Source organism: Halichoerus grypus, chromosome 8 (genome assembly GCF_964656455.1).
Source record: "Halichoerus grypus chromosome 8, mHalGry1.hap1.1, whole genome shotgun sequence".
NCBI lineage: Eukaryota > Metazoa > Chordata > Mammalia > Carnivora > Phocidae > Halichoerus > Halichoerus grypus.
In genome coordinates this window covers 90,569,471-90,857,828 of record NC_135719.1, presented here as the reverse complement: position 1 = coordinate 90,857,828, position 288,358 = coordinate 90,569,471, and the positions used below count along the sequence as shown (strand labels likewise).

The 288,358-nt window shown below is 43.2% G+C and overlaps 1 protein-coding gene and 1 long non-coding RNA gene across 2 annotated transcripts; both read left to right on the top strand.

Annotated features, from left to right (window-relative positions):
* The first annotated feature begins 58,304 nt into the window (after positions 1–58,304).
* Positions 58,305–181,933, top strand: LOC118539044 (uncharacterized). Its single transcript, XR_013440663.1, has 7 exons — positions 58,305–58,636; positions 61,171–61,269; positions 108,038–108,135; positions 127,947–128,020; positions 170,457–170,603; positions 174,205–174,388; positions 177,811–181,933. It is a non-coding gene; the product is annotated as an uncharacterized LOC118539044 (long non-coding RNA).
* A 12,078-nt stretch (positions 181,934–194,011) lies between these two features.
* Positions 194,012–220,662, top strand: EGLN3 (egl-9 family hypoxia inducible factor 3). The gene is made up of 5 exons (XM_036097342.2): positions 194,012–194,686; positions 213,362–213,481; positions 215,066–215,202; positions 217,468–217,541; positions 218,949–220,662. The coding sequence occupies exons 1-5, from the start codon at positions 194,330–194,332 to the stop codon at positions 218,978–218,980; spliced, it is 720 nt and encodes a 239-aa protein (XP_035953235.1). The 5' UTR covers positions 194,012–194,329; the 3' UTR covers positions 218,981–220,662.
* The last annotated feature ends 67,696 nt before the right edge of the window (positions 220,663–288,358 follow it).

The window sequence follows — 288,358 nt, the reverse complement described above, 5'->3', positions numbered from 1 at the left end:
TGAGGACAGGAACTGTGTACCTTTGTATTCTTGGTGCTTGCTACAATGTTCTTTCTATGATCAGAACTTGAAAGAGATTGGTTTCTAATAATGACAATAGAGACCTGGTAATTATTATTCTTTATAAAAGAAATCCTGAAGGTACGACTTTTTATTTTGACAGTGTGAAATCCTAGATATTTTTGCCGAACTCTGATGAACACTCTGCCTCTGAGTTTTCAAGCTGAAATCAGTAAGAGAAAAAAAGAAACTGGATAAAGAGACTATCAGAGGATGTCTGGAGAGGAGCATCATCATTCTAAGTCTCAGGCTGGTAAAGTCTATATATTTTACACTTCTGGTATAGCTCACTTGGCACTAGCCACATTTCAAGAAATCATGCCAAATGTGGTTGATAGCTAATGTACAGTGCAGAGAAAGAGAGAGGAAGAGAAGGAAAAAGAAATCACCTTAAATATATCTTCCAAAGTTGTATTGATTTTTATTCTAATCATAAATCATACAAGGGTTATGGTGGAGATGAACTTGTAGCTAAGTCATTATGTATAATATAAAGTCTAAATGATACAAAGATGATAAGGCTGAACAAGTATATCTCACCAATAATAATTTCATTGGATCTACTACTATTAAGTTAAAAAGAAACTTGCTGAGCAGATCCTAAGGAAATAGTATGTTCATCTTGAGTCATTACCCAAAGGCTGGATTCAGAATATATAACCATATTGGTGGAATGTTGATCACAACTATACTTTTCTACTTTCATAAAGTCTTTTGGGCCATTTGGCTTAGTACAATATGGTACAATATGGCTTCAATCTACCATGTATGTGCCAGATACATAAGGGGCAATAGCCCTTCCCTCTCCTCCCCTCCCCTCCCACCCCTCCTTTCCCCTCCCCTCCATTCCCTCCCTCCCTCTCTCTCTCTTTCTTTCTTTTTTTCTTTCTCTTTCTTTCTTTCTTCCTTCCTTCCTTTCCTTCCTTCCTTTCCTTTCCTTCTTTTCTTTCTTTCTTTCTTTCTTTCTTTCTTTCTTTCTTTCTTTCTTTTTTTCTTTCTTTCTCCTTTCCTTTCTTCTTGTAGTCTCCATGCCCAGTGTGGAGCCCAGCACAGGGATTGAACTCACAACCCTGAGATCAAGACCTTAGCTGAGATCAAGAGTCAGATGCGTAACTGACTGAGCCACTCAGGTGCCCCATGGCAATGCTTCTTTTCAAGAGATCTAGGCTGCCTTGTGGTTTACCCATGGCATATGTCTTATGGCAGCCACCAGGAGGTGATCTGAATGTCTCGGGGCCTGGGCACTCCACCCATCATATGTGGAGGAATAATTTAGAGCCACAATAGAAGATCATGCATCTTAGAAAGAGAATACTCTTATGGACAGATGCAAAACAACCTTCAAGTAAATTAAATGAAAAGATCAAGTGCAGAACAGTGTATATAGTATGTTAGCAAATGTGTAAAAAGGAAAAAAATGTGAATTGGTTGTATATGCACAGACTATCTCTGGAAGGACAGAAAACAGGTAATGTTTATTGCCTTCAAGGAAAGGAGAGAGGGGAGACTGGAAGACGAAGAGGGGGAAGAATTTTCCCCTTTAATATTGGTCCCTTTAGAATTTGGTACCATGTGATCTATTATATTTAATATATGTATATTTCTTTTCAAATTTTATACCATGTAAATATACATAAAAATTAATAATGTGGCCATTTTTAAAATAGCAAAATTTGAAACAAACCAAACCATAATAAAAGCCATGTGCTAGTGAGAGTTACTACGTCCTGTCTTGGAGTTGAAAGTGGAGTGTATAACTAAATGATCAACCAGACCCAAGAGCAAAGAGGGAAGTTACTAATACTGAGGAGAAGTACTCCATGAATATTATTTTAAAAAGTAGACTAATGATTATAATTCAACAATCACTTCCTGAGTGCCTAGTTTGTGCAAGTCATTGTGCAAGCCAACGTGTCCATACTGTCCCCCCCCCATGGAGCTCTATTGAGTGGATGCATCTGTAGGGTGAGTGGTGCTGCTTTTTATGACAAAGTTAGAGCCAAAGGAGATGGACAGGTAGCTTTATTGTTTCTGAGATGGAAGTAGCTTTAATCTTCTAGTTTAGAGAAGGCATTTTGAAGAGTGCTTTTCTCTGATAGAGATGCAAAGAAGCATCTCCCTGGTAAAATATGTGACAACAAAAAGACATAATGTCGACACAGCCGTATCAGCATGACACATCAAACCTGGTGATAAAATGCATGCTTTTGTAAAATAAGGGGGTGTGGATGTTGCATTGCACCTCACTGAGCTGTCGTCTCTTGTAAAGTATACAATGGAGTTGAGACTCCCAATCTCAGGTCTTGGGGACAAGATCACATCTCTGGAAATCCAGTAGAATAGATTCTTTCAGCAAAGATGTGCTGTAGCTCCCACATGCTGGGCTCAGAGAGAAGCCCCGAGGAGACACAGAGATAAGCCTAGCAAGGGCCCTGCCCACAAGGAGCTGATCGTGTGCCCAGGATGATAAACATGTTCCAGAAAGCCACGGAAGTACAGGAGAGAGGGGAAGGAGGAGGCTTCAAGAAGTAGGGAGGAGCAGGGTGTTGAAAAAGTAGAATTTTTCCTGGGAAAGGAGCAAAGAAAAGTTACTTTAGGCAGAGTGTTATGTAAAAAAGGACAGGGACATGAAGTGGCAGACCTGTTTGAGGAAAGGGGGCTGGAGTTTGTCCTAGATGTCCAGGATGCTGGACAGCAGAGAAGGGAGGTGAGGCTGTGGCAGGCGAGGGGGCTTGTGAAGGGTCACAGTGCTGCTGAAGAGTTTGGACTTCTTCTCTAAGCAATGAGGAGCTATGGAGGATATAAAAGGCAGGAGGGAGGCAGTGCAGAGGCCCGAGGTGGAGCCAGGCTCCCAGACAGAACCCCGAGGAGGGAGGAGTTTGTGCCAGCAGCCAGAGGAACAGGAGGAGGGAGAGGATCCAATAGATTTTAGAGCAGGCGCTTTGGAGACTGATGACCGACTGAATGGATGGTTCAAGGGAAATGTTGAGCCCCGATCCGATAGCCTTTAGGATAATCCACAAATCAAATTACATATTCTTTTGCTAACAGAGAATGAAATTACACTTTTTTTTTTTGCTAACACAGAATGAATTAATAATGACCTTGAACATCCATATTATGAAAGAGCTGTACTTTACTTAATTTTGAAGTGTTTTCAGAATCATTTAGTTTGACACTGTATTGGAAATCGCTCGATCCATAACTTACTTTGAAACAAATAAGATGCCTTGTTTAAATGTCCACCTGAATCCCAGCTTGAGGCTCTCACAAATGTTAGTTACTTCCCAAATGTCACCAGTAACAGGTACATACAGAGAGGTGACGGGTTGGAATGGTCACAGCTCGAGGCCAGGTGGTTCGAAGTTTGTTTGGTTTGGATCAGACCTGTGCCAACGATTGAAGGAAGGCACATATTTCTGTGAAGCATCCTGTGTTCTCTGAAGTGATCTTATCACGTGACAGACAATGTCAGGTAGTTTTGGATGAGAAAGTTCGAAGCGTGGGCCGGCCAAGCTCTGGATTGAAAGCCCAAGAAATTTTTCTTCATGAGAAATAGGAGAGATTTAATTTGGTTCCATGAAATCTCTGTGACTGAGACTAATGCTGTGACCTAAAAACCTTATCAATTTTACCACTGGATTAAATCACACCTTTTTGGAGTACATGCTGGAGGGAGGGTGAGTGAAGGTTCACATACCTTCTAACAGCTTCTCAACCATGGGTAGTTCTATAGATCTACTGGAAGCCTTTAAGTTTTGCAACCAACTATTTGATATTTAAAAGTTGTTAGATTATTTTCGGCAGCACGGACTGCTTTTCACTTAATTGCTGTCCCTCTGGGGATCTGTGCCAAGGTACCACTCTCTACTAGCCACACAGAGAATGACCCCGTTGTGCCTTTAGTTTCCTCTAAATACAATCTATTGATTTTCTTTCTCCCACAGTAAGCAGGGTGATCTTGGTTATTCCAAAGCAATTAGGTGGAGTATTTGGTTGGACTCTTCTTCAACCTTGAAGGATTCTATTTACTCTCCTCCATTATAGCCTTAAAGCTTTAGTCCCTTATAGCCAAAGTTGCTTTTCTGCGCCAATAAGCAAAAGCATTACAATATTAATAACCCTCGGCCATGGGTTTAGCTTCCTCACCTTCTCCCCATGCTTGGATGATTTCCTCTGCATTTGAAGCAATCAATAGTGGCCTGAAATTCATTCAGATACTCACACACTCCATGAGGTTTCCAAAATAAGCCAGTGGCAAGCACTTAATTAGTTCATTTTGTTTCTGCCAGGGCAGAGATGCAGGCTTGAGACTCCAAGAACTGGTATACAATATAGCTCTTACTGTAACCTTCATGCCTCGGCAGTAAATAGGATGGGATTCAGAAGACTAATGATTCTGCCTCTTACAGCCCTCTCTGTGGCTTTTGACAGGTTTCGTTGACAATCCGAACCCCTGTTTTCCTTTGGGTAAAGACAGTATGGTGCCAGGCATTTTCGAGGGTAGTTTCTGCCAGCAGTAGGGGACCGTGGCCATGCTGGTGCTGAGGATAACAGATGCGTAGGACACAGTGAAATGAGGAAAGGGGGAGACGGGGCTTGAGGCGAGGTCCCCCCCCCCCCCCCCCCGCTGGGGCAGGGCTGTGCTAGTGAGGAGTGGAGGGTGCTGTGGGGGGGTCTGCAGAGCGGTCCCTGGGCGCACGCTAGGCGGAAGACACAAGGGCTGCGGGGGCTTTTGCTTTTCCAGTGGTCTTTGTAGCAGAGGAAGACTTCTTTCCTCCCCGGGCCCAGTCCACAGTATTTATTTCCATACCCTGCACAGCCTCTGAAAAAAGGAAGTATGTCTTAGAATGTTTATGTCAGACTTTTTGCTGATAGTTATCAGTGGTTTTGAAGTCACGGCACTTCCGGCGAGATGAGCCACTAATGAATCGCGTGCACACGCGGGGCAAGGCTGCAGTAAGGTCCAGGCGCATGGGCAAGCTGAGAGCAGATGGCCCGAGAAGGCCTCCAGCTGTGGACAGGCAGGGCAGCCCAGAAGGGTATTCACAGGCTGATGGGGAGAAGAGTTCCTGGTTCTTTGTGTGGGTTCATAAGAGCTCCGGAGCCGCAATCCTGGGGTGATCCCTCCACCCCTGGCATTTGCATGTCTCCTGCGTGGGACCCTAAGCCATGTCTCTGCTGGGGAAAAGCCCCGCACAGGCAATAGGGCTCTGTTCCTGCATCTAGTCCCACCTCCTCCCCTTCTTATTGGTTCATTTAGGCTTCACCTTGATCCAGAAGAGGGAAGGCAACTACATAAATGCATACAGAAGAAAAGAAAACTTAAAAATACAGGGTTCTGCTGAAGTGTGTATACATACTGACCCACCAAGAGTGTTTCTGCCTTTTGACTTTGCAATGATATTCCTGGAAATTTATCTCAAGGATAATAATCAAAGTCTGGCTCAAAGGTTTCTCTTTGTTTTTTGTATACTTGTAATGTCTTCTCTCTGCCTCTTTTATTATGAAATATCTTAATTAACAGAAGAGTGTAAGAAATGTATATGTACTGTGGAAAGAATAATAATAATGAAGCAAACACTTGTGTATCTGCCACTTGGGGTAAGATAAACAGTGCTGACAATGTTTTAGAAGAACCCTTTGGGCCCTCTACAGCAATTTTACCATTTACAAGTATATCCCTAAATAACGTATAATTTTGTTTTGTCTTTTTTTTTAAAGATTTTTATTTATTTATTTGACACGTTTTGTCTTTTTTTGAATTCTATGATTAACTTCTTATTCTAAACATTGTGTTTTTGAAGGTGGCTCAATCAGTTTAGCAAGTGACTCTTGGTTTCGGCTCAGGTCATGATCTCAGGGTTGTGAGATTGAGCCCAGCTTTGGGGCTCCCTGCTCAGTGAGGAGTCAGCTTCCCCTCTCTCTCATCCTCTGCCCGTCCCCATGCTCATGCTCTCTCTCTCTCAAATAAATAAGTAAACCTTTAAAAATATTGTTATTGAGATTTTAAAATATTGGTGCATATAACTAAATTTCATTTATTTTCTCTGTGTTCTATAGTAGTCCAGCATTTGAATATGTAATAGTTTATTCAGGCTACTACTAATAGATATTTGGGTTGTTTCCAGTTTCTGCTCTTATAAGCAATTGCAGATATTAATATCACTGTACATGTACAATATTGTACGTGTGTAAGAGAGTCCCTAGGGCATATACTTTTAGGAGTGAGATTACTGGCCTGTAGAGCACATGGTCAGCTTTCCTAGTTGAGAAGAGACAAGTGTGATTGTCTGATAAATGCCCCTGGGAGTTCTGGTTGCCCAGCACCGAGAGGGCTGGACTGAGGAGCTTCCCCTTAACTCAGAAGGGGCAGTGCCCCACCCAATTTCCCACAAGGTCACAGGATGCCAGCAGTGGTTTTGGCAGACAACTCTCTGAATGGTTGGCATTCTCAAATTCAGATTACTTGATACCGATCAAATCCCACCCCTACGGCGCATTGTCCCCATGAGCGAGGCCATTCTCATGGGCTCCTGTCTCTGGAGCCGAGCTCTTTGGTGCTCCTAGCAGTGCTCTGGCCCTTCCCCCTTGGTGGGAGACTGAACTAACGGTGGACCGTCCCTGTTTTGCTCACCCTGGGCTTTGACTTTTCCCACTAGTTAAACCAGTTCTGTGCCTATACGTAATGACCTTGTGGTGTTTGACTTCACTGTCTTTCCATGCTAGGGAACGTCAAACTGTTTCCCAAAGCGACTGCTCCAACTTCCTCCTCGCCTGCGGTGGGTGAGGAGTCCTTTTGCTCCCCATCCTCACCAATGCATCTTATGTGAAATTTTAAATCAAAAGACTTTTACATTTTTGTCAGTCTTGTGGCTATGAAATTGTAATTCGCTGTGGTTTCATTTGTATTTCCTTGATCACTAATGAAATTGAGCATCATTTCATATGTTTATTGGTCATTCAGGTTTTCTCTTGTGAAGGTACCTGCTCAGAGCTCTTTTCTGAATTGTTTGCCTTTTAAAAAACTGATTCATATGAGTTATTTATGTATTCTGGTTATGATCCCTTTGTGGCTTATATGAATTACCCACATTTTCTCTAATCTTCTGATGCCTTCTCTCCTTTATTAAGGAATCTTTTGTAAACAGAAGTTCTTAGTTTTGATGCCGTCAAATTTATTGAGCTTTTGCTTTATGTTTTACGCTTTTGGTCTTATTCACAAACTCCTTTTCTAAAAAGCCATGGGTAGTTAAGATGTTCTCCTAAATTTTCACCTAAAAATGTTTTATTTTACCATTTGCTTTTGGGACTTTAATCCTGGACTTGATATTTGTGTGTGGTAGGAGTCCAATTTTCCATTTTTCCATTTGGATAATTGTCCTAGCACCATTTACCAAAAAGTCTGTTTTAATTTCCAAGACCAACTATGTCAGATATCAAACATCCGTATGTGTATGGGATCATTTTTGGATTCATTGTTTCATTCCATCCATCCCTTTGTCTGTTCCTGCACAAATATTATACTGTTCCAAAGTCTATAGTTTATAAAAGGTCTTAATATTTGGTAGAGCAAGTTACCTCACCATGTCCTTTATCAGTAGGATTTTGTCTCTTTTTGGCTTGGGTACTTCCATATAAATTTTAGAATCAGCTTGTGAAGTTCCACAAACAAATAAGCAAAAGGTTGGGATTTTGACTGCTATGACCTCAATTTGGGAAAAACTGACATCTTTAAATTATTGAGTTTTTCAATCCATGAACTTGATATATTTCTACTTTTATTTAGTGTTTTAAAAATGTCTTCTACTAAGATTTATAATTATCTCCCTAAAGATCTCTTTAAAATGCTATTGAGAATGGTATCTCTCTTTTTTTCTTTTTCTTCCCTCTTTTTTTTTTCTTTTTCAAGTTTTTATTTAAATTCCAGTTAGTTAACATACAGTGCAAGAGAATGGTATCTCTTAAAATTTTTATTCTTTTTTTTTTTAAAGATTTTATTCATTTATTTAATTGACAGAAAGAGAGAGAGAGAGACAGCGTGAGGGGGAACACAAGTAGGGGGAGTGGGAGAGGGAGAAGCAGGCTTCCCGCCGAGCAGGGAGCCCGATGCGGGGCTCGATCCCAGGATCATGACCTGAGCCGAAAGTAGTCGCTTAACCAACTGAACCACCCAGGCGCCCCTTAAAATTTTTATTCTTATTTGTTTTTGTTGCTATGTAGAATGTGTTTGATTTTTGCATACGGGTTCTTATTCTGGTAATTTACCTGTAGAGTTCTTATTTTCTGCATATGCAGTCATATCATCACTAAATAATGGTTGTTTTATTTCTTCTTTATCTTGCCTTTCTCTGTTGACTAGGCACAGTGCAGTGTTGAATACAAAGGGGGATAATGGGAACCCTTGTCATGTTCCTGATCTCAAAGGGGGTATTTTAAATGTTTTACGGATAATACGTTGTTTGTTGTAGGCTTATGGTTAAAATTTTTTTTTTAATAGAAGGGAGACACTTCTCTTTGATTCCAAGTTTGTTAAAATTTTTTATTATGAATGGAAGCTATATTTTATTATATACTTTTTTATCTGCATGAATTCAGGTGGTTATATTGTTTTTCTCATTTAATTTGTTAATATGATGAATTTTATTATTCATGCATTTCTAATGATAAATCATCCTTGTATTCCTGAGATAAATCCAATCTGATTATGATTTTTTTATATATTGCTTAAATAAGTTTGTTAGTGGTTTTAATATTTTTACATCTATGCTCATGAGTAAGACTGGCTTGTAATGTTCCTTTCCTTACTGTTCTTGACAGGTGTTGATATCAGGCACACATGATTTTCATAAGTGGATAAGGATAATGAGACAAAGGAAAAATGTAATAATAAAAGATAAAAGTTAGAATTTAGGTTGTGATGCAGAATTTATGCCATAAGATCTCTTGAATAGCTAGGAATTTGGCTCTGAAATTCCTAGGAATGCATTCACATTAATTTCATGATTCACCAAAATCCATGAGACAAAACCAAACTGGCTGTTCAGGAGCAGAGCAAATTCTCCAAGAGGCAGTAAAGGGTGGTGGTTCGGAGACTGTTCCTTGGAGGTAGACTATCTGAGTTCCAATCCTGTCTCTATAACTTGCTAGCTATGTAATTTGGACAAGTTACTTAATTGCTTTGTGTTTCAGTTTTCTCACCTGTAAAACAAAGATAACTGTGTTATCTCCTTATGGAAGTGTTTCACAGACTAAATGAGTTAATACACAAAGAGTACTTTGAAAATTAATCGGTTCTTAGTAGCACCCAGTGAACGTTAGTGTCTTATTACCATTTCTGATACTGAGTCCAGAAAGAAAATTTCTCCTTGAATTCTTTTTGAGAGGATACCTTTTCATAAAAATCCTTATAGGATTATTATTATTACTATTATTATTTAATCATTTTGAAGAGTTTGATATCCTTCAGGCAAATGTTCATAAGTAATGTTTTTCCAGTTGAGTTTCTGATACATTTTGAGAGCAGTGAATGTGAGGTCATACTCTATGGGTAGTACCTGGAATACAGCTGTGTAGTTGCATGCTTTTGAAACTAGAAGAGCATAAATAGAAGACCACCTTGCCTCCACATGGGCCAAGAAATACTTAATGAGGACATGGCCAAGCATCTGTCCTTGAGTTGTTTTGGGTAAGGAGCAGCACACAGCCAAAAGCGTGGTCAATAGCCCAATGGCTGCACTCATTTTAGTTTGGGAAAAAGTTAAATCAGCTATTGAAAATTCTCACCTTGGCAATAAATTCGTTATTAAGAAACGTCTATATATAGGTACCTAAATGAATTAACTTACATACTGGATAATTGACTATTCTGCATTCCAGTCAAATAACAATAATCACTACTAATGCTTACATAGGGTTTACTACGTGCTGTATTGTTCTAAGTACGTCACATAAACTAACATTTTTTATCTTCAGAACAATCACAGGGAGCAGGTACTGTTATCATCCTCATCTTATAGATGAGTCATGTAACTAGTAAGTGGCAGAGGTGGGATTCAAACCCTGGTACATTGGCTCCTGAATCCAAATGTAAGTGAGATGCCTACCCAAAATGATGACTTTATTTTAGAGTAATTGACTTGTAGGTAACCCTTCTTTGTGGCAGTAATTTTATGGCAGGCCACTATATTCCAAATGGTGAAAGGATAGAATCTGTGTGTGAGAGTGTTTTTCCTTCTCTATTCCATGACCAAAGGCACATATCCAGCCCAGCCAATAATGATATACATGTGGGGCATCTGGGAAGCTCAGTCAGTTAGGTGTCCAACTCTTGATTTTCGCTCAGGTGATGATTTCAGGGTTATGAGATCGAGCCCTGTGTTGGGCTCCATGCTGGGTGTGGAGCCTGCTTGGGATTCTCTCTCTCCCTCTCTCTAAAAAAGAAAAAAAAAAAAGAATGGTATACATGTATATATACATATATACAAGTAGAAAACAAAGTAAAAACAAGTAGAAAACAGTAAAACATCTTTCATACATACAGTTTCCACCTGATCAGTTATAGATCCTAGCTCTGACAGTGGATTAAGGAGCAGGTTCTCATTAAGCATCCATAATGAGATATTATGGATATCTCCATATATGGAGATGGTATGTTGACCTTGTGATCTTTATCCACAGTCAATTCTCATCTACTGAAATATAAAGAAGAAATCCAAAAAGAGCACACACAATCTTGTGTCATTCTGAAGATATTTATTTATAAGTTAATACAGAGTTTGTCAATGATCAGTAGTGGAATAACTATGCCTAAAGGCCACTTCTGAATAAACTATTGGCTTGTTGCACCAAACTTGTAGTTTATTGAGAAGGAAGCAAGCATGCTGCTATCTGTAGAGTCCTTTTCTGTGGTCACAACCTGCAGCCCTCTTCAGCTGAGTCCGTCCAGCACACAAGCTCTCGGTGACATTTTGGACACTGCAGAAGCATCGCGTTCAGCCGCAGCTAACAGGAAGTGCTGGTGGTGTGATTGGGTGTGAGTGGAAGCTGGAGAGCCCTGGAAAGCCTGGGGGCATTTCTTGCTTCTCTCAGTTTCTTGGCAGTTAGGGGAAGGTTAGTCCTGCTGCAAAGTGGGACCCTTCCAGTGGTCATCGCCCATGTGGGTTTTCAGGGTTTTGGCAGTGATGGTTAAGAAAATGGCCTCCTCCTTGATCTTGAGACATTATACCTAGGGGGCACCACCATCTTGCTTTTGGGGACTACCTTTGCTAACGCTCTGATTCTATAATGTGGGAATAGTAAAGTTGAGACAGTTTTAAAAGCTGTGATGGAGTTCACAATGGTTTTAGCTGGGTGATAGAATATTTGTGGAGTTAATAAAGATATACAAACAGGGACCTGAGCATATTCTTCCAAGCAGTTCTTTAACAGTTCTGGGGGCAGATAGTCTCCTTGGGTACTTTATTTGGTTAGATTTCTTTATACAAATCAGTTGTTCAATACAAGGAGCACTAGCTAGATCCAGCAAGAAAGCAGCCTGACATCTACAAAGTCACTTGGGTTTTTAGAGCAAGGAGAACAAGCTCAGGAGTTGAGCAAAACCTGGATTTCTAAGACCACATTCATCAAATTCATTGCTGTGATAAGAATGTTCCAGAATCTGCCTTCATTTCCACATCTAATAGTCAATCTCTGATCTTATCACATAGATTAATCATAAAGTATTTTTTAATGTGGTAAGATGTTTTAATAATATTTAAAATTTGAAAACTCCCAGATAGTTCTTCTGATTAGCATGATGTAAGTTTTACAGTTTTGTTTGTTTCATTTTGTTTTGGTTTTCCTGTCTAGCAGTCCCTAGCTCTTTTTAATTATTCTATAATGGGCACTGGAAGGGAAAGTCTCGTGTGGTTGAAACCCAGTGTGGATGAGGCAGGTTTTAAGTTATTAGCAACCAATTGGAAGGAAGGGAGGGAGCAAAGAAATTGGAAGGAAGGGAGCAAAGAAATTTCTTCCTCTAGGCATTGAGGCCAAGTTCTGAAAGGTCATAGGATGGCAACAGACCACCAGAAGAAGATGAAAGCCCCTCAACTTATTCTTCATCCCCAGACTTCCTAACCAACCCAGAAAAGTTTGAGTGCAGACTTGACTTCAGGATGGATATACTTAGACTTAAAACTTAGGGAAAATTGGCTCCTTCTACCTGTCCTAAGCTAACTCTAAGGATAATAGTAAGTAAACAAGACCTGGCTCTAATATAATACTTGGTTCTAACCTTTGGGGAAGACATATAGTAAAATTTTTCTTTAATTTTTTTTTCTATAAGCTATTGCTTAGTACCACCATATTCTATTCATAATAAATTTTAGTGAGTCTCTAAAGGAACATCCTCAAACCACAGGAAAGTAACCCATTCATTACTAAATGATTCCTGGCAGAATCTCATTTCATTTACTACAAATCCTGGTGTCTAGAGTCTTAGAGACAACCAACTCTGCCATGGAAGATACAGAATATTTGAGATTTAAACAACATAACAAAAAGATCATATGGAGAGCAAAACAATGAGAACTTTGGGGATAGGTAAGGTGAGTGTGGGCAAGAGGTCAGGACAAATGATGTCCAACTTCAAAAGGGATTGATGAGGACTAAAAAGAATAGGTTCCAGCCATATGAACAGTGGAGCTCAAAAGTAGCCTAGAGATAAGAAGAAAGAAGATCTCACTCATTTTGAAGATTCCAGAAGTGTTATTGTATTCTTCCCATACATCATATCAGGAGGCACATGGTTTGAGTTGGTATTTTCCAGATGTCTCTGTTGTAAAGTTACTGTATTTTCTATTTGTAATTAATAAGTATTATGTGTGGAGCAATAGTTTGAGGGTATATATTTCTTGTTCCTCTTTTTTTCTCTAACAGTCCTCCAACTTTAAAACACTAATGTGGAGGAGTGCCTGGGTGGCTCAGTCGTTAAGTGTCTGCCTTCGGCTCAGGTCATGATCCCAGGGTCCTGGGATCGAGCCCCACATCGGGCTCCCTGCTCCGCAGAGAGCCTGCTTCTCCCTCTCCCCCTCCCCCTACTTGTGTTCCCTCTCTCGCTGTCTCTCTCTCTGTCAAATAAATAAATAAAATCTTTAAATAAAAAAAAAACACTAATGTGGAGAGATTAATGTCTTAAAATGGAGGCTTCTTACAACAAGATGTTAGAACCCATTTTAAAAAGCCAACACATTCAATTCTTTACCTTTGCCACACTACTATCTTTCTAGAAGAGTCTTACTCATAAAGTGGCAAACACCAGGGACCTCATGAAGCCCAAAGGAAAGCAACTGAAGACTTAGAGCATATCACCAGTTAAGCTGTTTCTTCAGGTGACCTGGCTTTTCTTACATCTTGCAAGTCAAGCTCATCCAGTCCAAGGTGGAGCGCCAACCAATTTCTGGAATTAGGGAACGCTTCAGATTTTCTGGGTCAGGTACCAGGGTGGGGCTCAGTGCTGAGTAATTTATGCAGGGAGTCAAGAATTTCCCCAGAGAGTATGATGTCTGTTGGCAGTGGGTTTGGGTGGCCTGAGGGTCTCATTCTTTGGTCAAAGAGGAAAGAACCGAGAGGAAAACCACTTTCTGAAACTGGGTGTGAGAGATGGTACAGTGACCTTCAATGGAATCCTGTAAGAGGATCTAACAAGAGATGTGGGTCAGGAAGTTACATTGTCACTGAAGCCAAGGTTCTGAAGTTTGACTGACTTGTCCTTCAGGACTCATCCATTCCATAACATCTTTTTTTTTCCTTGAAGAAGCCAGATGGTAGATCTGAGACAGCCTGCCTCAGCCATCATCTTGTACACTGAGAAGTATTCCAGGGATGACATTGGCCTGTGATCTGGATTGAAACAGGCCTTCCTGATTTCCTGTGTGGATCTGTGTTGTAGCTGGCCAAAAGAGGCATGATTGATGATGCTTTTTAAACAGTTGAAATAGTCCCCATTCTGGCCAGCAATAGCTCTCATAGAGAAAGGCAGTTCAGGAGCACCTGGGTGGCTCAGTTGGTGAAGTATCTAACTCTTGATTTTGGCTCATGTCATGATCTCAGGGTGGAGATCGAGCCCTGCATTGGGCTCCATGCTCAGCTTAAGATTCTCTCTCTCCTCCCTCTGCCCCTTTCTGTTACTTGTGCTCTCTCTCTCATTCTTTGTCTCTCTCTCTAAAAAAAAAACCAAAAAACAAAAAACAAAAACAAAAAGAAAGGCAATGTACTCTACAAGAGTTTGACTTTTGCTGTGACCTTGCTGAGGAGGGACATGGAACAAGCTGGAAAGAAATGTATTAGAGGATGGCTGGAGAGTGGAGCCCAAAAAAGAATCCTTCGCTGTCTTCCTTCCACAAGAGTAGAGTGAAGTGAAGTGAAATGAAGATTCAGTGCAACCTAGCTCCTCCCCAAAATCAGCCGACCTTCCTTTCCATCTGAGTACCTGGTGCTGGTACGCTGCATTCAAACTCTCTTTGCCTGAGATTCACCAACTGTTATAATTTCCCCCATTTGCTTTGTCACTTGTGTGTGTACTTTCACTCACACATACAATTTCTGAGCCATTCGAGGGATTTCTACTGTAAGAAAGAGCTGTCCCTTTCCTTTTATGTATTTATTTATATCTATATGGATTCATGGATTCCTCTTTCTATTCACTGGATTGTAATTCATTATTATCATTATCTATTTTGATGTCCCAAATGTCCCAGATTTGGCTAGTGAGATATTATAGACTTTTATCCCCAAATATTTCAGTGTGACTTCCTAAGAACAAAGTAATTCTTTTACATAATCATAGCACAGTCCTCAAAATCAGAACATTTAACATTCATACACTATTTTTTAAAAAAGTTTTTATTTATTTATTTGACAGAGAGAGAGAGAGAGAGAGAGCACAAGCAGGGGGAGCACCAGGCAGCGGCAGAGGGAGAAGCATACTCCCTGCTGAGCAGGGAGCCCTTCGTGGGGCTCAATCCCAGGACACTGGGACCATGACCTGAGCTGAAGGTAGACACCCAACTGACTGAGCCACTCAGGCACCCTGACATTTGTACACTATTATTATCTCGTTGATAGTCCATGTTGAAATTTGTCAATTGTCCCAGTAGTGTCCTTTATAGCTATATGCACCCCTGCCTTGCCCGGATCCAAACCAGGATCACATATTGCATTGAGTTATCATGTCTTTTCAGTCTCTTTTAATCTGGAACAGTTCCTTAGTCTTTATTTGTCATAAATGACCTTGACATATTTGGAAGAGTACAGCCAGTTATTTTATAGAAAGACCTTCAATTTGAGTTTAGTTGATATTACCTTATGATTAGATTCAGATTATGTATTTTCAATAGGAATGTTACAGAAGTGATATTGTATTCTTCTTCACAGAGCATAATGGCAGAAGGCATATGGTTAAAATTGGTGTCTTTCAAATTTCTCCACTGTAAAATTAATATTTCCCCTTTGAAATTAGAAAGCGATTTGTAGAGAGATATTTTGAGGCTATGTATGTATCCTATTCTTCCCAACAGTTTACCCAGTAGTTTTATATATACTAATGGTTCTTGCCTGAATCAGTTATTATTATGATAGCTGCAAAATGGTGATTTTCTACCTCTATCATTCTTTCTACATTTATTAGTTGGCATTCTACTGTAAGGAAGAACTTTCCATCATGTATGTATGTATTTATTTGTTCCTGTATGGATTCATGGGTTCTTTTATTCAATGGTTTATAATTTATTACCATCATTATTTATTTTGATAGTCAAAATGTCCCAGATTTGGCCAGTGGGAACTCCTCCAAACTGCGTCCACTGTTCTTTTGATATATCTGCATCATTATTTGAGCTTTCTTTTGGACACAGCAAGATAGTTCAGGTTTATCTTGTACTTTCCTTGCCTCAGCCCTGGAAGCATTCATTTCTCCAAGGAGTCCTGGTTCTTTTTAATGGAGAATGACATTTAGAAACCCAGCTCTGGGCAGTAGATAGGCTCATCATTACTGGGGTTTTATTGCTTTGTCAGCAGACAGAGCTATGAAATAAATACATTGTGTATTTATGTGTATACATATATGATATATTTCATATATATATGTGTATCTAAGTAAATATATGTAGAACACACACATATACACATATATGCCATGAGTTTGTACTACTACCTCTGGTTCTACTCCAGGATCATGGGCTTTATTCTAGGCTTCCCTTTCCATATTTATAACTCCCTTCCTAACAGCTGCATTTTAAAAGCCATCCTTAAAATTAGGTTAATTTAAGGAAAAGTCAGGGGGTGTGTAGAAAGCCAAAGGGAAAAAGGCCTTTGAAATCTGTTCACGGTGTGAGTTCTCCCCTATTGCACTTCTTGCTGAGTAATGCTAAAACCAATGAAAACCTTTTACATGGTGGTAGAGTAGAAACTTAGGAAGCCATAAAAAAAAAAAAAAAAATAAAAGGAAAATCGAGTGTAAGAGAAAAAAGGAGTAAACAAGCAGTTAAAAATAAGCTCACAAGTCCAATAAAGGTAGAAGGTTAAGCTTTTTAAAATAACAAGACAGAGTGGATGAGGTTTAAAATAGAAGATAGGCTATAAATCAATGAGGTAAAAGGTTAAAAACATAAAAAGCAAAGAAGATAAAGTCTGAGACAAAATACAAATACTCCATGAACTGGAAAGTGAAAATATTGAGAGCGATTCAAGAATGAAAATAGAAAATGAGAAATAAAAAGATAAAAATCAAAATTATAAAAATAATAACAAGTAGATATATTGGGGAAATGTATTTAAAAGAAAATAACAGCAAAAAGCTGAAAGACCAGAAAGGCAACTGAGAGGGGAGAGGAGAGGTATTGTGCAGAGGATGAGGAAAAGAGATCCCTGACCAGGTCTGTGAGGTTCTGCTTTTCTTGTGGGGAATGAACCTCCTGTTGATACTCAGTTGCCCTCTACAGAGCTACAGCTGGCACTTCCTCTCCTTTGTAGAGTGTCCCACTATGGACCCACTGCAAGGAGCCAACGGCCACTGCGAGTGGAGGACAGATGGGTGGACGTTCTCACAGCCAGCAGTCGGTGCAAGCAAGGGCAGAACAGCTTCTGAGGATTAGGAGCCCCTGTTTACACTTCCTTCCAGAAGTGCAGCTGGGATTGTCTGCCTTGAGTGGCATAAAAGTGAATGCAATGGTACTTTCCAAGGGTCCAGTGTAGAATATGGGGAAGAGTAATGGCTTGGAATTTGGGAGAAATGGGTTTAATCCCAGGGTTCAAGCTAATATAAGCTTGAATAAGCCCTTTCTTTACTCTCTGAGGACACTGTATTTATTTTTATCTGTCTATCTATCATCTATCTATCTATCTATCTATCTATCTATCTATCTATGCTGTAAAAGGAGAGACAGTCAAGCAATATTTGCCTATATTGTATACTGAGACAAGTATTTTCCCATCAGTATTAGGCCACACACAAGTAAAATATCACATTTTCTATTGTAGATTCCTAAATCAAAATCTTATATTGTAGATGTGTATAAGAGAGAGAGGAGAGGAAAGTTACACAAGGAACTGAGCTGTTGCTGAACGGGAAGATGGGAGAAGAGGTGCACACAATACAGTAAATGTTTGACTCAGCAATTCTCAAACCTGAGATTGGGAAAGAATGGTTGAGCCACTGAAAGACTTAGGTTCATCAGATTTTTTTTTTTTTTTAAATAGTATCGGTAAAACTAAAATCCAGTTGGGAAAGCCCAAGAATCCAGCCAATAAGGAAGAACTTAATGAGCCCTAGTAATTATCCAGATCGTAAAGTTAAAACAGGAAGTAGAGCCAATTCTATCTGACATGTAATCTGAAGTTGTAGTCACGGCATTTGTGTGAAGATGCTTCTAACTGGCACTTGTCCAAGGGTGTCATCATAGTCATGGGTGTGTCGCTGATCTTCTCTTTCCCACATCACACTGGGCATCATATCATCACACCAGGGCTCTCTCATCTGCGTGCTAGAAGATGCAGGTCCCAGGAATGAGGGTAACAGGATTGCCAGTCATCCAGACACTGAGGAAGGTCAGGGTAGCAAGCCGGGAGCATCAGAAGGGCAAGGTCCCAGCTCTGTGGCGGTCTTCCCCTCATTCATCCCTCTGTCTGAGCTTACCTCTAGCTGGAATGCCCTGTCTCATCCTCTTGTTTGTGTTTTGGGGTTGGGTTTGGTGTGGTTTTGCTTTTTGTTGCTTTGCTTTCCATGAGGGAATGGTGGGAGGAAAGGGTAAGATGGGGAAGAAACACAGAACGTTCCATCCTGTCCTTATTGGATCCAGAATTCCTATTTCACCTCTCTGTCTCCCTCACCTCTGACTAAGTCCCCTGAGGTAACTTCCCAGTATCAGTCAGAGGCCTATACAGGATGAAAACTTTTCTTTCTTGGTTTCCTCCATATCCACCTTACCATGGTTTCTTTTTAAGTCACCCCTCAGTCTATTCTCCAACAGACCCAGTTCCCTCTCTGAGACTGGAAAGGAGGAAAAAGTGAATGCAGACCATCTAAGAATCTGCAGTGTGTCTACTTAATGTCGTCAGCATATTTTTGGTGATGATCACAATAGGCAGGTGCTAATGCGGACACTGGGAAATATCGGGGCTAATCTCTGCCTTCCGGAGCTTGCAGTCTACCTGGGGCAATAAAAACCTTTTGTGGGAAGAGTTGAAAACAGGAGAGTCAATAGCAACACCAGATGACACAAGGCAGGTCGTGGTTAAATGTGCGGTGAATGGCATAGATCCTGAGTGTTAAGCAGTTCAGGAGAGTGGGGGAAAGCTTCGTGTGGGGCCACCCGAGTCCTGATAGGAATGAAATTCACATGTGGTCACTACCTTTCATTTGCATGACACTGTAAAGTCTACAAAAGACATTGCTCCATTGAATGTTGAAATCATAAGTCTTCCAGCAGAAGAAACTGAGGCTCAGCCAGGTCATGTGGCAGCAGCGAGCCAGTGTCTAGATCACAGGACTAGACTTTTTTGTGCTAGACGGGCTTCCCCTGGGAGAAGGTGACTTGCAATGAGCAGGGAGGAGAAGCTCCCGAAAGCAGACCACCTCATCAAACATGGAGGGGAGTTTGAAGGACCTTGAAAGTGGGGCTGGTGTTCTCTGTTGGAAATAATTGGCCCAAGCAAGGATAGCAACTGACCTGCCTTTCATCTGCCATCCCCTTAAATTAGGTCCAGGGACCAGACTTATCCTAAAGATGTGTTTGTTTGGTCTACACAGCTATTTAAAATGTGTGCATTAATTGCCCACATTAAAAAATGAGGTGATTTCTCTCTTTCTCTTACACACACACACACACACACACACACTCTCAGATTGCTTGCTTCCGTTGAAAATTGGAATCCCTGGTACCGCCAAATCCCTGTTCTTCTGGCAACTTTGAGCTGGAACTGTGTAGCAACTGCCTCTTTAAATGGCGCTGGAGCTCCGTAGTTCTCCAGGGCTCCGCAGGATATGGCCCCTGAAGGCTTTTGAGTTTTCCTCCCTTGATTTAGATGGAAATCCTGCAAGCGAATGGGACCATTATTGCACTTTCACTGTTTCTAGGTTTGACTATTCTGTTACAAATTTGAGAGACAAGTATGACGTGGTAGAAAGGGTCAGAAGGCCTGGATTTCAGCCCAGCTCTGCCACACATTGGTGTGTGACCTTAACTAAAACAGCGGACCTCTCCCAGCTTCAGTTTCATGGTCTTTTGATTGAGCATAATGATATGCACTTGCAGTGAGAGTGTGAGAATGACTTAATGAAAGTGTGGGTGAGTGGCCCCATATTGTTTAAATGCTTATTTTGGGAACTACTCAATCCAAGATGCAAAGACACAGAACATTGGTTCTACAGCATGTTCCTCAGTATGATTTTGGAATCTTGGTGTTAAAGTGTCAGTTTTGGGGAAGAGCTGTAGTGACTTCCATGGAACTTTGAGGATGTCCTGGACACAGAGTAGGGGATGGAAAAGAGGCATTGAGAGAGAGGCTGCACTTGTCCTGCCCTACAACTTCTAGGCCATAGTCCTGTTGGCCATCCCAGCCACACTTTACCATTTTGCTCTTTGAACAGGACATTATATATACTTATGTATCAGAGAGGCGCTCCGAATGGAAAAGAATTGTAACTGGGCCACTTTGTGAAATCCACCTTCAAGGTAGGAAAGTATTTTAGAAAATCACAACTTGGTCAGTAGGGAAGGACAAGCAAATCACACCTTTCTCATCCCTGGGAGAGCTTCAAGTGCCTGTTGCAAATTGATTTTAGGATTGTGACAATAATGCTGATGTCCTTTGAAGATGGCAGTAGCCTGATAAAGCTCTTAAAGAAGTAGATTCTCATACAAACTATTGCAGGTCAAGATTCTCTTTGGACACCACTTTTTGGGTTGTCTTTCGTTCCGGTTCACTGAGTGGTTATTATGGTGTCGTGTGTGGGCTAGTGGTTAAAGTGGCTGCAATGACAAGTGCTTTCTGACTCTGTGTTCAGGTGTATAATTCTGTTCCTTTTCCTTCCCACATTCCGCTCCCACTCCGTCTCCCCAAGCCCTGTCAAACAATGCACTTAAAATGCCATTTTGCCTTTTCATTTTGATTCCTTTGTGAGAAGAAATTGGAGCGACCACGTAAACGCTGCCTAAGGACGTCTGTCATCTTCTGGCTTGAATAGAAAAACCACAGCTACATGATTGTTGAGCATTGGCCCATGTTTACCCAACTTCCCAGACACCTGAGAGCTAACCTAACTCAACATTTATAAAATTGTCATGTGTTCAGGCAAGTTTTTTTTTTTCCCCTACTTGTTTAAAGCTTTGCTTTCTGAAAAATATTACTGAGAGGGATGGATGCCTGGAAATATGTGAAAGTTATAGCTTTGGGGGCCGAGTAGGTAAATTTGTATCCTTAGGCCACCAAGCAAGAGTATATTTTCTCCCTTCCTGGGAAATTGAGAGACGCTAGACAAAGAGTAATTCTAGTTTTCATTATCACATGCTTAAAATAGGCTTGGCTCAGGCAGTCCTTGGACTTTAGCTGAACATGTAAATTTCAGTTTAAATACGTGCTTAATAGGAAAAGCAAAGGGTAAGCTCTCGAGGCTCTACTGAAGGCCACTGGTGGCCTTACCTCTGGTTTGCCTCCTCCCTTTTTGCAGTAGCTGCTCTAAGGAGAACTACCTTGACTTGGTGAACAAGACTCAAGCAATGGCAATGAATCTCTGGCCGTGGGAAGGGGGAAGGAACTTGCTTAGCCATTCATGGAAATGCTAATGAGCTAATGGGCTTTAATTCAGACCTTCTGTACTATTTTGCTTTCCTGATGCTATTGGAACATATTTTTACATTACTTGATAGTAGGGAGATGGTGAAATGTGGATCCTACCAAGCTGAATTGCTTCCATTGCTTCTCTAGCCACTCTCAGTGACTTGATGTCTTGCATCAGGGGTGATAGAAACAATTTGACTCTATTATGGGGACTGGCTTCAGGCAAAAGGAGGAGTTGCTTCTTTGCATTTCTCAATGCAAAACAGGGCTGTGGTGGGGCAGGTCACAGTCCTGTTAGGACACCATGTTCCTTATATTTGAGCAAGTTGTCCTCTCTAATTGCACATAGCTTGCCTAAGAAACCAAGGGCAGGAGGGGGTAAGGGGGCAAGACATTTGCCTTCCAAGGTACTGTTTCTATCCTCTGGTGTTTCTTGGTATCTGAGAAAACACAACTTATGTCAGGAATCTAATGTCTGCCAGGGACTCTAGGCAATGGCCAATCTAGGGTGAATAGAATCTACCAGTTCATGGTCACTGCCCAGCAATCCTGAGAAAAAATACTCTTCTGGAAGATGTTATTGGATTATTTGTTCAGTTTTTAAGATTCACAGTCTCTACAGTTTAAGAAAATGAGTATTTTATTCTCAACATGACTCAGTAGAGAAGAAGCAAACTTCCTTAAGCAATTGCGTTGGAAAAAGGCAAGGTCTTAGAAGGATGACAGCCTGGCTGGATGTCCTGCAGATGGGGCTCACACCCCCCCTACCCCCCCCACCTCCTTGCCGAGTAGTACTTTGTAGTCTTCAGTACCTTAGGTTTGGCTACTTATTCTAATGCCATGAAGTTATCTGGGTGGCATTCAAAGTAATGTTCCATCTCATTATTAAACCAGCCAGAGATGTAGAGAAAGGACTCCTGGTTTGAGGGAACAGCCCTGCTTTGCCTACTCCTGCCCATTGGCTTTTCTTCTTCTTTTTTGAGAGAGAGAGAGAGAGTAAGAGAGCTTATGTGTGCCAGGACTGGGGAGGGGCAGAGGGAGTGGGAGAGACAGAATCTCAAGCAGGCTCCATGCTCAACGTGGGGCTTGATCTCACAACCCTGAGATCATGACCTGAGCTGAAATCAAGAGTTGGTCGCTCAACCGACTGAGCCACCCAGGAGCCCTGCCCATTGGCTCTTCTTGCCCCATACCTCCAAGATGCTGCCTGTCTAGTTGTCAGAGTTGAGCTCCATGGCCTCCATCTCAGGTTGGCTTCCACATTTGGCTTTGGACTAGGTGAATGGAAGGGACAGAAGAGGAATAATGAAGAATCAGGAGACAAGGAAAGTGCCCACCGCGTGGGTGATCATGCAGGGAGTGCTAATCCTCATAGGTACATGTGGGAATTGAGGAAGAAAAGGCTGTTAGGTGTTTTTATGAAAGCTTTGTATATCTCCTAGACAAAGGTGATAAAAGACCAATTGAGAATGCCAGCTGAGAAAAGTTTCTAAAAAGTTACCTCATTCATTTATTCCTTTATTCAGCAGAAATATCCTGGGTGTCATTATGAACAAGGTACTGTAGGTAAACAAGATATAGAACACCAAGTGCTTGGCTCTCAAAAAGTGTCTGGTCATCATAGGTACATAATCTATTATGTTACTGCATGCCATCTCCCATATGTGTCCCCCCTTGAGAAATTGCTTTTTGAATTTAGTACCCAGAAAACCTTGTCTCTTATGAGAAAATGGTCTATATCCTCTTTTTTGATGTGAAAATTTTGTAACTTATCATGTTTCTATTTCTAACCCTGTGAATAAGCTGGGGTTCTAGTTGCAAATCACAGTAATCAATTCTATCTGTCTTAGGCAAAAAAGACAAATTTGTTGAAAGGATATTTAAATCAAAAGATATACATTCAGGACCGTGCTATATCACTGACTTGCTCACGGGCATTGGACAAGTCATTTATCCTTTTCAGACTTCACTTACTTGTCACTTAAGGAATGTCATACAATCAGAGGGGAGCTCCCCAAATAGACGGAATGCTCTGAGACCAAGTTTGGAAAATAGATAGACACGAAAGACACTCTGGAAAGTGAGGCCACAGAAACTGGTTCTCACGCTGTTGGACCAAGGTGAGTAAGATGTTCAACTATCTCTATGATATTGGGTCACTCACTTAAGATTTGAATCCTGAGAGAACCTTCTGATCAGCCAGGCTTCAGTTTGGAAAGCTAGTCCCTTTGACAGCCATAGTGGGAGGGATAGCCCCTCTTAAGATCAATGGCGCAGTCTCCAAAAGGAAGATCAGTTAATAGAAAGGATGGTTGGATGCTGGATAGCAACAAAAATGGATTGCAGGAAACAGAGTCAAATTGATGTTCTAAAACAGAAGCTCTGAAAAGGAGCTTATTTGTTCTTCTGGCCTTTTCTTAGTTCTGATTTTTTCCTTCCTTTCCCTTTTATTATTCATATTGTACAACATTCTTTGAATGGCAAGTAAAGTGAGATCTGAAAAGGACTAATGACTTGCTCAGTGTCCCTGAACTAGTAAGTTCAGGTCCTAAATTTACATCTTTTGATTTCACTTTCAGTCCTCCTGTCTTTCCATGAGTTGATGCAATGCCAAGTGGACGCATTAATGTCAAGAAAGAAACTTAATGCTATGGTTGTTCTGAAGAGGAATATTTCTTCAGGTTTGGAGAGGTTTATATTTCTATGTGATTAACAACAAACCTGTTTTCCTTACTGAAGGAAGAGTGCTCTGTCCTCTCTTGTAAACCAACTTACCCACCAGCACAGAATGTCCTACCATTGCTAGGAAGTGGCCATAGTGAACATGAAGAGTGGTTTCTTCAATTTTTTTCCAGCCTGAGACCTTCTCGGGCTCTCAGGTCTATGCTTAGACTATTTTCCTCTCCTGAAAAGACCTATCCCATCATCTGAATGCACCAGACCTTAATATTCTTGCCTTTTAAAAAAGTGTTTTCTTCTGGGGTGCTTGGCTGGCTCAGTTGGTAGAATGTGTGACTCTTGATCTCAGGTTGTGAGTTTGAGCCCTGTGGCGTAGAGTTTACTTAAAATTTTATATTTGTTTATTTAAGATTTATTTATTTATTTATTTGACAGAGAGAGACATAGCGAGACAGGGAACAAAGGCAGGGGGAGTGGGAGAGGGAGAAGCAGGCTTCCGGTGGAGCAGGGAACCCGATGCAGGGCTCGATCCCAGGACCCTGGGATCATGACCTGAGCCGAAGGCAGACACTTAATGACTGAGTCACCCAGGCGCCCCGAGTTTACTTAAAATTAAAAGAAAATTTTTTTAAAAGTGTTTCCTTTCTTGACATTAATGTCTCCGCTTGGCTCAGTCAGTTAAGCGCTGACTCTTGATTTTGGCTCAGGTCATGATCTCAGGGTTGTGGGATCCAGTCCGCATTAGGCTCCCTGCTCAGCAGGGACTCTGCTTGAGTCTTTCCCTCTGCCCCTCACCCCACTTGTGCTCCCTCTCTTTCTCTCTCTCAAAATAAATAATCTTAAAAAAAAAAGAGAGAGAAAAAATGTTTTCTTCAAAAAAATAAAACTGGACCACTTGCTTACACAATACACAAAAGTAAACTCAAAATGGATTAGAGACCTAAATGTGAGACCTGAAACCATAAAATTCCTAGAAGAAAACATAGGCAGTAATTTCTTTGATGTCGGCTGTAGAGACATTTTTCTAAATATGTCTCCTAAAAGAAAAAAAATTAAAAATAACAAAAAAATTAAAGAGTGTTTTCTGGGGGAAAACTACATGTTTATAATAGAAAATTTGGATAATATATAGGCCAAAAAAAAAAAAAAAAAACCCAACCAATAACAACAACAACAAAAAACCCCATAAAACAAAACTACTCAACTCTACTTATTTTGGTTATTTCATTTTTTATATATATGTGTGTGAATATATGCATCTTTTCTTTTTTAGAAATTGAGATTAGATGATATAGTTTGATGTCCTTTTATTATATGACATAATTTTGTGAGCATCTTCTCATGACATGAATCTTTTTGGCACTTGAATTCTTAATTCAATTCAATAACCATTTGTTGTGCACCTGTTTTGGGCTCACCGCTGTGGACCAGAAATCTTCCCTGTCCTTAAGGAGCCCCATTCACCTCCACTTTTAGTCTATATCGGGAGGAGGAAAGGGAAGAAGCCAGGAATCAAAGAATGGAGAGAGCAACCCTGAGCACATGACTTTGAACTGATAATTGTCTTTCTATATTAAAGATGTCAGAGAGATCAAAATGCTTCCTTTTATATTTTTTCGAGAGCAGAGGCATATGACTTAGTTTTTGCATGAAACCACATCTAAAGCAACACAGTTTTGCAGATATGCTACTAAAAATGTTTTTTTAAAAAGAATCATTATTGGGGCACCTGGGTGGCTCAGTGGGTCAGGCATCCGACTCCTGATTTCAGCTCAGGTCATGATCTCAGGGTCGGGCTCTGTGCTGAGTGTGGAGCCTGCTTGGGATTCTCTCCCTCCCTCTGCCCCTCCCCCCATTTACCGGAGTCTCCCTAAGAATACTAAACAGGATCCAATTCATAAACCACAGGGACAGAACTTCCTGTCTCCTTCTCCTGCCAGTCCTCCAGCCTCTGAAAGCTGCTCTGGAACATCTCACATACCAAACCCACAGCTCCCTCTTTTCTCTTCCCTTCTCCCCCCGCCCCCTTCCTCTTATTTTGTGGATCACTTCGCCTCTTTTCTAGGAAGTAAGAATTCTTCCTCTTTAAGAGGAGGGAGGATGGGAAAAGCTGTAGGAATTCAGGATTCTCTTTAAACAGCAGGGGAGAGACACTATGAGTGCTGATCCCTTAATCTTGATAGCCCTTTCCAATATCTTAGCTCTCTGTCCCTGAACTGACCAGCGGTCTCGGGAGTACATGGGAGGAGTTGAGGACACTCCTAGGTAGAATTGAATCGGAGGAACCAGGCAGCAAGGCAGAGGCAGGGTCAGCAGGGCAAATTTCACATATAGGCCATAGCTTGGGCGGGGGTGGGGGGGGACACGCGGAAGGACAAGGCCAGTGGTTGTCCCTGAGTTGCTCTTGATGCCTTTTCATAGCCCCCTTCACATCCCCAACCCCAGTGGTGGCCACTGAAGAAGGACTGGGGTGATCTTCCTCTGTCAAAGCATGAAAACTGTCATCTTGGTAGCAGGTCCCAAGACTATGGACTGGAGGAGATGGGTGTGGGTTAAGATTAAGGTCTAAGCTCTTGTTTCTCCTCTCAGGCTGGTAGCTCTACCATAACAAGCTGCTCTCTTTTGGCTCACTCAGGTCATGGAAGTCAGATTTATGGAAGAATTTCAGAGAAACTTAGATTTCTGCAGGCAATGTGACAGAAAATTGGCTCATGCTTTTGTAAATGGGAGGAGCACTGACTCTGTCAGGACCTTATTTGTTTCTATCTTTAGTGGTTTTCTTGGCCTCTCTTCTGCTTTTTCTGGAGAAATCATGGTCTTGCCTTAATTTATCCCGTGTAAGCTGTGCTTGGTGTTGCACATGCTCTCCTGAGCGAGGAGCCTGGCCTGCCTTGGCGGTGTGTCTGGCCGGGGAGACCTGTGAAGAGGGCAGTGATGTCAGTCCTAGGGCCTCATGGTGAGTTGGTGAGTGACTCAGTGAAGATGCAGTCCTCGCTCTGCTATGCTGTGTAAGAAAAGGTACCTTAAGTCCCCAGCAGCTGTTGGGAGAATAGGGGGTTGATTTCTGGGTTTAGATGTAGAACTTTCTTCAGGGTTCTACTTTCCTTGAAAATCAGGGGAAAAAAAAAAAAGCAAATATGAGAAGCAAAATGACCAGAAAGCTGGGGATCTTGAATATTCATTTGTTCATCCCTAAATTCTTTCAAGAACCTTTAAGCACTCAGGCTCCAGAGTTAAACAGATCAACATTTGAAGCCTGTTTGCTGCCACTAGTGGGTTGTGTGTTCTTGGGTAAATTACTTTACCTCTCAAAGCTCTAGATACTTTATGTGTAAACTTGGGGGAAATAACAGCAATCTCCTCCTCAGGAAACTGTTGTGAGGATTAAGTGGGGGAAAAAAAATACACGTAGAGCATTAGTCCAGCTCCTGCCATGGAGTCTCAACTGTGGGCTGGTACTGTTTTTCTTGAAAACGCCATCCCAGAACACCATGAGGGCGGTAGTAAAGGTAAGCTGACACAGATCCTGCCCTGACGTAGCTTATGATGGGCAATCATGACACAGGACATGACAGGAGCCGGGAGAAAAGAACATGGTGAAGGGGGCACGTAACAAATGGAATCAAAGGTTCAGAAGAAGGATCGATGGAGCTGGTCGTTCACACATGATGGGGCTCAAAAGTGAAAGCTGAATGTAACAGAGAAACAGTGCTTTCTGACGGGGCCTGAGCACAGTGGGCGAAGGTGGGAAAGAGGAGCAAAGGGATAAATTAAAAAACAAAATAGGTGAGCAGGCTTGTCACCAGGCTGACGGGAGGTAAGCAAAGGAGAAGAAAGCAGACTGGGGTGGGTCCACAAACAACCCATGTGTGCACGACCCAGCCGGTGGACGGTGAGAGGCAGCCTGTCACTGAGGCCGGAACCGGGCTGGAGATTCAAGATCACAAAAAAAGAAAAAGGTATGCAGACGTTCACAGATGTTTCTGACACTTCGATCGTTTTCCTCCCCCGACACTCAGAAAGCCACGCTGGATTTACTCTCAGGAAGGGTGCCCGAGCGCTCTCCTCACCCCCTCCCCCCGCGCCGCAGGGACCCGGGCGAAGTCTTGGGCTGGGGTGAATGGGTCAGAGAAGGATCAGCACAAGTTGCTGGATTCTGGGGACTCTGGAGCAGATGGTGGCTGTGCGAGCTGTGTCTAGACATGGAAATTGTGCTCCTAATCTCTCAATCTTGCTTTCTTTACATTCTCTGACAATGTGCGTCTCTGTAAACATTCTCACCACAGGAACGGAGCTGGAAACACGTGTGCAATCAGCAGCGCAGCAGCTATAACGGGGGTTATGAAATCTGCTCAGAAATAGCCTGCTTGCCCCATAGGCATGCCAAGCAGCCAACCAGCCAGGGCGAACGTGTCAGGCAGCAGATTTCTCTCTGCGTATCAGGACGCTTCCGGCGACCTGCCACGCTTGGGCACAAGGAGCTCCCGGCTGGTCAGAACCTTCCAGACGTGATCTGGGCCTGCGGACAGAGTCGCCCGCGCAGCTGTGAGCCACGAGTCCCCGGCATCCGTGCCTGCTCCAGTGACGGCAGTGCAGAGCCTCCCAGGAGACCTCGGGCCTAAGCCCTCCTGTCCTACCTACCCTGAAATTTCTCAGCCCTGGGACCATTTTTCGGGGGGTTAAAACTTGGAGTTTACATAAGGTTACCCGAGGCAAGAAGATAGAAAGTCTGGCTCCCGCCCTTCGGGTCTACTTAATGCGTCCCTCTGCTGGCTAGTCCCCTGGCAGGGCCCGGAGGGTACATTTTGATGCCGTGGGGACGCGGCCACACGCTGGGCGGTGGCGGGGAAGACGGGGCGCCCGGTGCACAGCCAAGCGGTCAGAGCTGAGACTTGCTGTGACCCGTCGGCTTTCAGCTCCGGCGCCAGGCACCCGCCGCCTGTGTCACCTTTGGCCGGTTACTGCAGCCCTCTCTTCAGCCTTCTCTGCCCAGTGGGAAGGAGCGCTTCCCTCTGTTTCCCCCGGAAAGGGGAGAGGAGTCTGGCGGTTGTCCCTCACTCTGTGTCCTTGCACTTGGAACTTGGTTAACTCAAAGAAGGATTGTAATCTTTGGTTACAACCGCAGAGGTTCCCAGGGATGGTTTTGTCAGTGTTGTCTTTGTGACTGAAGAGACAGGGTGAGTCATCCATGTGCTGGCGGGAAAGACCACTGGGCTGGGGGTCAGGGGAGCCGGGCCCTGAGCCACCTTGTCAGGTCGCTTTGTGCGAGTTACTGATCCTCTCCTGGCTTCCCTCAGTTGAGCAAGACCAAGACTCGCAGCCCAGGAAAGGGCGCTGGCAGGGGCAGGGGCTCGGCTGGGGTAACAGAACGTGCGGAGGACAGAGTGGAGGGTGTGGCCACGGCACCAAAAGGCCAGCTTTCTCCTTCATGGGAGCCCCAAATGAACCCTCCTTCCCCTCTCCTGCCTTCTGTCCACACCACCTGCTTCCCTTCCCTTTTAAAGGCAGGGTGGCCCTGGCCCAGACCCGGTTGGTTTTCTTAAACCAATCCCCAGTTTCTGCTGGGAGGAAACACCATGGGGAGCAGCACGAACTTATCTTTGGTTTTGGGATGGAACTTGAGTTGCTTCTCCAAGTACGTCATGGCTTGGCTTAGACCATTCCCTTGCGAAAGGGCTGTACCCCACACCCTTTTATGGGAAGCATCAACCTTCCATCCCATCCCAGTTGTGGACTGGGTCAGCATGACCCAGGCAAACATTTGAGGCAGTTGACCCTATTCATAGGGTCAGCCGGGGGGCCCTGTTGGTCTGTGCCTTATAGTTGAGTCCATACTTGTTTCTGAGGAGTCCCTTTGAACTTGATGACCTCTGTTGCAATTTTAGGGCCAAGGGAACCGAAGGGCCTTCAGTGACTTGGGGCATATCTTAAAATCAGAGCTGTCTCCTCTCCTGAGTCCTACCCTGGGAGTCACAGGTGTTGCCAAGGCTGGGACCCTGAGCTAGTGCCCACCATACGCTGCATGTTGATTTCTCCCCTTAGCATCCTGGATGTGCTTTGGGAGCCTGGGATGGGGACATGCTAATTCCTGTCCCCTATCACATTCATACTTCAGGGAACCTGCGTAAGATGCAACCTACCACTGTGGTTCCTTCCAACGTGGGCTTTGACAATAAGGAGAAGTGTCTATTTTTATGGTGATATCACTGAAGTAGAGCGTCTGGAACTCGTGTTTCCTGAAAGCTTGAGGGTTTTGACCTCCTCAGATGCATTCCACATGTGTCACCAGTCACCTTGGGCATGGAGAGCTGCCTCCACTAACCTGGCGGTGAAGACCTAGCAGCTGCTCAGGCTGAAAATAGGAGATGCTTTAGTTTTAATCGCAGCACAGGAAAGGACTCACGTACACACACCGACGTACAAATGTGGGCTCAGAGGCTATTCTGTGCATTGGGGCTGGGTTCACAAGTGGCTGTGAGGTGAAGCTGGAAATGAACTCTGGCGGCCAGGAAGGCAGATGAGCTGAGGGCTTCCGTTATTTGGGGCTGTCACTTCCTTCCTGCAAACGGCAGGTGAAAGGAGCCACCTGAGCTTCCGTGGCTAAGTGTCTTTGCACTTGCAGCCCGGGCCAAGCTTTAATAGGAAGAAGAAAAAGCAAATTTATTGTTTCTCTTCTAAGCAAAACCTCTAGCAGGGTGCTTGGGTGGCTCAGTCAGTTAAGCAGCTGCCTTTGGCTCGGGTCATGATCCCAGGGTCCTGGGATTGAGCCCCGCATCGGGCTCCCTGCTCAGCGGGAAGCCTGCTTCTCTCTCTCCCTCTGCCTGCCGTTCCCCCTGCTTGTGCTTTCTCTCTGTCAAATAAATAAATATCTTAAAAAATTAAAAAAAAAACCCCTCTAACCTTCTCCCTTTAGCTCCAAATGCTCATCTTTGAAGTGTTAAGTCATTTCACTAAAATAAAAAGACCTGGAAGCCCCCTATGAAATGGGCCAGTGCTGTTGGCATAGAGAGCACATGCTCTCCTCTGTGCCCGTGGGACCTGTATTACCTCTCTCCCCATTTTCCTCCCACTTCTCAGCTGCCATTCCCCAGGGCCCTGTTCCATGCTCAGCCTGGGCACTGACCAATAGCTCTGAAAACAAAGGACGACGCAACTTTAGATACTTAAACCATGCATAGAGGTGTTCCAAACAATATCTACAGTGTCTGTCTATCTGTCTCTGTCCTTCCCTCTCTTCCTATTTTCTTTCCTTGAGAAAATAGACTTTACTGGAAGAGTCATTGCGTCATGCTCTAAGAAGATTATTGATGATCTACTTTCATTTTTCTTATTCTGTCCTTCGGCCAGGAGGCTTGTTGGACCCATAGAGAGTGCTCAGGCCTTAGAGAGAAATGGGCTTAGCTTAGCTTAGGTACAGAAAGAAGCAGATGCCATCTTGTGGCATGGAGGATGGAGCCTGACAGGCCCGGAGATCCAAAATTAAGCCTCAGCAGATGACCGTGGGCAAGTCATCTGCTTTTGTTACACCTTCGTTTCCCACTCTACTTCCCTTCCTGACGTCCTGAATGAGGCGCCTGTGGCAGACAGTCAGCGCTCACTAAATGGCCGACGTTAGGTGAGGCCAACACACCATGAGCAGAAGTGATGCGTGTGGCTTCCACACTGAGGTAAAAAAAAGGGCCGGTGTCTGTTGTTGGGAATGTAAGTTGGTGCAGCTATAATGGGAAACAGTATAGAGGTTCTTCAAAAAATTTAAGATAGAGCTACCATATGACTCAGCAGTCTCACTTCTGGGGGCGTCTCACTTCTGACACAAAATTGCACCTCTTTGTTCATCGTAGCATTATTCACAATAGTCAAGATATGGAAACAATCTAAGTGTCCGTCGACAGAAAAATGAATAAAGAAGATGCAGTACACACACACACACACACCCTACAGGAATATTATTCAGCCAAGAGAAAGAAAGAAATCCTGCCATTTGCAACAATGTGGGTGAAACTAAAGACATGATGCTAAATGAAATAAGCCAGAAAGAGAAACACAAATACTATATGGTCTCCCCATATGTGGGATTTTTTTTTTTTTTTTAAATTCAAAGTCATAGAGAGTAGAAGGGTGGTTACCAAGGGCTGGGGGCTGGGGGAGATGGGGCGATGCTGGTCTAAGGGCACAAGGCTTTGGTTACAAGACGATGAAGTTCCAGGGATCTGCTGTAAGCACAGTGACCGTGGTTAATCTGTACCGTATACTTGAAAGTTGCTGAAAGAGTAGATCTTAAGCATTCTCCCCACACCACAAAAAAGGTAACTAGGTGAGGTGATTGATGTGTTAATTAACCTGATTATGGTAATCATGTCACAAAATATATGTATATCAAATCATCACATTTTACGCCTTAAATACATACAATTTTATTTGTCAGTTATACCTCAATAGAACTAGAGGGAAAAAAAGCCGGTGTCTCACTTCCTTTGCTGTCTACGTCCTCTGCCTTGTGTCCAGGAAGGCTCGGCTGTTAAGATGGAAGTTTGAGGGGCGCCTGGGTGGCTCAGTCGTTAAGCATCTGCCTTTGGCTCAGGTCATGATCCCAGGGTCCTGGGATCGAGCCCCACATCAGGCTCCCTGCTCTGTGGGAAGCCTGCTTCTCCCTCTCCCACTCCCCCTGCTTGTGTTCCCTCTCTCGCTGTGCCTCTCTCTGTCAAATAAATAAAATCTTTAAAAAAAAAAGAAAAAAAAAAAGATGGGAGTTTGACCTGTGTCAGGCTTCATGTGAATAAGAACTAAACCTTTATTGTGTTAGACCACTGAGATGCTGGAGAGAGGTGGTTTATTCTGGGATCACCGCACAATTTAGCCTGTCCTAAGTAATGGTGGGTGTCCTCACTGCTTCACTCCCTCCCCAGCCACCTGCTCCTCCATTCTGTGTCATCCGTGTCCACTATCCCTGCTCAGGGAAATGGCCGTTCTCAGAATTTCCCAGTGACCTCATCCTTACACACCTATGTGTTGCTGAGTTGTCATATGTTCTTTCCCACCTCAGTTTTCACTTCATTATTTTAAGCTTAAAAAAAAGGGAATTCATTCGTATTTTAAGGAAATCTGTCCTTGTCTTCCTAATTCCCTATTTGCTTTCTGTTCTGGTTGCTGTTTCTCTTAATCGTTCTAAAGGCAGCTGTACTTCTTGCAGATCTTCCTCTGGCCCTTGTCTCACTCTGCCCCCCAAACCGCGCCCCCACACCACCCCCCAAACCACCCCATTCTCCTCTCCCTCTAGCTGTTTGCAGGAGATTGCGTTCCTCACCCTCAATTCCAAACCTCTCAGACCTCTGCCTGGGGCTTCAGCCAACTCCTGGAGGTGAAATTGCCTAGACCTGGACTTGTTTCTACCCTTTCCCCTCTTCTTCCTGCTGTGCCCCCTCTTTCTACCCACTTTCACCCAGGTTCAACCCCTGGGTTTCCTATTTGACGCTTCTCCCTTCCCAGCTCCACCGGCCCCTTATCTTATCACTTATGCGTGGGCTGGGTTCTTTTTCACTTGGTCCGTCCTCTGCATTCTCATGACTATTACACTACTAAGAATGTAATTGCATTGAGATTGGACTAGAAAGACACCACTGGACTGTTGGCCATGTTTAGTTCTGAGGAAGGAAATCCATGGAAGTGGGTGGGAATGATGGGGGCTTTCATACTTTAAAATGTATTATTTTTTACTTTTTACATGTTTTCTATCACAATGGATTCATGTATGAGCTGTATAATACAAAAACAACTTTTAAAAGTAGAAATGGGCTCCTTGTAAGGTAGTGAAGCTTTCATAACTCAAAGTGTTTGAACAAAAGTTGGGTGACTTAGCACTAGGGATGTTGTAGGAAGGACTCCTGAATCAATTAGGATCAGATTCAGCTGTGAGTGATGGCAACCCAAAATACCACAGGCTTAAACAATATGCAAGTTCAGTTCTCTTTGGACTAAAGGAGACCTGAAGGTAATCAGTACGGGGGTTGTGAAAGCATTCCATGATTCTCAGCGATTTCTTTTATTTTGCCACTATACCCTACTCAGCACTTGGCTTCCACCTTATGATCTAATAAAGCTGTCTAAGCTCCAGCCATCACATTTGCATTCCGGTTAACAGGAAGAAACAAATTAGAGCATGCCTGCTCTCTTTAAGGACACTTCCTGGAAGTTGCTTGTTTCGGCTTATACTCTATCGGCCAGAATCAAGTCACACAGGAACATTGAGCTTCAGGGGAGTATGGGATAGGCCTTATTCCATGTTGCCATGTGCCCATCTAAAACTGGGACTTATATTACCAAAGGAAAAGAGGAGAATGAATATTGGGGGATGGTTGGTATTCTCTGCTGACATTTTAAGATTATTTATTTATTTATTTGAGAGAGAGCGAGCAAAAGAGAGAGCAGAGCGAGCGAGAGCCCGAGTGGGCGGGGGAGGGGTGAGGCAGAGGGAGAGGGAGAAGCAGACTCCCCGCTGAGCAGCCTGGGCTCGAACCCAGGATCCCGGGATCATGACCTGAGCCGAAGTGAGACGCTTAACTGACTGAGCCACCCAGGCACCCCACTCTCTGCTGACATTTTTAACTCAAAGATTTTAGAATTAATAATAGCTGCTATTTACTGAGCTATCACCATGTACTAAACACTCGACTAAGTCCTTTATTTGTGTTATCCTGTTCCAGTACCATATGCCTATGAGTTAGGGTCAGTGCTATTGCAATTATATTGGAACTTAGGGAGGTTAAGTCACTTGGCCAAGGTTACCCTGTTAGAAAGTGGCAGATCTAGGACCTGAACCCAGCTCTGGTTGACTCCAGAGCTTAAGCTCTATACTCTATCTGCAGCCACACAGTGTCCACACTGATCTTCACTGCAAGCAACAGAAGCTGGCTGTGATGGAGGTAAGCAAGAAAGGAGTTTATTAAAATACTGGGTAGTTCACCGGATGATGGCAAGGCTGGAACACCAAGCTCAATGCAAAGAAGCAGGAAAAATGTCCTAGTTCCCCTTAGAACTAGTGGTTTTGATGACAAAACTGTGGGTGACTTTGTCCTGGCCCTTAAAGAGAGAAAGCTGCCTGTCCCTTGCTTCCTGTGCTACTAGTTCTCAATTCCAAGCCCATGGGGCTCATTCTGATCGGTGCAGCCAGATCCCAGGCCCGCACCCCAGCTGCAAGGGATGATGGGAAAGCCCGTGTCTAACAGATCCATACCCTGTGATGGGAAGCTGTCCTGATTCCCACCAAAACTCATAAGGTGGGAATTCTCCAGACTTGGAAAGGGATTTAAATGTTGACGTAATACCGCTTCACCATTCTATTTCCTTATTTCCTTGCTTAGGTTCAAGAATTTGAGCAAGTTGAATTATAACTGGATTATATTCAAAAGTTTTGAAATGTTTGGCTTTCTCATCTCTTTAGAAATTCTGTAGAAAACAGTGGCATAATAATTCCTGGCATCTGTAACAGGGTATCTGATAGGCAGAATAATGGCTCCCCAAAGATGTCCACATCCTAATCCCCCCAGAACCTGGGACTGTGTTATATTACATGGCTAAAGGGAATTGTAGATGCGATTAAGTATCTTTTTTTTTTTTTTTAAAGATTTTATTTATTTGACAGGGAGAGACACAGCGAGAGAGGGAACACAAGCAGAGGGAGTGGGAGAGGGAAAAAGCAGGCCTCCCGCCAAGCAGGGAGCCCGATGCGGGGCTCGATCCCAGGACCCTGGGACCGTGACCCGAGCCGAAGGCAGACGCCTAACGACTGAGCCACCCAGGTGCCCCGTGATTAAGTATCTTGAAGATGGAGAGGGTCCTGAATTATCCAGGTGGGTCCAATGTAATTACAAGGACCCATACGGGGCAACAGGGAAGCAGTACCATGAGAGAGAGATGTGATGACTAAAAGCAGAGGTTGGAGTAAAAGCAGAGATGGATTGCTGGCTGGGGGCCAGGAGCCAAGGAATGTGGGCAGCAAGGCAAGCTAGAAAAGGCCAGGAACCGAATTCTCCTCTAGAGGCTTCAGAAGCAATGTAGACCCTGAGGACCCCTTGCTTCTAGCCCAGTGAAACCCATTTGGACCTCTGACCTTCACAATGATAAGATAACATATTTGTGTTATTCTTAAGCCACTAAGTTGTAGTCATTGGTTATAGTAATGGTACGAAACTAATACAGGGTACAAATTAAAATGCCTACAAGGTCCAAATGTGCCACGAATGAGTGAAGTGGCTACAGGTAAAACATTTTTATGAAGCATGGGCCCTTTTAGTCTATCTTTTGTTTTCCCAGTTTTGATAGAGACATGAATGCAAAAACATTTAATTTTCCTCCCAATTTTTTTTTAAAGTAATCTTTACACCCAGCGTGGGGCTCAAACTCATGACCTCGAGATCAAGAGTCACATGCTCTACCAGTTGAGCCAGCCAGGTGCCCCAATTTTCCTCCTAATTTTATCTGTAAGAAAAACAATAGTAGAAGCAAAGTGATAAATGGCAACTTACATGCAGCTTTATGGCAGGGAGAGAGTCGGGGGTGATAGGAATTGTGGTGAATTGGAAAGTGAATAAACTGCTGAATATGGATAAGCTGGAGCCAATTGTTACCTTGTAGAATTTGGATCTGATGTTTCCAGTGTTTCTAATTTAATGCTAATACATTTTTGTTGTCTTACAAATGAACAATTGAAACAAACTATATCTTCAGCCGGTGGCTTGCCTTCCTCAGCTGTAGAACAATCTCATTTCTCACCTGTTCTTGTCACCACCTTAGGTATGTTTTCCAGTCTCTGGGTAGTTGTTTTTTGTTTTTTTCCCCCCTTTGGTTTTGCAATCTTTTGTGCATGGAGTCGCAGCCACTCTGCTCTTACTCCACTCCCACCTAGACACGCACGACAGCGTCATGAGGATAATTTGAATTTATCTGCTCTCTTTCTCTCTTTTCAAAGCACTTTACAAAGCTTAGACAGGAAGCCTTTGAAAAGTCAGGTTTTCAAAAGAGATGCCCTGCCTAGATCATTCTCCACACTTCTTACATTCTTTCTTTGCCAGAGTGATATTTAAGATCTATAAGCAGTCAGTAGACAAATATTTATTGAGCATCTAGGAGGACTAAGACTGCGCTGGATGCTGGAAGGACTACAAAAGAAGAGAGAGAGGCTCCTGGTGAACATGCTGCTCATAGTGACAGGACGGGGTGTGTTTGGCAGTGGCTGCCTGACCAAATACTTCTTGAGGAGTTGAGATGCAATGTGAATCTCCATGCCCCCAAGATATTTACTCAGAAAGTTGAGCAAAACAGATATTTACATCCCTTCTGCATTCTCTGGAAAACAGATATTTACATCCCTTCTGCATTCTCTGGTTTGTGTTTTCCCGACGGGGTTGGTACACTGTGTGCAGGACTCTGGGGACCCAGAACATTCTCCAGTTGTGGCAAAATCACCACGTGCACCTGTGCGCTGGTACCAAATTGACAGGTGAGTCCAATCTCTCCGTGGTTACAGGGAGTGACCAGGTGTGCACAATGTGTTTCTGGTGCCTTAGCTCCCAGTGACAGTGACAGGACTCCAAGCTGATCAAACTGTGCTCAGTGTAAGAGCATTGGACAGTGTCTATGTTTTGAGTTTCATTATTCTGCCCAATTCCCATGGGGCCCGGATCCGTGCTACACACATAGTGGACCTGACGTTATTGTTAGATGAAAATAATTGTTAGTGGAGTGAAAATGTATGGAGTGCTTACTTCGTGTCAGGCACTATGCCAAGTTCTTTATATTGATTATCTCATTTTATCCTCACGACTACTGACGATAGTTATTAATATGATTCCCCCGTTTTACAAACAAGAAAAATGAGGGTCAAGTTCACACTTCTGCTTAATGACAGAGCCAAAATTTGAACCCAGGAGTCCATTCATCTTATATCTGCCACTTGGGTGAAAACTCTAATTTAACCCTATGGCATGAGATTTCAAGGACTACTAGTGTGGTTTTTGAAAACATTGCATGCCTTAACTTGTTCACTCAATATGCTCCTGAAAAATTAAATAGAAAAATGAATAAAAACATCCTAAGGGCATGGGACCTGTCTTTGTAACATCTACAGTATTTAGCATGTGCCTTGCACATGGAAGACCTGAAAACAAACATTTGTCAGATGAATGGATGAATGAATGAAACAATTGTAGAAGGTGATTTGAATTTTAAATGTACTAAGACAAGTGTTTGAAGGGACCTGCAGGGTTACCAAACAGAGTATCTAGGTTGATCCAGTTTATTTAAAGTTACTTACAAAAAGGATGCCTGGGTGGCTCAGTCAGTTAAACGTCTGACTCTTGATTTTGGCTCAGGTCATGATCTCAGGGTCCTGGGATGGAGCCCCGTAGGGCTCCGCACTCAGCGGGGACTCAGCTAGAGATTGTTTCCCTCTGCCCCTCCCCCCACTTGCACATGGGCAGGCTCTCTCAAATAAATAAATCTTTAAAACAAGTTACTTATAAATGGGCATTAATACATAGAAATATAACTGGAGGGATGTTTCAAAAATGGACTTTTACTTTCTTATACTTTTGTGTATTAGTGAGTATTTAAAAATCAAGGATGCCTCTCTCTTGGTCTGGGTGCCACTTAAGGTAGAACCTCATGGAGAAGGACTTGGGGTAGTTGACTTGGGACATGCTCCCAGGAAGAGGAGCGAAGGAGAGAGGAGATAGGGTGGGAGAAGCCCGTGTCAGGGTCTATAAAGGCTGCGGGGTGGGGAATGGGAGCTCCTTGCCACGGGACTTGCCCAAAAGCTGGGAGACTGGATGGAAGAGCAGTCCATCAGCTCCCAGTCCTCGTTGGCACAAACAACCCCACCTCTGCAGGCTGTACGTCTGAGGGCCCGTCAGTAAAAGCCCCGGGTCTACTGGCAAAAAGAGGAGCCGGGCACTGCCAATATCAGTGGGTCTGAGCTTCTGGAACAGCCTGCCACACTTGTGGTTGGACTCAGAGGTGGGGGCAGGAAGTGGGAAGCATCTACCATCGTATGATTTTTCCAAAACCAAAAAAACCAATTTTAGAATTAGACAACAGAAGACATTTTCACAAAGCAGAGAATGGTTCCCTGGTTTGACTTTGCAAGTCCGGACTGTGATAGATGAGGTTATTTTTAGGATCCTGATGTGTTTGGCGTTGCCGGTCAGGTTCCTGGGAAACGGAGGACTGTGGGACCCACACCTGTTGGGGAAGCAGGACTGGGCCTAGGGAGAAGCCTGGCTGTGGTGTGGCCACAGCAAGGCGTTAGCTCATCCCCTGGGGAGCTTTGAAGCTGGGGTGGCTCTGCAGGGTTGTGCTGAGTTGGGGTGAGAGTGCTGGGCTTTGATAAGCACCAGTCACTGGATGCCCGGTTCCAGGGGAGGGCGTCGAGCCAAGGCCTGCCAGCTGCAGTAGTGAGAATCTGGGCAGCACAGCATGGTGCCTATGCATGTGGCCTTTAGCAAACTTGCCTTTGAGCATCAGGACCAATTGATAAAATTGACAAAAATCAAACCCAGGGAAAAAAGTAGAACGTAATTCAACCACAACTCTCTCTCCTTACTGGGGCAGGCCAAACTGAAAATATACAAGGGATAGGACAAAGTTATTTTCTCATATGTCAAGTGGAGACTTTGGACTACATCGGAAATTATAAACTGGTGGCTCACAGGTCAAATCTGTCTGCAAAGTCTGTTTTATTTGCATGGAGAGTTTTTCAAATCCAGATTTCGGGCTTCGCTTGAAAAGTTGGAAGAACTGGCCCATTGGGCTCACATTGTTTCATGGCAAGTACCAGCTAGAGTGGAGTAGCAGGGGCCCCCTTTGAAACCCCTGTCCCCTCCAGCCTGCTTCACTCATTCACGCTACTGCCCGAGCCCTGTAACCATCTGTAAGGTTCCACCTAGATATGATGAGCTGTGAATCTGTGTGAATAGTCTTGCATACTGCTGAAATACGTATTTGACTTCCTTTTTTAAAAGATTTTATTTATTTATTTGATAGAGAGGGAGAGAGCACAAGAAAGGGGAGCATCAGGCAGAGGGAGAGGGAGAAGTAGACTCCCCACTGAGCAGGGAGCCCGATGTGGGGCTCGATCCCAGGACCCTGAGATCATGACCTGAGCTGAAGGCAGACGCTTAACCGACTGAACCACCCAGTCACCCCTGTATATTTGACTTCCTAACAACATAATGATAGCTAAAAACCTTTGGCTTCCTAGTTAAAGTTGCATATCCTCCTGGATATTCCCTTTGGGCAAGTCAGACCACTTCTTTGTAGGGTAGCTTTTTGGCTTTGCCTATGAGGATCTCAGTGACCCTGATCTTGACTATGAGCTAGAAGCAAAATGGACTTTTACTTTCTTATACTTTTGGTGGCTGTGGTAGAGGCTACGTGGGATTTTCTAGCCACTAGAATACTATTTAAGCCTTAGTAATTCCCATACCTGCTTGAATCTCAGAATTACTTGGACTATTTATAAAATACAAATACTCAGTTTCTTCTAGGCCCTTCTGATTCAGTAGGTCTCAGCCCAGTAGGTGGGGCCCAACAATCTTTAGGTTTTTTATTTTTTAAATTAAAAAAATTAAATTTGAGTATAGTTGATAGACAATGTTACATTAGTTTCAGGTGTACAACATAGTGATTTGACTTCTCTCTATGTTGTGCTATGCTGTGTAGCTCCCATCTCTCACTATACGATGTTATTACAATGTTATTACAATGTCATTGACTATATTCCCTACATTGTGCCTTTTATTCCTGTGACTTATTCATTGCATAACCAGAAGCCTATATCTTCTTCCCCCATTTTGCCCATCCCCCCACCACCCTTCCCTCTGTCAACCATCAATTTGTTTTCTATATTTATAGATTCTGATTCTGCTTTCGTCTATTCATCCATTTTGTTTTTTAGATTTCACATATAAGTGAAATCGTATGGTATTTGTCTTTCTCAGTCTGACTTATTTCACTTAGTGTAATACCCTCTAGGTCCACCCATGCTATTGGAAATGGCAAGATCTCACCTTTTTTATGGCTGCCTAGTATGCCATTGTGTATATATATTACATTTTTCTTATCCACTTGTCTATTGATAGACACTTCAGTTGCTTCCATATTTTTGCTATTGTAAATAATGCTGTAATAAACTTAGGGGTGCATCTATCTTTTCAAATTAGTGTTTACGTTTTCTCTGGGTAAATATCCAGTAGTAGAATTACTGGATCATATGGTAGTTTTATTCTTTTTTAAAGATTTTATTTATTTATTTGAGAGAGAGAGAATGAGAGAGAGCACATGAGAGGGGGGAAGGTCAGAGGGAGAAGCAGACTCCCTGCAGAGCAGGGAGCCCAATGCGGGACTCGATCCAGGGACTCCAGGATCATGACCTGAGCCGAAGGCAGTCGCTTAACCACCTGAGCCACCCAGGCGCCCTGGTAGTTTTATTCTTAACTTTTTGAGGAAACTTCATGCTGTTTTGCACAGTGGCTGCACCAATTTACATTCCTACCAATAGTGCACGAGAGTTCCTTTTTCTCCACACCATGGCCAACGCTTGTTTCTTGTCTTTTTGATACCAGCCATTCTGACAAGTGTAAGATGATACCTCATGTGGTTTTGATTTTCATTTCTGTGATGATTAGAGATGTTGAGCATCTTTTCATGTGTCTGTTGGCCATCTATATGTCTTCTTTACCCACTTCAATAGGATTATTTAGGGGTTTTGGTGTTGAGAGTTATAGGTTCTTTTTATATTTTGGATATTAACTCCTTATCAAATATATCACTCGCAAATATCTTCTCTCATTCAGTATGTTGCCTTTTCATTTTGTTGATGGTTTTTTTTACTGTACAAAGGATTTTTATTTTGATGTGGTCCTAATAGTTTATTTTTGCTGTTGCTTCCTTTGCCTTAGGAGACATATCTAGAAAAATGTTGCTATGGCTGATGTCAGAGAAACTGCTGCCTGTGGGCTACGATTTTAAGACTCTATTTTTAATTGGTTTCTCAATCTTGGTGTGATCTTGGTGTGCAATCAGATGTAGGAACCATACTGTCTTCTATTTGCTCTTTGTACTTAGTGCTTGGTTCATGTATTACAAACTTCTGAGCTCCCTTTAGTTTAGTTTAGTTTAGGATCCCTGAGGGATCCTTTCTTATTTATCTTTTATCTGTTCCCATCCTTTAGTACTACCACCCAGCACAGTGTCCTGTAAGTCCTATGCACTCAACGAGTGTCTAGTGACTGAATGGTTGATTGAATGAATGAATGAACATTCCCCAAAAGCTTTCTTCTTTAAGAGTTGAAGAGCACAGACCTCCAACACCACATGTTCAAGATCATTTGACTCAGAGAATTTATTTTATAAATATGGTGTCAAATAAGCCAGAGAGGGGAAGAGTCCTAGCTTTATCTTGGGAGTTTTTTTGCCTTGGGGATGTTAAGAAATAAATGATTCCTTCTAAAAAGAACTTATGCTTTTCATCAAAAGATAGATTATTCACCCACCCAACATGGTGCATATGAGTTATTTGTATAATATTTCAAAAACAGTAAACTGACTCAGTAGAAAAGGAAACTTTCTAAATTATGCTGAAATTTTGCCTTGAAATATAAACGTTGAAAGAATAAGACCAGGAGCTTCTTTCATACTGGGAGATAGATGCAGTGATACAAATTTAATTTATCGTGTTATGGTTTATTTATCAGGTGCTCTGCTTCCAAAAAGTTAAAAAAACCTGTGTCTGCAGAGAGAAGGCATGGCAAGTCCCCCACTTAGTTTGGATCTTAAAGGGGGACAATCTAGAAAATTTTGGCTCCGAGAAAATCTTAGAGCTTGTTTGGCTATTTACATAGTCTGTGTTTCCCAGAGGCCCTTTGCCTTTTTTCTAATATCGAATCTCTGGGGTTGAGTTCCTTCCAGAGGAGGCCTCAGGATTCAGAAAGGCTGTAGATGGGTGAGATGGAGAATCTGATTGGCCTGGACTTGATTGACTGTGGTCTACAAGGCTCAAACCAGCAGCCTGGGGCAAGTTTGGCACTCTATCCAGAATGCTGGGGTTTAGGAATAATTTTTTTTCTCAAGTTCTCAGGAGTCTCTGTTAGGCGAATGTTATATGAGTTTTTGGGCACCACTAATGATTTCTAGCTTAAGCTCGATTCAAATTAAGTTTATGAAATCTATGCTTTGTATCACCTGCACTTTGTTTTTCATTTTTTTCTTCTTAAAAAAAAAAAAAACCAACACATGAGAAGGTTATAATGTAATAAACTATTCAAATTACCATTTTCCAGACCAAGAAGGCAATGGTGCTGAAAGTCAACCGTTGGCGGGTTTGCTGCAGAGCCGTGCAATAAATTGAAATGTTCACTGTCAGCTGAAAGTCCAAAGACCATGGTATGAAAGGTGTGTGGGAATGTCAGTGTTTAAACATACACACTTCACAAAAGATACATTCGCTCACAGGGACTCTAGATTGGTCAGGATTGGCCTCATTTTTGGCTGGGAGGTTTGGAATTATGGCCCCCGGTGCCCTAGCCATCTTCTGCCCTGACTCCTGTGTGTGTTAAGTAATAGCATTGTGACTACTACTGCTACGTCTCCCATGACTATCATCGCACGCCTGGTTGTTGTCTTGCTGGCCCAGGCCATTCCATCAAGAGGACTCAAGCAAGCCTGAGATTTGTCTTAGGCATAGACTCCAGAACTATGATGAGATTTGGACAAAGCCTTGAGAGATTTGATCAGATATTCATTTAATACTTCTGAGGTCGATGGCCCTACTGGACAAGGATATTCAAAGAGGGCAAGATTCCATCCAATTCAAATGTCTGTACAAATAGCAAAGACTTAAAAATCTGAAGAACCAGGGAGGAGCATAAGGGGGTAATACCAGAATATTATTTGGAGACTTCCTGAGAATTGGGCAATGGGTTACTTCAGTCTCAAGCTCTCAAAAGGGTGAGAACTCTCCATTTTGAGGGCAGTGATATCAGAACTCTTATTAGGGCTCAAGGTGTCCCATGAGGGTTGTGGACAAGAATCCAGTTGGTGTCTTGGCCAGAGAGCTCTCTAGTCATTAAGAAACCTTACCCTGCTAAGGAGGTGTCTCCAAAATTGTTAGGGAAGAGACCCCAAAACAGTCTTAGATGACAGATGATTTCTCTAGTGGGTATGCATCTTTTGAACACTGAAAACATTCAGAATTAATGATAGAACTGTTTAAGAGAATCAAACTCATACTATATTTTGTAAAGAATCTGGGACATTTTATATTTTAAGCATTATTAAGGTGATCAAGTAGTGAGTTTTCAGACTGAAAGTAGCAGAAATATATGTCAGTATAGGAAAGCTGACACCATGATGCTCAAGGTTTTCAGCTCCCACCAAAAGCTTATCACTGTCACCACTGTCTTGGTGATCACAGAGAGATACTTATTGAAGATACACTTGTGAAAGAAGCTAATCAGCTCTTACCTCTTTCCTTGAAATCTAGCAGTCCATTTAGTTGGTGAAAAAATTTTTTTACAGGAAGGATGATATAATTTATACTAGCTTACTTTAAGCAAGTTAACTGTCCAGGTAACATTACGAAGAAATCAGGTAGAGATACACTATAGCACACGTTGAAAGTCTTTCCGATTGGTTTTTATTCAGCAAAGACGTTCTCTGACCATTGAAGTCAGCCTAGAACACATACTGTCCTCTCTGCAAATTGGCAAATCACATTAAAACATATTGATGATGTTTTGATGTGTGTCAAACAGAAGTTTGCCAAAGGAACTCCAAAAAGTAAGATAATCTCTTGGGCTTCAGGAGATGTCCACAAGTTTCTATCATTCTACTCTGTATCCTAGAAAGTTGCTGCATGGTATAAAATTGAGATGTGATAACAAAATGAGTTCAAACACTTTTCTTTTGGATTTTTGGACATTTTATAATTCAGAGTAAGAATTATCAATCTTTTCATTTCAGTTTTTGACGGACGAAGCATTGTACATATGTCAGCCAGAGAGAAGACACTAATCAAGCTGACTCTTATCTTTCATTTAGTTAGCCAATCACATCTATTGGTCATAGAAATGTGCTAGGCACCTTGGGATATTAGGAAAGGAAAATGGCGGTCTTACCCTCAGGTGTAAGTGAATAGAGTTGTCTCTGGGCTTTTGTTAAAGACTTGGCCCGTCTTGGGCTCCCGGATTGTAGATTATTGGGAAGGAGGACTTTATCTTCCATCTCCACCAGCATTTATCCTATGCTCTGTAGAACACTGTTTTCCCCAGGGGAGCCCAGCTATCCATTTTTTCTTCATTGTGGGGTAGGAGTAGATGTTTCTCCCCATTTTGCTTATAGCAAAAGTAGAGCTAAGTAAACTGTGAAGGTCTCTTCAGATACATTTATCTGACTCAGAAATCTTAAGATTTTGCTGCAAGTAACAGAAGGAAAAGGGTTATAAGCGACAGTTGCAAGGTTTGTTCAATATTGAGTTCTCTATTGTTATAAGCTGTGCTTCCCAAAAGAGTGTTGACAGTTGCAGAGTGATGTCTCTGTGCCGTTATGAAAAAGGGAAACATTACAGAAATCAGTGAGCCTGCACCGTCTCTTGAGATAAAAGAGAATCCCCTCAATTTTCAAAGTGAGTTTTTGAAAGTCATGTATGTACTATCTTGAAAGCTGTAGTAAATAAAAAACAAAAAACAAAAAACAATCCCCTCAGACAATAGACATATTTGGTGGAATTCTTGAGAGGGATGCGGTAATTTTATAACTGAGAAAACAAACATAAATATTTAAGGAATGATAAGCTCTCCCGGTGGAAATCTCTTCCCCTTCCCAATGCGGTATGCAATTGCCTGCAGGCGTTTCTAGTCAAAGATGCCACCTGCATCTCTCACCCGGTGAATATTCAGGAAGACTCTCAGTACTTCTGCTGATTTGTGTCTGTGTGATTAAGATTTATTGGAAAACTGTGCAATATCAGGATCAATAACTGGGGACTTTGGAACAGTAGCAGACACGCAGCAATTCCTCTAGTGGGATGGATGTGCAACTTAAAGAGAACACCCATCCCTCTGTCAATTAGGTTTTAGGTTCATGGCCTGAGAAAACAATGAAATCAGTCAGGTATTTAGCAAGGGGGAGTATGATACAATAAAATCTCTCATAATGAATTTAGCTCAATTCACTTGGAAAGCAAAGGATAGAGGCCAAGAGAGAATGGTTGTAGAGTTCAGATTGCCCCAAGATATAATAAATGGGCTTATTGACTGTGTCTCACAATAGCTATCTAGAATGTTTCCATCTAATTGTACCATAACCAAGGTCTTAAATAATAATTGGGAGCAGGATTTGGATGACAAATAAAAAAAAAAGCCTGCATATATATTTACATTAATATTTCAGGACATATTTTTGGTTCTTTATTTCTTATTTCTGGCTTGTTTTCTGAGAAAACCTACATATATCTCTACTGGAAAAAAGGGTAAAGGATAACTTGAAAAATGTTTGTTTTCATTCCTTTGCACTTGATCTGCTCTGCCTTTGAGACACTTATGGGATGGAAGAAAAATCCTTTATAGAGGACTCATAGACTAGACATTGCTCCCCTCTTCCCCAGAGGCTCTCTTTTGCCCTAATCCAACCACCTCCCACCACCCTACTTGCACTTGTCTTGGCAAGTTGATGTTGGTCCTGAAGTGTTGCTATGACCTGACCCATGGAGTAGCGTCCTTTTCCGAGAGTGCTGTTAAAGGAGAATTGGGGTAATGCTGGAAGGGCCTCCACAGAGTCCAGCTTCCTGTAAAAGCTCTGCCCTGTTGTTTTTTGGTGTTTCCAGTTGCTCTGTGAAGCATGAAAGAAGCTTTGAGTTCACAGAGTCTTGAGGTATGTTTACTTATAGAAGTTCTATCGGCACAGTTTCCAGGCCAGAGGCTCAAGATCACTATTTTGGTGCCATGAACAGACACAGTCAGTAAATAACCACCTGTGCTTCCAGGCAGATCCAAAGAGAATTTGGGGAGGTGCTGTCAGGGGGATCAGCAATGGTGGTAACCATGTAGATTGGGCTGGTGCACATTCTCTTTAATCCAAAAGGCTGAACAGAACCTGGTAAGACTTCCTTTCCTTTATAAAAGGGAATATTAAGACTAGAGGTGGGCCAGAGAATTGCAAACAGCATTCAGGGAATTGCAGTGCTGAAAACAGGCCAAGTTCCCCATTATTGAACATATGGAGGTGGCAGCACAAAAGGTATTGATGTAGCTGACTTGTCCTCTGGGTCAGCCTATCTTAATCTTGAAATGTTCTGTCTGGGGGCTAATGAAACTGGGCTAAACTTCAGTAATAGGTCTCTAAGTTCTTGCCCCAGTGGTGTTCTTGAGCCAACTTGCACTTACGTAGGGAGAGCCAGTTTTGTACATATCTTCCCAACTGTGTGTTCAGTGATATCATGTTGGTAGCTGGAAATGGGCCATGAAGGGAGTATTTACACCATGAAAGCTGTCAAAATCTACAAATCCAACTTTTTACCTGCATACCATTGTCTTGAGCTCTTCCATTTTGAATGGTTGGTCTAGTTTGGACTGAGGAATTCTTTTTTCCTTGAGCAGATCTGCCTTTGGCTCACAATCCTTGCCTTTACCTCTACTCTAGTGCCATTCCTATCTTGCTTGCCTCTGCTTAAAGCTCTCTCTCCCCTCTTGATTCTTCCAGCACTTTCCATCTGCAACACTCTGGACATTTGCACTCCTTACCTTGCTTGGGTTTGTTGTTGTTGCTGTTCGACTTTATTTCCTGTACCTCCAACTAGAATGTGAGGGTGCAGAGAGTGGGTACTATTTAGGAGCGTCAGCAATGACAGTAACAATGACAGACAGGGATGGTTCAACAGGGGGCTTGAACAGAGAGGAAAGTGACTTGAAGGGCATATTAAGATAATTTAAAGTCCCGGAGTAATACTCGTTCAATATAAATGACATGAGGGAGAGAACTCTCTGGGTCTCATTCTAAAGATATTCAAATGTTCTCATACGGTGCCTTCCTTAGGAGGCTTGCTTCGTGGTTTTTTTAAATCATCACTGTTGGTTCCCAGTCAGAACTGCTCAAGAAGTCGCCTTCTCTCTGGCTAGGAGAGGAAATTGGACAAGGAGTAAATGTGGGCAAGAAACTATCACTACTCATTTGCTGCACATCCCAGGAGATCTTTCAGGAGAGTTCTGGAAAGGAAAGGAGGAGGGAGTAATAGTGAACTCTAACAGCTTCTGCTGTTTACCTGCCACAGGTCTGTTCACAGGAGGTTTTCCCTTAGCTTTCTCCTACATCACTCTCCCTCCACCCCCACTTTTTATGGGCATTTGGGGGAGGTTTTCTCCCATGTCCAAAGAGTCCCAGCTGGGCTCTAACTCTCCGTCTTCTGTTTTTAGCATCCATGGTCTTGTATGAGTAGAAGTCCCTTCTCCTGAAGGGATCCCAGATAAAGGTGACCTGTCAGGGAGGATCCCCCAGTTGGTTTATAGAAGCAACTTCAAAGTGGCCCCAGGGACTTGAGCCCCCTGTGGAGGAGGTTCAGGCAACTACCAGGTGAGCACCATCCCCTTTGGGTTACAACAAGATACTGTGTCCGCGTCTGGCTTTTCTGGCGAATGTGAGTTTGTTTTTCTTTGCGAAGGTGAGCGGTCTTGATCTGGTGTATCTGTGTAGGTGGGGGCGGGGGTGGGGGAGATGTGCCAGAGAGGAGAGTTGAGCACAGGCTCTGCTCACAAAGGCACTGGAAGGGTTTGTTGGATCATACTGGCCGGGTTAGCCAAAGATCCACTAATTCTACTAATATATGGAAGGCTCTTTGAAGACAAAAAGATGAGTGTGTGTGTGTGTGTGTGTGTGTGTGTGTGTGTGTGTGGTGGGGAGAGTAATGATAAAAAGGTGAAGACGGAGCAGCTTTATTTTCTTTCCCTGGAGGAGCCTTTCTGTCTTCCTGGAATGTATATTGGAGTCCTACACATAAGGTATTGGGAGTTTTTAAGCAAAACACTGTCTGCCGAGCAGTGTAAATGCCATTCCACATCACCATTTCAAACACGTCGGTAAATGACGTTGCTCACCAGTACTCCTCTGCAAGGTGGAGTTTTGCTTTGAAAATACTCCGAGAAGAGGATGAGAGGATAGTTGACATGTGGGTTCTAAACAGAAACATTTTCATTTTTTGTTAATATTGCTTTAGCTTTCCCCACTGCCACTAAATAGACACAGAACCAATAGTAAAAGAATACTGGAGGAAGGGAGGCTAAACTATTAGCCTATTCAGGGTACAGGCATGTTTTGACCTGAATGAATGAATGAATGATGACTTGGAATAAACATCACTGTTGTCAGCTATTCCAGCACCAAACCTAGAGGGGAAAACATCTCTAGCCTTTGAATGAAGGTGGCAAAATTGTATATGTGTGTGTGGAGGGAGGGGAAAATAGATCTCTATGTAAAATAGTTTTTCTCTCTTTAAAAAAAAAAAACTTGGAAACTCTGCTTGCTTTTGATTTAGTTTGGTCCTTTATATCTACCTGCGCTCATATTACCTACCTACTTTTCTTTCTTTCTTTCTTTCTTTCTTTCTTTCTTTCTTTCTTTCTTTCTTTCAATTTGAGAGAGAGAGAGGGAGGGAGAGTGAATGGGGGAGGGGCAGAGGGAGAGAATTTTCAAGCAGACTCCCGGCTGAGCGCGGAGCCCCACATGGGGTACGACCCCATGACCTGTGAGATCATGACCTGAGCCCAAACCAAGAGTCAGATGCCCCACCAGCTGAGTCACCCAGGTGCCCCCTCTTAAAAGTGCCGTGAAATCAACATTTGGAGGAACCTAATTCTTCACAAACACAGATTCTCTACCGGAACTGTCACTTTTGTCTTTAGGTGAAAGCAAATGTTATTTCAGGTGGTCACAGTCCTAGGAAAATGATTAAGGCCTGCTGTCTCTTTATTCAAGCATCTGGCTCCTTAACACCATAAATTAAAGCATGCCTTGAAGCACAGGTTATGATAAACACAAGGATTTTTGACATCGGGACAAACAATCCTGTTCCTACATGTTCCACATAATTGGACAGCAGACAATACTCCTTTTCTTCCTTCTGATCCTCTGTATTGCTGCGGAAATCTGAGCAAAATTGTGATAATTGTTATGATTGTGCACTTAACATTCCGAGCTCAGCCAGGATGAGGAAAGAGTAGCAAGCTCTTTGTGGTTTTCACCAAATCTGGTAAAACTTGGGCTCGATGGTGGCCAGTTTTAGCCATTGGTACCAGGTGCCATGAGGTTCAGTTTTTTGAAAAAACACACGTTTACCAATGAACTCCTTCTACATTGCCAAATTTCAAGGAACTGTATCATCTGCATTTGTTGCAAGGGGCCTTATCCATGCTCTTTGGGCTCCATTATGTGTGGTGTTCTCACCAGAACAGCCCAGTGCTCATGAGAAGAGGCTACAAGGCAAAAGACACTAACTGTGGTTTGACGGGCTGTTTCTCCCTGCCCCCTGCCTAAAGCTCTGTCCAGGACCAATGATGTAATTTGTGGGGCTCATTGCAAAATGAAAAGGCAGGGTCCCTTTTTGAAAATGTATTAAGAATTTTAAAGCAGTAACAGCAAAGCAATAAACCAAGCATGGGACCCTTTTAAGCAAGGGGCTCTGCGTGACTCACTGGTCGCAGGCCCGTGAAGAAGCTGGCTCAGCTCTGCTCTGACTTTCCTAAATAAGTAGATGGGATAAGAAGGGAAGGACCGTCATCCTCCCTGACACAGTTGACAGCATGTGCCAAATTCTCGCAGGGAAGAGGTGATGTTCCGTTGAGGGCCCCGGGATCCACTCCTCCTGCCCTAGGTGGAGAGGAGACAGAGAAGCCCGAGTGAATGACGGGGACCCCTTCGAAATCCTTCTGATCCTCCCGTGTATAAACTTGGAAGCCCTTATCCGGGAGAGACTCTAATTCTCAGATGCCACACTTTTCTTCATTAGTCTCCACAAATTGAGAATCGTGGCTTTACCACTTAAAAATGATTATGACCCGGGGCTGGCAGTGGTGGGTCATCTCTGAGACTCAGTTTCCTTGTTTGTGAAATGGAGAGAATACCTCATGGGGCGTTTGTGAGGAGTAAATTAAACACCAGATGTAAAGTGGCGCTCGCTCGGTAGTACAAGTTCCGGGCACACGGTCAACTCTCAATAAATGGGGTTATTATCACTATTATTATGGTAGCCCCTTGCTTTTGGGAAAGTGTGTGTAGGAGAGAAAAGCGCTCTTTGTGTACTACCCACTCAGGCCCCGGGTGACAACTCGGTTGAAGGCTCTTGCTACCCGGGTAGGCCTTCTCTGACTCTTTTTTTCCCCAGCTTCCTCCAGCTTAACTCTTTTCAAATGTAGAATCCTTTGAATATGATGAAAGTCCACAGGCTAACAAAGCCGCTGCTGCCAGCAAGGTCGCCCAAGGAGAGGCAGTCGTGTCCTCTGGGCATGCAGAACCACGTGCATTCAATGCAGACCCTCTGGAGCCTTGCTGGCTGAGCCGAACCCCCCCCCCCCCCCCCCCCCCGCAGATTCCCTCCTCAGGCCTCTTCCCAAGCCAGGCCGGGGGAGTCTCAGAAACTCCTGATTCAGCTTGGAGGGGTCATCTAGATCCACTTGAGGCTTTGTCGGGGACATCAGACCCTTTCTCACAGATCCTCTTCTGGTCGGAGCACAAGCTAGCTCTTTCCGAGGGAGGATGGTGTCCGTGTAGTCATCTTGCCTCAGAGGACGGGGGTGGGCAGGGAGTCACTGGCCTGAGTCGGGTCAATGCCGCATTCTAGAGCAGTGGGCTGACTCTGAAGCCTTTCCGAGGTCCACACTTGCTCCCTCAGGACTGAGAGAATCTCTTAGACCCCGCGCGCCTCCCCTCCCCCACCCCTCAGACTTCCCCTGGGGGAGGGGTGGCTCTTGGTGGGATCTGACTTCTCCGCCTCCACAGCCTTCAGGATGCAGTCCTTCTCAACGGGGGAAGCGCTTTATTTCGGCAACTGGAGTGTGGTTTGACATTATTTGCCCCTTTGCTCTAGTCCTTCGGAGCCAATGGGCTGAGTACAGACTTAGTTGCAGGATCTCTGGCCAGAGCGGCTTTGTCAGAACAGAAAGGAAACTAGCATTTGTCAAGCACCTTCTGGGTTCCTGGCGCTGTACTAGGGTTGCCATTATTTCTTCTCAGGAGGTGGAAATTATTATCTCAGTTTTCTGTCAGTGAGGGAACTGAGGCTGTTTCAGGCTGTTACCCAAATGCACATCGCTGGTAAGAGGTAGAAGCAGCACTGAAATCCAGTCCTGGCTTACGTTTCTCTCAGCTCCGGTTTGTTGCCCCCGCAGACTGGCATCCTCAAATAGGAACATCCATCCTCACGTGTGGGCACGAGGCTGGTGTCCGGTCAACTCTCAATAAATGGGGTTATTATCACTGCAAGGCTCCAGAGGGTCTGCATTGAATGCACGTGGTTCTGCATGCCCAGAGGACACGACTGCCTCTCCTTGGGCGACCTTGCTGGCAGCAGCACGAGGCTGCCCAGGCAGACACGTGTTGTGTACGCGCGGGAAGGGCCGAGCTTGGTGGGTGTCTGCTCTAGTGACATGGGCGGTGTCAGGAGGGCACAGAAGTCCCCAGAGGGCTGTCTGCTGGCAGTTGGCTCTCGCTGGAAGACAGAGTGAACGGGGGGCCCAGAGAGCCTTGGGTACTGCCTACAGGTATAGTTTCTGCCATGAGTAGCTATAAGAAGAGAAGCAACTGGAAGTAAATAGCAGGATAATCCACCACAGTTTATAAGTGGTAGGAAGAGGTCCATAGAACCCTGTTGCACATGGACTCAGGAAAGATACAAAAACCAGCTCTTTCAAAATGTGGACGAAGGTGCTGAGCCAGATACCCCACTGACCTCTCGGGCAACATTGCCTTTGAGGCATCCTCGTTAATAGGGCTGGGACTTGTTGGTAGCGATTCCTTGGGCAGCTTGGCATGACAGCAGGTAGGTGTCACAGAAGACCTGGCCAGGCCACCATGGAACAAGGTTCGCTCTGCTTTAGAAGAAAGCTCCTACTAAGACCCACTCCAGACCCCCCCCCCCTCCCCGCCCATTTATGCGAGTGGTGGCCTCCGGCTCCTGATACCTCCCAGGGTGGGAAGGGTTGGACTGGGGAACTGACAGGGTTGTAAGAGGAAGTCCCTAGCCCTTAGCAGCTGGGAGCTATAAGCAACGCAGACTAACACTTCCATTTTAGCTGTTCTGTGGTCATCCCAGGGCAGGGATGAGCCTGGTAGAGGGTGGGAGCATCAGTGGGACTTAAGGGTGACGGATATTTATCCCTGACCTCCTTGATGATGACAGTCCCCCCCCCCCCCGTTATACACACTCATAATACAAGGAAAATGGTATCACAATTTGTTATTTCACATATATTTGTGTGATTATTTGAGTGATGTATCCTCCGGTCCATCTGTTTTTGCTCATCATTAATTCCCAATGCTTAGTACATTGCCCGCCATGTACAGCAAGTGTTCAGGTAAATATTTCTTCAGTGAATGAATTAATGAAAAGAAGTTTTAGAAGTATAGATGGGAAGAAAGTGCTTCAGAAATTGTTTAGCACTGCCTTTTTCGGTTCTGCTGATTAAATACATGACAGATACCATAATTATTGGAGTTCCAGATAAGAATCCAGAAAATGCTATTTTTTTGCAGTGTCGTAGGAAGACAACCTTTGTTCCTCTTCACTGGTTGGTGATACGCTTGTCTGAATGAAATGAGACATGGGGGCAGTCAATTTGCCCTTTTGCCCTGGCTCTGGACTTATCGGCTACAGGTTCCGCATTAGAGGCAGGAGAGTTATCAGGGAAAATCAAAAGAAGTAAAATAGATCTTCAGGCTTTGCATAGGGATTCAAGGTCAAGGCAAACTTTGGGAGGTTGAAAGTAGGAGGATTTGGAGGTTGTCTGTGTGGTTTGAGGAGATCTGAAAGGCTAGCTTGACCAGAACACCCCTTTTTATTAGCCTAATTGGAGGTTCACACATATCTGTGCTTATGAGCATAGAATTTAAGAATTTGGGTTAAGATCTGACTCTTGAGGAAGTACAGTAGTATAAACATTTTCCCGGGTGAGGTGGGCATGAAGTGTGAGCACCCTTGAAGCATGGAAGCATGAATTATTTTGCTAAGTTAGCCAGTTCTTCCTGACTGAGCTGAGGTCTTCCAAGGGCCAGAAGGAAAGTGATAGGCAAAGCTGAAGGGAGATTGGACTGTGGGGAGTTTTGAGGCTGGTGGGAGTTGGGAGGAGAGGTTTTGAGGAGGGTGGTCTCATGGAACATTCCCGTGGGGTGAAGTAGGCACTTGGCAGAGAAATATTGCCAGGGTCCAGGCAAGTACCTGCATACACCCAAGCTGGATATTTTGAAGGGGAGTTTAATAAAGAGTCTATTACAAATGTGTGATTAGGGTATAGGTAAATCAAACCAGGGACAGTACAGTACCTTGGGACAAGCACTAATAAGGAGCCCACGGCTCCACTCCTGGGCTGATGGAACAAGGGGAGAGATCACTTATTGGACCCTGGAAAGGTAGCTGTAGGAGAGACCACTTATAAACTGTGGTGGATTAAATGGAATTAAAGTCTAAAATTCTTTGATACTCCTTTCATCAGGAGTGGGGTCTGTGTTCTCCTCCCTTGAATCAGAGGGGCCTCTGTGATTGCTTTGACCAAGAACATAGCAGAAGTGATGTCATGCCAGTTTCTAGGCCCAGGCCTTAACAGATTGGCAGCTTCCATTTCTGTGCTCTCGGGCCACTCACTGCGCTGGGAGGAAGTCTAACAGCCCCAAGGAGAGGCCTACCTGGAGAACTGAAGGTCTCTGTTAGCAGCCCTGATTAGGTTCACCCAAATGATAACCAGCACCAACTTGTCAGCCATCTTGGAAGTGGATTCTCTAGCCCCAGTCAAGCTGCCCCAGCTTATGCCACATGGAACAGAGTTGAGTCACCTCTCTGAGCCCTGTCCAAATTATAGGTTCATCATTAAAATAAGTGGTTGTTAATTGTTTTTGGTTACTAAGTGTTTGAGGTAGATTGTTACCTACCAGTGGATACAGGAATATATATGTTATGGTCTCAGGAGAGAGACTCAGATAACTCAAGGGAACCTGGCAGGACAACCACTCTGGCCTCTCTCACCTGCTGCCTACTTATTTACTGCCAGTGACCTCCACTGGATGAACCTAATGAAAGCCAGAGGACAAGGAATCTATTGATATTGTCCTTCTAGGTCAGTACCCTGGGAGAAGTGTGAATGGGGGGAGGGACAAATGGAAAACTGGCACCAGGCAATTTGAAGTCGATCTCATGGTGTTGATCCCATTTGATAAAACTCAATTGCCCAACACAGCAGGACACAAACCTTGAAAGACAAAGGCCAGTGTCAGTTTTGGAAGGTAGCCAGGTAGATAATCAATAAGCCAGAAAGGAGAAAAATTTGCCTAAGACTTTAGGCCCTAAATTGTGGCAACGCCCTATGAATGTTGGCCCATCGGGATCAAGGCTGTGGCTGAGCAACTCACTCCCTAATTTCCTGAATGGCCACCTGAGGGGAGCCCTGGGGAGCCAGCGGAGGAACTGGATTTGCCTTTGTGTCCCATAAAATTCCAGAGAAATTGGAATCATCTGTCTAAGGAAGAGAGAGCTACCTTCCTGGACTTGGAAGCCCCAGAAAGGTGGGGGTGACCTGGGCATAATCAAGACTGGTATGACCTTGCTAGTCAGAAGCAGGTGGCCATGAACCCATCCCCGGAGCAGTGTGCAGAGAGGGAGGAGCCTTCTCCGATATGCCTTTTAGGAGGGAGGAGGGCTACTCCCTGGGCTTCGGGGCCAGCTCCCAAACCAGCGTGGCGCTGGCCAATGTCTAGGAGGAAATTTGCAAAACCAAGTGAGTGGAAGCTTTGGGGAATTGCTCTAGCTGAGAGGGAGGTGGTCGAATGTGATGATTAGAGCTGGGGCTCAGGAGTCTAGCTACCTCGATTCAAATTCTGACTCTGCCTCTTGCCCGCTGTAGAACCCTGTGTAACTCCTCCATGACTCAGTGTTCACGTCAGTAAGATGGAGACACTAGCACGTAGGCTGTGCAGCCGCTTCTGGGAGGGATAGAAGAGCTCGGGCCCCACACTCTGGGAAACTGTAGGATGGGGGCGTTTAAGAGCACAGGCTGTGGAGCAAGGTGGCCAGATGTGAATCCTGACTCCCCCACTGACAATAGGCGCGAGGTGGGTCGAGTTATTGAATTTCTCCGTCGTGGTGTCCTGTTTTATGGGGGTAATGACGGCCCCTCCTTTATTCGGCTGTCACGAGGACTAATGAGTTAATCGGGGTGAAGGGCTCGGAGGGGGTAGTTGAGCTGCACCTAGCCAGCAGTCCCTCAGCTGTGCTGACCATGTTGGCTGCTCCGTCCCCACGCGAGTGCACATCTGGGGACTGCAGTAGTAACCCAACATCAGTATTCGCATCCGGCTGGGAGCACAAGCTGGGGGGAGCAACCCACGAGAGCTCAGTTCAGATTTATCAGGACCTATGGCCCTGCCTATGGGTGGGTGGCCCCGTGGGTGGTTGAGCTGTCTGTTTCCTCAGGTTGTGCTCACACTGGCCTCTTTGCTCTGTTCCGGTCTTAGCTTCTAGGCTTTCCCCAGCGGCATTGTGAGACCTGGCTGGGCGGAACAGGGCTGCCACGGCCAGTGTGGGGTGACTGATGGCTCACGGGGAGCTGGGCTTCCCTTCTGCCCTGGGGCCTGCTTGTGGAGAAAAAGCCAATGAAAAATGGTCGCAATAAAGAAGACTGTGCCTGGTAGACAATGCTTCTTTGTTTCCAGGTAAATGATATGGCTTCGGCCTCCGACCAAGGCGTCTGGAATTGGAGCAAGCTGGTTCTGTTTCCAGCTTCTGGAACCCACTTGTGATATTGCTACCCTCCTGTGCCTCCAGGATAGCCTTCTTTAAGATCCTGCCTTTTAAAGGCCTCCTCACAATTCGCCTGTTCCCGTGTGGCTTGCTTTGACAGACGGACACAGGGGCGGGATGTGGCTGAGCCCCACAGCAGCTACTGGTAAATATTCCAGAGCGCCACCAGGCAGGAGGGAAAACTCAGTCACGGCCTATACTGGCAGGCCCCGGGAAGTCACATTAGTAGTGAACCTCTTGGGGCCTCTTTTTGCAAAATGAAGGTAATATTAAATGACTTTGGGAAGTATCCTGAGGCTAATGAAATCCTTGGAGAAAGAGCTAAAGAATATCAGGTGGTGGTATTTATGGTGTTGACAGAACAGTAATGCTCATTAGATCCTCTGATTTTAAGGCCTGTGGGGCGGTCATCCTCAGGTGGAAGGCTCTTCCCGCCGTGACTCCTCCCTCCCTCCCATCCCAGTCCTTCTCAGAAGATGAGGAAGATTCTCGGGAATGGTTGCCCCTTGGCCTGGCAGAGGGGCAGGAATTCTGGGAAGAGAGCCATTCCAGGAGCCTGGCCTGCCCCTGAGCTACAGTGAGGTGAGTCCTCTGAGAGCCCAAAGATCTGCTGCCCTCATCCTCCTCACCCAGGCTGAGCTGGGAAAGCCGCAACCCACATATCATGCCTTGTTTCTTGGCTCTGCCCTTTCCGTTAAAGTACCGTGCCTCCTGAGAGGACAGGATGGAGGTCCCAGTCTCCATCTCCCGTACCGTGGGAGGGGAGAGGTGGTACAAAGTACAGCAGATACGCTGACCCTTTCCGACACCCACCAGAAGAGTGTGGCTGCAACGTAAAGCCATCCTGTTCAACTGCAGTTTCTGCAGGTAAAGTTTCCAGTCAGCCACCAGAGGGTGCCCACAGAGCTCTCTGAAAATGACCCAAACCCGAAGAACGAGGGGAGAAAGACGATTTCCAGGGCCTGTGAGACCCAGACAAAATATAGCTGGCCCCCAGCTGATGCGACCAGATGCACAGGGCAGCTAAGGAGACCGGAGTTTGCCTGCGAAGGAGAGCCAGGGTGGGAGCGATAGAAATCACCGGAATGGTAGCTAAACAAGCTGCTTCTTGATTTTCAATTGGCAACTGCCATCGCACTTTGAGGATTGGCTCAGCGCACATTTTCATTCCTTGGCAAAACTTCCTTCCCCACCCTTTCTCCCCATCCTCGTGTACAAAGGAAATGCAAATGCATGTAAATATTAGCCTAAGCCACAGGCTTCTGGAAGGTAAGGCGGCTGTCCCTGCTGCTGCAGCGGCTTTAAAAAAAATCCTATAATGCAAGTGAAAGGACAGATTTTCTGAGCCCCTGCTCCTGCACCAGGGTGAGGCCTCTGAAAGGAATGGCGAAGCCATGGTTCTCTGAAGAGAAGGCCTTGTGTGGAGCGTGCCTGGGATGAGAGGAGCGGAGGGACAGCTCCTCTGCTCTCCCCAGCGGGGCCTGGCAAGCAGCCTGGGTCTGGCAGCCCTGCGTCTCCAGGGCCTGGCACGGTGACTGACACACAGTAGGTGCCTGTGGACGTTTGCTGAACGAGCGAGCGAATGAATGCGGAGTAAGCGGGCGTGGGTGGTTCAAGGCCTGCGCTGGCTGGGAGCGTTCACCGGGGTGAGGGGAGAATTGGGAAAGGGGTGGGAGTTGGGGCAGGGGAGGGCAGCAGGGTAGCTTTCCAGGGAGGAGAGGTCCTGTGTTCTGGTTTGCCTCTACCTCAGGCCTTTTCTGTGGACGTCCAAGATTCCAGAACAAAATGTTTGACTTTGTTCCGATGCTAGTTAAACTACCCAGTGGACCCATTCCTTCGTAAGGTCTACTCATTTACAGTGATGGAGCAGCGGTGGGGACCCTGGCAGTTACCCTGTGTCCCCACTTAGGGGACCCCCAGTCTCCTTTAGCCATTCCTTGGTGAACAGGGGATGTAAATGTTGGAGAAAGCCAGCATATTACTATTACTGAACAGGGCTTTGGCTCTCTGGAAACCCAGCTAGTGTGGAAATGGGCTTAGGCACTGGCTGCTGGGTAATTGGGCCATGGATCCCCCCGGAAAAGTGCAGGCAATATATGTGTGTGTATATATATATAGTGTGTGTGTGTGTGTGTGTTTGTAAGCATGAGAATTGTTGCAATAATGCCTTGCCCTGATGTAACAAATTACTGCAACTGGGTGGCTTGAAAGAACAGAAATGTATTCTCTCACAGTTCTGGAGGCCAGAAGTCTGAAATTAAGGTGTCAGCAGCATTGGTTTCTGCTGGAGGCTCTGGGGGAGAATCTGTTCCATGCTTCTCTCCTACCTTCCGGTGGCTGTCAATAATTCTTGGCATTCCTTTACTTGTAGATACATTGCTTCAATCTCTGCCCTTGTCTTCACATATTCGTTGGTCTCTACGGTTCTGTTTCTGTGTCTTATAAGAATACTTGTCATGGGATTTAGGGCTCACCCTAATCCAGGATGATCTCATCTAAAGACCTTTACCTTAATTACATCTGCAAAGGCCAAATAAGATTACATTCTGAGGTTCTGGATGGATAGATCTTTTGGGAGAACACTGTTTAGCCCAGTACAAACAAGATACAAATGTGTTTATTGCTGGATTATTCCCCTGGTGGACCACCCATGTGCTTAAACAAACAGGGATACTGAGAGCCAGAGAGATTGATTTTGTTTTTGAAAGAATTTGATATTCCAAAAAAAAAAAAAAAAAAAAAATGAAGTCCTTGTGGAAAAAATATGATTTAGGATTGTTTTAAATTCTAATTTCATATTGAAATGGGAGAGAGAAATCATACTTTCACTGCCTGGGGTCTCTAAAGATGTTAATCAAGGTAAATAGTGAATTATACATAGGTCAGTATGCTGAGAAGGTAGAATGTGAGAGTGTTGTTGTTGTTGTTGGTGGTGGTGGTTTTATTCAGTTTGGTGTCTTGCAGTTATTGAGGCCACTAGTGACCTTAGCAGGAGCAACCACCATATTGTTACCATCAGTGGGTTGGAGTTGAGGATTGAATGGAGGTGAGGAGACTGTTAGTATGGATATCTTTTTGCCAGGAGCTTGACTGTGAAGTGAGGGAGAAGATTTAGTGGTCTCTGAGATGTGGTCTGTGACCTTAGAAGGTTAATTAATAATCTTCTATTTGTGCTTGCTACAATTAGCTTGAACTGCTTCCAGAACTTCTTAGGGATGGTATCCACTGGTGACGTCTCTTGAACAGTGCAAACAGAAGTTGCTAGCCAGGCCCAAAGCTCCCCCCCAGGTGCCTTTGTGTCCTGGGTAGAGTAGCACTGCAGCCCCGAATTCAACAGCGTGACAGAACCTCAGCGCCACGCCAGTGTCCTCTCTGTCCTTTGTACAGCTGTTTCCCCTTCTTCTTCTTCCATCACCTGCTCATCTTTTCAAGCTCAGCTGGAATAGTCCCTGTTTGTTCTACCCTTCCCCCACGAAGTTGCTCAGTCTTTAGAACCCCCATAGCACCCTTAAATTATGGACATAGCATTTATCATGGTACTATGGAATTCCTCAATTTTCTGCTCTTCCATGACATCATTGAGATCAGGATCAGGATCCCTGTCTTTCCTTTTCCCAGTCCTCAGCTCCTCACACAGTATTGGGTGTTTAGTATGAGTTCAGTAAATGTTTATTGAATAAATGAGTTTGTAGTTAATACATTACCATTCAAACAGTAAGTATGTGTGGGGGAGGACACTGTTGGATGTCTGGCAAAGGAATCCAGCCAGGAGAGAGAAAGAGAGGGAAATGGGGCACTAGTTAACAGCATCCATTATCCACTTCTGTTACTACTTGAATCCAGGTTTTGTGCAGGTATGTGTGTTCTTCCAAGCAGCCATGTGCCTTAGAGGAAACTCACCCTTCCCCAGCCTCATTGGGTGGGTCTGTTTGGACTGCAGGTAATCACATTCCTGTTGCCAGAGGTTGACTCAGGAATGGGCATTATACCCAATTCTGGCCAACGAGACATGGGAGACTTCTGAGAAATGTTTTCTTGCTCCTAAGAGAACAAAAGAGATGTTGTCTCTTCTTTCTCAGGGTGTTGTCATGTCTGGAGGGGAGACCTGGCATTAATGAAGCCATCTTGCCATCAGCTTGAGATGGAGCAGATGCCCGAGGATGCAGAGCAGAAAGATGGTAAGACCCTGGATCTGTAATCACATGGCTGGGCCACTGAAACTGCCTACCCAACCCTCTGTCCCTTAAGAATTACAGTTATTGCAATGAATGCATTTCCTTATTGTTTAAAGATGCTTGAATCTGTTTTTATGACTTGAAGCCAAAAACATCCTAACTGAAACAACTTGCCATATAATAAATATTCATCAAATATAACTCGATTTTAAAGTGATGGCCTTAGAAACAAAAGAGCATGTTCCCCAAGACTCTGTCATGCACTAGGATTTGGAAAAGTAAAATATGATATTCCTGTGATTTTCTCCTTATAGGCCCAACGTTATTCCATTTATTTGCCTCTGCCACTCAGCTGGTAGAAGCCAAATTTCTTTTTCTGGAAGATTAAGAAAAAAATTGGTCATGAGCTATCTGAGGGAAAGTAAACAAAGTTATAAGACACAGAGAAGCAACCTCATTGCTTTGGGGAGATAGATAAGTAAAGCTTTAAAAACTGTAGTACAATTAATTTTAGTTAAGTTCCAAAACATTAAAATAGGGTACCACTGGCTCATGAATAGAGAAATTGAAACAAAATCAATGTCAAGAAGGAGACCCCAAAACATACAGGGATTTAGCAAATAATAAAGGTCTCATTTCAAATCAGTGGGGAAAACTAGATGTTTTATCAGTGGTGTTTGGACAACATGGTAGCCAGCTATCACAATGAATACATAAATAAAATTGGAGCCATAGCTCATACTTTACCAAAGAAATTCCAAATGGGTCAAATATTTTAAATATAAAAATGTGAAACCATAAAAATACGAAAAGACATATGGACTCTTTTTTTTTTGTTGTAATTTATGACCAAAGAAAACCTTTTAAGATATGACACAAATTATAGCAGTTATAAAATAAAAGATTGAAACATTCAACCATGTTTTTAATAATGTGCATGCAAAAAACAAAAACCAAAAGGGGAGTCAAAAGTCATTAGACAAATTGGGAAACATATTTGCAATTCATTGCTACATAATCCTTAGGAAAAAGACCAATAACGCAATGCAAAAGTGGGTGAAGGATATTGGGTGAGGTGACTTGGATTGGCAATTCGGCAGTCTCTATCAAAATTACAAATATATATAATCTTTGATTCAGTGATTTTACTTATAGGAATTATTTATAATCTATTACTAGCAATTCTATTAAATTACAACATACTCCTAGATGTGGAAATCACTTGTTGAACAAGGTTATTCATTGCAGCATTTTTTGTAGTATCAAAAAAAAGGAAATAATGGAAATGATCACTAATGGGAGAGTGGTTAGACAAATGGTACTATGTTAACATAATGGATTACTACGCATCATGGAGAAAGATTGAGGAGCTCTTTGTGTACTGGTGTGGAGTGACCTCTGGTATATATTAAGTAAAAAAAGTAAGGAATGTAACAGAATAGTGGATTGCCATTTGTGTAAATAAAAGATGGTGAGAGGTGGGGTGTCTGGATGGCGCAGTCGGTTGGGGGAGTCTTGATTTCCACTGGGGTCCTGATGGGGTCATGGGGTTGTGATCTCAGGGTCATGGGATCGAGCCCGATATTGGGCTCCATGCTCAGCACGGAGTCTGCTTGAGATTCTCTCTCTCTCTAGTCTCCTTCCCCCCAAATCGATCAATCAATTCTATCTTTAAAAAAAAAAAAAAAGATGGTGAGAGGTGCCTTGCACAAATTTACTTGTATATTTCTGCAAGGAAACATAGGAAATCAGTGACCCTGATGCCTCTAGAGGGGAACTGGAGGGCTGGAGCATGTGTCGGGGAGGGAGACTTCACTGTGTAAAATTGTATGCCTTTGACTTATGAACTACATGAATGGATTTCCTATTCCAATTCCAAAACAAATAAATTACACTTAAAAAGGTATTTGAAAAGCAAAGAGGAGAAATAGAAAAACCCTCAATGCTTTCAAAATGAAAACTGAAAATGAGGAACTGTAAATCTAATTTAATAAATGCAGGACACCTGTATCCAGCATCTCCACCTTCTTCAGCTCTCTACCAACCTCACATAGGCTGGGGCTTGATTTGCCAGCCCTAAGCCCCCTCCCTTACCGCTTCCCATTCCTCCTGCCCCAAGGTCAAACTCTCTGCTGGGGATTCACCTCTATGCTTCTGTCTTCGTCATACCCAGGGCAGAGCACTAAGCTGAGAGCATCCTACTTTCCTCTGCTGGGTACAAGTGATGGGTACAATTGTCTGTCTGAAGGGTGGGCGAGTAGTTGAGACACTTAATTTTGGAAAATGAGACTAAGGCAGAAGAAAATGAAAGCAAGTCAAGGTAGGTTTTCACCCGTAGAGAACTGTAACAGGGTGGGTGAGAGGAAATGATAATAAACCGTAGAAAGGGGACCCACCTACTTGCCACACTTTGGCTGAACTTTTCTCTTCCCAGAGTTCTGTAGTTGATGCCTTATTAACATCAGAGGGGATTTGATGACTTGTCGTATTCAGTCCTGACTATTGAAATGAAAAGTATGGAAAATGAAAGTCAATTGCATTCTTTAATTTTAGTCATCCCATTCCTGGAGCATATTGAATACTACTTTGGGTTCTTTCATTGTTCAGGTTATTAATAACAAAGAACCAAAGTATTTCACATTCCTAAAGAGTCTTTCATCTCAAAGGAGCCAATGTAATTCACTAATTCAGTTACCTGAACTACATTTGGTAATTATTTGAGGATCACTTCACCCAGGGGTGAATTTCAACGAGTTGTGTGACACAGCCAACAGTCACTTCATTCTCCAGTCAGTGCAAAAGAAAAATGAATAGCTAATGGGGATGTCCTCCTGAAGGATTTGCCCAGTGAAAACTTCAGGGAGATGGATGCTGAAAAAATGTAATTAACTGCCCGAAATTAGTACCTCTACTCTTACTCAAGGTTTCCTGACCTCTTTACTAGAGTCAGGGTGGAGAGGTGTCTTATCTCAGAATGGGGCTCTCTAGCAGCTAAGAGACCTGTGAACAGCAGTCACTCCATTGCTATATTTTTTTGGTAAATGGTATTATTTGATAAATGGTATATAAATGGTTATAAATGGTATTGTATTTTTAATTTGTGTCCACAAAGTCACTGTAAGAATATAGAAATGCAATTCATTTTTCTATTGTTACAATTGATTTTTGTATGTTGATCTTGTATCTGTGATGTAGTTGAACCTACTAGTTTGAGGAATGTTTTTTTCAGATTCCTTGGGATTTCTATGTAGACCATGATGGCATCTGCAAATAGGGACATTTTTAGTTCTTACTTTCTTATCTGTATGCCTCTATTTTCTTTTCTTGCCTTATTGAGCTGGCTAGATCACAGGAATAGCAGTGATGAGAGCAGACAGCTTTGCAGACCTCTTTACCTTGTACCTGATCTTTTATTTTATTTTATTTTATTTATTTATTCGACAGAGAGAGAGAGAGAGAGAGAGCGAGCCAGAGAACACAAGGGGGGGGGGGGAATGGCAGAGGGAAAGAGAGAAGCAGGCTCCATGCTGGGCTTGATCCCAAGACCCTGGGATCATGACCTGAGCCGAAGGCAGACGCTTAACAGACTAAGCCACCCAGGCGCCCCACCTTGTGCACGATCTTAGGGGAAAAACATTCAGTCTTTTACAATTTATTAGCTATGGGATTTTTCATTGATGTTCTTTATCAAATTGAGTAAGTTTCCTGCTATTCCTAGTTTTCTGAGAGTTTTTAAAATCACGAATAGGTGTTGAGTTTTTATCAAATGTTCATTCTGCCTCAATTGATACAGTCCCAAGGGATTTTTTCTCTTTATTAATGTGGGTGACTATATGGATTGATTTTTGAACATTAAACCAGACTTGTATCTGTGACTAGCAGTTATTCCAATACTACTTATTTTAAAGTTCATTTATAAGAAATAGTGTCTCAGTTATTTGACCCTATAATGGGGGTGGGGGGAGAAGAGAGGTTAAGTAGCTGGAGCCAAAGGCATGTGGCTTGATCCACTTTACTGAATCCAGTAAGACTTCTTTTTCTCTTCCATCTACTCTCTACTATTACCCAGAGGTCGGGAAATCGCTGCCGGTAGGGACACCTGCCCATTACCCTTGAGGCTGGTCATTGGAGAGTGTAACATGGAGTCTGGCTACTGTGAAAGCTTGTGTTTGTGGGAGCATGTTCATCAGTCACTGCTGTCCCAGAAAGAATGATCTCCGCTTCTCTTCTGTACGCCAGATAGCACGTTAGTACATTTTAATGGCAGAAGGTAAATCATATCTAAAATCCTAGCAGAAAAGGAGTCAGGAAGATATGGTTTTAAGTCTTCCAACCCCTGTGATCCAGAGAGGAGTATAGAAAAGAGGCAGAAATACATGTAGAGGGCAAAGAGACAAAAGTTAGCACTCCCATCTGCTTCACTGAATCTGATAGGAAGCAGACCTTCCATCTACTCTTCTTAATTACCCTGCAAATTCTTTCTATTAAATTTTGATGTCATCTTTCCTCTTATTTCCCTCATCATCATTCAAAAACCTACCCAGAAGGATGTATTTGCAAAGGTGGAGTTGGGGTGGAAAAGAAAGAGGTAAGATGCAATGCAATAGGATAGCTGCTATTTGAATGACCTATTTGAATGAAGTGTGCTTGTGTAGAGATGTTTGAGAAGATGAGAAAGAAAGAAAGGCAGACAGAAGAGTCTAGATTTTGGCAGTTTGGAGTGCTCTGAATGGGCACATATGTAGCCTGGAGATAGTGTGCAGAGTTAGCAAGAGGTAATTAAGGACAGAGCTCATGAGGCTGGGGGCTCAGCATTGGGACATGACCCCAACAAAGAGAAACAGATGGGCAATGATCATGTTCAGAGAAACAGAGCCAAGGACTTGAGTAAGACAAGCCGTGGCTTGACTGGCAAGTCAAAGTTGAAAGCAAGGCAAGGAAGGAGAATTTGGAGTCAGGGGTGGGATTCCTTCAGGGACTCTGGTGGAGCAGGTGCCAGTCCTCAGCCCTCCGCTGCTGCTTATTATTTGAGGTGGCAGAGTGTGCAGAGGAGACTTCTATAACCAATGAGCCTGGTGTGTATCACTTTTGGGGATTTGACAGACAGATGCTGATTTCCAAGATCCCAAGATCTTTGTAAGTTTAGCTCTTTCTCCAAGGCCCAGGTGAGATGTTCTGCTAAGAGATAGCATGATTAGAAGTCAAAGTTGTGTGAAAGGCCCAGGACTGCCTCCCTTCCCTTCCCTTCCCTTCCCTTCCCTTCCCTTCCCTTCCCTTCCCTTCCCTTCCCTGTTCCCTTCCCTTCCCTTCCCTGTTCCCTTCCCTGTTCCCATTCCTGTTCCCATTCCTGTTCCCTTTCGCCTTCCCAAAATCTCAGTTGGGAACTTTTTCCCATATGGAAGACTACTGAACCCTTGAATAAAGAAGTACGCTAAGTCTGATGGGTTAGAGAGGTCAGGGCTATGGGAGGTAACAAGAGCCAGTGATGGACAAAATGCCTTCCTTCTGGACACAGCTCCCTAGATTCCTCCAGTCTCTATGTAACACCTCAGAGTGCAGCTGTGCATGGCTCTCTGGCTTGTTATCCTTCAGAGGGTTAGAGGGCAGCTTGGAGGTAGCGGGGGTGACTGATTTTATTCCTGCATGGGTCAGGGCACTTTGCACTGCTCCATGGCCCCAGACTGCTCCCTTAGGCTGGTCTACAGGTGTGAGATATTGGTCTCAAGAAGCATCGAACTGGCATCATTAGATCCATTGGTGATGTTAGAAAAGTATCATCTCAGGATTAGTGGTACGCCCCAAGTGTCCTTCTCACATACAAAGGACTAAACATTTTTCCCTGCCAGTGATTTTCAAATTCTTTTGGCCTTTAAATTCTTTTTTCACCCCCTCCAAATGAAATCTTACTTGGAAACCCAATATAAAAATCAAATAGAAGAGGAACTGTTCTGATTGAATATTGGGCATTCAGATACCCATGTATTTACCCCCTTCCTCCTTTGGACTACCTCCAAAAATTTTCTAGGGCTTTAGTAAACAGAATATTAAAATCACTGTATTATGTGTTCTTTAAAGCTGGTTATACTCTTACTCAACTTCAAAGAGTAAGAAACTGAGACATGAAGGGGCTAAAGAAGTTACTTTGCCAAGGGCACGCTGTATGTTTGTATCAGTCAGGAACTGTACTTGGCTGATCTGAAAATTGATTTAAGCAACACAGAACTTTCTTTTCCTTTCCTCTAATAAGGTGTCCAGAAGTGGGCAGTGTAGGGTTGATGTGGCAGTGCCATGAGCTTTTTGGGGATCCAAGGTCTTGGCAGCTTGCCATTCTGCAATCCCTAGGGTGAATCTTCATCCCGTGCTTATAGTATGATTTCTAGAGCTCCAGCCACTTGACCCCAGCATCTGAAAGATATAGAAAGAGGAACAGAAGGGGCCTGCCATCTGAGTCATTTCCTTTAAAGGGGGCTTTCTAGAAAGCCTCGATGTCTTTTACTTACATCTCATGTAAGTCATAAACTGAAGCTGGGCATTCTGTCAGTCCTAGCAATGTGGGAGCTCTGACAGCGAGGAAGGCGAGAATCACTATTGGGTGGGTAACTTATGGTCCACCACAAATATGATACCCTTACCCTCTAAGTGAGCACGTGTCTTGGATTTTGGATTAGTTCCAACTGCAAATAACCTGCCTATTCTCCTAAACCCACAAAGTCAGCATGTTGGCACCTAAATGTATGTTTTTTCTATTCAGAAAAGGCTCAAATATCCTTTGTCTGATTCATTTGTCCTGAATTTTATTTTAGAAAATGAACTGTTCATAAAAGAACTGAATTTGTTATTTGCTCAAATTGCTTGACGCATGTCATTTTAAAAAAAAATATTGTTCACGTTTTGGATTCTCTTCAGGTGGCAGGTGGAAAGGTATAGGTTAGTCATACATGGGGGATTGGTGACCAAAAGTGGGAGCCAGATTATTCTTCAGGGTACACTAATCCCCATCCTTTGACCCTTTACCACATGAAGGTCTTCACTGATTTCTCCCTGAAGTATTACCATTCCCTGCCTGCTTTCCTGTCCACCTAATCATGGGGGACGGGGCACTGTTGGTGCACTCTGAGCCACCACTGCCTGTGGTGTGGTGTGGAGGACGAATACTGGACGTGGACTAAAAAGAATCTGGACTCAGCTCTGCCCCTTCCCAGGGGCCTCGCGGTGACCCTCAGGCAAGCCCCTTCATTCCTCCAGGCCTCAGTTCCCTCCTCAGTAAAATCTGGGGTTAGACTAGATGAGCTCTGTGGACACCTGCCAAGTCAAACATTCTGATTGTATCTCCTGCTCCCGTCCCCCTTCCCTTGCCCTCTGTTGGATTGGAATGTGACCTACAAATGCTGCCAGTCGCTGGGCAAGGGCTCTTCAAAGTCACCTGTCCCTTTTCTGCCACCAGAAAGAATTGTGATGAAAATCAGCCTGTTTTCTTGAAGTTTCACTGAAGAAGATTTGTTTTCCAGACTCTAGGAGGTTTTCTTAATGTAGGTTTCTAACTAAAATGCCTCCAGTTGTAATTCAAAGCCTGTTTGCTTTTGCCCTATTGTTTGTATGATTCTTGTCTGGTTATTCAGAGGAAAACTTCAGACAAAATAAAAATTGCAATAGGATGAAAACCATTTTCCAGGGGAAGATATAGGATCCAGATTTCTCATTGTCTATTCATGAGTTCACTTATTAGCTCATTTGGTTGACTGAGAAACCTAGGCGCCTACGTGCAAGTCACACATGGAAAATGTGGGCTTCTACCCTGACCTGGTCTATACTGTAGATGAAAGTGCCATTATGTGTCAGGCCCTGTCCCACGTGTACCACATTCTTAGTTAATCTTTACAACAGCCATATGATGTAGGCATTTATTATGGAATTTTATTGCTATAGTCTGCCCCCTCTTTAGACTAGAGGGGCTACACATTACCCCTTTCCTAATCATTTATTTACCTAATTTGGGGGGCACCTATTAGGTGCTAGACATTAGGGTTATGACCAAATAAGACAAAGGGTTTAGCTGACAGGCCTGCCAATCTGTTAATCATAGTGCTCTGACTACTCCCAAGTATATGACCCAAGCTTGGCCCATCATGAAACTTTGTGTCTTTTTTGATAGTGATTGGGCTGAGGGTTGGGAGAATGACCCAAGTAGGGACAGTTAGAGTTTTTATATGCCATATTATCTGATTCTGGTTGCTGGAAAAGACAAAGTTTCTCTTTATCCATTTGAGCCCTAGATTCAGATATATATGGTGCCTACACCACTATTATGCTTTCCAGTTTCATAAACCAATAAAATCTCTTTTTGCTTGAACCATTGGTTTGAACCATATAAACTGCCATTTTCTTTTCCAGATTTTTTTCTGGTTTAACCTAATGATTTGAACTTCTGCTGCCTGCGATTGAAAGAGTCCTGACAAATCTGGAAGTATTGTTATCTCTCATGTAGATTAAGAAAAAGAGGCTAGGAGTATTTATTTACCCAGGTCATTCAGCTATTAGGCATAGCAAGAACTAAAACCCAGGCAACTTCAAAGCCTATGTTCTTGATTACTCTGGTACCATCCCATAAAGTCAGACAAGGACTGAAGAGAAGAGATTTCTACTCAAGGAGTGGTCCACAGACAGTTGCCTACCAGCAAACTCTTTGCTACTGGTCCAAGGGGAGGTAAGAAGTAATGAACCAGAATGTAAACAAACTGTATCTCTAAGTACACTTTTTAAGTTCAGCTGACATTTTTTTTTTAATAGAAATACTTTCCTGAGAAAGTTAGCAGTATGTTGATTCAGATTCTGATGCATACTCTTTATCCCTTCTTGGGTTGGCATCAAGCTATGGACCAGTACTTGGAGGAGCACTGGTAGAGGACTGTTGGGTTTGCTGCCCAGCTGACAACCATCTTACTATCTCTGGAGACTTCCACAGAAGCTGTGTCTGTATCATGTGACCTTGTCCCCCTCTTCTGTTAGTCATAACTGATTTGTTCACGTCATTTGTTTGAGTCAAGCTGGACCAACCAGATTTTCTTGTCTAAGAATATGGAATCTTAAAAAAAGAAACAAAGGAACCAGGAGATGTTAGTTGCTGAGTTCCCAAAGTGGGTGAGCCCAGAAACTCTTGTTTTCATTTCTCTGGAGTTGGTGTGATTCTTGACTTCTGAGGAGTGGTTGTTTGATCTTACATCTTGTAAGGTTATGAATATCCTTTTGAGCAAATTCCCTTTTGTCTTAAGCTAGCCAGAGTTGGTTTCAAGAGAACTTTAATACCATTGAAAAATATAAGGAAGACCACCTGTTCATGACTCAGAATTCTATTTATAATTTCAGTTATTAGTTAGCCTATATGATACTGTCCTCCATAATTCTAGGTCTCAGTAATAGTTGGAAACATTGCTACCTGAGCTGGGGGTCCCCACTATAAAATGGAAACAAAGATGTACATAATCAATTACCCCTGGTGACTAAAGTAACTCTGATAAAGACTAAAAATCTTAATTAGAGCAAATAAATGATCAACTTTTGTCTGCTTAACTATAGATAAATAGGACCCAAATGAATGAATTAACTCATTGCTGACTTTAGGAACATTACTACTTTGGGCTAGAGCACTCACATCTGCTCATCTAGCTGGCTTTCAAAGAATGACCATGTGCTCTGGGAAAACCAACATTATCTCCACCAGCTAAATGCAAACAGCAGTTTCTTGAATTCATATTTGGTTTTTGGAAAAAGAAAAAAAAAAAAGGTGGAGACACAACCCAAATCCTCTTGTTACTTGGCCATATCTGTTTAGATGCAATATTTGATTTAAAAAAATATTTGGTTGCCTCTTGAGATCATCTCACTATTTGAAGTTGCGAGTCCAGAGAACCAGGTCCCCTCCAACTTGGTGAAGGAAGCCATACAAATGGAGGTTTGAAGATGCATCCTTAGCAGGTAGAAGGGGCCGCATGGAGTGAGAGCAGGAAGAAAAAGGAAGCACGCACGAGGTGCTTGCTGCTTTTCCTTCAGTGGAGGAAAAACAGTGCTGGAAGGTGTTGGGGGAAGCTTCAAAGCTTGAAATTTTCATCGTTTATTTCTGAATCCAGACAATTGTCTCCTCTGTGCTTACCTAGAATCTCTGTGATCTTGGTTCTGAATAGGTTAATCTATTTTTAAAGGATATCCAAATGCTATTAAGATAATTCTTGCATTCCTTTGCTCTTTCTATTTAAAAATTAAAGTGCTTATAGTAATAGATACCTCTGCCAGTATAGCCCAGAGGATCACCTGCAAATGCTCTCTGAATAGAAAAAAAACCCTTGAACCTGAGATTCAAATATCTATGCTTATAATTCTCTACATATAAAACCTCTTCTTAGTCTCTGTTTAAATTCCAGTGATTTAGGTGCAGAGTTCTTTTTTTCTTAATTGTATCGCTGGACATAAATTAGGCATAATCTATAAGATTTTCAACATATCATACATCCAGCATTTTTTATTGTACTAAATTTCAGGGCTAATTTAAGTTTAAACTCTTTATTTTAGAAAATCAGTAACAGCAACTAATTAGCACATCTCATTCTGGATGTATTTGCCAACCAATTTCAGAGACTCATTTGCCTGTTAAGAGATTTTATTGAACACCAGCACCACAGACTCTCCTTTTTTTCTAGTAAACAGCTCATGCTTATTATCTTATTACAGGAATGCCACTGGTTAAATCAGGCTCTGAATATAAATAGCCATATTACTGCCATCAGGCATCAATGTTTATTTAGTGGCTGTGAGTCATGCATACCTCTTTGATCGGGTTTGGAATGAGCCGTTGCAGTTTTTGTTCAAAAAGGTTATTTGCAAAGGCTACAGAAGTATCAGTTAGATTAAACATGAAATTAATCAGTGTGGAATTTTATCAGCCATTTCTGCCACCAAACACCAGGTGTCAAGAGCATGTGCAAATGAGGGCTGAACATAATGAAGCTGGGGGGGGACAGCTTAGTAGGGAGGTCAGAAAAGATTCCAAGAGGTCTACCATGCTCAGGGAGGAAAGATGGAGGGAGGGGGAGTGGGAAGGAGGGGGGGGGAGGGAAAGAAGCGGGGGAGGGAGGGAAGAAGGAAGGAGGGAAATATTGAAGGCCTACCGAATCATCTGGAACTCATTGGCAGTTTCACACTGCGTATCTCATAGCAGAGTATATGGAAAAGAAAGTTAGGTGACCTGGGTTAGCCTGAACTCTGCCTTGTCCTACCCAGTGATCTTTGGGAAACTGTTTAATGCATACATGCATTACCAAGGATACATATAGAACGTATGATAAACTTGTACAAAAGCGTATTTTCCACCTCAGCGTTTCTTAAGACTAAAAGTATCAGGGAGCAAGAGACCCAAGATAGCTGTCATATGGTTTTAGTTGATGAAACTGTGTTGGTGGAAGAGATGAGGCCCTTTGACTGGAGGGCTCATTTAAACTGGGTCCATTCATTGCTTCAACATTTAGTGGGTGCTCCAGCCTGTCAGGTGTATGTGTGGAGAGAGGCCTGTGAATAATTATAACAAAGCAAGTTGAATGCTGTGATGATTGCCACTATAAATTCCTGGTAGCCTCACTCTCCGGCAGCCCTCATCACTGCTCAGTCATTATGTGGCATTTCCGCCCGGCGACTCTCCCTGCCGCTGCCTCAGTGCCTATTTCTGATGTTCTCTACTGTCTTCAAGCTTCTGACTTTCCCTGAGTTCGTCTTCCTCTCAGCAGATGATCTAACCTTCCCTACAGTGAAAATGAATTCACCTACATCCACACTCATCCTCTCCTTCTCCCTCATTCTCCTCATAGGGAACGTCTTCCCTCTTCTAGGAGGCAATCCTTCTACCTGTCATTTGGACCCTATCTCTTCCCAGGGTTCTTTTTCTATCCAGAATCTTCCCTTCTTCTCTCTCAACTGGCTCTTTGCCGTCAGCAGATAAAAATGCTTAGTGTTTCCCAATTTAAAAAAAAACAAAAAACAAAAAGCAAAACCATCCTCCTTTGAGAGTACCTCTCTGCAGGAATCTTCCTTCCTCGTCACAGATAAGCTTCTTGAAAGAGTTGTCCACCTAGAACTCTCACTTCCTCAGGTTCCACTTAATCTTGGGTCAAGTTGTCTGGGAGACTCCGACCCAGAAATTTGCATGCAGGTGGTATATGGGGGTGGGTGCTCTAGAAACCACCTTGGGAGTGGGATAAAGGAAGCGGGATTGGCAATGTAGATACAACAGGGGCACCATCCAACTCTAGAGAACTCGAGAGCTGGCATGGCCTTTCAGAGATGACCTGAATTGAGACAAAGGGGACAGGCCTTTTTAACCCCACATCAACGTGTCATTGGATGCACACAACAGGTGTACACCCTCGGGCAAGGCAGTTTCCTTTGATAAAGGGTAATTCTTGGAGAAGAATCTGGCCATGGGCCACCAGCAGGCAACAGTCCTGGCAGCTGGGGGAATGAGTGCTTCATTCCTAGAGGGGGTTTCTGGGTGGCATAGCCTAGTGCACACTGCTTACCCAGCCTGGCTTTCTCTTGAGCTCCAGACTCCATCTACATTCAACTGCCTGTCAGACATTTCCATCTGGAAATCTCCCAAAAGCCAATGAAACATTCAAATTTAACTCATCACTTTCTACCACTCCGCTCACTCCTTCCTTAGGGTTCTTTGTCTTGGTAAATGGAAGAGAGAAGATAACCTGTGAGAGTTATCCTTTCTCTCCTTTGTGGATTACTTCAGGCTCTGTTTGTTCTTTGCAGCCCTTCTGAGGAGTCTTGTGGGCTGAATACACATGCGCACTAAGCAAGCCGCTCTTTTTGCATCCTGTCACCAACCAGGAGCCCGGGCGGCACCGCAGCTCACTGAGTTCTGGCACGGCTGTCCTTGCTCGCTCCACTTGTCTTCATTCTCACTTTCTTGGGCTTTAATCTACCAAATATATTGTTATGACCATCACTATGGTCTCAGGACTTGCTTTTTTATTTTTTAATTTAATTTTATTATGTTATGTTAGTCACCATTCATTACATCATTAGTTTTTGATGTAGTGTTCCATGATTCATTGCTTACATATAACACCCAGTGCTCCATTCAATACGTGCCCTCTTTAATACCCATCACCAGGCTAACTCATCCCCCCACCCCCTCCCCTCTAGAACCCTCAGTTTGTTTCTCAGAGTCCATAGTCTCTCATGGTTCATCTCCCCCTCCGATATCACCCCCTTCATTTTTCCCTTCCTACTATCTTCTTCTTCTTCTTCTTTTTTTTTTTTTAACATATAATGTATTATTTGTTTCAGAGGTACAGGTCTGTGATTCATCAGTCTTACACAATTCACAGTGCTCACCATAGCACATACCCTCCCCAATGTCTATCACCCAGCCACCCCATCTCTCCCACCCCCCACCACTCCAGCAATCCTCAGTTTGTTTCCTGAGATTAAGAATTCCTCATATCAGTGAGATCATATGACACTTGTCTTCCTCTGATTGAGTTATTTCCCTTAGCATAATATCCTCTAGTTCCATCCATGTCGTTGCAAATGGCAAGATTTTTTTGATGGCTGCATAATATTCCATTGTATATGTGGTATATATATACCACATCTTCTTTATCCATTCATCTGTCAATGGACATCTTGGCTCTTTCCATAGTTTGGCTATTGTGGACATTGCTGCAATAAACACTGGGGTGCACGTACCCCTTCAGATCACTACATTTATATCTTTGGGGTAAATACCCAGTAGGCAATTGCTGGGTCGTAAGATAGCTCTATTTTCAACTTTTTGAGGAACCTCCATACTGTTTTCCAGAGTGTCAGGCCTTGCTTTTTGAGGACCCAAGCAAAGATACCACCTTTTCCCCAACGTCCTTGTTTCCAATAAGTCACATCGATTCCAACTTCTAAAGAACTCTTCAGTCTATTCTTTCGTCAACATCTCCATTGCCACCACCCTTAGGCAAGCTCCATCAGTTCCTCCTGGATTGTCACCTCAGCCTCCTAACTGGTCTCCAGGCCTGTTTCCCTACAAGCTATTCCCCACTCTCTAGCCTGACACACAGAGCTTAATGTTAGTTGCGAGAGTGAGTGACTATGTGAATAGATGGTGTCACAGGGTGCTGCCTATTGTAACTGAGCTACTTTGGAATGTTGACATAAGAGTTTTTTTCTAGAAATTTTTAGAGTATGTGTGAGTTGGGGTGGGGAGGGGCTGAGGGAGAGGGAGAGAGAGAATCTTAAGCAGGCTCCATGCCCAGCATGGAGCCCGACGTGGGGCTGGATTCCACAACCTCGAGATCATGACCTGAGCAGAAATCAAGAGTGGGACAATTAACTGACTAAGCCTCCCAGGTACCCCTCTTTGTAGAATTTTTAAACATTTGACACTCAATCTTTCCCTCTGGGAGGGATCACGCATTAGTGGGCCAGCTGGTTACCTCATAGACAGAGGCTCAAGGGCTTCAACATAGGAGACTAGAAGTGGAAGTTTTTTTCTTTTTAAATTGAATTTTAGTTGAAGTTCCCTTTCTTCCTCCCTTCCCTTCTTTCCCTCTTTCCCTCTTTACTTCTTCCTTCCTAAAAGATTTTATTTATTTATTTGACAGAGAGAGACCAGCGAGAGAGGGAACAGAAGCAGGGGGAGTGGGAGAGGGAGAAGCAGGCCTCCTGCCGAACAGGGAGCCCGATGTGGGGCTCGATCCCAGGACCCTGGGATCATGACCTGAGCTGAAGGCAGACGCTTAATGGCTGAGCCACCCAGGCGCCCCTTTTTCTTTCTTTCTTTCTTCCTTCCTTCCTTCCTTCTTTCTTCCTTTGTTTCTTTGTTCATTTGTTTTTTTTCTTTCCTAGATTGGGCTGCCCAACACAGCACTTTTATTCTTCTCTGCTGTTCTACTTCTAAGAGTTCATGGGGTTTTAAGTTAAGTGAATAGTAGTAGATGTGGAGTGCTTAGAGCTGTACGGGGTATATATTAGGGACAAAATAAGTTTTAGTTATTAGCATTATCATCCTGTTATGGACTTTTTCCCTCCTATTTCCTTTCTCCCATTTCCTGAGGGTTAAAATAGTTTAAAAATATTTAATTCAAAATTGAGTAAATTCCATTTTCTGAATGTAGCTCTCCTAGGAAACAAAATATAGTAGAGATCTAAGTGGTCATCATCCTAAAATTGGCACCGTCCAGTTGAGTTACTTAGTTTCTGTGCAATATGTTTTTGTGGATATAAAATGCAATTTAAACCTCAAGATTCTAGAATTAATATTCAATTTAGAAAAGTTAAAAAGTAAAAATAAAACTAGTTTTCCTTAAGCCTTCAAGTTCAAATTATAATTCTTATTTTAAAAATAAATGTAATCAATCCAGGGAGGTATTTGATTATAATTTGCTTGAGTAGCTGAACAGACCAAATTCCTTAAAACAGTCTGTGCTATTAACATCTCAATTTTTAAAATTCCCTTGAACATTTTAAACTGCATTTATAAATTGAGTGTATCTGATTATTTAAAGCACTTCTACTGCCCAACCTGCCCACCAAAGGCTTCCCAGCTCTAAAAAAGCTAATTAAGTTAATGAACATGGTCCATCTCAAGCTAATCCTATAAATTCCAGTTTTGCTTACAAACTTTGCATAATTCTCTTTATCTTTCAACTGAAAATCTAGGTCTAAAATAAATTACTGAGTTATACATTTCAAACTAGAATCAAAGGCCAAATCTATCAAATTTCCCTAAAATCTCTTAAACACTTCAAATACTTCAAATATAAAATGTATACAGATCATTCCTAAATGCATGAACGAACTATTAGTAGCATGGTTTGGTTTATTTCATCATCTCTATATTTAATTCTAAACTTCCAGAGTAGACAGGTTTTACCATCTCAAGCAACTTGGTGTTGCTTTTGGCCAAGAGTTTTGGCTGGGATACAGTTATAAGGTCTGAATGCCTGTCTGGGCACCAAAGGAGATGCTGAGCACCTTGTTAAGAGCCACAGTGATAACAAGGGACTCCTTGTCTGTGCCCTACACACGGGGCTGTTTTCATAGCTGACCTTCCAGTTTCCAATTAGATCATTATCCAATTCTTTCTTCTGATTTGAGCCTGCAGCTCTGGGTAGTTTACCTGTTGATAGATATTAATGAATCTATTTACCACTGATTAACTTGAAAATTAAAAAAAAAATTACCTTTCATGTTTGAATATTGGTCATAATCCTAAAGATATTTATACTATCAGGTACACTCTTGTCATTTATGGGAAAGGAAAAGGGGAAAAAAAAGATATATTGAACATAATTTAGTAAAACTTAGGTGCTATACACAGGTCATTATATTTGTATTTATTATTCTATTTAATCTTTTTCACAGTTGTATGATATAGGCAGGCGTGGTTATGTCCATTTGATAGAAGGGAAACTGAGGCTCAGAAAATTAAGTAGCTATTAAGTCACAGAGCCGGCATATGAGCCTAGTTCTGATTCCATAACCTGAAGTCTGTGCTCTGTGGGGAACTTCATGTAAGCCTCCTGAGATTTCTAGCTAGAAAACAAGTCTGGCCACACATGCAGAAGGTTCTTGGGGTTGTATTTCTTGAAAATTATTTTTCCTGCTATCTTTTTTGTAACAAAACAGTCATGAATAGTTTGGGGTCATGGCTGTGAGTTGAACATTTGACACTCGCTCTTCCCTTCTGGGAGCGATCACACATTAGTGGGCCAACTGGTGACCTCATAGGCAGAGGCCAGAGGGCTTTGAGATAGGAGACTAGAATTCTTCTTCTTTTTTTAATTGAAGTACAGTTGAAGCTTGCTTGCTTGCTTGTTTGCTTGCTTTCTTCCCTTCCGCTCACTTCCCTTCCCTCCTCTTTTCTCTCCCAGCCCTTACCTATTCCCTTCCCTTCCTTCTTTCCATTTGGAAATAATTTCAAGCTTATAGAATAGTTATAAGAATAGATTAAAAAAAACCCTTGTTATTCCCTTCACCCAGATCCACCAATTGTTAATATTCTATCATTCTCTGAACTATTTAAGAGTGTGTTGCATACATCATACTTCTTTACTCCTAAACACTTCAAGTGTATATTCCCTAAGAATAAGGATATTCGTTTACACAACCACAGTTGAAATATCAGATCAGGAAATTTTGCAATTGATATAATGCTGTTGTCTAATCTGCAGATCTTATTCCCATTTCACCAATTGTGTCCCTTTTAACAATTTTGCTTTTCTGGCCCACAATCCAATATGGGATTAAGTATTACGTTTACTTATCTGGCTTTTTAGTTTGCATAGTCTGGAATTTAGTTTGCATAGTCTGGATTCCTGGGCTTTCTCTGCCTTTCATGTCATTGACATTTTTTTTTTTTTTTTTTGAAGCGTACAGGTCATATATTTTCCAGAATAGTTCTCAATATGGATTTGTCTAATGTTCCCTCATGATTAGATTTAGGTTATGCCTTTTTGGCAGGAATCCTACCTAAGTGCTACTGTGTCCTTCGCAGTGCATTCTATGAGGAGGCATTCTGTGTCAGTTTGACCCATTATTGATGATGTTAATTTTGATCACTTGGTTAAGGTGGTGTCTGCCAGATTTCTTTCCTGCAAATTTTCTACTTTCCTCTTTTTAATTAATAATTTGTAGTGAGATGTTTTGAGATTTTGTAAATAAACCATTTCTCATCAAACTTTTATCTACTAGCTTTATCATTCATTAATGATCTTCTCTGAATCAATTAATGCTATATAGCTGCAAAACGCTGATTTTCTAACTCCATCATTTTTTCTACATTTATGAGCTGGCATGTTGTGGTTAGGGAGCACTTACTGGTGTCATTAATTATAAGTATGGACTAACGGGTTCTTATTTTTGTTCAGTGTGTTATTGTTCATTACTATAATTATTAATTTTGATGCTCAAACTCTCTCAGATGTACCTAGTGGATGCACCTTTTAAGCTGGTTCTTGTGTTCCTTTGACATGTCTCATCATTTTTTGAGCACTTATTTACTTTCTGACACAAGATAGTGGAGACTCATCTTGTACTTCTTCTGTCTGAGCCCTGGAATCACTTGTTTCTCCAGGGAGCCCTGGTTCCTTTTAGTGGGGAATGGTTTCCAGAAACCCAGATGTGGATGCTACCAGTGTCAAAGCTTTTAGGCCCTTTCAGCAGACAGACCTAAGAAACAGACATACACATCTAGTTCTATGTGTGTATGTGTGTGTGTGTATATATATATATATATATATATATATATATATATATATATATATAACTATAAATTCATACTGTACCCATTCATATATACATAAATAAGCGTATTTATTTCTATATTTATATATGCACTAAAAACTATAAATTCATACTGTATCCAATTTCAATCCAACAACACAGGATTCTTTAAAGCCTACCTCCTCCATATTTGTATGTCTTCTCCGAAAGCAAGAAACCTGGTTCCCCACATTCTCAAAATATTTATTCATTTACTCCATCCTACAACATACAGAAAATAATTTCAGAATTATGCACCCATGCCACGGAGAAAAATGTGTATACTAAAGTGGAGTTCAGATTTGGTAGCTGTTTTAGTCTTTAGATCAAGGTTATATAAGCAAAGCATTGTGTTCAAGGTAGTTGGCTTAATTTATTTTTCTTCAGTGTGCTTAGGTTATTTGTTTAAAATATAGTAAGACTCTTTTGTTTCTGTTTGTATCCCATTTTAGATTTTTCATCCACCTCCATTCTTGTTGCTTTAATTTTATGTTTTTGAGTAAATAAAACAGTAATATACTTCCAAGAGCCAAAATGATACCTGAAAAAGATATTCCAAGAATGTGTAGTGCTCTTTTATCCCTTTATACCCTGTTTTTACCCTCTGGATAACCAAACTCATTAATTTCTCATTTGTTCTTTCTGTGTTTCTTTTTGCGAAAATATGTAGTGAATATACATATTCTTTTTTTTTTTTTTTTTAAAAGATTTTATTTATTTATTTGAGAGAGAGAGAGAATGAGAGAGAGCACATGAGAGGGGTTAGGGTCAGAGGGAGAAGCAGACTCCCTGCCGAGCAGGGAGCCCGATGTGGGACTCTATCCAGGGACTCCAGGATCATGACCTGAGCCGAAGGCAGTCGCTTAACGAACTGAGCCACCCAGGCGCCCGTATATACATATTCTTATTTCACCTTTATTTTCTTACACTTCCCACTTTCTCACTTTTTTTAAACCTAAATCTATATTCTGTATATCACTCCTATCATTTCATAGAGATCTTCCTTATTCCTTTTTATAGCTATACAGGACTCCATTGAATGGATGCGCTACACCTTATTCAACTGCTTATTTTTGCTGTTATATCTGTTCATTATGGTAGAGGTACAGTTTCAGGGTAAAATCATAAATGGGGGATTGCTGGGTCAAAAGGTAAACATACATGTAGTTTAGTTAGGTATTGCCAAATTCCCTTCTATAAGTGTGTGCCATTTTGCATTTCCACTAGTAATCTATGAGAGCAACAATTTCCCCAATGTCTTGCCAGCAGAATGTTTCATCAAGGCTTTTAAGTTTTGACAACCTGGTAAGAACAAAAAGCTATTGCAGCATTGTTTTAATTTGTATTTCTCTTATTATTTTGAAGTTGAACAATTTCTAAATGTTTATGGCTTGTTTTTTTGTCCTTTTGGGTAAATGGTTGATATCTTTATGTGATTTTTAGTCATTTATTCTTCAGTTTCTCAGAGTTTTCTGGATATTGGGAGCATTAGGTTGATATCCCTAACGTAGAAAGATCTCTCCATCTCTATCACTCTTCCTATCTCTATCTTTATTTCTATCTATTTGTTTGTTTGTTTGTTTGTTTACTTATTTACTTCAGTAGGCTCCATGCCCAATATGCAGCCCAATGTAGGACTTGAACTCATGACCCTGAGATCAAGACCTGAGCTGAGATCAAGAGTTGGGCGCTTAACCAACTGAGTCACCCAGGTGCCCCAATTTCTATCTACTTTTTTAATGGACATAATTCTTGGGGCACCTGGCTGGCTCAGTTGGTAGAGCAGGTGACTCTTGATCTTGGGGTTGTAGGTTCAAGTGCCACGTTGGGTATAGGGATTACTTAAACATAAAATCTTTACAAAATAAAATAAAAGACATAATTCTCTCTCTTTCATACCTTTGTGATATATTTGTATAGTAACATTGTTTTAGAGACTCTTAATGACAAACAAATGTCTTTGCTTAGATAACTATCGATGAGCAGAGGCCCTGGGAAGAGGATAGAAAATCACATTCACCTTCAACCAGCAGTTAAGGGACAATACCTATTGGAAAGGAAGGAATGATGTGAGACCAAGGCATATTCCTGGAACACAGACCAGAAACCCCTTCAGAGATCAGACAGTGATCTGTAGAGGAGCTTGAGTGTTCAGCAGCAGTTTGTCACTGTGTCTGAATCTCCAGGTTGTCACAGGCCTTGTCTTAGGGAAGGACTAAAAGAAGTGAGGTCGCAAGATTTCGGGCCCGTGTCAGCAGCCGGGATCCATGTGTGTGCATCTGGTAAGAGATGGTTATGTCATAGAACCAAAGAATTCGAGGCCTGTAGGAGAACTTACAGATCACTGGGACTCAGAAACAAACTAGCACTATTTCAGAGGCAGGGAACAGGCCCAGAGGTAAGCAGCTTGCCCAAAGTCACACACTTAGCTATCATCAGCGCTACATACTGTGACTTCGAACTAATAGGACTCTTCGAAGGTAATCCATGTTGAAACATCTACATTCAGATGATTTTCATATTTTAAAGGTGTCATCCTGGTTAGTTGCATACTTCATTCTAGCAACTGCCATGGCCAGAACTTTTCAGAGTCTCTAATCGAAGGAGAGCTGAAAATTTGCTTTGGCTGGTCTGTGTATTCATTCATTCTTTCATTTTAATAGTACTGACACATTATTCTGATTTCTATTTTAGGCTTGAGTCTGACACATACTCTTCTGTCAGCAGAAGTTTTTTGTTTCGTTTTTTTAAAATCGATCTCAGTGTAAATAATTAGGTTGGTTTTCTTTAGTTACATTCTTGTTTTAGGGATACACCCTAATTAACTTAATTGGACTCCTGTGTTTCCTCAGTCTCTTATACAACCCATTTCTATCTAGATTAATCTAATCCATTATGTTAGTGGTTCCCAAACTGATAATCACCGAGGGCGCTTATTAGACATACATATTCAAGCCCACCATGACCTCCCGAACCAGACTCTTCACGTGACCGGAAATCTGAAATTTGAACAATTTAAGAAGGATGCAGATTCTGGAAAATGATGATTCTGTGTTAGTTTTGGGAGTTTAACTCTCAGCTGGCAGCTTTACCCCAAATCCCCTTACATGTGGATTATCCCTAGGTTCTGAGGGCAATGCCAGTAAAACCTTGTGGTCTATGGCAGAATCATTGGAAGAAATATACAGCTTCCTAGCACAGGCAATTCATCAACACGTAGGGGGCTACTTTGAGAGGGAGAGAGCTCCTCTGGATGATGAGGTACACGCATGCCAAGTCACAGTCCTTTACAGTGACAGCCATTCTTCAGGAAATGCAGGAGGCAATGGGTAGTCGGTTCTTCATCCATTACAGAATTGGATGACAAAGGCAGTCATTCCTTCAGTCATCGAGACCTGTTGACCAGAGCACTTGATCAGGCACCAGAGCTGGTGCACTGACACCAACAACACTGGTGCTTTTGTGAGCAGACTGTCACCCCGGACGGGGCTGCTTATCATCCCATTTGTCTTACATCACTACCGCTGGGGCTATCTGTTTCAGCTCTCACAAATTCACTCTTTTGATTTCCGTCTCTTATCTTAGGACATCTTGCTCTTCCTACTTTAACACTTAAAATTTATTTTATTTTTAAAGATTTTATTTATTTGAGAGAGAGAGAAAAAATGCCGTGAGCGTGAGTGGGGGGGGCGGTGGTCAGAGGGAGAGAGAGAAGCAGATTCTCCACTGAGCAGGGAGCCCGACGTAGGGCTCGATCCCAGGACCTTGAGATCATGACCTGAGCTGAAGGCAGATGCTTAACCGACTGAGCCACCCAGGCACCCATTAACACTTAAAATTTAATAAATGTTTGCTGAGTGATTACTTTGTGCAAGGCACTGTGGGGTTGGGGGAGCAAGATGGAAAGCTACTAAGAAAAATAAATACTCAGCCAAGTTGTCAAGGCTATAAAAATGCTTAAGCAACAGTTCCTGCTCTAAAGGAACTTAAGTTCACTAGGGGGATAAAACAAATAAATAACTATTAAAACTTGGCAATGAGAATAGCCAAGAAAAGGCAGGTATAAGGCAAACATTTTTGTTGCAGTAATGAAAACAGGTTAGTACTGATGTAGGAATAGATACACTGATGAAATTGAATAGTGAGCATAGAAATATACCCAAACATAAAAATAAAATTTGATAATAACCTCATTTCAAATTGGTAGGGAAAATACAGATTACTCAATAAATTATAGTGGGACAACTGGCAAGGCTTCAGGAAAATAAATTAAACTGAATCCTTACCTCACTCCTCACACAAAATTAATTCCAAAAGGATTTAAATGTAAAGACTTAAACCATAAATATATTAGAGAAAACACAGGTGAGAGGCTTTCTAATTTTAAATACAGGCAGCCTTGTTTTATTGCACTTCACTGTATTGTGTTTTGTAAATACTGGGTTTTTTAAAAATTGAAGGTTTGTGGCAACCCTGCTTTGAGCAACTGTACCAGCACCATTTTTCCACCAGCATTTGCTCACTTCATATCTCTGTGTCACATTTTGGTTTTTCTCATAATATTTCAACTTTTTCATTATTATTATATTTGTGATGGCAATCTGTGATCAGTGATCTTTGATGTTACTTTTGTAATTATTTTGGAGTACCATGGATCATGCCATGTGTGATGGCAAACTTAATTGATAAATGTGAGTGTGTTCTGACTGCTCCACTGACCAGCCATTCCCCCATCTCTCTCCCTCTCCTCAGGCCTCCCTATTCCCTGAGACACAATGATACTGAAATTAGTCCACTTAATAACCCTACAATGGCCTCTAAGTGTTTAAGTGAAAGAGAGAGTCAAATGTGTCTCACATTAAATCGAAAGCTAGAAATGACTAAGCTTAGTGAGGAAGGCATGTCAAAAGCCAACACAGGCTGAAAGGTAGGCCTCTTGTGCCAGTTAGCCAAGTTGTGAATACAAAGGAAATGCTCCTGAAGGAAATTAAAAATGCTTCGGTAGGGAACACACAAATGATAAGAAAACGAAACATCTTATTGCCGATGTAGAGAAAGTTTGAGTGGTCTGGATAGAAGACTAAACCAGTCACATTACCTTCAGCCAAATCTTCAACTCTTTGGAGGCTGTGAGAGGTGAATACGCTGCAAAAGAAGAATTGGAAGCTAGCAGAGGTTGGTTTGTGAGGTTTAAGGAAAGAAGCCATCTCCATAACACAAAAGTTCAAGGTAAAGCAGGAAGTTATCCAGAAGATGTAGCTAATTAATGAAGGTGGCTACCCTAAACAACAGATTTTCAGTGTAGATGAAAGAGGTTTTTATTGGAAGAAGATGCCATCTAGAACTTTCATAGCTAAAGAGGAGAAGTCAATGCCTAGATTTAAAGCTTTAAAGGACAGGCTGACTCTCTTAGTAGAGGTTAATGCAGTTGGTGACATTAAGTTGAAGCCAGTGCTCATTGACCATTCTGAAAAGCCTAGGGCCCTTAAAAGTTATGTTAAATCTATTTTGCCCATGCTCTATAAATAACAACAAAGCTTGGTTGATGGCACATCTGTTTACAATATGGTTTATTGAACATTTTAAGCCTACTGTTGAGACCTACTGCTAGAAAAAAAGATTCCTTTCCAAATGTTACTGCTCATTGACAAGGCACTTGGTCACCCAAGAGCTCTGATGGAAATGTACAATGAGATTAATGTTGTTTTTGTGCCTGCTAACACAACATCCACTATGCAGCCTATGGATCAAGCAATCATTTTGATTTTCAAGTCTTATTATTTAAGAAATACATTTCTTTAGGCTACAGCTACCATAGGTAGTGATTCGTCTGAAGGATCTGAGCAAAGTAAGTCGAAAACCTTCTGGAAGCGATTTACCATTCTAGATGCCATTTGTGATTCATGGGAAGGTTAAAATAGCAACATTAACAGGAATTTGGAAGAGTTGATTCTAACCCTCAGGGATAACTCTGAAGGGCTCAAGACTTCAGTGGAGGAAGTAACTGCAGATGTTGTGGAAATAGCAAGAGGACTAGAATTCGAAGTGGAGCCTAAGGATGTGATGAATTGCTGTAATCTTGTGGTACAACTTTAACAAACGAGGAGTTGTTTCTTATGGATGAGCAAAGAAAGTAGTTTCTTGAGGTAGAATCTACTCTTGGTGAAGACGCTGTGAAGATTGTTGAAATGACAACAAAGGATTTAGAATATTCCATAAATTTAGTTGATAAAACAGTGGCAGGGTTTGAGAGGACTCTAATTTTGAAAGAAGTTCTACTTGAGTAAAATGTGAGCAAACAGCATTGCATGTTATAGAGAAATCATTGGTGAAAGGAAGGGTCAATCAATGTGTCAAGCTTCATTGTTGTATTATTTTAAGAAATTGCCACAGCCACCCCATCCTTCAGCAACCACTACCTGAGCAGTCAGCGACCATCAACATCGAGACAAGACCTTTCACCAGCAAAAAGATTACAACTCACTGAAAGCTCAGATGACGGTTAGCATTTTTTAGCAAGAAAGTATTTTTTAATTTATTTTTTAAAGGAATTAGTTTTAAATTAGGTATGCACGTTGTTTTTTTAATACATAATGCTAGTACACACTTAATTGACTACAGTATAGTGTAAACATAACTTTTACATTTACTGGAAAACCAAAACATTCATTTGACTTGCTTTGTTGTGATATTTGCTTTATTACAGTGGTCTGGAATTGAACCTGCATTATCTCCGAGGTGTGCCTGCGTAAAGTCTTTTCCAAGCATGAAAACATAACCTAGCGGCATTTTTATAAGAGTGATTTTCAGTACATAAAAATCTAAAACACACCATAAGCAAAGTCAAATGCCAATGACAATGGGAAAAATATTTCAATCACACATGACAAATAAAGGATCAATATTCATAAAAGCCAAAGAACTTTTACAAGTCTATAGAAAGATAAAGAACTCTACAGAAGTTTAAAGAGACATGAATTGGGCATTTATAATAGAAGAAGTACAAATGGCCAGCAGACAAATAAAAATACACTTCAATAATTAAACAAACGTAAATGAAAGCATTTTTTTGGCCTATTTGATCAGAAAATGTATTATTTATTTATTTATTTTTAAGCTTTTATCCATTTATTAGAGAGAGAGAGTATGAGCAGAGGCAGGGCAGAGGGAGAGGGAGAAGCAGGCTCCCCATTGAGCGAGGAGCCCAGAGTTGCCACTGGATCCCTGGACTCTGGGGTCATGACCTGAGCCAAAGGCAGATGCTTAACTGACTGAGCCACCCAGGCGCCCCGGAAAATATATTTTTTAATTGATAAAATGTCCAGTATGGTTTGCTGTAAATGGAGTATAAATTGGTACTTTTAGGTACAACTTGGCAATTTAAGTTCAAATTGGGAAATTTAAAGTGGGAATGTGGCTTTCCTGTGACTGAGAAATTCTATGTTTATAAAATTACAGGTTTACTCCAATAACTGTGCAAAGGTGTATATACAAGGTCATTCACTGCAGAACTATTAATTAAGTGAAACACTGGCAACAGTCGATAAGGCTAATAGATTATAGTACATCCATACGAGAGGATAGTGTGACAACGCTCTGATCTGATGAGATCTGCAATGGGTAGTTGCTTAATTCAAAAATTTTAAAATGGGGAATCATAAAAAATGATACATATGTATTTTAAACATAAAATTTTCACCTAAACTCTCTAAACATAGAATTATTCATTAATCTTTTGATGCTAAGACACGGTCTTTTCTTTGAGTATGGGTTTGCCGACTAGAATTCTACTCACCTTTCTTGCATAAGCCACAATTATGAGGTCTCTGCTCTTCTTCCCAATCTTGTGTCCTACTTCTTTCCGCCTTGCTCACATTGACCTCTATGTTGCTCCAGTTGCTAAATTCCCACTGAACGGCCTCTGCATTGGTTATTTTCTCCTTTCCTTTTCCTGCCTCTTTGCATGGTTGGCTCTTTCTCATGCTTTAAATCTCAGTCTAGATGTCGTTTCTGAGTCACCTTCTTTGATGACCCCAATATATCAGCCAGGATGATTTTTCTTGCAAGTAACAAATTCCAGCTTAATTGGCTTATATTATACAAAGGAATTTATTGTCTCACATAACTGAATAACCAGTCATAGATCTGACCTAAGAATACATCATAGCCATAGTTTAAACTAAATGACCAAGATCTGTCTTCTATTTTTCACCCTACTCCCTTAGTGTTGGTTTGATTCTTCTCTTCTTTCCAATGGCTGTCAACAATTCACCTAACATCTGGGTATTGAGATAAATATACATTGGCTCTGATAGTCCTGATATGGATCTTGTGCTCATTTGTCTTAGGCCATTTTTCCAAAAGCAGAGTCTGAGGTAGGTATTCAGATGCATGTGTAACTGTTCTTCAAGAAATACCTGAAAGGTGTCAAGTATCTTTTCTGACCCCACATAAGAAACTAGAAAGCAATAGCAAGAGAAAACTCAGAAAATTCACAAATACGTGGAAATTAAAGAGCATACTCCTGAACAACCAATGAATCAAAGAAGCAATCAAAAGGGAAACTAAAAATATCTTGAAACAAAGGAAAATGAAAACACAACATACCGAAACTTGAAGGATGCAGAAAAAGCAGTTCTAAGAGGTAAGTTTATAGCGATAAACAACAAATTAAGAAGAAAAGAAAGACCTTAAATAACCTCAGGGAACTAGGAAAAAAAAGAAGAACAAACAGCCTAAAGTTAGCAACAGAAATAACAAAGATCAGAGTAGAAACAAAATGAAATAGAGACTATAACAATAAAAAGAAAATCAATAGAAAAGAACAAAACTAAGGGTTGTTTTTCTTGAAAAGAGAAAGTTGACAAATCTTTAGCTAGACTAATCAAGAAAAGAAAAGCGAAGACTCAAATAAATAAAATCAGAAAAGAAAGAGGAGACAATACAACTTTTGTCACAGAAATCCAAAGGATTGCTAGAGATTACTGTAAGCATTATACACCAACAAACTCAGAAGATAACCTAGAGGAAATGGCTACATTCCTAGAAATATACAACTTACCAAGACTGAATCATGAAGAAACAGAAAATCTGAACAGAGCAATAATGAATAAGGAGATTGAATCAGTAATAAAAAAAAACTCCCAACAAAGAAAAACTCAAGGCCACATGGCTTTACTGTTGAATTCTACCAAACATTTAAAGAAAAATTAGTACCAGTCTTTCTCAAATATTTCCAAAAAATTGGAGAGAAGGGAATATTTCCAAACATTTCACAAGGCCAGCCTTATTCTGATACCAAAGATAAACAAGGACACTACAAGAAAACTACAGGCCAATATCCCTGATGAGGATAGATATAAAAATCCTCATCAGAATACTAGCAAACCAAATCAACAGTGCATTAAAAGGATCGTACACCATGATAAAGTAGGATTTATCTCTGGGATTCAAGGATGGTTCAACAAATGCAAATCATTAAATGTGATATTAACATAAAGAAGGATAAAAATCATATGATCATCTCAATAGATGGAGGAAAAGCATTTGACAAAGTTCAACATCCTTTCATGAAAAAAAAAACTCTTACAAATTAGGTATAAGGTAATGTACCTAAACATAATAAAGGCCATATATGGCAAGCCACAGCTAACATCATATGCAACAGTCAAAAGCTGAAGCTTTTCCTCTAAAATCAGGAACAAGAGAAGGATGCCCACTCTTGCCACTCCTATTTAAAATAGTACTGGAAGTCCTACTCACAGCTGGTAAGAAAAGAAAAAAGGAAATAAAAAGCATCCAAACAGAAAGGGAGAAGTAAAATTGTCACTGAAGATGACATGATCTTGTATATAGAAAACCCTAAAGCGTCCATCAAAAACTCTTAAACCTAGTAAACAAATTCAGTAAAGTTGCAGGATATAAAAACATACAAAAATCAGTTGCATTTCTATATAGCAACAATGAGCTATCTGAAAAAGACAAGAAGATAATCCTGTTTATAATAGCAGCAAAAAGAATAACATACTTAGGAATAAGTTTAACCAAGAAAGTGAATGATCTGTACACTGAAAACTATAAAACATTGTTGAAAGAAATAAAGACACAAGCAATGGGAACTTGTCCCATTTTCATGGGTTGGAAGTATCAATATTGTTAAAATATCCATACTACCCAAAATAGTCTACAGATTCGGTGTAATTCCTACCAAAATTCTAATGACCTTTTTCACAGAAATAGGAAAAACAATCACAAAATTTATATGAAACCATAAAGAAATCCAAATAGCTAAAGTAATCTTGGGCAGGAAAAACAAAGCTGGAGACATCATACTTCTTGATTTCAAATTATATTAGAAGTTACACTAATCAGAACAGCGTGGTACTGGCAAAAAACAGACACATAGATTAATGGAACAGAATCAAGGCCCCCAGAAATAAACCCACTCATATACAGTCAACCAATCTTCAACAAAGGTGCCGAGAATATACAATGGGGAAAGGATAGTCTCTTCAATTAATTGTGTTGGGAAAACTGAATACATACCTGCAAAAGAATGAAATTGGACCCTCCACCATCAGAAAAATGAACTCAGAATGGATTAAAAACTTTAACGTGAGACCTGAAAGTATAAAACTCCTAGAGGAAAACGTGGGGGAAAACCCCTTGGCATTGATCTTGCGAATGACATTTTTTCTTTTTTCTTTTTGGATTTGACACCAAAAGCACAGGCAACAAAAGCAAAAATAAACAAGTGGGACCACATCAAACTAAAAAGTTTCTGCACAGCAAAGGAAACAATTAACAAAATGAAAAGGCAACTTAACAGAATGGGAGAAAATATTTGCAAATCATATATCTGATAAGGGGTTAATATCCAAAATATGTAAGGAATTCAAACAACTCAGCAGCAAAAAACCAAATAACCTGATTTAAAAAATGGTCGAAGGACCTGAATCAACATTTTCCAAAAGACATACAAATGGTCAATAGGTTCATGAAAAGATCCTCAACATCACTAATCATTGAAATGCAAATCAAAACCACAATGAGAGATGTTGCACCTGTTAGGATGCCTACTATAAAAGAGTCCAAAGATAACAAGTGTTGGTGAGCATGGAGAAAAAGGAACACTTATACATTGTTGGCAAGAAATTTATACAGCCATTATGGAAAACTGTATGGAGGCTCCTCAAAAAATTAAAAATAGAACTACCATATAATCCAGCAATCTTACTTCTGGGTATATATCCAGAGGGAAAGAAATTACTATCTTGAAAAGATATCTGCACTCCCATGATCATTGTAGCATTATTCAAGTAGTCAGCATATGGAGACAATCTACATATCTGTCAATGGACGAATGGATAAGGAAGATGTGGAGTATTCAGTCTTAAAAAAAAAAAAGGACACCCAGGAGCACCTGGCTGGCTCAGTTGGTGGAGCGTGCAACTCTTGATCTCAGGGTTCTGGGTTTGAGCTCCACGTTGAGTGTAGAGATTACTTAAATAAAATCTTTAAAAATTACATTACATTTTTTTAAAGATTTATTTATTAGAGAGAGAGGGACAGAGCACAAGCAGGGGGGAGCGGCAGGCAGAGGGAGAAGCAGGCTCCCCGTGGAGCAGGGAGCCCGATGTGGGATTCAATCCCAGGACCCTGGGATCATGACCTGAGGCGAAGGCAGACGTTTAACCAACTGAGCCACCCAGGTGTCCCTAAAATTTTTTTTAAAAAGGACATTCTGCCATTTGTGACAACATGGATGATTGTGGAGGACATTATACTAAATGAAATAAACCAGCTGCAGGAAGACAGATGGATACTTACATGTGGAATCTAAGTAAGTCAAACTCAGAGAAACAGGGAGTCAAATAGTTACCTGGGGCTGAGGGGTGGGAGACATGGGGAGACATTGGTCAGAGTATACCAACTTTCAGTTGTAAGGTGAACATGTTCTGGAGACCTAATGTGCAGTATGATGACTATAAAGGGAAAGAAAGGACAGAAGAAAGGAAGCAAAGAAGGAAGAAAGAAAAAAGGGAAAGAAAAGAGAGAAGGAAGGAAGACACATTTGTGAGGGAGAGAGTAGAACAGGGTAAGGAAGGCAAACATACTGAAGAATTAAGAAATCTCAGGTTAATTCTAGCCTTGGCTTGATGCACAGAGGGAGCATAAACCACAACTCAGGGGCAGTGTAGCTTTTTGTGCCTGTAGATCGGTCAGTTATTGGCTGAGGGCTGCCCCCAGGTTGGGCAGCTCCCATCAGCCAGGACCATTCTCTGGAGAAGAGGACAGCTGTGTGCCTTAGCAGTCAATACTCACAGTATCCGGGGGATGCGTGTACTGCCCAGAAAAGAACATCTGAACGGGGCACCATAGCCTCCATCACACCCCTGAGGCCAGGAAGATTGCCGTGCTAATTGGTTTAAGCCAGGTAGGGTTCACTTTTGGAGCTATGGATGGGGTCCAGGCCACCCACCCAACATTGCTGAAAAACTCATGATAGTGTAAGCATGGGAAATGGGGAGAACGGATGGTGATCAGGTACCCAAGAAATGTTCATATACTTCCTACTCTTAATTAGTTGTTGTCATATAACCCTGTTTATTTCCTTCAGAGCACTTTCCATAGACTATAATTCTCTTATTGATTGATTGATTGATCGTTTGCCTGTCTGACTCTTAGAATGTAAATTCCATGAGGCTAGGAACCACTGTTGTAGCCTATGAATCTATTGGCATGCCTGGTACTAAATATGTTGACTGCCTTCCAGATAGGACTCTAAATGTGCAAAGACACAGAGATAAGAAGGAAAAAAAGTCTGTAGATAAGGAAGATAATTCTAGACCATTCATTCTCCAACTATTAGTCCCCAGACCAGCAGCATCAACATCACCCAGAAACTAGTTAGAAATGAAAATTCTCAGGCCCCACTTCAGACCTAATGAATAAAAAACTCTAGGGATGGAACTCAGAAATCTGTGTTTAATAAAAGTCTGCCAGGTGATTTTGATGCACAGCTGAGTTTGGGGACTACCGTCCTAGAACAGTCTGACTAAAACATGGAACTTATACAGGACAGGTCATGGTAAATAAAGTGGTAAGAAAAATTTAGGATCCTATTATTGTGAATATTAATGTAGTATGTACCCTGTGTGTTGTTTGTTTTTACTTTTCTGAAATATCTTTTGTTGGAAGAGTCATGAATTCTTTGAATTCTAGACACCCTTGTTGGTACTTGGGAGGAAGGAGTGGGTTGAGTTAATGGTGTTTTGATTTTTCAGGCCAGGAGGGAATGTAATACTCCTGATTAGTCATTCTGACCCTCATCCTCATCCAGACCCTCACCCTCATCCACAACCAGCCCCTTGCCCTATGCACACAGTTTCCTTTTCTTTGTTCTTTTTTTTTTTAAATAAATTTAATTTTTTAGCATGGTTTTAGACTTACAGAAAAATTACAAAGATAGTACAGAGAATTCCCATATACTGCCACACCTAGTTTCCCCTATTATTAACATCTTATATTCATTCGTGTGGCACATTTATTATAATTAATAAGCCAATATTGATCCAGTATTACTAACTAAAGACCATATTTGATCCAGATTTCATTAGTGTCTATATAATGTCCTTTTCTGTCTGTTCCAAGATCTATCCAGGATACCCCATTATATTTAATCATCATGACTACTTAGACTCCTTTTGGCTATTACAGTTTCTCAAGCTTTTCTTGTTTTTGATGACCTTGACAGGTGTTTTTTTTTTTCCTCTTAAATTTATTTATTTTAGAGAGAGTGAGTGTGGGGAGGGGGTGCAGAGGGAGAGGGAGAGAGAGAGAGAGTCTTAAGCAGGCTCTGTGCTGAGTGCGGAGCCTGCCTCAGGGCTCTGTCTCACCACCCTGAGATCACAGCCTGAGCCAAAACCAAGTGTCAGATGCTTAACTGACGGCGCCACCCAGGCACACCGACCTTGACAGTTTTGAGGAGTACTGTTTGGGTGTATTGTAGACTCTCTCTCAACTTGGGAATGTCTGATGTTTTTCCTAACATTTAGATGGGGTTTGGTTTTGGGGAGGAAGATCACAGAGGTAAATTGTGCCATTTTCATCACCTCATATCAAGGGTACATACTTACCAACATGATCTATCACTGTCGATGTTGACCTTGATCTGGAGCCTCCAGGTAGCTGTAGAAAGAGGATGGATTTATGAAATGTTACACAGACAAGGTTTTCAAGACTTGACATTTACTTAGATTTTGGGAGGATGGTTAGAGTAAGGAAAAGGAGAGGAGGAGCCAAAACCTTTGCCTTGGGTGCCTCTCTAATATGGGTGACTGGGCTCATGGCTAGTGTATTTAGCAGAGGTGCTGGCGATCTGTCCAGGTAAAGACTTTAGTCTGCAGTCAGTTTTCTCCCTTGGGAGCTGGGGGAGGGTTGGGGCAAAGAGGGTTCCATGGCCGAGGCTGTCACTGCCCCGGAACACAGGGGTAGAGAGTGTGATTGGTGCACAGGCCCCGCTGGCTCTGTCTGCCGGTCAGATCAGCTAGGACAGTCCTTCCCAGAATGACTTGTAGAGTCACTTGGAGGTGACGTCAGGGACTTTTTAGGGCCTTGGGCTCTGAGTTTGGGGGTACAGTGGGAGGAGTCCGGGGATATTCCTCAGTATTCTCTCAGCTGCTTAGTTATTTGAAAAAGCAATGGATGCCCGAAGTCAATGAGGAGAGGGATCGCTGAAATTTTCCCAGAGAAAGACTGGCCATCTATTTCATAAGATGCATTTGACTATAGAAAGAATCAAAGGACATACATTAAAATATTAATATTGTTTATCTCTGCGGGTGGTGGGTTTTGGGGTTGGGTCAGTTTCCAAGGGCTGCCGTAACAGAGTACCACAAACTGGGTGGCTTAGAACAACAGAAATTTATTGTCTCATAGTTCTGGAGGCCAGAAGTCTGAAATCAAGGTCAGCAGAACTGTGTTCTCTTTTACGGCTCTTGATCTTTCCTTGTCTCTTCCTAGCTTCTGCCGGTGGCCAGCCATCCTTGTTGTTCCTTGGTTTGCGTGCAGCCCCTCAGTCTCTATCTGTCATCACATGGCCTTCTCCCTGTGTGTTGTGTCCAAATCCCTTATTCTTACAAGAACACCAGTCATATTATGTTTAATATGACATCTTTTTTTTAAAAAAAGATTTACTTATTTATATTTTTGGGGGCAGGGCGGTGGGGATGGGCAGAGGGAGAGGGAGAGACTGAATTCCAAACAGACTCTGCCCTGAGCATGGAGCCTGATGCAGGGCTTGATCCCATGATCCTGACATCATGACCTGAGCTGAAACCAAGAGTCTGATGTTTAACCAACTGAGCCACTCAGGCGCCCCTAGTATGACTTCTTCTTAATTACATCTGCAGTGACCCTATTTCCATTCACAGGTCACTTTCACGGGTGCTAGAGAGACATGAATTTGAGCAGGGGAACACTCTTCCACCCAGTACAGGGGTGGTTGATATTCCCTTCTTCATATACTTCTATTGCTTTTAGGTTTCTTTGTGCAACCGACGTGTGTTACTTCTGTACCAGCAAAAAAAAAACACAAAACAAAACAACAACGAAAAACCCATAACAACAACACAACCACACCAAAAAGCAAAAAAACAAAACAAGCAAACAAACAAAAACTAAAAATGCTATCCCCACCACCAACACTCTGAGAAATAATACAAACTGCATTTGGTGAAGGGGCCAGTGCTGTCCCGAAATGTAGAGGAAGGGTTACTCATGCTAGTGATGATGCTCTGTGCCAAGAGGCTTCCTACATACCCAGCCCAACCCTGGGAACAAGACAGGGACGGGTGTGGGGCTGGGATGCCTGGGGAAATGCCTGGGCATCTCTGCTCAGGCCAGGGCCGAGGGCGGAGGCTTTTCTGCCTTGCTGTGGGCTGGGCTGCTGGCTTCCTAGATATGGGGCTTACCCCAGAGAGATCATTTAGACTTCCTGCGGCAGCACCCCGTTCCTGCACAAACACAGGAGGGCAGCTTGGAAAAGCATGAATGTGATAACTAAAGCCACATTCACCCTGGCTGGGTAAATACTGCCTGAGAATCACTCGTTGTTTTCCCCAACTTTCTTAGGTACTGGAGCCCTGTGGGGAGGTGACTTCTCTGATGACAGCCACACCCCAGGTCTCCTTTATTAGTCACAGCACATGCTTAACTCTGCTTGGTTCTGCTCCCCTGACGTTCTGCACGTCCCACCATCCCGCAGTACGTGTTTACCCCTCCCTGGGGGCTGGTTGGACTGAACAACATTTTGTGCAACCCGTTCTAAAGGAGCAGCTGGGAATCAGGTTTAAATCATGGAGTTTCAGCACGAGGGAATTAAAAATGCCTTAGACGCTTTTGTTTATGGGTGCCAGGGAGAGAAAGCAACCAAGGGAGAAAGAAGGAATTCTTCGTGTGTTTCATTTAATCACAAGTTCCGTCTGCTTCCTTCAGAAGGCACTGGTGTCCAAGTGATTTTTTTAAATGTAAGAGCATCCTGTTTGGAGATGGGGGCTTTGAGTGGATAATGCTGGCTATTAAGAAACGAAAACAATGGGTTCTTTAAGGGGGGGGGGTAATGGGCTTTCTTGAAACAACTGTTCCTAGGCCTAAAACTCTCTTAGAATGTCAATATCAAGTTCAGTCCCACGTGACTGAGGCAAAAGGCTTTCATCCTTTTTCTCCAGTCATTTAACCCTTTACTAGGGTAAAGGACAGCCATAGAATAAGAAAAATCTCTTTAAAACAGTCTCTGTTATCAAAAGACTTCTCTTTCTGAGCCACACCTAGTCACAACTGACTGAGGGTTCCCAGTCCGTACCCCCAGCACCGTTGTTATTATCCCCATTTCACAAAAGAGAAAGCAGGCTCAGAGAAGTTGAGTAACTTGCCCCAAATCATAGTCTAGATATGAGTTCTGCAAAGCCTGGAATCTTGACCATTACACTGAGCTGCTTCCAGAGAGGGCACTACCCATAAAAGTGTCCTCAGCAGGGGCTGAGAAGAAGAGCAGGCAGCCACAGATGGGAGCTGGGTATGCTTTCCATGTCCACATTTACTGTTCACCTGCTCTGTGATGTTCAGGAGCTCACTGCATTTTCAGTATTGTAGGTGGCGTATTCGTGGAGCACGGCGCCCTCTCTCAGGGGTTCTGCCAGCGCCAGCTGTCTCCCCTGCAGGCACTAGAATGCCATATTTTAGGGAGCCTAAGGATTGAAGGAGGAACCTACACAGGGTAGGCACCCGCAATACCATGCTCAGGGAAGCCCCGGCCCAGTCCACGGGCCAGCCCTGGCATTCCAGAGGCACCCATTCCCGCCCCAGGGTACAGTCAGAACAGAGGGGTCTTGCAAAGCCAGATCTTTCCTCTTTTGTGACCAGAGAGGTTCTGGGCATGCAAGGCTAGCTTCATCCAAGACAGGCTCTCCAGGCCCACCCCTTTCATAACTCTGATAGCACTTGTACTGCAAGGTTGTATTTATTTTTAATTTGAATATACAGAAAAGTACAAGTGAAAAAGGAATGATCACTCATATTCTTGCAACCCAGAATTAGCCAGTGTTGATATATTTGCTTCTGATTTTATTTGGTATATCGTTACCTTAAAAAAACCCCACAAAACTTCATGATATATATGTACACCATTCTTTGAAACAATTAGTATAATATGGAATAAGCTAAATCCCTAATGACCCGCATAGCAAATCCTAATTCCTCTTCCTCCATCCAGAGAGACCTTTAAGTTTGGTGTGTATTCTTCCAGCATTAAAAAAAAAGACATAATAAATATAAAATACATGGATTTTTGTGTGTGCATGCTTTATATAAATGGCATCATGCTGTGTGCATCATTTTGCAACTTAACTGTTTTTCAGTCAATGTATTTTTGAGATTTATCCATTTTGATACACATAGATGTAAGTTATTCCTTTTAGTGGTGCTAATATCACTCCATTGTATGAACGTACATTTTATTTATAAATAAATGCATTTCAATTTCCATTTTTTGCTATTATGAGCAATATTAAAATAGATATACTCAGGACTACCACATCGTACAGCATTCACATCTATGTGTATGTGCCTTCTGGAGTTAAGCAGTGAATAATCTGCCTTGCTGTACTGGGCCCTGCCTGTGTCTCCTTCATTCATTTTTTTAACAGTATTTATTGAGTGCCTTGGGACCGCAGGGCATTGTCCAAGTGCTTTGCTTGTATTAATGTATTTAGTTCTTCGAAAAGTCCTAAAAAATATTGTTTTCCATTCTCATTTTTCAAACAAGGAAAATGAAGGCGGTTGAGGGCAATCCGTTGGCTCAGGAAGCTGCAGAGCTGGCTGGGGAACTTGGACGGCCTGGCTCCTGAGTCCGGGTGTTTGAACCATTGCACTAATTCTCCCTTGTGTTTCACTTCACTTGGTTGATGTCCCCTCTCAGCTGTAAACTCTTGGGAGTAGGGACCCTGGGGAGCCACTGATTTTACATTCCAGTGCCCAGGCATGCCTCACTTCCATTAGGGGCTCACTAATAATCTGTGAATCACTTTACTCTTTGTTCAATGCTCCTTTCCTAATTCACATTTCCTCTTCCCCATCTATCTCTTTCCCTTCATAAGCATTCTTCTTCGGCCCCCTCCCCATAACATGGCTACCCCTGGCTCGGGCTTTCAAAGAGTGACAAAGGCACATCACAGATAACATAAAAAGGAAAGCTTTATAGCGCGCCCTAATTTGGGAAAGAATATTTTACCAAAGGGCAAAGGAGGACTTGAATTTTTTCTGCCCTCAGGAGGCCCAGTCTTGCAACCCTGTAGGTCTAGGGCTGAACGGGAGGCACTGCTGTGTTCACACGTTTAGTCGAGTACTTCTAATTCTGTCCTTCAGCCGTCAGGCACGTAGGCAATTTCCTCTTATAAAGTTGGTGGTTGTAACTAAACAGGTGCAGATTTGAGGAAATGCAGGCCGCCTCCACTAAGTCCCCGCTGCCTGTGAGATTAGGTTGATAAGGGACTTCCCCCCTTAATTTAGTCACCCCCACCCCCTCCACCCCCTCCACCCCCAGTCTGCCCGGGGCACGACCCCCCCGCAGCTGGGCCCCACAGCCCCGGCGGGGGAACTGCCCAGTCGCGCCAAACGTGAGCAGGCGAGTGTGCGGCTCAAAGGAAAGCACACAGGGACACGAAGGTCGAGTTCCCGCTGGCGCAGGACCACCGTCCCAGGCCCCGCCCGTCCTTCCCTTCCCCGCCCCCCCCGCCGCCCCTCCTTCCGGGCGGGCCAGCGCCGGGGGTGGGGGCGGGGGGGAGTGGGGAAGGTCCGCGGAGGGAAGGCGAGCCCCACAACCGCGTGGCTGTCCCGACTGCTACCGCCAGGCCCCTCGCGCCGCCTCGGCCGCCCACGCGGACAGCCGCTCGGCCTGCAGAGCGGGGCGGAGGGACGTGCCGGCGGCCGGCGCGGTTCCAGAGAGCCCTGCCTGGGCTCAGGGGTGCGGCCGAGCGCGCTGACTCACGCTCTCGCTACGTGAGCGGCGAGCCGAGCCGGGCCGGGCGTGGGGGCCAAGCCCGCGCCGCCGCCGCCGCCGCCGCCCGCGCGCGCTTGTGGGGTGGTTCGCGCCCAGCTGCGCGCGCCCGCCGAGGACTTCACCCCCAGGCTGGCCGCTGGGGCCGATTCTGATCTCCTTTACGGCTTTTATGGCTGCGGCGGGGCTGTGATCTTGGATCCGCAGCGCCGGCACCCGGGAATTTCTGCTAGGCACGGGCGGCCACAATCACGTCAGGTCCGCGCGGGCGCCGGGCTTAGCCTCTCCCGGCTCCGGGGGGAGTCCACTGAGGCCCGAGGCCCGGCCTCGGGGGGGGCACCTCACAGCATCTTACCTACGTGAAGAGTCATCTGTAGGCTCGCACCCTCCTTGTTTCAGTCGATCCCTCAACAGCCCTGTGACACGGAAAGGATAGGAAGGGCAGGCGCTGTTCAATCCATTTGACAGCTGAGGAAATCAAAGCTTGTGTTTAGGTATTTTATTGGCAACAAAACAATTTGCTGTAACTTATATGTAGAGGTACCGAGCTCTTGGATAAATAAATCTGAGTGCCGGCATAGCCTGTTTTACCAACATCTTCCATTCTCCTGTGTTCCCTGGGAAGACAAGTTAAAGAGGAACAAGAGTCCCGGGCGTGTGTGCGCGCGGGGGGTGGGGGTGGGGGGTAGCTGGGGGAGGGAGAGTTTATATTAATATATGTGAAATCGGCCCACTGTCTGCACAGCTGTTACCTTTTGGGAGGCTTTAAAGGGACACAGCTGAGCTTACAGTAAGACCAGTGTTCGCTGAATAACTGGCCAGTCCTCTGCAAATACAGCAAGGGTGTCCTTGGATGCCTGCCATGGCTGAGGGTCCTGCTGGTGCCGGGGGCAGGGCCGCACCTGTAACGCCAGGCCTGCGTCCGAATCCTGAGCCTTCGGTCATTACCAGTGACTCTGAGCAGTGTGACTGACATCACTCAGCTTCTTCTCACTTTGGGTTGCCACGAGGTTCAAGATGAGAATGTATTTGGAGTTTCCTTAACTACCGTGTCCCGTAGAAAGGAGAGGCAGGGTTTCTTTTCCTTGGTCCTACAATATCAGTGGTGGGAAGTGGGAGACGTTGTCCACTTCAGAAAAATCCGTGTCACTCTTGTTTGCTCATCTTGGGTAAACCACGGAGAACACAGTTTCTATAGAGTCAGTAGGAACAAAGATGAGTTAATTCTCATGGAAATTCCGCCTTTAGACACAGGGCACAAGGTTATGGGATCTTGACTGCAAACACAGAGCTAAGCCACTTGTAGAGCAGTCTTCAGTTTGCCTACTTTGTTTTTGTTTTGATTTTTTTTAGAGGGGGCAGAGGGTTTGCCAAACTCCAGATTTTAAAATTAATACATGATTTTGTAAAAACAAACAAAAATATAAAGAAAAAAAAAACCCTTTATAACCCAACATATATATACCAATAATGTTAGCATTTCAGGTATATTTCTTCCTAGGTACTTTAAAAATTCTTTTTAATATAACCGAGACCACAATCTATGTTATTTTATATTATTTACCTTGCTTAATGTTATATCATACACATTCTCCCATGTCATTAAACCGTTATAGTCACCTTCAGAATATATTATATTTTTTCAACATTGTTGGAAGTTTAGGTTGTTTCCATTTTTTGACTAAGCAATACTCCGATGAATATCTTTGTGTATAAATATTTGACCATTTTATTTATTATCCCCTTAGCATGGGTTTCCTGAAGTGGAATTTTTAGGTCAAATAACATAAACATTTTCATGATGAGATATTGCCAATTGGCAATTTCCATGCGTGCGGGGACTAGCTCTGCCTTCTTGACTACTATATTCCCAGTGCCCAGCATGGAGTTGGTTAATGTGCAGTTGAAGGAAGGGCTACAGGGACAAATTTTCGTTTACACCAAAACTTGCCTGGGAAATATTAAAACCAAAAATTATGTTCCATCCCAACTGGTTCTAACCAGGTGAAGCTAATAAAGGACCTTGAACCTTAAGGAACACCCCCCCCCCCTTTTCAGGAACTGACTGAAGACTCTTCTGACCAATGAGTAATGGGATTTGTTTAAACCTACTACCTATCCAGAGTGCTAGTTTTCAGCGCTTGATTGGAATAACCATCAGGCACTCCTCCCTCCTAGCACTTAAAACAAAACAAAAGAAAACAAAACAACCCCAACTTTTCCCTCTTTAGGGTCTTGCTCTGCAAATGTCTCCAGTGGTGTGTCTCCCTTGGCTGGTAAATTAGTAGACTCTGGTGTGATTTAGGGAAAAAAAAATGCCTCAGGTGCTCTTGGTCTTTATTCTTTGACAAATGAGTATTGTCCAATTGAAATACATGAAATTTGTAGCAATCTACAATTTTTCTACCAGTTTCTAAGTGTGTTTCATTGTTCCTTTGCTAATATTACATATTATAATTTCATAACCTCTGCTATTTAGTGGATTAAGATATGAAAATGTTTTTTGCCTATTAAATGAGCTAGACTGAACCTTTTATTTATTTATTTTTAAAGATTTTATTTATTTATTTGAGAGAGAGAGAATGAGAGAGAGCACATGAGAGGGGGGAGGGTCAGAGGGAGAAGCAGACTCCCTGCACAGCAGGGAGCCCGATGCAGGACTCGATCCAGGGACTCCAGGATCATGACCTGAGCCGAAGGCAGTCGCCTAACCAACTGAGCCACCCAGGCGCCCCGTGAACCTTTTATTTTTTTTAAAAGGTTTATTTATTTGAGTGGGGGGTGAGGGAGAGAGGTTGGGGGGGGGTGGAGGGAGGGCAGAGGGAGAGGGAGAGAAAGTCTCCCGCAGACTCCGCACTGGGCCCGGAGCCCGGCATAGGGCTTGATTTCAGGACCCTGAGATCATGACCTGAGCCGAAAACAAGAGTCAGATGCTTAACTGACTGAGCCACCCAGGCGCCCCTAGACTGAATCTTTTAATACAAGTGTTGTGATTCTCTATTTATATTTTTATTTACTGAGACCTTGGTGATTTGTTTGTATGACCCTTTTATATACTAAGGATATTGCAGAGTAATTTCTTCATAATATTTTTAAAGTGAAGCAATGCCAGGAAGATCCTGATGCAACACATTATTTTGATGTGTTAAATTTTTGAAGTAATTGCATGTTTAAATTACTTATTGCTGGAGGTGTTCTTAGGTGGAATGGGTGGTTTCTAGCCACTGGAATGATCTAAGTAGAGGCTGTTTGATCCCTTAGGGAGGAACTGAAACATCTAAATGACAGGTTGGACTAGTGATCTTTAAGTTCTCTTAAAACCTAGAGATTTTATGATCTTATCATTTGTCCAAGGATATAAGGCTAATAAGTTTTAGAGGCTAGTTTTCTTCCAATACTCTGTAAAATCAACCGGATCCTGTAAGAATCAAAGGATGATTTCCTGAGTCTATTGCCTTTATGTACATTTTTTCAGAAAAGCCCAGTTGAAGAGTGTGAATGTGCTTTGTGTTGGCCCTTTAGGACTTTATTTACCAGAAATAAACATGCATTTTTGGGGCACTTAGCTGGCTCAGTTGGTGGAGCATGTGACTCTTGACCGTGGGGTTGTAAGTTCCAGACCCAGGCTGGGTGTAGTGATTACTTAAAAATAAAAACCTTTTTTTTTTTTAAGACTTTATTTATTTATTTGAGAGGGAGGGAGAGAGAGAGAGAGAGAGAGAGCACAAGAGCAGGGGGAGGGAGAAGCAGACTCCACACTGAGCAGGGCGCCTGACTCAGGGCTCCATCCCAGGACCTTGGGATTATGACCTGAGCCGAAGGCAGACTCTTAACCAACTGAGCCACCCAGGTGCCCCCCAAAATAAAAATCTTAAAAAAAAAATAAACATACATTTTTACCAAAAGTTTTTACATGAAGAACATTGATTTTGCAATCTAATTCATATTTTTGGTTTCTTCTATGTAATAAAATTTTATAAACTTATATTTTACATATTTATTTCTTATTAAATAATCTTTATTATTGTAGATTTTTACACATGTGTAACTGCATGGTTGTATGTAAAAACCATGTGTACTGTATTTTATTAATAATATGGGTTTTGTTTTTTTTAAAGGTGATTGCTTACATAGTTTTCAGTTATGTGCCAACTTTGGAACTACTTCCAGCATAAAAGTTAGCTCCACTGGGATGTCTATGCAGATCTCTATTGCAGATGTCCGTGATTGAGGAGTCTTGACACAACATAAATGACACGGATTTTATGTATGCATTTATTATATGATATGAGAGCTGTATGTGTTCTGACAGCCCTTGTGTTTCTCTTATTGGTGTGCTCATTACTGTGCGAACTACATCCTCACCAGTCTCCCCTATAGGCTACACGTTTTGGTGGGGAGGGAGCAAGTGGGACTTGATCCTTTTGTATCCCTAGCACTCAGTTTAGCGCTTGGCATTCTACAAAATTTTTGTTGAACTGAATTAAATATAATAAGTCACATGGAAAGACCAGACATGCAACTGTGCAAGAGGTTATGGATTGAGTTTGTGCTGAGAAAGCTGACTGAGGGTGCTAGGGCTGACACTGGGGTAACAGTTAGAGGAAGCTAAATGATTTGAGTGCCTCCCAGGAGCTGGCACGAACCTGGCATCTCACAGGCTTTCCCTTATTTAATCCTCACAACTTTACTGTTTAAGAGTTTTTCGGGTTTTATGTTGTTTTTACAGAGAAGGTTTAGAAAGGTTCAGTTAACTTTGTCAATCGTAAATGGTAGAATTGGCATTTTCTCCAAGCTTAGGCTGGCTTGGAAATGCAGGCTCTTTTCTCGTGACCAGGATGCCTGCAGTAAGCAGCCCAGTCTTGACTGGGGCAGAGCTGGGGAGGGAAGGTGTGTTGGTTTAGAAAAGAACTTGGTTCCATTAACCTAGATGAATTTTGTCTTTGTATCTCTCCTCTCTCCACCCTTTGCATTTCTGCATGCCCTCTGCTTCAGCTTTTCTCACTCTCTCAAGACCCTGGGCCCTCTTGGTGCCCCCTCCTTATAGTGCCCCCCTGGACTTTCTCTCCACACAAGCCGCATACTCTCTCCTTCCCATCCAGCTATAGTCCTTACTCTTCTTCTTCCATTTAATCTGATAAACTCTTCTAGAAAAAGAATAGAATAATTGTTATAATGTTTCCCCTCCTGCCCATGTGTTTTGTTAAATACAGATGTTAGTTGTAGGGATTCTAAAGTTGGGAGGGAGGCTTGGGTAGAAGGATATTTTGTCTCTTCAAATAAAACCATAGACTGCAGCCACTTACTCTCTGAGTAGGGCACAAAGGGCCCTTAGATCTCCAGGACAACCAACATCTCATTTGTTCAATACCTCCATGTGAAGGCCTACCGTGTACCACTGTTCTAGGTGCTTAATGTAAATTAACTCTTCTATCCTCCTAACATCCCAAGGCGGTAGGTGAGAATGTTGCCCCTACAATTGGGACCAGAACCCTGTAGGTTTGGCTCCGGAGCACTAGGACACTCAGCTCAGTTGGAGGCAGTGGGGAGGCAAGGGGAGAAGGCCAGGGAGAGGGAAGGTGGGAAAGAGGGTAACAGAAAAAGAGAAGCTCTTAACAGTGGCTTAGGACTTTGATCGGACATGAAACAAAAAATAAGGTGAGCCAGTGAACTGTTTTTGGAATCCATTAAAGAGGTAGTTTAGAGCAATGAGAATGGGGGAGAAATTAGCACCTGTGCCAACAGGGCAGCCACAAATTGTTGGGGCCCCAAGGAGTGGGAGCATCACTGGGCACAGATCTGCTACTCTGTAGTTTATGACAGATAGTTTACTATTGGGTGGAACTCGCTGGAAGCACAGCCAGCCAGGAAGGAGTGAAGAAGGAGTCTGCCAAGGGATATTGCAGGGGAAGGTTCCAGGGTGGGAGTGTGAGCCAGAGGGAGGGAGGAAATGAGCTTTTCCTGGTGGGTGGATTTCACCCAAATGGAAGTCCAAATATGGGCCTCCAAGAGCTGGAGGACTGCAGGAGGGGGCCTCGTGTGTCTGGGAATCTCAAAGCCACGATCATTCCTAAGCTGAGTGGGGGTGGATTCCTGGGAAGCCTCCTCATCATTACAAAGTATTTATTAAGTTCTAAGCTCTAATAGTTTCTCAAAAAGTGAATGTTTCTGGAAAAGACATTTAGAAGGTGTGAGAGAAACATATTCTTAGGTAAGTGGCTGAAGGCAGGCAGCCAGGCTCTCAGCAGCATTCTGTGCTAAGGTGATCAGTCGATTGTTCTGGTTTGCTTGGGACTATTCCAATTTTTGCGCTGAAAATCCAGCCCCCCTTGAAAATGCTCAAGATTCTGCTCATATGCTATGTTTTGATAGAGGCCTTCCCTGATCATTGAAATAGTATCCTACCCCATCCCCAGTGGTCACATCTTACCCCCTTATCCTGATAACACTTATGCCCTTGAAATCAACTTGTTTATTTGCTTACTGTCTCTTCTCCAAAACCAGAATATAAGTTCCAGAAAGACAGGGATTTGCGTTTGTTCACTGTTCTATTCCCAGCACACAGAACAAGACTGGGCACACAGAACAGGCTCATTTTATATTTGTTGAATAAATGATCACTTTTTAAGGTTTCTAGTACCGTGCTCAGCTCTGGATGTACAATGATGAGCAAAACCAGAAGTGGTTCTTGCACTCATGAAGCATAGAGTTTAGTGGAGGAGAGAGAGACATTAATGACATATTTTCACATGTACAAGTAAAATTACAATGGGGTTGGTGAACAGATGGATAGGAGCCTAGAGGAGAGGTATGGATCTTTGAGAAGGTATGATGCCAGGTGGAGTCTGGGGCCCTGAGCTAGTGAAAGCTTGCCAAAGGAAGTAATGATTGAGCTGACTCTGAAGGTTGGAGAAAAAAATGCTTTCTTAGGAAGAGGGCACTGCGTGTGCAAAAGCTCTGGGGCAGAATGGCGTAGGCTTGTTTGGAGAACCACAGTCAGGCCCTACGGCTGGCGTGCAGAAAGCAAGAGCACTTATGGTACCCTGTGAGGCCAGGCTGGAGGGGCAGGCACAGCCAGGCCATCTGGGGCCTCGTGCATTGGAGGCCTTGCTGAGGATTTGCCTATTTTTTCCTCAAGAATGATGGGAAATCATTGAAGGGTTTTAAGCAGCCGTGTGTGTGCACGTGTGCATGCATTGTGTGCATGTGATGATTAATCTTTTGTATTTTGAAGTGAGCATCCAGTTGATTGCCAGGGTTCCTCCATCCCCATGGTTAAATGGTTAAAAGTGGTCTGGGAGAGAATAATTAAAATATTTATAATTATAAAAGGTGGCTCATAGTCTTAATTCTTTTCTTCTTCTGTCTGTTGATGGACTAAATTCCTGTGGCCTAAATAAGGGCAGAACAATGGGGGAATCAAATTTGTGGCCAAATAGTTTTTTGAGGAATCTTTCTAGAACTTGGTACTCCATAAATCTGTGAAGCCATTGTTTTCAAAGCACTCTTCTAGGCTCTGTGGGAAGAGAAAAAGGAAACCACATGAATGTTCTTCCCCCTTGGGGAGATTAGATGTTTAATGACAGGTGTGCAAATGAAAAGTCACAGGATAGACCCAGAAACAAGTGCTACAAGAACTGCTTCCTAGAGATACTCAGGCACGTGTTAATATACAACCTCCATGGAGCAAGGTCCAGGTCCGAATCATTTTTGTTCCTCCCACAGAAGTTAGCTGAGTGCCTTGCCCAGGAGATGCACCAAATGAATAAAACGGAGTCTGATTGCCTCAACAGAGAAGAACACTTAGTCCATAAGCAGATCAGGCCTCTGGTGACACTTCCATTATAAAAAGTACTTCTAAAAAATGTAAGCTGCGTGATGACAGTTTTGCGTCCATTTTTTGGTTGTTCACTGCTGTGTCCCCAGTGCCTAGTATATTGTCATTCAATAATATTTGTCGACTACATGAATTTACTAGCTTAAGTGAGAAGCTCTGGAATGATCAGAGGACTTGGTGAGGAAGTGGTTAAGTAAATGAATGGTCCCTCCATATGATGGGACACTATTCAGCATCTAGAGAGTATGTCACCGGGGAACCTCGCTGGCTCAGTTGGTGGAGCGTGTGACTCTTGATCTTGGGATTGTGAGTTCAAGCCCCACGTTGGGTATAGAGAGTACTTAAAGTAAAATCTTAAAAAAAAAAACAAAACATAAAGAGTATGTCACAGAAGAAGGCTTACTGACTAGGCAGGGTAGTGAAAGCCTCAGCTTTGGAGGCCCACTGCCTGGAGTGGAAGCCCAGTTCTGCCACTCACTAGCTGTGTGGCCTTGGGAGAGGTATTTAACCTCTCTGTAATGTGTTTTCCTCAGCTGTACAATGGGTATAATAATAGTACATACCTCAGAATTCTTATGAGAATTAATGAGCTGATACATAATGAGTTTATATTAAAGTATGTAGGGTAGTGCTTGCTATGCGGTAAGCACTCAGTGAGTATCAGTTCTAAGGGCTTTCCATAGAGTGGCTCCTAATCCTCACAACAACTCTATGAAGCAGGCACTGCTTTGAAAATAAAAAATATATTTTATTTTGTTTAAGGATTTATTTATTTGAGAGAGAGAGTGTGTGTGCAAGCGGATGGGGGTGGGAAGGAGCAGAGGGAGAAGGTGAGGGAGAGAGAATCCCAAGCAGACTCCCCGATGAGCATGGAGCCCTCTACAGGGCTCCATCCCATGACCCTGAGATTACCACCTGAGCTGAAACCAAGAGTCAGATGCTTAACCGACTGAGCCACCCAGGTGCCCTGATCCCCATGTTTTAGTAAGTGTGATTCTCTGAAAGTGATGGGTAGAAATTGGGACAGTTTTGTGAAAAGGAATGACATGATCTAATTTATGTTTTAACAGGGTCACTCTGTCTGCTGTGTTGAAAACAGACTAAGGAGGCTGGAAGGGGCAAGGCCAGAACCAAGGAAACTACTTAGGAAACTATCGCAAGAATCCAGGTAAGATATGTTGTTGGCTTGCATCAGGGTGGTAGCAGCTGAGGTGGTGAAAAACAGTGTGTTTCAGGATATCTTTTGAAGTTAGAACTCCATTTCAGGATTTGCATGATGGAATGGATAGGAGGTGTGAAAAAGATGAGTCGTGGATGACTGCATGATTTTGGATCCAATCAACTGGAAGGATGGAATTGTCATTTATTGAATAAGGAAAGACCGCAGGAGAGTAGGGTTGGAATGTATAATTAGAGATGCCTATTTGTCACCCAAGCTGAGATGATAAGTAGGAAGGTGGACATATGAGTCTGGAGTTCAGGGAAGAGTTCTGGGATGGAGATAGGAATGTGCACCTCGTTGGCCTACAGATGATATTAAAAACCATGCGACTGGGTAAGATCACCGAAGGAGTAAGTAGAGATGGAAAGCAGAAGTCCAAGGCTTGAACCCAATCTTTAGAGATTGGGGAGATGAGGAGGAACCAGCAAAGACTGAGGTGGACCAGCCAATGAGGCAGGAGGAAAACCAGGAGCATGTCAGAATCCTGGTAGCCAACCAAAGGAGAGATTCAAGTGTTTTACATGTTTTAAAATGTAATCTTGGAAACATCCTTGTCAGTTGCCCCTGTAGCCCTGTAGGTGATGTCACAGGTGGAGGAAGCTGGGCTCACACAGGTTGGGCCCAAGATGCACAGTTTGAAGCAGAAATTGGATTAGAGAGCAACTTGTCTGACTTTATGTCCAGTACCTTTTCCTTGTACCACACTTCTGCACCACGGTCTCCTCTTGGTCAGAACAGGGAGACTTGCCCCATCAATTTTATTGGGTTATTCCCCTCACCTTGAAAATGGTCTGTTCTAAACTCGTCATTCAACTGGTGTGCCCTGGTGCAAAAACCTATTTGGTATTTAAGTAAGAGCACCCACTACAAAAGAAGACCGAAAAGGAAATAGGATAGGCAGCTTGTCAACAGCTGAAGGATATGATAGAATTAGTGTGGCCTGCTTAGGGATTTCAATTTGGAATTCCCCAGCCTCATGGGAGTTAATGGGAATGATTAGGAGCCTGTGCTCTGGGCCACAGAGGGTTAGTTGTATAGACGTGTGTGTGCACACGCACCTATTCCCATGCATGTGTGGATGCGTGTGCATATGAGAGAGAGAGAGAGAGAGGAAAAAAAGCAAAATCTCTTGCCAACCTCATTAGCCCATTTGTGAGCTGACCCTGGGGTGCCTGGACCCGATGGGCCTGCGGGACTCTACTGGAAGAAGCCAGATGTCAGGCGGATGAGAAGTGACAGAGATGGCCTCACTATGGAAGGAGAGGGCAGGGACAGCGATACGTTCTCTGCTTGTTTCTTGTCTTATAGAGAGGAAGGTGAAAGCCATCCAGAAATTTAAATATGCTTTACCTACCCCACCTTCTTCTACCTGTCAGTGGCATGAACTTGGAACTGGGAAAACAGAGTTGGATAAAACTGTGAGGAATTCTGTGGGGCGGGGGGAGGGGCACTGAACTATCTGTAAGAGCCGTGGTGCTAAAAAAATGAATAAGAAAAAAGTTCAGGCTAGAATGGACCAGCAAATAGGCTGGTTGAAACTAAACACATGGCGAACTAGGAGAGAAGAGAATCGGGTAAGGCGTTACCTGAATTTTGGGGAGGTAGGTTGTAAGACAAGGCAACTCAGAAACAGGCTTCAACACGAGGCCATGATCTGTGGGGTCACCACCAGTGGCCTCTGGTTGTTAGCAAACCTATTCCAGCTGAGACAGCAACCCCCAAATTGCCTGGGAGGGGAGCCCAGGCTATTTAAGCTGACATTGTTTCTTAGAGGGTGAGCAATTTCTTTTTTTAAGTGAAGACTTACTTTGTTAGAACAGTTTTATGTTCGGTTTTAGAGCAGGAAAATTGAGGGGTCGGTACAGAGATTGCTCACATATGCCCTGTCCACACATATAAATAGCCTCCATCATTATCAACATCCCCCAGCAGAGTGGTACATTTGTTATAATTGATGAACTGGCACCAACACATCATATTCCCTCCAAGTCCATAGTTTACATTAAACAGTGTCATTATACACTTGTACCAACCCATAGGGCGTACAACACTGAGAGTGAACCCTAATGTAATACTGGACCTTGGGTTAGCATTTTTAATCTTGCAAAGATTTATAAGTAAATGTAGAAATGTTTAAGAGAACCATCAAACTCATAATAGTTTTGTTAATTTGTGTACACTTGGTATTTTAAGCATTTGCAATATTTAAGGGAAAATGGCCCATGAGAGTAATGGTCATTTTTTGACCATTTTAAATATGTAATTAAGAAATGATTTAGTTTTGTGATTTTATATTGAAAGACATTCTAAAATTACTATCAATATTGGAATATTTGAGAGACTGGAAGATCTGTCATACTTTGAAGTTTATTTTATTAGAGCTATACGAGATTTTTAGACAATTAGATGTACTTAAAAAAGATTAAATATATCATGTTACATATTAATATTGAATATATTTATAATATATAAATATATCAAATTATTTATAATATAATTTAAATACTAAATATACATAATTTATATATTAAAGATCAAAATATAAACATGGTTTAAAATGTTTGAGTGAGGGCGCCCGGGTGGCTCAGTTGGTTAAGCGACTGCCTTCGGCTCAGGTCATGGTCCTGGAGTCCCAGGATCGAGTCCCGCATCGGGCTCCCTCCTCGGCAGGGAGTCTGCTTCTCCCTCTGACCCTAACCCCTCTCATGTGCTCTCTCTCATTCTCTCTCTCTCTCAAATAAATAAATAAAATCTTTAAAAAAATAAATAAATAAAAAAATAAAATGTTTGAGTGAGTTTCATAAACTGAATTTGTAAATGGAATCAAACATTAATTAAAAACCTCTTAAATGTGATTAACACTTGTTATATTTATACAGATTAATAATATCTCTAAATTGAACTTAAAAGTTTAAGGAAGACCTAGATTTTTAAGTTTATAACTTTAACAGTTTGAGGATTAAATTTTAAAAATCAAAGTAGCTCTCTGTAATCTTTTCTATGTAAAGAGAGGGTCCTTGAGATTACCCTAAAACATCTCATTATTCTATCAAGGGCCCTGTGGCAGCTCCTGGGTGTCTAGTCCTTCCATGCATTCAGTGACTCTTACTTCCAGGTAGCTTGCTGTTGGAGGACAGCTGGCTAAGGCAGGACCCCGTGGGGGAGGCGGAGAGCCTTGGTGTCTGGGAGTCCAGGAGGTAGAGGCAGCTCTACTCCCTTTTTCCTCAGGGGCATGTTGATCTTGCATCCTGGAGACCGGGCAAAAGGGCTGAGAGCTACAAAGACAGCAGGGAAAGCAAACTTCGAGAGTAGATGACAGAGTAAGAGGCAACTCTAGAAACAATAAAGGAACCAAAGATGGTAGAAGCTGTGAACACACGCTCAGGAGAGGATTGTGACTTTAGCATGAAATCAGCGCAGTCATTGTCTCATTTTATAGATAAGGAACCTGAGACTCAGAGAGGTTATGACTCACCAAGATCTCATGGCTAGTCAGAGGTAGAGATGACACTGGGGAATGGATCCTCTAACAACTCCTAATTTAGGATTCTTTTCAGAGTATTTCTTGGTATCAATGCAGGGTAAGCAGTTTTGATGGTCAACACTGAGTCAGAGCACAGGTTGGTGGTTGAGGTTTTACAATTTGTCTGAAGGGCTGCTGTCTGACTTCTAAGGCTTTGGATAGAAATTAATTGTTAAATACACTCACCTCCTCCCTGTAGACTTTTAAGTCTCTTCTGGATCCTGGGCCTGAATCCTGGACCTTTCAAAGCAACCCAGTTCTGAGGGGAATGTCCTCAGGACTAGGATGTCTTATCCTGGTAGACGTCTTAGGAGGAGTGCCCCTTTGAGGCCCTCTCTGAGGCCCTGTGCAAAATGCCAATGTGGCAGCATCCGGCTGGGCCAGGTACTGGTGGGAGTGGGAGTGGGAGTGGTTGAGGGAGTGGGCCTGGTGGGGAATGAAGGGTAAGTCCGTGTATCCTGGAAAATGGAAGGTTTCTGAAAAGGATGGGGATAGAGGACCTGATTTGCCCCTGAGGTGGGCTGATGAAGCTCTGAGTGAGTGAAGATCTCTAGGGAGGAAGGGCAGTGGTGCCATCGAGGACTGTGTGAAGTCCAAAGAGTCCCTCATTTTGCATGTTCTTCCCCGGCCCTTACCATGTCTACGTGTGTAATAACATGCTTTATGACTGGGCAGGTTCGCACACCTTTTGCAATAACCTCTCTAGGGGGAGAGAGAGAGAGAGAGTAGGGAGCAGTATCTCTGTTTTATGGCTGGGGAATCTAAAGCCCCAGAAGGATAAAAACATGCCTAATAGAAGACAGACCTAGGAAGGGGTAGGGCCTGATTTCTGAACTCAAACCCCCTTCTTCCATTCTTCCTCTTTTCCTTCTCTTTTTAATTTTAAAGGTTTTATTAGTTTTTCTTCTTTATGGAGGCAATATATGATCCTTGTTAAATGTTATTAAATACATTAAGATAGAATAAAATACAGATAAAATTTGAAAAGAAGAAAAAATTATAATTCTACCACTTAGAGATGATCACTGTTAACACCTCGTTGTTTGTCATTTTGCATTCTTTTCTATGCATACAATAGATATCATTATCAATATGGCCTCATACTACTCGTAATTTCTATAACATGCTTTTTTCTCTTTTGTTCCCTTTTTTTTTTGCATTGACCCAAAGAGGGGGAAGAAAAGAGCCTTTAGACTAAAGTCTTTTTTAAAAAATTCATTTTAGAGATAGATAGAGGAGGAGAGGGAGAGGGACAAGCTGACTCCGCACTGAGCACAGAGCCTGACTTGGGGCTTGATCCCAGGACCCTGAGATCATGACCGGAGCTGAAATCAGGATTTGGATGCTTAACCAACTAAGCTACCCAGGCACCCCTAGACTAAACTCTTAAAAGTTTTTTGGTGGGGGGCACCTGGGTGCCTCAGTTGGTTAAGTGTCTGCCTTCGGCTCAGGTCATGATCATGGAGTCTGGTATTGGGTTCTGTGCTCAGTGGGGAGTCTGCTTCTCCCTCTCCCTCTACCCCTACCCCCTACTCACGCACTCTCTATTAAATAAAAAATAAAATCTTTAAAAAAAAGTTTTTCTGGGAGTGCCTGGGTGGCTCAGTCATTAAGCGTCTGTCTTCAGCTCAGGTCATGATCCCAGGGTCCTGAGATCGAGCCCCACATCGGGCTCCCTGCTCCACGGGATGCCTGCTTCTCCCTCTCCCCCTCCCCCTGCTTGTATTCCCTCTCTCTCTGTGTTTCTCTCTGTCAAATAAATAAATAAAATCTTTAAAAAAAGTTTTTTTTTAACCAAAGTAATATATGTACATACTTGAAAAAGTCAAAATAGTACTACAACTCTTACATCAGGAAATATTTGCCATGTTCATCCTACCCCACATTTGATTCCACCCCAGAAGCAACTACTTCTAAATCTTAAAACTTTCTAAATAACAAGCTTATAATGCTCTTTGTTAGTTTTTCAGGTTTAGATATTACGTATCAACTTCCTCTATGTAAGATGATGGTTTGGTTTCTTACATTTGTGTCACCCATGTCCCTCACTCTTCCCTTCCTCCCTTTTTCCAAATATGGTCACAACACTGTTTGGTAATGTGGGTTAAATGAATATTCAGTGATCACATTTCTACAAGTATGTAAATATCATTAAGGCTGAGCCATATAGGGTTCTAGGAGTGTGCTTTCTATTTTATCGAACTCTTTCCCGGTGGAGTTAATACTTGACTTAGTTTTAATTTGCTTAGTTGCTTGGTTTTCTATACTGAGCTCTTTCACATAACTGTTAATCACATCTTGATCTATGTGCAAATATTATTATTATTTTTTTTTTCAAGAGAGTCCTCCTAAGAGGCTCCTTCTCCCATACCCTATCAGGACTGGTGGCTCTCCAGGACTGCTACGTGTTTTCCTCACCATCACCCTGAAACTTCCCTCCACCTCTCTCCTGAGTTGGATCCCCTAGTTCTGGCTCCTATGTCTTCTTATGTCTTGGTTTACTCTTTTAGTTTTATTATAGATGCTATCCAGGAGTGGCCTGAGACTGCCCATGTGCTTTTTACCCTGCTACATAAACCTCACCCTTTTAATGGGTGAGGAAATAAATGTTGGTTTTTGTTTTCAGCTCAGCATAAACCAAGAAAAGGAATTCATCCCACCTGGAGTCCAACAATTCCTGTTCCAGAATTAGTCAAATTTGTTTTCTTTCTAGATTCAGCAAGCTTGTTACAGTTAAAAACTTTGAGTTTTGTTGACCTTAATAAGAAGGCGATAGGAAAAAAAAGAAGAAAAACCTTTATCTGAAAATCCAAGCTGTGACTATCGAAGGAAAGAACAGCATAAAGTTTGCTCCCTTTAAAGAAAAGGGGGTGAGCTTCAGCCCACCCACAGTCTCCCCGCTTGGAGACTTTGGCAGGCGATGTGCAAATTGTCACATGTGCCTGGCCTGGCCTGGCTCTCTCCCAGATTTCTGCCCCGTACGTGGCCTGTGGGTTCTCAGATGTGGTTCGATGCTTCGTTTGCCACATTTTTTTTCAGCACAAAATACAAACCTTGGACAGGTGCTGGGGATGTAGTAGCTTCTGAAATTGTTTCCCAGAAGGCAGTGACTCATCACAGGAAACCCCTTTGTTTTCTCTGTCCTTCCCTTGGCTTCCTGCTCCACCCATCTGTGCGTGAGTTTTCACATTCCTCACCAACAGACAACAACTTACCTCTAACTTGAGTCAAGAGGGGTGAGTGGAGATAGTTCTGGGAATAAGTTGGGACCACCTCTTCCAACAACAGTGCCCATGGAGGCAGCAGGCTTGTTCTCAACGCCTTGGCCTCTCCCCATTGCGGTATGGGTCAATTTCCATTCCATGACTCCCGGAAAATCCCTTTTCCTATGTCCCTAACCACACGGATTGTCACATTGTCAAAGAGGTGGATTTGCTCTCTTAGCCCTGGCTCTAATCAGGGACAGCTTTTGCAGAACTCCTTTTCTGGAAAATATATATCACTATACATTTAGTAACAGGTGTTCAATTGTTTTTAATTGATGTGCGCTGAATCAAAGAGGATGTAGGTGGTTGTTGACCCACAGAGCTTCTTCAGGTACGGCCAAGGTCTTCAATGGATACATGTTGAAGTGAATCATACAACTCAGATTCCACATGTTTAGAGTTAGAAAGGAACTTAGAGGTTATCCAGTCTTGCTTTTTCTTTTTATAGGCAAGGATCACGAAGGCCCATCAAGTTACTCTCTCATGGTCTCCCAGTCAGGTCCTGGCCTCGTGGGTCCTGGCCCATCTGAGGCTGTCTGCATGCTCATGCTCGCCTCTGCACTGCTCTCCAGTGGTGCTGTGGTCCCACTTCCGGCTGCGCCTCTTCTTGGCTCTCTGCACCTCAGGGTGGAGCCTCAGGTGGGCAAAAACCCTTCCACGAGGTCTCACCCCTCCACTGCCACTGCTTTCCCTGACGTCCTTCCGTGGCCAGGCTTCTCTCCAGAATACAGGCAAATCCAGACTGTTGACTTTGGTTTCTTTTGGCTGAGAACCCATGACTTTCCATGAAGAGTGTGTTTCAAAGTAGTTCTTCAAAAACTTAATAGCAAAACACTCAAGAAATTTTGAAGAAGACACAAACAAGTGGTTTTTTAACTTTTTTTGTGTTTTCTTTGGACATTTCCCCACTAGACCCCTCCCTTCCAAGAAATAGGTTGGTTGGTTGTTTTATCAGCATCATTTAATCATCACCTTACTCATTCAACTTTGTATCCTGCTATTTTCCATTTGTGTTCTTTTAGGATAACTATGACAGAAGATTGGGAGCAAATACTGGTCTGTTTTTTTATGAAACCTTCTGTTAGAACACTTTCACCTATTTAGAAAAATAGGTTCTCTACTTTTTGGTAGGACAAACAATAATGTGCATGTCCAAGACACATTTGGGGGGGGACAGGAGACATGTTCTATATATCCCCTAAATCTTCCCATCTTCCTCACTACCCCATATGGGGCAGCTGGGGTTGCATTCTTGTCACTGACACTGTGCTTCCTGATCATCTGTGAACCAGAACTCTTCCTTTGCCACCATATCCACATTCAATCATGTCTTCTGGTCTCCCTGCTGGTAACAGCTCAGCCCCAACTACCATGTTGACCTACTTGCCATCTCTGATCTCTTGTTTATTGTGAAGGAATCTGTTAAAAAATAACCAGCTGTGAGGCCTGCACACCCTACAACTTTGTGAAAGCAGGAACCAAGTCTTCTTATAAGTCTTTGGCACGTTTCTGTATCCCCAGTATGATGCCCAGCACACAGAAGACACCTAAGAAATGTTCGGTGAGTGTATGAATGGATAACTCTAATTGTGACTGCAGAATAGTCTCCCTTTTTGGTAACTCCCAAAGCAAAACCACAGCTGTGATGGGAACATCCTCACCAGAGTATTTCCTACCATGAGGGAAGAAACAAACTGAATCAGAGATTGAAAGTCAGAAAGGCTGAGAAGTATCTTGGGTAGGAATGATGGTTCCTGGTTTCTCCAGTTCTTTCTTCTTAACTCCCCGCAGCCCACAGACCCTGGATATTACAAAATCCTTTTTATCATTTAAGAATCGTAAATGCCTGATTTTTCTTTGTTATCCTCCTTAATTTTGAAGCAATAAAGGTTTATTTCCCGAGATAGGAGCAGCAAACTCCACTCTAGGGGAAAGCCCAAATCTTCATAAATTTCCCTTAACACCTCAAAATCTTAGTCATGGGCTAACCTTGCTTGTGATGTAAAATTACTTCTCAGTGGAAGACTACTCAGCAGTAAGAAAGAATGAACAACATGATAGATACAACAACCTGAGTGAATCTCAAAATAATTTTGCTGAGTGAAAGAAATCTGAGCAAACAGTATATACTGTGTGATTCCACTTACACAAAATTCTAGAAAATACAAGTTAGTCTATTGTGACAGAAAATAGTTGCCTCGTAGGTGGGAAGGGAAGAAGTAGGAGACAGGGGTTATAAAAGGGCACCAGAAAACTTTGGGTTGTGATGGGTATGCTCATTATTATTATGATTGTGTTAATGGTTTCACAAATGTGTATGTATGTCAAAGCTGGTCGAGTTATGCATTGTAAATATGCAAATTATATTGGATGTCAGTTACACACCAATAAAGTGTTTTTAAAATTATTGCAAGCAAATGGAGTCCTATTCCCCACCCTATATTTCCTACCTCACTTTCCAGCTTCCTCCTACTAAAAGGTGATTTTAGTTCCCACCCAATTTTGTTCCTAACGTGCAATCAATCCTTCGTTATGGTAGACACTGAGATTTCTTTGCTTCTTCTGGAAGTAAAGGAAGTATTTAAAGTGGGTCACCATTTCCTCCCACTTAATTCCCAGGCCCTCCTGAATGCTATAGAGAAGCTTACCCTCTTCTGTCTGTAGCCATTTAGGGACTGCCCCCCGCCTGGCTCCAGTGACAGGTTTTTGAATAAACAGCAGCCGATTGTGTAGCTGGTACTTGCATGACTGCAAGCCTGGGTGGGCCATGACTTACCAGCTCGAATGATAACAGTTCTCAGACCTTCACATGTTCTGGGGATGCTTTTTAAAATTCCCATCGGTTCTTCACAGGATGGCCCAAGACAGTGACCCGCCAGTTTGCCTGTTCCTTCTCACAGTGTTTCCTCATTGCTCCCCAAGGTGTTTTAGGGTTTGGTAGCTCCAGATTAGTAGTGAGAAGTGCAGACAGATCTCCTCCTGAGGAAGTCAGCATTATTCTAATGTTAGAGATATTTCTGGAACCTAAGGAAGAATTGGCAACGAGTCCCTGGAATATACAGATGGGGGGCATCACCGACCAGCTGAGCGGCTGCCTGTTCTCCAATCTTGCAGAGACCAGAGGTTCAAGGGTTTGGGTGGTTAAGTAAGTAGCAAAGGCCTCACGTTAGAGCAAGGCTACTCATACCTGTGCTGGTCTGGGACTAAGGTAAGAAGTTGAGAGCCAGTGTTTAGAAACTTTTATAGCAACATGCTAGCATAATTTTATAACTGTTGGATCTAAGAACAAAAGAAGTTGGGCTTACATTTGCATGTCTTTTACTTTAAACTCTTTTTTAGTAATTTTATTTTATAAAAGTTGGAGTTCATAATGGATTGGGAAAAAAAATGAACTGGCTCTTCACTACAGATCTTTTGAGACGCACTGAGCTAATTCCATGGCCTCTAAAGGGCAGTTCTGGGTGCCTTCCTTCCAAAGGCATGGTAGATGAGCTATGGAGAGATGAGCTATGGAGAGATGAGGTGGACAGTGCCAGGGAGGAAGAGGGCAAGGAGTCACCCTTTGTCTCTAGTACCTTCTCCTTGACCAGACTGTACATGCATCCCTGGGGAAGCAGCGCACCAAGGATGACCACAGTTGAGACAAAATTGAAGGGGACTGCAATCAGAGGAGGGGCAGGAAAAACTGTGGTTATCATCTGGAACTCCTGCTTTAGGCCAACGTCCTTCACAATGGACCTTAGGGGCAGGTGGAGGAAGTAGCTGAGAAATAAGGATTTGAGGGGAACCATAGCTCACACCTCACTAGTCTGCAATGAGCTGAAATTGGGAGTCAGACTGAAGAGAATTTCCTACATTTAGGATGCTTATATAACCTGGGAGGAGGAGGAAGGATGCTTGCAATGATTGCTCAGCAGTTCATGCAAATATACGGCTATTTCTCTGGAGTCACTGAGGGGAGGAATCATCCCTCTAGAAGACAGGGAAGGAACAGCACATTGGACAGAAAAGTTTTAATGAAAAGAGGTGGGCTCAGAAAAGGGCTGAGTATAAAATGGCCTCACTATCTATCTTAAAATGGGGAGATCCAAGCAGCTGAGAGGCATCAAGAAGGACCTATACTTGGAGTCTTCACCATCATATTTTAGGGCTGTCTCTGCTGGTCCCCGCTCTGTTTCTGTAGCAAATCATGGTGTGAGGTGATATTCAGGTTCCCAGGGGACGTGAGACAGAGCACTGCCCTGCCTGTCCTTGAGCAGTCAGCTGACAACCCCCTCACACTCCCATATCCTGGAGAGGTGGTGGGACAGAGATGACAGCTTCCTCTTGTTGCCTCTTTCATGACTCAGTCTGCCCTCGTCCCTGGTTGCTGACGATGATGCACTCCTTGACTGAGAGGAGAGAATCAGGTTGGGTGGGTTCCGGCTCTTTAATATGAGAAAAGCTTTTGTGTCTTAGTTTTGGAAAAGAAAGGAAACACCCAGCCCTCTTGCTTTTTTGTTAAATTAGAGGGTGCTTTCTGCCTTGTAAAGTCTCCTGGAATATATGTTGGCTTTGACTTGGTGATGATGCAGGCATGTCTGAGTGTGCCTTCTGTGCGGCAACGCATTCTTTCTAGTCCCAAGGGTTGGGGTGCAGGGAAAGCTGAGAGTCGACCTTGGGTCTCATGTTGGTTGGCGCCACACCAGGAGGAGGCGCTTGCAACATGGTGGGCTAATAGGAAGCTGAAGCAGGGTTGAGAACTTGGCGACCTTTCCTCTTATGCCAAACCCAAGTTAGTGACACTGCAGTCCTAGCTACTTACTTTGGGCGATGCTTTGCATTGTCTGGAACCATCTGCAAGGAGTTTTAAAGGGAATGACAAAGGAGGGCAGGAGTAACATGAAGGCTGCTACCAGATAATGTGATAGTTAACTTATAAAGCCAAGCTGGTGCCATCTGGGGATGAAGTGACTGACTCCCTTGATCAGGGAGACCAGGCTGTGGTTCTAGGTGTTTTTTGTTTTTTTTTTTTAAGATTTTATTTATTTATTTGACAGAGAGAGACACAGCAAGAGAGGGAACACAGGCAGGGGGAGTGGGAGAGGGAGAAGCAGGCTTCCCGCAGAGCAGGGAGCCCGATGCGGGGCTCGATCCCAGGACCCTGGGATCATGACCTGAGCTGAAGGCAGACGCTTAACAACTGAGCCACCCAGGCGCCCTGTGGTTCTAGGTCTTTACCTCTCCTAGTTTCCTGCCCTGAAATACCCAGGGACAGCCTGAAATAAAATTCAACCCACACCACTGGCCCCCCAAATTTAGCATCTGTTTGGCTAACAAGACTGGTCCAGTATGAAACAGTGTTAGTAAGCGTTGGACTATGGCAAAGATTACAACTAACACAGGGGTTTCAAGGAAGAGGGATGGATGTGGGTCTGAGGACTCAGGAAAGGCTCCTGGAAAAGCAAGGCTTGGACTGGCACTGAGTCCTTCCTTTGGAATGGGGTTTGAGTTCTGGACTTAACGTTGGATGGATATATAAGCTCTCTGGGCCACGAGATGGGGAAGAGAGCAGCTACACCCTACGCTTTCTGTGAGCATTAAATCCTAGCTGAGTCCGTGCCTAGTAATGCTCCCTCTCTTCCTTCATTTCCGTGGCTGCAGGGAGTTCCTTCTGGGGTGAATTCCTGGGAATGGCTCACCAATTTGGAGGCAGAGCTTAGATTTGCAAGGTTGTGATTGTTCCTTGGCCGGGGGGGGGGGGGGGGGGGCAGTGCTATAAACAAAGCAGGAGTCAGTAGCAACTTTTTCTCACTATGCACCCAGGTCCCCCACTGGGCTAACTATGTCTCTCTTAAGCCACGAACTCCAAGACGGAGCTTGTACCAAGAGAGGTACTTTGCCCAAGTACTCACTTGGCTAAAAATACCCGAGTTCTCAATATTCATACTGTGATTCATATAATTCAAGTTCTTCAGCAGTAGCTTCCTTCCTAGCCTCTCCTAATTTAGAAACATTTCCCCATTTTACTATACATGAAATAGGAGGTTCTAAAATCCTAGCTCAGCACTAGAGTGCAGTCATTCTGGAAAAGAGGCCTTTAAAGTGCCTTTAAAATTTTTTAATCAGTAAGAAATTGGTCATAGATAGAGAGGAAGTAGAGCATGATGGAGAAGAGCCCAGACTCTGGATCCAAAGTACCTGCACTTGCTTCCTGGCTCTGCCACTTGACTAGCTACATGAGTTTGGGTCAATGATTTAACCTCTTGGTGCCTCAGTTTACCCATCTGTTAAGTGGGAAAATAACTGTGCACATCTCCTAGGGTTGCCGCGATAAGGAAAGGAGTTGAGATTTATGTAAAGCACTTGGAGCAGTAAGCGGTCAGTGTAAGTAGTAAACATGTGTTGGCTGTAATTAATATTATTATGTCCCAGTGAAACGGGGAGAAGGAAAGTTTCAGTTCAGGCCTTGAGGGATGCTCTGCCCTAAAGAAGAGAGCACCAAGAGAGCCAACACTCACGGGGCCTGGTGACAATGGGAGGTGTAGAAAAGAATAGGAGATAGGAACCCAAGCGCCAAATCCTAATGCGATGACCCAGGCTCGATGACTCACATTGAAATTGCCATCAGAGAGCCCATTGGAATTTGACGATCTCTGTTCTAGATTCTGGAATTCCTGGATACCGCCTCTCTGCCAGCCTGGCCCAAGACTTGTTTTGGTGAGGATGACATGCTAACACAGGACTGACTCAATAACAGCTCCTTTGTTCTGTCTCCTGGACCACTGGATGCCACCGTACAGACGTATCCACTTGGCCGGCCCCTGGCATCTTAAGGGTTCAGCCTGTTATCAGATGGACACTCACTAAGCAGAGTCCCTCCCGATCGGGTGGTGTGTGTAGCAGCGCACGTAGGCCCACATACCTCATATTTCTGCCTGGGTGATTACATCCCAGCCACCCTGCCCCATTCCAAGGCAGCAGAGCCAGCTGGGACACAGTGCCTGGGGAGGGAGCCAGGTGTTTTTCCCCTTTCATCCTTTCTGATTCCATAGGCATTTTCTTCTAAGCTTGGGCTCTAACTGCAATGCCCAACATGGAAAAACAAATCCAAAAGGCCCGAACTGAGCTGGGTCTGCTCATGGTGCTTCATTTTGCTGTTCTGAAATGAAGCCAAAAGGCACAGCCTCTGTCCTCCAGGACAGAGAACCTAGAAGCAGCTTGTCCTTTCCCCCACTGCTGCCTGCCCAGGGAGGGTACTGCACGTATCTACATGTGAGTGGTTCACTGCCTGGTCTGATCTGCAGGTCTCTATTTAAGTACTCATGTGGGGGTTTCGGAATCCAAGTGTATAAAGTGCATGTCTGGGCATGGTCTCTCGGCCAGGCCCCAGGCTTTGCAACCCACCCAGCTGGTCCCCAAAGCTGGCCTCTTGCATTATGAGTGATCCCACGCAGTTCCGATGACATATGGTTTATGACAATTCACCCTGGTTTGGGAAATCTCCCTGCTAATGTTCTCTTACCTTGGCAGAGAGAACCATGTTTGAATCCTAACGATTGGTGCCATTTATTGAACACATGCTATGCCCCAGGCAGCGTGCTCAGGGTGCTTTACATAGTGATTTCCCACAGTCTTCCTGCCAGCACTCCAATGGAGATAGTGTGATCAGCTCTGCCTTACACATGAGGACCCTGAGTTGCGGTGATGTTAGGTAACTTCCTCAAGGCCACCCAGGTAGGAGGTGGTAACACCAGTATTTGAGCCAGGCAGTCTGGTCCAGGGCATGTTCCTACCCACCATGGTGCCCACCACTGTGTTGTCTCTCTGCTTATACATCTTCAAGGATTAAATCAATGCCTGAGAATGATCATCCTCATTGTTATCATTAGTTTTATCAGCCAGTGGGGCACAAAAGCCTCTACGTGGTTGATACTTTGAGTTAATTTGCTACATCTTTGATATTAGGGACAATAATGAAAAAATTAAGTTATTTCCTTATTGATTTCTACTACTTTGATTCAACAAATATTTAGTGAGCATTTACCTTGTGCCAGGCATTATACTAGACCTAGCAAAGAGAGCTATCACAGGTATTTGCTTTCGAAGAACCACACTCTAGAAAGATAAATAGTCTTCTTAAATTTCCAAGATGGCCCCACAAGGCCATCTGTGATGGGCCCTACCTTCCTCTTTAGTCTCATTGCTTTGCATCCCCTGCCCTTGTGTCCTTTGTTTGTTGAGCTTCCTACCACCTCAGAGCCTTTGCACCTTCTGTTCCATCAGCCTGAACTACTCCACACCTTTGCCCCGTTAACTCCTCCTCATCCTTCAAGTCTCATCTGAAACAGCTCTGCTTTAGGGGATTTTCTCACAATCCTATAGATTACGTCGGGATCCCCCGTTACATCTTATCGTAGCTCCCTATGCTTTAAATTTTTGTAATTATTTGATTTATTCACCAGCTCCTTAAGGGCTTTAATAATGCTTTTGATGTTAACCATCAGACTCCCAGCACACAATAGGTGCTCACTAAATACTCCGAAGGGAACAAAGATTATAAACAATTGATTACAGCAAAAACTGGAATGTGTTAGTCCCCAGTCCCCCAAGAATCAGACATCAATGCAGGATTAAACGTGCCAGGATTTTATTAGGGGGAAGTCATTTGAAAAAAAAAATGGGGAAGCGGTGGAAGCCAGAAGGGTCATCAGGCTGTGATGCAAGTCTGATCCTAGAGTGAAGAAGGGAAGAGAGGAAGGTGGGGAGCACCATCATATACATTCCGGTGCAGCCTGGGGAGAGGTCCTGCAGGCCAGCCACAGTTGAAACGCAGAGGAGTGCCCGCTCTTGCAGGAACAGCACGCTTCCGAAACCCCGCCCCCTTCCCTGATTGGCTGGGAGCGCCGTGGGAGGCGTGGTCCTGCAGCGGGGCGGGGCGTTCAGAGGCCACTGGGGGCACTGCTCAAGTAGCCTCCTGCTCCCCGAGGGGCAAGCCCGGGGCGGGGGGTGGGGGGTGGGGGTGCTTGTTCTCCTGGCGGCCAGGTGGCAGTTCAGAGGCGAGAGGGGATGACATCTAGTTGATAGGGGGGAGGGAGATGACCGGAGGTATGGCTTCCACAAAAGGCGGGGAAATCTTGATTTTGAGGCTCAGCAAGTACTTATTGGACACACACTATTCTTTGACACTGAGGAAGACACAATAGGATTGGCTGTACGTGGGCTTTCCTCAAAAAGATTTAAGCTAGGGCGCCTGGGTGGCTCAGTCGTTAAGCGTCTGCCTTCGGCTCAGGTCATGATCCCAGGGTCCTGGGATCGAGCCCCACATCGGGCTCCCTGCTCGGCGGGAAGCCTGCTTCTCCCTCTCCCACTCCCCCTGCTTCTGTTCCTGCTCTCGCTATCTCTCTCTCTGTCAAATAAATAAATAAAATCTTAAAAAAAAAAAAAGATTTAAGCTAGTTAAGAGACAAAGTAAACTCACACGCATGCTCCTGAACCTCAGCTTTCTTGCTTCTAAAATCAAGATAACTGCATCTACCTGGTGTGACGTGTGACAGGTAGATCCAGTGGCTTCCGTGAATAGGGTAGGTGTTCAACAAATAAGATTTGAATGAATGAATTTAAATAATAACGATTCATTGCCTCAGTTTTTCAGCTTTTCTAGTCACTTCAACGGGGCTGATAGTTTTCTAAGTTTTCGAAGAAACTTTTGGCTTGGGATGTCTGCTTTCTGTGTAATTACTCTCATCAACAGTCCCCTGAGGCTTTTTCTTTAAGAATATTTCAAGTAGAAGAACCGCAGTTTAAATATGTGATCAGCACCAAGGGAAGATTTAGTGTCGAGTTACTACACTGAAGGAAATCTCTGGGAAAAGGCTCCCTGGTGTGTGCTTGGCCCAGTGAGCTCACTGTGGAGGTTGGTTCCTTAACTCTTAACCCCAAGGCAGTGTTCAGTTTGTTCTCTGTTACAGTACAGTCATTGGGACATTGCTTAATCAGGTTCTTTCCATAGGTGAAGGCTGTGGATCCCTGAGGGAACTGGAGCTGTGGGGTGGGGTGGACCTCCTCCCTTTTCCTTACTGCCGAAGTAAGGGGGTGGTCTGCCTTTTGCCTTTCCTCACCCCCAACACCCTTCTTATATATTTCTCTTTCAGTACATTTCCCCCCTTCAGTGCTGCCCCCAAATTAATCTTATCTTGCTTTCACTTGTTGAACTGGCCTTTTCTTTCTAGGAATTGGTTTTAATTCACAACAATCTCCAGAGCAACTAAATAGATGCAGATATTGTGCCTCAGTATTCTCATACACACAGTGAGGGGAATAGACTGACTAAGGCATAAGATATATATATGAAATGTGAACTGCTCTAAAAAAAGTATCCTGGGAATGAAGAAGAAACGAGTTTTCTGGGTGAGGAGGCCACACTTGATCCAAGACTCACTGTTAATCATTGAGAAAGGGGTGAAGGAGACTCTGTTCTGATGAAGTAGCACGAGCAACAGTAAGGTCTGTTTGCCGTGCTCCAGGGAGACAAGACAGGTCATTTGTGATGGCTGGGAGATATGGAGGGATCCAAGGACAGATGAGAAGAAAAAAGTGGGGTGATGGGACTATGGCAGTCCTTGCAAAGCTTGTTCAGAAACATCATAAGCCAAGGAGAGCCATTGCTACTTTGGAAGCAGGGGACAAAGTTTGAACTATTTAGGAAAAAATGTCTAGGTGAAAGACAAAACCAAGGCAGAGTAATACAGTAATTTTGGTGAGAGAGAATCGTTTCCATAGAAATGAAAATAGGAGGGCAGATCTAAGAGATAGAACGCTGTGGGATTAGAGAAGAAGAGGGCTTTGAAGCCCATGTATACTGGGGTCGGGTGGGAGAGGATGCCACTGAGAAGGGGAACTGAGGAGGAGGTATCTGCTAGGCTGGGAATGGGGGTCTTCACAATAGATCATGTTGCATTGGAGGGCTGGCAGGATGTCTGTCTGGATATGATACTGGAAATTCAGATCTGGAGCTCAAGAATGTAGTCAGGGCTGAAGATGAAGACTTGGGAGTTGTCATCACAGGGGTCGTTGTTGGAATAGCAAATTGTTTCGCTTCCTCAATCACCTAAAGAAAGACACAGGTTTCCAGTTGCATGGGTGAGGGCAGGTGGAGGGATGTTTTCTGGTGCCTGGATGGCTAGTCCTGATCCCCCCAACACAGGCCTTGGATCTTTGAGATTCCAAGAAAGGAGTACATTAGTCTTACCCTCCTTCACTTAGCACAGCTTTGCCTCTTCTCCCTCAGTTGTCCAGCTTCTAATTCTGTAAACAACAGCTGGAGAGTGTGCGTGAGGGCCAACTTAGCAGCTGTGTGTTGGGAATCAAGAAGGCATCCAGGATGAAGATACTGTCTGGCTACAGCTGCTGCCAAGATGAGTGTGTGTGTGTATGTGTGTGTGTGTGTGTGTGAGAGAGAGAGAGAGAGAGAGAGAGGGAGGGAGGGAGAAAGGGGTAGGAGAGAGAGAGAGAGATGGGGGCTACTCATAGCAGGGAGTGGGTAAAAATTGCTGGCCAACTTTCTTTTAAGGGTGGTAAATTAAATATTCTTAAAAAGTTTTAATTCTGTACCAAGGATGATTTCATTTCATATTTTGTTCCCAATCCTGGTGATGAGAAAATTAGAAATTGACCTTTCTGGATCCTCCAGTTGCTGGTGACTAGGCTTTGCACGCATACCCCGGCCACCTTGGCAGTGGAGTATGCTCAAATGTTCTGGGGTTGGCTGGAAGCTGCTTCCAGGCTGGTGCCTCGAGGAGAAGCACAGGGATCTAGAAATATGTGAAAAGATGAAAAGTTCAAGAAAAGGCTGTTGTTCCCAATCCCAGTGGAAGAGAGGCCTCTTCCTGGAAAGGGATTAGGGATTTGGGTGTGTGGTTTTGCTCCTGGCCAAACGTTAAGTCTTGAGCGGGGTAATCTGTTTCTAATCATAATTTGGATTACCCCGCACACTAACCAAATGTTTGCTTGTCTGAAGAGGCCCATCTTCAGGCCCCAAGAGAGGCATGACCAAGCTCCTCTGAGGAGCCAGTGTACTGCTGGCTGGTAGGCTCGTTCTGAGGCTGGCAGGCAAAGACCATTGCCTCTTTGTGTGGGGAAAGGGCTGGAAGTTACTGTTCGCTGTGTCTGGGCTTCGTCAGCCCGGAGCTGTCCCCTTTGGTCACTGTTGATATACTCCTTTCAGGGACCAGCTGGAAATGGCCGGGCACTGCCCCTGAGGCCAGGCGGAGCCACGGGGCGTGTCAGGTGTGGAGGTGGGGCTCCTAGGAGGAAGCCACGGTGAATATTGAGACATCAGCAGTTGCTGGGTTTCTCCCAGGTATTTTGACGGGTAGGAGAGAAACCACAGAGGCAGCACAAGCTAAGTAAAAATTAGCTTAAAACTTAGCCTCTTAGATTGTCCATATTCCTTAAGACAGTTACTATGAGTTTGCAATTCACCCTTGAGGGCCAAGCAAATTTCATTGATTTTGCAAGTAGCCAACTTGTAAGAACTGTTTCTCCCAATTTGAAAAAACACAGTTCTTTATGAAGGAGGTACTGTACTTCAGGACTACAAAAATGGGCTAGGAGATAGACAAGGGTGGTTTTGCCAACTCAGGGCTTAGAGAAGATGAATGAATAAAAGGCGGCAGGCAATTTCACAGATGAAAATGGATTCCCTTTCATTCATGATGTGCAAGAAAACTTTATGTCATTATTAACACTTATGGCATACAGATGACATGGGCCCCACCCCTGCTGTGAGCACAGGACAAGATGTGAAGAATTCCACTGCTTTGTCACCATTAAAAAATCTCTCTCTCCTTCTCTCCTCCTCTCTCCCTGAACGTGCACGTGTGTGTGTGTGTGTGTGTGTGTGTGTGTGTGTGTGTGTGTGGTTTCAAAAGAAATGTTGGTAGTAGTTTAGAGGGCAAGACATATAATTGTTGTGTTTCTCTTTTCAGGTCTTAGGAGGAAATACCTAAGAAGAGGTGATTAATTACTGTCTGAAAAGCGCTTTGAGATCCTCTGAAGGAAGGTAATTAGAAGTATGAGACGTGGTTCCTGGATATGTGATTATATGTGATTATATGTTAAGTGTGGTGCTAGACTACTTCAAATGCATTCCTCTCAGGCATCTCCAAACAGGCAGGTGGGTGCTGGGAGGGGAGGAGAGAAAGACTAGAAGGAAGAGGAGCTATTGGAACAAGGACTAGCATTTCCTATGAAGTGGGAGGAAGACAGCCCGGGGTCCCCGGGGTCTTTGCAGAAGACGCACATCTGAGAGTGTTCCCCAGGGGAATTTGCCTCCCCACCCCCTAACAATCCCAACTCTGTTGACTTTTAGGATGGTCTCGTTGTTTAAGTTTTACCAGAGGAGTCAATGAGTGCTCTGTTGTCACAGGGGAAACCACCTTCCGTTTTGCAAGAGAACTGAAGGCTTGTTTTCTGGGTCATTGTTATGTGGGTAATAATCATGGAGCATTAAAATCTTTATTATTCTCTGCACTTATGGAGCTGCTTTTCTTAGAAAGCCCCGTATTTTTTTTTCCCAACCAAGTCTTATTTTGAGAGGAAGGGGCTCTAATATAATATCCGGTATATAGCTAGAGTGAGGCCACCTCTCAGCTGGTCAGCGGTCTCTGACCTCAGGGGCCCAGAAGCAGTAGTGTATGTTGGTTAGACCTTGGATCCGGAGCCAGCTTGAGTTCTGGATCTGTTGCTCCTACTCGCAGGACTTGAGGCAACTTATCCAATCCGTCAGAGTCACAGTTTCTTCATTTGTGAAATTGGATAGGAATGGTATCTACCTCTTTGAGTTATTGCGAGCATTCGAAGAGGAATTGTGTCTCACATTTGTAATAGGGTCTTGTAGGTTGTAAGTGCCAAATAAGTGTTTGCTTCTGCTGCAGCTACTACCTGGGAGAAACTATAGGCTCATTTAGAGCAAGTGATTATGATTATGACTATGATTGCCATCATTATTAAAGTACTCCTAAAGAAACTAAGGTTGATTTAAAGCTAAATGTTCAAGTAGCTAAAATTATGTTTGGCACTCTTCCACTCTTATTCTTAGTCTCTCCTTTTTATTCTTCCAAATTTCTGACACATGACCATGGCTTGAGGTTTTCGTGATGTGTTAAACATATCCCCCATGAACGTAAGTGACTTAAGGTACAGATACGTACAAGGATGGATTCACACTTTCAAGGACATGGAAAGCTTGAGGTTTTTCTGAAAATCAAAGTAATAAACCCTATAGACCTCTAGAACTTTGAAGCTGAACTTCAGGGACCATCTAGTTCAAACCTAGAGTAGGCAAATGATTCACCCTTGGAGAGCAGGTGTAGCTGGTTAATGGGAGAATGGGATTAGAGTCTTGGGTTGAGCTAGACAATTAAGAACTATGAACATGTGAAACATGGTATGACTCCTTGTAAAGCTGCTTCCACTGAGCTACACTGTAGCAATATGCCATTGGTCTCCAAAAAAGGATGCTATAAGATTGCCTACAAAATGGTATTTTGTGCACTAAAGGAGATGAAGCTGAGGATGTCATCCTGATCCTCTTTACGCAAACACTTGAGTGGCCATTATCTTTCAGTTCTAAGTACCGAGAATAGCTGGCACTTCTGAAACAACTGTGTTTTCATCTGATGAACGTCATGAACTTTTTATGTGATCATTGATCATGGGATTAATGCTTTTTGCATCGGCTACTAGAAAGCTCAAGGCCAAATTTACATGCTACCTCTGTGACTAAAAGCCAATAGCTACTGCAAATTACAGATGTTCACTACAGCTGAAAACTTCATAACCATTTTTCCTGAGCTGTGTTCTTCTGAACACTAGCGTCCTATGACACAATGGCTATTTCTTGGGGGGGGGAGGGGTTTTGGGGTCCTTGACACTGCATCCTTTACCTCCTTCTTGGATAGTCTTGATGTTTATACTGGTATCTTAAATGTTCTGAGGAGTCTGATCATTTAAAATCAAAGCAAAAAAACCCCCCTTTTTGAACTTTCTTTAGCACTGTCCTTATAAAACTTGTTTGACCACAGAATCTTATAAAAGTATTATCTCAAAAGTCTAGTTTTATATGAAATATGTCTTGGGAAATACTACCTTCAGTAACATGTAATCAAATCCTGTTTATTGGATTTATGTCAGTACAAAGGTTGGTTCTTGACAGTGTGAAACATGATTCTTCCTAGTTCTGCATAGCATGGAGAGAGTCCAGTCAACTGAGGAGGTCCCTTTGAACTAGAAAATTTGGTGATCCCTGATTTAAAAAATGAAGAAAAGTTTTTCAAGAGTGTCTGCTCATAGAATTATGAATTTAAGTTTACTAACATGAAGACTAAAGTTAGAAATTAAAACATTACATAACATTTCTGACATTCTTTATTTATATCTAATCTAAAAGATGGCTTTAAAATCATGTTTTTAAAAACAACCCCCCCCTGCAGTAGTGTAAAACAAAGATAAAAATTTCCTTTGAAAGGCATCAAAGTTAAAAGTTACAAAATTTTCATCTGAACTCCGGTTATAGAATTGAACCCCTCCGTCTTCCTGCTTTGATAAAGGCTTACATAATGGGGGTGATGCAACTTCATGGTATATCTTGAGCAGGTTGTGCAGCTCAGTTTCTTCCTCAAGCACATGGTATATGTAGAACCTACAGTGTTCATTTCACGCACCTTGGCCTTTAAGATCCTTTCCCCGCCACTCTCCATTAACACTCACCAAACAGAAAACCACAGCAAGGACCTCAAACCCCAGCCACAGGTGTATTACTTGGGTGGGAGGCTGGGACTTGCCTCAGACAACACACTCAGCCTCTGAGTTGCTCCGTCCCTTTGGCCAGTGAGATAGACCCAAGGGGAAATTTCGTAAGGCAATATGACCTTCAAAGAGAAGGGCCGGGCTCTCCTGCTCAGGTCCTTGGTTGACAGCCAGCTCCTTCAGCAGCCTACCTGACATGTCACCATACCTCCAATGGCTTTCATTGCCTTTCTCTTTGTGTATGACGGTGCAAGGTGTGCAGTTTTGTTACTTCTCTGGTCCACTTGTCTCTTTGATTGTATTTCTGTGTTTTTATCTGTGTTCAACAATGCGGGCTTTGTGTCAGGTATTATGTCACAAAAATGCATATGCCCCTGTCCTTGCCCTTGAGGAGATCACAGTGTAGGTGAGCAGATGGGCCCTGGAAACAATTTCCATTCAGTGTGACAAAGACTCCACAAGAGCCATGTTAAGATGACCAGGGAAGCAGTAATGGAGGTGGCATTTGAGGCAAGTCTTAGAGAATGTGTTGAACACTGATTTTTCCATTAATAGAATTACTTTTTCTGCTTAATGGTAACCAGCCTGCTAGAAAGGGAGGTATAAACCAATAACTTGTTTTGGATTAAATCAGGAGACTAACTGACAGAACCTATTAGCTAAAGGCTAGATTCTTATTTCAAGCAATTCAGTGAATGTTCAGGCCTTAATCATTTCAGCTATCAGAGGACAAGACCATCTAGAAAGCGGACTCTCTAGAACTTAGTCTCGAGTTTCCCTGATGTAAAAATATTCTAGGGATAGTCTTTGATTTTGGAAATTCCTGGAATTAGCTTTGCTTTATGTTCAATAATGCCTAATTTCCCAATCTCATGGCAGACAGAAAATAAATGGCATGTTTAAATTGCTGTATGGATGAAAATAAAGCTCATTACTGAAGAATGGGTTTTAATTTAAATTTCAAAGGAAATTTTACAAAGTACAAGAACACTTGGGGTAAGCTGGCTCCTTGAGTTTGCTATTTCTCAGCTGACACCAAAAGGTGGTTAGCAGACCTAGTACTGGGCAGAGTTCTGTGGATTTTTTTTCAAGTTACTTTTATGAGACAAAACTGTTGTTGTCAACCATGTGATATAATATCCATCACTTCTCTGGCTATACGAATAGTTCTCTAATTTGATGTTAGTAGAAAATCTTGCTCTTTAGCAAATACTCTTTTTCTTTAGACTAAGCATTTCAGGTCTTCCCTTTCCACCTTCCCAAAATTCAATTTAATAATGATTTTTGACTGTTTATGTTTATTATATCCAGACTCGATAGTATCTTCAACTTTTGTTCTGTTTGGGTTGAGGGGGTGTCCATCCTGATGGTTTTCCAGACCCCCAAATTTAAATAGGACCTTTCACCACCAGAACCATGGGGCTGGCCTAGCATCTGAAAGCAGCACTTATGTTCCAGTTTCTGGTTTGAAACTTTGGATCTCCTATTTCCAGACTTGAGAGTTTTGCTCCCCACTATCTGTCATCCTACACTCCCTCATGGTATTTCAATATGTATGTGTGACTCCTACCAGCCCATAAACTCATTAAGAACAAGGAATGGGTCTTATTTGTCTTTGTATTCCATAGTTCACTACATAAAGGAGGTGCTTAGGAAATATTTGTTAAATATATGTTTATCCTAAAAGTTCATAAATTAGACAATCAGATGTAGGTTGTTTCCCTGTGCAAGATGTGAAAAAGAGAAAGTATCATGTATATAAGTCTCAGAACTTGACTTCTCATGGTAATTTTTTTTAAAAGGGCAGATCGAGGAATGTCCTCATAAATTAAATGTGAATTCCTCCCCAGTGTGATCCAAGAATCCTGATTTACTTGCACTCAAATGGGACATTCTACTTTAGGATCTTGCATTTGTGGATCAGATATTCTCTCAAGAAAGGTGATATCTGGGGGCGCCTGGGTGGCTCAGTCGTTGAGCGTTGGCTTTTGGCTCAGGTCATGATCCCAGGTTCCTGGGTTCGAGCCCCGTATCGGGCTCCCTGCTCAGTGGGGAGCTTGCTTCTCCCTCTCCCACTCCCCTTGCTTGTGCTCTCTCTGTCAAATGAATAAATAAAATCTTAACAAAAAAGAAAAGAAAAGAAAAGAAAGGTGATATCTGAACTAAAAGTGAAGGATCTTGCCCTCTGTGGAAGGCCAAGACAAAGTTGCTTCAGTTTTCTTGTCTAAAATCCCAGGCGTCTACTCTGTGTCAGGCATTCATAGGCATATGATTTCATTTAATCCTCATAAGGGTTTCAAGGCATAGAGGGTGAAAGACTTCCCCCAGGTCACATAAATAAAACATACCTAAAACTAAACCCAAGAACAAGCCTCCCTGAAACTTGGCATTCTCCCAGCTCTCCCTCTAGTGAGGAATCCTCCCTTTATGACCAACTTCCGAGTCGTGCTGCTGTAAGGCCCACCCACCCGTAGAACCCAGCAGGGCTTCCATTCCGGGCCCAGCCACCATCTGCCCTCCATGGATGGCTCAGTAGCCACCTGCGTCGTCTACCTTTCTCTCCTCAAATCTGTTCCCCACACCAAAGCTTGAGTGGTCTTCTCAGAACTCATGTATGACCATGTAATTTTCTCGATTAAAAATCCTCCACTGATTTTTCTATTCTCTTTTAGGGTACAGACCAAAGTCCTTAACCAGGTCCACCATGCCCTGCCTGGTTTGGTTCCAGATGACCTCTCCAGTCTCTTCTCATTTTCTGGGCTTCTGCTATTCCAGCTGTTCCCTCAGCCTAGATGGTTCTTCCCTTCCCTTTCATAGTCTAGGCTGTTGCCCACTCTGCTGACAGAGCTCAGCTCAATAGTGTCTTCCTCAAGGGCCTTAAATGTACTTTATGGAGTGTGTGCCTCTTTCATAGTTTTAAATTTATTTGTCCTTGCTTAATTCTTTTATTACTCTCTGGCTCTCCCATGAGCCTGTAGGCTGCATGAGGGCAGGGTATGCCTGTTTTCATTCATTAGACCCTGGCCCAGAACCTGAAGGTAGTGAATAGTCGCGAAGTATTTGTTGCATAAATTAACACATGAACAACTGGCAAGTAACCAGAACAGATCTGAACTGAAGTTCAGCACCCCATGTCTTTGGTGTGTGGCCAGGCCCCCAAATGGCCATTCTCATCAAAGGACCACAGGTGTGGAGGCAGAGGAAGGTAGAGGTTGGGAGTCTGGCTCATGCCTCCCTCTGGGCCCCGGGAGGGGCTGTCCATGTAGCTTGTGGTCCTGGAACACTCACCCTGTCCCAGCATCACTCCAGGTGCTTTGCATAGATTCTGGCAATTAATGTCTCTCAGGAAGTTAAGTAACTGGCCTAAAGTCCCCCAGAAATTAGGTGTGGGGCCTGGGTTCAAGCCTGAGCCATTTGGCTCTCGACACACATTTGCAATCTTTTTGCTATCTGTCCTTACTTTGTTCCATGTTTTCCCCCAACTACGAGACCCTCTCTGATTTTGGTTTCTGTTCTTTTTCTTTAAAATCTGCACCCATTTCTTCTCTAATTTATCCTTTCTCTTCCCTTCCTCTCGCCTTTCTTCCCTCTGTCTTCCCTCCCTTCCTCCCTCATAATTCCATTAGTGAGGAGAACCATGACGTTATTTACCTGGAATTTATATTTCAGGAAGCTTTTTCTCTCAGCAGCGGGGAGCTTCCTGCACACTTTGCAACTTTGTAGAACAAAATGCAGATCAGCATTATAAATCTCACAGCACGCGTGCACTCTTACTTTTATGATTCGTTAAGGTACAGTTTTAAAATCACCTCTGATTTTGAGCTTTGAATTTGGACTAGTAAAGGTAGTAAAAGCAATATAAAGAAAGGGAAATAAACTTCAAAACTGCCTTTTTTTTTTTTCCTGTGAGAAGCCCACTATAAATTGTGGAGATGCTTCTCAAATAAAATTAGATTCCGCTGCTGCCTGCCGCTTCCCTCCACATTTCACCTCTTTTCTCGAAATCGCTGGAGCCTCTCTCGGGACACGAGGTAATCTGAAGAAAGGAATAGAGTGTTCAGGCGCCACAAGTCCTACAGAGAGCTCAGGCACACTGATTTGCATTTCTGGGTCAGCGTGATTTCACTTTCATTAAACCCTTGTACTGACCCTTGTTTTTCCGCACTGTGGCTCTTCCCACCTCTGAGAGCAAGCAATGTGCTCCACCCGCAGGCGGTACGTGGCCCCCCGCAACCCCAAGTGTGCACACTACCCCACACTCCCCTTTTCAAGGTTCCCAGCATCACTAAGGTCCTTTCAGTGCGGCACTGGCCAACATTTGAGGTGTCTCTGAATGCAGGTTTTATTCGCATCTAAAAAGGTAGTTTTATGTGTTAAATCATGAAAAATGAAATGAACATTAGAAGGTACGTATTCGGATGTGTCCATGGCTGCCACGGATTCGCACTTCCCGTGTGGGTGTTAATCCTCGATGTCATGAGAAAGCAATAGAGAAAGACGGATGTCCTATTCTGTCTCTCTTTTGTATGAGTCATGCTGGGAATTCTGTGAGGACCCACAGTGTGTCAGAAAGGGGGACATGACATGTATCTAAGGCTTTGGAATAAGGCTCTTTCTGGGGACCTGAGTGGCTCAGTCAGTTAAGCGTCTGCCTTTGGCTCAGGTCATGATCCCAGGGTCCTGGGATCGAGCCCCGCATTGGGCTCCCTGCTCAGCAGAGTCTGCTTCTCTCTCTCCATGTGCCTCTCCCCCTGTTCATGCTCTCTCTCTCAAATAAATAAATAAAATCTTTAAAAAAAAAAAAAAAGAAGGGGACACCTGGGTGGCTCAGTCGGTTAAGCATCTGCCTTCGGCTCAGGTCATGATCTCAGGGTCCTGGGATGGAGCCCTGCATCGGGCTTCCTGCTCAGCGGTGAGCCTGCTTCTCCCTCTCCCTCTGCTGCTCCCCCTGCTTGTGCTCTCTCTCTGTCAAATAAATAATCTCAAAAATATATATATATATTAAGGCTCTTTCTGCTCTCTTATTCACAGTTAATTTCTGTTGAGAGGGAGCAAAGACCCCCAACAAGATTTCGTTACATGTGCTGTGATCGGTATAGGTCATTAGTTGTTCGTCTGTGATGAGGTCCTTTTGGCTAGAAGACCCTAGTGCAAAGGTAAAGGTGCATCGTAAAATGCAAAGTTCTGCACAGATGTTGGATATGAACCCGATGCTAGAATAATTGAGATAAAATATGAATGAAATGTTTGTCTCCCAAAGCGTTGCCTCAATCAGTAAGAATAACTTTATTGCCTTTTTCCTAGAAGTAATAACATAGTTGTGTGATATGTGAATTATATTTTGACACAGTTGTTTAGAAAAATGTAGTAACAACATTACTAAGAAGATAGGTAAACAATGAGAATCAAATAAAAATCACCAATATTCCCAGTTCCAAAAGATAACCACTGATGGCGTGATTTATTTTCTATTAGTTTTGGTGTGTGAATACCAAACTGAAATAGTCCAGTAAGTCATGTTGAAATCTTTTTCACTTAATGTGTTGTGAACATTAAGTATTTTTCTGCTTCCGCAGTGTTCTGACATATATATAATATAAATGTTTTATAAAGAATTTAAACAATTCTCTGTTGTTGGACATCTGGGCTGTCTCCAAGTTTTTGACCATGTGTGGAGCTCTCTAATGAGTATCCTTATGGCTATATTTGAAGCACATCTATGATGCTTTCTTAGATAAACTTCTAGATATCTAGTTGCTAAATCAAAGAGTGCTTATTCTTTTAAGGCTTTAAAACACACACACACGCACAAACACTCCTTCAGAAAGGCTGAATCAATTTATACTAGCAGTGTATACCATTGTACTTATTTATATATATATTCTCCAACACTCCATATTATTTTCAATTTTTTTCCAATATGACAAGTGAAAAATGGTGTCTCATGCTTGTAATTTTGACTCCTTAGATTCTTAATGTCCTTAAACATTGGCCATTTACAAAGTATTTATGTCCTTTGAACATTTTTCTTATGTGTTGTATAGTTTTCTGTCAATTTGTAAGGTCTGTAAAATCTAATAAGGCTATTAATTCTTTGTCATCCTTTTGATTTGAGTTAAAAAAAAAACCAACAACCGCTCAAATGAAAGTGATACAGAGTTTTCCTTAGAAAGAAAAGCAGCTGAAAATGGTTACACAAACAAAGTCTTCTCCCGACTGCATTCACCTGGTGTGTGTATGGGTTTGTGAACTTTGTGTATACCTCAGTTGTTTTCTGGCAGATACTCCCTAATCAAGAGTTAGAAAACATCATCTTTACAAATAGTTGTGGTTGCATTTTGAGATAAATAATTACTTTAAGTTAAATAAGGGAAAATTACAAATAGTTTTGAGCATTAGCTGAGCTTATATTTAAAGGAAAATTTATGTTTTCTTCTACTTCACCTGCTTCATGCATGGGTTGTTTTTTTTCTCTCTTTTAGCAGTAATCTAAATCAGGACAAACATAGGCCAGAACTCCAAGGCCAAGGACAGGAACTCCTAATATTGGATGGTCTGCTGGGCTGGGTACTTAAATAGAAGTTGATGTTGGATCAGACCACATCCTTCCTCCCCCTCCCTTCCCTTGCCCTGCCGCCCTCTCCCTCTGTCTCTCTTTCTCTCTTTTTCTCCCTCTCTTCCTCTCCCCACCCCTCCTCTCTCTATCCCCCCACCCTTCTCTTTAATTCTCTTTACTACAGGACCTTGAGTAACTCTCCCCTTTGCTTCTAGGCAGTAGGAAATAATAGTCCTCCTACTTGCCTGAGGCAAGAGGCTGGGGGAGGTGGTTGAGCTGCCAATGAGATCTCTTAAACATGCAAAGGATGATTTTTCCTGTTACTTAAAAATATAACTGTGCTCAGGTGTGCACACGCTCAGATGCACGTGTGTATTGGTTTGCACACTTGTTGCTCAATCACTCCGCTGTAATTTTTTTCAGTTTGCCTTTCAGAATGATAAAATGTACATGTAGTATTTAAAATCTCTAATAAGACTGCTATTTTTTAATGACTGGCAGTAACTCCTTTCATTAACTAATGGAGATAGTGTTGGCTACATCTTAACCCAAAGAGGTGTTGTGTGAGGGTAATTAAATGGATCCGTTAAGTTGCCCCTTGTCTAGAAAAGGACTGCCATCTTTATTTTTTTCTTTTTTTAAAGATTTTATTTATTTATTAGAGAGAGAGAGAGAGCACGCACATGAGAGAAAGTGAGCACAAGCAGGGGGAGTGGGAGAAGCAGGCTCCCCACTCAGCAGGGAGCCCGATGTGGGGCTCCATCCCAGGATCATGGGATCATGACCTGAGCCGAAGGCAGTCACCCAATTGACTGAGCCACCCAGGCTCCCCAGGACTGCCATCTTTAAACAGAGCAACAGACATGGCTTGTTTCCAGATTGTGGGGTGGGAGTGAGGATAATACTTTTAGTGACAAAGTTGGCATTTCCCATCTGTTGTACTTCAAACATAGGCCTCCTTCTTTCTACCAATCACAAATAAAAAAACTCTGCTGATACTTTGACCATCTGGATTTCCCATCATACCCTGTTTTCACACCTGGAGATTCAGAGCAGACCTTTGATTGATATTTTTCAAAATTGTCTCATAAAATTAAAGGACAGACGAACAACATTTTTCCAAAATTGTAAATGGTAGAATGAACATTCATAACTTCTGTTACTGCTTTTAGAATTGTTAATAATCTTAGCTTCTGGATTTTTCAAAACTGCATTTTTTTTTTTAAGCAAAACATCGCATTCTCACTTGCTGCTTATGTTTTAACGGTGTCAGAGCTAAGATTAAAGCTGTGGGTAATAGCAGTCCCAAGTTCAATATGAAGTTCAGTGAGTTCTATATTCTACTTTAATTAAAATATTTACATGTTCACGGTTTGCTTTCCCTTCGGGAGCCAGATACCACCTTCACTGGGTCAGCTGGTAGGCTCTGCTAATTCACTAACCATGTCAAATACCACTTTGAATCTGTTCTAGGGTATGGCATTATTCTGAATTATTACTAAATTAGTCATTTCCACAGACCTATCCGCCTCTCTGTGCCTTGGTACCAAGCCCAGCTTGAGTTCCAAGGGCAGCTTTAGAAAAATGCAGTAGGCCCCAAATTTCCTTTTCCCTCCTTAGTCACTCCTCAAGCAGCGATTTGCCTATTTTTGCTGTTTCCTAATTTTTAAGAGGAGCGACAGACAAGGTATTAAGCTTTGGTTTCTCTCTAGATCCTATCAGTTTCCTCAAACACAGTAATCTCCTCTGTTAGCCCCTGGTGTGCTGCTGGGGATTACTGGGCCCCACTAGCCACCGCTGCCTCGGCCCTGCAGAGCTGCTGGCTTTTAGGGAGCTAGGAACGAATTCCCCGGAGTGTCACATGCTTGGAGACCTTTTAGCGTGCACAGCAGTGTAGAAATAGGAACTCTCATCCCTTTCCTGGCATCAGAAAGAAAGGACCTGCATGCTTCAATATGCCATTTTTTCCTTCCCTTTTCAGTTCCCATGAGGGAGCAGGTGCAGTCTTGTGGCAGAAGGAAGATGACCCTGGCTAGGATTGTTTTGTCTGTTAACTCTGCCTCGCTGAGGGAGAGTCTTTTAAATAATGATTCATACGTTTGAAAGGTTCAGGGCACAGGGAGACAATTAAATACAAGATTTGGACCATCCACTCTGAGCTAGATAGCATTACTGATATATGTGATAAAAGGAACTTTCATCAAGTTCAGAATGTGGCATTGGAAACACACTGCCACCTCATTGGTGGGTGTACTTCCTTCTTTCTTTGTAAAGCTTCACAGTAAGTAGCCCCGTGTGAAACTGGAACTCGGTGTGGGGCAAGAGGAGGGTGGAGGAACCGTCATGTTATTAAGTTATTGCAAATGTAGTGACTGGTGATTTCACACGTACGCATTCCGCATTCTACAGGAAGCTCACACATATAAGAAACCATGCCCCGTTGGCCCCTTACCACCAGATTTTCCATTGCCTTCCTCTAAAATCTAATGCTTGCTTATTTGATCATGTCAGTTGCTTTTCTATAGTGCAGAAGGAATGTGGTCATGTGAATTTCAAGGATAAGAAAGCAACCTACGTGTATCAAGCAAATCTAAAGGACAAAAGAAATTTTTTCAGTCACTCGCAGCATAGTATGTTCTTCCTTCACTTCACAATGCTTCCTTTGAGATGGCTTTTTTTGTTTTTTTTTTTAATGAAACCAAAATAATCTTGCCAGTAGGGTCATGGAAAATTTTACCAACTCCATTTGTTCCTAGTTGCCCATCCCTTCTCATTTCTTTTCCTTCTTTATAGACAAAAACTTAAAAAAAAACTTATTTGACTTCTTTTTCCATAATAAAAAGTAATTTCTAAATAAAAGCTTGTAAAAATTTGAACAATATAAAGGCATACAAATTAAAAAAACAGACTCTGTCCCCCAGTCCCCTTTCTTCCAGCCACATTTACTTTTTATCTGTTGGTAGAACCAGAGGCAGTTAGGATTTTTCTTTCTTTCTTTCTTTCTTTCTTTCTTTCTTTCTTTCTTTCTTTCTTTCTTTCTCTTTCTTTCTTTCTCTTTCTTTCTTTCTTTCTTTCTTTCTTTCTTTCTTTCTTTCTTTCTTTCTCTTTCTTTCTCTCCCTCTCTCTCTCTCTTTCTTTCTTTCAGATTTATTTATTTATTTGAGAGAGAGAGAGAGAATCCTCAAGCAGACACCCTGCTGAGTGTGGAGCCTAATGCAGGGCTCCATCCCTGGGCCCTGAGATCATGACTTGAGCCGAAACCAAGAGCCGGATATTTAACTGACTGAGCCATCCAGACAACCCTCAGTTAGATTTTCTATGAATTCTTGTCAAGTATAATAAAGACATATGGAGAACTGAATATCAACTCTTCTTTTTCAACACACATGTTTCCAGAAGATGCAGGGGTGAAAAGGGGAGAGAAAGTTGAGCTAGACTGAAGAGAATTGGGAAGGAAGATGCAGCTCCTTTCTCCTCCCTTGGAGGTCAGCTCCTTGAGGGTGGGGTTTCTCTATTAACTGTCTTTATTATAAATTAATCAGGTTAGGAAAATGCCTACCAAGTAGTGGTGCTGAATGAGTGAATAAGAATGAAAAGCAGGAGGGGTGCCTGGGGGGTTCAGTCAGTTTTAAGTGGCCGACTCTTGATTTGGGCTCAGGTCATGATCTCAGGGTCCTGAGACTGAGCCCTGCATCGGCTCTGCGCTGCTGAGCATGGAACCTCCTTAAGCTTCTCTTTCTCTCTTTCCCTCTGCACCAGCCGCCCACCACCCCCAACCCCTGGGCTTGCACACACATTCTCTCTCTCTCTTTCAAAAAAAAAGGAATGAAAAGCAGGAACTAACTGGCTAAGGTTAGGCAGATTTTACTGAGATATTTTAGGCCTTTTCAGTCTATCAAAGGCTTCCTTGCTTGTATTTTCTATGTCTACCTTGGGTTTTTAATCTATAAGCAATCAGCATGTGCTACTTTGAGGTTTAGTACCACGGGTAGTTGCTACTAAATTAAACTAATATTAAAGATAAAGACCTGTTTGGAATAAATCCATACTTGGAAACTTTGAATCATTTCTACCATTAACTGACTGGGGGATTTGTACTTCAAAGGTCATTAAGATTCATAGGCCAACTGCCTCCTTTTGGTAAAAAGAGGCCACAGGGAATTCTGTAGACATAGTGCCCATCTCTTCCACCACCATGGCCACAACAGAAGTCAACATCTGACTAAAAGTATAGCCTGCTTAAGGCTCTCCAGGCCCCCTTGAGGTATCTGAGAGTGGCACTGGATTGTTATTGTCTGAACCAATGAAAGGGAAGTCTGAACTTGAGACAGAAAAAAAGACCCAGAAAGAGAGAAAATCAGACTCATTTACAAACAAGGTAGTCCAGTGTCAATGCCAAAAACTAGGGATGTGGAAAGAGAAGGCAGTAAGCAGAAACTATGAGGCAAGAGATGACTTCAGTAATGGAGGCGATGAAAGAAGGTATAGAAAACCATCAGTTAGTAGAATAAGCCCATAGAGAAAGGAGTAGGATGCAGGAGATGCTTCAGGAGCGGAAGGATGCTGGAGAAACTGCTGTTTTATTCCAAACAACATTCTAGTTCTCCACGAGGCCTGCCATGTAGCTCTGGAAACCATTCACTTTCCTTCCTCAACCCTCCCAAGTATCCCTACAGTGGAAACTCTTACCCGGAGGAGAAAGAGTAGTCTCCATATTTTGCAACTTGAAAAATCCCCATTTGTAAGAAGAGTAGGTTGTTTAGAGATAATCACAGACATTCCTTCCCTTGCAGGTTGAGAGAGACATCATAGAATGACATATAGATGGCCTGGGCAGAGCTTTACATGGTGGCAAATACTTTGCTAGGGTCGCTACAATTCAAGTTCTTGTTTTCTCTGCTGTGGACTTTGAAATTTAATTTCATCCACGTAGCCAGTGTGGGCTTACACCACGTAGGAGATTTCTAAATCATCCAATGTATGGATTTCAATGTGAGGTAGAGCTTTCCAGAGATAGGGATCCCCTTTTTACAGTTTTTTGGCACTATTGAATGTCTTTTCCTTGTCAAGACTCTCCTTGGGCTCTTCACCCTTTTTATCTGAGCATTACTTCTTCTTTCCCTCCTTTAGTTTCATAAATACATATGTTCCTTACGGTTTGCCCTTCCTCTCTATCTCTTTGCCTTCCATGGAAATGCCCTCCACTGCCATGGTTCTCCTCTCTCCCACGACCACTTTACCACCTTCCTAGATTTCCAAATCTCTTGGCCACTTGCACCTGAAAGTCTCACCAGCATCTCATTTTCCATGAGTTCAAATGGAAATCATTTTCTTTTCCTCCAAAGTTCTTCCTCCTGCGTTCTTTCCCCTTCTCTAAAATGGGACCTCAGTGAGCTGGACTCAAAGTTCAGAATCCTTTTGACTTCTTTCTTTTTCTCCCGATGACAAACAGCTATCATTATAAAGTCCTAACAATTCTACTGTGTAATGCTAGTGTCATCCATTCTCCTCTATATTCATCATCTGGTGCTGCATCACAAAGCATGCTGAGGTGTAGCAGCTTAAACATGACACATTTATTGTTTCACACGGTTCCTGAGGATTAAGAATCTGAGAGTGGCTTAGCTTAGTTGGTCTCATGAGGTTGTTGGCAGGCTCTTGCTGGGGCTGCAGTCATCTCAAAGCTTGATCAGGGCTGGAGAATCTGCTTCAGAGATCATCCATGTGGTTGTTAGCAAGTCTCTGTTCCTTGCTGGCTGTTGGCCAGAGACTTGAGCTCCTTACCAGGTGGGTCCCTCCATAGGGTTGCTTACCCCAGGACAGCTGGCTTCTCCCCACAGGGAGAGAGAGGAGGGAGTGAGCAAGGGAGAGGGATGGGGAGAGGAGACTTAAGATGGAAGCTGCAGTGTCTTTATAACCAATCTTGAAAATCATACACCATTGGTTTTACAATATTCTATTTGTTAGAAGCAAATCACTAAGTACAGCCCACATGTAGCATGAGAGAATTAAGGAGAAATGTCAAAGAATTCGTGGACATTTTTATTTTTTAAACTACCACCCCCTCTTCTTTGTATCTCTTTCCACGGTCCTAGGTCAGGCTCTTATCACTCCTCATGAGTATTTGTTCTTAAGATAAAGGCCAAGATATTAAATATGGGCTACCTGGCCCACATCTTTGTTTCTGTGCCTCCACTTGACTGCATCCTATTTATCTGTTGGCTTGCTTTTTTCTCTTTCTGGGTCTTTCTCTCCCTCTCTCCCATATTCAAACTTCCGGAGAGAGAAGCTTTAATTGGTTCAGGCAGTCAATAGCTGGTGTCAGTCCAGGTCACCTCATAGGGGACTGGAGAGCTTCAGGGAGTCTGTCCTTTGGTCAGGTGTTGGCTCCTGGCCCCATCAGCTGTGCCCAAGGTGGTGGGTGACTTAACCCTGCCTCATGCTCCCCTATCTCAAGTCACAGTCCCCACAGTCCCCCTTCCTCCTGTGCCCCACTGGCCTTTTTTGGAAGGTCACAAGGGCCATTTTCCCTCCTGCCACAGAGCTTGTGCTTGGCCTGCCCCTCTGCCTGGTCCCCACTTGCCTTACTCCTGAGCATCTTTACATCCCAGTAGATATTACCGCTTCAGGTAAGAATTCCTGATCCCTTCATCTACATGAGGTTCCTTGTGAGCTCTCCCAACACCTGGTACTTTTCCTTCACAACTCTTACTTGCGTGGTTTTAACATTTCATTCCTCCATTAGACTGTAGCCTCCACATGGGCGGGGACCCTTTTGCTCACAATGTCTGACACTTGCAATGAGCACAGTAACTATTTATTATAATAAGTCCCCAGGCTCCTCTGTCATATGCATGTTGGCATAATTACTCTTTTTCCTGCATTCATGTTTCTCCCTTGCTCACATACTTTCAGTGGTCCTTGAGTGCCATCACTCTTTAGTCTGGCATTCAAGGCCCTATGTAATGGGGGCCAACTCTCTTTTCTGGTTTTGTTTCTCAGCATTCCTTTTAACAGGCCCAGAAGTTCCAACTGAAGTGAATCACTTGCTGTTTCTAAAGCACACTTTATGCTTTACTCTTTGCATCTTTGCTCCTATTGTTCTCTATATCCTGGAATGTATTCTCACTGAGATTATATAAAAATCTCTTTTTAGGAAGCCTTTTAGTTTGTATCTTGTGGTTGCTTGTTTATATGTATACCTCCTGAAAATTCGGCTGAATTTAATTTATATCATAGATATCATGACATTTCTCTCTTAAATACTATGAGAAAATAAGAACATTTTCTTTCTCAAACACAGTACCATTTTTGTATTTACAAATGAACAGTGATCTCTTTATATCATTTAATATTTAATCCACATTATATTTCCTCAATGTCCCCCAAATGTTTAATTACAGTTGACTTAGTCAAATTAAGAGTCAGATCAGGTCCACACACTGCATTTGGTATTTATGCTCTTGATTGACTGTTCATCACTTGTAGCTTTGGCCCCGTGTCATTCAGCTTGGCCTCGGGGATGTAGGTCTGACAGGTTTAGGGCACAACCAGCTTGAAAACCCCAAGACGGTCACAGGTTCAGAATTTTGACTGCTTTGGGAGCAAGCTAAGATGACCCAACTATTTCTTCCTAAACCTTTCCAAGAGTAAAATCTGGCCTGATCTTCTGCTCCCTGCCCCATGTTGGCCCTGCTCCAGCCACACTGATCTGCTCTCCCTTGTCACTCACTGTGCCCAGGTCCTTCATACACCATGGCCCTCCTGTTTGCTTTTGTGGCTGCCTAGATTCTCTAACTCCCACTTCCCTGCCCTCCTTACATTCTCCCACCAGCCCGCCTTAATACACACATTATGTACCTGATGAATTCCCATTCTTCCTTTAAGAATCAAGCACAAATATTACTTCCTCAGAGAAGCCCCCCCTTTTTTTTGGTGCCTCCCCTATCTCTATGCCCAGAGTAGGCCAAAAACCCTTGTTAAATTCTCTCATTGGACAATACTTTTCTTCTAGAGTACTTATCCAGCTGCAATTAAATAATTATTTATGGAATTACCTTTTGAATGTGTCTTTTCCCAGCCAAGACTTACAACTCCATAAGGGAAAGAGCCATATTCGTAATGCCCACAGTTGTATCCCAGAATTTTGCAGAGGGCCTCACAAATACAGGGTGATCAGTAGAATATTAATGAGTGGATGGATGGATGGATGGAAGTAGATATGAAACCAGTCAAGTTTCTGGGGTGCTTTGAACAGTGTATTGACTGGGCCATTTGGATACTGTAGGGCCTCCTTTGAGTCTGGATGGGCAGATCTGGAGAAGGGTCAGAGATAGGCTGCTTTTGGCTAAGAGAAGGTGAAAGAAAGACATTTGTTTTATGGTATCAGCCTGACCAAAGGATGTCTTTACTTTCTTTGCATTTCCTCCTGGGAGATAGAGAATTTTCTCAAATCCATTCATCCTTGAAGACAAATCACAAGGAAATTTGAAAGTCCCTGAAATTTCTTGGCTTCGAAAATTTTTTCTTCTTAGGGGAGCATGTCAGAAATTGATGCTAAAGAAAGACAGAGCCTTGGATTCCACACATTTCCCTGAGAATTACTAGACTCAACACAACAAAAAGTCTGTTTCAAAGCAATGTTCATCTTCTGGAGAATTTCACTAAATAATTCCCTACAGAGATCTCAGCAGTTCCTTCCATAATGTTCTGAGCAAATGTGTTGGAGCCACTTAAGCACAGTGCTTTCCTCATGACGGCAGAGCCCACAGACACTATTTACATGCACCGGTGCCATTTAGATCTTAACTATAAATTACCACATAAAGGTTAATAGAACTGAGCCAAGCTTTAGGAAAGGCCTTATGCACAAAATTGCCTCGTATATTGGTGGGTGATAATAGAAATAAACACTGAAAAGAACAAGAGGTGTGGCAGGGATAAAAGAGTCAAGTTCTTCGAATATTACTGGAAATCCCTATCAATGGATCAGCAGGGCAGAGATGTTAATTTCTAGGGAACTTTTTTATTCCAGCAGCAGAAAATTCATTTTCTGGTCATTTGTTTCCTATTGCCCTAGTGGCCTTCAACTGGTAAAACAGTCCATTTAAAATGCCTCCTGAATTAGCGCCCAGATTTTCCTTTGGTGCTGATAAGGTCTACCTCCTGAAAGAGTAACAGCTAGCAATGTTGGTCAGAGAGGCCTTCCACTCCCCAAACTTTATAAATGGCCGGTGACGGCTTTAAGTGAAAAAAAAGGCACACCTGCCTTATATGATGGTAATGTGATGGTCACATGGTATTCCTCCAGCCCCATGCATGTCGGTTATATTTCTTATCTGCTTCTGAACAGTTGCTGGGAACCTAAGACATTTCTAAGTCCATCACTCTCTAAAATGAAGCATGACAGGTACATGCCTGGGTTCGAAATGAGTTACAACTGATTTCATAGTCACTCTGACAATTTACACGGGAAAGCAAGTGGATGCGGTTGGTAGCTTCAGCTCTCTTTTTTTGAGTCTGTCAGATTCCACATCAGAAGGTGTCCACCATGCCCAGTTCCCAAATCGTACTGGTTTAAAGACCTAAGTGAATGTACGGGCTCTTAGCAGATGATCGCTCAGGACACGGAAAGGGTGAGTAGTGCTCAGCATCTGGTCTTCGGGTCTCATCCCCTAACTGCGAGCGCAGTTGCAGGGACACTTCCAGCAAGCCGTCCCCTCAGCGTCCCAGGGGCAGGCCTCATGAGCTGCACCAGGCTCAGACTGATCCCCTGTACCCCAGCCATGCAAATGGGGACCTCTGGTCTGGAGGATGCAAGCAGCTGCAAGGCCTGGCAGAGCTTACAGGCGTCCCTTCACCCACCATCGTCTTGTGTCTCCCTGAGGAGTGGAGTGCTGTTCCACAGCTCAGGGGAAGGCACCCCAGTAGGAAGTAGAGAACAGGGTCTGAGAGGGGAAGAAGAATGCCTGTGGGAGAGGAGTACTCACGGAGATGTGCAGGAGAGCAGTGGTGTGACTGACGCCCCCACAGTGAGCGCAGAGGCTCTTAGCTGCTCACTTTCCTCCCTCGAAGAGCACATGAGGACCTTTTCTGTTTACTGTGTTTATTTATTTTATTTATTTTTAAGATTTTATTTATTTGACAGAGAGAAAGAGAGAGACAGAGAGCGTGCACAAGCAGGGGCGAGGGGCAGAGTGAGAGGGAGAAGCAGGCTCCCTGCTGAGCAGGGAGCCCAATGGTGCAGGGGGGCTCTCTCCATCCCAGGACCCTGGGATCATGACCTGAGCCAAAGGCAGAAGCTTAACTGACTGAGCCACCCAGGCGCTCCCCTGTTTGCTGTGTTTAGACCAGAAACACATACACATTATAGTGTGGAGGGAGAGGAAGAGTTAAGTCAGCTTCCTTATTCTCCAAGGAAGCCCCACACCAGGGATCAGAAACAGAAATTGCCATACTGTGTCGGCTCTAAGTTGCCGGAAGCTAGGTCTGTCTTGGACAGAATTTTGTAAGTCAGGCTGAGGAAAAGCAAGTTTTCTAATTGACAGAGGCTCAACTTGTACCCCAAACATCTTGTTTTCCCTGACCTCATTTTGGATCTGGCATCCCTGAATTTATCCGAGAATTTTAAAGCTTTTTATATTTTCAGCCTCTAAGGATAAAAGGGTCTCACATTGTATAAAGCAATGGTTTCCTTTTCTTTCTCTCTCTGTCTCTCTGTCCTCCCCCCACCCCCCCACCCCCCGCCATCATCCCAACTTATCTATCTGTCCATCTGTTTCTCCATCCCTCCATCTATCCTAAAGCTATTTTTTTCAAGAGTCAGGGAAGTACTTCCTGGTTCTGGTAAGTTGGGGTTTAGTAAACAAATCCACACTCTGTTTATGATTTTATAGCCTATATCCATTCTCAGCTTTTGTTTTTTACATTCATCCTGTAAACTATGAAAAGAGCAATCTGAAATCCCGTGCACTCACTATCACGTTTCCTGATAACTTTGGTCAGCATGGTTGTCTCTTCCCTTCCTAATTTATTTCCGGATAATATTTGGAGTTTTATTATATGTTGTATTAGTTTTCTAGCTGCTGTAACACATTATCATAAACTTGGTGGCTGAAAACAACACACATGTATTATGTTGCAGTTGTATAGGCTAGAACTCCAACAGAGGTCTCATTGAAGCTAAAATCAAGATGTTGGTGGGATTGTGTTTCTTCTGGAAGCCCTAGGGGAGAATCTGTTTCTTTACTTTTTCCGGCTTCTAGAGGCTGCCTGCATTCCTTGGTTCATGGCTCCCTTTGTTCATTTCAAAGTCAGCAACAGAGCATCTCTGTGAGCCTGCTTCTGTCATCCCAGCTCTTTCTCCAACACTCTCTGCCTCCCTCCCCCACTTCGGAGTACCCTTGTGATGATAGCCGACCCACCTTAATAATCTAGAATAATCTCCCTATTTTAAGGACAGCCGATTAGCAGTTTAATCACATCTGCAACTTTAAATCCCCTTTGCTATGTAACCTAACATAGTCACAGGTCCTGGAATTAGGATGTGGACATTTTGGGGGGCGTTGCCCATTATTCTGCCTCCTATATGTTGGTCCTCCTTTATAAAGTTTTTCCCATTTTGATGTATGGAGATTTTGATCTAAGTAAATTGTGGACTTCTTGAAGGTAAATCTGTGATAAAATATTTTGCTTTTCTATATTTTTGGTCTTCCCCGTTAACATTTTCAAAAATGCCAGAATTTGATAGGATCTTGGTAAATACTTACAAGCAGCTCCCAATGGCTTCGATGACTATAGTCATCCTACTTCCATTGGATTCTATCTTTCCTGGAAGTTCATACGGACAGAATTCTCAGGTGCTGATGCACTGCATTTATTCATGTGTTGGCTAATTTTTACCAGGAGGAGTTGTTGGGAATGGGTTAGGAGTTAGCCTCTACACAAATCTATTTTGGTTTTATAGCAGATAAAAAAAATCAATTTAGAAATTGTGGGTATGCGTAATGAGAAGAGGATAGGAGAAGTAGATGACGAGTACAGAGGTATCTTTATGGTTCCTCCACCAGCCCCACCAGGAGACGGATGGTCTCTTTCACGTGACAGTGGACACCAGACTATTGACTAAGTGAAATTCTGACCACCCTTCCTTCCTGGAAAGTCCCAGAACCTCCTACGGCAGAAAACAGCCACAATATTTCTAGCAGATTCCGAAGACAATCCTGCCTCTGGCTTTCACTTGACCAAAGATGTCACCTTCTAAGACCAAAGAATTTTTTCCAACAAGGAGCTCAGAGATGAAGAAGAGCATCTCACTCTTGCTTATCCGCTTTCTCTTGGAGTTTTGGCCCAGTTAAAATATAAGTTTGACCACAGGCACTGCGATTACTAATCCGTTCAGCTAAAACTAGCTATTTGTCAGGTACTGGACTGGCCCAATAGTCAAAAAACCGTTCTCTAATAAACATTTTTATAGGGTTTACTATGTGCTAGGTATTTTTCTAAGTGACTAAACCATACTGTCAGGTTAGTCCTTTAATCACCCCCCAAATAAGGCACTGTTATTATGCCAGATGGGGAAACGGGGTCAGAGTGATTAAATAATTTGGTGAGGTGGTAGATCCAGGATTCTCTCCTCGTTCTGGAGTTACTGCTCTTGACCTCTGCATCATGCTGCCTCCCTTTAGCCAGTCCCCGCTTACAAAGAGATTATGTGATAGAGATTATAGAATACGTTATGATAGAGAAGATGAAGAATATGCAAGAAAGAACAAATACAAATTGAACTACTACTTGTTTTGTACACTGCTGTATTCCCCAGCACCTAAAACTAGGGACTGAATAAATATTTGTAGAATGCTGTTGAAAGACTTTGTGGTAAATACTATGAAGCAAACACATTGGATGAGATGACTGACACTCATGGGAACGGATTTGCTTTATATGGGGTGGCAAAGGAGGGCCTCTCTGAGGAGGTAATGTTTGAACAGAGACCTGAAAATGAAGAAAAGGGAACCATGAGAAGAACATGGAAGAGCATTCAGGCAGAGGACCAGCATGGGCAGAGGCCTAAGGTGGTCGAGAACCTGAGATTTGAGAATGGCAGGAACCAGCATGTGGGGAGCAGGTGTAGAAGGAGGTGAGGTGAGGGTGGGCAGAAGCTGGGCAGTATAGGGCCTTAGGTCACTATAATTCCTTGTGGCAGAATACTGTTTAAGGGCCATGGAGGGACTCAAAAGGAAAGCACAGGGCCCTGTCCTTGGGATTTTTCAATCCTGTTAGACATGGCAAGCAAGAAAAAAAGAAGAAGAAGAAAAAAAAGAAAAGATGTATTTCAGCCACTACCCCCTATTCTTTGGTGAATATCTTCATTTGCGGTGTTTTGTTTCTTTCCCTCTCTCCTTTTTGGCAACTTAAAAATTACTCTTGCCTCCTTTTCCAATCTTTAGAAGACTTTGACTCAAATCAGGGACTGGCTTTTCACTTGTGCACTTTGAAACATTGGAACATCTGCTTTGTTATCTGTTTAGATTGTGATCCATGCGATGAAGGTCTGCTCTACAGTAATTTTAACTGGGTCCAATGAGGTCGTGAGGTCTTAGAGCTAATATTTTACATTTGCAGTGTCTTTCACAAGGTCTAAATCTGGTTTGCTAGCTTATTCTACCTCCTGGCCTTTGTTTTAAAGTTCTGACTCACAGCGGAACATTGTACTGGAAGACCACACACTATTTCTGTAGAGGTGTCTTGGTTATGAAACTAAATCCAGGAAATATTACAGCAGGCCTGATGTCAGCCAGAGAAATTTAGGAAGCTGAAATGAACTTATAAAAACTATAATTTTTTTCTTTTTTCAAAATGGCATTATTGAAATATACCCATTTACAGTGTACGATGCAATGTGTTTGTATATTCAGAGTCATGTAATCAGCACAATTAATTTGAGAACATTTCATAACCCCAGAAAGAAACCCTGCGCCCCCCTCCCACAGCCTCCCAGTCCTAGCAACCATTAATCTACTTTCTGTTTCTATGCCTATTCTGAACATGTCATATAAATGGAATCATGCAATATGCGGTCTTTTGTGACCGGCTTCTTTCACTTAACATCATCTTTTCAAGGTTCCTCTGACATTGTAGTACCTGTCAATACTTCATTCCTTTTTGTTGCTGAATGATATTCCATTTTATGAATACTACATTTTTGTTTATTTATCAGTTGATGGGTATTTAAATGATTTCTACTTTTTAGCTATATGAATCATGGTGCTATGGATGTTCAAATACAAGTTGTTGTGTGGATGTAGTTTTCATTTCTCTTGGGTTAATACCTGGGAGTAGGATTTTTGGGTCATGTGATAACTCCCCAGTGAGCATTTGAGGAACTTCCAAGCTGTTTTTCAGAGTGGTCGTGCCATTTTACATTTCCACCAGCTCTGTATGAGGCTTCCATTTCCCCATCTACTCACCAACATTTCTTACTGTGTCTTTTTGGTTACAGTCATCCTAGTAGGTATGAAGTGGTAGCTCATTGTGGCATTAATTTGCTTTTACAATTATCTTTTTCCTTTTCCTTTGTAAACATGCTCCAATCTCCAAAATGATGTTTTCTGAATCACTGCAGTATGAGCATGCCCCTGGCACATTGTGACATAATTGTATTGTGAAAGTGTGGAAATAATAGATGAACAATGAGCTTGATGTAGAACCAGAGGTTTTTAAAGTAAGCATTTGCAATCCTAGCTTGAGTTTCAGACATTCATTAAAGATTCTAATATTATAGATGATGCTGTAGCCCTGACTATTGCATTAGATCATTTATAACAAATGACTTCACTTATCTACTAAACATGATCTAACTACTTCAGAAACATTCTCTAAATCTTATCCATCAAGTTTACATTGGTCTAAGTCAGTATTATTTCTCCTACTTTAGCAAGGACTATCAGAAGAGAATTGAATTGCCCAATATTGTATGGTGGATGAGTGGTGAGGACTTATCTCCTGATCCTTTACATTAATGTAGAAAGTAATATATCCTCAGAATCAGAAGAGATCTTGGAAATCCTATATCTTATCATTCAGTATAAGAATTCCCACAGTAAAGTACATGATTGAATACTTCCAGTTATGGAAGTTCTTCACTGTATGAAGCAGCCCATTCTGTTGGCAGTTCTGACATTTCTTTCTTATACTGAGCCACCTTCTGCTCCCAGGTCCCTTCTCCCCACTGCTACTCGTTCTGTCCTTTAGAACCATGAAGAGTAAAAGTACTTAATAGATGCTCAGTAAACATTTGTTGAAGGATTGAAATTATTCTCTAATTATTTACAGTACATGTTCATGTTTTTATAATTTAAAATAAAAATGAAGAGAGAAAAAAACACTAATCTCTCTTCTGTACACACACACACACACACACACACACACACACTCACACATTTCCCTCCATCTTACCATGCCAGACTTTGTTCCCTCTTTCTCTCTCTTTTGTCTATATATTTACTGGTTTTCATATGAATACAGATGTAATATTTTTATTGTAGAAAGTTCATAAACATTAAAGACGAAACATTTTATTTTTAAGCAAATTTGTTTTATACTCTCACTTTGTCACTTCCTTTGTTTTTTGAATGTGAGATCCTTAATGGCTGTACACTGCCCCGTCATACAGACATGCCCTAATATATTTAAGTATTTTCCTTTTGATAGACGTTTAGGTACTTTCAAATTTATAAAGAGAGTGACGTCCTCTTTTTCAGTCTTCTTCTCTCTAAATGAACCATACCTGTTACCTTAAAACCTCCTTATGTGCCCTTTTTTCCCTCTGGCTTGTTTTACTGTTGGACATATGCTGATTTGCCAGTCTCCCTCTTCAATAGTGGTTTGCAGAACTGAGCCCCTGATCCAGACAGATGACAATGGATGTGGAGTTCGGGTGAACCACTACATTTTTTTGAACATTGCAGCCCGAAATGGCAATAGTTTTTCTTCTTTCATTTTATTGGGCTTCTAGGAGCACAGATCTGCCCAGCCTCACATAACTTAACTGTTGCTCTTTATTTCCAGCGTCTCGGGCTATTCCTCTGTGGCCATTTGAATTCTCAGGTCTCTCCATTTCTGCTGCATTGTGGGGGATGTGTCCCCATACGGTGGCCAGCCACTTCACTTGGTCTGGCGGATCTTCTTTAACACCAACAATTTGCATCACCTTAAAAATACCCTAGATGGAAGTCTAAGTGATTAAATGCAAACAGCTTTTCTTACTTGAAAAGACTTTACTTCCCAATGGATAAAAGTAAGGAAGCTAAGTGATATGTGAGGTTTCATAACTCATTTGTCTTCCTCCCATTTTGCAATTCGGGAGCTAATACTGGAGATTAAATAATGGACTTCGTTGACTTCAGTGCACCTGCTGCTGAATGTGTAAATTCATCCCTTCTCATACAGTCAGACATGACTCGCTAAGCAGCTTCCAAAGTAAAAGGAGTGACATGAATAATTCTGCCTGGAAATAAGGTCAACCCTGTTCTCCTGAGATCTGCACTGTGAGCAAGGAGCAAAGAGCTACATAAACCTTGTACCTCGAAGAACTCAGAAGATCTGTCCTCTTCCCTTCCCCCAATGCCTAAACACCAAGAAATGAAATACGGGACAAGAGATTTTTAAAATCTGGGTTTTGTGGAAAGAAAGAGTATAATATATTAAGTAAGAGATGGTTGCCATGTAAAACTATTCTTGAAAAAACTAGGAATTCTATAAATGCATAAAATAAGGATATATACAAATAAGAGTGTTAACAGTGATTTTTTAAATTAATGATTGGAGAAGAGGTTTTTTTAAATCTAGATTTAAAATAATTTTCTACAATGACCATGTATTACATTGTAATAGGAACAAAATTAATTAGTGGGTTTATTCCTTGTACTTTGATTAAATTAAGAGGCACAGATTTTTTTTCTTCCTTGTGATACATTATTTGGATAAAAAGTAAATTTGAGTGGAAGACTGGACAAAATTACCTCAAAGTTTGTTCCAGCCCCTAAGGCTTTATGAAGTCGCCGTCCACCGTCAAATTCAGTCAGCAAAATAGATGGCAAACCATGACACAGCACCAATCATAATTTTTTAGATTTACACTTATGAATAACAAATCACTCAAACTAGCTGAAGTGAAAAAGCAACATTTTTTTGTAAGGACACAGACAGGGCTGATAAGTCAGTTGGTTGCACTTATACAGTGATGTTGGTTATTTATATTTTAAAAAGCTCTGTTCCTGAGACACCCAAATAAAAAGTGGCTCAGTTGGTTAAGCGTCTGCCTTCGGCTCAGGTCTGATCCTAGGGTCCTGGGATCGAGTCTGACATCGGGCTCCCTGCTCAGTGGGGAGCCTGCTTCTCCCTCTGCCTCTGCCTCTGCCCCTCCCCCTCTTGCTCCTGTGTTCTCTCTCTCTCAAATAATAATAAAAAAAAATCTTTTTAAAAAAGGGGGGGTTCTTCCTTCCTTTAAAAAAATAAATAAAGTGCTCTGTTGCCCCAAAGGCCTCCTCATGCCTCAGCCGGGCCAGCTTATCTTCTGGGGATTTCTCAGGATTCTGTGCTCTATCACAAAAGGGGTAATGCCTAGAAGGGCAGCAGACTTCCAGGACTGTGTAGCAGCCATCTGACCCTGACCTGTTTTTTTTCTCTTGTGCCACTGTTAAGTTTTTTTTTTTAAGATTTTATTTATTTATTTATTTATTTGACAGAGAGAGAGAACGCACAAGCAGGGGGAGTGGCGGAGGGAGAGGTTCCCCCGCTGAGCAAGGAGGCCGACAGGGGGCTCGATCCCAGGAACCTGGGATCATGACCTGAGCCGAAGGCAGATACCCAACCAGGCGCCCTCACTGTTAAGCATTTTGAAAGCCCCCCCCCCCCCTACCATGGGGATACATGGAACTCAAGGACAAAGATTTAGCTGGGCCTCAGGAAGGCACTAGAACCAGGCTCCTAGAAGCTGTCCTGCCTCTCCTACTGTTCTTTCCTCTCTGCATCTGCTCCATCCTTTCTTACTGCCTTCTCTGCCTTTGTGTTCATGGGATGGAGATTAGGACCTTTACCAGTTCTCAGAATTTTCATTTGATGCGTGTGGCCACTTAGAGACTGATCTTTCTCCCTCCTTTCCTTCTGATTTCACATCTCCAGAGAAGAAGATGAATGGCCAGTCTTCAATCATGTGCCTACTCCTGTGCCAGACATTTATGACCCAATGGGGAGAGGGGGTCATAGCGCCCAATCATGGCTTTTCCCATTATAACCACATAGATGGGGGGGTACTTCCAGATAAAATGGGGGGAATTTTCTAGAAGTCAAGGAGTGAGGCATAAAACACAAGGTCTCTGGCACATGGCTATTTCTCAACCTGCCCTTAATTGGGGTTTCTTTTTCCAACAATCTCATCTCTCTATAAAAGGGCCTCTAAATAACTGCATACCAATGCTTATAATGTTACATATATAAAAGTACCCAAATCAAACTTTTAAACTCTTGTTCTACACACATTTTTAAGAAACTTGCTTACTAGTTTTTATGTCCAAGGCAAATTAGAAGTAGAAATTAAGAAGGGGCAGTAAGGGAGCGCCTTCCCAGTAAGGGTGGCTCAGTCCGTTGAGTGAGCATCAGACTCTTGATTTCGGCTCAGGTCATGATCTTAGGGTCATGGGATCGCCCTTCATGGGCTCTGTGTTGGCCCCCTGCATCAGGCTCTGCACTCAGTGGAGAGTCTGCTTGTCTCTCTCCCTCTGCTCTTCTCCTGCTAGCTCACTCTCTCTCAAATAAATAAATAAATAAAATCTTAAAAAAAAAAAAGAAGGGGCAGTAAGAAAGTAGGCAGGCTTGCCAGGATGGAATCTGTATGTGTGTGTGTGTATATGTGTGTGTGTATGTGTGTGTGTGTGCATGCACGTGTGTGTGCATGTATCTATGTGTGTATACACTTATATATATTCAGGAATAATTATTCAGGAATGCAAAAGGTAAAAATATATTTGGGGCCATTTTCCCATAAAAATTATCATAAATTTAAATAATCTAAGAAGTCATCACTGTAAAGAAGTTAGTATATAATTGTTGATAATTCATTTTAATAACTAGAACCCTCCATTTTGAAAGGCTAAATTATGTTCAATATATGTTAAAGAAGGTAAAGAAAATTTTGATGCATTGATGAAGAGAAGAATTCTCAATGTAGGAGTGGGGGTCCTTGATATCTAAAGACATGAGTTTCATGTAGCTGGAAAATTACTATTTAGCAATGCTCCATGAGTACAGAATGCTGGGCAGTTGTTGTTATCAAATGAGCAGTCAAAAGGCTAACTATATTTTTCACTTGAATATTTGGGCAATGGTTATCTTGGACAGGTCTTTACCGGTTCTTCCACCACAAAATGGGACTGATCATTACTACCCTGTTGTTAGGGTAGAAAAACTTATTATATGTGAAAATCCTTTGAGATCTTTGAAGATGTCAAGAATGTTATTAAGTCGGAGTTACATAAAAATCTATTTTGGATTTTTTTAAAGATTTTATTTGACAGAGAGAGCACAAGCAGGGGGAGTGGCAGGCAAAAGGAGAGGGAGAAGCAGGCTCCCCGCTGAGCAGGGAGCCCGACACGGGGCCTTGATCCCAGGATCCCTGGGATCATGACCTGAGCCGAAGGCAGATGCTTAACGGACTGAGCCACCCAGGTGCCCCTCTGTTTTGGATTTTGCAAGAACCACTGTATTGGTAACAAACTTACTTCTAATGAAAGAACATGAAAGTAAATGGGTTATTCTGCTCTGGGGCTTTATAAGTCCATTTTAAATCATTATTTACTCAGATCAGACCTTTATTGGTCACTTGTCATAAAGTTTCTATTAATTATTTCATATTTTAGTAGTTTGCAACTCCAGATTATGTATCTTTTATGAAGTTGGATAGATGACTTTATTTCACAAGCTACAGTTGTTCAAATCATGTTTTCTCCTACTTCTATTATGATTATAAAATAACAATAATGCCCCACAAAATTCACATTATAGAGAAAATAGTCACTCATAAATCCCATTCCCTATACAACTGTGATCATTTTCAATATAAATATATATTTTTAAGAAACTTCACTAGTTATTATGTTCATTATTGTATTTCTCTTTTTTCCATGTTGTTCCTTGTTATCCTTCTTATTCATAATTGTCATCTCCAAAAGGTGAATAAAATTCTATTGAGTGAATGTACTAAAATAATGGAATAATCTACTTCACTATTTTTGGATATTTAGATGATTTCTTTTTTTCTGTAACAAAAAGTATAGCCCTTCCCCCTTCCTAAATTGTGTAGTTGTAGATAGTCCATGAAATTTTAAGTGCCTGCCATGGCATAGCCTGCCTCTGAGAAAGTAGCCACAGACAATTCTTTTCCTCCTAAGGTTTCACACTCTGGGTACTAGTGGGCTGGGGATCTGTGCCTGGGCCAGAGGCAGACGTGTTTAGGCTGGATATCAGAAAGGCCCATGAAGTGGCTCTGTAAGAGACTCTGCCCAATAGCATGGCACCCTATCGGATGGGCTCAAACTGATCCAGTTTTCTCCTATGTCTTGGTAAGTATAGATGTAAGATTATACAGAGAAATCAAGATGCTCGATATACCCTTTTGGAAAGGGGAAAAGATTACCAGTACCCAAGTCATGACTCATCAAACCTACTACTATATTCTGAATAACTATGAACTGTGTTTCTCATTTGGCATGAGGCGTGCTGTACTTGCCGGTGTCAGAGGGCTGGGACTCAGCGTCATAGGCCAGCTTCTGATCTTGTCATCCATGACAGCTCCTCATGGAAGTAACCTTCCATTGTCTAATTATTTTTTTTATTCTTTTAGATGACTTCCTTGGGATGAATTACCCAAAAAATGGGATTAAGGAGTATAAATATTTGTATGGCTCTAGATACATATTGTCAAATTATTTGATACTAATATTTCTGACACTTTTTCCATGAACCTTCTCTTTTTATACTGTATTTTCTGAATCATTTTACCCATCTCTTTGGCTATAAACACTGTCAAGTTTAAGAGTCCATTCAATTGTAAGGTTCACCATTCTTTTGTGAATGGCAGAAGTAAAGTGTGTGTTAATTAGGTTGACATGATGCTTTCTTATCACTTAAAATTTTCATTTCATAACTTTTGAAAAGTTCTTTAAGACTTCTGTACATGTATGAAAAGGAAATATAAGCACAATATATTGATTAAGGTATTATTTAAGATTTTTCAGAATCCAACTTCTCAGAGCTACTTTCTGACTCATATTTGTCTTTATGTTTGTTTTTCCATCACAGTGCTATCTCTTGTCCTATCATGTATATTGATAAATTGGCATTACTTAAAAGAATTAGTAATGTCTCGAAGAATTTCTTCAAAGTCATTAACACCCATAATGAAAAATTTGAGGTTGGCCCTTTCTTGATCTTACCAAAACTTATTTAAAAAAAAGTCTTCAGACAACAACAGGACTCACAAATCTTTCTCAAATAGTCTTTGTGTTTTGTTGACTGAAATGTCCAGAGGTGACATTTGTCTAGTCTGGCCACCTGGACATGCACAGACAACACATCTGTTGCCTGACAACAACAATTATAAGATATTTTCAATTGTAAGACACATCCTGATTTCAGAGATGTTAAAATATACATATATATATAATATACATATAAATATATAAAATATATGTACATACATACATATATATGTATGACATGTGCTAATGACTAATTGTAGACAAATCTGTGATTCCATCCCAGGCCTGTACATAAAACTGTCCTAGATCTCTGCTTGCATGACTCCTACATACCTCAAATGTGTTTATATTAGTTCCCCATTGTTGCTGTAAAAAAATTCTACAAACTTAGTGGCTTAAAACCACAGAATGTATTATTCTACAGTTCTGAAGGTCAGGAGTCCAAGACAGGCTTCACTTGGCTAAAATCAAGGTTTTAGCAGGACTGTGTCCATGTGGGGAGTTCCAGGTGAGAATCCGTTTCTTACCTCTTGCAGTCTGTAGAGACCACCAACACTCCTGGGCTTGCAGCCCCCTCCATCTCTAAAGCCAGCAATGGCGCATCCTTCCCATATCCCTCCACTCTGACTCTTACTCTCCTTGCCTCTTTCACTCAGAAGGACACTGGGCCCATCCAGACAGTCGAGGATAATCTCATCTCAAAATCTTTAATCACATCTGCAAAGTCCCTTTTCCATAAACATGTGCACAGGTTCTGAGAATTGGGATGTGGACTTCTTTGGGTGGGGCAGGATTCTGCCTACCACAGTGTGCAAACTAAATTCATGGTATTCCTCCCTGATCAAGTTTGCTCCTCCTCCCGTCTTTTCTTTCTCGGTGATTTAAACCACAGTCTATCAATTTCCCCTACTAAAGCCTAGATGTCATCCTAGGATCCTCCCTCTTATTCATGTCCCACATCCAATCAATTCTTCTTCCTGAAAAGTGTGTGAGTCTACTGAGGTCTACCTGCACTGTCACTACCCTCGGCCAGATCCTCCTCATCATCTCTTATCTGTTTCACTGCAAAGCCCTCCCAGCCAGTCTCCCTGTCACCATAAGTGATAGATCGCAAAACATACCAGAGTGAAATTTATGAGCAGAAGCTCTACATCCGGGGCACCTGGGTGGCTCAGTCGTTAAGCGTCTGCCTTCGGCTTAGGTCATGATCCCGGGGTCCTGGGATCGAGCCCCACATCGGGCTCCCTGCTCGGCGGGAAGCCTGCTTCTCCCTCTCCCACTCCCCCTGCTTGTGTTCCCTCTCTCGCTGTCTCTCTCTCTGTCAAAATAAAATAAAATAAAATAAAATAAAATAAAATAAAATAAAATAAAATAAAATAAAATAAAAAGCTCTACATCCTCTTCAGCATCATATGCTCGTGGTGAGAAGATGCACGCATAGTAAAATGCTGAAGGCATACATTTGGCTAGCACTTTACAGAACACTTTCACATTCTTACCACAGTTCATCAGTTCCATAGCCATGTGAGTCAGGCACTACTCTCCTCGTTAGTGCAGTTAAATGACTTAGACTCAGGTTTTGAAACAAAGTTTCATTACTTTCTCAGATCAGCCTCCTACAGGGTCATTTCAAATTTCACGCATTCAAAGACACTTCCTCCTCTGGCTTCCCTGGTTCTGTCATTGAAACCCCCACCCCAACCTTCACCCACCTTCAAATGTACTCTTGACTTACTCCATCCTTATCCCACATCTAGCCAGACACCAAGACTGGTTGAAATTTCTTTTGAATTATCTCTTGCCTCTGCCCCCATGGCCTCCACTATGGTCAGAGTGTCCTGTTTTCCCTTACTGCTAGGCCGATTCAGCTGCCTTGCTCCTAGTCTTCCTTCATCCTCTGTATCACTGCCAGAAATAGAGTCTGAAAACACCATTTTATAACATCACTCCCTAGGTCAAAATCCCTCCGTGGCCCCTTATTTTCTATTACATGAACCACAAGCCTCTCAGTGTAGCGTTAAAGCCCCACAGTACTTGGACCCCTACCCATCAAATTTCCATAATTGCCCCGGTATTCCAGATCCCTCTTGTAGACAGGCTGACCACCTCATCGACCACACTGGTTTTTCTCTCCATGCATGTGCCCTTGTCAGCGCCTCACTTGGAATGCCTGCTCTTCTCCCTCTGCCTTTCCAAACCTTGTTCTCCTTTAATACTTGACTCAGTTTACCTCGTCTCTGAAGCCTTTATTCATTAACCAATCCTCAGGGATCATGCCCCCCATAACTTAAAGAGAGCCATTAGGACTCAGTAATCAAATGCCTCACATTGTACCCATGGTCTCATTGCAACCAACTTGAGAGCAAGGCCTAAGTTTTCTGTTTTCTTTTTACCATAAGTAAATTTTTTTTATGGATTCCTTTAATTACCCTCAAACTGGAGATTTATCTCTGGTTTATTAGTTCAATTACTTTTAGTATTTCAAACCATTAAGATATTGAAGTCTACTTGACAGTTCAAGGATTTATATTGATTGATAGATAACTGATAATAGCTGAAAACCCCAACTGAACCATCTTCAGTTTTATCCCACATCTGGTTTTTGAAGAGGGACAGAGTAACTAATATAAACTAAGCACAACCATCATGATAGTGAATTCATATACTACTCAGTGAGGTCTTTCTTGTATGTCAAGTGCTGCATGAGACTATAAAGTTGGAGAAGACAGAAGCAATTGGAAATTGGAAATTGGAAGAGGGTCTGACCCACTCCCCCAGTCACAAGGAATTTAGCAAGTTTAGGGAGGGTAGCGTGCAGAACATAGCCTAATGATCAAATTGCCATAGGCATAAAATGAAGGCATGCGAGAACAGTGTTAAAGTAAGATCTTTCGATCAAGAAAGTGAGTGGTTAATTTACAAACTGACTGAGTTGTTGCTCTGAAGACCAGTCACAATGCTGGTTTACAAACCGTAACAGCACCACCCAAACCAACATGAGAGCAGGCAACTCTGTCACCAGAGTATCCAAGGGCAAGAGCATCCACTCCGAGAAGACCTACCTTATAAAGATTTCTCTCTACACGTTATCCATTTACTAGTTTCGAAACCCAGTTTTACAGTCTGGTTAAATCAGGGTTGTTCAGGTCTTTACAGTGAGAAGAGACAACTTTATCATATCATGATTTTCAAGACACTGTTCAGAAAGCAGCACAACCCTTTCCTCCACAACACACACACACACACACACACACACACACACACACACACACACACACACAACGAAATGTCAAAGTCATTAGCTGTTTGTACCCTAGATGTGGAAGAAGGAATTTCCCAGATGATTTTTAAATTCTGGGGCAATTACTACATACAGTTTCAAGAGTCAGAAGTAAGAATCAATCTGCCAAGCAACTATTAGGAATGGAATTGCTTCTGCTTCAAAGTATATGCTGGATTAACTTCTAAAGTAGTTAATTACTGTTCAGATCATGCTGTGGTGACACACGGGCTGCATAGAAAGCTGCTGCCCCCTGGGCCTAAGGAGATCGGAGAGAAGGAAGGTCACGATTTCTGTTATCTTTTAGACTGTGTCTAATGGGACTAGCTTAAAAGCCAAAGAATCAAAAAGCAGGGTTTTTGTTTGTTTGTTTGTTTGTTTTAGCCAAAACAAAATAACAAGGTTTTTTTTTTTTTCTTTAAGTAAATGAGTTGTTTAAATGAATCTACTACTGGTTGTTTGATCATTATAAAGATTTTAACCAAATTGAAGCTGCTTGTCAAAGACTCAGGAAGTAGCCAAATGCTTTGGTTGATTTACCTTCAGATCCATTTCGACTTTGATAATGGGCTAAATTTTCCTAGTGGAAGACGGTAGAATACAGAGTCCCCAAATTCATTTCCCTTCAGAAGTACCTAATGGGAAGTGAAGAAAACACTGGTCTCAATGGAAAGATTGGGAACACGGATGGCACGTGGCAGGCCTGTATTGCTGTTTCCCCCATTTCGGACCCAAGACGATCCCCATTTCTCATGGCACTCTTAACTCCCACCAAGTGTGCACGTGGCTTCAGAAACCTTCTCACCACGGTGCTGTGGGAGACTGCTCTTGCTGCAGGACTTCTCTGCCTTTAGTGCGTGCTGTTCTTGGTCACGCTGCTTTGAAGAATGAAGAGGTAGACCAGATGAAGAGTGGTGGGCAGCAAAGCCAAGGTTATTGAGCGATAGTACAAAGCCCCCGAAGAGCGAGGGAACCCAAGAGAGTTGCTTTGGAGTTTCTAAGGTTAGGGTTTTTTATGAGCTCCTTTGCAGAACTATCTTAAGCAACCAGGGTGTGCTGAGTCATGCCAATCAGGGCTTTGGTCATGCATTTGTCTACCTATTAGGTTAATGTTTATGTGCTGATGGTCTTTTTGGGCTGACATCTGGGGGCTGATGTCTTAACTGCCCCTTGCTTGTGATAGGGACAAATGCTTTGTGGTTGGGGCGCCTGGGTGGCTCAGTCGGTTAAGCATCTGCCTTCAGCTCAGGTCGTGATCCCAGGGTCCTGGGATCGAGCCCCGCATCGGGCTCCCTGCTCAGCGGGGAGTCTGCTTCTCCCTCTGTCCCCCCTCCCCCGTTTGTGCTCTCTCTCTCTCCCTCTCTCTAATAAATAAATAAAATCTTAAAAAAAAAAAACCAATGCTTTGTCGTTAATTGTTTTATTTTAGGATGTTCTGCAGAAGTCATTTCTGCAAAGGCTGCAAAGCAGAATGCTAGTGTGGTTCTGTCTAAGCTGAAAACAGGATGTTAGTGCTGTATTGTCTTAGCTGTCCTGACTCCATATTTCCTTGTTGGGGACCCTGGTCCTAACTACCTATCTGTCCAAGTAACTCCTAACACTACTAGTCAAATGGACTGGACCTGGAGATGAGACTTATTTACAATGTCTGATTTAGAAAGAATATAAACTCAAGGGGGGAAAAAGAAACCACTAGAAATAGACACTCATCCTCAGAGTTCGTCAATGTCTGCCAAATCTAGGGGAAAGAACCTACATGGTGCATTGACACCTCTGATGGATTTCAGTCTCAGGATACCTTATCAAAATACTAAAGTTGAAGAGGCCAAAGTCACCCTGTTCTATGCCCTCATTTCTATGACTCAGGAAACTGCATCAGACTTGAACGGTGTCAAGCTGAGCACCTGGGCATCCTGCTCCTCTGTTCTTCCTCCATCTCATGCTCGCCTCTACTGACCAAGTGCTGGGCTCAACAGATCTTTAGTGCCTTGCTTATATTGCCTGTGTATTTATATATAGACTTGTATGGATTATTGTATGAAATAATACCACATGAAAATGATTCATTAGTAAATTAGCAATTTTATCAATTTGTAAAAATTTTTTTTCTTTTTACAGATTTATCTATTTATTTGAGAGAGAGAGAGTGAACAGGGGGAGAGACAGAGAGACAGAGAGAGAATCCTCAAGCAGATTCCCTGCTCAGCGTGAAGCCTGGCCTTGGGCTCCATCCCAGGATCCTGAGATCATGCCCTGAGCCGAAGGCAGACGCCTAACTGACTGAGCCAGCCAGGCGCCCCAATTTGTAAAATTCTAATCACAACTTACTTCAGAGGTTAACTTAATGGTCAAAAACTGCACAACCTAGTTGTCTTTTGATTTTTGAATAGCAGTAAATTTAACATCTTCTTCGAACATGGACAGAAAGAAATTGAACCAGATTTCACAATGAAAATACCAGTTTATAAAAATTCAAAATGTAACAGGGATGATTAAATGATATATAACAGCTTCCTAGGATTTCAGCATTTCCTATGCTTACTAAAATTTCTAATTAAAAAGGAAGACTCACTAGTGTTTTCTTAAGGGTTCAGAAAAGTACTATTTAAGGGTCTTTCTAGGACCCACAGAGGAGGCAGAACACAGACCCCTTCTCCTCAGGCTTCCCTTTCACTAAGAAACGGTCCTGGCCTTGCCATTGACTTCTTCCCTTTTTGCCAGGGTTTGTAAGGTTGACTTTTCCTCTTGATGCCAAAAGCAAAGATAATAATACCAACCCTCTGCCACATAAATAAGAGGTCTACTACTTTATTTTTAAAGATTTATTTGATAGAGGAAGAGCCAGTGGGGGGGAGGGACAGAGGGGGAGAGAGAGAATCCTCAAGTAGACTCCCCAGTGAGCACAGAGCCCGATGCAGGGCTTGATCCCAGGACCCTGAGATCATGACCTGAGCCGAAATCAAGAGTTGACCAGTTGGCTGCTTAATTGGCTGAGCCACCCAGATGCCCCAGAGGTCTACTACTTTAAACCAGCAGCTCTCAACCTTGGCTACAGTTAAAATCATCTGCTTTTAACACTCCCAGACCAGATCAGTTGAACCAGAATCTCTGTGGCTGGACCCCAGACATTTATAGTTTTTAAAACTCCCCAGTGTTTCCAGTGTGCAGTCAAGTTGACCAGCCACTGACTTGAACCAAAAGGATGAAATGTTACTGCAGGAGCATCATAAATCAGATGAAGGTCAGGCCCCAGATGCACTTCCGAGATCATGAGAGCCACACCCCACACTGTCTTTACTATTCCTGTTGCACATCAATGGAAATTTAGCATCCTCCTCTAGAGTATAAGGAAATCAGGAAGCAATCCCAGGCTGAGGCAACAGATAGAGAGATCCCGGGGTTCTGGAGCCAGCCGGTATTACCTTGCAAAGTGCAAATGTGAACATTTCTTCTCCTCTTCCTAGCTTGCAATTGACCATGGTGGGAGTATTTACACCATGGAAATTGGCAAATTCTACCAACTGGGCCTTGTTTTGCCCTGGGGAGCCAGTGGTTACTGAGCTGACTAGATCTCTAGTTCCTGACCCTAGTTAAACCTGGGAAAGGGAAACTTAAAGTCACCCTTGCTTCATTAGCAAGTCTGAACTTATATGATGTATATTACTGCTCTTTTAATTATTGGCTAAAAAGAGGGGGAGTAGGTGCGCCTGGGTGGCTCAGTTGGTTGAGCTTCCAACTCTTGATTTTGGCTAGGGTCGTGATCTCGGAGCTAGAGCTCTGCATTATACTCCCTGGGAGTCTGCTTGAGATCCTTTCCCTCTGTCCCTCCCCACCCCCCACCGGCTCAAGCTCACTTGTGCACTCTTTCTCTCTCTTTAAAATAAATAAATATAAATAAATATTTTTAAAAAATAGGCAGAGTAAAGTCAAATAGCAAGAAAAATTAGGAGTTTGCTACTACCATTATGATCCTGGTAGCTTCCCTGGTGAGTAGGAGAGGACAGCAAGAATTTAACATGGCCCAGTACATCCCTTTTCCTTGTCACTTTTGTCTAGGTGTCTGTTATTTATTTATTTATTTATTTATTTATTTATTATTATTATTATTATTTTAAATATTTTTATTTATTTGTCAGAGAGAGAGAGCACAAGCAGAGGGAGCAGGAGAGGGAGAAGCAGACTTCCTGCTGAGCAGGGAGGCTGATGTGGGACCCGATCCCAGGACTCTGGGATCACGACCTGAGCTGAAGGCAGACGCTTAACCGACTGAGCCACCCAGGTGTCCTCTGTTATTTATTTAAAAAAAATTTTTTTTTCTGTTATTTCTTTAGGTAGAGAACCAAGATAAAGGAAAGGTGGATAGTTATTATAATAGTTAAGTTATAGTATAAACTGCTCTAATATGGACACTCCAAACCACAGTGACTTAGGCAAAAAAGAAATTTTTAACTGTCATGGAAGTTTCCATAGGTAAATGGTCCAGGCTGTTATGGGAGCTTTCACCTCTGACTACTCCCAACTCCTGTCATCACATCTGCATACCAACCAGTCAGAAGGGAAGAAGGAGTAAGGGGAACACATACCTTTCCCATTAAGGACACAACCAGGAGTTACATCACTTCCACTCATAGCCCATTGGCCAGAACTTTGTCTTCATGGTCGCACCTAACCCTAAGGGAGGCTGGGAAATGTAGTCTTGACTAGGCAATGTGCCCAGCTAAGCCTCAGAAAATTTATTTTAAAAGAAGAAGGCGAGGGTGAATATTGTTGGATAAGTAGAAGACTTAGCCACACCATCCTACTTGTTTAAATGCAAGTTTATGTGTTGTCATGGCTGGAGGTAGAGGCTTAGAAGGACAGTACTTTAAAACATTTTATAGACTACAGTATGTTCTCAGGGTTTTCAAGTACTGACTCTCCCAGGAGCTTCCTATGTTAGTAGAAGACATCATTTCTGGAAATTCACTGGAGATCATTTTTAGAGTTTATTTCAATGTGCACGTGCGAAAATATTGTGTATCATAAAACCTGGTCTTAGACTTTCCAATGTAGCATTTTACTTGAAATATTTTTGGCCCGAATAATTCTTTCAAAGACCATTTTATTAGGACTTATGAAAACACATGGGATGTTTTTACAATCACAAACTACAAAACCGTAGAGCATAAATATGCTAAGTGTAAATAAATTGGAATTAATGTAATTTCCAGTCTTTCCCTCTCCAACTCACTTTACAGTCATCACACTAATCTTTCTTTAAAAATCACTTCTGTCATAGCACTCTTCTGTTTAGAAACCTTAGAGCCTGTGTTTTAAAGTCAAAATTCTTCTGCTTGGCACTGTGGGGCTCCATGTACCTGTGCTAGAGTCCTAACTAGACACGCATGAAAGAAAACAGAGGACTGATCAGGAACTTAGGAGTCTTGGATTTCGGGTGGGTGACATTGGACACACCCACATTCTGGGTGTGGCTCCAGGTAGAGCTGACCCTGAAGCTAAGATCCAAGATTGACTAGACCAGCAAGGAAAAGAGCCTTCTTTAAAGTAGTTGTGGAGATCAGCTTCTCACATTATTCTTGATGATCCCTGCCTTCTGATGTGCACCCCCTTGTCTAATCCCTTCACCTGGAGTGCAGGCTGTATCTAATGCCTTGCTTCTAACAAGATACAGCAAAGGTGACGGGATGTCACTTCTGAGATTAGATTACAAAAGAGCAGGCCCTTTGCTCCCATTCTGTCTCAGGCTTTTCTTGCCTTCTCTCTGATGAAGCAGGATGCCATGTTGTGATCTGCTCTGTGTAGAGGCCCATGTGGCAAGGAACAGAGAGCAGCCACCAGCCAGAGGCCATGTTGTGAGTAGCACTCTTCAGAGGGCTGCATGGCAAGGAATTGATGCCTCCCGTCAAGAGTCAGCCAGGACCGAAGGCCTGCCAACAGCCATAGGAGGGAGCTTGCAAGTACATCTTCCCCTGGTCGAGCTTGGAGATGACTACAGTTTCTGCTGACACTTGAGTGCAGCCTCTTGAGAGACTCTGAGCCAAGGAATCCAGCTAAGCCGTGCCCTGGTTCCAGACCCCCAGAAACTTGTGACAGTGAAGATGTTGGTGTTCTAAGCCACAAAGTTTTGGGATGATTTTTATGCAGCGATAGGTAATGGATACAGTAGTACTAGAGACCAAATATCATCTGAAAATGTAGGGGAATTAGGAAAACATTAATTAGAAGTTAACGCTATTAAAACTGAATTTAATTTTGAAAATCACATGCACAGTAAAAGTCAATAAAAAATTAAATAACACCAATAAATCTTGGTCTAGTGACTAAGATTTATGCTCAGCCTTTGGCCTTCAAAGGAACATGTTTGATCTTCCAGAGAATGACTGTTGTTCTGGCACAATATAAAATTCTGTCTCCTCAAGAATGGGGAGATAAAAGATCTGAGGAACACATTGGTATGTAGGCCAGAAATTATTGGTTTCAACCAATTTCCTGATCGTTGTGATGAAAAAGAAGAGGAACCTCATTTTTATGAATACTCTAAATCTACACTGTCCAGTACAGTTGCCACATGTGATTATGCATATGTAAGTTACAATTAATTAAAACTGAGTAAAATCTAAAATTCAGTTTCTCAGTCATACTAGTTTCACTTCTAGTGCTCAAAAGCTTCAACAGGCAGTGGCCATAATATTGCACAACACAATATAGAACATCTCCAAAAATTGCTGAAGCTTCAGTTGGGCGGCCCTCCCGCAAAGTGCTTTCATGATGCCTAATACCAGTGTTCACGAAGCTTGTTTCACTATTGTTCTCTTCATGTACCATTAAAGCAGTAGAAGATGTCAAGTGTTCTTGGCTACTCTGGAGGAATCAGCAGCTCAGCCAAACTGGAGGTATTCTGAGCACATTGCAGAGCATCCAAACTGAGTGGGAAGAATTTATGTTCTAAAAAGCATTAGAAGGCTGGTGCCATAAAGGACTACCAAAGACTCAGTCTTTAGTTGAGCTAGTGGGAGTCACCACCAGCTCTCAAACATAGGCCAACTCACATGATCGCTCTGGGCTTTAGTTTCCATATTTGTCAAATGAGAGCAAAAGGGCTGATAATCTCTCAAGTTCCTTCAAGCTCTAAAACTCAATGACTATACAGCCATCAAAAAGAAGGAAATCTTGCCATTTGCAACTATGTGTATGTATTATGTGGGGTGTATTATGTGGAGTGTATTATACTAAGTGAAGTAAGTCAGTCAGAGAAAGACAAATACCGTATGATTTCACTCATATGTGGAATTTAAGAAACAAAACAGATGAACATTAGGGAAGAGGAGAAATAAAATAAGATAAAAACAAAGAGGGAGGCAAACCATGAGAGACTCTTAACTACAGAGAACAAACTGAGGGTGGTTGGAGGGGAGGTGGGTGGGGGGAAGGGCTAAATGGGTGATGGGCATTAAGAAGAGCACTTGATGTAATGAGCACTGGGTGTTATATGTAAGTGATGAATCACTAAATTCTACTCCTGAAACCAATACTACACTATATGTTAACTAACTTGAATTTAGATAAAAACTTGGAGAAAAAAAAGTAGAAAATAGAGAAAAAAACAACAAAATAAAACTCAATGACTGTATATATTACTCTAATGAAAAAGCGGTTACCTGTGTAAATTATTTGATGATTCACAGACGCAGGGTTAGGAGTCCTACAGCTGGTTTAAAACTGCCTCCTTCAGGTTTCCTCCTTCGTCCAACCTCCTTTCTTCTTCCTGGATGATACCAGGGCACAGCAAGGAGAAGGGGGGAGGGAATAGGATTGTACATGGGGAGTTCAGCCACCTTCCTCTAAAGATCCGGCCATTCCAAACTCCTAGTCACCTTGCGCATCCCTCAGTGGGTCTTGTAGGGCCTTGGGAATTTCTTCAACCTCACGTGACTGCCATAGGCAGCCAGGCCTGGTGGTCTCTCAGTGCTTTCTCTACTCAAGGATACTTTACCACCATGTCCACTGCCCTGGGGTTACTTCATGTCTTGAGCTAAGATGCTTGAGGTTTTCCTCAGCTACTATGTCTTGAAGGGGAAGAAACAAGTCCTTGTGCTCTGGATTCTCTCAAATTTTTCTGTTCATTCCAAGTATTCCCCACTCCCCACTGGCTCCTGGATTTTTAGGTTTGTCCCAGGGTGGGAGCTCCCACATTCACATAAGACCTCTTGCCCTTCACCTCACTTCCCTTCATGTCTAACCAAAAATGGGTTTCCACCTTACCCTGCCTCTCTATACTGTTTGTTTATTTTAAATATTTTATTTATTTATTTGACAGTGAGAGAGCACAAGCAGAGGGAGGAGCAGAGGGAGAGGGAGAAGCAGACTCCCCATTGAGCAGAGAGCCTGATGTGGGGCTTGTTCCCGGGACTCCAGGATCATGACCTGAGCTGAAGGCAGATGCTTAACCGACTGAGCCACCCAGGTGCTCCTCTACACTGTTTTGTAGCAGACTTTCCTCTCGTACCCTCTATAAGAATTCTGAAAGCTTCCACACTTTTAGGTTGACATCTGAAAATTTTTATCTCATGCTTAATAGTTGCAAAAGATGTTACCTCTGTGTATTTTATATCATATATATATGCTCTAAATAGATTTTTGTTAAAACCTTAGAACATTTGATTTTGGTCCTTCAATGTATGGAAAATAACCATGCAGAACCTAACTGGCAGAGTCAATTTTTCTTATCTAGCCCGTCAGCCAAAGCAACCATACTTTCTGTCTGGACAAGTCTGGATTTTATTTCTCAATGTTTCTCAAAGTCAATGTTTCAATATAAGTCCTCATGACAACCATATCACTTCTGAATTCTAATTCAAGGAAAAAAGGTAAATAGATGAGGCACTTAGCCGTGGATGACGCAGCAGCCTGGATGAGTTGAGGCCCCATGGCCCTCAGTATTTTCCTGGGAGCTCACCTGGAGCTGCTCCCAAAGAACCCTCCCTCAGGGGCATGCATTCTCCAACTGTCCAGTCATTTGTTGACCCAGGGGTTTTTGTACCCTTGGGCAATGTACTATTGTAGGATTCTGGACAATGAGAGGTATGCTTTTCCTTTGCAAAGGAGGAGACTACTTTGAAAAAGCAGGGTAATCTGCAAATTCTAAAAGTAGGTTAATTTTAGGAAAGAATACACATGGAAGTTGATTATTTTGAAAACCGTTCCCTTAAAATCCCCAGTGACCACGCATCCCTTAGCAAATCTTCATGCACTCCCAGAGGGACACACACAGCAGGGTGAAGACCAAAGCATTCTAGTGAAGTCTGAGCTCAGACCCCTGAGCTTTGCTCTTTAAGTGTTGAAAAGAAAACTTTTTGAATTTAGGCAAAACCCTTTTTTTTCTCTTAACAAAGCCTGGAATTATCTTGCTGTGAACTGAAGAAATTTAGTCTGACACTCTAAGCTGAGTAATGACTTTGTTCTACTTAAGTATGCAGCCTTTCCCTGAAGTAGTCAAACCCATTGATTCAACGAGTGAGGGGTCATAGGACAACACCACTTATGGGGAATGAAAATTACTCTGGTTTAATATTTCAAGGGCATCATCTTTCCTTTATCTTTCACTCGGAACGGGGATGAAACGGACTGAGTTGTTACAGAGCAGAACCAAAGGCACGGAGTCAGTTGCAGATTGGGGACTGCTCTGAGCAGAGCTGGAACAGTGAGAGAGGCTGTCCCACTGGGGCCTGGGCCTGTGGAACCCTAGCAAGATGGACCCTCCTCCCTAGTTTCCACCAGGTGAGGGTCCAGAGCTGTGACCGAGAGTTTGGCAAGTTCTGGTCTTGCGGTTAATGCCGACTCTGGGTGCTGTTTCTCAGCATGTCAGTTGAGATTTAAAGTCACCCATGACTGTGATTTTCACTAAAAACAATTAGAGTGGGAGGAAGCAAAGCAGAAGAGGCAAGGAGCTGTTAACATCACAGGGAAAAAAAACCCCAAACAAACCAAGTTAACAGTCTCATGGTGCACTAGGTAGAAAGACCTCCCGCCGGCCTCTCTCAAAGATGGCAGCAGTGGTCCCAGCCTCTCTCTAGCTTGTGAAATGCCCTCTCTCCTCATCTTTCTCTGCAAAGCTCTCTCCCATTCCCTTCAGGAAGAACACAAATGATTCCCCTTGTCTCATACAGAGCACTTGATCATGGGTATACCCCATGGTCTTAGGGGCTCACCGCACCCTACTGCCCCCCAGTATTCTGTATTTCTCCAAACTCTATTCCCATCCCAAATGGAATTCCGCTGTCATCAGAATTATCTTGTTATACTTGGAAAGTAGTGAGTTTCCCACTCATTCATTAATGAGGTGATGGTCTGTCAGAATCTTCCAGAAGGGGTTCCAGCACTGGCAGTAAGAGGGTGGGAGTGGCTGAGTTGGATGAGGGAAGCTTTTACTGTTCCTTCTACATCAAAACTCTTGGACTCTACCCTTCAAGTTGAGATTTTAAAAAATGAAAATAATATTACTGTTGGTTCTAATGATGAAGGTAATATGTGTACATTGTTTTAAAAAGGCAGTTCTTACAAAAACCTAGAAATTCAAATAATTCACCCAAATTTCCATCACCCAGAGAAAAGCACTGCCATTTACATTTTGGCATACATCATTGGAAACTCCAGATTCATACAGTATTATTTATTTGCTGACTTATTTTATAAAAATTGGATTGAAGCCTGCCACTTTAGAACCTGTTTTTTCCCCAGTGAATATATTTCCACATCAACGATTATAAGCCTCATCATTTTTAATAGCTACAGAGATTTCTGTGGCTTACTTAACCAACATCCTATTGTTGGACATTTAGGTTGTTTCCAGTTTTTAGATCATGCTGCAATAAGGATTCTAGCACATAGCTGGTAAAAAGAGATTTTCTGAAGTTTCCCTTTGCTGAAAACTTTTGAAATTAACTACTCTACCACACATTTTACCCCTATGGGAATCTATTTTTCTTCACTTTCTTAAGTTCTTTAAGACACAATTGTAAAGTCATTTTTAGAAAATGATAGTTATCAGGGGCACCTGGGTGGCTCAGTCAGTTAAGCGACTGCCTTGGGCTCAGGTCATGATCCTGGAGTCCTGGGATCGAGTCCCGCATCGGGCTCCCTGCTCAGCAGGGAGTCTGCTTCTCCCTCTGACCCTCCACCCTCTCATGCTCTCTCTCTCTCACTCTCCCTCAAATAATAAAAAAATAAAATCTTAAAAAAAAAGAAAATGATAGTTATCAAATCAATACTATGTTGTTGTATCATGAGATAAAGGCAGCTCTTTAAAAATTTAAATAACAGGCTTTATTTGCATACACTCCAGTGTAATATGCCATGTAAGGAAATATTTCCTGTCATTATTATTGGTAAACCTCATAAGGATAATTTTTTATCAATTTGCAGCTCAGTTATCACTCTAGGAAAAGTTGGAATAATCTCCATATCCTACAGGGAAATCCAATTTATATGAAGTTATGTATCCATAAAGAACAGCTGGACTGTGATCCAAATGACTGTAATGAAGCTGATGATATTTAACAATAAAGTTTTCTGTAATTAAATTGAAGTGAGCTCCAAAAATTCTACCTAGAAAAAAAGTTCTCCGCTGCCCTCAAATCTAATGGCAGGATTTCCTCTGGAGAGAGAATTTTCTCTGCTAATGCTTTGGGGTTGATTAGTCTGAGTTTGTGCATGACCTGGTGGCTCTATTAGTTAGACGTACCTTTCTGGGTCCAAATATCAGAAATCAGCTCATGCTAACTTAGGCTAAAATGAGAAATATGGGAATGCAGAGGTGCCTTGTCGGTGGGATCCTGGGGAGGTCCTGACACGGGGACCTGGAAAGCTGGGTAGCCGCTGCGGCCAGGAGGCAGCGCTGCTCCTCTGCACGCCCCGGCTCCTTCTCTCTGCTTGTGCCCTGGCCTCTCCTGGGTCTCTGCTGCGGGAAGGGCTTGCCCCACAACCCAGCCTCACTTACCTTTTCCAGGTCTAGCTCTCTGGAGAAGGAAAGTCCGTTGATCTTTTGCCCTCTCTCTCCCAATTCCAAGTGTAGAGAAAAAGGAACTCTGGCCTGGATCAGATGACTGCCCCTTCCTTCCTCAACCAACCGTGGCCTGGAGGCCAGAGCGCATCCCACAAGACGGCTGCCCGGGAGGCTCAGCCGCTGGGGTGGTCGCCGCGAGTCGGGAAAATGCTCCGAGGCGTTCCCTCTGAGTATGAAGCTTGAGAGAGGTGAGTCCCACAGACAGTCAAACACCATTAGATTATAGGTGTTGATTATAAACTTGGGAATCGATGAGATGGTGTAGTTAATTCTTCATTGTGCGGAGTAAGGACGGAAGGACACGCACAGAATCCCGAGGAATCTGACTTGAGGGCTGAGCAAAGGAAAGGGAACCATTTCTCCCAAAATAAACCTGACTTGTCAGTGAAGAGAACTCCAGGAATGTGTCAAGAGCTGCCAAAGGCATTTGCTTTTCATTTCTGGAATTTATCAAGTTCACTGCTTGTTTCTCTCAAGGGATTTTCTAGATCCTTTGCCTGCTTCTCTTTCCACCTGCTTTCTGTGCTGGCATTTCTCCACACGGGGATGAATCCAGGTTTGAATGGGACCCTGAAGCTCACACAATAGCGGAGGCCATTTTAAGAAAAAGAATACAAAATTATAAATACAAAATAAGGTACAAAAATATTTATTTGGAATGAAGAGAGAAATGACAATAATTACACATTTTTAAAAGCTGACAAATACCTCAACATCACAAAAATCTAGAAAGTCACATAATTTTAAAAAAATTAACTCCTTTTCCCCTAAATTTTTGAATTCATAGTTTTAATCACTGATTCATATGATAATGATTTTGCAATATCACTTTTTGTAGAGTAAATAGGTAATTTTCTCTTTCCTCTAGCATGGTTGTTCAAACTTTTAAAAATTGATAGTTTAGAAAGTTTTCTTTGAGCATCACAACAATTATTGATGATGTTGTGTAAATATTTAAGATTGTTGTCAAATCTGGGAAAACTATCAGGCTTCTTTCCTCTTTGAGCTGTAAAATTTGGAAGTTTTCCATAGACTAGCTTCTGGCTCCATACATTTCAAACCTGCTTTTCCTCCACTAAACATGTGCATCTAGTGCTGGGCTCTGTAGGAGGCATTCATATTGCCACATAGCCTCAGGCTCTGTACTTTTTTGTGTTAGGACACCTCACACAGGAGTGGTCAGGAGCTCACTGTGGAGGCTGGTCTTGAACAGGCTAGTGGCTGGAGTGGGAGAGAAACAGGTAAATGTGTGTGTTAAGGTAGGGGAATTTGAAGAAGAGATGGCAGGAAATTGAGTGAGTTCCTGCTAATGACTTTAGATTTTACCAGGAGACAAAGGTGGCTATGAGAGGAAGAGATGTTAGAGACAGGGTTGCCAGATTTCAGCAAATAAAAATATAGGACATATTAAATGTGGCACGGGACATAGTTACACTAAAAATTACTCATTGCTTATCTGAAATTCAAATTTAACTGGGCATTCTGTATTTTGTCTCACAATAGATGGTGGGCCCTTCGAGAGAAAAGTGAAGCTTTGGCATAGTCACTGAGAGAATGGGAGAGCTAACCAAAGATTAGTGCAAGGAGGGCCCAATTAAGATTAGACACCAGCAAATTCATGGTGGTGGGGGGGGAAGGGGGGGTGTTTCTCAAATGGAGCTCAGCCACTCAGGTGCATTGGCATTCATGCAGCCTGTGAGTACAGAAACAAGGTTTAAAATATATGATAAAAGATGGGATTCAGCTAGGTTTCTCGTCTCTTTATGCTTACTATTTGTGCTTTCCATAAAACGAAGGCAGCAGAAATTTTAAAAGAAAGATGTACTGATTATAGACTGGAATCCAAATCACAGAATGTGTTAACATAAGAATATTTTATTCTACACTTCCCAAACATGCCATAATATATTCACCCAAAGCAATAAATCCCAAGCTGCACAAGCAAATTATAAACAAATGATAGAAGCTGAAGTTTCCTCTCAAAAGAGGATAAGGAACAGATAATTTAGAAAGAACAGATTTTATTGGAACGTCAATAGTTTTCATGACACAGATACTTAAACTACTCGTTTTCAACATTCCCATATAAAGAAAATTATAAAAGGTTTTTTGTGTTTTTTTTTTTTTTTTAAGAAAAGCTAATTTGACAGATGGAGTCTTTTTATGGGATCAGTAGAAGTGATAAAATTGAATAAATTACCAAGATTTTATCTCCATTTCTGTAATTCTCCCTAAAGATTTAGAGGTGGCAGATTGAATCAACTGGGAAATAAATTTGCATGTTTATAACATGTCTAAAACAGGAATTAGAGACAAAAACTTCTCACTTGTTTTCGAGAGTGGTTTTTCCTGAGGAAACCTGCTCTTATGAGATCACACATTTCCTAACCAAGTATCAAGGTTCATCAAATGGAAATGTATTGCAAAAGGTACACGAGGTTCGATGAACAGTGTACTGTCTATTATTATCATTAGTGTTAAAGAACAAATAAAAATAATTATGAACTAAAAAAAATTGGGGCAACTTAACTAAACTCTAGGTAATTTTATATGGGAGAGGATTTGCTTATGAACAGGCTGGACTAGATTTTGAGTAAAACGGAGCCACAGTATTTTGGTTCACAAGATAGCTAACTCTTGGGGTACCCGGGTCACGTGATCACATTACAGAGCTCGCAGTCCTGCCTGCCCCGTAAGGAGAAAGTGCAGAAGGACTCCTGCCTGGGTGGTGGTGGCATGTTTTATGCACAGTGTATGTGTCTTACTTCAAGAAAAGCACCCAAAGACCAGATGCACCTCCTTCTACAGAATCCTTAGAGTTACACATCCAGTGGCTCTGGCTTAGACCAGAGTATGAATGGGAAAAGGCAGTGGGATGTATAGTCTGCACTGAACCATGGGAGATGGTATCTGGAGAATCTGTCAATCCTGTGCCTCTCACCTGATAGGTGAGAATCCTGCAACCCAGAGGGCAGAATTGACTCCTCCAAGCCTCATACACTCACCGAGTGAGTGGCAGAAGTGGGGTCTACATTGGCCAATAGTGAGTGAGACAAAGACTGAAATGGGAAGCCTTAGCAAGTGGAAGCGTCCTTGAGGGCCTCGTCCTAAGTCCTAAGTCAGCTGGCACTGTCATTTTCCATTGGTTTTTGGCATTCTCGAATTCAGGATTTACATAAGGAATATTCTCTGCATTCTGTCATTTTTTTCTTTTTCGTTTGAACTTGTTCCATAATAACAGCTTTCTAGATGTACTTTATTTATGTACCCATTGATAAGAAAAATCTGTGGTAGACAAGGAGTCATGTGGAATGGATTTATCAATTTTTTAAAAAGCAGAAAACCACCTCTTGTTTCCTGGTACATTTTTGGCTGCCCACCTCTCTCCTCCATTTGCAAATGTTTGCCTTTGTTCTTGTATTTAGTTAATTTTGTAATGTAAACAGCGAGCAAATCGGAACATTTAAGGATTCTTTCTGCTTATATATTTAATTGTACTGCAGTGTGTTTGAAGCAGGACCCCTATCATCTCCAACTAAATAGATGGTGGGTAAAAAAAAAAAAAAAAAAGGATTTATTTCCCTATTGGGTGTTTTCCGTCTTTGTGTAGGATTCCAATTCCAAATCAGTGCGGTTGCTATGTGTGGAAGAGAGATGTGTCAAGAGAATGCGGCCCCAGGGAAATAAGAAATTGGAAAGAAGTCAGTGCACCCAAACTAAGCACACTGATATCTTCTTTGAGGAAACACTAAGATATTATTTGGATAAAAGATGGCCCTAGAACAAACATGACGTCGACTTGGCTGGGGGGAGAAGCTGAGAAAACCTGTAACTACAGTTCTCTTTTCCCTCTTCTGCCAAGAGCAGAACGTATCTGCTGGCCCAGCTCACCTGGCTGAAGGCACATCCTGCACTCACCTGGAAGACCTCCCTGACTCTGCTTGGCCTGCCCGGCCAATGTTTTCTTCGATAACAGGAACTTTCCTTTTGCTCTGATTGACTGATAGAGGTGAAGCCTTGGAAGTAGACCGGGCATAAATCCTAGCACCACGACCTACTCTGGGGAAGTCACTCTGGGGAAGTCCCTCGGCTTTTCTTTGCCTCAGTTTCCACAGCTGTAAAACTAGGATCATAATTTGTAACTTGGAGAACCGCCATGAAGTGAAATGAGGCAAAAGATGTGAAGCACTTCATGGTGTCTAACGTGCTCTCTTGCCCCTCCTTGCCGCCGACTCCCCTGTGGGTCTGCTGCATTTCCGGCCGGGTTCTGACGGCAGCCTGCTCTGTCCGCTTTTCCTTCTTTTCTTCCCATCTCAGTTTCTGGCCCTACCCCGGCCTTTCTCCAAATCTGGTATCACGTGATATTGTCTGTGTAAAGTTTTGAAGGTGTTCCTTTGCTAGACATCCTATGGATGGAGGCTTTGTTTTCTGTCCCTCTACACCTTCTCTACTGCATTCTGACGTAGTGATCGCATCTTTAATTATGGCTTTGCCTCATCTATAGGGAAGACTCTCAAATCCATTTCCTGTCCTGACCCCTCAGACCAGTCTTTGCCCTCAACTGTTCCTAGATCTGACCAGTTAAGAGGAAACCATACTATCTGCAATTAGCCATTTTGCAGACACGGCCTGTGAATGCATATTAACATCACCTGTTTTTTTTTTTTTCCCAAGATTTTTTATTTATTTTTAACAGAGAAAGAGAGTGTACAAGTAGGGGAAGCAGCAGGCAGAGGGAGAAGGAGAAGCAGGCTCCCTGCTTAGCAGGGAGCCTGATGTGGGGCTCGATCCCAGGACCTGGGATCATGACCTGAGCCGAAGACAGCTGCTTAACTGTCTGAGCCAGCCAGGCGCCCCAACATCACCTGTTTTTTGAGCATGTAGTAGATCCATGTCTCTGCATCAGAATGCAACACAGGAGGGAAGAGATGTGGTTCCTGCCCTCAGGGACTTCTGGGTCAAAGAGGGTTCCAATGCCAGTTACATGCATGGCATCGCTATAAACAGGTGTCACTGAAAATAGAAAGTTATTTCCACAGAAACGCTATCTCACCTTGTCCTTTAATGCTATCAGTGGAGCCCAGAATAAAGCGTTGGCAGTACTATCAAATGGGAGAGGATAAAGGAAAGAAGGAAGGATGGAAGGAAAAAAGATTTATGAACAGAAAAGAAGGAGAGAGCCCACGAAGGAAGAGAAAAGTCGGGGGGTGGGGAGTGTATATGCTACACCATGGAAAATCTCAGAATCTTGGTATTCTTGGTAAAGAAAGAAATGTCACCGAGTTGAACTCCGATCAAATGCTTCAGTTTCTCCTAGCGTCTCCACCCAGCTGTGTTATACTTCTGCCGGAAACTCACTGATGAATACCCCTGGAGCCCAGTCTGTGCTGAAGGGTGATAATTATTAGACTATTCATCTAATAATATGTAGAATCTAAAATTGCTTCCTATCGTTTTTTCCCCCATTGATTTTGGTTCCCCTGTGGGGCCTTAAAGCTAACCTATAATTCTTTCCCTGACCTTCAGAACCTTTAGGATTTGGGCCCTGTCTAGCTCTCACTTCTTGTTCGCGGTTTGCTAACACATTGAGCACAGTCCTTCCTGAGAGCCTTCTGACGAGAGCGCCTGTCTCCTGCTCTTTGCATGAGACCCCTGCACAAATAGATGTACATGAGACTTTTGAGGTTCTAGCTCAAGGGCCACCCTTCTAGAAGAGCCTTCCCACGCGGCCATAGCTAAAACAGCCCATTCTTGGGGCACCTGGGTGGCTCAGTTGGTTAACTGTCTGCCTTTGGCTTAGGTCATGATCCCAGGGTCCTGGGATCAAGTCCCACATCAGGCTCCTTGCTCAGCGGGGAGCCTGCTTCTCCCTCTGCCTCTGCCTGCCACTCCCCCTGCTTGGGTGCTCTGTTTTTCTGTCAAATAAATAAATAAAAATCTTTAAGAAAATAAAAATAAAATAGCCCACTCTTGGAAGGCTAAATTGGATAACATTAAAAAAAATTGATGGCAAAACCCCTAGAAGCCAAGTCAAAAGACCAAGAAAAAACTGGGAAAAATATTTGCATTTTACATATTACTGGGATAATTTCCCTAAAATGGGAAGGGTTTCTACAATTCAGTAAGAAAAAGACCAATTAGGTTATTGGTCTACTGTAAAACAAAAGAAAACAAAACCAGGCAAAGGATACAAACAGGTCAAGTATACAACCCACATATGCTGCTCAAATATATGAAAAAGTACTCAAAAAAAAAAAGAGAGAGAGCAAGATACAATTTTTCATCTATCACATTGGCAAAGATAAATCAATACTAGTATTATGTCAGCAAGGATATGAGAAACAGGTACTCTTGTATCCTACTGGTAACAGTATAAACTAGAACAATTTTTATAAAGGTAATTTCATAATATTTAGCAAAATTAGAAATGCGCAAATGTACCTTCCACCCTGTGATTTTTCGTTCTAGAAATCTGCCCTACAGATATGTTCCTGAATGTGGGAATTGATATATGTACAAAGGTACTCGTGCCAGTGTTTTATATAATAGCAAAAGGCTGAAAACAATATATGGATCTATCAATAGGGGAATGGATAAATAAATTATGGTGCATTCATACAATAAAGTAGTATGCAGTTATTAAAAAGAATGAGGCAGATCTGTCTATGGCATGGGAGTGCTTTGAGTGCATTTTATATTAGCTTACAGGCATTTTATATCTGCTATTTTGTATTTTGTTTAAAGAGAGTCCCTAAAATTGTATCAGCTTCCGGACCCCCCCCCCCAATCCGGATACACTCTTGGCCCCAGCACACCTGAGAGGCAGACACACTCCTGTGAGTAACAGAGGTTCACTGTACAGTGATAAGGTGCAAGAGAAGGACATGGAGGTGGCAATACGGGGTTGCGGGGCATGGTGGACCGGGTTGGGTCAAAATGACGAGTTTGAAAATATTTCACAGGTGATTCTGATATGCTTCCCCCTTTTGAAATGCACTCCTACTACGTGTTCTACCCACAGATCCCCAATCCTGCACAGCCACCCCGTCTCCCCCTTCTCCTTTAAAGCTCTAAAACCACTTTCACTCTCAGATGAAGACTAACCTCGCAGCTGAAGTCCAGATGGCCTTTGTCCATTTCATTGCACCTCCCTGCCTTTGTCAGCCTAGTTCTCTGGGCCCTTGAGATGCCCCAAGAAGCTGGACTAGCCATGCAAACTGCAGAATGGTTTGTCTCTCTGGCTTTTCTGACCTCTGCCTTGCAACACAGCTACTATTCAACCCAGGTTTATAAAAAACATGGCAATATCCTGAAGTTCCCAGATCATTCTCTAAGCCACTCAGCCTTCTTGGAAGCAAGCAGCCCCCAGATAGTTCTTATCTTTTTAAAATCACCTGGGTATTCACTTTCTGTTTGTCTCTGTTTCGCCAGCTGTCAGACAAACACATGCTGCTGCTGGGGAGGTTTGAGAGATTTTGAGGAGGGTGGGGAGTAAGCCAGGCTGGCAGGAAAGATTATAGTCTCATAAATCAAGAAGTGAAGTTATGTGGGTGTTTTTTTTTTTTAACCACAATTTTAAAAAAAGTGAATGAGGCATAGAACTTTGAAAAATGAAGGGGCACTCCAGAGTAGCTCCACCATATTTAATAAGACATGATTCCATTTACTTTCCTAAATTTCCCCCCCTTCCCTCCCTTCCTTTTTTTTTAATGAATAAAATGAGCTAAAAACACTCTATAAAGGTTTCTTTTTTCGTCATTAATATTTCGTGGTAGCTCCCAGGCTCTGCGTTCATCTGATTTGCATTTGGACTTATAAAACAAAGGCATTTTCAGGCAGTCCCCAAACTGAAGATTCCAGCTCAAATCCACAATAATTTGAGAAGAGCAATTTATTTTTTAAAAATTGAATTGGGGCGCCTGGGTGGCTCAGTCAGTTAAGTGTCTGACTCTTGATTTTGGCTCAGGTCATGATCTCAGGGTCTTGAGATTGAGCCCCTCATGGGGCTCTGTGCTCAGAGGGGAGTCTGCTTGAGATTCTCTCCCTCTTCCTCTGCCCCTCACCCCCACACGCTCTCTCCCTCAAAATAAATAAATAAATAAAAATCTTTAAAAATGGAATTGAACCTAAATGCAATTGAGAGTGAACAAATGAGATATGGCAGAAACCAGCCACTCTCAATCAGTCTAGGAAGTTTTGTCAAAAACTTCGGCTTCCGTCACCTTCCGTAGCCCACTCGCCTTCCCTTGCCAGTAGGAGCCAGCACTCAGAAGAAAGCAGATACAGAGTGGACCCAGACAGCCACCAGACAGGCAGTGGACTCAGAGTTCTCAAATTAGAGGAAAGAGGCCACGTTGCTGTGGATCCCACTACAGAGACGCAGGCCTGCTTTGACCAAAGTCTCAGCTCTTGAGCAGGGAAGCCCAGGCAGGTAGGCACATCAGCAGAGCCCCGGAAGACTCTGTGCCCTGTGAGGAGGACCAGAGAGGGGGGCACAGCACCAGAACTCTGCCATTAGCCTCGCAGGGCTCTCAGCCGCTTGTCACCAGAAGCTGGAGAGGGACACCCACGTCCACACTGTGTTTCTTATGGCTCGGGCAGCTGGTAGAAGCCCTGGGGCACTTCCAAGGCATCTGGGAACGCCTGGAACAGGCAGAAGTACATCAGAGGCCTCTCAAAGAAGAGGATTAATCAAATGAGATGACTCGAAAGGCATCTTTTTCGACTGGTAAGAAGAGCTAGACCGTGGAAAGGATACTTGGAGCCCTTTCGGGAGAAAAATAAGCCCATGTTGTAGCTACAGAAGGCCTGGCCCTTCCGGAGACTTGACACCTACTACTGTTCCCACGCAAGCCCCAGCCCCGGGGCCAAAGCTTCCCCTGGGCTCTGCAGGCCCAGCCTCCCCCACCCGTGCTCTAGATAGCTGACATCTTCCCCTTTTAGAAAGGGAAAAGGAAACCAAGCCCCCTCCACAGCTCAAAATTCTCCACCAGCTCTTGATCTTATTTCATAAGTTAAAAAAAAAATAAAATCCATGGATCAGCAAACTTTTTCTGTAGGGGGCCACTCAGTACTTTGGGTTTTGTCTGGCATGGTAACTATTGAGCTGTCACACTGTGGTGGTGGGCCGCGCTTGGGGGAAGCAGACAAGTTGCCTAAGGGAAGGAACAAAGTTAAAGGAGATGGTCCCTCTTGGTGGAAGGAGACACAGACAATGTACAAAGAATGTGTCCGTAAAACTGTATTCGGCCCACAGGCTGTGTGCACCAAGTTCTCAATCAGAGGCTTTGCGCTCGCTCTCCCTTCTCCCCGGAACACTTTCTCCTCAGGTTTTTGCAGAGAGGGCACTGAGTGCTAGGTAACTCAGTAAACAGATTAAAAGTATACTTGGAGACTCAGCAAAAAAAGAGCCCTAACAATGAGAAAATATTGTGGAATGAATTTGGTTTTAGGTATTTCCCCCAAAGTATTCAAGTAGTTGTCATTGAGGGTCGGGGCGGGGAGAGTGATCAGAACTTTGTTGACCTTCTCTGTACTTATTTTAAGCCTTGGGTGGCTTTTTAAATTTTTAATTACCTGGGGGGGGCGGGTGTGGGAAGGAGAGAAGGCACCATCATTTTGGTAAGTTCAAGTCTCAGGGTGGCCTTGCTGGTGGGGTCTTCTTCGGGAAGATTTCTCTGACCAGTGACTCAGCGGTGCCCCTCCACCACGTATCACATTCTGCTGTTGTATTTTCCCATAGCACTTAATCACTACTGGAAATTATTGTTCTTTACTTATGTGTTTCCTTGTTGACTGCCTGTCTCCCTTTTGCATGTAGGCCTCCAGAGCCCAGGAATCCCGTCTGTCTTGTTTACCTCTGTATCCTGCACCTAGTAGAGTGTGTGGCACAGGGAAAGCATGCAAGAAAATATTTGTTGACTGACTGACTGACTGACTGATTCAATGAATGAAGGCCTGACTGAAGGATGTAAAAACGCAAGAGCTAAAAGTGTTTTAAGAATGAGATCTGATCCTACGTGAAATTCTCTGCTTGACCTTCATGTAGCCTTAAAAGAGACTCAGAACCCAGGCTGGATAACTGAATCGGCTTTAGCTAATGGGCTTAAATCAACTCAGGCAAAACCAGATTTGTCCACAAGAGAATTTGGACCAAATCACATTTGGTAGGACGTTTTGCAACTACATCATGGGAAGATTTTTCAGCTCTTTATTTATCTTATGTCAATTTGGTCTGTTTTTCCAAAATGTTTACTTTTTTCTTTCTACTTTTTAGATTTTAATTAACTTTTGGCTTATTCTCTACAGAAACATAACATAAACATCCAACATTGAAAAAAAATTATCGAGAAAATCAGATTTCCTTGAGTTCTTTGCATGAATTTAGAAACACACTTAAATATGCAGCACAGTCATTCAGTGGATAGCAAACATCTGATTTGTATCAGGCACTGTGCTGGGCATTGGAAAATACCATGGTGAACACGTCCCTGCCTTCAGACTTCTGGGAGAAATAGATGTAAAATAGACCCCCCCCCCAAAAAAAGTCAAGTTTTGATAGGCACTATTGAAGGAAATAAACAAGGAGCCGAGATGGGCAAAGCCCATGTTCATTAGGGTGATAAAGAAGGCCTTTTTGAAGAAATAAAATGTAGGAAATGATCAGGAGCTATGTTTTGTAGGGTAGGGAAATGTATTCCAGAGAGAAGATACCACATACGTAGTTATCACTGAGGTAGGAAAGAGCTCAGCTGGTTTCAAGAACTGAAAGAAAAGTGTGACTGGATCACAGTGATTGAGGAAGACAAGGCACAAGGACGACCTGGTCACCGGGGCCTCACAGGCCATGGTAATGAGTTTGGGCTTTATTTTAAAGCCTGGGGTTTCACAAAGGGGAATGATGCCGTCTTACTTATGCCTACAGCAGGTTTCTCTAGGTTCTGTGTAGAGAATGGATTGTTGTAGGGCAAGTGTAAGAGAAGGGAGACGTGAGAGAAGGCTGTAGTAATGCACATGGGAAGGGATGGTGGTCCGGACTGGTCTTGGCAGTGGAGATAGGGAGCAGACGAGAGGCTGGAGTTACAGTTTGGCAGTAGGAGGAGTTATCGGGGAATTTGACGCAGGAACTGAGAATACGTAGGCATATCAGTCAGTCTCCAACCGAGAAAACAGACATCATTCTAGGTATTTCAGACAGAGGGAGTTCAACTTAAGGAATCGGTTACAAGTGTTGGAAAGATTAGAGGAACGATAAGGGGGAAGGTGTGGTAACCTGGAGGTAAGCATCTGCAGGAAGTCAGGACCAGTCCTAATGCTGGAGGGGAGAAAGGGAGGCGGTGACGGCCTCTGACACTGCAAAGCTGCTCATGCTGTTGGAACTGGCCGCTGCCTCAGCCACCGATACTGTTGCTGGAGCCCCTAGCGCTGGTCACGGCCACAGCCACTGCCAGAAGCTTTTGACAAAGGGGAGGGTGTCTCTCCATCATTTCCTCCCGTTTCCTACCAGTGCTTCCCACTGGCAGCATCTAAGTTGGCCAGCTGGCAAGGGGGTCTGGGAAAGGCAATTCACAGGACTCCGGCCACCGCCAACAGAGCGCTGCCCAGAACGGCGGCCGTGGTCCTCGGCACTGACTAGCCAACGACCAGCACATGGAAGAACTAGAGATTTGTTTTATGTAGGAAAAACATTCCTTTATCCTTTACAAATATGTATCTCGTTGTTTTTACAAAAACAATATGTGCCCATTAAAGTTAGAAACTACAGACAAATAATAGAACATAACAAAACTTTCATATTCCCACTTACTCAGAAATAATTATCAATAACATCTTGGTCTCAGTCTCTTTTTCTCTCTCAAAAAGCAACTCTTACTCTACATTCAGTTTGGTAACCTACTGCACTAACTTGATGCAATAAACATTTGCTGGACACTTACTTTGTTCCAACTAGCTCCCAGTGCTGAATATTTATGTTTTACTCACATTTTCCTATTATAAATATAAAAAAGGAATTATTGCCTGAAAACTTGCAATTCAAGAAAACAGCTCATGAAGCATACAATTGTAACCTCCAATTTGACTATTATGAGATTATTCACTTAGGTAGATAGAGAAAACTAATTACTTTTAACAGAAGGTGAAATGCCAGGTCTTTTCTCATCCTGTTTATTTCCTCTGTTGGGGAGGAGACAACAGAATTTCAGAGCTGGAAAAGTGCAGTCCGGAGAGGGAGAGGCGCGTGGCCGTGACTACCCCAGAACTGTCCCGCTACCCATCTGTCCAGTCCACTGGAGTGTACGGAGGGGTGACACTGAGCCAGGGTGTCTTTAAGAGCAGACGCCATTTATGACGGACAGGACAGCAATTTCTCTGGTCACCTGTTAGAATGCTTCTCAGTACTAGTTGCTGAAAACCATGACTTGAATTGGTTTTTAAAATGAGGAAATGGGGGCGCCTGGGTGGCTCAGTCGTTAAGCGTCTGCCTTCGGCTCAGGTCATGGTCCCAGGGTCCTGGGATCGAGCCCCGTATCGACCTCCCTGTTCTGCGGGAAGCCTGCTTCTCCCTCTCCCACTCCCCCTGCTTGTGTGCCCTCTCTCGCTGTCTCTGTCAAATAAATGAATAAAACTTTAAAAATAAATAAATAAAATGAGGAAATGTGTTATCTCACATTCTCACATAACTAGAAGTCCAGAGGTAGGACAGATTCCCGGAACAGTAAGATAAGCCACTCAACTGATGTCACCAAGGTCCCAAGTTCTTTCAACACTAGGTTCCGCCTTCCTCGGTGTTGGCTTCATCCTGACCCTGGCACCCTTCACGGTGACCAGATGGCTGCCAGAGGCCACAGAGCTGCCTGTTGCTTTTCTCCACATTCAGCATAAAGAAAAACAGAGAGACATCTCCCTCCAATATAAATTCTTTTCAGTTCAAGCCGACCAGTGGTTCTCAATACTTGCTATACATTGAAGTCATCAGGAGTGCTTTATTGTTTATTTATTGCTATTATTTCATTTTAATTGATTGATTTTTAAATTAATTTATTGTTTAGTAATTGGTGATGGTGATGATGATGTATTATTTATATACTTACTATTTTACTTTTTAAACTGCTGGATACCTACGCCTTATTGCTGGAAATAATGACTTATTAGTCTGGGGTGGCCCCGGCTGGAGGTAATTTTTAGGAGCTCCCAAGTGAGTCCGATGTACAGCCAGGGCGGAGAACCACGGGATTAGGCTGGTTAGGGTCACCTGCCCACCCCTTGCACTGACAGTTGCCAGGGTGACGTCAGGAATAGATTGGCTTAGAAAAGTGAATCTCAAAGTGTGACCCAGACCAGCAGAAGCAACTACTGGGAACCTGTCGGAGATACAAATTATTGAGCCCCACCCAGACCTACTGAATCAGAAACTCTGCGGGTGGGGCCCGGTAATCTGGGCTTTAGCAAGCTTGACAGGTGATTCTGATGGATGCTGATGTTTGAGACACATGGCCTTAGACCAATCAGGCTTCTTCTCTGGAGTTAGGGAGGAGATAAGTATGTGAACAAAATCAAGGTCTGTTAGAACAGTGAGCCCCAGGTCACGCGAGCCTTTAGTACTCCTTTCATAGTCAGGAAGCGGGAGGAGAGGGGAGGGATTAGTGACCTGAACCCCAGAGACCCCTGGTTGTACAGAGAGGGTCTCTCAATGGCGCCACCAAGGCTCAGCCACCACAATGGGCTGGTAGGATGGGAAGAAGGTAATTTTTTAACGTTAGGTAACGAGCCTGTTACCTTGTTCATGAAGTATGAAGTCCTGGTATCTGTTCTATTGGTATCTGTTCCTGCAGCTTCTGCAGGAGCCCCAGGGCTGAGAAGACTGTCTGGGTCTATACTTTCCTGAAAACACTGTGAACTCATTTCAACCACTGTACAGTCTCAACAGGATCCTGGAAAAGGAAAAGGCCATTAGGTAAAAACACAGGAAGTCTGAATACCGTAAGGACTTTTGTTAAAAATAACGTATCAATATTGGTTCATAAATTGTGACAATATACCATATCCGTACTAAATCAGGTACTAATAGGGGAAACGGGCATGGGGCATATGGGAACTCTCTATAAATCTTCACAACTTTCCTGTAAATCTAAAACTACTCTAAAATACAAAGGTTTTTAAAAACACAATACATTAAGGGATACCTGGGTGGCTCAGTCGGTTAAGCGTCTGCCTTTGCCTTGGGTCATGATCTCGGGGTCCTGGGATCGAGTCCTGCATCGGGCTCCTTGCTCAGTGGGGAGCCTGCTTCTCCCTCTGCCTGCCGCTCCCCCTGCTTGTGCCCTCTCTCTTTCTCTTTGACAAATAAATACAAATCTTAAAAAAAATATGATACATTAAGCTGTGAAATTCTAATGGATGAAAACACTTTTGGAAAAGGCTTTATGAAATTAAGCATAAAACAGTTTTTAAAATACTCCATATTAATATAAACTTGACCCTGCTGTATTTTTATGATCAGTGTCATGTTTTTAGCCAGGGCAAATGCTTTTAAAACATTTTCAGCTTAAGCAGGAGTTGAATTGGAAAATATTAATGAAGATTCCTGATATTTCACACTTCCCAGAATCTGCGCATGGTCTGAATTATCAAAGAGCAAATGAGAGAGGCTTAAGCTTGTCCATATGTTAGAACAATTAACCCATATAGGGACACCTGGGTGGCTCAGTCCGTTAAGCCTCCACTTGATTTCGGCTCAGGTCATAATCTCAGGGTTGTAAGATCGAGCCTGTGTCGGGCTCTGCAATGAGTGTGGACCCTGCTTAAGATTCTTTCTCCCTCAGCCCCTACTCCCCTCTAAAACAAACAAACAAACAAACCCAAACAAACAAAACAAAACAAAAAGCACATATAGAAAGTCGCTTTCTTTGCCATCCCCCTAGACCTGGAAAGGAGTAGGATGGCTTGACTCACAAGGAATGGGACATAATCATATGCATCTTTCTTTAAATCCCATTCATAGTAGGGAGCTGGAGCATAAATTCCCTTCAGGCATTCTCCTCTTGTTTCACCAGCTCCATTTAAATTAAATGCACTTTGTGTGTCCTGAAGGGTAAGCCACGCAACCCAGTGGACTGAGGTGTGGCTTATTACCAAGGACTACTTGACTACTGTCAACAGACTGTATATCACTGGATTTATGTGGGATTCCTGGAAACAATGGGCCATAACTGGTGGAATGGGGCAAGGAGCAAATCTTAATTTGTAGTTTGGAGGTTTGAAAGATTACTCTTAATGCAGTTGACTAAATAATTTATGGTAAGTTTTGCTTATCTCCCTTCTGCACGAAATATCAGTAAGGGAACCAATAATTAAAATTGTCATTGCAGAGTGTTATAATTAAGAGTTATATAAAAAAAAAGAGGATTTAAGGGCGAAAACATTGCTATGCCAAGCAAGTGGCTCAAAATGATTTTTCCCCTGATTTTACTGCATTGGAATCTCTCCGATTTTGTCCAGTGTGGTTATACTCTCTTACTTTGTGACTTGGACAAGTTCCTTAGGCTCTCTATGTCTCATTTTCATCATCTTCACAATATGGAATAATAATAATAGTACCTATTTCTTGATGGTGTCATCAGAATTAAGGGAAGTAATATTTGTAACACTTTAACACAGTGCCTGGAATGTGGTAAATGTTACAAATAAGATAGCCCTTGCCCACATTGAAGTCATTCAATGTAAGGATCAACCTCTTGATGTGTCATGGCAAAAACACAAGGAAGAATATTCAGGTAGCAGCTAGGAGAGAGGGAACCTCAGGCACAGTAGGACACTGAAAGGGCAGAAGAAATGTAGACAGTGTTCATCAGAGATAAAAAAAAAAAAAAAAAAGGAGGACGCCTGGGTGGCTCAGTTAAGTGTCCGACTCTTGATTAAGTCATGATCTCAGGGTTGTGAGATTGAGCCCCATGTCGAGCTCCACACTGGGTGTAAAGCCTGTTTAAATTTCTCTCCCTTCCTCTCTCTCTGCCCCTCCCCACTGCCTCTCTCTCCCTCTCTAAAAAAAAAGAAAAAACAAAAAGAAAGAAAAAAGGATGTGATGGAACTCTCCCACTCTTCCATATTGTTGGTGGGAATGTAAAATGGTACACGTGCTGTGGAAAATAGTTTGGTGGTTCCTCAGAAAGTTAAACATAGGATTACCATATGACCCAGCAATTTCACTCCTGGATATATACCCCAAAGAACTGAAAGCAGGTACTCAAATACTTACATTTGTATGCTTACAACAGCATTACTCAAAATAACCCAAAGGTGGAAACAACCCAAATGTCCACTAGCTTATGGATAAACACAAGTGGTATATCCATACAATGGAGTATCATTCAGCCATAAAAAGGAATAAAGTACTGATACATGGTACAACATGGATAAGCCTGGCAAACATGCCAAGTGAAAGAAGTCAGTCACAAAAAGTCCCATATCCTGTGGTTCCACTTACGGGGACTATCCAGATTGAAAGCAGACTGCTGGTGGTCAGGGGCTGGGAGGAGGTGGGAACTGGGAGGGTAACTGCTTAGCGTGTACAGGGTTTTCATTTGGAGTGATGAAAATGTTTCGGCACTAGACAGAGGCCGTGGTTGCACAACATACGAATATACTAAGTGCCACTGAACTGTTCCCTTTAAACAAGTGAATTTTATGTTTTGTCACTTATACCTCATTAAAAAAAAAAACAACCAAATACATAAGAGGATGAGAGGGAGAGCTCTCTTTGTTCTAGTTGAGAAGACAAGAGGCATTCTAGGTTTCCTCTCTCACTTACCAGAGGCTCCTTACTTAAGAGCTGATGTCCAAGCTCTTGGGGCCTTGGTTGTCTCATCTGTGGGAAAATGAAGTTGGACTGAGTGGCCACCAGGATCCCTTTCAGTTCACATCCGAAGGCAAAGAAATTCAACATGCTTCTTTCTCCCTGACTCAACCACATGCTTGAAAATGACGGCATCCGTACCGCACATGTACCCTGGAAGACAAGATTATTGTCATTAAATGACATGGACATTCATTTGTTTTAGTTATGAATATGAAAAGCATCTTAATATTATTCTAATGCCACAAATTAATGGGTAAATAACGAAAACACATGTGCTTTAACCCTCAGCTTGGGGTTTGCCAGTCTGAGACTCCGCCTCCGAGTCTGCACGCGGCTCCAGCCAGTCTGCTCCCCTCTGTGTGATCACACACTGTGTTTTTTGCCAGGCACAGTATCTCGGGCTCCTTTGCCAAGTGCGGTGCTGGCAGCCCCAAGTGGATCGGGGTTGGTGGGGGGAGGCTTGATTAATAGGCGCCCTTGCTGAGCAGGAAGGGTGACAAGGGATTGAACGCCCTTCTAAACTGCCCACATTGTGCAATCAAATCATCTAGAACGGTTGAAGGCTGTCAGTCACTAGAACTTGTTTATAGACTCTTGTTCTAGTTACAACTAGACTAGTTACAGCTTTAAAACTATTGAAACATTAGTTGCCTAGTAAGCCAAATTTACCCAGTCCTGGGATTGAAAGTCCTGGGTCAATATGTTCATCCTGGGAGATGGGTACGCAATTTTCTGTATTTTGCTGACTGCCACTTCCCCCACCTGCTACTGCAGATTTCCAGCCCTCTGTAAGGTCCCTCCTAATTACTCCTCTGAGTGTCAGGTGTTATCTGCAGAGAAGTTTTAGCTAGAAAAATTTCAGCCAGCTACCAAGGGTTATCTGTCATTTCCTCCTTTTTCCATTCAGGGTATCAATTTCTCAGGTCTACAACAGAGTCCAAAGCTGCAAACGCTACAAGCCACGGCCTAACGGGGCCCATATGCAGGCCGCCTCAGGCCACATCTCTCCTGGTTACCCCAGTATCCATAATGCCCCTAGAGGAGATCACTGAATGGGCCAGAGCAGTTCCTGGCTACGTGGGCGATCCGGCAGAAGTGGGTGAAGGGCCTTCCTCCCTTTCGGTATGGCATCTCCATTTCCCTCCTTGCCACAGATGAAGTCAGTCCTTCAGCTTTCGCTTTAGGTCTCCTGCTCCCAGGACTTGAACATTTACCATGGCTGGATGGGGAGACAAAGCCAAGAGACAAATACCCTGCAGAATGCCCAACTGCCTCCTTCACTGGCCTCCACGGTTTTGTTCTGGACCAGGCTGATCTGCCAGACACTCTTCCAGTGGCTTCTCTCTGGGGACGTTCCCCAGGTCCTCAAGCAAATGGACCCTTCTTGTAGCCTTTCAGACAAGTCCAGACATGCCCCCAAACCCTCGTGGAGGTTGCCATGGCTCAGGGTTGCACACCAGGTTCCCAGTAACTATTTATCAGGCACATATTAGGTGCCAGGGACTGGGGGGGGGGGGTCCCAGGAGGATGGGCCCCTGTCATCATGAAGCTGCTGTGGAAATTTGGACAACAGCTCCTTGAGGCTGGCCAAGTCAAGACTTTACCCCAGTTGGTGCAGCTCCTGTTGAAGGGTCATGCTAACAGTACCAACTAATCACCATCCTGGCAGAGAAACTCCTCGCAGGATAACAGAAGTTTCACCAAAGGTTTCTTATTGACCGCTCCTCCGGAACATTCCTCAGGTTCTTGCTCCACCAAGTGCCCCTGTCTGTTTCTTTCCGTCATGTAGCAGCAGCGCCTTTCCTATTCTACTCTTTGTTTTTGGCTAGGATTTCTGTTTCTTCCTTTCATATCTCTCCCCTAGCATGCAGAGTGGAGAGGGCTATTGGAAGGAGAATAAAAGTGAAAAAGCTGTAGAGGATTGTGTACAAAATACACAATACCTGTAAAATTTGTACATTCTTTTGTTCCATTTAAATGAAGAACCTGAATGCAATCTAATGTAAAATTTAGAATATGGAAATGACTTTGCATGTAATTTAAGAATCTTTTTTCCCTGATTCTAATCTCTGGTGTTTGGTAGGAAAGGGAATGAAAGAAACCCATAAAGCAGTCAGCTTACTTTTGGATAACTAAAAAGTCTTTTAGGTGGTGTCCATCCCTCCTATGTAAGTGTAGTTTCTTGTAGAAAAAGTGAGATTGGAGACCTAGAATTTAGTCTGTCTTTTGGGGGATATACCTAGATGGCTGTTAACATGAGCATGTGATTAATTCTGAAGGCAAACTTTCAGAACACCCTTTTTGAGTAAGAAGCTTGAAAGAGAAGTCGATGAAAACATCCAGCAAAGCAAAATACAGCATTTTCAGGGTTCAATCAGATAATATTCTGCATTTCTTCATTGTGCACATCTACTTCTCTCCCTCCCCCCCCCCCACGCCCCCATTGAAAAGACACAGGGCTTTGGGGACACAGGGGTTAGGGAAATGTTTAATTTTAGTTAAAACTGGATTTCTCCCAATCTCTCAGTGGCTTGAGGCTCCTGACCTGGGTCAAACAGCAGAGGCAAGGAAAGGCACCAGGTAAAGCTAGAACGAGATCACTGTTGAATACACATACTTGTTCCGGAGTATGTTACTCTGTTCAAGAGGTGACCAGCCCAGAACGTGGCCGGAAACCGTGCTAATTTCATTTACATTTTCAGAGTTGAGATCCAGGTTTTCAAGTTTGTGATGGGATTTTATGCCAAACATATGCAAATCGATCGCAGTCTAAAAATTCCGTATGTTCTCCAGCCCCTCCTCTAGTCACAAACAACCGAGGCTGGCGCCGGGCAGCGGTAGCCCGGGAGCGGGGGACGGGCCCGGGGAGGGCTGTCCCGGAGGCGGGCCCGGGGCGGGGCCTGGGCGGGGCCCGTGACGCGCCGAGTCGGCCGGCTTGGGGGCTGGACCTCAGCTTCTCCCCGCCTGGGGCCGCCGCTGCACCAGTGGTGGGTCGGCATCTCCACAAGGGGCCCTTCGAGTCCTCGCTGGGTCAGTCCGGCGCCGGGTCGTGGAGCCCCGCGCAGCTCCCACTGGTCTCTGAAAGGATCCCTCCTCCCAGAGTTTCGCGCAACTTTCCCCTCTCCCTGGCGCGGCGGCGGCGGCTCGGGGACCGTGGCCGCCGCAGGTAGCTGAACCCCGGGCCACGCTCCCCGCGCCTCGGCTGCGCGCGCGCGTCGGTCGCTCCGGGTCTCCGTGCACGCTGGGGATCCCCGAGCTCGGCTCTGAGGGCGAGATGCCCCTGGGACACATCATGAGGCTGGATCTGGAGAAAATCGCCCTGGAGTACATCGTGCCCTGTCTGCACGAGGTGGGCTTCTGCTACCTGGACAACTTCCTCGGCGAGGTGGTGGGCGACTGCGTCCTGGAACGCGTCAAGCAGCTGCACTGCAACGGGGCCCTGCGGGACGGCCAGTTGGCGGGGCCGCGCGCTGGCGTCTCCAAGCGGCACCTGCGGGGCGACCAGATCACGTGGATCGGGGGCAACGAGGAGGGCTGCGAGGCCATCAGCTTCCTCCTGTCCCTCATCGACAGGCTTGTCCTGTACTGCGGGAGCCGGCTGGGCAAATACTACGTCAAGGAAAGGTCCAAGGTAGGACGCGCGCGGGCTCCCCGTCGCCGCTGTAGCCCGCGGGGACTGGGGACTTTCGGAGCCCGTTGTCTGTTGCCTTCGCAGGGCTGCAAGTGAACTTTAGTTTTTCACCGAGAGCGAGCAGTCGGTCTGGCTCCCCCTCCCCCACCCCTCCTCCGAGCGAAAATCCATGCTAAGGGACTCAGGTGTATCGTTAGGATGACCTGTTAACTGAAATAATGGGTCCGGTGGGTCAAACCGGACAAGCTGTGGTTTTTTTTTTTTTTGTTCTGAATTTAATACGTGAAGGTTCTCAAAGCTCCAGATGAGGGACAGGTTATTCGAAACACTGCGTAATATCTGAGACATGTGTGAATTCATGATATTAAATGGCCACTTTAAAGTCACCTACTATTGTACTTCATTGTGTTCAGAGGGTATTCCTAAAAAAAAAAAAAAAAGCACTCTTCAAGAATTCTGGAGACAGTTGTGATTTTTCAGTGTGACATTTGGTGTGTGGAGTTTGGCAGGTGTGAAGAAAGTTTGACCTGTGAAAGAGTAAAGCTGCTTTTCACATTTGAGTCAGTGGTGCCCTTGGCTTGTTGCACCCAGGACAGTTGGAGATCACCCACTTGATTAGAAGATTCTCTGCTGCTGGTGCGGAGCCCTACACCACCACCTTCCCTTTCCTAACAGATCCACTCAAAACAACTAGTTAAGTGATGGGGAGAAGGAAGTCAAGTACCTCTGGGAAGAGACCATGTTTTTGTTCACACAGCCAGAAGTGACTCCCTGGGTGGTAATTTATCTTGGAAACATTTACAGGTAGATTGGCAGAACTATGGGAACGTGAAGTACAGCGATGTAGGTCCATGTACATTACTTTGGGATAGTCCGGCTACTCAGTCTTCTCTACAGATGATAATCCAGTGCTTTTCCAGTGGCAGTTCTGAGTGATTTGCCCTTTTATTGCACACTGGTCAAGGTGCACGGGGAGCTGTAGAGAACTTTAACACAGTGAGGCACAGCGTGCTAGCATGAGAAGAAAGGGGCACCATTCTTAACAACACGTGTAGTATTTCTCAGTTCAAGATTGACCCTTTGATAAAACATACCATTATCGTCTCATTTGTCTCGTAGACTGAGGGGACACTTTTAATAAAGGGCAAGTGGTGAAGACTGGCAATGTGTGGGAAGGAAGAGGTTGGAGTAGGGGAACAGGGTAGGGGAGAAAACACATTGCTGTATTCCTTTCAAGCCAGGAGGACAAGAATAGAATGTCTGAGAGCACTTATTAATCAGACACGAATAAAGTAAATCTTGGGAGAAAATGCTGCTTTCTAAATTTTGATTTGGGGAAAATTCAGTTACCTGGACTCTGTAGAAGGTTGACGTTGAAGTGTTTCTTTACTCTTTTATCATTTGGATGATTAGAAAGCCATTTGTCTTGGTTAGTTTTGTTTTTGCACTGAGTGACCTTGCCTTCTGGGGCGGGAATGGTGGGGGGGGTGAAGGGCTAGCCTCAGTGTTACCGAAGTGCTTGTTGCTTCAATCTGGAAGAGCAGATGGCTTCTTAATCAGTTTTTCAAGTTTCATTTCAACTCAGGTGCTAAGAATTTTACCCCCCGGCATTCTGGGAACGTAATTTGCTCAGAGGGAGGTCAGAATTAATTGGTAGAAAGATGTCACTAACAAATTTGAAAGTTAAGGATTTGTATTTACCTGTGACTTAAAGGACTGTCCGTGGTAGGGTTGTAGGCTAGGATTTGGCCGGACAAATTGAATGAGAAACACTGTGTACGTCTGGGTAAGGAAAAAGAAAGATCTCTAGATACGATTCTTCAGTTATAGATTATCTTCTGTGTAGAACAAATAACTTCTCAGTTAACCCTTTCAGAAGGTCACTGAATTGAAAAGAGAAATTCATCTTTTGTCCATACCTAGATCTCCAGCTTTTCTTTGGTTGTTTTGGCACAAAGCTCTTCATTCCTGTCCTTTAGAAAAATCACCTCTAGGTTGGGATATTCAGTGGCCAACTGGAGCCAAATGTAAACCAGGCTTGAGCAAACAATTATTAGAGTCAAAAATAAAAAGTTTGATTTGCTTGTTACACAGTTCTCCTTAGCTTTGTGCCCTTGGGTCTTATTAAAGCATCTACATGATTTACATTAGTTTCCCATTAATTTAACTTTCTTCTCTTCCCTCAACTGAGTGCCCTACTCTGTGCTGCTTCCCAGAGTAGTGATATAAACCCAGTTTCCTGCTGCATCCTCCAAGCAGGTTTTCAGTAGAAACTAAATTTTTAAAAGGTAGAATGTGTACACTTATTTTCAAAATTTATTTATGATGTCTTATTATGGAAAATTTCAAACGTGTATATGAGGAACAGAGGTTGGTGTAATGAGTTACGCTCCTATGACCCATTTTCAACGATCGCCAATTTATACATTTGTTTTAGACCAGTTGTTTTTTAGATATTTCTTGGGGTTATGTGTATTAACCGGCTCGTCCTAATTAAATACTTTTTTTCCTTGGACTTTTAAAGGTCATTGAATAATGCAAGAATGCCCTTTATCTCAGTGAAGCAAAAGCAAAGGCATTGGGAATAAAATAGAAACATATATGTTGGACCTAAAGTTGAAACCGTGGAAGAGAATGGAAAGAAATATTAAAGGCTTCCCCCTTTCTGCCAAAAAAAGTTGTTACCAGTCAGAATTTATCTTCCTCCACTTTGTTGGAGAAAAATCCAAGGGTGCTGGAGACCCTCTGGGGAAGTGGTTTCCTAAAATGCACAGCAGCATGGCGCCCCCTAACTTCAAGCATGGTCATTGCTTCCAGGCTATCAAGAGATTTCTTATCTATTACTGCCTTTTGGAGAATTTAGACCATATCCAAGATAAACATTGGTCATAATTTGCTCCTTTTACTTTGGCTGCCTAGATCTTGGAAATGGCTGTTTTCCAGAGAACGTGTAATTTATGGAACCAAATGTTCTTCCTGCTTGAAGCATCTCAGTGTAGGCTCACTACTTAGTAACTTTAAGAATAATAACTACTTTTTATTGAGCAGTTTGCCCGGTCTGGCACTGTGCTAAGCACTTTATAAACACTGTCTATCTGATTTAGTCTTCAGAATCACAATCTTCAGCAAATTGAGTGATTGAGTCGTTCCCCCAAGGTCACAAAGTGAGTGGTAAGCAGCAGTTTATCTTAGGTGTTAGGGGCTTAGGCTTGGGCTCAGGAACTTTGTGGCCTCAGGTAAGTTGCTTACTTTTCACCGAGTGTAAAACGAGGGGTAATAATACCTTAAAGCTTTTTGGGGGGAAGGAGCATTAAATAAGATAACGTACATAAAATTCTTAGTGGAATTCTGTGCCCCCGTGAATGTTATGAGGCTGTAAGCGGAAGATTTAGAATTTAGAATTCTAACCCAGAACTGTCTGAGTCCAGAGTTTGGGTTCTTGACTACTCTCTTTTCCGTCCTTTGATTTGCGCAGTGGCGTTCGCTCTGTGTGGGGTACTGTGCAGGGGCTGGGGATACCAAGGTAAATAGGCATAATCCCTGCCTCGTAGAGCTTCCATTGCCACGGACTTTCGAACGGTAGGATCCTGTAGTTCCCACTCTATTAATTCTTCAAGCTTACAACAGCAAAAAGATAAAACCCAAACATTGAAGAAGAAAGTGGAGTGCTGGGCCAATGTTTTCCTACTGTTATTTGCAGGAAAAGTATTTGCTAATAAGGTTGGTTGTGAGGATCCCTGACCGGAGTAGTTCTGGACAGTGGGGTCATGGGAGTTGTACTGTGAACAGATAGATCAGCCCGCCTGAAGCGGCACAGACAAAAGATGACTCAGCAGTAAGTTATGAGTAAAAGAAAATGGGTTGCAAGGTGGTGGGCTTGTTCCTTTGCTGCTGAGCAGTAACAGTTGTAGCCCACCTTTCTCATGTGATATCGGGAATATCTTTTACTCAAGGGAGCTTATTATGGCTGCAAGCTACTTTAAGCAAAAATAGCATAATACACTCAAAGATCAGGATGTGTCTCAGGACCCAAGTGCAGGAAATGCGATCAGCGTTCACAGAAGACTGGGGCCGTGAACCAGGAACCCGAAAGTCCGAAGGACAGCTGGTGTGTTAGTTGTTTTCTCCGGAGCTTTATGGCCCTCATCTTTGCTTCTCTGCATGTGCCCTTAATTTCTGCTCCAACCTACTTAGCATCTAGCTTTGGCTGCTTCTCCATGCATATGGCTCAAGATGGCTGCCTCACAATGGCCACCCAGCCTCAGTTTGAGATCAGCAGAGACTCAACTAACATTCCAGAATCCCTGTTTTCATTCTCTGGAGTAAAGTCTGATGGTTTCACCTTGGTCCAGGGTACCTGTCAGCCTGGGTTGGGGGTGGTAGTGGGAATGTAGAATCCTATGAAACCACAGTTGCCAGGGCTGACGAAAGGTCCCGTTCTTAAAGAGCACGGTGTTTGAGCACTAGACACCATACACGGTGTCTCTGTCATTAAGATCTTAAAAGTCTATCTGTGAAGAAGATATTTTAGGGGGACGAGTCACTGAGTTTGAAGCACTGAAATATCTTCTTGTAAGGATGTGAGGAATTTCTAGAAAAGGTTTTGTATTTCAAAATAACTTAGCTCCTGGAGGAAGGACATTAATTCAAGGAAATAATTTATAGGATACAACCTCAGTGACAGGGAAGCAAGTTTCCCCATTGGGTGAGTTTTCATAATGTTCTTGGTCAGTTTTGTTGAATGACACATGGGAGCAAGGAAAAGACAGTAGGGGGGTGTGTGTGTGTGTGTTTACCTTGTAATTTCTTTTGCTCAATTTTGGGCCCCTGGCCACTCCACCACACCTTATCTGCTTGCAGTGACGTGGCAAATCAGCGGGTATCAGTTTATTTATCCACAAATCATTAAATGCCTTGCACTGCGGTGGACCTGTACACGGACAGGCCAAGGGAGGTGGAAAGTGATTATAAAACCACCTAGAGAAGAAGTACGCTGAAAACAGAGTGGGGTGAGATGGTTGTCACCAACTTTGCTTTCTCTTTTTCTGGTTAAACAGTCCCCTTGTACACTGATTTGTCATTTTTTGTTTTCTCTTCTTTGGGCTTTCAACAGTTTCTCTGTTTACTTAAAATGAGAAGTGACCAAAAATACACAGACCTTTAATAATACAGGTCTTTAGAGCTGGAAAGGTATGAGAAATCACACCTATCCAGTCCGTCAGTCACTCAGCAGGTAAGGTGTTTTTGTATTTGGAGAGATGAGGTCTTATGCAAGCCCTCAGAGAAGGGATCGGGGTGTGTCTTGGGCCTGAGCAAAGAGAGGTGCTTTAGAGAGGGGCTTGAATCATGAGTCAGGTAGACCAGGAGACAGGGTCGTTAGGTTAATTCAGCCACATCAGCATGTGATTTGGGAATTTTAAATATAGTGATGACTTAAAATTGATAAACACCCTTAGGTGGAATTATGTGCGTTCGACTTTTGGGTGTCATGAATTATTTCCCTTTCTGACCTTGCTCAGCTTAAGCAAAATTTGTAAATTCCTTCCTGTATCCTGACTCTGGCTGGAAAAATTTCAGATTTGTAAATAACGAGCAGCCTCGCATGTTACTACTCCATTCCGTAAACACACCATGTATGGAAGATTTCTCTGCCGAAGCTCCAAGGTGGGGTGGAGTTTAACCCATAATGAGCAGAGCACGTGTGAGAAGCATCTCCAAGCACCCCAGCATTGTGCCCTTCAGGATAAAACGTGGAGGACCTTTCCCGTGGGCCACGTTTGCTCAGTTTGGCAAGACCTCTGCCTCTGACACACCTTTGTGGCCTTGGGTACATTAAGTGACATTTTGACCCAAGTCTATTGAGCACCCAGGAAGCAGCTTGCAGCTTTAGCACTCTGGAGGTTATTCATTCTTTGTTAATTATTACAGCAACAGATTTGACCATTTCTTTGTAGTAGCACTTTGTAGTTGTTAAGTAATATTGCTCTAAGAAATGGGTGTCATTTTTCTCTAGTGTTTGTCAAATGCTGACGTTCTGACAGTAATGATAGTTCAGATGTATTCTGCTGGGCAACTGCCAGGGGTGCCCAGCGGGTAGTGGAATCCAGAGGCACTGGAATTGTAATGCGACAGACAAATCATTTTATGATGCCAGACTAAGGAATTCAGTTTTGGCAGGTGGCCAGGAGCCGTTGATTTGGCTCAGATTCAGAGCCATGTGTCTGTTTGCCAAGCGAGATTAGTTAGCTTGGTTCATTATACATAGAATTTATACCCCGTTTCCCTCGATTATCTTAATCTCAAACCAGGGTGGCACTTACCTTAATTTTGTATCTTCTTTTGATCGTGATTTGTGGGTTACATTCGTATTCTTGGTTTGGTGAACTGGGAGTGACTGAGGGTTTTATTTTTCACCCCCTCCCCCAACTCGATCCCAGATTTACGGACATGTGGGTGTACGGTCGTATGATGTGGGCTTTCAGATCTGGGACTGGATTCATTCGGTACCTCCTTACTGAGCGTCCCTCATGTTCTGTGCCATGTGAATACCTCCTTATTAGGCCACGCCAGGTTTTTATCCTTCAGGAGATATAGTGATCAGTGTTTCTCAAGTTCTGGAATAATTGTGCCTTTTTCACACTAAATATTCTTTTTCCTTCCAAAATGAGGCCAAAATGCTATTACCATATAAAACTAGTTCCAAGCTACAAAGGATCAAAGAATATGATGGTAGTCTTGGGTTTTTTTTTCACTGGGAAGAAAACAAAACGACAAACTCAATTCCAGGTGTCAGTGACATCTATTTTTGGTTCTGCTGGGGGAACTTGAAGTTGTTTTGAAGTATTCAAGATAATACTCTTTTGAGCATTGCTTGAAAGTAGTAAGGATATACCATTTTAAACAGTCTGCACTTCTTCGGGAGCTTGCTGTGTGTTCTCCCTACACGACACGTAGAACAAAGATTCTGCCTGTGCCCCTCCCTCCAGGCCCCTCCTATTTCTCGCCATCTTTCTAGTTAAACCTGAGGGACTATTACTCAGAGAGCTCCATACCCCCACACAGAACTGACAGGGAGTCTTTTTTGTGTGTGTGCTTTTGGGTGTTTTGGATGGCTTCTTTCAGATTCATACTGTTTTGCAGGTTAATTTGAATGACCGGAGTGGGTGGATAAGCAAAATCTTTTTATTTATTTTTTTATTCTTAATTTTAATTATTTAATTATTTCTTTTAAGATTTTATTTTTTAAGGAATCTCTACACCCAACGTGGGGCTCAAACTCACAACCCCAAGATCAAGAGTCCCATGCTCTACTGACTGAGCCAGCTTTTTAAAACACAAAACCTTGAACACTCCGGCAGGAACACGCAATATTATTGGTTCATATTTGGCCTATTTTGGACTGTTTTGGATTTTTGTTTTTGTTTTGTTTTAGGTTGACTGTGGGACCTCAGGTTTTGTCTTTTTTTTTCTTTTTCCTTTAACTAAATTTTGTTTTGCTTTCATAGTAGGACTCCCTGAGGAGGGAATTATTTTAAAGAGACTTATTTTAACCATAAATCACCTGCCTTTGTTTCTTGTTCTCCCTGTGATCCATTTTAATGTGATTTTGCCAGACTGTAAGTAGTCCAAAACCCAACACTAATCACGTTGCCTCCATGCTTTCAGCAGACCCAACCATGCTCTCACCCCAGTGTCTACCGTACGTGCTGCGAACTTCTTACCATGTCATTTAAGGCCTTCCATGTCTGACCCCATTTGACCCCATCTGACCCTTCTACACTTAATCTCCTGCTGACCGACTTCCCTTCCCTCCCACTCCCTGAAATGCTGGAAGCTGATTTGCCAGGCACACTGAGCTTCCCTGTTGTCTTCTGCTCTTCAGAATCCATCTTAGCGCCTTCTGCTTCCCAGAACTCTGTGGGTAGCTCAGGCCAAGCCTCCCCGCTACGTACAGAGGTACCTGTATTTACTTCCTTCCTTCCTTAGTTACCTTACCCTCCATTTACTTATAAATTCCTTGAAGGCAGAGACTCTTAAGCTTGATATATACTTCTAGTGCCTCGGAATAGTCTCTTACAATTCATAGGTGCCTGACTTAATTTCATCTTCAAAAGGAACTTTGATTTCAAAGGCTGTCAGGGTGTCAAAAAAGCTGTAAATATTTTGTTAGGTGAAAAAAAGATTTCGCAGTGTGGCCCCTAATTTGATGTCAAAGTGTTTAAATATTTTATTATATTAACATGCTATGAAGGAGCATCTCAAAGACAAGACTTTGGCTTTATGAGGTTTTTTTTCTCCGTTGTGAAATTTTATTCTTGGCCCCAGAAAATACCCAAGTCACGCCCGGATCCTGGCAGCTCGTACCTACGGGGCTGGCGCCGGGAAGCAAGAAAACCCAGGACCGTGAGCTTGGAGCCCTGGCTTCTGATCCTGGCTCTGGCAAGTGGTGTCTCAGGACCTCCATCTCCGTTTCTGCATGAGTGAGATGGATTTTTATTTTTATATTTTAATTTAATTTAGTTGGTACCTACCACTAGGCCCTAGGATGGGCATTTTACATTTTAGTTCATCTCGCCGTGATCTGGGGCAAGTCCGTTTTCTGAGCCTTGCTTTCCTCGTCTATACCATGGATACGATACTATTTCTCTGCCTCCGGGATTATAGGGAATTAAATGAAAATTGAGACTGAATTTCCATCTGAGAGGGCAAATAGGTGCCCTCAGTGCTTCTTCTTTGATTCCCGAAGAGACTCCTAACCCGCGGTCACACTCCAGCGCTGACATGACAGTAATCCTCAGCAATGCCCCAGAGTTACAATTGGAATGTTCCCTGCCAGCTTTAGGAATCACACTGCCAAGCCTGTGCCAGAAACTGCCTGAGGAATCCCTCTCGCTTCCTGCTGTGCCCACCACCTCCTCCATCTACCCATCAGCCTCCCCAGATCAACCAGCGCCGGTGACTAATGACTCTCCACCTTTTACCATCTAGGGTGAGGCGTTGCACAAAAACTCTTGGTTTTTGCCACGGAATTGCCATGGTTCGCAAAGTGGGGTTGTTGGACCAGCTGCATCAGCATTGTCTAGAAACTTGCCATAAATGCAAGTTCTTGGGCCTCTCCCCAGACCTCGTGAATCAGAAGCTCATGAGTCCTCCAGGTGATTCTCACACATGCTGAAGTTTGAGAAACACTGAGTGAAATGAATAAGAGGAGGCTAAACAGAGGGAGGGGAGGGCGCTGTATCTTCCTACACTTTTTCTGTTAGTAAGAAAATCAGAGTTCAATCGTTGGCTCAGATCTGAGTTTATTCATTGCTACAATGAAAACATACAAGCACGTGAAATTTATTTGGGAGATCTTTTGAGAAAAACCCACCACCTGTTAACATGTTAAGACACTTTTTTTCTGTTATTTGTATCAGTTAACTTAAATTTTCTAGAGCCAGCATTGGAGCGTGGTTTGGATCTGATTCCCTCCTGCTCACGTTAAATGGAGGGGGGGAGGAAGAATCTTTGTTAGTGACCGCAGGGTATTGCCGCCCTCATGGGCCCAAGAGCCTCGCGAGAAGTGTGAGCTGAAGGCACCAGGAGGAAGGAGACAAGATCCTCGTGATTTTGGATGAGCACAAACTGGAAGCACAGACTGCTTTGGTTATGTGCTGTCATGCGCTCCCCATGAATCCCACACAGAAGCCCAAGGTGGTGTCTGGCCCTCTGGGGTCGGATGGCTGCCCCATGGGAGACCTGAGAAGGCCGAGGTGAGGAGCTCTTTGGGGGTGGGGAGGAACGCTGACAACCAAATCCAGCTTGATGGGAATCAAGGATAGGACCTGGAGAAGGGCGGAGAGTAGCTGCTGCTTGGCCTTTTCTTACTTCCGCACGGAGGCCTTTGGTTCCCCAGTTACAGGTTTGAGTCTGTATCTGGTGAGTCAGGAGAGTCATCTGAGAATCAACCTTGTTGCTTTATCTTGGAGCTGAAGCGGTTGCTCTGGAAATAAGAGCCCCAGTTTTCAGTTAACAGATGCTTCCTGATATTTTAGAAGCAGTGTTTAGTGGTGGAAAGACCATGCTTAGTTCTGTAACGTTCCGTGAGTTACTTCGGCTTTTTCACCCTATGTTTGTGCAATGGGGCTTTGTATATTCCTTGGAAGAACATGGGGACACATAAATTAATGACCCCTGTCCCCCAGATTCAGAGCCAGCCACTCCTTTATTTCTAGTCCCCTTGCCGCTCCCCCAGATAGCTTCTACTTTGCTCTCAGAGGAGCCTTTTACTTGCTACTCCTCGAAGTTTCCCCTCTGAATCTGACCCCTCCCCTAGGCCTCGGTGGGTCTGTGTCCAGCGTGTTCTAGTTAACGTGCTCGTGAGAAGGTTCTGTGTGCAGTGGATTCCAGCTGACAGGGTACTACTAGAGGTGTCTCCTGAACAAGCTTTGCGTGTGAGCGAGGACAGCTTAGCTCATCTCTGGCATTCCTTTGCGTTTACCAGGTGCCGCTCCTTTGACAAAAACACTTTTGTATTTCCTTTAAACTGTTTTCTTCCTTGGTCATTTATCTTCCGACTTTGAAACAAGTGTGAAAACCTTGGCTGGTGTTGAGCTGAGCTAACAAGGAAAGGTCCCTAGACGCCGATTTCCTCCCATAGAACCTGGGACTGGGAAGAGCAGCCTGGGGATGACCTGGGCTAATTGTTGAGCAGTCGCATCCAAAGCAGATGTGGGCTGTGCTGGGGCTGCAGAGAGTTTAGAGTGGGAGTGAGTTTGCTGTGGGAGTAGCTGAAGCAAAGACCATGTGGACAGCGGGTACTTTGCACCAGGACTGAGTCAGGCTCCTTTGCCCGGTGCTTTTGTTAGCCCCTCCCCTCCCCCAACCATCTTGGAGCTTTCGTTCACAGACTCAATACCAAGTACCCTCCTTTTTCATATTTTTGTCTTTTTTTTTTTTTTTGCCCTTTACAGTTTTCTATGATTATAGAAAGGGCGCTAGGCAAGGGTGAGAGGGATTCAAATACTTAAAGGAGAACTGAAGATCTCTGTACCCCCCAAAATGGATGATTTGGTTCATGGTAGACATTAGGTAATGGTGCTGATGAAGCATGACTTGATGATGGAGGCCTCACACTCTGCAGCCAGACAAACTGGGTTCGAAGAGGCAAGGGACCGAACCTCCTGGTGCCACAGTTTCCCCATCTGTAAAATGGACATAAGGATGTCTCCTGCCATATGGGGTTACTTATGAATATTGAATGAGGGGGGCTATTCAGGGAGCACATAGAACAGTGTCAGGCACGTAGTAAGCACTATACAAATGTTTGTTCAGTAAATCAGTGTGTCTCCTGAATGTGATAGGTTCTAATTCCAGCTGATTTGCTGTGTGTCATTTCTTTCATTGAGCAGATGTATTTTTCCAGGTGCTGAAGGGCACATGTAAATATAAGATCTGGCTTCCTAGAAAGTTCTCTGACTTTATTTTTTCCAGCATAGTTGCTGTGTCCCTAGGGAATTGCTGGTAAAGTGTTTGCCTGGTTTTTCTTAGCTTTAAGAAGATTGTTGCAAGGCATTTTTCATGTGTTTTGACTGGTACGTTTTTTTTTTTATTACCCCGTTTATAAAATCTTGTCTTACCAATTATATTTGAGTTATGGATTCCCTTAACATATTTGAGGCTTCATGGCAGATGAGAACTTAAGGACAGCCACACTTAATTTTCTGACAGTCCTGCAACCACAAACATTCTTGTTTTCCTCTTTATTCTCAGAGCCTTTCTGAGAGCAGCAGGTAAAGTTTTGTTTTTATGAGAAGGCTGTTTCTCACAACAAAAGAAGTTAAATACTGTGAGTCCCTACCCGCATATTGCCTTAAGGATTACCCATGAATTGGTTTTTCTATACAAAGACGGTAACTTGGAGGTTCCAGGGGTTTAATGACTTTTCCTGAGAACTTGTGAGCAGGGAGACTCGAGCTGCTGCTCACCTTCCCCAGAATCAGGACACGAAATGGGACGGTATGTGGCAAGCACCACCCCAAGTGCCAGCTGGCTGCGTAGGTCCTCAGGAAAGGGCAGCTGATACAGTGAGGAGAACGGCATCGGAAAGGATACGGTTAAAGGCCTCTCTTAATGTCCTTCACCCTGAGTCTGGCTGACTTTTGCTGATTTCATAAGTGCAAGGAAGCCCTTATTCAAAACATTTCTCGGGTGATTCGGGTAGCGCCGGGGGAGGGCTGTCCTGTGCCGGTTCCCTCGGCAGTCTGCCCTGCGGTGTGCTCGGCTGTGGGCTGGCCGCCACCCTCACGCAGCGCACGTAGCCCTGTCACTCAGCCGGCACCCTGCTGGCGGGGAGCCAGGCCTCGCGGGAAGGGCCGCCTTTGCAAACCCAAACAGCCTGTATTGATATGTCGATGCTTCCCGGCCTGTTTACTGTGCTTAATTGCAGAGCTCTGGCTGAATCCTCTCCAAGGAGAGGAATTAACCACAATTCAGAAAGGAATGACAATAGTTTCTTAAATTCTTGGCCTTGCAGAGTTTCAGTGGCTTCTCCTGGGAGGGTGATTCACTCAAGTTCATGCACGAAGTGCAGGATTCCCTGGAATAGAATCTTGATCTAGTGCAGTCAGACTTTACAGGCCTGTGAATCCCCTGTGATTTTATGCAGCCTTCTGTGTGTGTGTGTGTGTGCACGTGCGTGTGGCGCGTGCATATTTTTGGGGTGGGGGTGGGAGCCTAACTCTTTAATGAAGAATTTCAAGGGGCTTTGGCATCTGGTAAAACTGCCATCACTGAGCTAGGAGAACTAAATCGAAGGTTCTAGAGTCTGGGTAGTTGGTGGTGGTTTGGATGATCCCAGAGCTAGGACCAAATTCATAGTAGAGCAGAACAAGGGCACGGATGGAAAAGTCTACCTGGGGACAGGTTTTCAAGTGAAGATGGTAAATTCCTACCCCCACAGGCACGATGCTCTCACCTGACCGGAAAGGGGTGGATAGATCCCCATCACCAGAGCAACCGAGAATTGGTTAGACCCTCTTACTTTTCATTTTCAGAATTACCAAAGCTCTTGCATTTCAACAAAATTCATTCATGGGGGGCATGATGATTATTGCTCTAAATTGAAAGTGAGGTTTTGTGTCACAGTGCTCTGGGTTCAGGAAGAGGCTCTTTTTTTTTTTAAGTAGTCTCCACAACCGGTGTAGAGCCCAACGTGGGATTTGAACTCAGGACCCTGAGATCAAGATGTGAGCTGAGATCAAGAGCCAGATGCTTAACTGAATGAGCCACCCAGGCGCTCCAGGAAGAAGTATTTTTAGCGTGGATTTAGAACAAATGAGGAAGGCAGAAGTGGTTCTCAGTGTAGAAACAGAATAGCAGAAAACATTTTAATGAATAACTTGAGGTTTGTTGAAAGGATTACTTACCTTACAGTTGTCGTTTGTCTGGTGTTCTGACTCCCCTGAATTGTCTGGTCGGATACTGAAACTTTGGGAGGGAGAACACGGTAGTTGGCCAAGGCTCACGTTATTGCCCACCAAAAGCATATTTCCTGTTTTTTCCTCATTTTGTTACATCAGTCTTTAACTAGAAGCACTAGGCAGAAGGAAATAGCTAGGTTTGCTCTTAACCAACAGAATAGATAACAAGCAAGATGCCAAGATAACTCGTGACAGTTAGCAGAGTTTCCTACTTTCCTCTCTAAAGTGCCTACGTTATCTACAACTAATTTCTTCATGCCAACCTGGATGAAGTTAGAGTGAATGTAAAAGGTTCTAAAGCAGTTTTTATGTTTATGAGCGGTTCATCATCACCTTGAGAGCTTGCTTTTTTTGGTTCACTTTCAGATGAAGGATGGGACTGACAGCGGTGTGAACTTTGCAGAGTGACATTTTCTGGAAACTCTTGTATTTCTTCTCAAGTCTTTACACATCGGGTTCTCCGTGTAGTTAATTGTCTCATGGTGGAGAGAGGAAGGACCCTGTCCAGAGCCGACACGGGGGGAGGACTGGAGGAAGCCCGTGGAATGTGGATGGCATTGGAGGATGAGGCCATGCCGTTGGACAGGATGCATCTGAGCCAGGCGAGGAGAGATGGGGGAGTGCCCACCTGGGGGAGTGCCCAGTCTAGCGTAGCTTGACTGCTTAGGAGACCACAGACGGTGACCTCAGAGTACAGCCTGTTGTATTTTTTAGTGGCCCTGATTAAAAAATTGGGATAAAAACTGTTCAAGAGAGTTTACATGCACATCTGGGTCCGTTGCCTGTCTCTCTCTTAAGGTTTGCAGATTTGGAACACCGGGCCTTCGTTACAAAGGACAGCAGACTGCCTGCTTGTAGGCAGCAGAGTGCACACACCGGAGTTCTGACACATCTATTCCTGATTGGCTTTAATCATTTATGTTCCTTGGAAGCGCCAAAAGCTATTTGAGTTACCCAGTCCTGGATTTGAAGCTACAGAGCACTTAAGTAGAGTCCGGTCCCTGAAGAGGAGACATTCAGAAGCCCTGGCTGAGGGGAATAGCTTAATATATATGGCTAAAGAAGCAGCGTTTAGTGTATGCCGAGCCTTGCACTCAGCATTTTACACAACTTAACTCCTTCAGTCCCCATAAGCCCATTTTACAGATGAGAAAACTGAGGTATGAAGAGGTTAAGTACAGGCTATCCTGTATTTAGGTTGCATTTTATTCAAAGTATGCTTGTGCTCAAGATCATTCATAATTCAAAGCAAATCCTTACAAAGACGGACTGGCATTTCTGTCTAGCAGTTAGAGGGGTCTAGCATTTGGCAGTGGACCAAAATACGGGTTTGAAGGTCACTCAACCAGGTAGCTTTGAAGTTATGCTATTCTTGACTCATTTTTTAAAATGGATTCACATTAATTGCAAATTTTACAATTAAAATGAATTGATTAATATTTTAATTTGCTAAATTAAATTTTACATAAAAGACCACTTTATAACTTGTTTAAGACCAAGTCATACTAGTGAATCTGACTCCAAAGTCATGAATGATGTGAAATACGTTTCTATCAAAATCTAGGTCATTGATTGTTATTAGGGAAGTGGTTAGTCTAACTGGAGGCTGGATGGGTCAGATGTGCCCCCTTCCCACCTGCGGGTCTGAAATGATCATCATTGCTGGATGGACAGTGGAGGTTGCCGATGGCACTTTTTGAAAATGGTTTATACATGCAGTCAAGCTGTGGCTGGTTTCAGTCAAGAGCATTCTGTCTAGGCATTGGAATGGAAATCTTCAACTTTCATTTTCCAGCCTTACCTTTGGGATTGATGAGATACAGTTTCTTATGAAGCCAGCTCAGCAATAACTCCAATAGAACCACTGTTTTCTCTAATAGAACCACTGTTTTCGATTCTACCTGTGGTTTTTGGGGAACAGATTTTGTTACTTGGGTTTGGCTATTAAAATTCTATGTATCTGTGTGCATCTTCAAAGAATGCATAGACAGTCCCTGCCTGAATGTGGCCACCTAGATGTCTAGAGCACCTAGCTCTGGTCTAGAGCTAGCCTGGGGGGCGTTCACCCCTCCGCTCATTTCCTTTTGCGACAAAGCTCTAGAAAGGCCTCCAGGGGTGGTGGGAGGGGGGACTGAGGGGGTGGGGCGCACAACAGGGTCAGAGGAAGAAATGGTGGATGCCTTTATATGTTATAAATCCCTTCCCAGGCTTAATGAGGCTTAGATAGCCCTGCAGTCGAACTGATCCGTTTCTGGGGAAGGGATTTCTGTCCTCTGCACAAATTGGCACAGAAATGCATGGCTGTTGAAGGGAGCGTTGCTTCTCAACACATCCTTAGCCTCCTGGTTCTAGACTGTGTCAGAGACCAACAAATAGTTGGGAACGTGCCCAAGCCAAGACCTATCTCCTGTGGCTCTTGTCCAGAAAAAACTGATAAAGTTGGCCTGTGTAGTTTCGACGGGCCCACCGAGGCCCACAATAATTTCCTTCCATTGTTTCAGATTTGATGCTGTGGCTTCAGAAACCAGGAGAGAGGGTGAAGATTGGCTCTGGCCAGAAAACTTCCCTCTGTTGCCCTCCCCTAAGCAATCAGATACTTTGCTGACACTTAGGAATTTTGTGCTAATAAGTCCCTGGGAGGTGCTAGCTCTTTTTCTGCGTGTGTGTTTTATAGATGCAGGTATTCGTAAAGGAGGTACTACTGTGAGTTTGTATCTACTTTTTTCAGTATTTACTGCAAACTGAATTCTGTGGCAGACAGGTGCTTCATAAGGCCCTGAAGAACCCTGTTGCTCCTTCTGGGGTTGCTGCTTAGCTAGAGTCTCAGACCTTTGGAGGCCCTCCAACCTGTGCCCCTCCTTCTAGAAAAAAACTAGGCCTGGGATCACACAATCAGTTGCTGAGGGAACCAGATGGCAGGCATCCAGACCACTGACCTTTTCTGTAGAGTAGGGCTGTTTAAGAATATAAGATTATATAGTATTGATGGAGCACTGCTGCTTTTCAGGGCCTCACAGTGGGGGGAGGCTTAGATGGTAGGGAATCTAGCCTATAACTGTTTGTGGCTTAAGTGACTTTCATTATTGGCTCAGTGGTGGCTCTTATAATCCTAATAGCTGCTCCCAGGGATGAGTAATTCCCTAGTCAGTATAGGTGACTTCATTTATCTCTTCTTCCCGGCCAGGCCCATCATTTCCGCCTGCTACCAGCCAGCTTTCTCCAAGCCATCCTTTGCTTGGTGGTCCCATCATTTGTTAAATCTTGATTGCAGTGGCCTCAACATTCCACTTTCTGGACGAGGTTCAGGCCAACAGGCTCCCTTCAGCTCCAAGATACGATGTTGCATTGACACTGTAGATGTTCAGAGGCAGGATGCGGGGATTGATAGCCGCGTGAGGGATACGGTGATTTAAGTGTTACGATCATTGTTAAAGCCAAGTTGCTGTTAAGCCTGATTGTTCTAGTATGGCACGTGTGTGAAGCCTGTGACGCTCCATGCTTTGTTCATGTTTTCATGCTGCTGCTGGGAGTGACTTGGCGGCCACAGCATTGAAGCTGATTCATTGAGCCACTAATGCCTTAGTTTGGGCCTCTACCTGACTGATCGTTTTACCAGCGAAACAGCCCTGCCCTTCATGAGGGAAAATACCAACTGGATCACTAAGTGTATGTTTGAAGATAGGTTTTTAAAAATGACAGAAATCTTGGGGCGCCTGGGTGGCTCAGTCAGTTACGCCTTCAGCTCAGGTCATGATCTCAGGTCCTGGGAATGAGCCCTGCATCGGGCTCCCTCCTCCATGGGGAGTCTGCTTGAGATTCTCTCTCTCCCTCTGCTCCTCCACCCCCCCCCCCCGACTTGTGCTCTCTCTAAAATAAAATGACAGAGACCAGGCGCCTGGGTGGCTCAGTCAGTTAAGCGTCTGCCTTCAGCTCAGGTCATGATCCCAGAGTCCTGGGATCGAGCCCTGCATTGGGCTCCCTGCTCGGCAGGAAGCCTGCTTCTCCCTCTCCCACTCCCCGTGCTTATGTTCCCTCTCTCGCTGTCTCTTTCTCTGTCAAATAAATAAAATCTTAAAAAAAATGACAGAGACCTCTTATCCTTTAGAGGACAGAGCCATTTGCTTATTTATTCACTTAATCAAATTTTTAACAGACACCTTCCATGTGGCAGGCACTGTTTTAGGCACTCAGAATGCCTCAGCCAACAAAATAGGAAAAATATCCCTTTCCTCATCTTATGTTGTCAATTCCGGTATCTTCCCTGCATATGTCTCATCCCTACGAAAATATTTTAAGAAATAAGGCAGTGTCCTGTGAAGAGAACTAGCTTTTGCACCTTCCCATTGTTTTCTATTCCTTGCTATAATTGTGCCATGGAACAATTAGAGGTTTGATACCTGCTTAATAGTAATTCTCTAATAGTAATTTTTAGTAGGATTTGTTTGTATGGCTTTCTACTTTATCCCTCCACCTGGCTGTTAGAGGTGGTGCCTGGGCAAAGGAAGAGAAGAACTTCAGGTTATTGCCTGATGTGATAGTTATCAGTAGGCAAGAAGACGAGCATTGAGAAACATACTAAGATGTGTCTGTGGCTTCTTCTATGAATTGGACCTGATTGTGCTGCCTGTGGTAACAAATTGGGGCACAGCTTCCTTCCTTCCGACTGACCTTTCCCTATTCTTTCTGTCCTAAGCATTTTATTGAGCAAGCCTGATCTTCTCCTCCTTTGTGATTGGTTCCCATCTCTTTGTCAATGCACGGATCTTTAGCCATTGTTCTAAGACAGCCGGTGATTCGGTGATTCAGGAGCACTTATTATACCAGGCATAATCCCTAAACTCCATTACCTAGTGAGTCTGATTTTGTGGGTCTAGGATGGGAACCCAGAATCTGCTTTTTCAAAGAGGAGGATTGGAGAAAAGCAGGGCATCCTCATGATGATGTAGCTGGGTTACTGTCTGAAATGTTCTAGAACTGTGGGAATATTGCTGAACCACTTTCCACTTGGGCTGAGCCATAAGGTATAACTTGGCTGTTAATCTTACACCACGACGATGAGTCTCGATTTATGTACTGTCCATGCAATTAAGAAGCCCATGGCCGCCTGTAAATGTCACATAGCACCCAAAGAGACTGCGTTACTCAGCTGTTCCCCGGTGGGAGAAGATGGTCTCGGCTTTGTTTAACCAGCTTTCTTGGGATTTCTCCATAGGCAATGGTGGCTTGCTACCCAGGCAATGGGACAGGTTATGTTCGACATGTGGACAACCCCAACGGCGACGGCCGCTGCATCACCTGCATCTACTATCTGAACAAGAATTGGGATGCCAAGGTACTCTGGCATAAAGGGGGTAGAACGTGGGGCTAGAAACTCTAGGGAAAGAATTCAGATGACTTAGAGGAGGGTTTGCAATTCATAATTCCCACAGATGAATCTTTTCTACTTCACCATTTACTTTTTGTCTCCTACTATGGTGTTAGTACTCAAGTTGATCAGACGAAAATAATGGATATGAAGTTAATCTGGTGGGGGCAGCGGGGGTGGGGGGCAGTAGGGAGGGTCATTACTAGGTTGTGGGAAGGGTGGTTGATAAAGAGAAGGTAATCTATCATTTTAGGAATGGGGATCAATTTTTTTGGGGGGGGATCTAATCCAGAGCTGATAGGACTCTCAGTGCACAGTAAGATACATACTTCTTCCTTCCAGCAGCAACATTGTGAGAGAATTCCACAAAAATAGAACTAACTGTAGGATATGAAACCGGCCCCAGGCGAGGTTTCCCACACAGTCCTCTTGGGGTGGTATGGCTCGTCGGTGGCTGCTTGCCATGGCTCACCATGGTTTGGGAAGGTCAGAGGCTTTCTGGCTTATTTTTGAACATATAGATAGATAGAGATATGAAGTCTGGTTCCACGCTTACAGACATTTATCTGGAATTTGTATGCTTTCTGAAACTTAAGGATGATTTAGGAGTCTGAGAAGTCAGAGAACTTTTCAAGCTCATTTGGCATTTGAACCTTTTGCATCTCCATTTCCTGTTCATTGGGGCAGATACTGGTCGTCCTAAAGCACAAGGATATTTTATCTGGCGTCAGGGAAACAAAACCTGGGAAACCAGTGAGTCAGATGTCTCTTCTCCCTATTTGGTAACATGATTGGAATACATCCCTTAGTTGTCTTTTAAAATCTTGAAAGGTAGTGTTATAGGCAAGAGAGTAAAGTTATCAGGTCAGTGATAATAAATCATGAAGTATGAAATCATGCAACAAATATTTGAGTGCCTGTTAATGTCAGGCATTGTGCTGTGTAGAAGCATTGATGTGTGAGGCCTGGATTCTACCTTGATATGGTTATCCCAGCAGGAGATTTGGGTGTACATATTTTTAAAAAGAAATCAAGGAAGAGAGTGATGCATGTACTAAAAAGTGTAGATAAGGTAGTCTGAGCTCAGAAAAAGAATATGTAACTTCCAGCTGATGAGATCACATAGGAGCTGGAGGAGTTCAAAAGAAAGCCGTAAATTCTAATTGAAGGGGATGTTATGTGTGATGACTATCCTAGGAAGTTCTTAATATTAGATGGAACCATATGAAGTTGCCGGTGGGTTTTTGTAGGTCAAAAACAGATGTTGACAGGTTTGTGTGATTGGACCCAATAGCACTCCATTTTGTGTCCACGGGTTTCATGACTGGGGGGTAGGAAGGCTTCATTCCGTATGAGTGGATAAGGAGAGACGACTAGCTAAGTTGGAAGTAAAATGAAGTACAAGGTGTAAGGTTGGAGAGAATTTTGGGAGTAATATACACCCGGACTGGAGGTTGGAAGATGGCATTGTTTCCAGATGAGGCTGAAATATCACTGTTAGCCAATTATGTGTGAGGCTAGGAAATAATCCATCTTCTTTTTGGCCCTCAGCTACACGGTGGGGTCCTGCGGATATTTCCAGAAGGGAAATCATTCATAGCGGATGTGGAGCCCATTTTTGACAGACTCTTGTTCTTCTGGTCAGACCGCCGGAACCCACATGAAGTCCAGCCTTCGTATGCGACCAGGTAATAGCCAGGGCCATGATTCCTCCTGAGAAGCCTCTGTATAGAACCCAGTTCCCAGAGAAGTCCCTAAACTTGTGTCCTGTGTATATGAGGGACCAACCACACTCCAAGGCTGATAGCAAACCTGTTAGAAGGCAATCACAGTTACAGGGGAAACTAGATTCCTTAGGTTCTTCACAAAACCTAATGTCAAGTGGAACTATTAACAAATTGTTTTCCATTAGGTGAGCGTGGTGGATTCCAGATTTCCCACAGTGTTTTTCCCTTCTTCCTTTGCCACTCCTCCCTGAAACAAATCTAACGTTGAAGTAGCCCTAGAGAATGTTGGCCCTCACATATCAGGAATTCTGATGGTTAACTCTGGATGAATTTACAAGTTGCCTATTGCAAACAGAGAGAGAACCTTGAATAAAGAGAGAGGAATTTGTTCCGACTTCTTTTCCTTTTTACCCTTTCTTTCCCTTAAAATTGGTTTGGGCCCACTGTACCCATCATGTTCCAGTTATGGGATTTTTTAAAAGCCCTTTCTTTTTTAAAAAAAAATTTTTTTATTGTTATGTTAATCACCATACATTACATCATTAGTTTTTGATGTAGTGTTCCATGATTCATTGTTTGTGCATAACACCCAGTGCTCCATGCAGAATGTGCCCTCTTTAATACCCATCACCAGGCTAACCCATCCTCCCACCCCCCTCCCCTCCAGAACCCTCAGTTTGATTCTCAGAGTCCATAGTCTCTCATGGTTCGTCTCCCTCTCCGATTCCCCCCCCTTCATTCTTCCCCTCCTGCTATCTTCTTCTTTTTTTTTTTTTCTTAACATATAATGTATTATTTGTTTCAGAGGTACAGATCTGTGATTCAACAGTCTTGCAGAATTCACAGCGCTCACCATAGCACATACCCTCGTCAATGTCTGTCACCCAGCCACCCCATCCCTCCCTCCCACCCCCGCTCCAGCAACCCTCAGTTTGTTTCCTGAGATTAAGAATTCCTCATATCATATGATACCTGTCTTTCTCTGACTGACTTATTTCTAAAAGCCCCTTCTTTAGCTCAAGCGTGAGGTTTTCAGAGAAACTCAACAATTAAACTTGTTTAGTATTAATCTAGAAACTCTTGAAGTAATCTTAATTTTGGAATATGCCTCTCATTACCTTTGTTTTATGGCCCGAGCTGGAAACCAGGTGGTGGCCCCGTGCTGTGGGGATGCAGCTTGAACTGGGAATCACAGTTGGGGGCAGGGGGAGAGAACTTTGGTAGGATAATGACTTGAACCTTAACAAGCCTAATTAAATTAGAATCACATGTGTGAAGTAGTTAAGATTTATAGGTGTTCCCCTCCAGAAATCACAGATCTGAGCCCCACACAGAGTTGCATATTAAATGTCAAATTGGAATGTGCCCTAGGTGAGCAGGTAACTAATTCTACCCCCAGAGCCTGGTTGTGGCTTGTTTAATAGGGTACGATAATTGGCCCCTGTCATTTGTGCCAGAATTCCCTCAGTATTCCCCAATCTCTTGATGACCCAAGTCACAGGAAAAACATTAGCAGATGTTGATGGGAAGCCCTTGAAAAAAATCAAGGGCTGTAGAAATTCCAGTAGTTAATAATAATTAGAAAACGAAACTTTTTGAAAACTCATGCATGAAATGATTCCTATTACAGTCTATCCCATAGATGGGATAAAGCAAATTAATGGAAACACAGTAGAAAGCTTGAGGGCATCATTATTCTGTTGCATCCTTGCCTCAGTATCCAAAACTAAAGAAAGCAAGCCAAGAGCTTTAAGTGTTCTGTCATTTAAATAAGTTACTCTTCAAAGCTTTACTCAACTGTCACCTACTCTTCTCTGTGTTCTCCCCAAAAGCTTGGGTCTCTCAAGTCTTGAGCAGAATGACTCCCTTCTAGTCCTTTCTGTGTAGATCATCTTGACCTGTTACATCATTTGTTAAATTGCCTGTCTCCTCTGTGAGAGCCTGAGCTCCTTGAGAAAGAGGCAGATTTATTCACAGGATCATTTGAATTCCCATTGCTCAGGATAATGCCTGCTGCATACTTGGAATTCCTTACGTGTTTTATTACATTTAAATAGAATTGAAACCAGAGAAGTTTATTTTAAATTAAAATTGGGACGGACTTCTAATAATAGGGAAAACTTTTTAAATGTTGGCTTTACGAATGCCTCTGATGTGAGATTCATAGTAAGTATTTTTTATTTTTTGGTAGTATTTTTAAACTTCTTTTATATCTGCATATCACAGATACGCTATGACCGTTTGGTACTTTGATGCTGAAGAAAGGGCAGAAGCCAAGAAGAAATTCAGGAATTTAACGAGTAGGTGTTTGAAATTTTTCTGTGACTTTTAATCGGGTCAGTCTATGACTTTCAGTTAACATTTGTATATATATTCTGATATATACTTGACCCTTGAACAGTGAGGGTGGGGTTGGGGTGCTGGCCCTCCCTCACTGAAAATCTGCATATACCTTTTGACTCTCCAACACTTAACTAATAATTACTTCCTGTTGACAGGAAGCCTTAAACAGTCAGTCAACACATATTTTGTATGTTCTATGTATTATATATTATATTACAATAAAGTAAGCTAAGGAAAAGAATGCTATTAAGAAAATCATTAGGAAGAGAAAATACATTTTCTTTTTTTTTTCCCCAAAGATTTTATTTATTTATTTGAGAGAGAGAGCATGAGGGAGAGAGCACGAGCAGGGGGGAGGGCAGAGGCAGAGGGAGAAGCAGGCTCCTTGCTGAGCAGGGAGCTGGATGTGGGACTCGATCCCAGGATCCTGGGATCATGACCTGAGCCGAACGCAGACTCTTAACTGACTGAGCCACCCAGGTGCCCAAGAAAATACATTTTCACTATTGCGCTGTATTTATCGAATACAATCTTTGTGGAAGTGGACCCATACAGTTCAAATCCATATTGTTCAAGGGTCACTGTACTCTGTTCAGTCCTGGGCTGTGGCTTAGCTTCACGTGTAATGACATCTTGATGGGCTGAATCCCGAAACCCTGGCCTTAGCTCCGCTGGAAAAATCAGAAAAAATGCAAAGGACCTCCCCTGCGAATGTCCACTGATTGTGTGACAGTAAATAGTTAACTTTTTATCATTAATGTCTACCCATCAAACATAACATTCAGTTTGGCCCATGATTTTGGCACATTTCATAGGGGATATGATGGAGCGCAGCTAGAATGGTTAATGTATTATATTGGTGTGGGACTGTGACTGTCTCTACAAACACTGGGCTCATGTAATACAAACTGAGTATGACTTAACGCTGTTCCCCCAACCTTAACGCCATTCCTGTCTGCCTCCAGCTGTAAGGCAGCATTTCCCAAAATAGGTTGTATCGAAATGCTCATCCCGCTAGTGGTCTTGCCAAGTTGGTTTGTGGAAGGTAAATTTCTGGCCCCCTAAATGTGGGAAATGTTACATACTGTATCCTTCTCTTGAAGAGTCACAGTGGTCATTGGCATGTTAATCAAGAGAAGTTCATCTAAGAGTGAAATAAAGATGTACGCAACATTGCCTGTTACCCATTTGGAACCGAAGAAAACACATTGTGCTAAGTCCTACGGGGCGGGGGTCACTGTGCTCAACTTTGTATTATAGGACGGGAAGTCTTCACTGGAGGCTTTTTTCATGCCATTTCTGGCATTAAATTCATCAGATCTGGCTCCTTACCCTCTTTATTTTCTCTTCTGTCCCCAACCCAGGGAAAACTGAACCTGCCCTCACTGAAGACTGACGGTGCTCTGAAATCCGCTGGCCTCATTCATTTTAGTAATGGTTCCTGAGGTCTCTTTAAGAGTTGAGATCTAAAGAAGGCCTCTTCCATGACTCGGTGACAAGAAGCCCCCCTACTGCTTGCATCATTCACATCCCTGTCTTACGTATGGTACTTTTGTCTTTTCTTGCCAAGACTGCATCCACCTTCGGACACTCTCTTTGCCAGATGAACTCATTTGCTAACTCCAGAAAATACCTGCAGACGACCTAGGTGGCCAGCGGTTGAACTGATAGATTTGGTAATACTGGCCATCAACACAAGATCCTGGAAGCATGGGCAAGGGAATGAATCTTACTTGCACTTTATGTACACTTCCTGGTTTGAAAGGAGGAGGTTTGCAAAGAAAAACAAAATGGCGACAGATGCCACCAAGAGGCATCCGTGAAGCCCTCACAGCAGGAAACAGAAATTGGTGTCATCTGAACAGTTTCCAGATGTTCTTAATCCCGGGCTTATGGGGTTTCTGGAGAATTACCACAACCTAGTGACATTATTACCTCTAGAAGGGGCTGCTGTCCTAGTCCTCAATTTAGAAGTATCCTGTGGGTGGACACTCTCTTTTGCCTGGTCCTGCAACCTGCACTTGCTGCCTCTGCCCCATTTTGCTGAAAGTAGGGCTCTCTGGTCAAAGATGATCTACCATCTATTTTTTATTTTCACTTCTTACTTGGAGAACCTAATTCCCCAGAGGCAAAAACTAGACCTTAATTGTTTGGGTTACTTTGTTGAAATGGAGTTTGAATTTCAATCGAAGGGGAAAAGAACCCACCTGGTAGGTAGCTTCAGCGGCAACAACCTCTGGTAATTGGTATTGAAAGATGTGGGTCTACCAATACACGGTAAACCTGTGTGCATCTTGGACCATCTGAGAATGGCAGTGGGGTTGGAAATGCAGGCATTCCCGTGTTTCAGTTTTCCTTTTTAATGAGCTCACCCTTCTTGTTTAACAGAATGAGACAATAACAAAAAAATGGGGTGTTGTATTTTAAAAAGGAAATGGAAATAAAAAATCCCAGAAGGCTATTTGAGTTTGTCCACGTTTTCTGTCCCTAGTAGCCTTTCTTCAACAGAATTGACTCTCAGATCCACTGTGGTTGGCAGTATGTCCAGAACCGTGGAATTTGCCAGAAATGTGGAAGGTCCTACTACTGCAGGAAGCAGTTTCCACTGCCTCAAGAATCCTGAATTGTGCACCTATTCTATGAAAGTTTAGTCTTCCTAGTTTTCACTTCCATTTTCGTTTTTTAAATCCCCTTAGTTTCTTGCATACAAATCCCATGAACATGAAAGAGCCAGAAAAATATTCTTTTGTCATTTATAGGTATATACACTTTCAAAGAAAGAAGCTTATTTTTTTTTTTTCCATTTCTGGTTTTGGAAAATTCCCAGATAAGACTTGTCTTCATTCTCACGACTGCTCTATTTTTTTCATAGTGCTTATCACCTTCTAACTTCCTATGTAATTTACTTATTTATTATGTTTATTGTCTCGTATCCTTTCTCTAGAGTGTAAGCACAATGAAGACAGGGATTTTTGTATGTTTTTAATCAATGGAATGTATTCCCAGCACCTAAAATAGTGCCTGGCACATTAAGGGCTCAGTAAATACTTTGTTGAATAAACTTCCTCTCCTACCTTAGTGTTTTCGTGGCTTGATTCATTTCCTCCATCCTTGGCAAAAAAGGCTCGCTAGTTTTTACACACCTCTTTCATTGACTTACAGATTGAGGCTAAGAGTGTTAGAAAGCTTTGGTCCTAGTGTCATTCCATATCCGTTTCCCTGTTGGAATAGGTCTTTGACCACCATGAATCTGAAAACTGAACAAAGAAAAATTCTGCCCTTCAGTAGCTTGGGACTGTAGGAGGAACATGAGAATAGCTTCAGATAAGACAGAGTACATTCCTCCTTTGGAACAATTTTGAAAAACTTCAGGATGAGAGAAGGAAAGAACATTGTTCTCTAGGAATTTCGTATCCCATAAAATTGTAATGAAGTTTTTCCCATGGTTACTAATGTCATGAGGACGCTAGTGACAAGATTCTGAAGGAATATCATGTCATTCCAATAGTATGTCTTGTATCTTTCACTGGAGTCATTATTTTGACTTGCCAAAAGATCCGACCTCCTGGGCCTTGCTTATTCCTTTCAGACAAAGGTCCTGTAAACTAATAAACTAAATACCAGATCAATTTTTAATGCACTGATTTTTCTCATGGTTGAATCTGAGCCCTAGAAGATTGAACCTGGAAAATAAAACTAATAGTGTCTGCTTTTTGCTTCTCTCTTTTGACAGCCCACTTAGGGGAGGACTTAGCCCCTATGAAGAAACATTATTTGGCAAATAATCTGATCAATTTCCTTTATGTTCCTGGCAATGAAATGTTAAGGGCCCACCTCAGTGTTACGTCACCTATTACAGTGCAGAGTCCTCGGCAGGAGATTCAATTTTGAACCAAAGATCCAATTTCATGGAAATAAAAAGTCTTACCTAAGTGCATTAAATAGATCTTCAGTAGAGTAGTTAATATCAATTAAATGCTGGGCTGTCTGAATCATGAATTATCCATTCAGACGTGATTTTGTTTTTCTTCTTTAAATAGCTCAGGTTTTTTTCGAGGCTAGGTCATCCTAATTTCTTTTGGCCATTCAGTCCCGAAATTTCCTGTGTTTTAGAAAGCAATGATGGGAAATGCCGTGCTGGGTCAGCAGTTTGTATAAAAGAGGAATTTGGACATGTCAGGTACTTTTATATTTGATTAACTATAAGGACTAGCCCAAAGGATGTTCTTGGTCAAGTTATTTTAAGTACAAAGAATACAAGATTGACCTAGCTTCAGTCTTGAATCCTTTGAATGACATGAAAAAAATACTACTGGTCAGCGAGGTGGTGAGAGACTTGTCAAAACAGAGTAGAGAGAAAGAGTTTTTTTCTCAAAACGAAGCTGGTTATAGTTGAGCTCTGTTGGGTCATAGATGCTGGTTTAGATTCAAGAGCCAATCTACTCTCAGACCCACTCGACTCCCATCCGAATGTGAATTTTTTAATATGTTGTTGTTTCTCCATGTTGATAGGTTAGGTCCTTTGAGAGGCTGCATTTACTAAGGCCTGTCTCCTTTACATTTGCAAGGCCAAGGTCAGAGGTTAAAAAGTCTGGACAAAGAACAATTGGTAAAATGACTGGGGCCTCTGAGAATACCAGTAGGCCGGGCCTGCACTAGGGGCTCTCACAGGTTTCTTCTTTGCAGCTGCTGTGACCCAGCTCTTCTCTCCACACGACATGTTCTTACAACAGTGAGGTGGCTCGTCTGAGGTGACAAGGTAACGGAGTAGCACCCACGATTGGACTTGGGACTTGTGGTCCTCAGTGACCGTGGTCTCTGGTGGTCTCTGCTTCCTGTGGAGGAGAGGGCAGACAGAAGAGAAGGAATGAGTGGAGTTGGGAGAAGGGGAGCTTGCCTCTTGCATTTTTACATAATGTTTTGGTTATCAACAGGGGTCTCCTGCCCAGCCTCCTAAAGGAATGTCAGTTATTCCGTGTAAACCACAGGAACAGAAATCACCCAATTCCTAGTTGCGGTCTCCCTTGACTTGGTAATGGGATCTTTCCTGCATGCCTCTCCCAGATCCTTGAGGAACTTTGGGTCTGTGTCCAACATTGGCCTCTCAGGCTCACGCTAGACAGGAGCAGGGGGTGGCCTCCAGAAGGGAAAACTGGATTTCCTGGGTGCCATTTGGAGGCCTCCCAGCAGACCACAGTGCCTCATCAGGGGGTGTCTGGGCAGTGTGCAAAATGCTGCCGTCCTGTCCCTGTTTTGATGAACTCTGGAGGAGGAAAGCAGATTTTTCTTTCTGAGGCATCTTCCCAATTTGGGGTTGAGGTCGAGCTGAGATGTCAGTGTTGTTCTGATACTGATGATTCTCCGTCTGATAAGTAGAAACTAAGGGAGAAGCCGGAGCAAGGCCCCCGCATCTCAGCAATACTTTCATCACCTCTGAGTGACCTTGAGTGGCGATTTAGAAACATTTTTAATTCTCAAAGGCACTTGGGCAGTCTCTGCCTAATCTTTTTAAGGTGGCCTGTAGAAGGATGTCATTTTAATTTTTTTCACACAGTTCTTTTGCTTACTTAAATACTTTGTCGAAAAAGCACCAGATTTCTTTCTTGAATCCTGTTTGTTTGACCTTTGATAAACTTTGCACTTGGAAAAGTCAGCTTTTTTGGACGTGGTTGCTGCTCATGCTCCCGAGTGCTGAGATTTTTCAGAAAATTTATAAAGACCGTTTTTGTGATTCCTTTTTTAAAGCCTGAGAAGGAGCTCGGACAGTGGTGGTTGTGCTTTATTGCCACAATTTTGCATCGCAGATTTAAGAGCAGTTGTGGAATGAAATTCATAATTTTAGGAGCAGATAAACACTGGGTCATTAAAAATTAATTTAACAAGGAGTCTTTGTTTTGTGCCTGGTTTTTTTTGAGGGAAAACAGCGTAACCCTTATGACAGATGCCTGGCGGATGTACAAGGCAGAAGGTGACTTGGGACGGCAAAATTTTATTTATCATTCCTGAGCTTCCAGGGAAATGGGAGTTAGAAGAGAACAGGGGCCGGGTGTGGTCGGCCTGTTGCGAAGGGAGCTGTGGGAGTAGGTCTCCAGCAAGCGGTGGGGGGATGGGGGGGTGGGGGGAGTGGGGGGGTGGGGGCAGGGGGTGGGCAGCTGTGCCCAGCGCCCAAGGGCTGGGCGAGGTTGAAGGAAGCAGTAACAAGCAGCTGGGGAAGGGCTTAAGCACTTGCCAACTTCTGGATTTTTGAACAATTCATGGGGGATGAGGTTACCTGCCATAAAAATGCTGGTAAGTAGGAATTCCCCAAGAACCTTTTCCATAGACCTCTATTTTTTTCTGAAAAGGTAATAAAGGCACATGTCGGGTGGCGGGGAGGGATTTGAAAAAGGTATAGAGGGAAAGAAATGTATCTCGGCCCAAGAAACAGTCCATTGGCCCATTTCTTGGGTATCCCCTTGAGGGTTCCTGGCCTGTCCTGGAACCTCAAGAAAGGCCCTCCTCCTGCAGAGTTGGCACGTTCGCTTGGTCATTTCCTCCTATTTTTATGCTTATTCATCCTGTGGCCTGTGTTCTCCTTGACATGCCTATTTTTTTTTTCCCACCCTCCTGTGGGGAGAGATAACATTCTCCGGACTTAATTCTCATCTGATAAGTTTTATTTTTAACCAACCTCTACATCCTTTCTTCTTCGCTTCTTATTTTCCTGAGCCCACGCGCCGCTTGGCCTTCTCTGGCTTTCTCAGAAGGTGTGAGCATGGCGTCTGGTGACAACATACGGCCCCGGGACCCGGTCCCGTCCTGGAGCAGCTCAGGGTGCTGGGAACCTGGCTTAGCATCCAAGGGGAGGGAAACTTTCTCCTCTGCACATGTTCCTGTTGTTAACTGGGCAATTCACTCTTACCTCCTGCTTCCCCTCTGGGCTGTCTGTAAGTTTCCTTTTGTCAGTACATTTCTGTTATCTTGATGAAGGAAACTCGCTTTTAAAAAAACAGAACAAGACAGCTGTGACTTGCAGTGATTAGCATGGGCTGTCTTCCTGGCAGCCACTTAAGGCTCCCACCGAGTGACAAAGCCATGACTGGACATGATGTTTCTTGGATTGAGATGAATGAAAGCAGCCAGTGTCCACCCAGCTGAAGGGGGAGGTTTCTGTTCTGGTTGGTTTTGTTTCCCACGTGACCTCTGACTGAGGCTTTCCCGGACCCGTACGCTAGGAGTAAACTGATCTCAGCTATGGAAGTATATATACCTTCTTTATTTTCCTTTTTGGCTTTTGACCCGCCCCTGCCTCCCTTCTCCCCAAATATGACTAAATATGGTTGTGGCTCAAAAGTTGTCCAAACAACACCACTAGGGGGAAGAGGAAGTTTTTAACCTGCAGAGGGGAATGGGCCCTGCGGCTACTGGGGCCGCGTCCCCAGAGAGGGTGTGCCTGGGAATGCCGCTCAACACTTGAACTTCATGGCCTCCAACTCCATCTTGTTCTCAGTGGACCAGTTGTCTCTCAAGCATCGCGTAGCTCCGTCATGCATCATGTGTATAGTTATTGCATTTCCTGTAACCCCATCAAAGCCCTGGAAACGAAAGCTAAAATAAAAACGATCTGAGAAACAGCTTTATAATTTCACAGGATGGAAGACAATTATCAAAGGATCTGAGAATACCGCTTAATACAATGTAAGCACTTTAACCTGGTGTACCAAACAGGGTCCCAAGAGAAGACAGATGACCCACGCAAGATGGGATAATTGGAGAGGAGTTATGTGAAGGGACTTTTTCCCAATGTGGGGAGGGTGTAGGGAAACCACAAGAGAGAGTGAAGTACCCAAGGCTATCTCAGCAGGTGGGATCACCCCAGGCACGAAGGGAAGTGGGAAAGGAAGTGGGAAGGCAGGGGAAGAAAGTAGTAACCAGAAACAGAGGCAGGGGTGGAGAGGCTCCCTGACAGGAGCTGGGATCTTCTCTGGAGGAACCCAACTGGCTCATGGGACCCTGCAAGAAGGGAGCCAGGGCAATAAACACCCCACCTTCCTGCTTTTTTCCTCTTCAGGCTGCTGGAGCGCACCCTTGGCTAAGCGCATCGAGAAGTCACCTGTCACCCAAGCCCATGGACAGAGACACAGGTCAGGCTCCTGGAGCCCAGGACAGGGGCATAGGGGTGAAGAGTGTGGAGGGGCCAAAAGAAATCAGCACAAGTGACCTTCAGAATGCTACACGATCCAGCCCCCCTGGCTATCCCTCTCTCTTACAGCCTCTCTCTCACTACTCTTTTCTTTGTCTGCTATGTGTCTGCAACACTAACAGTGTCCTGATCTTCAAACAAGTCAGGCTTGTTCCTGCCTCAGGGCCTTTGCACTTGTTTCCTCTGCCTAGAGAATTCTTGCCCTACTACTTTGCCTGGATCCTGATCATCTCAGCTCCGTAAAGAGAATTTCTCAGCCTCCCATCTCAACATCTGGTCATATTCTATCTCTATTTATTTTTCTATTTATTTATTCTATTCTATTTATTAAGAGAATAATAGGACAGTTTTATTTTAAAATGTCGATATACTGTAAGTGATATTGTTTGCAACAGTTTAAAATCAAAATGAAATATTTAGGTATTAGCAGAGCTCAACAGGGATCATGTGAAGGAGTGAGTGGTCCTCCTCTACGGGGAGACAGCATGCCTCTGCTTTTTACCAGGGACACTAACTAACACTGTCTTTATCCACAATCTACCCCCCCAACCCCACCCCCACCCCTGAGAGCTTCAGAGAGATTTTCTCCCTGCTCTGACAGCCACACCCTGCCTCATTCGAACTCATGTGGATACAGAGCAACAAAATTTGAAGTGACTACTTCAGTTCCACCTAAGGATTTGGTCTGTGTACCAGACCAGGGAGATTTTCCCTGTGTTTCAGAAGGGCCCCACCCCCACTCCTTTCAGGCACCATGGAAAGTGGGGTGATACCAAAAGGGCTGAGTCTGGGTGGGAGAAATGTGAAGACCGGATCACACTTGCTAATTTATGGTAAGCTCTTGCAGCATGATCTCATTTAGGGAGGTGTGAAGCCATTGTCGAAGGCCTTCTTTCAAGTGCCATGACCCACCGCCAGCCTTAAGCTGGAGGTCAGTGTACCTCCGCTGGCGTCTGCTAGGGCAGACCTCCATTCCGATGAGTGGGGCCTCTGCCATACAATTGTTGGCTATTTTCATGATCGCCCCTACATCGGTTTTGGTTTGGAGGCCAGGATTTTGCTCTAAGCTCTGCTGCTAACTGATGGACCTTGTTCACCCTCTAGGTAGTGCTGTCACAGTGTTGAAATTCAAGAGGAAATGTCATGGACATCCAAGAACAGGCCGAGAGGAGGGGAAGTCTCCTTGGACTAGCTCTGGAAGCCTAGAAAGCAACCAGGGACTCAGGAAACTCTCAAGGCAGGCATCCCCCTCACTCTCTCTCTCTCCTGCCCTCCTTCTCTTGGCTGGAGAGTTTCTTCCGGACCATGATACCCTAGCTACCTGCCATTCTAGCTGCCTTCAGCTTTCTAATTCTCCTGAAAAAAATACGATTTGCAGAGTTCACCTTTTGGGCCAGACTGGAAGTCTGGACTGACCACTCTGTGGTCCGGTGTCCGCCAGTGCCGTGGGTGGAGGAGATGGGGTTCCCTATAAGGCTGTTTCTTCAGAAAGGGGATGTGGGCAGTGCAGGGCCTTCCAGATCACATAGGGTCACACGCACCCTTTCTTTCTTTTCTTTTTTTTTTTAAAGCAGAAATGAAGTCATTGCAATCACTTGTCCCTTCAGAGGTGAAAGCTAGATTTTACTACAGATCTACTTACATGATGGTACATTGCCTATTTGTCGCTTCACACGTGCCCTGATTTGTGAATCAGGTTCACCACCGACATCTGGGGTCTGAGGGTGTGAGGCGAAGGACATGGGTTGCAGGGCATGGGGGAAGCAGAAGGGAAGGGGGCCTGTCTCCGGGAACCTGGAGGGAGGAATGCAGGGGGGTGGGTGGCGGCAACCCAGCTGGATGGCAGAGCTCAGGGCACTTGTTCTCATTCCACACCATTTCCCAAGATGGGCTCTGCCACGTCCCTCCCTTGACTCAGTGGTAAAATGGAATGAGTGAATGAGTCATGCCTGACCCTGAGTGAGTACTTAGAGCCACACAAATGAGATCATGTTTCTAAAACCCGCACTGGAGCCTGGTCTTGGGGCTGACCCATGCGCTCAAAAGTTATATTGTTATGAAGTTTCATCTTCAAAGGCAGTAACTACATCAGGGTCAGCTGCTTCTCAAAAAAAAAAAAAAAAAAAAAAGGACTCTGTTAGACTCAGCATGATCTGTAGGATCTAGTTCGGATCTTTCCCCAAATCTGAGCCACGTGTTTCTCCTGCAAACATTAGGGCGCCCCCGGGTTGGAGATCACGGTAGAGCCGAGGTCTTGAGGCTGCGCCAGGCTCGCCCACCACGTCCAAGGAGAGGCGGTAGTTAGACAGCTCACCACCTGGAAGGGCTCCTTCGCAGCTGCGGCTCCTTGCCGGAACAGCCACGCTCGTGCTTGGAGGCGGTCTCCGAGGTCAGCTGTGCTCCCTCAGCGGCTTGAAGTTTCTCCCGCTCGTCCCCCGTTGCGTGCCTTTTCTTCCCCGCAAAATCACGGTCGCCGCCCTGGAGCCAGACTCGGCGTCCGCCGCGCACGGGGTGGGAAGTGTGGTCAGACCGTTGCTGGAGGTCTGGCCCCGTGAGCCGGTGCTGCGGTCGGCTCCCCAGCTCCGAGGAAGTCCTGCTCGGACATAAGGGAAGAGCCCTCTCGCTGCATAGGTGGGGCGCCCGGGTTCAACACTGTTGGGTAAATGCCGTTTTTGGGGGTGATGAGCAGCACGAACAGGCAGGGGAAGCTGCCGGCAGCTAAGCACGACTACGGGCGTCGCGTGTCTGAGGTGTAGGTGATTCTCTTGGGTGCGGAGACGCAGGCCCGGAGGTCGGGGTCCGATGTCGTGGTCATCGCTCATACTTGACAGCAGCCTGGCAGATTAGCCAGGAGGCCACTTGGTATATTGGAAACAACGTGGACTTGGGAGCCAGGCGTGGTTTTGAGTTCCCGATTAGCAGTCTGTAAACCGTGCAACCTCTGCGAGCTATCTAACCTCTACGTGCTTCGGTTTTTTCCTCTGTAACTTTCCCTCCACTCTGTCTAATGATGATGTGATAACTCACACAGTGTTTCCTGTTCCTGTGATTCTGGGCTCTGCGAGCTCCGAGGTGTTCGTGCCCAAAGGCTGCATGCTTCCTCCAGGAGACACCGTGATATCTCTCTTGAATTTGGATGTTGAGAGAGCCACCTGGCCGTCCTGGCTTCAGGAGTCATACCGGATAAATGGGCAACAGTGACTGAAAACAACACAACCCACTGTTGACTGGAGTGATTGATTAAACTATCAAGGGAGAGTTTCCTTGCCCAAGGAGGATGTGGAGAAATATGGACGGCAGACATCTAGGGCTCCCGCTGGGTTCTGTCCTGCGACTCCCAGGTCCAGAATACGGGTTGGCGGATGGCTCCAGGGGCACTCTCCAGCCAGTACTGCCCAGGGCTAACCCCACTGGGAACGAAGGTTTAGGGTACTGAGCCAGTCAAGAGCCCCGGGACAGCTATAGAGCTGGGTGAAGGAAGAGGGGGTGCAATGGAGAGTGAATAAGTTAGTTACCAATTTACTGTCTCTCCACCCCAAACGTGCCCTTCTCTGCCTGGATAGGGGAGCTAGACTCTGTAAGCCTTTCTCCTTTGCCAGCCGGCACAATGCCAACGTTTGTCGGTAGAGGGTGCTGGAGGGACGCTGCAGGAGGCGGGGGCGCCTTCCTGCTGGGCTTGTCTCCTGGCTGTCAGTGGACTATGTAGGACGCTGAGAGGTGCTTACTCTCTAGCAGGTTGTGTCCCCAGCCCCTAGCCCATCTGCTCGGCTTGTGGGCACCCAGCCGGAGGCTTCCTGACCCTAGCCTCAGCTCCCCCACTTCGGACCAGGTCTGGCCCTAGGCATCTAGAGTGTTCCTCCACCATCCAGTGGGCTGTAGGCTTGTCCTCTAGAAAGAGATCTGAATCTGGGGATCTCTGGGGGAAGGGGCTGCTCTTCTACGTGTGTTCCTTCCTTGGTTGCTCTTCCTTAGCCCTGTTCTCTATTAGTATAGCCTCCCTGTAGATCCTCTATATTAATCTTCCCTGATCAAATTCCTATGTAGTTTGTTTCTTGCCTGGGTCCTGAATGATAGAATTGGTACTGGGAGTGGTCCCAGAAGATAAATCTCTCTCTCTCTCTCTCTCTCTCTCTCTCTCTCTCTCACACACACACACACACACACACACACACACACACACACACACACACACTCACGCTTAAGTGCGGTGCTCTGCTTCTTGCTAATGGGATGCTGGTAATCTTTGGCATGCCGTGGAATCACAAGGAATCAAGCTATCACCTGTGGTTAATTGTGATGCAATGTCAATGGAAGCAAATGTCTTGAGATCTCAAGCAACTGCTGGACTGGACTGTTAGATCAGTAATGAGGACTAAAGAACACAGCTGTGGAGACGGATTGGCCTGAGTCTACTAGAGTGTTTACAGAGAGGAAAGGACAAGTTCAAGTCCATTAGTTCTCAGCTCAGATTCTGGTGTGATTATAGGATAGCAGAGAGCTTTTATTATAGCCCTCCAAGGATTAGTACTTCTTGTAGTCACAGGGCTGATCTTGCTAAAAGTCAGGTACAAAATTTAATTGTGTGGATTGTTGAGTTAGGAGTGCTGAGTTCATAGTGTTGCTAAGTTTCTTTTGTTCGAGTTTAGGGCATCGACTGGGAAAGGATGGGATTCCAAAACTTGGAATGGAAATGTCAGGTTAGACTCTGATGAAACGAACAGTCTTAAAGCCCCAAATCACCGCAAGCTTCCCTTGTCCCTGGAAGTGTCCTGCCCACCAGTAACTGAAGAGCTTGCCCTTCTTTGCTTGAAACCTACGTGATCACCTCAATTAGAGCAGATGTCTTGAAAGGGGATGGCTATTCTCCTCAAGACCCACCATGGCCATCCTTGTTACCCTTAGCTCTATCACTTGTCTGTTTTTAGCATGCTCTGGGGACAGAAATATATGGACACCCGAGAAAAAGTAACAACATTAAACAATTTATAAGAGTTTGCTAAGAAATGAGGAGAAACCTGGAGAGGATATATAGGGGAGGATTCCAAGGATATTAGACCTACTGTGCTTATAGATTTTCCTTTCTTATATTTTTATGAAGATTTTTTGCTTTCTGTACTTGGAAATTCTGGGGCTAATGCACAACTGTGTGTGACTATTAGGATTTTTGTGGATTGTGATTTTTTTTTTTTTTTTTTTTTAATATGTGCCTCTGTTTTCTGTTAGTGACTATTGCCTCCAACTCTGTATTATCTGAGATTACTGTATTCTTGTCGCATTTTTCTGGTATGTTTTTTTTTTTTTTCCCATTTCTTTATTTTTACCTTCATGGTGGTGGTTTATTTTAGGGGTATCTCTTGTAAATACCTCCTAGCTTTGTTTCTCCTCCTATAAGCCCTCTGTTGGAGTCCCTGATGTGCTTGGAGTAACATACCTTATTTTACCATGCTTCTTGTTTTGTTACTTTCCTGTCTTTGATCAACTTCTTGTTTGCTTTTGTTCTTGTTCCTGTTTTTTACTCAAGTCATTCAGAAGCAGTACACTATATTTTTCTAGTAGTTAACCTTGAATTTTTGATGTGCATCTAAATATTTTTTATCCTCTGGAGTTCATCAGAATGTGTAGCTTCTTTTTGTACAAAATAACCATGTCTGCATGCCTTCAGTTCCTTCTCGATTCCAACCACCTCTCCTATTAACATAATCTCAGATATTAGTTCTAAGGTTATTATTTTTTTCTGTAATGAATTTTTAGAGGGCTTTTTTTGTTTTGTTTTTTTAATTGCTTTCTCGGTTGCCATTGGTTTCTATGTCTTCCTTTTGGATTTATTTTTTTCTTTAGCAAGGGAATATCCCATAGTATTTACTAACGAAGAACAGAGACCCAGACTCTTTTTTTTTTTTTTTTTTTATTTCCCCCCTTTGGTTTTTCATTTTGTTTGTGTGTCTGTCTGTAGTCTGTCTCTTTTTCAAGATCCCAGTTCAGTTTTTTTTTTTTTTTTTTTGCAGGGTATCTCTCTCTTTGTATTTGTCTGACTCCTTCCCTGTTTCAGCTTAGGTCTAGGTAAATATTGCTGGCAGGAGTATGACCCAGACAATGCTGTGTTCTCATCAGCGGGTGTGTTAGGGGCACATGGGACAATTTGTCCCATTATAATAAGTTTGATCCCTGGGTTAAGGTAGGTGTCTTTGTGTTTCTCTACACTCCGCTCCCCCGCAATCTCTTACCCCATATTTTGTCATCTATTGGTGATTTTTACTCTTGCAAAATAATGATTTTCGATTTCTATCTTTCCTTCTACAGTTACTGGTTGCCCCATTCCTTTTAAAATAAAGTTTTAGGATGAGGGTGGATTCGTGGATGATTTTGTTGATTCAGTGTCATAATCTATTCCTGTCATTATTCATTTTGAAGTGTAAATTCTCCCCGGTTTGGCCATCTCGAGCTCTTTAAAGCTCCTGTGTTGAGGGAGGTTGTTTTTGTGAGAATACCCACCAGGTTTGAGAGCACTTCTTTACTCTTCTGGGACAAGATCTCCCAAGCTTCATTTTCCCTTACCCTGTCTCAGCCCTGCAATCTGTCCTTTCTCTAAGATGTCAGAATGTTCCTTTATGTGGGGAACAGTGTTCATAACTAAGGTGTAGATGCCACAGTGCTCTTTGGTACAGAGATGTAATTGCTTCCAGGTCCTTTCTGTGGAAAGCTAAGCAATCTCAAGTTGACACTGATGAGATCTCTTAATTCTATTTTAATATCACAGGATTTTTTTTCTCTTCTGTCCACCTTTGATATTTGTACCTTTCATCTCCCACAATGAGAACCTGGGTTCCCAACAATATGTTGGTTCAGTCCTGTGATAAGTTCAGAATATTTCATAATGGCTTCATCAACAACAAACTTACTAAGTCATTTAAGCATTTTCTTTGCAGCTTTCTTTTTGTCCTTAGACTACACTGTATTCCACTGAGGGTGTATTGTCAGACTACGGTGTTCAGAAATTATTTAGATTAATTTTTTCCTTCTGTGTAATTATGTGTATAATTATGGATACAGTCAATGTGATAAATGGTTGGGTTCTTTTGTTTCTATTTGCATTCAACTTCCGTGTTTTCCCCATTCTTGTGGTAGACTTAGAAGTCTCGTTCCATTCTCTATCCCTTCTTCTTCTTAGATACTAATGCCCTCTTCCCCCATAGGCCACGGATTTTCCCATTTATCTTTTGCTTTATTTTGCAAAAAATAAGCACGAGCATTTCTGTTTATCCTTTCTTCCACAAAAGGTGACAGGTAATTTTTTTTGGCCTCTTTGTCACTTATGAGGTGATTTTCAGGATGTATTTTTATCAGCTTGTAGAGATTTTCCTCATCCTTTTGTATATGTCTCAATTAAATGAAGTGTGATCACTTTTTTATTTGGCTTAAATATAACCTTATTTTGTGCTTTATACTTCTCCTGTGTTGTTTCACTTTTTTTCCTTTCTTGCATCTCTTAAATTTTTTATAATTCCATTTCCCGCCCTACTAGTTTAGGTATTATACATTCTTTCTCTATTCCTCTTCTATGTTACCCTGAAAAATCACAACATGTATCAAAGTCTAAAGTTAATCGGTAACTATCCTCCTTCTAGAAAAGGTAATGACTTTTCTGTATTTAGAACCCACAAGATCTACTTTATGCGTTCGATGTTTATTTACATGAACTCACAAATCCTTTTCACATTTCTCATCAACAACTTTGGATCATATTTGCTACTACCCAAAGGGCATTTGTTAGCTTTTTCTTTGTTTGGGTGATACTTTTTTTCTGAAAATGTCTTTACTTCACCTTGGTTCTAGAAATATTTTCACTGGGAATGTTAGGTTGATAATGATCTTCAACATACTAAACAATTATTCTACTGTTTTCTGTCTTGTTGCTGTCAGTCCAGCAGTTCTTTTAAGAAAATCTATTGTGGGGCATGTGGGTGGCTCAGTTAAGTGTCTGCCTTCGGCTCAGGTCATGATTCCAGAGTTCTAGGATTGAGGCCCACATTGGGCTCCTTGCTCAGCAGAGAGCCTGCTTCTCCCTCTGCCCCTTATCCTGCTCATGCTCCCTCTCTTGACCTCTCTCTTTCTCTCAAATAAATCAATAAATAAAACCTTAAAAAAAATCTGTTTTGGGGGGCACCTGGGTGGCTCAGTCAGTTAAGCATCTGCCTTCTGCTCAGGTCATGGTCCCAGGGTCCTGGGATCAAGCTCCACATTGAGCCTGCTTCTCCCTCTCCCTCTGTCTGCCACTCCCCCTGCTTGTCCTCTGTTTTTCTCTCTCTCTGTCAAATAAATAAATAGTAAAAAAAAAAAAAATCTTTTTTTTTTTTTCTTCTCAGACTTCATTTAGGAGTATCCTCCTTATCTTTGCTTTTTAGAAGTTTTACTGTGAGGTGTCTAGGTATGGACTTATTTTTATTTATTGTAATTGGAATTCACTGACCTTCTTGAATCTGGATGGGTTAAGGAAAATTCTCAGCCATTATCTTTTCAAATGTGGTCTCTGTCCTACTTTCTACTTTGGGGACCCTGACCGAATCCCCTTGATCTTATATCTGTACCTCTTACAAGTTTTTCTGTTTGTTTCTCTGGGCTATATTCTGGATAACTTGATTTTTATCCCTGCTCATGATCTTCTGTTAACTTATCCACTGACTTCTTAACTTCGGTTATCACATTTTTTAATTGTAGACGTTCTATTTTATTCTTATTTGCAAGATCACTTGATGAGAACTTCTCATTCCCTGCATAGGCATAGCTTACGTATTTCATTAATCATAATCAGAATTCTCTCACAGGCCAAATCTTTCATGGATTTGTGCACAGGTTTGCATGCTCGCGCGCGTGTGTGTGTTTGTACGTGCCCGCGCGCATGCACACATGCCTGATTCTGCTTTTCTCCTTTAAGGTAACTGGTTTTTAACATGCATCCTCATCATTGATTCCCGACTACTGCACTTGGACTATCTCTAAGGACCAGTGGGGAACTAGAATAAAGCTACAATGCTCCAGAGAGCATTCAAGTGCTTCTGCTTGGCACCTGAGGGCAATTCTAGTCCAGAACTACCCTAATCCTAGTTCAAGCCTGGAGTTTGGGGTCTATCTCAGATGCGAGATCTCATAGAAGGCCTGGATTCCTCTGGTTTGTCCTCACCTATGGGTCCTGGCTTAGTGAGGGGAGAGTCTCCCATTAGATATTCCATCTCGTGTGACTCTGTTTTGACATATGTCCCTTTTACCACCAAAAGTCTTTCAAATGCAAGTTCAAGTCTAATGGGAGAAACCAATCTCAGGACAAAAGTGGCTTCCGTGCACGTTTATCTCCAGAATTCCCTTTGTTCTGGTTATTTCTGTGTTCTCAGCTCCTCCTACTTTTAAGAAAGATGTATCTGTGTTTTTTACTTTTTAACATTTTACCAAGTAATTTTAGGGTTTTTTGTTATCAAGAGGGCTTGTCCAAATACCCTAGCTTATTATCCTAGAGGCTCTGAAGTCTTATGGTTTCCTCTGACAATTTATTTCTGTCTACTCTGACTTTTGGAGGGTGGATATTCTTCAGTTTTTGGTCCACAGATGGCTGTTTATTTGCCAGTGCTGTGTGTGTGTGTGTGTGTGTGTGTGTATAGAACGCATATGAAGTGGGAGAATGAAGCTATTCTGTACCTTAGTAAGTGCTTTAGAATTACTTCTTACAACTTCAGGAGATGGCGTGGTGGTGGTAGCTATTGTTTCCCCCATTTTCTATAAGAGGAAAGTGAGGTTAAGTAACTTTACCAAGATCCTAAAACTAGCAGGTGGCCATGCCATAGCCTCAAGCCAAGATCTAATACTGCAGCCTGGGCTCTTAACCACTTCATTGTGGAAGGTCCCCGTTTATAGCAATTTAGCAAGTGACCGTAATCAAAATCATTAGAGCTATCATCACAGAACTCAATTTTGACTCCATACACAATTTTGATTCCATTTGCAAGGATGCTGTAACACTCATGGCGTCAAAGCCATGTTTCTTATCCGTCCTTAGCTTGTGTCTATGTAATGTTCATGGGTCTGCATGTCTCACCACCACACCATAACACAGCACTGATAAATCTTTGGTCAGGGCAATGCCATTTCCACTTTTCTTTTTCCTTCCCCTGCACATTTAGTGTAGAAGGAGGCAATAGGCTCATTTACTAAGTCTGCCATCATGTTGCAATGTTGTGTCCCCTAATCTGTTTTTTAAAAAATAAAAAGCTATTAAGGGTATGAGTTTTCCTCTTTGTGACTTTGGCCATTCCTGTGGTGTTTTATGAAATTTTACAGTCTCGTGGTTAAAGATGTGGGCTTTAGAATTAGGATGTCTGGGTTCAAGTTCTGATTCTGCCACTCAATACCTATATGACCCTGGGCAAGCTATTTGCCCTCTGTGTCCCCATTTCCTCACCTGAAAAATGGAGTAAGAGCATCTACCTCATAGTGTTATGAGGATTAAGTATAAAGTAGTTAAAAAAAAAAAAAAAAAGTGACACACAGGTAACAACTGAATGCTTATTCCTAATAAGAGTTTCATTATTTCTGAACGGTCTGTAACTTTAATTTTTTATTCTGAACCAAGAATTTTGTTAAAATTTTCCAGTGGTTTATATGTGCATATTTGCTTTTGTTCTTTCTTACTTCCAGTTTTATTGCATATTCAGAGTCTTAAAAAGCTTTCAGTAATCTAATACCTAAATAAGTTTTGTTCCAGAAGTATTTGAGCATGTCTACTTTCAGAAGAATACAAAGTTAGTAGTATACCTACAGATCTCTATTAAATCCTCTTTGTTCATGTTAATTTTTTATACTCCTTAGTCTACTAGACCTGAAAATCAGAAATTCTCCCCCAAATCTCTAGGTACATGTGGTTTGGATTTAGGTCTGTCTCTGTTTCTCTCTCTTTTAAATACTGCTCTCTAGTTGGTGGATTTTTCTCCTCTCTGCTCACGGAAATATTTTCCTCTTCAGTTATTCTTTTCCTGCTCTTTCCTTACTGTTCTCTTAGAACACCTGAAAGTCAAATTTGGGTTAAGATTAGGAAGCTCTGTGTAGCAACCAGAGGAACCCAAGATGGAGTTAGCAAGCCGTCACTGGATCGGCATCAGCAGGAACGGGGATTGTCATGTTGAGATACTGAAGTGAGGAGGTGGTAGAAACTGGTGCTGTTAAGCTGCTTGCTCTTCCTGATTTTTAAACCATAATAATATACCTCTGGCTTCCAACAATACGGCAACTTTGCCCTTCCTCCTTGCAGCCTGAGGAGAAGAACCCGAGAACCACCTGGAATTAAGATTCGACAGGAAGAGACAAGAGGAGGTAAGAATGCTTTCCCAAACCTTATTGGTCAAGGTCAGCCTGCACTCTCCTGGGGCAGCTCTTCAGAGGTTGTGTTACTAAACCTTGCCCAGGTGTGTTCCCGAAGCCCAGGAGCGAGGTGCCTGCTCATTCTGGGGCTGCCCTAAGAATTTTCCCTCTCTGCGCTCTACCTATGAGGGTAGCTAGGCAGCAAGGAGATAAAAGTGCCGTCGGATGTGACTGTTTTCTTGGAGCTCTTTGTCTCTTCCTGCCTACACAGAGCAGAGCAGCTTTCCTGTGGGGATTCAGCTTCAGAAGCAAAGCATCCTTGTCTCTGCCTCTCGGCCTACATTATTAGCGGTAATGGAATGGCCCTGTTTTCTAAGGCTACAAAATCAAGAGAGTGCAACCTCCGCATTTAACTACCTGTGCGCAGCCTGCTGCCTCGAATGCCCTCCCCTTGAATCGAAGGACTTTCAAGGTTGCTCAGTGCAGGGTTTGGTACTGCACCCGGAGAAGGAGTTGATTCTTCCTGGCAGGCTTTGTCTGGTGCAGCTCTGAACTCCTATTCCCACATGGGCACTGGTTTTTGTATAACAATGACATCCTTGGTCCACCCCCCGCTGGATTTGGGTTTTGGAACTGTTGATCCAGGAGCAGTGATGGGTTTGTTTTCACTTTGCAATTAGAGTATATCTGAAAAACAATTAGCTAGTGGAGGAGGAAAAAAAACTTGACTCTCCTGTCCTTTTACCTGCCAAAATCTTATCTGTTGAAGACAAAATTAAATACTACAATTTTATCCTGGGTCTTAATTTCCCATTACATTATGCTATGAATTTCAAGGAACTCCTCACAGACTGCCTTTGTGGCTACTAATGAGCATGTTTTATGTTACTTGGTTCTGTATATACTCTGGGGGAAACAAAGTCCCTAAGCTGAATTAGCTTTTATAAAGTAGCTGCTTGGTAACAGTTGCATAACTGAGTGACAGCTCTCCTTCTGATTCTGTTTCTGATCCCAGCGACGATTCTGACACCAATTCTAATGTGTTTGTGTTTTCTTAACACACCACCAAGCAATTCTCTGACACCAGTGGGGTGTCTTACAATTTCTCTCAATTCTGACACTACCTGGGGATAGTGTCAGATCTCACAGATTGAGGGCTCAGTCCTAAAAGAGTGTCCCCTCACCCTGCCCCTATCCCCAACTTTAGTCACCAGTTTTGGTCCAGGTTGTCACTTGGGCTTCTGAAGAGCTGTAGACAGGAGGTTTCAATAGTCCCTTCTTTTTCTTTTTTTTTTTTTTTTTCAGACTCCCCGCCGAGCAGGGAGCCCGATGCGGGACTCGATCCCGGGACTCCAGGATCATGACCTGAGCCAAAGGCAGCTGCTTAACCAACTGAGCCACCCAGGCGCCCCAATAGTCCCTTCTTTGGGTTTGACTGATTGGCTAGAACAGCTCCTAGAACTCAGAAGGATTTTTACTAGGTCACCTGTTTATTACTATAAAAGGCTATAACTCAGGAATAGCCAGGTGGAAGAGAAGGGTAGGGCAACGTAGGGGTAAAGCGTGGGTATCTTCCATGCCCTATCTAGGCACACCACTCTCCTGGCATCTCTGCATGTTCACCAGCTGGGAAGCTCTCCAAACCCTCGCCTTATGGGTTTTTATGGAGGCTTCATTACACAGGTGTAGTTGATTAAATCCTTGGCCATTGGTGATTGATCTCAGTCTTCAGCCGCTCCCCTTCCAGGAGGTGTGTGTTGGGGAGGGATGGTGTGCAGTGGGGCTGAAAATTCCAACTCTCTAATTGCTTGGTTGGCCCTGCAGGTGACCAGCTGTAGGTGCTTTCCTGGAGTCGCTTCATTAACCTAACAAAAGCTCCCTTTATTGCTCTCATCACATGAAATTCCAAGGGTTTTGACCCTCAACAAAGTAGGTATAGAGGGAACATACCTCAACATCACAAAGGCCATATACGAAAGACCCACAGCTAATATCATCCTCAATGGGGAAAAACAGAGCTTCTCCTCTAAGGTCAGGAAGAAGACAGGGATGTCCGCTCTTACCACTACTATTTAATATAGTACTAGAAGTGTTAGCTTCAGTTATCAGACAACAAAAAGAAATAAAAGGCATCCAAATTACCAAGGAAGAGGTCAAATTTTCACTATTTGCAGATGATTTGATGGTCTATGTAGAAAACCTGACAGGCTCCACCAAAAAATTGCTAGAACTAATACATGAATTCAGCGAAGTTGCAAGATATAAAATCAATGTACAGAAGTCTGTTGCATTTCTAGTCACCAATAGTGAAGCAGCAGAAAAAAATCAAGGAAGTGATCCCATTTATAATTGTACCAAAAACAATAAGATACCTAGGAATAAACCTAACGAGGTAAAAGATCTGTACTCTGACAACTATAGAACACTGATGAAAGAAGTTGAAGAGGACATAAAGAAAAGGAAAAACAGTCCATGCTCATGGACTGTAAGAACAAGCATTGTTAAAATGTCCATGCTACCCAAAGCAATCTATAGATTTAATGCAATCCCCATCAAAATACCCCCAGCATTTTTTTTACAGAGCTAGAACAAATAATCCTAAAATTTGTATGGAACCATAAAAGACCCCAAATAACTAAAGCAATCCTGAAAAAGAAAAGCAAAACTGGAGGCATCATGATTCCGGACCTCAAGCTCTATTACAAAGCTGTAATCATCAAGACAGTATGGTACTGGCACAAAAACAGACACATAGATCAATGGAACAGAATAGAGAGCCCAGAAAAGGACCCACAACTATATATGGTTAACTAATCTTTGACAAAGCAGGAAAGAATAACCAATGGAAAAAAAGACAGTCTCTCTCTTTGATAAATGGTGTTGGGAAAACTGGACAGCAACATATAAAAAATGACACTGGATCACTTTCTTACACCATATACAAAAATCAAAATGGATGAAAAACCGAAACATGAGACAGGAAATCATCACAATCCTAGAGGAGAACACAGGCAGCAACCTCTTTGACCTCTGCTGTAACAACTTCTTACTAGACAGGTCTCTGGGGGCAAGGGAAACAAAAGCAAAAATGAACTATTGGGACTTCCTTGAGAGAAAACGCGTTTGCGCAGCGAAGGAAACTTTCAACAAAACTAAAAGCCTACGGAATGGGAGAAGAGATTTGCAAATGACATATCTGATAAAAGGTTAGTATCCAAACTCTGTAAAGAACTTCTCAAATTTTACACATGCACGTATGTGTGCACACATGCATGCGCACACACACACACCAGTTAAGAAATGGGCAGAAGACATGAATTGACATTTTTCCAAAGAAAACATGTAGATGGCTAACAGGCACATGAAAAGATGCACAACATCACTCATCGTCAGGGAAATGCAAATCAAAACCACGATGAGATACCACCACACACCAGTCAGAATGGCTAAAATTAACTCAGGAAACAACAGAGGCTGTCGAGGATGCGGAGAAAGGGGAGCCCTCTTACACTGTTGGTGGGAATGCAAACAGGTGCAGCCACTCTGGGAAACAGTATGGAGGTTCCTCAAAAAGTTAAAAATAGAACTGCCCTATGATCCTGCAACTGCATTACTAGGTATTTACCCGAAGGACACAAAAATAGAGATACAAAGGGGTACATGCACCCAGTAAACATTCCGATAAACATAACAGCATTATCAACAATAGCCAAACTATGGAAAGAGCCCAAATGTCCATTGACCGAGAATGGACAAAGAAGATGTGGTGCATATATACAATGGAATATTACACAGCCATCAAGAATGAAATCTTGCCATCTGCAAAGATGTGGATGGAGCTAGATTGTATTATGCTTAGTGAAATAAGTCAGTCAGGGAAAGACAAATACCATATGATTTCACCCATATGTGGAATTTGAGAAACAAAACAGATGAACATATGGGGAGGAAAAAAAAAGAGGGAAGCAATTCATAAGAGACTCTTAACTATAGAGAACAAACTGAAGGTGGATGGAGGGCAATGGGCAGGGGAATGGGTTAAATGGGTGCTGGGCATTGAGGAGGGCACTCATGATGAGCACTGAGTGTTGTATGTAAGTGACGAATCACTAAATTAAAAAAAAAAGGAAATTCCCAAGGTTTTGGGAGCTCTGTTCCATGAACAGGAGGAAGAGCAAATACACATTTCTTACTATAAATCACAGTATCGCAGTGATCAGATGTGAAATATTGTTGGTGCTGTTTAGTAAAGTGCTGTCCCCACCTGAGCTAAGCAGCCACTGAGCAAAATCGTGTATTTCCATTAGCTTCCCTTGTAGGGCTTGTGTGCGCATGTTGAAAACTGCTTTTTGTTTTAAACACGATTTGGGGTACCTTTCCCAGGCGTCAGAGGTTTGGGGGGAGGTACCGCCAGTGTCTGCCTTTGCCACTCTCGCTTTTCTCTTTCCTGTGGCTTCCCCTCTTGATGAACTGTTGGTGTGTTAAGTTGTACCTACTGACAGCGTATAGTCACTTCCTATAGGCCCAAGAGTCATTCTGTCACTTTGACCATCTGTCTCAGCCTTTTTTTTAATTTCTAGTTTAACCCAGTCAAAGGTCTTAGGTGCCAGTCTCCTACAGCCCCCAATAATAACCAGGTGATCATATGATCAAATTAATAGATAGTACTCTCTCTTAGAGTCATTTCTAATATCATATGGAATGAATGTTTTTCCTCTCCTTAACCAATGACTTGGAAACCTTGTCCAGGTCTCTACTGATTAATCACTCAACCAGGATTTTGAGTATGGTCAATATGCCTTGTACCATTATATACACTACACACCAAGGTGTATACAGAAAAAGTATGTTCCTGAAGGAATGTCCAGTCTAACTGATTAGGCAATGTATACCCAAGTGAAATACTGAGTGGTATAGGATGGTAGTATATGAATCAATATTATCAACTGCTTTAAAGAAACTCTTCATCAGTGTTCATTATGCCGTAAGTCTTCACAAAGTACAAATTGGGGTCGGGAGATGGATAGTCTCTACTATCTTCCTGTGGTGTATAGGAAGCCAACATCGAGGGGAAGGCTGAGGCAGAAAGACACGAGGGCATAGAAGGCTCCCTTTGGGTAGACCATGAATGAATGGGGAAAATGAGATTCACACCAGCAGGTGGGGGGTGATGATCCAGGGATGGTATTAATGTTGCCTCAATAATAATTGAGTCCACAGGAGGGTGGGGCCTGAGGACACTTGGGTTAAAATCTAATTTCTACTCCTTCCTTTGTATTCCTGTTGCCACTATTAAAATGTAGGCTTTTACCATTTCACACCTCCACTCTCCTCTCTGTAATTGGCTCTCTACGGGTCTCTCAGTGGGCCCCAATCCATTCTGGTCCACTGCCAAATTAGTCTCTCTAAAATGCTGCTTTTGTCATAGTGTTAGAAACTCTCGAAAATAGGAGATGGACACACTCATTGGGGCTTCAGGGCAGAAGTGATGGAGTGATGGCCAGGACAGGGATGCTTGGGGGGAGCAGGAGATCTCTCCTGTCCTGTTCTCCAATCCCTTCCTCCCTATTACTTCACAAATGTATAAAAGGGAATATGACTTTCATAAGAACCCTGGCATGCTAGTTGAGTTCAACCCCTCCTTTGTTTTTTTTTAAAGCTCATTTAAAATATGCACTAGCTCTGGGAGAAATCCTGAACTAATGCTATTGAACAGCCAACCTTCTTAAGTAACGTATTAACCTTAGTAGAAATTGGTAGCAATAGTCCCGTCTGTCCACAGATTTTCAAATAGGGGTCCTACCAGTATCACAGATGTAAGTTTGGCTATCCTTGAAGCAGACTGTGAGACAAGGATTCAGGTGCATATATTTTATAAAAGGAAAAAAGAAGAGCAAGGGAGGGGGGTATAAGGAAGGGAAAGAGGCAAGCATGAAATGTATTTTCAGGTAAAGTGTAGCTCATCGATGGGGTAGGAAAGGAGTGGTCTGGAGCATAAATGACGTTGTCTTTGTTGATCGGAGTGGGGAGGTGGGAATTGTAGCCTTCTGGGAAAGAGAGTTTCCTTTGGTTGAGGGCAAGTTTCCATAAATGGCATACCTATGAGCTATTACCAGCCAACACTCAGTGCGGCTGAGAGAACTGGGTACACAACCCTGTAAAAATGATTTGGGTGGGACGCTAACAGCATCACCTGCAGCCCACCCTACTCAGATTCACTGCTGCTCACATTAAGTTCATTTCATTAAAGCATAGACGCTCCATGATTCTGGTTGGTTACCGTTTCTAGGAAAGCATTCAAGAGGAGAGTTAGTGATACCTCCACTGATCAGCTAGTCCTGAAGTCACAACGAATACTCCTCATCTCCTTTTTTCTTTTTCTTTTTATCATTCATTCTAGATTCTTCATACCCTCAGCTATCCCTTCTGCTGGCCTAGATGGCTTGTTTGATGGGATGACCCAAACTCTCATCCCTGAGGCGTCTGAGCCCAAGAATCAAACTCCTGTTTTCCTTCCTTTGTTTGTTAGCTGATCTTAGGGAACTTGCACCATAGGTGTGAGCCAAGGGAGGGGCATCTGTGCATTACTGGTAGGTGTCTTGGGAATCTGGGGTACCTGTTTTTGCAGATTCCTTGTGATCTTCGGGCCTGCTTTGAGCCTGATCCCAGATGTCCCACTTTAATTATATGGTGGATTGCTTCTGAGCCTATGTGGGCCATGATGGGCATTCATGGTACATGGTTACTTGATATCCCTTGATAAGATGCTCCATCTCTAGCATGCCAGGAGCTGTTTTTCAAATAGCGTTTAATTCCCTCTACTCTCTATACATGTTGAACCCTAATGATCTGTGCTGTGTTCTCTTCTTGGATATTGCCTGAGACTCCATAAGATAACTTCGGCTACCTCTAGTACCATTAAATCTGCCCAATTGTGTGGCCCAAGTGTCAGAGTTGCTTTTACTATAGTCTGAACCTATTATTGATCCCTTTCTTACTCTGGGACCCATTCAAAACTGTAAGCCTTCAAAATAATTTGATAGATGAGTCAGAGCAGTATTCTCAAGTATGGATGATACTGCCCACAAACATCCAAAAGGGCTATCGAGCCTTGGGTGTAGGAGGTACAAGGTAAAATAAATCGTCCTTTACTTTGGAGGTGATATCCTGGAATGATCCAGAGCATTGGATCCCAAAACTTTGGAGGGAACAAAACAAGACTCACAAGGTTTATATCTCTTCCCATAAACCTCCTATATCTCATAAAGACATCAAGAATACTTGCCACGTGTAGCTCATCAAGACTGGTTAACATGTCATCAATATGGCAGATCAATGTGATGTTCTGCAGAATGTCCAGATGTTTTAAGTTACTTTGGGAATATGATGTGCCAGAGAGCAGGAGAATTTAATAACCTAGGACAAGACCTTGGGTGTACATTGTTGTCCACATGGGGATACAACCAGATTCTGACCTTTCTTCTTGATAGGTATGAGAAGGAATGCGTTAGCCAGATCAATACCTGCATGCCACGTTCTGTGGGCTGTGTTAATTTTATCTAGTAAAGATGACCACATCTGGCACAATAACTGCAAAGGCTATTGCTTGATTAGATTTATGGTAGTCCACTGCTATCCACCATGATGCATCGGGTTTTCGTAGGGGCCATACTGGTAAATTAGAACATCAACGGGGATGTGGATCATCACCACTGCACCATTTAGGAGTGGCCCTAATCTAATTTTCTCTGGGAAGCAATATTGGTTTTTAATTTATTGGTTTTTCTAAAGATAGGGGTAGTTTTAGGGGCTCTCATTTGACCTTTCCTACTATTACTCTTCTACTCTACTGCTTAAGGAACCAATGTCCAATGTGAGAGTTTTATAAATTAGTATGTCCATTCCATTTACACATTTAGGAATTGCAGAAGTGACCACTAGGTAACTCTATGGACCCAGTAGACCCATTGTGAGCTGGGTAGGATTGGATTTGAAATCCATTTATTACCTGATGCCAAATACCTCTGCTCTAGCAGGAGGTCAGGAGAGGGCTTTAGTTTTCTGGGTATCAAAGACCCTGTGCACAGCAGGTTTTAAAGATCTCGGTCCTCTACTTCTTCCCAATATATGTTTATCTGAGTACATGACCACAGGCCTCTTTTAGGAAGGACTTTGGGAATCACTGCTATATACATTTGTTGTGGTATTAAAGCATAATTTCCTCTCTGTATAATTTTTATTTTATTTAAAACTTACAGAAAAGTTGCAAGAATACAAAACTTTCTGGATATCTTTTATCTAGATCCCCCTTATGGTAACTATATTTGCTATATCCTTTTCTCTGTACCTAGATGGATGTGTATTGTGTGTGTGTGTGTGTGTATGGATGTGTATATACATATTTTTTCTGAACTGTTTAACTTGAAACATGATTTCCTTTCATTTCTAAACACTTTAGTGTGTATTTTCTCAAAACAAGGATTTCTCATAACTAACCATAGTACGATGATCAAAATCAGAAAATTAACATTGATATGATACTATTATCTAAACTTGCCAGGGCTCTAGAATTCATCCTGCTAGAGTTTTGGTGGTCTTACAATTGATTCCTGAGCTTGGGGGCAGAGAGACCACAAACAAAACAAAACAAAACAAAAAACACGTAAGGGTGTTGGAAGGTAGGATTGGGTGTCTAATTTTAGAGGCTTCATGACTAAGTTTCTGGTCAGTGCTTGGCTACAAGATATCAGCATCCACAGGAGCCACAGATTAGATGCTGGCTGAAAGGCCCAGAGCTGGCAAACTCTTCAAAGTGGAATCTGGCTCCCCCTGTGTAATGTTACCCCCCAGCTCAATAGTCCTCCAGCCAGGCTGAAATCCTCAGGGTCTGGCCAATTGCCATGTGCATTGCTGAGCCATTTCTTCTTTCATGCTGTTCTTTCTTTCCAGAGTAGCTTGATTCCGCCCGCCCCACCCCCCGCCCCCGCTCGCCCCCGCCCCCTCCCTCCCCGCCCTATTAGCCGTCTGAAATCCAACTAGGTTTTTAAGCCTGAAAACAAATGGACCTACCTGTGGGTTTTTAAAGGCATCATTCCTAGATGGGCAACATCTCTCCCACTGGGTTGTAAGCTCTGTGGTCCATCATTTTACTTCAGACATAAGAGTTGAGCAGAACTGTCTTCCTTCCACCTAGCCAGATCCCAGCTTGCTCGGTTTCCCTTAAGTTTTTTAAAAATTAGAACTATATTTAATTGATTATGTGGATATAGTTTTTGGTCAAATAGTCCTCTTTCCCCATTCACATTTACAAAAGGTAATTTTTTTTTTACTTTTAAAGCTGTTCCTTTGGATATTTACTTTCATATTTCTAGATGATATGTTTATACTGTTACTTCCTATTTGACTTAAGTTTGGAATATTGTTGGCTTCGTACTTTAAAAAATGAGGATTTATAGGGGTGCCTGGGTGGCTCAGTCGTTAAGCGTCTGCCTTCGGCTCAGGTCATGATCCCAGGGTTCTGGGATCGAGCCCAGTATCGGGCTCCCTGCTCAGTGGGAAGCCTGCTTCTTCCTCTCCCACTCCCCCTGCTTGTGTTCCTCTCTCGCTGTGTCTCTCTCTGTCAAATAAATAAAATCTTAAAAAAAAAAGGATTTATATCCTCCTTGACCACCACCAACCATCACCATTATTCCCCTTCCTTCCTCCATTGTCTCAATAAATTTATACCATGCCTTTTGATTAGTCTAACGTTCGATGTTTTAATTATTAGGCCTGTGGAAATGTTACTTGAGACAAGCCATGCAGTGTTCTGTGATTACATTTTCATGCTACATAACTGCTTTCCCTTAAGGTTAATATTTGTTTGTTTATTTGAGAGAGAGAGTGAGCGAGCACAGGCAGGGGGAGTGGCAGGCAGAGGGAGAGGGAGAAGCAGGCTCCCCGCTGAGCGTGGAGCCCAAAGCAGGGCTCCATCCCAGGACCCCAAGATCATGACCTGAGCCGAAGGCAGACGCTTACCCGGCTGAGCCCCCTAGGTGCCCCAGCAGCATCTTTTTATAGTTGAATGGATGTGAAATCTTTTCTGAGGTTGTCTGAGGATAGTAACTATACAACTTTAGACTTTTTTTTTTCCCCCCTAGCTCCCTGCATGGTCTCTTGTTCTTCCAAGTCTCTTCTTGCTTGATTGACTCACTATCTTTCTTTCACAGAGAAGTCTTGCTGAAGTTATCTGCTGATTCTTGGGCTATCTCTTCCTATTTAAGAGTGAAGTCTGTCAGATCTGTCAGAAGCTCTATGGGCAGGTTGTGCTCTTTGACTATCAGTCTCCTTAGGTCTTTTGTGTGGAGTGGCCATTTTTCCCTAGAGGATAAGGTTAATCTCTTGCCTTTAAAATATGCCTTTAGCCTTTCGGGTCCCTACTTTTGTATCTTTGGGGTAAATACCCAGGAGTGCAATTGCTGGATCATATGGTAGCTCTATTTTCAACTTTTTGAGGAACCTCCATACTGTTTTCCAGAGTGGCTGCACCAGCTTGCATTCCCACCAACAGTGTAGGAGGGTTCCCCTTTCTCCGCATCCCCGCCAACATCTGTCATTTCCTGGCTACGTGCACCCCGATGTTTATAGCAGCAATGTCCACAATAGCCAAACTGTGGAAAGAGCCAAGATGTCCATCAACAGATGAATGGATAAAGAAGATGTGGTATATATATACAATGGAATATTATGCAGCCATCAAAAGGAATGAGATCTTGCCACTTGCAACGACGTGGATGGAACTGGAGGGTATTATGCTGAGCGAAATAAGTCAAACAGAGAAAGACATGTATCATATGACCTCACTGATATGAGGAATTCTTAATCTCAGGAAACAAACTGAGGGTTGCTGGAGTGGGGGGTGGGGTGGGAGGGATGGGGTGACTGGGTGATGGACACTGGGGAGGGTATGTGTTCTGGTAAGCGCTGTGAATTGTGCAAGACTGTTGAATCTCAGATCTGTACCTCTGAAACAAATAATGCAATATATGTTAAGAAAGAAAAAAAGAAGAAGAAGAATGTAGCAGGAGGGGAAGAATGAAGGGGGGGAAATCGGAGGGGGAGAAGAACCATGAGAGACGATGGACTCTGAAAAACAAACTGAGGGTTCTAGAGGGGAGGGGGGTGGGAGGATGGGTTAGCCTGGTGATGGGTATTGAGGAGGGCACGTTCTGCATGGAGCACTGGGTGTTATGCACAAACAATGAATCATGGAACACTATATCTAAAACTAATGATGTAATGTATGGGGATTAACATAACAATAAAAAAATTAAAAAAAAAATATGCCTTTAGCTGCTAGGGATCTTGGAGACATGGGAGAAGGGAACTGAGGTATCTGATCTGTTATGAAGAGAATTGGCTTGCTTCTGGGTTCCTCCCATATCCAGGTCACATTTCAACTAAGTCAGATACTAGTTCTACAAAAATTTTGTTGCTCTTACCTCTTCTTTTCTTTGTCATTATTATTTCATGCCATTTAAAAAAATTTCCTGTACTATGATTTTAGGCAATATCAGGAAGGAAGGAATGTGTTCAGGTTGGCATATTTAACTGGAGCTGCTTTTCCCTGAGACCTTCTAATTCCCCGAGACTTTCTGTGAGATTTCATTCCAGATGAATCTTTCCTTTTTCTAAACTCTCAGAGTACTTGCTGTCTGTGTACATTAATTTTGCACTCATATACTCTTAAGATTTTCTTATAGTTTTTGTGCATGGGGACTTGCCTCTAGATCTTCTCTTTTACGACAAAATATTAAATTGACTTAAATGATTTTTAGATTTTCAGGAAGTAAGGATTTTTGTCTAAGTATCCAAATTTTAAAAATAATTAGATTAGGGTTTGACAAACTTCCTATTGTGGTGTGGCAGTTTCCCTAGGCTATCGACTTAGCTCGTGGCTACTTCTATTTTATAGTAATGAAAACTGGTCTACAAATCAAATGTTTTACACTTAGAATCACATTTCTTTCTTTTTTTTTTTTAAGATTTTTATTTATTTATTTGAGAGAGAGAGAGAGAGAGAATGAGCAGGGAAGAGGGGCAGAGGGAGAGAGGGAGGGAGAAGCAAACTCCTGGCTGAGCAGGGAGCCTGATGTGGGGCTCGATCCCAGGACCTGGAGAACATGACCTGAGCCGAAGGCAGACGCTTAACCAACTGAGCCATCCAGGCACCCCTAGAATCACATTTTCTAAGTCTTAACAGAGGAAAAAATCTTTATATAAAGCAGATTATCAACCTCATTTTATAATTTTCATACACAGTATTTTGGTTAATAAATGCTTAAACTAACCTATGCCAGCGTTCCTGGGGTGCAGAGAGGCCTTTGAGGGTGGGAACAGGTCTTTACCTAACTGGGGGATTGTATTAGCTTTCTGTTGCTGCGTAACGACCCACCCCCAAACCTAGTGGCTTAAACATTTAAACAACATTTAAACACTGATGCAGCTGCATTTAGCTGGTGGGTGAGCTGGGAGGTAGACGCTGGGTGCTGGGAGCACTTGAGACAATCTGTGCCTTTCTTTCCCCAAATCCGGGCTCCCTCACAGCATGGTGGCCTTCGGGTTGCAAGACAGCAAGCTGCAGAGTGCAATCACTTCTCTCGCCTCGGCTTGCGTCACCTTTGCTGATGTTCTGTTGACCGAAGCAAGTCACATGGCCAAGGCCAGAGTCAAGGTGGGAAGGGACTAACAAGGGTACGGATACTAAAATGTGTGATTCATTGGAGGTCGTTACTATAGGAATCTTCCACAGGATACAGAATATATGTGTGTGTTATAAACATAATTTATGTATCACTAGAGATCACTATAAATCTTCTAGCTTATATATGTAATATAAATACAATTCCCTGGAATTGCTGCACCTTTATTTTAGTATGATGGGGAGGACTGATGTATGGCCTGCAAGTCCCAACCCACTGAGAGTAGTTGGGCTTAGTGTGAAAAGACACAGCCCATTTACAGTTCTGCAGACGTGCCTATCCGTCATCGGGGCAATGGTCCGTACCAGGCTGTAATCCAGCGTGGGGCATCTGATGCTTTGGTCACCTACATTTTCTGGTCCCTACATCCCATCACCATTCTCCTCAGCTTTCAGCAGCACTATATTGAGCCCCACCAGCCTGCAGGGCTCTGGCACATACAGCTGCCTGTGTGTGGGGGGGCAGGTGGGATGTGTTTGGAAGAGTCCAAACAAGGACCCTCTCAAGCGCTGGGTCCAGGGCCAGAATCTCCAGTCTAATGGCAGTATTCTGGAATAGGTGAGATTTAGCTATTCCTTTGAAAATTCACCACCATGTTATAGTGAAAGCAAGTTTTCTGATCCAGTTTTGTCAGATGGTCACTTTTTAGTGAATTGAAACAAAAGCACCTCTTCTATAATCTCTGTCAAAGGTTGATATTTTGTTTATTTTTGATCCCTGACCTATCTGCCCCAGTACCTACAATAGTGCATGATGCCTAGGTTAAATGAATACCTAGTTTAGCATCAGGATTCAGTTAACTATGTCAGATCGTTCTACTGGAAGCCTAGAATCTACTGAACCCGTGCAGCACCCAAGACCATTTAGGGATCAAACTCAGGGCACCATCTTTAAATTAAATGACCAGTGCTGTCCAATGGAAATATAATGTGAGCTATATTTAATATATATATATTAATTTGAAAAATATATTTTATATAATTGAGTGTATCCGAAATATTATGTTAACGTTGGAACTAGCTACCTTTCAATTGCTCAATAACCACATATGCCTATCATACTGGACAGCACGGTTCCAGATTTTTTTTTTTTTTTTAAAGATTTTACTTATTTATTTGACAGAGAGGGACACAGTAAGAGAGGGAACACAAGCAGGGGGAGTGGGAGAGGGAGAAGCAGGCTTCCTGCTGAGCAGGGAGCCTGATATGGGGCTCGATCCCAGGACCCCGGGATCATGATCTGAGCCGAAGGCAGACGCTTAACAACTGAGCCATCCAGACGCCCCATGGTTCCAGATTCTTAAACCCTATTCATTTTAAGGGTTGGGAAGACATCTAATATAGTTTGGCCACTGCACATGTATTGGATACTATTACTTTCACAAATGAGAACCCAATTTGAACATCTACTGTGTTAGCAAAATGTCTGAAATTGATGAGAAAGGAATAACTGAAAACCTGGTAGTAGCTACTTTGGGAATAGACCTTCTTAAAGGAATGTTCAGCTAACAGCGACTGGGATGTATATTCTTGACCAGCACAGCTAACTACCCCTGAGTGAGACTTAAAGTAACAGTGTAGAGTTTATTCTAATAGACGGTATTTGAAACATAATTTTATATTGCCATTACTTTGGAAATAGTTCTAAAGAGCTCTGAGACAGATCTTCAAAAATTTTGTACCTACACAATTTTAAAGAATATTTGTGTTTGTATATGTGTGCATGCACAAAGCATAGACACTTAAAGTCAAGCTGTCTTGGGTGTCTAAAGCTAAAGCTCTTTCCTATAACTTAAAAAAATTTTTTAAAAATATGCTAGCACCAGGGGACCAGCGTCAGCATGGCCTATGAAGGTGAAGCAGAGTAATGTTTTGAGATGCTCCCTTGGATTTTGTTTGCTCAATATTTTTTTCCTCTCCTTAATTCTAATTAGGTAGCTAGACCCCTACTATTTTCTGCCTGAGGGATTTTTGCAGGACCAGAAAGCAGAAGCTGCTTGAAGTCAATGCCTCTTCCTCTCTTTTTCTTAACATGCCAAGCTTCTTGAAAAGAGGATGCTGGGGATCCCAGAGGTGAGAGAAGAGAAGGGAGTGCTGGGGACGGGAGGTGTCCCAGCGGCCAGGAGATAGGAGAAAGTTGGCAGGTAGATGAGGGAAGAGCAAGGACAGGAGTGGTACTTTATGGCATTGCCCCAGGGAGACTGACAGCTTAGGGAGGCTAGGTCCCAGGCATGAGGATTTTTAGTCTTGGCAAAGATGCTCCTGCTTTGGTGATAACCAATGTAGATTAATAAGTAGCAGGGCATTGGGAAAGCCTTGGTGGTGTATAAAACTCCCAAGAACTTGGTCCAACCATGTGGTGGGAATAAGGGGAAGGAAACCCCAGTAACGATTGGGACTGAATCACAGCTAAGTAGTATTCAGAAGGATTTAAAGAAATGAGTGCTGCTTTTTCACACTTGAGTTTGGACGGAGTTATCCTGATACAAAGGACTGTGTAGACACATCAAGAAGCTTAGGCCAAAAACTGGATTTTTGTGTGTGTGTGTGTGTGCTGTCATCCCCTAGTCCAGTGGATCATAAATGGATCACATCCCAGTTGCTAATTACTAAAATGAACTTAACACTGAATCTAGAAATGGGACGCCGATTCGTAGCCATAGTTCTGCCTTGAGCAAGTCCTACCACTCTTCTTGGCCTTGGCTCCTTCTGAGGCCCCAAGATTCCACGAGACGTTCATGGCCTCCTTCTCTCTGAAGAGCCTTGGGCAGGAGCTACAGCATGGAGGGAATCAGCATGTCTATAAGGGCAGGGGCTGCTGCTGAAATCTTCCCGTTTCCTGAAGATTGTCCTAATTTCCAAACCAGACTAAAAAGGCACTTAGAGGCAGAGAAGACAGCTTAACAGACTTAAACTCATCTGTCATTAAAGGTTTGTGTGAGGCTCCATGTAAACACTTCAGCTGGGAGGCTCTGGCTTTTGCATCTGTGAGAAACTCTGCATATCCTAGTCCTTGGATTCATTTCCAGTAGGGTGTTTTCTTCTGTCAGGTCTGCAACTGGATGCCAGGTCCTGAGGGTTGGAAATCCGTTTCAGTTCTCCTAAAATGGCCGTCGGATCTCCTTTCTTTGTCGCTTGTATTTTCTTGGACTTGGGAAAATCAGTGGCCAGAACTTGACCCGCAGCCCTATTATACGAAGAATCTTGACTTTATGCTACTAGCTGAACGGCAGAGCTAGGTGGGCAGTCAGGCCACTAGAATTTGGGGTTCACTGCTATTTTTCTATTAAGTGGCTCTCCAGGGGCAGTTTTTACGATAGTTTGAATGCATCCTTTTTTACTCCTCATTTTGTAATCCAAATTAGAAATATTTCCAAATAATCTTCGGCATTAGACTAGATATAACCTTTAACTTTGATAAACTTCAGGGCCCTGGGGACTGTTCATCTTTGCAACTGGGTGTCCTAGAATATGTTGGTTTTTAAAGATTTCGCTAATGTAGTCATGATAGCTTTCTAAGAGTAGGTGGGGTATTACAGTCAGTAGCAGATGATGACAATTTTGTTTGATAGGAAGTACGTGTGAACAGTTACTAAGAGCTTACTACAGTGTATCGAGCATCATGTTAGGTGCTTGACTCGGAACACTTCCTTCAGTGCTCTTGATACCACGGAGATCCTTATCGCTCTTCCTCGACAGGAAGGTATCTAGGTATCTTACCTGCATTCACACAGCTCAAGTGGCAAAGCTGGGTTTAAACCAATGCCATCTGACTTGGTGTTTATTCTCCCCAGTTCCTTTACGTTCTCCCTCTCTCTTCTATATCTAGATCTACACACACACAGAGATTGCCTGTACATAAGGTAGCTATGTGTGCACACTCCATGTGTAGATAAACTGATTCATTCCATCAGATATTGACTGCCACTGCTGTTCCAGGTCCTGGGTGAGAAGCAAGAAATCAGACAAGACCAGGTCTTTGCCATCTGTGGGCAGAGGCAGGACATCGGTCAATGAGGTCACTCCTGAAAAATGAGTGCTATGAAGAAAATAAGATCGGTGCTGTGCTTTAGGATGAACTCCTGGGAGGGGGTTTACTACTGTGGTTGTGGAATGCCTCTTCGATAGGATGGCGTTTGAGCTCAGACCTGAATGAAGAGAGAGAATCCCTCATGCCAAGATCTAGAGGAAGAAATTTCCAGCTGGACAGAAGCCTCCAGGTGGGAGAAAACAGGGTGTGTTCACGGGACAGAAAGAAAGGCAGCATAGTGAGAGCATCAGCAGCAGGAGGAAGGGTGGCTGGACGCGAGGTCGCAGCCAGATCTCTGAGAGCCTGTGGCTCTTGGTTGATAAGCAGGAGGAGGGGGAGGATCGTATGTGTGTGCTCACCTCCTCTGGACCAGGGATGGCCAGAGGTTGATCATAGTTATCTCATTTACTCCTTCCAACAATCCTGGGAAGTAGAGCCTGCCATCTATACTTCATAAGGATCAACTGTGAAATAAGAGCCCCATGTAGCTCTCTCTTCCTTCAGCACCTCAAAGATAACTGCAGAATCCTATGAACTCAGCTGAATTCACACACAGCATGATCAAAATACCTACTGGTTGCTTGTGACGGATTGTGTCTCGTTACTGTTCTGATGTTTTTCTTCAGTCTAGCTTTATTGGTGGTCCTCGGAAAATCTTCCCTCTTCTTTAACACTAGAACATATACTCCAGATCTTCCACTTGTCTCTTCTGCCTAGTCAGTCAACATTTATGATCAAAATATTTTCTTTTTATTATTAACAATATTCTCTAAGAATCTTTGGAGTTGCTCATGTGGTACATGAAAGATGAAAAGTCTTATTTTCCGTTCATTCCTTGGACCTCTATTTACTGAACATGTTACTGGTCAGAAATGTGTGTCCCAAGCTTCCACTGGGACTTCCGGTGGCAGAGCTGGTGCTGGGAAGCCTGGGATTTCGTTGTGTGTGGTGGCTCAGGGGACACGCTTGTTGACAAATCTTCAGTTCCCCTTCATCCAGGGATAAGCCATTGTGATCTTTTTTGTGACAGCTTAGAAGTTTGTACTAAGGGTTAAATTCAAGACAATTTTTTAAATGTTTTGCTCACTTTCCTGCTGTATGACTGTGGGTGAATCCTAGAACCTCTGGTAAATCTCAGTTTAAATGAATCTTTTAGGATCACCAAATTATTAAATTAAACATAGTGTGCATATGGGCCTTTGGCCCCATGCTTCCTTTCAGTTACTGTCCTTTTTTGCCCTCCTTTTTGAGCACAACTCTTAAAAAGTGTTTCTATTCTGTCCCCAGTTCATGACCTCCCATTCACTTGTGAACTCACTCCAGACAAGTGTCGTCTTTCCATGAAAGTCATCCTTATCAGGAGAGCCATGACCTTGTCTTGCCCAAGCTGGTGTCATTCTCAGTGTTTTCAGCATTAGTTCCGAGCCCTCCAGTCCCTGGGCTCTCTCTGGCTGGCCCTTCCAAAAGAGCTGCCCCTTCTCTCCCCCTGAGTTATCCTCTAACACTCCTGCATTATTATTATTATTTTTTTTTTCATGATACTTGTGTTAGTTTCCTGTGGCTGCTGTAACAAATGACCACAAACTTGGGGGTGTAAAACAGTGGGTATTTATTCGAACTGTTGTGGAGTTCAGAAGTCCAAGGTCCGTTTCTCCAGGCTGAGCTCAAGGTGTTGGCAGGGTTGTGCTCCCTCCTGGGGCTCTGGGAAGAAGTCATTCCTGGCCTCTTCCAGCTTCTGGTGGCTGCCCCCAACCCTTGGCTTGTGGCCATGTTACTCCAATTTCTGGTTCCATGGTCATGGTGCCTTCTGTTGGTGTGTCCGTGTCAAATCTCCCTCTTATAAGGATCCATGCAATTGCATTTAAAGCTCACTTGGAAAATCCGGGAGAATCTAAGATTCTCATTTAATTACATCAGTCCTTTTTTTTTTTTTTTTTTTTTTTTACCATATAAGATAATATTCACAGGTTCTAGAGATTAGGATATGGATGGTTTTGGGGGGACATTTTTCAGCCTATCCTAATACTTAACAGTTGAGATTGTGCAATATTTAGTTAATAGTGTCTTAGGTCTCTCCTTCTAGATTGTAACATTCATGTGAGCAGGGCATTTTGTTTTGTTTTGTACACCTTAACAACATGTAGAGAATGTTTTTAACTTTTTATTCTGCTAGAACTCTGGGATGGGGAAGAGAACTGAAGGTCTTTGGTTTCAGGTGGAACTTGGTATGCACAAAGAATATTATTGCCACATATGGATTTGAATTTCCAGTTTGCTTGATTTCCCAGGAATTAAAAGAATGTAATGGTTTATAAGCCTTTTTACATTTGTAAAACTTGTCTAAAACTTGTCATGCAATCTCGTGCCACTGTTGACATCATACACTCCTGCAAACCATATTCATCTATTGGTTTATAAGGTAGCAATGGGACTGAACAATTGGCATTACATGGGTGCCATGTAATAGATGTTTAATTGGGAACATGCCTAGAAGGGAAAAACAAATTAAACATTTGGGTAGAATATTTAATGTATTAAACACCAAACATGGAAGGTTAAGTCAATGGGTTTTCTCCCCACCTATTTTGTACCTGAGAATAGCTCAAGAGAATCTATATAGACTTAGCTTTATTCCTCCTTGCAAGGGTCACAGTGCAAGGGCTTTCACATGTGTCTCCTCATTGGGAAGTTAGGTGATGATCTGAAGGGTTATATCCCCAAGGAATGGGTGAGTAAGCTGGCAAACTGGAGTAAAAGTCCTAACTTTACCCTTCCCCTCCCCTAATGACCTCCACAATTTGACTAAATCTGTGGTATGTCCATGAGCTCTCTCCCTTCCTATAGTGTAGAGGCCTCTAGGTAGTACAGTAGTTCTCCCTTTATCCATGGGGGTTTATGTTCCAAGACCTTTAGTGAGTGCCAGAAACCACAGATAGAACTGAACCCTATATATACTATATGTTTCCCTGTACATACATACCTATGATAGTTTAATTTATAAATTAGGCACAGTAAAAGACTAACAATAATAAAATAGAACAATAATCTGTAATAAAAGTAATGTGAATGTGATCTCTCTCACAATTTCTTATTGTACTGTATTGACCCTTGTGATGATGTGAAGTGATGACATGCCTACACGATGCGATGAAGTGAGGTGAACGATGTAGGCGTTGTGACTTAGCGTGAGTCTACTATTGACCTTCTGATGATCCTTCAGGAGGGAGATCATCTGTTCTGGACTATTGTTGACTGAGGATAAGAGGGGACTACTGTATTTGCAAAAGTTGTCCCTTGACACAAATTTATTTGTGGTCAAGGAAACATTAACTAGAATATCACTTCATAAGTAGGGGTATTTAACATATAAAAGATAATAGCTTATATTCTGCACCATGCTTATATCCAAGAGTTGAGATGGGCTGAACAATTACCAGATCTACAAACCTCGTGGGAGAGAAACACTGCATTGAGGATAATATCTAAGAGGACTTCCCTACTGTGGGAAGACTCTCCAGAGCTTTACTGTGGCAGGTAGGCCCTGTGATGCCAACCTCCTGGTATTCACTCCCTTGTGTAATCCCTTTCTCTTTAGCATGGGCAGCGCATGTGACTTGATTTTGACTGATGGAATATGGCAAGGGCAACAGAATGTATATGATCATGTTTACATGATTATATAAGATTGTAGCATCCATCTTGCTGGAGTGTCTGTCTTTCTCTCTGTCACTGGCTTTGAATAAGCAAGTTGCCATGGATCCTCTGGCCGTAATGAACTGAAGACTGCCAACAACCACCAGTATGAGGAAGCATGTACTTCCCCAGTCGAGCCTCCACAAGAGACCTAATCTTGTCTGACATCTTTGTTTTCTCCTTGTGAGATCCTAAGCAGAGGACACAGCTAAGCTGTGCTCAGACTACTCCTGATTCAGGGAAATTATGAGACAATAAATGTATGGTGTTGTAAGCTGCTAAATTGTTGTAATTAACTATATGGCGATAGAAAACTAGTCCAGTCACCAAAGCTACTTCCCTCCCCACCAAAGCAAGTGTGGCTTGTTGTAGTTTCACCATTTGATAAGGCAACAGAAGAAACAGATCATGGGTTGGGGGAGGAAGAGCAGGGTGAGCTAGGGGGGACACATTTGTTCTCATCTAGGCTAAAGCATTTATACCTGATCCCAGAGGCACTGGAATCCCTTTGAAGAGTTTTAAATGAAGGAATAACAAGTTGAGATTTATGGACTCTAATTCCCCTCTCAATAAAAATGAGGGAGCAAGGGGCGCCTGGGTGGCTCAGTTGGTTAAGCATCTGCCTTTGGCTCGGGTCATGATCCCGGAGTCCCGGGATCTAGCCCCATATTGGGCTCCCAACTTAGCGGGGAGTCTGCTTCTTCCTCTGTAGCTCTCGTGTTCTCCCTCACTCTTTCTCTAAAAAAAAAAAAAAAAAGGAGCAAGACTGACCCTTAAATTCTCTGCACCTAGAGCCTATTACCCTTGTGCTCTTTCCCCATCTCAGATTAAATGTCTTTCTTGCCCAGTGCCCCTGGGATCTCCTTCACGCTTCCCATCCCCACGCCCCCATCTCTTCCCAAACCCCGAAGTGTTATTTCTGAAACTTTCTTCTGATTTACTCTACCACTTTCAAAGTTTCTGAAGATAAGTGGAATGAATACATTATTGGCCTTTAGAAAGTAGCTTCAGAGATATTCCAAACAAAAGCCTGCGGAGCAGAGACATTCTAGATGAGTCCTTAAGGGAGTCAGCATTTGATGGGCAAATGAAGCTTAAGGGGGCGGGTAGTGTGCCTCAGGCACACAGGCCAGCTAGTCTCAGCGCTGGTAACTACTTTAAAAAATTATCTATTTCCATTATTGCCAGGGATCCAGCTTTGTTCTTACTGACACATTTTCAGTAAATATGTGAGCAATACTCCCTTGTTGCACAACCGTGGCGCTTCACTATCAATTATCATGTCTTTCTGATTCCGTTCTGGCTTAGTGCTGCTAGCTTTCAAGCTTGGTGGAAGGGACCTTATTTTCCCAAACTGTATCAAATTGATTACTATTACTAATCAGTTCTTTTTAGATTCACCACCACCTCCCTTTTCCCCTTGACTTGTGGCGGTGGTTTTTGGTGTTCGTTCCTTCTCTCCTTACTTCCCTCCAGTCCCTCGTGGATTCCTCCTCCAGGAGGCCGAAATCATCTCTTCATACACCGTGTCTGCTCATCAAGCATTTAAGTGGCCTGGTGACCCAGGCATTGAGAATAGGAAACTGTGAAGAGTCCTCACTCCTGTCCTCTCTCACGAGGTGATTACAAGTAGCCTCCTGATTGGTTTTTCTGCATTATGTCCTCCTCCCATCCCTTCTTCTCCCAGAAGCCACTTCTCCCAGAAGTCAAGTACAAATCTGGTCAAGGTACTCCACCACGGAACATTCTCCCATGGTCTTCCCTGCCCCAGGGTGGAGGCCCCGCTCCTCAGCTCTGGCTCCTGTGTCCCCTCCAGCCTCGGGGCTCACAGGTCTCACGTCCCTCTCCGCTCCAGCCCTGTGCAGCTGCCTGTGGATCTCTCCTCCCTGGGACCCCGTGTGTGCTGTCCCCTCATCCTCACACGTGCCTGGGCCCCATTCTCATCTGTCTGCAGCCGCTTCACAGGGAACGTCCCTGACCCCAACACAGGATTATGTACCCCAACTTTTCTGTGCTTCTGCATGTTTGTCCTTAAATGATAATGGCCTATTTCATTTTTTTCATTTTTTTCTTGCTCCCCACCACCAGCCTAAGGTACAGTCTTTTTTTTTTTTTTCCTTTTTAAAGATTTTATTTATTCATTCATGAGAGACACAGAGAGAAAGGCAGAGGGAGAAGCAGACTCCCCACAGAGCAGGGAGCCTGATGTGGGGCTCGATCCCAGGACCCTGGGATCATGACCAGAGCCGAAGGCAGATGCTTAACTGACTGAGCCACCCAGGCGCCCCTAAGGCAGTGTCTTAATGCCTGGTGTAGCTCCCTGCGCAGTGTCACAACACAACAGGTCTAGATTGTTGAGCAAATGCAGCCTGGGGTGGTGTAATGGCTTAGAATTCAGGCTCAGGAATCAGATGGCCTGGGTTCCGTTTCCAGTCTCATTCAAACAGGTGGGGAAAGGCAGACAAGGTGTGTCTCCAGCCTCTAAGGTTTGTGTTTTACAACAACTCAGGACTAACTGCTCAGCCTCGCCCTGGTCTTCCTTAATGTTCCTACGTGGCTGGATGAATTCCCTAGGCCCACTTACTGCCTGAGCTGCTCCTGGTCAGAAAGGGAGCTCAGTGGGGCCCTCTAGTGGAGATTTTTCTCCAGGGCCCCAAGGCCTCCCAGGGGTTGCTCCCAGATCCCTCTCCAGCCTTGAACCCAGCAAGTGGAAGGGGAGCCCCGTTGGAGGTGCTAAGCCGGTACAGCGGCTCCCCTTCTACGGAGGCCCTGAGTAACTCATGCAAATGGCATTTCTAGGAAACCCCGACCAGCCACTGAGGAGGGATTGAAGATAAAAACGAAGAATCTTTCTTAGTGGTTGATTTGAGGTGAAGGTGTCCTGATGCAGCCCAGAAAGTTTGAGCCATTGCAAAGGAACCAACTCTGCTTCTCCTCTCCTCTTCTCTTAGTTCCCTACCTGTGCAAATCTCTGCCCTACTGAGGATATAGGGAGAAGTTGTAATTTCCCTTTCCAGGTTGATTAAGCCTGTTTTTCTGGAATCAGGGCAGTTGCGCAGACTTGACCCCCAGCTGAGGTGGGAGGGTGGAGAGCTCGAGGCTGTGCGTGCTTCCAGGCTTTGGTTCCTCTCTCCTCCCCGCAGCTGCTACGTGACTTGACTCCCTGCTCTCGTCACCTTCTGTCTTCAAGCCACCTGAGTTCTTGTTTTTATGACCTGCAGTCTGGTTCTTCTTTCTTGCTAGCCTTTATTTCATTTGGACTGTAACAGCAGAGAAATAGCTTGTAAACTCTCTCCAATCAAGGATGTAGGTGTTACAGAAAAAAATACAGAAAAGCCTAATGGGTCTGGAACCACACAGGAGAATGAAGCATTCATCGCTCAGGTTCTGGAGGTGTGTGTGTGGGGGGGGGGGGGGCGGCTAGACTTCAATGCTAGCTCTCTGCATTTCTGCCTGTAAGAATGTGGAAAGTTCGGGCGCCTGGGTGGCTCAGTTGGTTAAGCGACTGCCTTCGGCTCAGGTCATGATCCTGGAGTCTCGGGATCGAGTCCCGCATCGGGCTCCCTGCTCGGCAGGGAGTCTGCTTCTCCCTCTGACCCTCCCCCCTCTCATGTACTCGCTCTCTCTCATTCTCTCTCTCTCAAATAAATAAAAATAAAATCTTAAAAAAAAAAAAAAAGAATGTGGAAAGTTCTATTGCCTTCTTTGCTCCATCTGTAAAATGGAGGCAGTAAATGTACTAGTCAGGGCTCTTTGCTGCAAGCCATGGAAATCAGCTGTGACTTCAGTTAAAATAAAGGGGGCAGGGATAATGGGAAGGACCTTTTGGGATAGCTATTTCACAGATTCAGTGTAGGGGGGATTTAAATAACGGATAAAATCATTTAGCACAATATGTGGCATATAGAAAGTTTTACAAGTGATGGCTATTCCTGTATCATTATTGTTGTACTATTCTTGCTTTGAGCTCTGTCCTAACTTTCTTGCCAGTAGCTTTGTCTTGATAAAAAGCCAGTGTTGGCCTTGATGGTAAACATTCTTTTGATTTTGGGGAATTGGTCTCTAGAACACATGGTCAGCTGTCTAGTTTTTAAACTATCTATAGTTCGATCAGCTATTGCCCAAAGAGGTAGGGTCATAGGGCACAAACTTGGCCTCTAGTCTCTTACTTTATCTGAGGCTAAAGACAGGACAATTCTCTGAGAAGGGCAAGCAAAACTAATTTACCTAAATACTTGCTCTATAGGGGCCGTTTCCAATATTATGTTAGAGGCACTTAAGGAATTCTAGCTCAGTCGTCAACATCAACTCATCTCTTCTGTTACCTTTAATAACTGGGTTCTTGCCTGAGTCAACTCAACATTTACTGAGCATCTCCTATGTATTATAGTGCCTGCCTCCAATGTGCTTGCTGTTTCATGGAGGAGATGGGGGATAGATGACTTAATTATAAAACCATGTTGTGACTGTTATAGTAGAAGTCTATAGACTAAGTGCGGAGGGCATACAGAGGAGAGTGGAATTAGCCAAGGAGAACAGTGGAAGGGAAGCAATTGGAGAGGATCTCATGGAAGAGATGACATTTGACCCGGGGGTTTGAGAATGCATAGAAGTTTGCCAGGATGACAAATGGGACATAGTATGAGCAAGAGCCCAAGGACTTTCAAATTCATTCTCTGTGGTTTATGTTTTGTTGTTTTTAAGTTTATGAAGTAGGAGAGGTGACATGGACAGGTTGGAGTTTCAGAGAGCTAATTCTGGTGGCACTGTGGAGCGTGCTTTGGGAGGGGATTATCAGATAGGGAGACCAATTAGGAAGCTGGTACCCTAGTTGGGAGAGATGACAAGGGCCTGACCTGAAGTAGTGGAGGAGGGAATGTGTTGGAAGTCGTATGTCTGGGACCCATTAGGCATGAATAGTAAGGGACAGGATAGAGTTGGGACTATTTTGAGGAGTCCTATTTGCCTATTGGGGTGGAGGGTGGTGCTACTCTCTGATAAAGGACTCAAAGAAGTTTGTCTTGAGAGGTCGAGGAGTTCCAACTGCTGAGTTGAGGTGCCTGTGGAATGTTCATATGAGAAGTCCATAGGCATATGAAGATCTGGAGGTCAGGAGACAAGTTTGAGGCTCCTTGGAAGGGCCCCAGGCCTGGAATCAGCCCTACTGTCCAAAAAAAGAACAGCTTTAGGTGGACTCTAGACTTGTCCCTTGCACCTGAGCCTCCCAGTCTCTTTATGCCTGGGGGCCCTGCCTTGTTCTTCTTAGTTGCCTGCCCCAGTCCCAGAGTTCGGTCCTATACATTTCCATGTAGTTGCTGCCTTGCTGCCCTATTCACCTTCTCAGTGACAGCCACCTGCCGCTTCCTTGGATTTCTCAACTGTTGCCTACCCACCCTTCAGAAAAGCCAGAAGATAAAACTGGAACTTCCATTGCTGGTCGTTCTGGACTATGTTGACTTCTGACTACGGAGACCCTCTTGGAAGCCATGGTCATCCTGTGTGAAGAATCCCCTGTCATCCCCTGTGGGAGATTTCGCCACCTACAAACCAGTCTTCATGGCTGACATTTGCCTTGTCCTGTCCTGAGACAAATAGAAAGCGATTTGACTTTCAATAAACAAGTAGGTAAACACGTCCAGAACTCTCAGTAGTCAGGCAGTTTGGGGGCTTGCTATGGCCATTTAAAGAAGAGAAGATGGTTGATTTAAAGAAGAGAAGATGGCCGTTAGATTTGCAATTTCTCTCAGCTTTCAGAAGGCAGAGATGAGATGTCTCAATAAATCAAACATGTAGGTGTTGCCCCCAAGTGGCACAAAGGAGATTGGGTTCCAACCACCATTCTTTATTAATGGTACCTTAAAGGCTTGATGGAAACGGTGTTTTTAAAAAATGACATCAGCCAAGTACTGGACTTGTAAATCAGGGAGCTCATATCTATAGTTATTTTGGATTTGGCAGAGTGAAAATCCAGTTACCTCTACCCCAGCACACAAATTTATGTCCTGCCCCACCCCCGCCCCTCCCACCCCCACTTCAGGTTTTTAACTTAGACATGAGTCTGGTGGGGATTGGCCAACTTCTTTCTCATCCTTCATGGACACACCTGGACCACCTTTACCTTTTATCTTGACATGACTATGCTCTTCTGAGTAGTCTCCAGAGACCCTTCTTTTCATGGCTCTCTTGGGCAGTTAACTCACTTCTGGATGAAAGAGCACTAGACTAGGAGATAGGAGGGTCTACACTTTAGTCCTAATTCAGTCACAGCTAAGTTGGGGGATGTTGGGCCAGTCCGTTGACCTCCCTGGGTCCTGGTTTCTTCATCCACACAGTAAGGAAACTAATGAAAACATGTGGGCAAGATATTTCACCTCTCAATGAGCTATTTCATATACCTGTCCATTTCAGCCCATCCTCCCACACACTCTTCGCATTTCTCAGGGAAACCTACAGCTTGCCCACAGCTCCTGCTGCCCAGCCAGCTGTGATTCCTACTATGAAACAAGTCCCTCCCTCCTGCTTCACCTCCCTTCTTCTTACTGGCCCACAGATAGTTTCTGACCTGAGAGCAATCACTTCAGAAGCTGGCTTTGTGGTCAGGCTTAAAGAAGATGAACTGGATTCATCTTTTTTTTTTTTTTTTTTGGGGGGGGGTGGCTGGAATTTGAACAGAGGAGCCCAAAAGGAGTTTTTTGGTTTACAGAAAGGATAGAGGAGATTCTAGACCCTTTAAAGCTCAGCTGGACTTCTTTTCTATCCTTGGCTGTTCTTAAAGATTTCATGCTCCATCCATCCAAAAACCTTGCCTTACCTGGACACAAAATCTTGAGTAGGCTACAGTAGGGGGAAGATGAAGCCTCTCTGCAGGATTTCTAATGTTTAGTGGGAGAAGACAGACAAGTAACCCACCTTCGGCTTCTCCCCATTTCAAGACCATCTTCCTTTAATAGATTTGAGGAAGAGGGATTGATCTCCTGTCTGCGTCTGAGTTGCCCCCATTACAGTGGTCTTCTCTATGGTATGCTCAGAGAAATCCAAGTTCAAATCCCCAAATTGTCACTTACCAGCTGTGTGCTATGGAACAAACTACCTACCCTCTCTAGATCTCAGTGACCGTGTCTGGAAGATGAGGATAATAATCCTGTCTACCTCATCAGGTTGTTGTGAAAACTACATAAGCACTATACTTTGCTCTACTCTTTAGCCCCTGGCTTTTAAATGTGAATACGTACCTGAGGGAAAGAGTGTTCTTCTTTGCCTCTCCACTGCCTTAGCGCATGGTCTGCCATTGTTATCAAATGTTTTGGAATGGGAACCAAGGAATGGTGGGAAAGGGAGCCCGCCTAAATTCTCACAGCACGTCTACGACAGGAACAGATACAGAATTTTCTCTTTGGTTCTTGGCCTAGTTTCGTATTCTTCAAGTTTTATTGCCTTTGTATGTGAGTGTTTGTGTGTGTGTGTGTGTGTGTATTGATTTCAACTTTCATAAAATAGCTGCCAGGTGATAATTTCACTTGGGCTCAGTGGAAGAGAAACATCCCGAAAGTCAGGTGGGGAGCTTCCCAGGGAGGAAGACAGGTTCGGGTCTGATAAATTCCTGGCTGTGACAGCTTTTAGTCTTTCTGTCTTGAGGGAAAAAAAATGCAAATAAATAATAAATAAATAAAATCCACATTAACATGAGAATTACCTCACGGTGTTTCCTGAGAGGAAAAAAACAGTTGCGTGAGCAGGTCTATTTCAAGATGATTTAACAGGTGAGAGGGAGTTGGCGCCGATTGCTTTCTGTCTCAGTCTGTTAGGTACGGTACAGTGCGACAGATCCATTCTAATTTATACAGTTGTTCAGCAAAACTTTTGTGGGTTTTTAAATTGACTGTAATGTTTAGCAATTGGAATATAAATTTATTCAAGCCTCTTATTTGGTCGCCTCAATGGTGCATTACAAAGTATTTTATAGTGTCTGATCTGCTTAAGTTTTACAACCAGCTTCTGTTGTTCTGCCCTTTTTACAGCTAGTGCTCAGAGTGAGACTTGCTGTCCCTGCCTCCTGGTGGTCCCCAAGGCCACTCCCAGCGGCTGGCGAGGGGTTCTCCGTGTGAGCCCAAGATGGCGACAGCCCTCTCTCTTTCATTCCCTCCTTGCCTGGGATTCCTATCAACCATCTGTGGTCTGAGACCACCAACACTAGTATCTACAGATACTAGACATAATCCCGAGTGGGAGTTTGCCTGCCTTGTCCAAGCTATGATGAGCTAAAGCCTCAAGCTTCTTCCTCTCATGCTTTCTCCCTTTATTACCAACCTTCTTGACATGGTAGAAAAGTACAGCCAGTCTTCACTTTCACATGAACTGCTTTTCCCTTTGTGATGTGGCTTCTCCAGAAACCACTTTCTCAAAGATCCACAGTGGTCTGTCATTGTCAAATGTAAGTGCCTGTGTTCTCTGCGTGTCTTCAGTACTCAATACTGAACATACTTCTTCCTTGATATCATTTTTCCCTTGATCAACTTGACATAACTTTTATGTCTTCTGTTTTCACTCCTCCTTCTTTAGACCCTTGTCATCTCCTGCATGTCTGGGAATGGCTGGTTGTCCCCATCCTACACGATGGTGCACACAGATCAGATCTCTGAAGCCGGCCTTGTAGATTGTATCTCCACTCTTCCTCCTCTGATCCCCACTGGGTGTCCACTTTTTATGCTGTTTATCACATTTTATATTAATGGATCTAACTGGACCCCCCCTTCGCCCATGACTGGAAACTCCTGGACGCAGGGAGTGTGAATGACGGAGCTCTGCAAGTCCCGTGGTGCCTGGCACACAACAGATGCTTGTAAAGTTAGCCCCCTTTCAAATGTGTGCTTTGAGATAGGAAGGAGGAGGATTTTTGGAAGTTGAGGGAGAAGGAGAGAGGAGAGTGAGAGGAGGCTGGAGAGCTAGGGAAGGACCAGATGAGGAAGGGAAGTTGAGAATCCTTTGAGGATTCTAGACTTGGCCCAAAGAACTAGAATCAACACAGGATTTCAAATGTAGGAAATGACATGGTCAACTTGGCATTTAAAATTGTTTTCCTGGCTGAAGTGTGAAGACTAGAAGGCAGAGGAGTTGGCAAAAGATGATGGTAGCTTAGATTGATGAGGGCAGTGGAGAAAAAAGGGAAGAGATTTAAAAAAAATGTGGTAGGCATAACAGACAGGAATCGTGATTGGATGTGAGGGATAAGAGAAAGAAAAGTATGAAGAGTGCTTGCCGAGTTTCTGACTTAAATACCTGGCTGCATGGGGTACATATTTTGTAACAAAAGACTATTGAAGAAGCAGGTTCGGCTGTGTGGGTGGCAGGTGCTGGGGGAGACAGGCAAGGGGAGAAGTGATTCAGTTTCAGACACAGCGAGTTTGATATGCATGAAACATGTGGAGGTGGAGATGGGTGTGGGCCTAAAACTGAAATGTGACATATGTGGAGATGGCCACTGGATCTTTGGGAAGAGACAAGAGCACCTGAAAAGGGAGGACAATAACGAGAGAGCCTGAGAGAGAGCATGGAATGTTCCAGCATCTACAGGGCTGCGGAGAAAGCAGAGTCAGCCGCGAACACTGAGGAATAGTTTGCTGTTGCTGAGGCTGAAGGACCGCAGTGTTTTCAGAAGGTGCAGGGAATGGATGAGCACTCATTCGGAGTAGTGCTGTCTGGTCAGCGGCATTGGCGAGAGCAGACTGGGCGGAATCGTGTGGGAATGGGCTGAGAAGTAAGTGGACAGTGAGGAAACAGGGATTTGGGTCATAGGAAGCTCCATTGAGAAGTTCCAAAAAGGGGAGAAATATGGGGGAACTAAGGGGACCCATGGGGTGTAGGGGAGATTTGGTTTTGTTTACTGACCTTTATTTTTAAGGTGGAAGAGACTAGAGCATATTTCAGTGTGGGAATGGAAGGGGCCAGGGAGCAGGGAGAGGAGGAAGATGCACCAGTCAGGTGTGATGAATGATGACTAAAGGCCTCGGGTTCTTGAGAAGGTGGATGTGGCCTCCAGCTGCAGAGGGACAGGATGGCCTCACCTCCAAGGAGAGAAGCCTCCGCATCTACAACAGGAAAGAAAGAGGGGGTCCCAGAAACTCAAGAGGGGGTGATGGGTACAGCGCAGGGCCAGGTGTCTGTCCCTCAGAAAGCTTTACTTTCTCGGTGGCATAACGTACAGCCAACTCTGTCATTATTAACAACAGCAGTCGCCATAACGTAGCAGCTCCTATAACGACTGTTAACTGTGCTAAGTATTTACAGTCAGTGACTCAGTTAATCCTCACGACGAACCATTGGGTAGGTTTTAATTCATAGATGAGGGAGCTGGGCTTCCTAGAGGCTATGTGACTCGACCAAATTCACGGTTGGTGAGTAACAGAGCCAGGACTTGAACCCTACGCTGATTTTGAAACCCCCGCTCTAGTTATGAGTGTGGCTGCTGTTGGTGGTTATTTTCCATTGACTTGAGGGGCCAACTTTTCTTTTTTTTTTTTTAAACTGCACTACCTACTTTGTGCGGGTGGGAGAGTGGGCTGTATACCAAGGAAGGCTCTACTCTTCGAGTCCTAGGCTAACTGAACGGCCTGCAGCTTTATAATACCGGGAACGAATGGAGCGGATCAGAGGGAAGCCTCTTGCCACACATTCTGAGATGCTGTAACCAGGTGCCATGTCAGAGCGTACAAACCCCCTCTCTGCCCCGCGTCTGAACGAGCGGACAGCCAACATTTGTCAGCACTGGAACAGTTAACGAAGCACGCAGCATTAGGTTTCTTTCTCACAAAGGGCTGTTGGGATTTTTGTTGTGATTGGCCAAGGCACACTCTGCCCTCTTGTGGCCAAGCTCTCCCACAGCCTAAGGGGTATCCACCACCGGGTGGTGTGGGAGCCGCCGGGACTGGACAGTCTCCCCGCCCCAAGCATTCTGTTGCATGAGTTTCTGTGTTCTTTTCATTCGGTGGTCGCTCTCTCCATCTCCTACAATAATGTCCTGACCAACTGAAAAATCCAGCCGACCCAAACTCCAGTGCCATTTTGTGACCATGGAGCCTTGAGTGAAACTGTTACCGCTGAGGGCTCGTGCCTGTGGATATGGACACGGGCTTCGGAGGCGGAAAGACATGGGCTCCGGGCCCAGTGCAGGAACCCACCTGCTGGACTGCTAGTCTCTTCCCCCTGTGACATGGGGAGAACGGTCACCTGGCTCAGGATAAAATGGGCAACTGTATGTAAATGGCCTGGCCCCTTGTGGCTGTCCAATAAACACTGGTCCTCATCTTTCTTTGGCGTAACTCCCGACTTCTGGGAAGATCTTCTAAGCTGAAGTGAGCACTCTTTCTAACAACAGCTGAGCAGTGCAGCATTATTGTAACGGTATGTGTTTTTGTCCAGATCCCCACTGGACAATACGCTTTGGTGAGGATAGCGATCTTGTTTGTGTCCCCACTGCCCGACACATTAGCCATTCAGTAAATGTTTGTTGAATGAATAAAAGCCAAATGTGTGGGGGTCCTGACGCCAGGCATCTTAGGTCACTTCTTAGGCACACTAGACTATGAGAACTTCTATGGAAGTTCTACTTAATAGGAGTCAAGCCATGGATAGAATCTATTTTGGGCCTTACCTTTGCTCTACTATAATTTGCTTCATATCTGGCGCCTTTTGACCTTTGCTGGAAAACAGAGCTTGGGGCCTGCTGCCGGATACTTTGTGAAAAGGGCTCGTGCATGTGTTTATGGAATGGGGTCTGATTTAATGCTTGAGCCCTTTCTGAGGGGCTTGGACTTGGTTTATGGTTGAGGGGATTATTACAGAAAAGACAGTTAGCAGCTCCCTTGCGGACCGTGTGCTTGAAATCTTTACAAATCAACAGTGTTTGTTTATATTCAAAACTTTTTTTTTTTAAAGGTAACTTACTTATTTTGTTATGAGAATTGGCCCCTCTTGTCTTCTTACATTTTCCTTGGGTCACCGTCTTTATGGCTTCCAATTGCGCTCTTGGAGTTGCTGTCGCTCCCTGTGGTCCCAGGAAGGCTACTCCTGTAATGTTCCCATTGCTCTGGACCTTCTTGGGGTATCAGTTGTACAAACACGGCAAAAACCCCAGGCTTTCCTCTCAGCTTGGGTTGCCGGCATTCTTCTTCAGAACTTCCTTCCCAGAGAAAACCCCTTACAAGACCCCAGTCAGGGGCAGGTGCCTCAATCAGGGCAACCCTTTCATAGCTCCTGCCGAAAGTGGCTGTTTTCATGTTTAAGTTTCAGAAAATCTTAATTTGGGGAAAAAACATCCTCTTTTCTCCCATAAATGAACACAAAATCAAAGAAGCCAGTCTGGTCACAACATCTAAGTGAGGTGAGAGTTGAGCAGCATTAGGCTGGGGGTGGCTTGCTTCCCAGTGCAGAGAACGTTAATAACAGGAGCACTATTTACTGAGCGTTTATTACGTGCCAGGCGTCGGGCTAATCTTATCACAGAGCATGTGTAGCAGGATTCTCACAACAGCGGCTGTGAAGTAGGCTTCTTGTTCCCATTTTACAAGAGAGCACCTGAAGCTATGGCGGACGAGTGACTTGGGAAGGATCGCTCTGTGCCCTACGCGACACAACAGGATTCACACCCAGGCCCATCTGACCCACATTCTTAAAAACTGGGTGATGCCCAAGGACAGCTCCTTTATTCGATGATAGTCTAGGGAGAGGTTGGCGCTCTGCCAGCCGTGGCACTCTGGAACCCCCTGGAACTGCTCCTGCAACAATGTGGTCTTTGTAATGCCATCAATACCTCCTTTCAGTTGTATGCGTTAGGTCGAGATTTCTCCCCACCCAAAGTCAGACTCCATCTTGGTCTGAAGATTTAGTTTTACATTATAGGAGCTCCGTTGCTTTGTCTGTTGTCTATCAGTGGTCCTGATGCGTTTCTTCCTTCCCTTTCCTTTTTCCCTCTTCTTCTTTCTCTGTAAAGAGTATTCTCTTTCAATCTTGCCGGGTGATTTGGCACCATTTATTCATTAGTGCAAAGGGCTTCTCCTTTTAGAAAATCAATATATCGCGGACTAAGGAGAGTGTTGGAGGCAGGCCCAGGAGGGATGGCAGAAAGCCGGGGGCGGGGGGGATGGGTTGAAGTGATGGCTGAACACCATCCAGCGAGGCAGGACGATGCAGAAAAAGAGCCGGAAGAACCAGGGAGAAAGGGCGGGGGAGGGGCAGTGGAGGGTCAGGTGCATGGAAAAGTGCCAGGAATGAGTGCAGAAACAAATTCTGTGTGTGTGAAAATGCTGGGCTCACGTTAACCACAAACCTCTTTCCTGTTGAAAAGCTAATGCCGAGAAGTTAAGTCCTTCATTGCTAGAGTGTGGGCTAAGGTCAAGAAGCGTGCGGATTCTGGCTGCAGGTGGCTGGTAGAACCACGGAGGGGAGGAGATGAGCAGTTGGGTTTTCTTTGAAACAAGAGGAGGTATCAATTTGATGGTTGGCACTACATTTGCCATGTTCTGGAGGCTGAGCCTCCTCTGTGATTTCTCCTCAGGCAAAAAGGTTTTCTGCCTGGGGTGCTTTCAGTGGAAAATCTCCCTGTGTGAGGTGACCTTCTCTATGGTAATTTCATGTAATCTGTGGGTATTTTGAGTTGATTGTGGTATTTCTATATTGTATCTGCTTTTTTTCCTGAGAGAGGGAGAGAGCAGTAGAAGGAATAATTTGCCAGGGTAGAGGGGTTAAAACTCCCTGTCATCTCCTGTTCCCAAACTTCAGAGCAGTAATGACAAAATCTGGGTGTAATACTGATGGGGGAGAGAGACTTGTTTCTGGAAGACTTCTCTCTAGCAAGAGCAGAAAATCCTAGGCAATGAAATTAACATAAGTAACCAAACCATACAAAAGGATTCAAGAGAGATCCTGGGGTAGGCAGCATTCTAAAGATGACCCCCAGTAACCAATCCCCTCTTGTTGGATGTGGGCAGAACTGGTAGCTTGCTAACCAACAGAATATGGCAAAGGTGAGGGCATTTGACAGGTAAATTAATTGACTTGAATCCAAAAGGAACCGTCGTAAGTGGGCCTAACCCGGTGAAGTGAGCCTTTAGCAGAGGGTCTAGAGGTCAGAGGGAGATTCTTCTCCTGGCCTTGAAAAAGCAAGTGGCCATGTTCTAGAGAGGGTCACATGGCGGAAATCTGTGAGTGGTCTCTAGGAGCTGAGACCCGCAGTCCTACCACTGCAAGAAAGTGAATTCTGGCAAAAACCAGTGAGACTGGTGGAGGACCTCACACCCCAGACGAGATCGCAGCCCCAGCTGACACCTTGATTTCAGCCTGGTGAGCCTCTGGAGAGAGGACCCATACTTGTTCTCCTGATAGACGGAAACTGTGAGATGAGAAATCAGTTAATTGAAACTGCTAAATTAGTGGCAATTGGTGAGCCTGCAATAGAGAATGAATACAGCTCCTGTGTCCTTCAAAGGAAATCTCGACAAGTCTTCGGGATGAAATCTACTTCAAGACTTTCTTGTTACTAACCTAAATTGGAACCCTGGTTTTTCTCTCCATCAGTCACTACCTGCCACGACTCTCTGGAAGCCACCTCTTAGGAAGCTCTGTCATTAAGGGCTTCCCATGAGCTTGCTTCTGAGGGCTGCAGGAAGATAAATAAAACAAAGAGATGCTTTTCTTTTGGTCTCATTTTGTAAGATTATGGTATGCAAATTCCCATGTACATTGGGCAAAACCCCTTTGTAGGCTTTTGAGCTGTCTCAGCAGTGGTTTGGGGAAGGGTGGGGGGAGAATTCACGGAAGACACTGCTGGGTTCACTGGCTCCCTCCAGTATGTAAATCATCCAGCAATATGCAAATGACTGCTCAGGTTTGCAATCCTTTCCTCCTGGTCTTTCTAGACAGTGCCCGGGGTGTGAAAAGGCCTCTCAGATTTTGCTGCTTTTTAGCCCATTTTTGTTGTGAGCATCTTCAAGTGCTTGGCAAAATGTGATTTTGTAGTTTCAACTATAGAACTTCTGACTCCTGAAGGATGTCGGGAACGCCAAGACCCCGCACTGAGGTGGCCGCATATTTCATGGCGGTGGACTGGGCTGGACTTTACAGTAAATATGGCGGCCTTGCTTTACTCATCTCAGCCTTATCAGGCTCAGCACTGTGCACTGTGGTGTTCGCTCAAGGAATGAAACCTCTTCTTTTACCAGAGAAAGAACACGAAGGGGTTCCTCCCCAGCCCCCGCCCAACAGGGATTCAAACTCTTGCCCAAGGTCACATAGCTTGCTGGTGGCAGAGGTGGTTCTGGAACACCAGCCTTCTGGATGTCTGTGCCTTCCCCCCCCCACCCCCCCAGTTCTTGAACGGGTCACGTGCTGAGGAGGCAGAGGCAGAAAGAGGACCATGTCGGCTGCTCAAGGACTCCAGCAGGTCAGCCGCAGTGCATCCAAATTCCTCCTCCGTCCCCGTCCCTGCGGCCACGCGGGTCTCCAGCAGGCAGCTCTCAGCTCTGTGTCTGTGTTGTGCATACTTTTCCCGATGGCCTCCCTGCCCAATTCCCTCCAGTGCAGTTTTCAGCTTCACACTTCATGAATTTTATTCGCAATCGATAAATAAACCTATTATCATCAGGGTTTTGTATTCTCATCATATATCGTCATCTGTCATAAACCATTTCATGCAGGAGTCCGGTTCATTCAGCATAACCCACTCATCTTTATTTCTGAGCCAGTGATGGAGAGAGAGAAACTAAAAGTACAAGTCCAAGAATTCAGTTTTTTGCTCAATAACAGAATGTCTAAAGATAAAAATCATATTTAGACATTATTATATTTGAGATTAGTGCTGGGGGAGAAAAAAGTCATTACCCTGTCAGGCTCTCTATACTTATTAGAAGCGACAAAGTATTTTGTTTTTCCATTCAAATGTGATGGATCTGATGGAAAAGCGGCTTTTCATTAAGGTGTGTTTTGGAAATGTTTGTGGCTTCTGGCCGTATCTGCCAGTTTTGTGGCAGGGGTGCGTTTGATCTGAGCACAGCTTTGGGCTGGCGAATAAGCTGGAGTCACAGCTCCATAGATACTGAAGTACTGTGAGGGAGAAGCTGAATAATACTGCATGTCTAATTAAGAGCCCCATTTCCCGGGTTCCACCACAGTCTTCAAGGGTAGCAAACACTTTTTGATAGATTCTTGAGTTGGAGAGGCACACACTCCATGACTGGGGTGGTTGGTCATCAAGAAACTTAAGTGAAGGCTTAGCAAGTAGGGTGGTAAGTCATGGTTGATGGTTCTTAGCCAAACTGTGGGCAAGTAGTTCTGAACTCTACACTGCTTCCCACCCCTTGACACATCCAAGGACTATTAGATAATGGTAATATTGACCGTGTCCTGGGGAGAACTGACATTCTGGGCTGGTGGCCATCAGCCCTGAGGACGAATGTCAGGCACCCCGTGACCCATTCCTAGGCCACCGGTTGGGAAGCTGTGCTCTGAGAAGGAATGAATGAGGAGGCCTCCAGCTTGTTTAAGTCTCTTACGTTCTGAAATTTTCCTGGATCCCATTCATTGATACAGAGGAAAGGTCTTTTGAATGGCATACTCTGCTACCCAGAGATACTTCACAGAGCTAATGTGATATGTGCGCATATGTTTTTTAGGGCTTGAGAAAGTACTATCTTGGGTAAAATCCAAATCCAAATAGGGATGGGGCACCTGGCTGGCTCTGTTGGTATAGCATGTGACTCTTGATCTCAGGGTCGTGTGTTGAAGATCCACACCGTGTAAAGAGATGACTTAAATAAATCAGATCAAAACAGAGGTGAAGGTAGTACTGCTTCTATCTACTTATATTTGTGGATCTCATCATCTAAGTAGCCTGATGCTTCTATGGAGGCAGCCTAACATGTCAAATGTAGCAGGGTTCTATGAACAAGTCATGACTATAGCAGAAAATCAGGCTTGAGAGGGGTATTGAATATCTCATTACTTTGACACATACTGTATTAACATTTATCGAGAACTTACTATGTGCCAGGAACTTGCGAACTGTTTTACCTGCTTTATGTTGCTCAGTGCTCACAACAACCTGGCGGACTAATACCTTTTCTCTCCTCGGTTTACAGAGGAGGAAACTGAGGCTTTGGGAAGTAACTAAGCTAGAAAGTGGGGCAGCTGAGATGAAAACCCAAGTCAGACTCCAAAGCATGTGCGCAGAATGTCTCTGCTACGCAGCTCCCAGGACACTGAGTAGCGGGTGTTGGAGCTGGTCCTGGGGAGAGTTTTATTCCCAAAGTGTGAACGTGATTTTCTTTGTTGGATAATAAACCTGAAGACTAGTACTCTTCTTCTATCTGTTCCTCACTTTTTTTTGCCTTTCTCTGCCTTGGGCAAATTACTTAACCTTTGTATCTTAACACTTGATTTATAAAATAGGGACAGTGATGTCGCATTTGTCAGAAGGCAGGAGGCTTTTATCCTGTGAGATACACAATGATTTTAGAAAAGGAGTTTTAATGCTTTACTATTGGATTGTGAGCCTAAAATATAAAAAAGGAGAGTTAGTATTTTCTTAGCTCTCATTCATGGTCAAGAGGCCATTGCATTTATTGAATTTTTTTCGGTCCAATAAACAATATCTCTAGTCATTAAAGAACATAACATGCGACTACTAGAGGCTGCCCGGCCACTGAGATTACCCCGAGAGGAATTTCATCTTGGGCAAAAATACCTTCTTAGCAGCTGGTGAAAACACTCCTCTGTGGGACCTGGCCTTATGGGAGGAAAGAGCTCTGACAAGCCCATTGCCGGGGGAAGCAAGCCTTAGGTCTCCTTTCCTCCGAAGCGAATGTGGGTCTCTGGAGTTCCTTTCTCCCATCTGAGTTTGAAGCATTCACAAATGGTTGACCTTGGACAATTTGATTTCTTTACACTTCAATTTCCTCATCTATGCAGTTGGAATAACATGACTGTGGACCTTTCAGCATTCTTACGAAGCTCAAATAAGGTAATACACGTGTCGCTCTTGCCCAGCACATAGTTTAAAACAGAGGCAGGAGATCTTCTAACCCTGAGGGTTTGTAGTGAAAATGAAAAGGACCTTTGAGGAGAACAATAATGTCTGTGGAAATCAATTAGGTTGTGTTGCATGGCTTCTCATTGGTCTCTGAAATAATCTTAGTATTTAAAAAAAAATAAAGGAAAAAATAATCATCCACATTTTCACCACTCAAAATCATTCACTGTTGGTGTTTTGGCCTACTTGCTTCCAGTTATTTTGGAAAAGCAAGAGAGAGGCAGCTAAGAAGGAAGAAAGATACTAGTCCTATGAAAAAAAATTATAGATTTACTATAAAGAATTCAACAAGGCAGAAAATCTAAAAATGAAACTTAAATCACCTCAAATTCCACTCTCCTATTTTTAAGACTAGGTGAACTGCAGGGGTGTGTGTGTGTGTGTGTGTGTGACAGAAAACAGGTAAATTGTTAATAATTGTGAGGTTAGATGATGAGCATTTGGGAGTTTACTTTTGGGACTGTTTGAAAATTTCCAGCATACGTTTAAAAAAAGTATATATATATATATAATGTATGTGTATATATGTAAATATACGTAAAATGTGTGTGTGTATAGGTGAGTTCAATAGAAGAAAAATATCCAATTAAAACGAAGGAACATTGAAGTTTGAATAAATGTGTTCTTCTACCACAAGGGATAAAATACTCTAAAAAAAAAAAAAAAAAAATCCCTCTGAAGTTTAAAACTCACTAAGGTACACATGCAGCTGTGTGGAGTCCCAGTATTTTGACTAGGATTCCATTACAGATGATATACACTTTGAAAGAAGGGGGCATGAGCACCCATCCTCTTCATCTCTTTTGTATCTTTCACTTTTTGTGAGTTATATTATTTTTTTATTACATGGGCTTACAACATTCACATTATCTTTGGTACCCATAATTTCTATAGTGGTATTGAATCAATATTGAGATAGATTCTATGTCGTTTGACCTTCTTAATCTGACTTCTTTATTCTTGAATTAATTATTTTGCTGCATCTCTTAATTGGTTGGCTTTCATGATCATAAACTTTTTCCAAGAAGCTGCTTGAGTGTTCTTTGAGTTCTTTCATGTGTCAGAATGTCTTCCCATTGCATCCAGATGAACTACTGGTTGGTTATTTCTCAGTAATGTATTCTTGGCATCAGAATGCTGTAGACATTGCTCCAGTGTCTTCTGTCATTGAAGTTGGAAACCAACTGACTTTTTCTTTTCTTTTCTTTTTTTTTTTTTTTGGTAATTTTGATTTGGCTGTCTGGTTCCTAAAGAATTATTTATTTTTGATTCTTGAAGTTCAATGATGTAACTAGGACTTATCTTACTTTTGAACTTTCTGTGTCATATGCTCCCAGAACATGATCTGTAGCTTCAGTTTTTCATTTCGGAAGAATGTTCTTGTATCATATCTTTGGACACCTTTTGTGCTTCATAGGGGAGAAGGGACAGACTTGAGGAATCCTGATGATCTTTATGTTGATTTGTCTTTTTATGTCTTCCATATCTCTCAGCTTTTCAATAATTTCTTTATATTTGCCATTTCTTTATATTGGTGTTTGCATTTACTGTACTTATCTCTAGTCATTCCTATATGTTACTGAAGTACTTAATCTTTTCCTTGCTTTTTCTAGTTTTTTTTGGTATTAATTTTATAATAATGTTGCTTCAGCTCTCAAGTAGTTTTCTTTGAGCTACAATCTACATTTTCACTCCACTCTGTTACAGTTTCATCTTTGAACTCTTGATTTAAAAAATTCTTACTTAGTTCTTTTTTGTTTTTGTTTTTAAAGTTTATTTTATGTATGTATGTATTTATTTATTTAGTAATCCCTATACCCATCGTGGGGCTTGAACTCATGACCCCGAGATCAAGAGTCACATGCTCTTCTGACTAAGCTGTCCAGGTATCCTAAAAACAGGGCTCTTATTTATTTTATTTTTTAAAGGAAGCCCTAGGCCCGTCTGGGGCTTGAATTCATGACACTGAGATCAAGAGTCGCATGCTCTACCAACTGAGCCAGCCAGGCACCCCCTTACTTAGTTGTTCTATGGTGTAATGCACTTTTTTTGGGTTTGTTTTGCTGTATTTGTGTGCATAGTTCACATACTGGCTTATTTTGGCTTACCTTTATTTGCTTGTTTTATATCTTGCTCATGTTCCTGAGCTTTGTCTAGATTTTCTGTTTGCTCTGATATAGTTTGGATGATTTTTTTTTAAATCTCTTCCCACAATACCTCAAATCAGTTTGGTTTTCCTTAAGCTACATTATGACTGAGTTTCTACTTTCTGTAGTAATAGAAAATGGTAGGATTTTGACTTAGATTGGGGGAGGGTGGGTAAAGGGAGAAAGCTCATCTCAGGGTTATGCTGTCTTTGTTAGACTATCTGGGCCGTCTTCTGATATTCTGTTATGTGTACTTTACCAAGTTCACTGTACGTCACTGGAGGTGTGTTTAACATCTTTTCAACAGTGTATGTTGCCTGGAGCACTCACTTTGGCTCAGGTCTGCCCTGTCTTCATGTTCTCCATTTCGTACCTTGTTCCTAGCAGTATTTCCTGTCCGGAGAGGAAAAAGTTAATAATAACCACTTAGTTTGCCTTTCTCCAGATCTGTAGGTATTAGGGAGAATTCTCAATACTTAGTTAAAATCAATGTTGAAATTCTTGGGGGAGAGGATGAGGGATTGTTCAGAAATGGATTTGTGCTGAGTCTTTTCTCTTTGCTCCAAAATATCTTGTGTTGAAGCTTATTAAGTTAGATTATGACCCTTTTGTATTTGGATGCTATCATGAGATTTTTTTGGCCTTCTATTACTTTTTTCTCATTCTGTTAGTATCAGGGGAAAAAAATTCAGTCAGGACTTTTAATCTGCTATCTTAACATGGCCCCAAGTGATTTTTCAGTAATACTACATGGCTCACGATTACTTTGGTTTAAATGCAATTTTATTTGAAGAAACTTGAAGATGAGGAGGGGATAACAAGACACCTGAGTTACAGTAAAGTTGTATATGACTCTGTAGGACTAAAATGTAAGTTACTTAAAATTATTTCAACACATGAATATTGAATGATGTTCATTTGAAAGTGGGAATAAAATGTATTAAAAGAGCAATTTCTGATGAATAGGAAAGCCCTCTTTTTGTTTGATAAATTAAGGAATTGTGTTTTGAGACATCCAGATTTGTTCATCTGGGAAGGGAACTGACAGAATTAGTAAAGATTTAGGAACATCAAAATCAAACCAGGAATCATTCTTAAACCTGTATTTCAGACAGATTTGTGTCCTCTGTAAGACGAGGTCAAGGTGGCTGGTTCTTGGTGGCTATAGTAGCTCTCCTAGAACTGAGAAGTGCGGGAAGGGCAAAGGCAGTGCTGATGGAGGTGAGGAGAGAGGTGTAGAGTCCTCTAGAAGAGGCAGGTTGGTGTCCAGGCTTGCAAGATGGCACTCTTACCTGCATGTGTAAATGTATTAACAGACTTACAGAAGCAGTGTGTCTGGAGCAGAGGGCTTGGTCAGCTGTGGGAAGCACAGAAAAAAGAGAATCACCAAGGATCCCTTTTCTTTTATCCCAGACCAGCTCTGTCCCTGGGAGTGGGAGAATTCACCAGTAATCAGACTTTCAGAAATTCCAATCCCAAAGGCATAGAGGGTCCCTCTTGTGAGCCTGATGTTAAAACATGAGTTTCCTCTGACTCCCCCCTTTCTGACTTCATGTCCTCGTGGCAATTTTCTGGTTCTTGTGAAGGTCTGCTCATGTAGAGAGAGAGAGAATGCAGAAAATATACCGATTTTAAATATTTCTGAGTCTTTCACAGTGATTTCTCATGGTAACGAGTGGCTTCTGATTACCATTTGGTTTTGCCTGACTATAGGGAGAAAAGGAGATTGTTATGCCAACCTGAATAATTCCAGTCTGGGTGACAATTCTATTTCTCACTCTAATATATTGCCAGCCTGCTGCCTTCCTAGGTCTTCTGTGCATTTCAGTTAGTATGAGTCAGTATTTTGGGGTCTGATCTCCCCTGGACATTGACAAGGGTGAGTCAGCCTTCTATATAAATGATTGTTTCCATCATCTACCCCTCTCTGTTTATTTCTATGTTGAACAAACTTCCATGTTTGGTTAATTCATCTGTATTAAAATGTGTTAAGACCAATTAAAAATTTAAATACTGCTGGAGAAAATTTATGAAAAACTTTTTTTGGGATCTCATTTGTCTTCATTGTTTTGAAACAAGAAGAGAGACATGGGGAAACCAAGACAGTTTCTTGAAATAATCTTGCAAAGGTCACTTGGGAAGGTCATTTTAATGTTGTGGGCCTATCTCTCCTCATTTGAAGTATAATGCTCTTTGACAACTTTCCTGTCCAACCTAATGGTACTGAGGCTGTTAGTGGAAGCCAAAGGTTACTTCGTGAAACAATGGGGCTAGTATGGGGCCTAGATGTTTGGGGAGAGCCCAAAGGTGAAGCTGCTCTCTTGTTGATTTGTGTGGGCATTTGAAATGCTTGTCCTTGTGGTCTTGCTTATTTCAGATTGACCAGTTCTTTTGAAAAGCCAGATAATGTGATAAAAAGCACAGAAGAGAGGGTTGAAGAGATAACATTTGGGCCATTTCAGAAGGCTGAGAGGGAGAGTATATTGAAGGCTGGGGCCTTACCAAAAATGCTTAACAACCACTGTGTTTATTTTGCATAAACACAATCCCAGTTACAAAATAGGGAAGAAGCCTTGTTATCTAACAAAATCAAGACAGATAGCTTAGTCAAAAAGTTGGATGGAGTGTGGAACTTACTTTACCAAAAAACCATAGAAAACCCAATACATATATACCTATAACATTTCATATTAAATTAAGAAATCTAAATGTTTTTACATTTTGATATAGATTCCAGGCTAAAAAAAAAAATTTTTTTTTTATTTAGTGCAAGTCTACCAATTATAGTTCAGCATCATTTTTCTTGCACAAATACCATTGAAACGTATCATCTCCATTGTCCAAATTTTAGTTTATTTAAAGAGAAGTGCAAATTTAAAGAGGTTTCTGATACAATCTGAAAGCAGAATCCGTCTAGAATTATATTTTTTCTCCTTCATGTTTTATAGTCCTTCACATCAAAATTTTACAGTGACTCTCCTTTGTGAAATCCTCTTTATATAACTCATTCTCATAGAAACAACCATTTGCTTTCTCCTCATCCTCATATTTGAATATTTATATAGAATTAAATAAAATACATTGTTTCTATAACAAGCACAATGAGTTTGATTACACTGCTGACTCTCAGAAAGCAGGAAATGGTCATTGACCGTCTCACCCAGAGCTCAGCGAAGGTAAGAATGCAGCATGCCCTGGGGATCAGCTGCCAGGAATGTGGCGTATCCGTATTGCAGCTGGTTAGGTGGAGGTCAGATAAGAGAAGTTTTCCTTTATGGGCCTTACGAATCATCTTGTCCAAACTTACCTTACTCTGGAGGTAAGACAATTGGACTCCAGTGAGGTGAAGTGACCTGTAGCAGGTCACAGAACAAGAGAGCTATCTCTGTTTCCTGACTCTTAGTCCAATACTGGGTATTGTTTTGTGGTGATTCCTTTTGAATATTCTGCCCCCATCATCCCGTTTTATTGAGATATAATTGACATGTAACATTGTATTAGTTTGCGGTATATAACATAATGATTTGATATACATATATATGCCGAAATGATAACCACAATAAACTTAGTTAACATTCATCACTTCACATTGTTACAACTTTTTTTCTTGTGATGAGCACTTTTAAGATCTATTCACTTAGCAACTTTCAAATAAGCACCATAGAATTGTCAAGTATAGTTGCCATGCTTTACATTACATCCTCAGAATTTATCTTCTAACTGAAAGTTTGTGCCTTTTGATCACCTTCAGCTCTACCCCGCACCCCCCCCCCCCCCCCGCCAACTTCTGCCCCAGTCTCTGGCAATCATCGATCTATGTTCTGTATTTCTATGAGCTCCGTGTTTTAAAGATTGAAAAGATTTTTATTTTTAATTTCTTGAGGAGCCTCCATACTGTTTTCTAGTGGCTGTGCCAATTTACCTTTCCCCCAGCACTGCACAAGGGTTCTCTTTTCTCCACATCCTCGCCAACACTTGTTATTTCCTGTCTTTTTTATAACAGGCAGTCTAACAGGTGTGAGGTAATGTCTCATTGTGATTTGATTTTGCATTTCCCTGACGATGAGTGATGTTGAGCACCTTTTCATGTATGTGTTGGTCATCTGGATATCTTCTTTGGAAAAATGTCCATTCAGGTCCTCTGTTCATCTTAATAGGATTATTATTTTTGCTTTATATATTTAAATATATTTTCTTTATATATTTAAATACACATATATTTATATTTGATACTGAATTCTGGGAGTTCTTTATATATTTTGGATATTAACCCCTTATCAGATAGATGATTTGCAAACATTTTTTTCCCATTCAGTAGGCTGCCTTTTCATTTTGTTGACAATTTATTTCCTTAACTTCTTGATAGGGATGCTTGACATTCATTTTCAATTATTTTTCTTTTCTAATACATGTTTATAGGGCTATATATTTCCCTGTAAGTAATGCTGTAGCTGAATCTTACACGTTTTGATATAAAGTATTGTCGTTATTGATCAGTTATTTTCTAGTTTCCATCATGATGCCTCCTTTATGGGTTTTTCTTAATTTCCAAACATAGGGTGATTTTCTAGTTATTTTTTATTATTTATATCTTGCCTAATTTCGTTATGGTGAGAGAGCATATTGAATCTGACCATTTCAATCCTTAGACATTGGTTGAGGCTTGCTAAAGCCCAGCATATGGTCAGCTTTATAAGTGTTCTGTGTGAATTCGAAAGGTTCAATATTTCAATTGAGTGCTGTGTTCTATATATGCACATTAGGTCAGATTTATAAACCTTGTTCAAATTATTGATACAGTGTTTATTTTTTTATTCCTCCTTGTTCTAGCAGTTTGTAAGAGAGGTATGTTTTAAGTCTTCAACGTAATTGTAGATACGAGTTTGTAGTTTGGAAATTTTGCGCTTTATAAAAGTTTAGACTGCATTATGTAGGAATATAAATGTCAGTTTTTTAAAATTTCTGGTGAATCAAACATCATTATCAAGAAATTACTTTTTTAGTAACATTTTATTATTATTTTTTGTCTTAAGATCTCTGTTTTCACAAAGCCTTTAAAAGAAAAAAATAAGTGCTCTGGCTTTCAGGAACAATTTTCTCCCCCAGATCTTCTTGCACACCAAGGGGCAAAAGAAGCCCATAACAAAATGGTTAAACAAAAATCAAGCTTTGGAACCAGGGAGACCTGGTTCCACCACTTAATAGTTATGAGAGTTTGAATGAGTCACCCCACTTCTCCGAATCTCGGCTTCTCAATCTGTAAGGTCAAGATAACAATAGCACCTACCATTTCTGGGTCAGGAGGTTGCAACAGAGGATGTCTGTAAAGTGTGGACCAGAGTGCCTGGCGTGGGTAGATGGTATCTGTGATTATCTTCTTGTGGTGACTTGATGTTTTCTTTGTATAAGTCTCAGTTTCCATTTGCTCACATTGGGCGATGTTCAAAGCCCTCAGCTGGGAGTGTGCCGAGTCTCCAGATAACTGGTGGCTACTGAGTAGTACCACGTCGGGTTCTCATTACTAGTCCAGCAGTACCACGTTGGGTTCTCATTACTAGTCCAGCTTCCATTAAGAAGTTTTCCCAATTCCATCCATGCCACTCATCAATGTTGCCATAAACCTTCTCACTGTCCTCTGACGGTAAAGTTCATTTGGGGAAGCTCTTGACTGGTTCTCTGAGTTGTTTGTTTCAGAGGCCTCTTGACTTTTTCCTGGAGCTGTGTCCAACATGTTTGGTGTTGAAGAACAGTTCAGACGATGCCTCTGAGATAAGTGGTTTCATAGAAGACATCACCTTGCAACAAATGGGATAGAGAAGGTCCATGTATTGCCTGTGCTGCCCGAATTGGTTCTGTTTTTGACTGTGAAGTACTTCCACTTCCCTCTGGGATTCTTTCTGTCTTTGGGTATATGGAGTTAGCTGGAATCCTCACTTGTCAGCTGTTTGCCAAACATTTAAAGGACCTCATTGCATCTCCCTATGATATTGAAGCTTCTAGCTTTTCCCGCATTTGATTTCTCATGCTTTCCCATCTTTGTGCTGGAATGTGTAAGGAGCAATGCAGGTTAAAAGATGGTCTTTAGGAAAGAACTAAGGAGGTTGCTTTAGGGATGAATAGTCAGTTCATCAGTTAAGAGTTGAATTCAGTAGCCAAATAAGCTCTCTGATGACATGGTGTAAACAAGATAGATTATTCAGTTTCATGTGAAAGATGTCCAGATAGTCCATGGTTCAGATAGTTCAGATAGTTCGATACCATAGCATGGTATGGTCCTCAAAGAGCTAAGTTCTCCTTTAACCTAGTCCACGCCTTCCATCTTTAAGGTCACTTCATGATCCAATATGGCTGCCAGAGCTCCAGTTGTTATGCTGAGTTACAGTCTAGAATGAGGAGGAAAGATAGAAACAGAAAGGTGCCATTCTAGAGTATCAGCTTGCTTGGAATTTCCCATCCTTGCTCGGATCTCACTAGCTAGAACTTTGGCATATGGCTCTATCTAGCTGCAAGGGAGGCTAGGAAGTACAATATTTTATTCTGGGCAGCACTGTGCCTACCCAAAGTTTTGGGCTGTGTTAACAAAGAGAAAAAGGTGAATGGATTTTGGGTAGTCAACCGACAGTGTTTGTTACAATGGTATTTGGCGATAGTGGCTTAACCGGGGATGATGATTCCATATAACTCAACCCCCAGTCTCATGCAGGTTTGGGAGCAAACGGACTCTTTCTGTATGGAATAAAGCCTCAGTTATATACTTCATTACTCTCTCTTTCTTGGAATGAGGTATCTTTTTAAAAAATAAAAACTATCACACAAGAACCACTGTGAATTATCCGAGAAGTCATGCCACACAAAGTCAATTTCCCTGGGGACAGCTGTTGGTAAGAGTGCAGGGACACACATAGCACCCAGTGTGTTTGATCTGGGCACGTGCAGTGTCTTCTGTGATCGCAGTGTTTGGTCCAGAGCCTAGGCTGTAGGGTGAACCCGTGCGGTGCACACAGGAAGAAGGGGACAGGGTAGATTCCATGGGGTAAGGCTTTGCCTCAAGTCCCCTTGTTCAGTACCCATTTGAAATGAATGGTGACAGAATTACCGTTTTTTGAAGGAAGAACATACCAATCAGTGTCAAATATCAGGCTGTTCCTTGGAATGAAGCTTTCCTTTTTCATTTCCTTCATTGTCAAATTTCTGGAAAGGGTAACCATCATTTGCTGTCATTATTGGCCAAAACCATTTGGCACTTGAGTCCTTACCTAACTTTTGTGCAGCATTGGGTAATGTTGATTCTTCTGGTCTTTTTGAAATCATTTTCTTCTCTGATCGCTGTGACACACTTCCCTTTGCCCTTCTGGCCTCTTACTTTCCCAGTTTCTGTCAAGGGTTCGTATTCCTCTGATCACTCCTTTGACACCCCCTAGCACTCCATTCTTGGCCCTTCATTCATCCTCTATCTGTTTTCCTAGGCAGTGGCCCCTGGACTGATGGCTGCTCCTACTGTCTAAGTGCTGATGTCTCTGATGCTGTATTTTTAAAACAGATTTCTTTCCAGAAATCTAGAACTATTTTCCAATGGCTCACTGGACATGTCTACCAGGATTCCCCATAAGAACTTACAACTTACTACGTCCAGAATGGAGTTCCTTAACTCCTCCTACTTGTTCATTCTCTTAAACCTTTCCTTTCTCCCGTATTCTCCGTCTTGGTAAATGCCAGCCATCTACCCAAGCCAGGGACCTGGGAGTCCTCTCTCACTCCTTTCTTTCCATTATTTCTCTCCGTATCTAACCTGTCACTAAAACCTCTTCCTTGAGGCCCTCAAATCCACTCCTTTCCTCCCACCCACCCCCCACCTTGCCGTCGCCCAGGCCCTCATCCTTTATCACATGGGATATTACTACAAGCACCTCCTAACTGCTTCTATTTAATCCGGGCTGTCCTTCAAACTGCCATCAGAGTGACCTTTCCAATACAAAAACTCTATTATGTTACTTCTCTGAATAAAATCCTCTAAATGTCCTGTTGCCTATAGGATGCCATTCAGACTCCTTGGCATAACATTCAGGGTAGCTCCCTAGCTGGGCTGCAGCTTGTCTACATGGTTCTTTTGTATGAACAAAAAATGTCGCCTCCCCCCATTCCCTCGGGGCACACGCAGCCCAGTAGAGGCAGAAGGAGGGCTCAGAGAGTGGAACGTGCCTTTCTGTGAGAACAAGGTACCCCTTCCATTGGGAGGATGCAGCCCTGCATGAGGGCACAGGGCTTGGCTTAGCAAAGCTTGGGCTAAACCCATTTCATGGACTTGTCGGCTGACCTATTTCCACGTCTACACATGTCCCTAGATGTGGCCATACTCCAGCATAGTGAATTATTTGCAAGCTTTGTCTTGCCTCCATGATACTGACGATGTCTTCCAGGAAACCCCCTTCCTCTAGCACCCATGATTCATTCCTACTTGTCTTTCAAGGCTTGGTTTAAGCATCATCTCCTCCTGGGAGGCTTCTCCGCCCTCCTAGCCTGAGTTACTTGCCATTACTCGGGGCACCCCTAACACGTGGTCTGTATGTCTGCCGCATCACTTTGTCATACTGTTGGAATGATTAACTTTTACATTTGTCTCCCTCTGTGCTTTGTGAACAACTTAAGGGCAGAGGGTAATATTTTATTCATCTTTATATTCCTGGCTTGGTTTGGACAGATTCTCACTAAATTAATTGTAGGGCAACTGCCGGAAATGAGGCAAAACGTGAGACTCTAGGCTTAGGCAGAACTACAGGGCTTCTGTGTATTGTAAACAATTAAGAAAATAATAGGACCGTGTAGCAATGCGAAACCATTGCCAAACACTCCCGAAAGGAAGCATCATTTATTTATGTGCAAAGGCATAAATACGAAGAGGGTAAATGCTGACAGTAGGCAAGGAAAGCATTGGTCTTTCAAGAAGCATATTAAGGGCCTCCCGGCAAAGTTAGAGTGGGCCAGACGTCAGAGGCGGCTCTGATGGGAAGAGGGCAGATGACTAAGAACAAACTTGAATTCAGCCTAAGAGCAGAAACGGGAGCTTCTGTTTAAAACCCACTTGCGCAATTGACTGGCTGTTTGACCTCTGGGCATCATTAACCTCTGTGTCTTAGTTTCTACATCTGTAAAGTGGAGATAGTAGTGCTTCCTGACTTCAAAGAATTATAGATTAATCAATGTCGGGGAAAATGTCTCTAACTTGGGCAACTCTATGTAAATATCCAGAGTAGTGTGTAGGGAAGTAAGGCGTAAATACGAAAGGGAAGGAAAAATCTGAGCTTCCTTTGAATGTATTCCAAATGTTAAAAATGAGAAAAAAAAAAATTGCTAATGTCCTCATCCTGGAAAATGCTATCAAGGAAAGAGCAGTTAGATGTGTATTTTGGGGAAAAAAGTCCTTTTAATGGTTAGACATCTTGTATTCTTCCGTGTGACTCCAAAGCCGAGCTGTCTGCTGATGTTTGTGAATTTGTGCCTGGGACCGAGGCCTCCTGGGTGAATCAGTATGAACCGACGGAAGCTCCTCCTGCCAGGAGCACTGGACCCGTGTCCACAGCTAGGGCTTGCCCTGGAGCGGGTGATGAACTTAGGGCTTAAGGGAGCTTCCTTATTGCTTTTCCCTCCCTGTTGCCCAGCTCTACGGGGGGCAGGGGGGGGGGCGGCCTTCACAGGTGATCCCCAAATTAAAATGTTAAGAATTCACACTTGGCCCCTCCCCAGCTTTCTCAAAAAAAGGGTAGACTTCCTCAAAGGGCCTTCAATTTATTGGCTGGCTTGAGGGCCTCATCAGGCTGAGGGGGGCGATGGGTGGGGAGGAGGGAGAAGGATAGCCAAGAGAGGTCAAATTGCCCCACAGGAACAAATAAACCGGACCCCAGAGGAGCTCTTGTGGTGCAGGAGGGAGGGAGGCAGGCCAAAGGCCTGGAGGGAGGAAGGGGGCTGGGCTGGCAAAAGGGTGGGCCAAGCACTAGAGTTGGGGCCTGTGTGTGGGGGGAGGAAGGGGGAGGAGAGATTTGGCCTGCTTGGGAAGATGGCGTCCTATTATGCGAGAAAGGTTTTGAGGGGGATGTTTAGAACTTTTACAGGGCCATGGACTCAGAGTTGTGTCTGTTGCTTTTCGATTCCACTTTCTCTCCTTTTAATGAGTTTGTTTGTCAAGATCTCGAGGCAGAGTGACTTAACAATAGTCCAGGTACATTCAAGAGACTGGCAGATTTTAAAACGAGAGCAGTAGAGAGGGCAGTTGAGTTATAGATGAAATGGTCCAGGGTCCTTGAAGCCTTGAGGTGCTTAGCCGGTCGCCTGGATGGTGGGGTTTGGGGCTGATCAGACTGGATCCAGTTCAACTATGCCAACAGTGTAGCCTACCCCAGTTCATGGTGCTCACTGCTGGGCACTAGCACTACCTTTTCTTAGACACATTTTGATGTCAAGAAGAGGAGAATCTGATCTAAGATCAGGCCAAACATACCCAAGGGCTGTCCTCAAGAGTGCAATGTTACCGGGGGACTTGGACGTCTCAGAGGCTTGGGTTGGTATCTCC

Bases quoted from the DNA above. Each gene is read 5' to 3' on its own strand.
- EGLN3 (XM_036097342.2), top strand. From the start codon at position 194,330: ATGCCCCTGGGACACATCATGAGGCTGGATCTGGAGAAAATCGCCCTG. The intron at 213,482-215,065 runs GTACTCTGGCAT...TTTGGCCCTCAG, and splicing joins ACAAGAATTGGGATGCCAAG to CTACACGGTGGGGTCCTGCG. The intron at 215,203-217,467 runs GTAATAGCCAGG...TGCATATCACAG, and splicing joins CAGCCTTCGTATGCGACCAG to ATACGCTATGACCGTTTGGT.